The sequence below is a fragment of the Falco peregrinus genome, chromosome Z (genome assembly GCF_023634155.1).
Source record: "Falco peregrinus isolate bFalPer1 chromosome Z, bFalPer1.pri, whole genome shotgun sequence".
Classification (NCBI taxonomy): domain Eukaryota; kingdom Metazoa; phylum Chordata; class Aves; order Falconiformes; family Falconidae; genus Falco; species Falco peregrinus.
Genome location: NC_073739.1, coordinates 42,952,720 through 43,223,931, shown reverse-complemented (window position 1 = coordinate 43,223,931; position 271,212 = coordinate 42,952,720). Strand labels below are relative to the sequence as shown.

Here is a 271,212-nt window from a genome sequence, read left to right as displayed (position 1 = left end):
TCATCAGACATGTGATATTGGACTGAAGCATTTTAAGCACCTAGTTCTTCAGTCCAATCACTTGAGGACCAGTTCATCCATTTATTACATCCAGCCATTTTGCTCATGCTCCAGTTTTGGAAGGAGACCAAGAAGCTCTTTTAAAAGGCTGTCTAATAGTATATACTACTCGCATTCAGGCAACAGATGAATGCAGCAAGCTCTGATCTTAGAGGTAGCTTTTTCCAAAGGAAAACATTCTTAGATGTTATCAAGATCATAATCAATAGCATATGTCCCTCTTAATGCTGTTTCTGCACAGATGAGATTTTGCTGTACTTGGTTCCTCCTTTGTTTTCAAAAGATATGCACCTTAGAAGTGTCATTCTTTTCATCAACAAACTGATCTAAATTTTCTGTAGCCCTTTCCATCCAGTTCTAATAGTAGCTGCTTGCTATGTATTATTGTGTTTACTTTAGCTATGTCTAGATGTCCCTATCAGTTACAAGGTCTCTACTGTTATTTTTTTCAAATGGAGAATCAAGAGTCCAGGTTCAAAGAACTTAGTTCTGTGTTTGCCTTCCTTCACTTATTTTTGTTTCTTAAAATTCCTACTAGTTAAAGGAAAAAATATGCGGACCTAGGAAAAACAGGAAAACATGTAAACATTCAGAAGGCCAATATTGCAACAGAAGAATTTTCTCCAGATCTTGCCTTTTGCACACAACTTGTTAAACCTTATCTGCTTCAGTATGCCAAACCATCCCATATTTGCTTGTTTGAACCAAACACAGGCATAAATCCACCAGATGAGAGAAAGACTATTCAGTAACAGAAAAGTGAAGCAGGGGCTCTCAGCTGAATATATTTGTTATCTAGAATCAAAAGGCAATTACACTTGAAAAACAGCACTGCATGCATCTCTAGATCAAAATTCCCCATTTCTGAGAATAAAACATCAATGGTGTCAGCAACCATTATACAAATTGTTCAGAAGGAAAACACACATATTTTTTCTAACATGCAATACAACTATTTTTGTTATTTTTTCCTTTGAATTTTTCCTCATGTTTTCCTCACGGTGTGTTCTTTGTAATCAGGGATGATGGCTACTAAATTTCTATTGACTTCTGAGTGAGCCCCTATGGAAGTTGGACACAGAGCATGTTTTTTTGATGCTTACAAAATATGTCAGAGTAGACACACTCTGAAAGAGAAGAAAGAAATCAACAGCAGAAGAGTTCAATTAAACTGAGTAGCCAGTCATACCATCCAACATTCTCTATCACTAATGTCTGTTTTATTATTTTTTCTGGATCTTACACAGGATGAAGGAAAAAAAAAACCCCACCATAATTAGACCTTTCATTTGACCTTTTTCACTTATTCTAACTTGTGTTAGCAGATAAGCTTTACTGCCCATCATTGCTTAAGGTTAAATTAAAAGCTCTTTTAATAAAGAAAAGACTGGAAAAGGGGAAAAATAACCCCCATTTTTAGAAAGGGACATAAGGAAAACTCAGGGAAATACAAGCCATCCAGTCTCACATCTGTGCCCAGCAAGACCATGGAGCAGATCCTCCTGGAAATTATACTAAGGCATACGGAAAATAAGGAGGTGATTGGTGACAGCCAACATGGCTTCACTAAGGGAAAATCATGCCTCACAAATTTGGTGGCCTTCTATGGCAGGGTTACAGAGTTGGTAGATGAGGGAAGAGCAACCAACATCATATATCTGGACTTGTGCAAATACATTTTGCACAATTTTTTCATTTGACACTGTCCCACACAACATCCTTGTCTCTAAACTGGAGAGACAAGGATTTGACAGATGGACAACTCAGTAGATAAGGAACTGGTAGGATGGTCACAAAGGGTTGTGGTCCATGGCTCAAAGTCCAAGTGGAGACCAGTGACAAATGGCATTCTCCAGGGGCTGGTATTGCGGTCAGCACTGTTCAGCATCTTTGTTGGCAATATTGACACTGGGATTGAGTGCATCCTCAAAAAGTTTGCCAAGAACATGAAGCTGAGTGGTGCAGTCAACATGCTGGAGGGAAGGCATATCAACCAGAGGGGCTTTGACAGGTTTGAAAAGTGGGCCCATGCAAAACTCATGAACTCAACAAGGCCAAGTGCAAGGTCCTGCACCTGGATCATGGCAGTCCCAAGCAGAAATACAGGCTGGGTGAAGAACAGGTGGAAAGTAGCCCTGACGAGAAGGACTTGGGAGCGTTAGTGGATGAGAAGCTCAGCATGGCCCCACAACATGAACTTGCAGCTCAGAAAGCCAACCATATCCTGGTCTGCATCACAAGAAGCATCACCAGCAGATTTAAAGAAGGTGATTCTCCCGCTCTCCTCTGCTGTCATGAGACCCCACCTGGAGTACTATATTCAATTTCAGGGCCCCCAACACAAAAGGAACATAGACCAGTTGGAACGAGTCCAGAGGAAGGCCATGAAGATGATCAGAGGGCTGGAGAACCTCTCCTATGAAGACAGGCTGAGAGAGTTGGGGTTCAGCCTGGAGAAGAGAAGGCTCCAGGGAGACCTTATAGCAGCCTTCTGGTACCTAAAGAGGGCCTGCAAGAAAGCTGGAGAGGGACTTTTTACAAGGACATGTAGTGGTAGGATAAGGGATAAGGGCCTTAAACTGAAAGAGGGTAGATTTAGATTAGATATAAGGAAGAAATTCTTTACTGTGAGGGAGGTGAGACACTGGAACAGGTTGCCCAGAGAAGCCATGGATGCCTCATCCCTGGAAATGTTCAAGGTCAGGCTGAATGGGGCTTTGAGCAACCTGGTCTAGTGGAAAGTGTCCCTGCTCATGGTAGAAGTGTTGGAACTAGATGACCTTTAAGGTTCCTTCCAAACTAACCCATTCTAAGTTTCTATGCTTTTAATTTCTAATACGCAGAATTTTTTTTTATTTATATTAAGTAGATTTCATGTGTTTTGTTTTTAAAAATAATGGTTCTGCATGGTTTTTTCCCTATCTTACTTAGAAGAGCAGTTGCCTTTTGTTTTTATGCAGAATGGAAAACATAACTTTTAACAATTTGATGAGTTTTGTTTTATTTAAACTACCCCTGGAAATGTATGACTGAAAGGTCAGACATCAAAAGATTTATGCTTTCTTTTATGTGATCTTTTAGTAAAAGGCCCTTCCCTTCTCTCTTTTGTCTTTGTATATGTGATCTGTTGCCTGTTTACAGTGCAGATGTTAGTAAAAAACACAAAAACAAAAACAAAACACTTCCTGCAATCGGAAGAAAGTAATTCACTTGCTTTGCAGACTGCAGCAAATGTGAAACAGGGTAGCCATACAGGGCCAGCAGCCAGAATCCTCTCTGAGAGGACCACATGCACCAGTGAGCCTTGTAAATCTTTTTTAACCTCAGTCTCAGGCCTGGGTTTATTTGTTTTTCTAGCCAGACTGTTCTGGCTCCCTTCAGGCCCTACAAAATGATCTGTCACTGTCTACCCAGATAACCTGAGGCAGCCAGTAATGAAGTCAGCTCGCCAGGCCTTGCAAATGGGCCTGGCATCTTAGATCACGTAAGACTATTTCATTTATTAGATTTCCACGTCAGGCCCTTCTACACCTCTTTGCCTTTCCCTGGCCTACATGCATGCGTGTAGAAACAGCAGCCCACCCAGACTGAGACAACTTTGGGACAGACTGAGAGCAACTTTGGAATTTGATTTAGGAAAACTGGGTGTTTCCAAGTTAAAATACCTTCTTATTCTAGTTAGTTCTTATATTGATGTTAGTGTGCTTTTAATGGCCTTAGAGGCTGATCTGTAATAATCACAGCATATTTGCTACTTTCAGCCTGACAAAGAGACTAATAAAGAGAAAAATCTGGGACTTAACTAAACACAGCTCCTGAGCTAAATCTAAAATAGAATATTATTTTGGTCCCTCAGGAGTGGATAATCCCAAAGTTTTGAAGAAGTGGTTTGTATTAGACCTGTCATAACTGTGAAGAGAAAGGGATAACATAAAGTAGGATTTTACTTTCCCAATCAGTGTTTTCCCAAGATACCCACAGAACCTATGCACTTTCTGTTCTAGTTTCTCTCCAGGTTGAACGTGATTATTTTTCACCATATTTCCCCTTGTTACACTGCAGTGTTTAAAAAATGTAGGTTCATACATTCCCATTACCAGAATATGGATCTTATTGTGATTACTCTGGTTTTAAATCCAGGCTATACAGAGTCCTCGCTCTCTGTGATGCCCATAACCTCATGTAGTGACACATGCTTTCCAGCCAAAAGTCAACATAGCAGCACTTTGCTGCAAGTCTCACAAAAAAATAGGTGATGAATCAAGGTGACCACCTATCACCTTAGACAGGGATGTTCAACTACGCAACAGCTGACCCAGGGATTTGAGCACAGAAATGTGACCCTATAGTACGTTTGTGTTATTACACCCATACCCTCCAGACTCCATAGTTTCTTGACAGAGCACACTGCCTAAAGGTCAGCAATAGCTTGGTCTTTCTACTGGTGCTCTCTAGTGGGTTTTCCATCAAATGAACATAAGTGCAGAAGATGGGTGAGCTCCCAGCTGAATCCCATACTAGAGATGTAGCTTTACGTGTTTCAGAAGCTCTCATCAAGTCCGGGAGACAAACTGGTGTGGATCTCTGCTCTAGAACAAGTCACACACTTGGTTTTCTACCAAATGTGTTGTAATTAGGAGGCCTCAAATGAAATTTAAATCTGATATAGACTCTCTCTCTGGCTTTGACAGTGTTATTAACTGACCTTCATTTTCATTAATTAAATAATACAAGCTCTTCAGAATTTGTTCCTTCATAAGAGTCTGTTTGGGAGATTGGGTGGAGTTTTTCTAATTCTATTTGAAGAAGATTTCCTCTCACAGACTGAACGGCAAAAGCTGACTTATGATTAAATTCCACACAAATTTAAGTCTGGGCATGTGTTGCTTTTGGCTTTGGCTGTGAGCAGAAGAACATAAGGTCACAAAATTAAAAGGCCTTTTGGAACTTCTGAGGTTCAGTGGTATCCAAAATGTAATACCTCCCTAATAAATAACTAAATGTTAGTGTATCTTGCATGAGACATAAAATAATAATTCTATTTCCTGCCAAGAAATCACAAGCTAGACATTTAGTCACAAACTCTTATTAATTTCCCTGGAAATCATAAATGCATTTATTCCTAATAACTTAGAAAACCTCAAACAGTAATTACAAGCACATCCAGAAAACTCAGGTTCCAATCATTTAGACCATCTTATAGATTAACTGACAATAAGGGCAGAAGGAAGTTACCCTGTAGAGAACAAAAAGCAGATGATGCAGCCTGAGAAAGTCAGTTTCTATATTACAGTGACAAGAACAACAAAAAAATAATTTACTGCAAATACCAGTTGTTGTCATAAGTTCGAGAAACAGCTTTATGGTAATACTCAAAATTTTGCAGGGCTGCCCATTACACCTGAAAGTTCAAAGTCTGATCAGTCGACTAACTCTGATCAACTTGATCAAGAATCTAGTCTTGTTCATGTGATCTAGCTTATTTCTTTTGGTTTTATGGAAAGGCATCATGATAGAAAACATCATAATGGAATTCTGTCATTCACTACTATAAATTAGAAACAATAGTTCATGGTACTCTTCCAATGTAAAACCTATAATACATCAAAAAGAATTAGCTTCATTTTACACTTGGTAAGCGTAACTAGAAATTTGCAAAATACGCTTGTGGTGTGCAGATACATCAATGGAATAATTCACTAGCAAATTTCTGATCTGAAGTATAGCATATGTACTACAAGAACTAAAAAAAATAAATATGTGTGAATTAGGGGGAATTTATTCTGTAGTAATTTTCTTTTCCAAAGCTCATGGTCTGTGGGGTAAAAATGGGAAGATTTTCAACTTTATGACACATAGAAGCACATATAGCTAGACATTTTTTTCTCTGCAGCTTCCATTTGACAGTACATTTTCCCTTTCTGAAGACTGTTAAAGAATCATAACAAAACAAAAAATTACACAGTGAAGAAAAGAATGTATGGTATTGCCCTGTTTCAGCTGAGATTGAGTTAATTTTCTTTTTAGGAGCTAGCTCAATGCTGTATTTTGGCTTTGATGTGAGACTTCTCAGTTCCTCAGGCCTTGTTAGAGAAAAGGCTGGAGAGGCACAAGGAATTGGGAGGGGACACAGCCAGGTCAGCTGACCCAAACTGGCCAAAGTGGTATTCCATACCATGGGGCACCATGCCTGGTATATATACTGGGGGGCTGGCCAGGGTGGGCGGATCGTTGCTCAGGGACTGGCTGGGCATCGGTTGGTGGGTGGTGAGCAGCTGTGTCGTGCACCACATGTTCCTTTCTTCCTTTCCTGCTGGATTTTATTCTTTCCCTTCCCCTTCTCATTATAACTGTTCTTGCCATCATTGTTACTATTATTCTTCCATTTTTATTCTCTTTCAATTATTAAATTGTTCTTAACTCAACCCTCAAGTTTTACATTCCTTTCCAGTTCTCCTCCCCATCCCTCTGGGTGAGGGGGAGTGAGCAAGAAGCTGCGTGGTACTTGATGACCATCCAGGGTTAAACCACAACAAGCATTTATTTTTCATTCATACTTTTTTTTTCCCTTCCCCAGGGTATGTATTCAGGTTGGTGGTATTTCATGGCAATAATCGTACGTTATATGGAAGACTATGCATTAGGAAGTGGATACTAGACTTTGATAGAATTTAAAACCAACTGCTAATACTTTATTTTCAAGTAAAGCTTTCTAACAGAAGACTTTGTGGTGATAGTATATGCAGTATAAATAAGATTGGCAGACAGTAAAAGATCAATACTACTTAGGGATGATGGTGATCAGTGTCGGCAGTCAAGCAAGTTTTTACAACCTTACGAAGGGAGCTGAGAAGCAGAGCCAGATTTGGGGCCACATGCATTTGAAGCAAAGCACTGGCTTTTCTGGCTAACATGCTTGGCAGCTCTAGCATTATATATTCATCACAGATCATTTTGATGGCTTCTTATTAATATTATATCAGTCTGACTTGGGCAATGCCTTATGTCCATCTGTTCACATGACAGTGTAATCCCCAGTTTATGCTAATTGTACAGTCTCTTCACAGGAAAGCCCTGGAGTGAGAGCAAGGAGAACAACCTGTGCACCTGTGTCTACAGCTTACCTGGGTAAAGTGCACGACAGAAACATGAAACAAGGACTTATCTTGGGAACAGTTAACACAGGCTAGCACAAAGTGCCCTAAACATTTCTTCTTTTTACAGGGCCCTGGACCCCAGGGCCACATATGCATGCACATGTACACACTGCAGAAATTATACCATATAACCAGGTAAGGTGGAAGAGATGGGCAGAGCACTCTTATTCAGCCAGAAGATAAAGCATACTGAATTGTTCGGTATTAGCATTCATTTCTGATTTCACCTTTTCAGCTACACATTTCTCTGAATAGCCCATGCCAAAAAAACTAGATACTCTAATACCTGCATCAGTGTGCAATCTTTAGTCATTTATGTGCCTCAAATTTTCAGAAAGTCTCTCATACCTCTATTAGTGGTACCTAGTTTACAAAAAAGGAGATAAAATGATGTAGAGATTAAATACAGAATTTTAAGTATTTGTCACAGACTTGCTGACCTGCTTTTCCCACCTCCTCTTTACATCTTTTCTTCATTGAATTCCTACTGATACCTTCCTTACAAAAAAGAACTCTCCTTTAGAAAACCATACATGTGCTCATGTTTCTGTAGTAAATAATCATCATCAAAATCCTCACTTGCTATATCATGTCCATTTTGATTATAACCTCCCTAATGAAACCACTTCTCTTTTGCAACTTCCATGAAATACTTAGCAAACTTAGAACTAGCATATTTTCTATAAAAATGAATTTCCCAACACAGAAATGGCTCCTTTCAATATTATGGTCATGATGCCAACAGCACAGAGGCTTAGGCACAAAAAAGCAACCAACCAACAACAAAAAAAAAAAACCCAAAACAAACAAAGCAGAAACACATTCAAAAATGTCTTTGAGGCCAATGACCAAAATTAAAAGATTCTTGAGAAGAAGTCTATGGCCTTCTGTTCATGGATCACACTGGGGAAATGCAGGTGAAGTGGAGTGACCTTCTTCCACTGATGCAAAAAGCTTAAATAATTCCATCATCTTCAGTTTAACAGCAAGGAACGTCTCAAAGGGCACACATTAGGTACTCCAAGATTGCGGATATAAGCTCTATTCCCTAAAATCACTTAGGAAATAAAAGGCGGGGTGAGGGTTGGGGGTGGGGTGGGAATCCAAACAATCAAGGGAAATTCAGACACAGAAAAAAATAAAAGGGGTGGGGTGGGAAAGAGAGAATGAAGGAAAGGTTATGTGTTGCTTTATATACTACTGCATGAATTCTAAAATGAAGAAATCGCCTTCACCTGCACACATTGCCTTTGCTGCCAAAAAAATGGTTACTCCACTGTGTCACCATTCAGAAAGAGGGAAACAAAGAAAATTGCAGTTAAACTATCAGCTCTCAAGGACTGCATTCAATGTGCAAATGGGCACAGCGGGAGAAACAACATAGTGTTATACACAAGCAGAGGGAAAAAATGACAGACAAAACAAAGGAAAAAACTACACAACAGAGCTGCATGTGAATCAAAGTGAGAGTGTTCTACAGGGACTAATACCTTTGCCCTTCTCTTCCCAGCACACCTTGCATAAACAAAAATCAGAAACCTCCAGCCTGTCCAGAAGCAACAAACCATTCCAGGCAGAATTTCCCAGACTGCCAAAATCAGTCACAATTCAAGTCGACGTCTCATGTTTTCAATATCTAGTCCTAAAGCTACACAAATCACACACAGAAGTGGTAAAAACCAACGGAGGTAATCCTTCTAACTACATTTTTGCCCTCCCTACCTTCAAACCCCAAATCTCTGATATCCTGACCAAGGAACTGCAAACTACCACAAGCCTTTTGATTCAAACTAAATGGTGTCAATGGAGAAAACCTCAACTGTTAAGATCTAGTTCAGGTTGTCCATGAACTAGACCAACACCTGTACCATTTGTGCAAACTAGCAATGTCTATGTCAAGAAGCTAAGTGGGGAAAATACTTGTCTAGTAAAAATCGGTAACAGCAACTACAAAAGCCAGTGGGCAAAAGACACTTACTTGGTTTTTGTGACAACCAAAGGGGTACAGAAAAAAAGAACTACTTTAACTGATAAGAGTATTTGTTACTTGTGAGTCTTCAGACAGTCCTCACACACTGAAGTACTTCAGATTTTTCCATGAGCTGGATCACAAGTAATATCTCCTCTTATCATTTCCACTAATAAAAGTTTATTATTTTCTTGGTTTCAGAATTTTGGTAGATCTTAATAAATGATTTGAAATTATGTGACTAAGACAACCAAACATGTGGCATGAATATATGTTCAAATTGCAAATCAGAATAACAAAATTCTTACAAGTAATAAATATACAAGAAAAAAATCAAGGCAGATATTCCACTAAAATAATAGTAATGATTGCAAAAGTGACTCAGTTCTTTTGCAGATTTGTGTGGTTAACAATTAGTATGGTATACAATTAGTATGGAGCAGCCCTAGCCTTTGGTTCCATCTTTCATTGCACCTTTTTTGCAGCTTCTACCTACAGATCTATTTCTTTGTGAAGAAAGAGAAACTATTAAAAGCAGGTGGCACCACATTTCTTTGTTGACACTCTCATACATAGACTTATGCCTGTTTCCTCACACACTAGAAATGTCCTTGCTTGGGATGTGTTTACAAACAATGTGCATGCTTTCTCCTACCTTGCTCCTTACAAATCAAAGCCACTTTGGAATTTGATTTTAAAAGTTACCAGTGATCCAGGAGACAGAAGAAGTTTTTTCAAATGTTCAAGAAACTGTTTTTCCTCAAGTCTGTCTTCATACTTACAGGAGCTTAAACTGCTGTTCTTTACCTGCCTTCAATAAAAAACCCAGGCTGATTAAAGGACAACATATTTATCTATAGTCTCGTTACATATAAAATTTAATATGTAACTGAATACTTAAAAAGACTGATTTTATCAAGGTAATGTCTCGGGACATGAGCAATATTGCTGTGATGGCAATGTTACTAGTAGCACAATATTTCAACTACTATGCCAAGAGGCACAGGAGGACTCACCCTGCTCCATGATTGAAAGAAAAGTAGTGACTAAATCATTATGCTACCATGATCATTCACTGAAAGTCCACATACATGTTTAATAATGCTTATAATAGCCATTTATACATTAACACTTGTAATAGTTAAATATGTTAAAAAGGTCAGTGATTTTTACACTCTTGTTGCCTGTCATTCACTATTATGATCAACACCACTTCTCTGGTGCTGTGCCTGCTGTTCTTCAGGTGTGGGACTGTAACACCGACAGGTTTGAAGCAATCCAATAACCTTGCCTTCAATCAAAAAACCTCATACATTATGTAAATGTTGTTATCAGTCTGACTGCTAGAACTAATCCTGTGTCAGATACCACTGCAGATGGCTGTGTGCCCTGGTTTCAGCTGGCATAGAGTTAATTTTCTTCCTAGTAGTAGTACAGTGCTGTGTTTTGGTTATGATGTGAGAACAATGTTGACAGCACACTGATGTTTTTAGCTGTTGCTGGGTGATGCTTATACTAAATTAAGGACTTCTCTGTTTCCTGGGCCCTGCCAGCCAGAGGACTGGAGGGTTATGGGAAACTGGGAGGGGATACAGCCAGGACAGGTGACCCAAACTGGCCAAAGGTATATTCCATACCATGTGACATCATGCAGAGTATATAAACTGGGGGAAGAAGGAAGGTGGGGACATTTGGCATTATGGCGTTTGTCTTCCTGAGTAACCGTTAAGCATGATGGAGCCCGGCTTCCCTGGGGATGGCTGAGCACCTGCCTGCCCATGGGAAGTGGTGAATGAATTCCTTGCTTTGCTTTGATTACATGTGCAGCTTTTGCTTTACGCTTTTTTTTCCCTCCACCTTTCCATTTTGTTATTATTGTTATTTGTTATTATTGTTATTGTTATTACTGTTGTTCTTACCTCTTTATTCTGTTTAAAATATTAAATTGTTCTTATCTCAGCCCTTGACCTTTACATTCCTTTCTGATTCTCCTCCCCATCCCTCTGGGTGAGGGGGAGTGAGCAAGCGGCTGCATGGTACTTGGTTGCTGGCCGACACTATGAAAAGCCCTTTTTACTTTTCCATTTTTAATCTTGTGAAAGAGCAGAGAAAAATGCATACTCTTTTTTTGTTTGTTTTCAAAACCATTATTACAGAGCCTTAAGCAATAATTATCTGACTTTTCAAAAATACCAAATACAGATCCTTCAGTAAATGTCAAAGGATGGACTGCAGATGTTAAGCATCTCTAACAGGACCTATATATCTTATCCAAGTATAGAATCAATTTAGTTTAAAAAAATAAGTAGAAATCCTTAAGACCACAAATCATACCATGAAGTCAACCAAGTTTCTTGGATATAAACAAAACACTTTATGCATGATTTTGCCTGTGTTCACATCTCAATCAAAATCAAAGCCAGAATCAAACACCTTTATGTGGAAAGTCCTAAGACATGATGTCTTCTTGAGGTATTCATCCCCCAGTACTTTAAAAAACAAATACGGTATTTTGAAAAACATAAGTACTTGTACCAAAAAAACCCAAAACACCAACCACCCCCACCCTCCACCCCAACCCCCACCCAAAAAAACCCACAAACAACGAGCCACACAAAGAAACTAAAACAAAGGAAAACAAAAAAACCAAAACCCTGGTTGTCTGTCACCAGCTGGCAGGAAGTGTGACTGGATCTTTTGACAGTCTTATTTACATGCTTAAGAAACTCCAGATTTAAAATGACAGATATGATTCAGAAACCTTTATTGAATGACTGTATGTCAAATGGACAGGCATTCATCATTTGTATGCCTACTTTTATTCATTTTCTGCACCATTAAAAATCAGCAATTACAAGACATGCAAAAACTGCTGCATGTAAACTTGTATCGCTCTCTAAGCAAGTCTAACTAAAAGACATCCAACTGAATCTTTAGGAATAAGTAGACTTACTAATTTCTATTGAAGGAGAAGCCTATCCAGGAATATATTAATTCCAGCTCTCATTAATGTATGCAGACTTATCTGATGTGAGGCACACCCTTAGTTCTTGTAGTCCCCATCAGTCAGAGCTACCACACTGACTGTAAACTGTGTGAGAAACTGCTCCCACTGGAAGGAATCTGGTGATATGGCATTAAATGAGCATTCAGTAGGAAGCTGCTTCTACAACAATGAAGCTACAGGGTGTTGGCTTTCCCATCAGTTCTTCAAAAAAACCCAAGCGTAACGAGGTTTTGGTTACTGCAATTAACAATCTTCAGTCTATGTAAATCTCAGTTTTCCTTGTGACTCCTTTGTGTTTACAGGCATCTCAGTTCATCAAAAAAATGAAAGTGAGTGGCAGCACCATTCTCAGGGCAATTGGCAGAGCACCACACACATGACAGATGGGGGGGGGGGGGGGGGCGGGGGGAGTGGGAAATAGTTATTTTATGACTGAAATATATAAAGCTTCCAAGACAGGCTGGGTCCTAAAGAAATGTGGATGTTATACTTGACAATAGCATGAGGCAGACCAACCAGCATTGCTAGGTCTAAGACATGGAGATTCAATGTATGCCATGTTGATTTACTGTGCATTTGGTGCATGCATGCACATCACAGACATTTGTCACAGCTGCTAGATGTCTAGAAACTGATAAAACACAGTCCGAAGTGATATCCCAGTAAATTACAACAGGGTGATGAGGCTGGTAAATGTGGACAGTGCTTGGAAGAACTTAAGAGTTTAAACAAACAAGACACAAAATATTAAGGAGAAAATCACTGAGCTACCTTAGCACAACTGTCATGGCAAATCATACATATGACAGGTTGGGGACTGAGTAAGATCCCCCAAGTCCCAATTTCCCAGCCTTCACCCAGGACCAACCTTCCTTCCTAAAAAAACAATTCAATAAAACATGTTCATGATCTTTCCATTTCACTCCCTCAGCCATATCAGCACAAAACCAGAGTGCCTTAAAAGAAAGGATTCTTCCCCCCAGCTCTACATCAGATAATAGTTTCTATTTCCTTACAATAAGTCCTTTCCATGAAATGCAAATGATTTTAAAGAACACGAACTGACGATTGAAAGCTACCATTGATGCCCACAGGATGTCATACATCTCTCTTTCAGGAAATTAAAGCAGTAACAAGAGAGGGCAGAGACAGTAAAATGGCAATAAAAATGTATTTTAATTAAATTATTCCACAATAAAGCTAAAAGGACTCTAAAAACAAAGAGACTATTGTTCTCATGATGCTTGTTGAATGGTTTGAGTTCAAAATCATTTGAAGATGAGCACTGAGCTAGATGCAAACAACATTAGGAGTCATCTGTTTCTTTTCCCTTTCTCACATTTCATGCCATCACAATCAGCCCCATACAACCCAAAATATCACCTGCAAGTAGAAGGAATCCATCCTAAAAACATTTATTTCTGTAAACAGGGTCTGTCAATGAAAAAATTGTTCAGAAGGCGGTTAGGTCCTCTTTTCCTGCTTTGCACTTGTTTCTTTCAGGCATAAACCAGTAATTTCCTTAGAAAACAAGACAGACAGATTAAAAAGGAAAACTTTTTTTTCCTTCCTTCAAGAAGCCAAACCAGAGATACATTATTAATGACTGCACATATCAAAATAGCACCTGATTTATTCACAAATTTTTCAAAAGAAAATTTTTAATCACTTCTTATTTTTATTCATCTTACTCTTGCTTTTAGGTGATCTTTTTCAGTATTTTGGTAAATCATAGAATCATAGAATCATTTAGTTTAGAAAAAAGACCTCTGAGATCATGAAGTCCAACCTTTAACCCAGGACTGCCAAGCCCACCAGTAAACCATGTCACTAAGTGCCACATCTATATGTCTTTTAAATACCTCCAGGGATGGTGATTCCTGCACCTCCCTGGGCAGCCTGTTCCAATGCTTCACCACCCTTGCAGTGAAGAATTTTTTCCCTCATATCCAATCTAAACCTCCCCTGGCATAACTTGAGGCCTTTTCCTCTTGTCCTGTTGCTTGTTATCTGGGAGAAGAGACCCACACCCACCTGCCTACAGCCTCCTTCCAGGCAGCTGAAGAGAGATAGAGAGCTGTAGAGGAACAGAGTCTCCTCCTCTCCAGACTGAACAGCCCCAGTTCCCTCAGCCGCTCCCCATCAGACTTGTGCTCCAGACCCTGCACCAGCCTCGCTGCCCGCTCTGGCCACGCTGCAGCACCTCAGCGTCCCTCTTGCAGCGAGGGGCCCAAACCTGAACACAGCGTTCGAGGTGCGGCCTCACCAGTGCCCAGGACAGGGGGACCATCGCTGCCCTGGCCCTGCTGGCCACACTGTGTCTGGTACCAGCCAGGGTGCTGCTGGCCGCCTTGGCCACCTGGGCACACTGCTGGCTCATGTTCACTTGGCTGTCAAGCAACACCACTAGGTCTATATCTTCTAACTAGTTTATGAGCTTTTTGGATTAGCTTTCTTTTTTAAATCCTTTAATAAAATTCATTCTTTTTATGAAAGACAACAAATCTGATTTGTTGTCACAAATGAAGGAATTTTATTTTGATTTCTTTTTACAAGTGGCACTAGAAGGTGTAAATAAAAGAACATGGTTCTGTAACCTGAAAGGAGTTGTTTTGTCTTTGCAGTTGTGTGGCTTTCTCGCCCACACCACTGTAATAGCTACATGACCACCATTAACACAAAAGTGTAAAGGGATTCATATTTTTTCAGGCTTCTGTCCCATTTTGTAGAAAAAGAGACGGATGTGTGCATGGAGTGAGAGCTGGCTAACTGGCATATGGTTCACAGTTTATGTTTGCCTTGTAAAAGAAGTTGCATTGGTTCAATGCATCTGCTTCTAGAATTCCTGTCTTTTTGAAGGCCTTGTACCTGTGAAATGACATCCCATTCCAGCTGGAGGTCACACAACTTTCTATTAGATATTTGTAAATTCCCATTTAAAAAAGTAACTATTTCTGGTTTATTTTTGTTCTATTGGTGAAGCAAGCCCTCCCCCATGCTTTTATGTTTTTTTAACTGAACTTTTTTTATATGATCCGCCTTTACTCAGAGCTTCAAATTTACACAAGTGACCAAAGTAGTTCTGTTACATTACTGTGAAAGAAAGGTTTTGGGTAGACTATAAATAAGATAAAGCTGCTATTTTAGCAGTGGATGAGCTGGGTAAATCCTTTTAAAAAATCAGAAGTTAACTAAGCTAGCAGAAAAAAACTGCCTACCAAAATCCCTTTCACTTCAAGCTTTGTCTTAAATGTCATATACCATGAAACCATAAATAAAAGTTTTTATGTAAAGTTTGTGAAAAAATCAAGAGAGTGATTACAGCTTTGAGACAGCAGAAAGGCATGGTTACCCGAGTAAAATTTACGTTTCCATAATGATTTTGTCTTTGTAGTTCAAATAAGCCTTTTATATCACACTGATTTGTTGCTAACTTCAGATCCTGCTGCAGCAGCAGTTGCTGGGGGGATAACAGGGGTAGAGATGCGCTCAGGGTACTGAGTGGCAGCTCAGGGGACAGCATGGGAACTTACACCCTCAGAAGCATTAACCTATTGCAAGGGGGGAACACCAACACACAGCGCAGGATTTACAGGTAGTAAGTGATCAGAGACAAAACCAAGGGTGATACAGAAACTAAGGTGAAAATCAGGAGGCTTGGAATTTAATAGAGAAGATGGAGAGAAAGACCAAAGAGATGTGTAAGCTGGGCACTGGGGGAAAAGAGTCACAGTGGGCACATGGAGTTGGAATAGGAATTATGGAAACAGAGCTGCAGGAATGAAACAATAACTGCAGTTATCAAAAAAAGGCATGACCAGGCACAAAAAGATGTCTCCAAGGATCACAGAGAGTACAATAAACAAGGAAAAATTTATACAGCTGAGGAAAACAAAGTTTAGAGAAAGAAAAAACAATCCAAAACAACAATTATACCTTACACCTTAAAACAATCTAAATATAAAACTTTATATCTTACCATCATAGATTTCTAGAGGTATGTGCAAGAGCTGTTTGTCCTCTTCAAGGACATACTTGGAGAAATCCTACAGTTTAGGGCTCTAGAAGGTAGAGGAGTCCAAGAGAGCTGGTTAATATTCAAGCATCATTTCCTCTAAGCTCCGGATTGGTGCATCCGATAAGTAAGAAATCAAGCAAAGGGGGCAGGAGGCCTGCATGGATGAGCAAGGAACTTCTGGAAAAACTCAAAGGGAAGAAGGAAGTTTATAGAAGGTGGAAAAAGGGACAGGCCACTTGGAAGGAACGTAGGGATGTTACCAGAACATGCATGGATGAGATGGGGAAGGCTAAGGTGCATTTGGGATTAAATCTGGCAAGGGATCTCAGGAACAACAAGGGTTTCTTCAAGTACATCAGTAAAAAACAGGATGACTAGGGAAAATGTGGGCCTGCTGCTGAATGAGGTGGATGCCCTGGTGGCAAAGGACACAGAGAAGGTGGAGGTACTGAATGCCACCTTTGCTTCAGTCTCTACTACCAAGGATGGCCCTAAGGCATCCCAGATTGTGCAGGCAAGAGAAAAAGTCTGGAGAAAGGAAGACTTTCCCCTGGTTGAGGAGAATCAGGTTAGAGATCATTTATACAAGCCTGACACATACAAATCCATGGGCCCCAATGGGATGCACCCCCAAGTGCTGAGGGAGCTGGCAGATGTCATTGCTAAGCCATTCTCCGTCATCTTTGAAAGGTCATGAAGAATGGAAGAGGTGCCTGAGGACTAGAGGAAAGCAAATGTCACTCCAGTCTTCAAAAAGGGCAAGGAAGAGGAAACTACAGGCTGTTCAGCCTCACCTGTATCCCTGGAAAGGTGATGGAACAGCTCATCCTGGACATCATCTCTAAACATGTGGAGGAAAAGAAGGTTATCTGGTGTAGTCAACATGGATTCACCAAAGGGAAATCATGCCTTCTATGATGGAACAACTGGCCGGGTGGATGAGGGGAGGGAGGTGGATGTTGTCTTCCCTGACCTCAGCAAAGCTCTTGCCCCTGTCTCCCACAGCCGCCCCAGGTGAGCGCAGGCCGGGTGGGCTGGGCACGTGGGCAGGGAGGTGGGCTGAGACCTGGCTGATGGCAGAGCCCAGAGGGCTGTGACCAGCGGCGCAGCCCAGCTGGGGGCCCGCAGCCAGCGCTGTGCCCCGGGGCTCAGCACCGGGTCCCGTCCTGCTCAGCCCACCCCCCAGCGCCCTGGGTGAAGGGGCAGAGCGTGCCCGCAGCGAGTTTGCTGGTGGTACAGCGCTGGGAGGGCGGCTGATACCCCGGGGGCTGCGCTGCCGTTCGGCGGGGCCCGGGCAGGCTGGGCAGTGGGGCAGGGGGGGCGTCATGAAGCTCAGCAAAGGCAGGGGTAGGGTCCTGCGCCGGGGGGGAGCGACCCCACGCACCAGCACAGGCTGGGGCTGACCTGCTGGCAGGCAGCTCTGCGGGGAAGGGCCTGGGAGGCCTGGAGGACACCGAGCGGCCCGTGGGCCAGCAGTGTGCCCTGGTGGGCAAGAAGGCCGCTGCCAGCGTGGGCTGCATCAGGAGGAGCGTGGCCAGCGGGTGCGGGGGGTGTCCTGCCCCTCTGCTCTGCCCTGCTGAGGCCGCACCTGGAGTGCTGTGCCCAGCGCTGGGCTCCCCAGTTCAGGAGAGACAGGGAGCGACTGGAGAGGGGCCAGCGGCGGGCTGCCAAGGGGGTGGGGGGGCTGGAGCATCTCCCTCATGAGGGAAGGCCGAGAGAGCTGGGCCTGGGTAGCCTGGAGAAGGCTGAAGAGGGGATCTCATCAATGTATGTAAATATCTTATGGGTGACTGTCAAGACAATGGGACCAGGCTCTTTCCAGTGGTGCCCAGTGACAGGATAAGGCATGACAGGTACAAAGTAAAGCACAAAAGGTTCCATCTGAATATGAGGAAAATCTTGTTTACCTTGAGGGTGACAGAGCCCTGGCACAGACTGCCCAGAGAGGCTGAGGAGACGTTCTTCTCTGGAGACGTTCAAAACCCTCCTGCACACAATCCTGTGGAACCTGCTCTGGGTGAACCTGCTTTAGCAGGCGGCTGCAGCGTGTCCAGAGAAGGACACCAACACTAGTGCAGGGTCTGGAGCACAAGTCTTATGGGGAGCTGAAGGAGCTGGGGTGGTTTAGCCTGGAGAGGAGGAGACTCAGGGGGACCTTATTGCTCTCTACAGCTGCCTGGAAGGAGGCTGTAGGCAGGTGGGTGTGGGTCTCTTCTCCCAGATAACAAGCAACAGGACAAGAGGAAACAGCCTCAAGTTACACCGGGGGAGGTTTAGATTGGATATGAGGGAAAAAATTCTTCACTGCAAGGGTGGTGAAGCATTGGAACAGGCTGCCCAGGGAGGTGCAGGAATCACCATCCCTGGAGGTATTTAAAAGACATATAGATGTGGCACTTAGTGACATGGTTTACTGGTGGGCTTGGCAGTCCTGGGTTAAAGGTTGGACTTCATGATCTCAAAGGTCCTTTCTAATCTAAATGATTCTCTGCCAGTGGACCCTTCCAACCCCAACCATTCTGTGATTCTTTGATTCTGTTGTATATACTTTAAACTTTCAAAATTACTACATATCCAAACTTTCCATAGCTTGTATTTATGGCTACAGCGTGCTGTGGGTTGCAATCTTAACTCTATAATCACACTGCCTGGTATAGAAAAATAGAAATTCATTTTAACTACACAGTATCCTGCCTCAGTTTACTGCATGGTAACATCTGTGTGCAGAGCAGTTGTTTTTTGTCTGGACCTGGGGGATCAGTGTCATACAAGACCCAGGCAGTGCTGCAACTGAATGGCTGTAGACCTGAGAGGAACCTAGCACAGAGATGCCAGGTGTTCATGTTCTAGGAGCCTACCAGGATCAGTGAGATGAAGCAATTGCAAAGTACTTGCTACAAAGCAGCTGGGTAACAAGTCTACAAAAAAAAAAATGAACAAATGACAAGTACAATTTCTGCCCTTCTTGGGAGAACTTGAGAAACTGCTGGCCAAAAAGAAGCAGTCTTGTGACAATTAGGTCTCGCAGCAGTCAGGCCACCATTTGGGGAATTCTTCTGCACCCAATCACACATTTCCATCAAAAGCAAAAGAAAATAAGAGAAATGTAACAAAATATGTCACACTACCAATTACTACCAATCCATGATCCATTGTGACTTTGAGTTGCCATGAAGACCTGTATGCCAGGGTCCACATTTAAACAGTTCCATGTTCAGTCCTAGCTTGTACAGGGGTGGAAATTTCACTATGATGAATGGACTTGTGAAAAGTCATACCTGTTCAACAGCAGGGGAGATCTTACAGCAGTAGGTATTTCACCATGCATGTCTGTAAGGTGATGTCTGTTCTCTCAGACACTGTTATTGACAGTCTGCAGCAGTTTTTGTAACTGCTGACTTAATCACCACAGTGAAAAAATAGTAGCATCTAAACCGATCAGTACCCTCTGCATAGAGACTGAGAAGGCAGTGAGAGAAGAGTGTCCTAATGCTTCATACTAATGCACCTTGGCTGTCAGACTAGGAATGAGAACTGTCCTTCTCAAGAAACATGGGAGTTTTTTCTTCTCAGTTTTGATGTTATGTTTAGTCATAGGGAATACTATCACATAAGAGAACTTATATCAGCATTTCGTAAGACCATTTATTCTGATTGCTATGAAAATTTCCAAAATCAATCAGAATGTGAACTACAATTTGAGAAAAGAATAGACCACAGCTGTAATCAATTGCTGAAGTTTACTTGATACAATCACTTCAGCAAGAAGAATTTTTTTCTTTTCAAAGAAACAACAGTATGACCAAAATAATGTACCAGATATACTGGTATAATGTACCAGAAAATAACCAATTCATTCAGGAGTGGCCCCATGAAAGATGACAAAAAGTAGTATTCTTGTCAACCAAAAGGCATGGAAATGACTTGTTCTACGAATTTCTTCCTTAAGAGTCCTAAGCCATGAATTTTAAAATCTAATGCCTTAATGTTCCATTTTTCATTGTTTCTCCATACCTGTACCAACTTCAAATGGGCTATATAGGAACATCTTGGTGCTTTTCTAAATTTGACCAAATGTTTATGAACCTAAATATCTACATAAGCATCCATCTTAAGGCTTCTGCTTTGGTTTAGATTTGTAGTGGTGGTGTTCTGTTCACACTGCTGTTACTGGTAAGTGTATATGTCTCTGCAAACTGCAGTTTGGAATCTTGCAGAACTAAAACACCTCACTTTGTCATAAAGCAGTTCAGAGATGGAACCTTTTATTACTATGTAAGACAGGACTATGGCTATGTGCAATACTATACTGCTATCAAAAGTCTCATGCAATGAAGCATGAAGAGCATTGTCATGACTCTTCATGTTGCCAGGAAATAGCTCTCAGACATATTTGTGGGCTTATGTCAAGACTGCTGTTTTACAGCCATTGTACAAATATGCTGAAAGTACAATAGTACCTTGAGTCCTAGAAACTAACACCACAATGTGTGGGGCACCTGCAGCTTCCTTTGAGGGGATGAATAATTTGACTGGTCACATCTACAGTTGATCTGAATGAACATTGCAGGTTCCTGAGCTATAGAGGAGTGAGGAAAAGAGCTTAAAAGTGAAATTAAAAGCTAGATCAAGTTTCTGCAAATTTAAAAAAAATAATTAAGTCTTCTATCACATTTCCTTTATCAGGTCTATGGATTTAGAAATAAACAGTTTGAGAGGAATGATAGAATCTATCTCTAAAACATACAAGGCACTGCTACAGTAAATACAGACTCTTAAGAAAAATAGAGAAGATTAACAGTAACCGTTACCATGCTGCTGCCTTTAGTATTTATTTACTTTATGTGTAAAAATATTATTTTTATACAAGCATGTATTTTAAATAATTATAATAATTATAATAATAATGCAATCCAAACTCATGGAAAATTAGTGGTCTGCCAGATGTACACAAGAGATTTTAAGCTACTGATATTTTTCTTGCCCTTTTTTGTTATTTTTGTGCTTGAGTTTTACAGACAGATGTTTACAGTTCCTCTCCCTTCCATATCCTCCTATTGTTTACTTAGTGGTAGGACTTCTTAGCTGTTTCAGTTAACAGTATTATAATCAGAGAGAGACTTTCCTATGTCTGACACTTATTCATCCCTCTTTCTGCGTCCTATTCAATTATTCCTGCCAGAGATAATTTTTATACCTGGCTTACTTTTTAGGAGCAACTGTCTTAGAAGTGGTGCAGTGTAAACCTCAGGTTTTCACCTCCATATAAATATTAATAAATTGCCTATTGGAGCACTGTAATGTCTTACGTAGTTAAGAAGAATTGTTTGCCACCAAAAATGCTTGAATGTAGACTGAAGAAAAGTCAAATCAAAACTTGTTAAATAAGCAAGTTTAGATTCAAATGAAATATGGAATATCAATACTCAGTTGATACATTTTAAAGATAACAGTATAATGAGATGGGACTAGATGGAAAAACAGCACTGGGGAGGTATTATGTCCTTGGCACTTGCTGGTATCAGGAAGCTGTAACAAGCAGCAACCCCTAAGTCAAACATTTCCCTCCCAGTGAGAAATTCACAGCTGTGTATCTCACAAAATCAAACACAATCCAAAAATTCCTGAATGTACATGTACACATAACCTCAGCATATCATGACCCTGCACACACTCATTCACCTAGACACAAATCTATACTGTTCAAATGCACTTTGGACAGTTCCTGCCCTTCAGAACAAAAATAATTTGATTAAGGTTTTGTGGGTTTTTTTTATTAGATCTTTGCCTGAGGATAAGCTGAGCTTTAATCATAAAAGAGAGGGAAATGTACACAGATTCAACACCAAAAAGTGAGAAGGAAGCAAAATAAGAGCATGTTGTTGTTGTTGTTGTTTTAAAGCAGATACACTGAAGAGATTATTAATTAGTGGTGCTCTAACTGCCATAATTCTGGTGTTATTTTAGATTACATCTAGAAATTGCATGTTTAAAGCTGAATTTACATGTTGAATGCAAATCTTTGTGACTGAACTAGCATATCAGACTCGTGCAGCTGTACACAATTAGAGCAAAATGTGGCTGCTGTTCCAAAGAGCCTTTCTTCTGCTCTAGTATAGTGTTGTTCATTTGTTTGGCCATATATCACTTATCTCCAACATGTAGGACTATTCGTGAATTAGGAGGTCTTAGGTCAAAAGGATTCCATAAGTCTGGAAAAACTACCCTATACATACCCCATGGTAGCTTCGTGAAACAGAATCTGCTGTTTGGATATAGATTTGATTCTGTATAGTGGGTCTATCAGTAGCAATGCTGTTTGCTCGGGGGCAGGTGGGGGTGTTTTTTTCAAAATCATATTTTAGTCACATTCAAAGCTTCCATTTACCCCACCCACCCCCACTCACATATGCACAGACACAAAGGAAACTGTTTTCACCTGTGGCTAAATGATGTCTTTCCATTTCCTCATCTCAGAAGGTGGCAGGGCTTCACTAAGGATTCCAATTCAAATCAAGCAGGATACCACAGTGCAAACTGAATACAAATTTGTGCTGGAGAAGTAGAGTAAGGTTAGTGAAGTGTGCAGTTGGTGAGATTGATGTTGATACCCTTCACTGCCAAGTGAAATGCCAATAATGCTTGTATAGCATTTTGTGAGGGCAATGGGAGTATTGATTCCTGAGCAATAATAAAGAATGAAGCTGCTCTCTCAGGTATAAAAATATTGGCAACTGTTACAAAGAATTGACTCATAGAGGCCTCAGTTTTGGCCTATCTCAATACAAATAATTCAGGCTTCAGAAGGATTTCAAGAGCAGCCAGGCATGGTCTGAGGAGGCCCATTCTCTGCTATTAATTTATCTGCAGCTTTCACAAGACTCTCTGTCTACCAGCCAATTGGTCTTTGAGGTACAAGGACAAAAATGAATTTCTGAAGGCTGGTTGGGAGACAATACACAAAGCCAGTTAAGCCATGAAATTTTAACATATAAATATATATATAAATATATATATAAAGTTACATCCCTTTCTTGTCATTTTTATGAGAGAAAGCAGAACATATGGTTTCCATGCACTTCATATATACAGTTAACATGCATTTCATTGGGAGCTGAGATTTCTAAAGCTAGTATTTTTATTGTATTGCTTAAAATAGTCATACTCCCTGAAAGAAGTATAAAGCTCCCAGAACATGAAGCTATTACAGGTTATAGTACATTTGACACATCCTCTAACAATTTACAGTATGCTGTCTGTGCTTAAGCATGAATACTAAGAGTATCCTAAAAACTTTTGAAGAACTAGCTGCTTTTTGTGGTGTTGAAAAGCAAACACCTTAAAGTAACTGCCTGTTCCTAAAACTGTGAGGTACATCTGTTCACTCTGTAAACTAATGGGAATGACTCTGTAAACTAAAGAGATTCTGCTCCATCCATCACTGACCATCAAAAGTACAACGGAAATAGAAGCATAGGGAGGGAACATCAACACTTGTAACAAAAGCACAAAAACACTGATGAAATCCACATAGTGGCATAGAATTAGGTGTATTTTTTTGGTGACTACCTCACCTGTGCTCAGTGTAATAATACACATTTGGCAAAACTGCTGCTGACGTTATCAACAATCAGGTTTCTTTCAACAGTTATTAGATACCAAAAATCTACCATTCTTACCCACTCTTTTTGCATTAACAGTAGATTTCCCACACTAAAATACAGGCCTGGTGATTTTTAATCAAGAACAAATGGCAAACATAAGGCAATCGAAGTCATAAATCATTCCCAAAAATGCCAAACATATTTGCCAGATGTGAAGAATTCTGACTACTGAACTCACCTATTCCAACTAATCAATGTTTAAATCCCATGTCAGTTGGAAAGCAGACAGCCAAGACCACTGTGGAGTAACTTATTCTGGCTCAAATGTCCCCGCTGAAACAAAATGCAGTGACTGGAAAGCTTTCATCCTGGTCATGCCTTTCCTGAGTGAAACGGATAATGAATTTCTTAATTTCACTGGCTCAGAAACCTTCAGAAAGACTTCACCTCTGGCTTTCAAATCTGCAGGGAAAACTTCAAACAGAAAGGCAGGTAATCGGGGCCCAGCTAAGGTAAAAAGAAAAAGGGATCAACACAATAGAGCTCGCTGAGAACAGCAGGAAAAAATACAAATAGCTGTGCTTATGGAACTACCTTTAGGAATGCCTCTGGATGATGGTACATTTAAAAGTCTAACAGAGGTACAGATAGTTAAAAGTTTTGTTTTCAAGGGGACAAGGATGTATTGGATCAGAACCATATGAAAGAAAGAACATTTATGAAACCTAATTCAATGAAACTATATTTTAAATTTTAAATTTCCTTAACCTCAACAGATCCTTTTCTGTGCTTTTGTAAACATCCACCAACTTATGTCAATAAAGGAACATTGACAAAGTAAGCCACAGGCCTTCATCTCCTGGAAGAAAATGTTCACTACTGCATCTGACTACAATATTTGGCAACCACAGCCCTGAGCCATTCCTCACTTTACAAAGCCAAAAAATGGCTAAGAAAGTATATTTTTCTAATGGTTTGATGAGCATCAGATAGTTATCTCTTGGTTCAGGCCCCATCCAAACTTTGAGCAATAGCCTCTTTATTTCCTTATCTTTATTCTGCAGTTTTTGAAAAAAAGCTCACTTTTGATATGAGAGAGAAAGTAAAGGGTACTTCTTTTGGTTGTGGATCTGTTATGTGTCCATGAAGTATAATCAACATCATTAAGTGCTAATGATAAGTGTAGTTTATTATGTTTCATTAATATCTTGACCTTTCATATTCAGACTTGCTTACTCTGTTGTAAACCTAGAGATTTTTCCAATTGCTTTGAAACTATTTTTCTTCCTTTTGTCTCTCTCAAGTCTACTGCATCTGTCACAGAAGGAAAACATAGGACTTTATAGGCAATCAGTGACAAGAGATGTGATTTCTTCTTATGACATTCTCATGATAACACCTCAGAGGTATCAAAATGCTCTACTCTGTTTCTTTCTTGAATGTAAAGAATCTCAGCTTTTCCTAATAAAATAATTTTCTGTACATGGATTCATGCTCATCTGACCAGCCTGTTTTTCCCAACCCTATGATTAAAAGGCTTTTCTACCACATAGAATATGATAAAGCACATTTTCTTTGTATCATGCAACTAAATAGGAATTCCAAATACCAATGGAAATTAAATATATAGTACCTTTTTTTTACATTTGACTGCTGAAACATTACAGCCCAAAGTCCATAACGTTTCATCTTTATTTTCCTCAGTTATTTCATATGTAAAGGAAGTGCACTAGAATAAGAAACTATTCTTCCAATTATACATCATTTTATCTCTAACAGCATCAAATTTCACCTGCCATAATGTTGCCTATTAACCTATTAGAGACATCTCTTATCTTTGGTGTCCTAAATCATTAACTGTCATCTGCATTCTTCTTATCTGTTGTTTTTCTTTTACTTGTCATAGCCATGTTGAGATACCAGTCTAAGAAAAGGAAAGGATTGCAAAGATTTGAAAATAAAGGTCATTTATATGTTTAGAGACGTGCCATGCTGTTTAGCGCTTTCTTTAGAAAAGCTCAGAAAGTCTCATTTCTTGAGACATCCAGTTTCTCAAAAGGGTCTTCCAGAGCCTTTGGTTTAAGCTTCCAGATAGCAATGCAGCACAAGAGAAGTACAAGAGTAAAAAGAAGATTAATCTCTATGTGTGTGCTAAATGCTGAGAGCACTGCAGGTTACATCTGGTAAAAGTCCACAGTGACAGAGCTGGGGAGAACAGATCACCAAACTGACATAAAGATGCTGAGCTTTGCTCTTTGAATCCTGCAGGTTAATCCTATTGGTTAGACACTGGAGGACCATAAAAACATCAAACATCAAAAGTGTCTCATTTGTGCTACCAGGTCTTCAGTTTTAACCTTGCTACCATGTTTTTGTTACTTTACTTGCCAAGGTCAGACTCTAGTTCCTCAAGCATGACCTGGAGCAGATTTCAGTGCACTTGCCAGCAGTAATTTTTCCCCCTCTTTTACCTATGTTTTTCAAACATTCTGTCTAGTGATCTTAAAGAAGCCAGTAGGAGGGAAAAAAGAAAATTGTTCCCAGCTGTTTTTTAAAAATAGTATGTCCACTTCTGTAGTGCAGTAAGGGCAGATTTCCTTATGCAATTTGTTGAACAAAGCAATAGGTGATGGGCTGAAGATATTAAAATTCCAGCTATAAATTAATTTATAAAGTGAATTTAGTTATCTTGAAAGCTATTAGACTGAATGCCCCAGAGAGTGAACTCATTGACTTATTCACAGAACTGCTGCAGTGAAATATGAAACAGTGCAAGCTTTCAGCATACTGTCCCACTAGCGTGCTCCAGGCCTGACCTGCTAGAATGACCTATGAGGGAAGAGATTAGTTCAGCCTTTATGTTCATTTAGAAGAGCACTCCTCTCACTTTAATCAATGGAAAAACCTCTGCTGAATTCATTGAAGGTTTGATCAGATCTTTGTCTTCTAGGCATGACACTGTGACCACTGAACAAACCACAGACACTAATGATCAGGCACCGATTTTTAAAATGCCTGTAGACACATGCAGAAAAGGGGGTAACCTGATCTTCAGCTCTGATCTTCATCCAAGTCTACAGGTTGCAAAGGATCGTTAATTATCTGAGTGTTCTAGATCTCATATATCTTTTTTCTAAATCTTGAGTTCATGTTACAATTAACATGTACCTTCATTGTAAAATAAGATGCTTTGCTATCTCTTTACTGCTGAAAGAACAGGAAGGACTCTTGAATCAGTATGTTTGATTCTACCAACTTTGTGGATTTGGGAAAGCCACTTCGTTCCTTTTTTGCCCCATCCTCTTTCCCATCATTATCCATATGTGAAATGGGGATAACAACAGCTACCAAATTTTTGGGTAAGAGTTACCATTGACACCCCAGGTATCACATCTGATAACAAAACCGTATACTTGTGTAACAATAATATTTCTGTATGCTAAATGCACTAAGAGCTATCTGCTATGATAAAAATAAAAAAGACTGTGACCAAAATATTTTGCTGTAAATTTTGTTGCCAAGTGCAGTGATAGCTATTATATGCCACATATACCCACCAGTGAATTTTCAGCTTCCCTGACTCCTGCTGAATTTTCATTATAAGCACCAGACTGCAAGTTCCAAGTTGTTAAGCATGGTTATGGAAGAAATCTGGAGGTGGAAACCTTGTCAATCACTGACAACAGGGCCTTGCTCTGCTGATAACAAAATTGCTGCTGCTCTCCGAGAAAGATTTCTGTTAGCATTTGGGAAAGGCAAAAGGGTGACCTTTCTTTCCAAGAGCCAAAGACTCCAAGTCTCTGCTTTGATGTACACCTTTTGCTAGGATTTGATGGTATTTTTTATTTGTCACCTCCCACCACACCTGGCACTCAAGAACTTTTGAAATACTTGGAAATATAAAAGGGTGAAATGAAAGTTTCCTATACCTCTGTTTTTCTGCTTCTGTACCCTTTCACTCCTACTTTAATTAGTCATTATTTGTCTGTGGCTCTTCCTACTTTTATCTTGGATTTTAATTACTCTTCTCTTACAGAAATTCATTATTATTGACGCTTTCCTTCTGCTGAACATAGAGTAGCACACCCTGAACTTGAGGTTATATGTGGGTAGTCTGCCACTTAGTTTAGTGGCAGGCCCTGGATATAAATTCCTATTGAACATTGGATTCATTACTATTGAAACTGAGAAAGCTAATTAAAGGCATTTCTTTTACTAACTCAAACTATAACTCTGACTAGCCTAAGATCAGTTCAAAGTCAGATTTTCAGTCCTAACTGCTGATCTGACATTCATGTAAAGCTTCCACTGGTGTGCTTTCAGACCGTTAAGACAAATTCATAAGCTGTAATTGAAGGTTCAGACACACAGGAAGCATAGAGGCATCCAAAATTATAATGAATATAATGGAACTGGAGGAGACAGAAACATCTTGTCCATTCAGCTACTGTCTTGTAAACATTGTAAGATTAAAGTCTCCATGCTGGACAAGCAGGGATACTTAAAATTCGAGTCCATAAAAAACACATTAGACCTGAGAAAAGGTTTGCAGCTCTGAAATTTTGCCAAACTGCTAAAAGCTGAAGCATCAAGATAGAGGAACACACAGAACACCCACAGAAATCAGTGAGAGACTTTCCACACATTTCAGTCAGCAACAGATCAAGCCATCGATAAAGTTTCAGAAGTATTAGTATGACTTTTTCCAGTCTCACAAGTAATACATTCAAATGCACAACCACACCTCAGTGTGAATTAACAGGAGTGGAAAATACTGAATTTTCATATAGCATACATTCTTGTCATTGGAATGCACATACCAAAAAACCCCATAGATAGATGAATAAAAACTTTATTCTTCTGAAGTAAGAAGGTGAAATTATTCTAATCATTGACTTTTATCCCCTTATTCACATCATTGAAAACAAAAGAAGCCTTTAATAATACAAAAGGATCTCAAGTAAACATATTTACATTTAAAATATGCATTATAACCAAACATCACCAAGTGTAAAGCACTTCACAAGTGTATAAATGTGATGTGTAGAGCACTTCATAAACATGTAAGAAGATGACCCTGATTCAAAAATGTTACAGTCTAATTAGACAGTACATACATAAGGGAGTGGGAGGGGACAGACTGACTTGATGAAAACATTGGAAAGAAAGGTAAAAGTTAAGCACACATCCTGTTAGCCCCATGACTCATAAGCACCTTATGTATATAGACATGCATCTATTCATTGGATGAGGAGGCCAACATTTATCCTCTTTTCTCAAGCTGTGTGTCTTCACCAGTCATTCAAAAAGAAGAGTGTGAAGGATTGTCAGACTTCAGGAAGTGGGATGAAGACAAATGGGGCCATATGGAAGAAATTGTGAGAACATAGGGGGAGAAGCACATTGAGAAAAGCTTGCAAGTCTTGTCTTGGGTTGAACAAATTGAGGGTAGAAAAGCAGGTGAAAGTACGAAAGTAAACAGGTGGGCAGAATTATATTATATAAGACCTTGAAGTGAAATCCTGATCTTTCAATCCAGGTAGCAAAGGAAACGTCATTTTGTGCTGTATCTAGTAATCCAGGCAGCTCCCCAGCAGCCCTTCTTCTAAGTCACTGAGTAACAGACCACTGCATCAAAACTTCTCTGGAAAATTCTTTCCTTAAGTGTATCTTCTCCATCAGTTACCAAAATGTGAGTCTACACTTACAACTTCAAAATTGCATGTGGTATTCATGCTTATAGCCTCTATGGATTGGTAGGCTAGGAAATGTTACTGGAAGTTGCTGGGCCATGGAAGTGAAGAACAAGAATTTCAAACACAAATGTGGCATGGCATCAATTTTATACAACAAGGGAGAAACACAGCAAACACCATTGGCATGTTAGAGAAATTAATTAATAGTTAATAGCTTATAAATGTGTTAGCAGCCTTTTACAATGACACAGAGTTGTAGGAACAGCACTTTATAACCAAAAGATCACTAACAGCTTCTAAATATGTTGGTTATCACAGTGAAAAAAAAGGATTGTTTTTAAAAAATGTCAATAATTAGATCTTAGTTTATGACTGTCACAGAAACAGCTTGCAAATGACTAAAAACAGTATTCCAAAGCAAACTTCCACTTGCTGGCTGTTGCTGTTGTTACCAAAGCAGGATCTAAGGCCAGGATGCAAAGATCAGAATTAACATGTGCAACACAGTTACATAGCAATGTAAAAAAAACAACAAAAAGCACAGGAAGTCATTCATGTTTGAATATGTATGTTTATTTGCTCCTCTTAGATTTTTGACTCAAGAAGAATGAAAAATGCTAGTTCTTAAACAAAGCAAAAATACCAGCTGTTCATAATATTTTACACAGAAAAGAATATTTAAACATGAGATAAGCTTCAGGCATAATTCAGCCTAAGCAAATTGTTCCTCTGTAGGGAAAAAAAGATTGAAAGTACAAAACACACTAAAGAAATAAGCAAATTTTGTGCTCTTGTCCACATAGGCAGAATTAATTTGCTTTCAGTAGTATGATGATATAAAGCTGACCAGGACATGTCAAATTAAAATAGAATCATAGAATTATAAAATAATTTAGGTTAGAAAAGACCTTTGAGATCATCAGGTCCAACCTTTAAACCCAGGACTACCAAGCCCACCACTAAATGATGTCCCTAAGTGCCACATCTACATGTCTATTAAATACCTCCAGGTATAGTGACTCCTGCACCTCCCTGGGCAGCCTGTTCCAATGCTTGGCCACCCTTACAGTGAAAAAAAAATTCCTAATATCTAATCTAAACCTCCCCTGGCATAACTTGAGGCTGTTTCCTCTTGTCCTATCGCTTGTTACTTAGAAGAAGAGACCTACCCCCACTTGCTGCAGCCTCCTTTCAAATAGTTGTAAGATCCCCCCCGGTCTCTTCTTGAAACTAACCAACCCGAGTTCCCTGGCCACACTATTTCCTAATTCCATTTACCACCACTCTTTGGGCTTGGCCATATAGCCCGTTTTTAATCCAGCGTAGACTACACCTCTCCAAGCCATGAGGAGCCAGTTTCTCCAGGAGAATGCTGTGGGAGATGGTGTCAAAGGCTTTACCAACATCCAGGTAGACAACATCCACAGACTTTCCCTCATCCACTAGATGGGTCATCTTGTTGTAGAAGGAGATTAGGTTTATCAAGCAAGACCTGCCTTTCATAAACCCGTGCTGGCTGGGCTTGATCTCCCAGACGTCCTGTATGTGCCATGTGATGGCATCAACCATGATCTGCTCCAGAACCTTCCCTGGCACCAGGCTGACAGCCTGTAGTTCCCTGGATTCTCTTTCTTCTTGCCCTTCTTGTAGATAAGCATCACAATGGCTAACCTCCAGTCTTCTGGGACCTCCCCAGTTTGCCAGAACTGTTAATAAATGAGAATGACTCCGCAAGCTCTTCCACCAGCTCCCTCAGTACCCTTTGGTGGATCCCATCCAGTCCCATAGACCTGTGTATATTAAAGTGGAGTAGCAGGTCACTAACTGTTTCCTCCTGGACTGTCAGGACCACATTCTGCTCTTCCTTATCACTGTCTTACAGTCCAAGGAGCTGAGTACCCAGAGAGAAGCTGGTCTTGCTATTAAAGACTGAGGCAAAGCAAGCATTAGGTACCTCAGCCTTTTCCTCATCCTTTGTGTCAATGTTAACCACCTCACCACCTACATCCAATAAAGGATGCAGATTACCCTTGGCCCTTCCTATTTCTAATGTATTAAAAAATGTTTTTTCTTAACTTTAACGGCAGTGAACGGCCTGAGTTCTGTCACAGCTTTCACCTTTTGTAATCTTAGCCCAGCATAATCTCATGACATTCTTACAGTTCTGCAGAGTTGCCTGCCCCTTCTTCCAAAGCTCACAAACTCTCCTTTTTTCCCCTGAGTTCCACCCAAATCTCTCTTTTCAGCCAGGCTGGTCTTCTCCCCACCTAGCTTGTCTTTTGGCAGATGGGGACAGCCTGTTCCTGTGCCTTTAAGACGTCCTTCTTGAATAATGTGAAGCCTTCCTGAACCCCTTGGCCCTTCAGGACTGCCTCTCAAGAAACTCTGTCAGCCAGGCTCCTCAACAAGCCAAAGTCAGTCTTCTGAAAGTCCAAGGCAATGGTTCTACATCCTCCGACCACCACATCATCCACCAGTCCTTCCTTGTTTGCCAACAGCAGGTCCAGTGGGGCATCTCCTCCGGGTGGCTCCCTCACCAGCTGGGTCAGGAAGCTGTCCTTCCCACACTCCAGGAACCTCCTAGACTGTTTCCTCTCTGCTGTGTTGTATTGCCAGCAGACATCTGGCAGGTTGAAGCCCTGCATGAAAACAACAGCTAATGATCTTGAGACTTCTTCCAACTGCTTGTAGAATGTTTCACTTGCCTTTTTATCCTGGTTGGGTGGTCAATAACGGAGTCCCAACAGAATATCTGCTTTGTTGGTCCTCCCCCTGATTCTTACCCATAAACACGCAACCAGACTGTCACCATCATTAAGCTCTAGGCAGCTGAAATATGCCCTGACATACAGAACTACCCACTGCCTCTCCTTCCTTGCCTATCCCTTCTGAAGAGTTTGTAGCCATCCATTGCAGCACTCCAGTTGTGCAAGTCATACTGCCATGTTTCTGTGGTGGAGATCATGTCATAGTCTTCCTGCTGCATGATGACTTCAGTAGTTACTGAAGCCGTAGTTTAGTATGCTACTTCTGTTGAGACTGCATTGACTTTGACAGTATAGACCCTATGCTATACAGAAAATCATATTATACGATATATGCATCATAAAATATCTTGATCTTCAAAATCAGAAGGCTTTTACTAGCAGAAAAATAAGCAGATTCCTATAAAACTCCACTCTCACTTTCTGCTAATTATGTTCAATATGCATTATATTCCCCTTGTACACAAAAATAAGAATATTAAATGTGCTGAAATTCTGATTACTGGCAGCGTTGTTTAATTTGAAGTACGTATCACTATACTGAAAACTATGAATATAACTGGTTATAGGAAAGCGTGGACATGGGAGAATGTAAATGTGTGGGTATGGGAGAAAAACAGCTCTAGCACAACTTATGTACTTCCAATGAGAGAGGCACATATCCAGGAACTGTAAAACAACATGCTGAAAAAAAATCTCAATGTATTTGTCAGTTCATATACCCATTCCTTGACTTTACACCTGCTTTCTTCATATTCACAGTGTTCTTTAAACACAAGTTTTAGCATAGGAGCTAAGAAGCTGACTGTTGATTTAAAGACTGATGTCATGAACTCTAGCCCTAGTTTATATGAATGCAGTAGGACTGATCTTCTACATGCAAATTCAGGAAAATGCTTCATTATATAGACACACTGTGATAAGGCATGGACCAGTCAGAAGTAAAAACTTGGTCCTGAGCTGCAGCAGTAATTTCAGCTAAATGAAGTAAAAAGACTCAGAATTATGTACAGAACAAGCATTTGTTCACTTTTAAAAAAGGCAAAACATATTAAGAAATGTAGAAGTGGATTTTACTAACTACAGTGAAGACCAGTACAGACAGACTGGCATGCATCAACTTCAACATACTTTATGTTCTCTTTTAAATACCTCATGAAAACTAAGGCTGTTCTCTGTGTGCAAACTGGCCTCATCTGGCCTCATCATGCTAGCCCAAAGCTTCTTCTGCAGCACTTTTACCTTTCTGCTTGCAGGCAATGACATTTCTGTTATAGTCTAGCCTCATGCTCCCATACATACACATAGACTTGCACACATCCAATACTGTAATTTCGTCATAGATGTCATCTACCTTCATCTGGCAATTTTAGTTTAAATAGAAAATCAGTAACTGTGGTGACGCAAGTCGAGGCGGACTGAAAAGAAACATTATGTCTGTGTGGCTGGGTTTAGACAAAATGGCCTTTATTGTTTATACAAACTATTTATATATCTTAAACAGTGCAGGTTTTTGTGTCCTTCTTGCTTGCTATTTGCTGTTGCTGTAGGTGCCCATATGCTGCGGTTCTAAGTTCCAGTTCTTCACACCCTGTTTACATACCTGACAATTTGTGGCTGTCTTAAAGGTACACAGCTAAGTCTTTGAAGTCAACTAACTTGTCTGCAGACCCGCTGCAGACCCCCAAAATTCCCCCTTTTTGTTTTTTGAACAGCGAGTACCAGGTTTGTCATGTTCTGCAGGGCCCTTGCAAACATGACGGCAACCAAGGCAATAGCAAACAAACAATACTGCCAATTGAGTGAATTGATGCCAAAATGGCTGACATTTTCTCAGATTTTGGTAACATGTTGCTGCAATGGGGCGCCTAAAATCCGTGCAGCACATACCATCAAAATCCTCACAGCCACGTTCTTGAGCCAACAACAAAAAGCCAAGAGTTGCTCTCTTTTGTATATAATGGTGGCAAATTTGACTCACATTCTCAACTGCCTAACAAACAAGGTATCAACATTTAAAGTGCAAACAATATTGACTTCTTTTGGGTTAACATTATACAGAGGTAATCAATTATTGAAAATATCAAGACTTTCAGTAAGATTCTTCATTCCCCGCATACATTCACTTTTTTGCAACAATGTTTGCAAGTCAGTTTCAAGGAAGGGCACACCAAACAAGGACTGGTTCAGTAAGGACACAACAAACACACATTAGTTGTTGGGTTGACTGCCGACAGCAGCGCTCCCACCATCCGGCACACTAAGCTCAGGCCGCACACAGCAAGCAGGTGTCCATTGCGGACCTTCATCGGTAGAAACACAAGCATAACCTCTCCCCCAAGTTAACAATTCATGCGGTCCCGACCAATGCCCGGTACATGAGGGTCTTTCATGCGTACTGAGACACCTTCATGATTTCTCTAAATGAGCCTCTTGGGTCATTCCATTCATGCCCCCCTTTTTTTTTTGTTTTTTTTTATTTTTATTTTTTTTTGTTTGTTTGGTTGTTGGTTTTTTTGTTGTTTTTTTGTGTTTGTTTGTTTGGTTTTTTTTAAGTTAGTGCCACTTTATTAATAGACTCACACCAATGTCTACCCCCACCTAAAAATGCACACGCTACGCAGACTTTGTTATTTAAAAGGTGATAGGTTAAAACTATTCATTCACACTTCCATCTTACCCTAGTTTCTACTCTTACTCCCTTAAAGTTATTTAACTCTTTACTGCAGGATCTCAGCTGCACATCATTCAAAGCAAGGCCAAAACTGCACATTATCAATGTCAAAACAACCCACTGTCTCTGTTCCATACAATTCTACAATTTCTTTTTTTTTTTTTTTTTTTTTTTTACAGCAAAATACATTTCAACCACTGTAATACAGTAGATTATAGACAGCTTTTCCATGTGACAGAACACAGTCACCCTGTACTGCGAAACAGTTTTTTGCAAGTCCTGCACTACTTTCCAAGCAAATGGTGTGTGAATGTGAGGATTACCAGCAGCCGCATCTCCCAATACAACAGGATATGCGTGCGGTGCATCAGTGGAAGGTGTAGGAAGATCAAGGAGTGGTCCGCCTATCAGTTCTACTAAATTCCAGTTTCCGCTTTTAATGCCCCATCTCTTACAGCCTGCCAAAATTGGCGAGGGTTGCGTGTCATTACTGTACCACTGGAAAATGGATTTTTACCACCTCCAACTTCTTCATTGCCTGTGACTGATAATGTTGTTGTAGCTGGACCCGAATCCAGGTTTTCGGCATTTCTACCCTGCGCAGGCAGGGCCAGAGCTGAGGGGGCGGGCGGGACGGGTGTCACCGAGGGTGCGGGTGGAGCGGGGCGGCGCCGAGGGGGGAAGGCGTTGGGCTGGGGGGAGTCAGGGGGGCTGGGATCGGTCCACCGAGGCTTCTGCTTGTCGTCCTCGGAATTGGAATTGGTATCAAGTATAAGTCGATGGAGTTGGAGAGATTTAGGGGAATTAGGGCATTGGGGAGTGGCATCTGGTAAGGGACATAGACTCTCCCCCTCCCCCACCCCCTCATCCTCTTGTCTGTATTCCAGAGGGGGATACAGGGGAGGTTTGAACGATGTACCCTCGTTCGCATTTTGCTGACTTTTTAAGCTCCCACTCGTGTCTTGCGGACTCTGCAAGTCTCCATTCGCATTTTGCTGATTTTGCAAGCCCCCATTTGCATCTTGAGGATTTTTGAAGCCCCCTACAACATGTCTAAGCAGTCCCCATGTAGACAAAAGCCCCGGCGCCTTTTTGTCCCCTTTCTCCAGAGCTTCTGACAGTGTTGATCCTAAATTGTCCCAGGTCCACACACCAAGAGCAGTTGCAGGGGATGTTTCCACTCCATGTGTTTTGGCCCACAATAACATACCAATTAAACGAAGCCCATCTAAAGTAATTCCACGCTTCTCTAATACTAATTTCCACAATGATAGCAGCATGGTATCTTCTTTAGATAACTTACTCCCCATGTTGTCCCTGGTGGCTCACCTTACCGGTGTCACGTTCTCCCAGGATCTCGCAGCCGCTCACTGCGCTACTCTGCTTCACCAGGCTCCGCCTCCCCAGCAAGCCGCTGGTCAGTCTCAGGATCGGCTCCTGACAACCCTTACCGGGGTCAGATCGACACAGTCTCAGAATCTCTTTTTGATACCCTTTACTGGGATCATATAGGCACGTCGGGGTCACCAAATGTGGTGATGCAAGACGAGGCAGACTTAAAAGAAACACTATGTCTGCGTGGCTGGGTTTGGACAAAATGGCCTTTATTGTTTATACAAACTGTTTATATATCTTAGACAGTGCAGGTGTTAGACCCTGATAGGTTTTTGTGTCCTTCCTCTTCCTTGCTATTTGCTGTTGCTGTAGGTGCCCGTATGCTGCGGTTCTAAGTTCCGATTCTTCACACCCTGTTTACATACCTGACAATTTGTGGCTGTCTTAAAGGTACACAGCTAAGTCTTTGAAGTCAACTAACTTGTCTGCAGACCCGCTGCAGACCCCAACAAGTAACATATAAGTAGTTGCCTAGTCAACGAAGTTGCATAGACTTAATCAAAGATAAAAAGTAAACCAGGTTATACAAGAGCTCTACATACAATTAGAGCTACTAATTTGTAGGTAGCACACTAAAAATTGTACACTGAACTTTGTGCATTGAACTTTGAATAAGCATTATCAAGACTACACAAGGTTAAGTGATTGGGGGGAAACTGTGTGGCACAAGACACCATAACAAGCAATAAAACTCTGCAGATTATGACCAATTAAACAAGCACAAAGGAGTCAGACCAAGGTTAGGTGTTACTTATTATGGCCAAAATGAGCCATGAAACATAAACCATTGCAATTATATCTCAAGATGTTAAGGTAATTGTGTCAGCACTTGCATAAAGACTGGGGAAATGGCAATATAAAATTGCAAAAGGAAAAGCAAGACAAAAGAGATCAAAGTGCTAGGTGATGTGCTGGAGAAGGTGGGGCTGTCAAAATGAACAATGATAATAACTGTACTAGAGTGCATTGTATTTACTAGTATAGTAATTCTTCTAACATCCTATCCATTACTCAAGCTAAGTCCACTTGCAGTGCCAGTACACGGCACACAGTTGTACATTTTTTTAGGTCATGTGTGTTTCACCAACTCACATTTCCTTGAAATAATAGGTATACAATTTTCATTCCTAGCAGTAGTTGCAAATGAATCTAGTAGAAAGGAGAGCATCAAACCTTTTCCAAATAACAGACAATCATGTAAGGACAAGGAGCCTGACTGTTAAGAAGAGTTTAAATGAGAGAGGTTAAACTTCAGTGTCATGGAAAATGCCATGTCTGCAATGAAATGTTTATTTTAATTGCATAATATGCTAACATCCCACCTAATCAGCACAATGGCAACTCTTGGTTTCAAACAACTTTAGTGGACAACTGAGAGCTAACAGAGGATCTATAGACCATCCCTGCATTATTTTGCAAACTTAAGTGGGTTTTCTAATTAATAAACTATCTCTACAAAGGGGTTTGAATGCAACCGGGGACTTAACAAGCCAAGTACATTCTTTGTCCAGCATGTAGCTTTCAGAAAACTAATGAATTACATTGCTTTTGCTGTAACACTGCAAGAAGGAAACCTTAAAGTTGGTTTCTTACTAATATTGTAAACATGGTGTGGGTGAAATTAAGAGTCTTCTTAATATTTATTTATAAAATCCATAAAATTATTTTAACTATAAGATATTTCAAGATACACTTAACAGAAAAATCTGTCCTATTTTATAAAGCATGTGATTAGGAGCAGAATGGAGTATGGTAGGGACATAGAAGTTAACTCTTTTTAAAAGCTGTATACCCTGTCTTGTGCTAATGTTCCTACTATTTACTCATCCACCATTAATACAAAGTAATATTTGCTAAACTGCCTAAATTACTTGAACAATTGAAGGAGACGGGGAGTTAACCTGAATGTCATCTTCAAAACCCCTGAAATGTATATGACACAACACTGCCTGTGCCAAAATCAACCCCATTATGTTTCTAATTTCTCAACTGAGGTATTCCATATCTCTGCATGAGAAGTGGAGCTTTTCTCTGACTCTGCATACAAATTTGATAACTCTTCTGGAGCTGCCTCAATTTGAAGGGTGTACAGATCAAAGAGAAGTATAGAGAAGAAAGGAAAAGCCTGCACACAGGAATAAAATATTTCTGGGTTGACAGCATGAGAATTTTTACACTATGCAGATGAGATGGCATTCAGACAAATTATGAGTGCACCACAAAAAGACATGGTGTAAGGAAAACTGTTTTGAGTGCTTTTAGTAAGTGGAAGATATTTCTGTCCAGGAATTACACAGGATTTTACCTAACTCGTATCTGACTAAACAAGATTACAAGTCAGATATAGGCTCTCTAGCACATTTGGAGATGTAATTTTGTACAAAAAATATCTCCAAAGCCACCTCTCTTAAAAAACTGGAAAGTGTTTAAATACATTAGAACACTTGCATGCTTTTGGCTTTAATGGCTGCAGATGCTGAAAAAAGCACTGTGGTTGAATATTTTCAAGATATCAATGAAGTAACAGGCTTTCATAACATTATGAAGGAAATTACAGGATTGATGAATATCTTCTTCACATGGGAAAACCAGCAAAATTATACATGTATTTTCTCATAAAGTGGTAAAGAAATAAAAATACAAAAATATCTGCATTTTTGTTCCCATTGTTGGCTGACAGCACTGCAATGGATCCACTGTACTTTGCAGCATGGAGGATGTTTTTTCCTGAGCCAAAACAGGCAGAGTAAAATGCAGAAGGCTACAGGACAGAAACTGAAAGTTCTATAAAACAGGCAGACAAATAAGCAGCTGGTCAAACTAATTTTTCACCTTAAGTCCATGATGTCAGACCACTGGGAGGAACTGATTTTTGTCTGCTCCGCCATAAAAAACCCTCAACTTCTCTAAGGTATTGGAGTTTTCAAAAAAGTAGGGAAAACCTTTGATGTAGCAAGGACAGGTAGATCCTAAATTAGACAGCATACATCAACCAAATCCAGCAATCAAATATTCAAAATGGAAAAGATTTCTCAGGGCTTAAACAAGAAGTAATGGATTTCCCCGAGTAAGAATTTCTTGAAATACTACATTCACCAGGACTTATCTTAAGATACAAACAGAAAAAAAAATAAGAGAGAGAAAAAATCTGAAGCCAAACCAAGTATCAATGCAAGAGTGCAAAGGAAAAGTGTATCAAATATCATTTACTCTACAAGGTTTCATTGCCAAAGCATACTTGAAAATAAGTTCCAAATCTGAGATTGTTTTGTTCAATTTTTCAAAAATATCTCTCAAAACAACACTTTTCCTACCTTTGTTTTCAGACTGAAAAGCACTTTTCAAAACACTGTAAGGTTTAGCATGCTGGCACCCTCTTGATTAATGCTGTGAAGGCGTTAGAACACTCTCCACCACTAACATTTAAAGCCCAGAACGTACTTACACTGACTATGCATCAATAAATACTCCATGCCAAGGAAAAATCCTCCTTCAAACTAAGTTAAAAGTGGATTTAGAAAACTGTATTCACCCTTTCAGGATAGTCCTCTGCAGAAGTCTGTGAAGATCAGATTCAGGATCAATACAAACCCACGGTTTGGGGAACAGTGCTTTGGAAACTTCTAAATCTTTTGGTGAGCCATTATTATTAAAATAGTTTGACAGAAAAGTTGCAGTTTAACTTGATGTGACAAATTAAATTCCTAGCAGTGGTATCAATTGAGTTCAAACATAGTGCACAGCCTATTATATGTCTACCTGACTATATATAGAATATAGCTAAGGAAAACTCTGAGAATTCAGGTTTCTGATTGCAGGGCATTAATCAAGTTCAAACATGTACTGTTAGCAACATAACAAATATTTGGATCCCACTTTCCAAGTATTTCCCACTCACCTGGATCTCAGGATTGAAAGAACAGCACTCCAAAATTATGTCAACTTAGTATCTATAATATGATTTAGATAAACTTAGATTTTATTTCCCTAATCTTCTAATATTGTTTCACTCCAGATGAAGGTGACCTCCGTCTCTTCACTTAGCTGTAGATAGTGATCTAACTGCTGAAGTGGAAGTACCAGAGGTTCTTAACATATAGCAGTTGGACACAGGCTATTTCCATGAGAGGCTGTACATTTATCTAAGAAGAAATGACAGAAAATAGGATGTGCTGAAAATTTTTTTAAAGATACATAACAGAAGTAGAAGAAATAATAACAACAGAAGATGACATGCATCAAGGAATGAACAAAAGATACAGAAATATTTGACACCTGAAGAAGTTGTATGACTCAGTATGGAAGGAGTGGCTAGAGGGTGTAATTATGATATGACAATTCGACTTCCAAGAAAACTGCGCAATAATGCAAACTACCTGCTTCTGTTCTGAAAACCTTTGAGATACTGAGCTATTCTGAGTGCCTTGTAACATTGGCCTCATTTTGGCATACCCAACAGATCTCAAAACACCCTTCAAAAGGAAACTTCTACAATTTGAGGAACACTTTTTTTTTCCTTTTAAGACAATGAACACACAACTTGCAACAATCCCACTGCAAACTGCTAAAGTAACTGCAAGTGTCAGTCTGTACTGGACATCACATTGAGTTGATCAACTACCATCTATCTCTTGCAAAGTAGAATTTTTTTTGTCATTTATCTTGATATTAAAGACTAGTGTATTAAATATCCACACATTTCCTGTACACAGTAGTATTCAAAGGACTCCGTGGCTTGTACTTTGCCTAACAGCTGTTTAGTTTACAAGATCTATCTGGACAAAGCCCAAGACATCATCTCTGCAAAATAACCAAAGTTTAGGATCTCAAGGAAGATGAACAATTTTCCAAATTAATTTCAGAAGCTTAAAATATTTTATTTAAAATTCACATACATTTTCTCCAAACTAATATTTCTATTTGTCATTCGATTATATTCCTTTCCTGACAGTCTCACATTGGTTAAATTTATAATTAGAGAGTAAAAGTGTACAGTAAATTTATGTTTTATGTGGTTATTATTTGATGGTCTTCAGACTGACATCCACCTTTTTAATGAACAAAGGGTAATCTCAGTAATTTGCATCTCCTACTGATATTGATAGCACCATTTGGAACTACAGTAATTCCACATGTTTCTCATCAAAGACAAAAATTAATATTCAGCAGTTATTTCACAACTAATGGGATGTGTAAGAGTAAAGCATGCCATACTGCGATGCACATAAACTCCATGCCTCTTTTAAACACAGTCTGAGGGATAACACAATTACTTATGAAGTCAGCTTTGCTGTGAATTGATGTAGCCTTTGACTTAAAAATCAAACAAAAATCTATACATGTGTGCTTTTTATAAGCATGAATATGCAGACTATCCAGCTCTAAGGCATGGAAAACATCTATAGATAAATCGGAATGGAAAAACCCTACAATATTACTAGCAGTTAGCACACCCACAACACTAAAAATGCTACATGCGTATGCACCAAAAACAGATCGAACTTAAGGCAGCAGTACAGCTTACTCTTTCCCATACTCTGATTTTTCAGATTTTCACTTGGTAAATTTAATTTTCATTAACACATTTTCTCTATGAATTATTAAAAAAAGCTGTTTCATGGGTTTTATCTTGCATAGTTGTATTCAAACAGATGAAGGTTAAGGAAGGATTGGATGCATAAAGAGCTAATGACAAGTATAATAGCTTCACTGGTGCCATAAGTAATGGGACAGAATATGAATTACAGTATCTGGGCAAGAAAAGTTATTGGAATTTTTTAAAAAATATAAGCAAACAAACATTTCAAGGAAACACTGGATTGAGGAGACAGAAATACTCCAGGGTAGGGGCTAGGGGTTGTTTTGCTAATGACAAATTACCTTGTTCCTCTACACACTGACAGAATTTAAGAAATCCAGTGTAATTGGCAAAAAGCTGTCATTTCAGACTCAAAAGAATGCTAAATGCCATTGTTTCACACTAGAGGTCACCCCCGGTAAGAAAATATAATTGTAACATTTTTTATTTTCCGCCTGTAGCTGGTACAATATTGAAAGACTGTTGTAAAGAGGAAGATTTTTTTTTTTGAGGCTGTTATGCTAAACATCATTTCAGTCAAGCAAATGGAAACTTCATTAAACAGCATTCACTTTTCACTGTCATACAGAACTTGTTAATTACTCAACATATTGAGACAGCTTTTCTTAAAGAAACCATATGCTTGATCTTAGGGATTGTCTGTAAATAAACAATATATTAACATTTCAGCTAAATAAATGTTATTCCTAGCATGACCTTTTTGTTTTTTTCTTTATTGATAAAGGTCAGCATTGATGGCTAGGTAAAGCAACATACATGTACACAAAATGTCTGACAATTACTTGCATTTGATTAAAAGACATAGAATCTGTATAATAATTAGAGTACACCTGAACTACTTCTATTCATAATTTCTTTTGAATTTTGACAAAATATATGTCTGTCACTGCAAGTATCAAGAAAAATGATTTAGGGACATTTGCAAAAGAGAGAACTGTATATTAGGTTGACAATAAGATCAAGGTTTCTAACGAGGATTTCAAAAATTAATGATAAAAAACAGATATAGAGATATAGGTTATAAATGTTGTATTTATTTATTTGTGTCCATACAAACGGAAGTTTGTAGTGAACATAATTAAGAACCATTTTTAGCTGTTCCATTGTTCTATAAAAATGCCAAGTATTCATCGATAAAAACATAAATCATTTACTTACCAGAGTTTAAAACAGTTTTAAACATTTACCACTTATCAGTATTTACTTCATTCCTCCCATTTTTTCAGCAAGGCAATCTTATTCACAGGAGAGATATAGCTAAGATTTATGCCAAAAATCTGACGGCAGTAAATTAAAAGGAACTGACAGGATCAGGTCACTTCACGGGGTTTTGGTTACTGTTTTCTGAATAGTTAAAAACGATATATATGCCAAAGCACCTTGGATAGTAAGTGAACTATAATAGCTACCATTTCCCTGAATACTCCAGAAAATTACCCATTGGGCTTGCCTGGATTTTCCTGCTTCATTCAGATAGGATGCTTATTACCCAAAACAGATGATGTATGTCACTTTTGAAATGCTGTGTGATAAAACATTGCATCACATAGCCACGCAGTTCTTTTCTAGAGATAGATGCCTACAGCAGGCTTTGGGGAAAAGGAAGGAAAAAGCAAACAACTCATTAGAAAACAATGTGCAGTAGTGTAAGGTACAGCCACTCTAGTAATGCACATAGAGTCATGGATAATCTTACATCTCTTAGCTCAGGTGTTCTTATAATGCCTGTAGACTCTTGGATGTCTTTAAGATACAGAAATTTCTATCATTTAGGTCTTTTTAATATGGAAAAAAATGATAACTTTTATTTTGCTTTTTAAAAGAGGAAGGACTATGGCAAAGTGATGTAAGTTCTCTTTGACAGAGTTTTCATTTCATTCCAGAAGAAATCGTTATATACGTTTAATGTGCTAGAGAACTGACAATTCTGTTTATCTTGTGGGAATTTGGGGGGAATAAAGTATTTGGAAAGGCATGTTTTTAGGCAAAATTCAGAAGAACTCAAACCCAAGTTATGAAGTTTATAAGCCTGAGAGAGTTTATAGAAACAAACCCACATGATGTTCCAGATTGTAGAGAAGAAAGAAACAAGTAGGTTAAACAAAGAATGTGCTAAAAATTGTATCCATTAATTATGTTACTTGACGTATTTAAAAAAATAGCTTAAAAGCCCATCATCTCAACTATGTAAGCTCTCTGGAGTGTGTACATCACTGTAACTCATGCTTTTTACTCAATGGGGAGTTTACTGGGTATGTGTGTATGTGGTGTGTCTCTTTTAAGAGAGTTGTTGGGCTTTTTTGAAGCACGTTTAAGACTGACATAGGGACAAGTTTTAACTTTTTTTAAGCAAAAGATTAATTTTCATTTACACATAATATACTTACAACCTATAACACTTACAGTCAAAAGAACAGGTATCTGTGAAGGCAGAAAGGAGAATGAAGGCAGCTATTTGCAGGTAATAGAATTAAATATCATTTCTTATGAGAAGGATTTGAAAAAGCTGGGAAGATTTGGGAGGTGGGGATAGAACTAACACCCCCCCCCAAAAAAAATCATCCCAAGCAAATCCCAAGAAATGGGATTTTCCCTTGGGAAAAGTTGCTTCCAGAATTTAAATAATTCCATCTTTGTGCTTATCCTAATGTGACTTTAACTTCATGCAATACCATTTTCCAGCATCCACTAACATTGTATTAGATCTTTAAGTGACGCAACCGTGTTTATAAGTAGCTAACAAGAGTTACTATCGCTATCTAGACTGAAAAGTCATTAGAATCTGACATAATAAATTAGCAGTTCAGACATGCCAGAATACAAAGGCACAAACTCAGCCATAAATAGTAAATATGTACCAGGAAAGTTGGTACTATCTCTATAACCGATTCAGTTCTGATTTGGAATTAACCTGATTCTGTCCCCTCTAAAACTGCTATAAAGGCTGCTTTTTGATTCCCAAAAATGTCTCACAAGACAACAGTTGTTAACATCACCACACACGTTTGCTGCTAAAGCCTATGCAACTTTGTGTATGATGAACATACAATATAAACATTTGAGCCAGAAGTGACTTTTAACTATTATCCCCTTATGAAATGTATAGCAAACTGCTACGCGTGAGGCTCGGTCTGTCATATGTCTGCAAAAGACTCAATCAGCTCACAGCATTTCAGCAAGAGTTACTTTAAAACAATTAACATATGCTTCTAGATGTCTCTCATTTTAAGGTCTAAGCAGAAACAAAGTAGTCAGCGAAACAGCATTAAATTCCTAGAAGTCTTATTTTTGTATCCAGTTATCTTCTGCATGTTTTCTTGGTTCTGACAAGAGGAAATTACTTGATTTATGAAGTTCTAGAATAATATTATTTCATCTGAAATCCAAATATTTTGATGGTTCTGATTGCCTGGAATGATATCCAAACCTTACAAAATGAAAAAGACTGCCTTTTTTGCCTCTATTTCTCTGCAAGAGCATAGGCATCTGCATAGTCTGTTTCATTTTAATGATTCAATCACCAATTCATGCTCTAGAAGCTACGATGCTACAGGAAACTGCATCCTTGCTCATGTGTCCTGTTACTCTTATGAGCCTGATAGGACTGCTCTGCCAGTGTACATGTCTTATTTCTGATACCAAGCTTCCCCCCCCCAAGACCTAGTCACACGTTTCTACAAAAAGCTGAACTGGACAGTGCAGAAATCCTCTGGTAGCCGGTGGAAGTCCTAGTGTAGAGACACCTGAGCACTGTGTGACTCCAGGCAACAGCCTGAACTTGGAAATTCTGTCTATGCATAACCCGGTTTTACTGTCTTGAAGAACCATATTTATACATATAGATGTGTCTGTGTGTGTCTCTGTGTCTATGGAATGACTTCTTTGGCAGAAATCTCATTACAGCAAGGGAATTTCACAGACTGAATCAGTTCTTCCAGACGGTCTCTAGAAAAGGAATTTATGAGGAAGAGAAAAAGAAAAATAAGGTGGCAGAGAAACTCAAAGAGAGAAATAAAAATAAGCAGCTTTCACCTTCTTTCTGACATCAGGCAGCAGCTGAACAATGATGCCGGCTGTGGTGACAGGGAAGAAGAAAAGAGCAAGCAGAGAAGAGCAGGATGTCTCTGGTACAGCTGAGAGCATTTAAGACTTGAAAGGATAACAACCGAAATCTTGAAAAGTGCTCAGGAGTGCAGCTGTGATAGGGAATGAGAACTGTTAATGTTTTATTCTATAGAATTCACTTAACACACAAGTTGTTAAAAACAAAGTGAGTCCAGGAGAGGAATCTGGGGACAGATAGCCTAAACATGAGTTGGAAGAAGAAGGTAAGGTAAGAAAAGGAGGGAGCTGGGTTTGGTTGGAGTAAAGGGGGGGGGGGGGGAGGGGGGTGCGGGGGAGAACAAAGAAAGTAACAGGCAAGAATTGCAGGGTGTCCTGGTTTCAGCTGGGATAGAGTTAATTTTCTTCTTGGTAGTTAGTACAGTGCTGTGTTTTGGCTCTGATGTGAGAACAATGTTGACAGCACACTGATGTTTTTGGTTGTTGCTGGATGATATTTATACTAAATCAAGGACTTTTTGGCTTCTTGTGCCCTGCCGGCAGGAGGGCTGGAGGGACATGGGAAATTGGGGGGGGGGGCGGGGATATGGCCAGGACAGATGACCCAAACTAGCCAAAGAGGTATTCCATATCACATGACATCACGCCGAGTATATAAACTGGGGGAAGAAGGAAGGTGGGGACATTTGGCATTATGGTGTTTGTCTTCCCGAGTAACCATTATGCATGGTGAAGCCCAGCTTTCCTGGGGATCGCCGAACACCTGCCTGCCCATGGGAAGTGGTGAATGAATCCCTTGCTTTGCTTTGCTTGCGTGCCCAGCTTTGCTTTTCCTATTAAATTGTTCTTATCTCAACCCTTGAATTTTACATTCCTTTCCAATCCTCCTCCCCATCCTTCTGGGTAACAGGGGAGTGAGCAAGCAGCACCGCGGTACTTGGTTGCCTGCCGGGGTTAAACCATGACACAGGGAAAGCAAAGTTATCCAATTCTGATGTCTGTACAATAAATTCATCTTACTCCAAAGCAGAACCAGAACCAACCTTTATGCCTTTGTGAAGCAGAGAATATCTCAATTTTTCAGTTTCATCTGGAAGACTGCACAAAGTAGCAATCAGTTTTGTACTGCAGAAGAAATATTCATGAAGTTGATCCACAAGACTAGATGGAAGGAAGTGGACTTGATGTGGAATGGGTGGTCCTTAGGTTGTGAGCCTCCTGCACTTCCCCTTTGCCATAGGATATTACAACTCTAAAAACATGCTAACTAGTTTTTCTAATATTTTGCTGCCTTAAGTAAAAAATAGTTCTATTTTTGTGTAAAATTAGAAACCAACATACATGAACAGGACCATCTGCAGATTGACAAGCTTTTTACCATATACGTTGTCCATTGCTGAAAACTAATACGAATGCCTAAAGCTCCAGTCCGGTACTAAAACCCTGATCAGTGAGATCTAATATGTCTTACAAGACTGTCTATTAATGCACTGCAACTGCAAAAGCATATCTCTGCACAAAAACAGATTAGCTAAGCACAAGAAAGCAATCCAGATTCAGCTCAGTTTTCACTTGTTTGTAAGTGAAAACAATAATAGTAAACCAAAAAATGTGCTTTCAAAAGAAAACTTTACTTAAAAATGGCTGAAAAAGGAGATCTAAAGGGCTACATCCCAGATACTGTGACATACAATGCATCATCGTACTGCATGGGTTTCTAAAGTTCCCAAGACTAATTTTCATACACATTTATTTTTCAAACTATGGTATAGAATATAACACTGTGATAGCATTTGATTCAGGTTAGGTTAGTCAAAAAGATCGCAACCCTCTCTACAACTGATTTAGTTTAGAAACATAAAAATAGCAACTTTTCTTTACAGTAGAAATGTATGAAACTGAATCAAAGTACCAGCAGCAAACCAACAGAACCCATGAATCATCAGAACCTGTAACCACCTGACTTCTCAGCTTTCTTTCTGTGTCATTAAACTTGCTGGTTGACAGAAATTTTATAAAATAACTACACTACAGAACAAGGATTTTTCTGTTGCTTCAATCCTACTTGATGGCTCAAAATATAAGCATTCATGAAAGGTGTTCTAGATATTCAAAACCAAGGAAATGTGTGTGTTGTATCTCAGTCCTCTGTCTCCTGGTTTCAGCTGGGATGGAATTAATTTTCTTCTGAGGAGCTAGCATGATGCTGTGTTTTGGCTTTGATGTGAGACTTCTCAGTTCCTCAGGCCTTGTTAGAGAAAAGGCTGGAGGGGCACAAGGAATTGGGAGGGGACACAGCCAGGTCAGCTGACCCAAACTGGCCAAAGTGGTATTCCATACCATGGGGCACCGTGCCTGGTATATATACTGGGGGAATTGGCCGGGGTGGGCGGATCGTTGCTCAGGGACTGGCTGGGCATCGGTTGGTGGGTGGTGAGCAGTTGTGTTGTGCACCACATGTTCCTTTCTTCCTTTCCTGCTTATTCTTTCCCTTCCCCTTCTCATTATAACTGTTCTTGTCATAATTGTTATTATTGTTCTTTCATTTTTATTCTCATTCAGTTATGTTCTTATCTCAGCCCTAGAGTTCTGACCAGCCAGGGTTAAACCATGGCACTCTGGAAGAGTAATCACCTACACCCTCACAGTAGATGCCATCAGGATTGTGTAAAAGAAGGAAAGCACAACAACAGTAGTTAAACACCCAAGTATTTGCTTTTGCAAGTTAAAGCACTGCAGAAGGTGCTTGACTGATTATTGCTGTGTTCTTGGATGGCATCAGTCTGATTTACAGCCAGAAGTCACATACCTTTGCATCATTTTAACTCAGGTAATGGCAAGCTGTGAAGCAGAGCAGGGTTGAGTAATTAGGAACAGGAATCTCTTGTTGGTTTTGCCACATGAGGTGTGTACGTTTGACTGTTCCTTAAACTGCATTTAAAACTGTACCTGAGACACAATGCTTAATCTCAGTGCACGTGTCCTGACCTTGGCCACATTTATTAGAAAACTGTTATTCTTGGGTTTATATATAATTCTATTGAAAATTACTGGGAAATCTATTTAATCCAGACATACAATTAAATATTCAATGTTTTATTTTATTCTTTTTACTTGTGCGTGTGCCTACAACTATTTTTCGGAGAACTCACTTTGTTTAATGGCCTGCCCTGACTAAAGAAACAAGAACATTGCAGAAATATGCCAGTAGATAAAAGATGTTTGGTAGAAACTCGGAAACAAGGATACATCCAGGGCTTGACGATATGCAGTTTAACCTCTGGTGTCCTTTTTAACTTTTGTTCTTTCCTTTGTTCTCTTCACAGCTCCAGCTATTTTTATCACTGCACTCACTGCCAAAAAGGTCTCTCCATTTAGAAACCAACATGCATCTATCTGACCCTGTTCCAGAGTCCTTCTTTTGACAAGGAACAAGAGCAAGCTGTTGGCTTGGTGTCAACAGCAGGCTTTAAAGTCATCAGCAATAAGAAGCAACAAAGAGATCTGAGCCCTCTTTGGATGGAAACCGGCTCATGTTTGCTGTGCCAGTTCAGCAACCTGAAGTCCAAACCAGCCTCAGGCTCAAGCCTTGCCCTTAATTAGATGTAGTAAATTTTACTCCAAAGCCAGGTGGCAGGACATTTTAGGATGTCTGAAATGAGTGATTAACAGAACACAAACTTTGGTTTATAGATTAGAAAAATACTTTAAATTAAGTACTGGGCTTCTGTTTAGTTGCTGCATTTGTTTGAACCAGTTCCTTCCCCTACACATAATATGAAGGGGAGCAAGAATTCCCCAAGAATATGGTCCAATTAAATTATTATACACTTTTTAACTCACAACAAGCAATATCTACATGTTAGTTTACAGTTAATGATAGGAATATATTTGATCCTTAAAAGAGTATTTAAAAATCAAAACTTTATATTAAGATTATTTTATTATTTATGTATGTGTGTAAATTTACAAATATCTTCTGATTTCTCTCCTACTATTCTTCTGTAGAAAGCTAATTATGATCATATTTGGTTTAACGTGGGAAAAAAACCTTTTTGAGACTCACTGAAAGGCAATAAATGTAAGCTCTTCAATGCACTGAAAAGCCACTTCTAAAAATGAGATAACCACATTTCAGCATCTTTGAAAGTTTTACTGAAAACACTTAAAGATACAATGTGCTATTCAGTTGCACCATAGATCCTCAAGGCAGCCTTTATTACTGTCACTTCACCATAGAATGGATTTAGGATAGGAAGGAGAGATGCCTTAGGATTCTCTCTGCAAAGCTCAACAGATTTAACAGACTGTTTGTTTAGAGAGACAGGAGCAGAGGCTAAAAGAATATATATATATATATATATATGTCTGTGATCGATCTTTTCAACTCCTTGACACTCGAAAAAGGATTGGAGTGTTTCAGGCAAAACTAGCTGGATAATCATCTGCCTGAAAGAGCAAACCAAGTGCATGTAAAAACCACCTACTTACATAATTAGTTTTGGTCGTTTCCCAGACTGTCAAAAATCATAAATCAGTAGGCTAGAAATTTTAAAGCTGACTTAAAAATCATGAAGTTTAAAAAAGAGTGAGGAGAAAGGAAGACAATGACACAACTTTTTATTACAGTTTTGGTTTGAGACTTCAGGATAGACCAAGGCCAAATTTCAAATTTTTTCTCTGTAACTAGGAGTAAAGAAACTTTTTCCTTGTTTCCTCATACCCTCAGTGAAAGATGTACTTTCTATTTAATACCTGTTCTGAGAAACCACAGCCTGAGATAAACATTGAACTACTACCACTTTGTGACAAAACAGCAAGGACTGGCAACGCTCCAAAATCATCACTAGGAAGAAAGCATTCCCTTCCCTCATGAATAGAAGGCTTATAGATTTATTCAAAACAAACCAGACATAGGACTTTTATTTCTTCAGGTGTGCAGCTGCGCAAGTTCTGCTGCTCAGCTTCCTAGATTTGCAGGGAGACACAATTACTTGTGTGTTCATGAAGCCATGATGAAAGGTCCTTGCTTTAAACAGGGTAATTCAAATTCTGGCTACATAGTGTGGCCATCCAGTCATGGCTCACCAAGTCTAGACTTCAAAGCTCAAAGTCCATGAATCTTTTGATCAGACATCGTTTAGATAGCAGTTCCACCGTGGAGAACACAACTGATCTTTGGCTCAAACTTTTCACCTATTTTCCAAAAATGGAAAATCCTCAGTTTGCAAGTTATCCCAGAAGCATATGATAACTTGAAATCACCAGTTATAAGTAAAATTTTAAAACACTGTAAAATTAAAGTTCTCTCATCTGCCTTTGCCAATAGCGCTGGTAGACTTGTGGCACAAACTACAAAAAGGTGTATTCTGGCTAATACTCTCTTTTTCTTCTGTTTGACCAAAGTCCAGCTCATATCCTTTTTTTTTCCACTTCAATAAGAAGCCAATCCATCTTTGATTTTTGTACTGAAGCTATCTCAGCTTATGCATGCACCAATGACTTAATTTTTTTCTCTGCAATGAAAACAAGTCCAAGCAGCCAACTCTCCTTCTTTTCATGAAACAAAGCATCTCTAATGCCTTTTCCAAGCAAAGCCTGAATATTTCTTTGGTCACTCAGTGCACAGTGGTCATGGGTCCTTGTCTGTCACAACAGTTTATGTTGGCTGCTTTTCTTTATGCTTCCCTCAGTCTGGAGAAAGATTTATAAAATTCAGTTTCCAAGGTGTTTCTACTGTTCATGTTACTACAGTGAATAGCGAACACTTCATAATAAAAAAACAGACAGATTAGACAAAAGAGGACACAGCTGGCAATAATATTGACATGATTCTGGGCAGCAGGATGGGCAACATTTTAAGGACATTTTGTATTTCACCCACTATCTACCATTCAAAATTCAATTGCACTTAGATGGGATTTCCATGGGAATTAAGTGCCCAACTCCAGTTGAATATCAATATTATTTTGAGCCTCTAATTCCCACATTCTACTTTGAAGATCCTTGCCATAATCCATTTAGAGACCATATCTGTCCACCTACAACACACTTCCAGTTAACCATATGCTAATCACATATTTGTTATGCACGTTCAAGCTCACTTTGTCAAATAAGGACAAAAAGTAAATAATTAAAAAGCCTGTATGAGCAGAGAGGAAAAACAATTGATGAAATTTTACCCAAGCACAACACAGTTATACAAGGAAATATACATTTCCATCTGTGAAATAAGCAAAAGTAGTGACACAAAAACTTAAGTTCTGACTTACGCAATGTCTCCTCCCTGATGTATTTCTGCAACATGTATTTCCACCACTAGAGAACTATAGCAAGTTGAAAAACTGCTAATTCCCTTCATTGCAGTTTGTTTAAAACACAGTACCACCTCTGACTTCACTAATTTCTCTTCAGGTACACCATCCTTTCAAAATCATCTCAGAGCAATGTCTCTTGAATCTCTATTATTTTTTTTCACATGATTATTTCTGTGTTATGCAAAAGATCTGCCAATAATAGGAGAAATCACCTCTGTGTAATGGGTCAGAAATAGGCTATAGTTCAATTTAAGAATAATCCTTGGAGCATTTAACATCAGAATCAAAATATAATATCCCAAATTGTATTATGTGGGAAGGTTATATTTCTGACTTGGCTTTTCATGTCGGAAAACTGAAATCCAGTCATGGATGTCATAAAAATAATTTTACCAGCACTGAATTAGAAATAATTCTTAGTTCTGATTTCCCAGCAAGTATGAGACTGATGATACTGACAGAAAAAAGTATGTTTATTATCATTAATTATTTAATAATAATAGCAACAACAACAACAACTTATGATTTAGTCTTTTTACTTTCTTTAATAACAAAATTTCTCTCCCCCTAAAACCAACAATGAAAACAATTAAAACCAAGTGCATAAAATACTTGGTCTCTCTGTGTTTGCCCTCATCCCTCATCTACCTGTAGGAATATGACTCTTCTCCAGTGAATCATTTACTACAGTGTTTAGCACATGTTGGGACATGTTTTAGAGGCAGGTCTGCTCAAGGATTGTGTTTTGCTTCCTGACACAATTAATTGCATTATGAGTCAGAGTTCTAATGAAGATGAGGTTTTACATCTCAATGCAACTGTCCTGGGGAGACAGAGGAAATCTGGAGAGTCCTGCACTGTTTATCCGGCTTGCAAGGTAAAGACGTAAATGCTCAGAAATTACAGGACACTTTGGTGAGCCTGTTACAGTGATTTTTTTTGTCTCAGGTGAACCTCAGAAGTCCCTGAAGGCTGAATATTGAGGAACTTGTTAAAAGCTAAGGAGGAAGGAAAGCAGACAGACTAGATAAAAAGAAAGTATCAGAGTACATTAAAGAGAGCAAGTATATAAAATGCTTGCAGTTGCTTGCCTGCAATTCCAACTAATATATGCCACATTTAAAACTACTGCAAAGCATGCCCACAGTTTGTAACATGGATAGTGGAGCATCACATCTAGCAGTACAAATGTTATTTAAATTTTGTTTATATTATCTAAGTTTGGCTAGAAATTTTCGAAGGACCAACATAAGATTGCCAGTACCTCCAGCTTTTGATTAAAATAGATACATATGAGGGATGCATTCTCTCACTGTGTAAGGTACTTCCTTTGCTCTTTTACCAAATGAAATATGTATTAATGTCCTGAGAGACTTACAGTAAGTTTGGGAAATGCTGAAAAAGTGCAATGAATAATTATTAGAACAGAGAACAACTATTGTGTTCCTATAATAAAATTAGTTTTCACTTTTCAATCACCAGACACCCTTAAATCCTGACGAAAATTAATACAGTAAGACACCAGTATGCAAATAACAAGTTTCTAAATGTCTCCTGGATCAGTGAGACTTAGCTTCCACAGACAGATCTGCTCAGATTCAATCATTCATTCACAATGTTGTGATACAGTAAACAGATTTAAAAATATCTATGTCCTTATAATTTTTAGAATTTGATACTGAAGCAAGGCCTTTCTTATTAAAACTGGGTCAGTACCTTTTTAACTAAAACTGAGAATTTGCAAAAATTTTGTGTCTTAGGCCCATAAAGAGAAATTCAGTTAACATGACACTCATGAATTCCCAAGTAAAAATAAACACGTTTTTTTAAATTTTAAAAATAAAAATATATGATTGTAGTATCTTTTTCAGCTTCCATTTTATCATGTTTTAGTTTTCTCAGTGGCTTATTCACCCCCTCCATCATCTTTATCAATTTGCATTCTAGAACTGGGCTCTATTCATTCCATAGAAAATATTTTCAATGCTACATTACCATATTTTCATGACATATTGAGTCTTAACTTGTGTACTTTCTTTCTCAGCTGTTCTCTCAGTACTGAGACAAAAAATTAATCCTGATTAAGACTGAGCAAAACAATTTCATACACAAGTTACACTAACATACCTGTCTTGTACATGTACAGTATGTCTCATTTCCAAGGTCCCTCTTACCTTTCTCTGCAGCATATACCACCAGTAATTCTCTTCCTCTCAGTTGATGCTGGCTTTCTTTGCTTTTTTCTGCCTGGTTAGTGCAATTTACCACAATAAATTTTTTCCTTTAGCACCACATTGAGACCAGGTAAATCACTCACAGGAGCCTTTCTAGATGAACCCTTAAGATGTGTTTCTCAGATAGGATTTATGAACAGCTTAAGCTCACTCTGTTTTTACAACATAAGGAGGAATGTTGCCAAGCTACTAACACCCCAGGATCATGGATGTAGGCATTACAAGAGGGCATAATATGCTTACAAAGCTGGCCTCTCTTAAGATGGCAATGCTATAGCTTTTTCATCCAAGATATTCAGGTTATTATAATTTTTACTATTTGTAGAATACTTAATGAATGGATGCCATCTTCCTTTAAAAACTAATGTCATGCAACTGGGGAGAAAAAAAAGAACGCACAAGGAAGAGAAGAAAGTCCCCAGAATGTACATGTCTATAAAGATGCTGAAAGAAAGGCGGGGAGGGAGTATGTAGTCATCACAAGTGTAAACTACGTACCTGTTAGGGAAGGACTATGGTCATGTAAAGGTTATTTTCTGCAGCATGTCTTTAAGTTTCTATTTTAAAGACTTACAGATACTTTAGCACAGAAGCTTCTTACAATCACACTGCGTTCAAAAAATTCAAAAAGTTAATGTCCTTTCCTTTCATGAGGAGAAAAAAACCAAACTATAGCAATGTGGGCCATTTTACACTTTGCCAAACCATTTGCATAGCTCCAATTTGTGGCTTCATAAATAACTACTTAATGTCTACCTATCCTATGACTTTATAAAACAACTATCCTAGTGGTGTATGAGCAAAGTTTTGCATTTCAAATGAAATTGCTATCCCATAGGAGCCAGATTAAACACCCAGTTAAACACTGATTTAAATGTAAAATTAGATTGGATTACCATCATGGTATTCAACTTGATCTGAACTCCGAATGTCTCTGGGCTCATTTATCCTTGCAGAAAATCACAGTGTTTTGCACTAAGATTAGCACTCTGACACGGCAAACAAGCATGCCATGTAATGTCTAAGGAAATAAACTTTAAAGTGAAAGAAACTGAAAGGCATAATTACCCAAGGCAAACTGTTTTGTTCATTCAGTGATTACAGTGTCTTTTAAAAGCTTACAGTCTACCACGATATAGAACAATTTAAACCTCTGCTGCTTTCCTCTTTGAAACTGAGGCACTTGACTTTTCTCCTTTTGACAGGCTTCTCTTTTAATACAATGATAGTTCAAACACTATGCACATCCACTGAGCTACTCAGCACACAGGAGAGAAAACACATCATTATGCATCTACCTTTGCATTAGGTTGCAATGCTCAAATAAGAAAATAGTTTAATCATTTTAAATGGGTATAATTTCTTTCAGGTTCAAGTATCAATTTGCTTGTTTTGCTGCTCCTAATCAACTCTTAAATAAACAATTGCTTTATTGCCCCCAAAGAAGGGCAATTAAGCTGGTGAAGGGTCTAGAGAACAAGTCTTATGAGGACCAGCTGAGGGAATTGGGCTCATTTAGCCTGGAGGAAAGAGGCTGAGGGGAGACCTTATCACTGCTTACAACTACCTGAAAGGAGATTGTAGCAGGTGGGGTAGGTCCCTTCTCCCAAGTAAGAAGTGGTAGGACAAGAGGACATGGCCTCAAGTTGTGCCAGGGGAGGTTTATGTTGGGTATTAGGGAAAATTTCTTCACTGAAAGGGTTGTCAAGCATTGGAACAGGCTGCCCAGGGAATCAGTTGAGTCGCTCTCCCTGGAGTACTTAAAAATTGTGTAGGCGCAGCACTAGGGACATGGTTTTAGTGGTGGGCTTGGCAGTGTTTGGTTAATGGTTGGACTTAATGATCTTAGATGGCTTTTCCAAGCTAAATGATTCTATGATTCTATGTACTGAGCCTCATTTCACTTTCAAATTATGTGTGTGTTTTGCTCCTAACAGCTTATTATGATGTATAATTAACAATTTTGCTGAAAGCAGAGCCTTGCATTGAAAAGAGCTCACATTGTAGCTGGGAAACACTTGAAACATGAGGCCTCTGTTTTAGTAACAGAACTGATGACTTGAAGTTGTGCATGTGTTCTGGTACTACTGTCTTTTCCACTAAACTTAATATGATCATGGATATTCAATATACTGAATCCTGTATTTCTGAAGCAAAAATACGAGCACTTGGAAAATAGATTTATACAGTAACACTGAAGATTCCTACAGGCATGCAATGATTCCTCAGAATATCTTAGCAGAATCTACAGAAACATCAAAATGAAAAATGACTAAGTGAACATGGACTGAAAACAGAAATTAACACAAGATTTAAAACTGAACAAAAAGGCCCCACAGATTCTTAGCAGACTTGAGCAGACTGAAAGGTCTATCTTTGCTTCATTGCCCTACGGTTGGGTTTCATGCAGGTAACCCTGGGCACCCAATTTGTAGGATGGATTTGTAGAATGCAGAAGTTCTGTGGCAAATTCTTAATATTTTTCTATGTAAGAACAGAATTTTTGAGTTTGATCTGTATTTACCCTTACACAGTTTGAAAGTCTGAAAAGAGTTGGGTGTTGAAGAGGCAAAAGGAGCAGAAATTTATTTCTAACTATACTATTATCTTTGATCATTTGCATGCCCTGGGTGTGAATAACACCCTTCAGAGCACTGCCATGCAAAAGACCATGGTTGATATAGGCTGGGCTGGGTGCTTTTAGCTCCTAGGAGAATAAAAACAGAGCAGCAACAGTATGTAAGTAGCAGCTGAAATGATAAAATACTTTCCAAGTTACAAAATTAATTATTCCCCTCATCATCTGCATTATAAAGAACTGGTTATGAAAATCCTGTCTCCGCTTGGACAAATAAGAGGGACACAGCTCATATCCCAAATGACCTGGGGCATTCCAGGAAAATTAATTCATTCATTAAGTATTGGAAGTTCACTTTTTAATACACATTTGATTAAAGAAAGAAAGAAAGAAAGAAAGAAACAAACAAAAAAGCATTCAACAATAAAAAAGGTGTTTGGAAGAACTTGCAGAATAACCCATAAATCCTAGAGGAAAAATTCCAAGTTTTTCTGTATAAATCCCTTTCGCCTTTTTTTTTTTTTTAAATGTGCACACACATCAAATATCTATTATACATCCTCCAAGGCAAAACCGTTGTTACTTAAATTACATTAATATGATTCCTTGATAAAAAAAATCAATTTGCCAGATCAATTTTTCTTAAACAAGTTCATCATACTCTGAAGCAATGGACCAATCAATAGGGAATGTTTTTCAGATGCTTTGCAGCCATCCCACTTTAGTAATTGCTAGAATTTCATATTGACAGGTGATAGGATGCTTTGAAGGATGAATTGATCTGTTAGCTTGTAATGCTACAAGGCAAGACCGCAATGATAAAGATATATCCCCAGAGGGCCAGGGTTTGGAAATCAAACAGGAGGTAAGCTGTTACATTATGCATTTGACCCTGGAGGTAATTCAAGAGTGCAAGTTTTCTGGTTGCATTCAAAGCCACAAAAAGGAAAAAGGAAAGGAACCTTTACCACATAATTTTGAAAATATTTTTAATTGAAGAAAAAGATGTTGCATGGCACCCTCTAACTGTACATGTTGGAAACTTGGATCCAAACAAAAATAAAAAAATTGAAAAGGTTGCTAAATTATGTCCTGCATTGGTAGGACTCTCGGTTTTGGTCTCAAGTTCCTGACTGAAGCAGGAATGGCATAAGAAATTGCATATAAAAAGGCTAGAGTGAGTAAAAGGATTTCTATCTAACAATATAGACAGAAAAAAATACTTGCCTCGTAATGATTCCTAACAGCTGCACTCAATATTTCCACAACCTACCAACTCAGCAGGATATCATCATATATAAAAAACAGCTACTGAAATCAGGGCTTCATTATGAAGAGGACTCTCAGCTGTGTGATCAGGTCACATTGTTGGATGCCTTTTGCAGAAACATGCCAAAGCATAGAATCCATCCACACTGCCAAAAGGAAAATTTAAGAATAGCATTCATGTCTGCTAATGGACAAAGATTTGAACTTTATCTGAGCTCAATTAAACCACTGAGTTCACTCCAAGAGTGGAGAAGTATTTGTTCTGAATTTCTGAAAGTCTCAGAGAAACAATTAGACAAGGTTATCTAGCAACAGGGTCAATCCAGGGAAGTTTACAAAAGTATTAACATCCGCAGGCACAGGACCAAGTGCTGCTCTCCAGTACTCAAGTACATACTCCAATAAGTCAGCTGGAGTTTTCACACATTGGGAACAGCCGCAATCACAGTGAATGCTGCACAGCACAAAGCACTAGTGCTGTCACACACACAGACTTCAGATGCTGCTGGTGAGCACCACCTGCCTCATCTAAAGGTAACCAGATAGCGAGAACACTTATTTTTCCTTTTCAGTTCTCTGGTTCAAACCCTGCTCAGCTCAATGTATCTGTAACAAGTTGATATGGCCTGTGCAGTGGAATACGTGGACAGTCAGTTGTGGCACCAGCAATTTTTTTGGAGGCAAACTGGGACCTCCTTCTTCCAGGAGGTAAAAATGAAAAGCCCTGTACTATGGAAAACCCTCAGTGATACCTGAATGTAAGTTCAGAATAGTGTTAGCTCGATGGCATCTGTTAGGCAATACAGTCACTAAATATGTACCTAAATGAAAACCTTTACTCATCTTGGATAACATTTCATCTGGCATAATCCAAGTAGCATCTCATTCTGGCACAGCTGGGATAAGGAACATGTTTCAAGCAATTTTATCTGCATTTTAGATGCTCTGAAAACTATGTATTCCCAAAGGACCTGGGAATGCTGTCATATCATGTCCTACCCCACAATTTAGACTATGCAACTCAGTCTACGATGAAATCTGCAGATGAGCCAGTTTTAAAGTAATTTTTTTTGCTATCATAAAGTAGATTAAAGAAAAAACACCACAAAAATCTCCATGGTCAAAGTTTCTTTGATCTCTTGTGATACAATAATAAGAATAATGAATTCTCTTTTTATCACATATTGCATGAAAAATATGTAATTAATTATATGTCAGGTTTTAAATTTTATTTTTATATACTCTTCTTTAAATTTACGAGATCGCTTCACACTCCCATCTCTGTGCTTAGCTGGGAAGGTGCATGAAAGAAAAATCTTAATACTATCAGTAATTTGTCTTTCAAATACTGTTTTCAAAGTTGTAGGAGCTAATTTAGTACAGCTGTGTCTGTGACAGTCAAGCCTAACTGCAAACACTAAACAACTACCACATGCTAAAGAAGTTAATGGTATGCATAGAACCTATCTGTATCCAGCTCTGAAGGAATTAAAACTGAATATTCTGTAGGTTTCCTACGAAAAATGTTCAATCCTCGCAGCACTATGTTTGAACATTCATGCTGCTATAGAATAGGTATGATTGAAAGGAAGATAGAAGTTGGCTGTTAATATTGTACCTCATTGTTAAGTGGGAAAAGAAAAATTAGCATTTTTGCTTTTGAAATGAGCAATGTGCAGTTGGCACATCACTGTGGATCATAATGCAAGGAGGAAGTAACAACAGCAAGTGCAAGGGCCAGAGGACTTAGTTTCTGTGTCTGCCTCTTAACTATCTAACCTTACTCACCATGTAACTTTAGTAGGGTCATTTTCCATTGCTGTTTACAGATTCAAACATATTGCAGGAGTTTTCCATACCATGTGGGCAACATCTTTAATATATTTGATTTTACTGAAAGAAAACGAGTTCAGCAAACAAGATCATTTTTAAGTCACACTGTTTTTGTCTTAGTTTGTAATTTCTGAAGTTCTCAACTTCAGTGACTGGGAAAATGCAATTCCTGGTTCTATTTATTTTAATAGCACTGGTGTCTTGTACTCACTTACATCCTGCCACTTGATTTGTACACCTTCTAACAGAAGAAAATAATTGCAGTATGTATTACCATAAAGTGCACTCTTAACCAAGTGAAAAGTAAAAAAGAAGTAGAACATGTCTCACTTGTGCTTCAAGTGGCATAAGTACAAAATAATTTATAAAGTCTGCCTGACTTTTTGTAGCTGAACACAGACTTAAATACACATCTGGTGATCTAAGTTCATAAACATAGATGAGATATGCCAGTTCTGAACCATACCCCACAAGAACATGAATTTCTTTTTAAGAATTATCAAATAGAAACTGTGAAATTTGTTGTAAGGTATGCCAATAAGTCTTTCCTACTGCGTGTGGGAGGAGATCAGGGGGAGAAAAATGACTATGAAATTCTCCCAGTGGGACTCACCAGTTCAATTTCCTGTTGCAGGACCACAGACAAGAAATTCTCCCATCTCATACCAATGTTGCCCACCTTCGCTATCAGCTCCTTTTGGCAAAGACCATCTTACTAAAGATTTGTTCAGCCCTTAACAGTGCAATCCCAAATTCAAGGCAATCAACGTAGGGCAATTAACAGCAGTAACCGATAAAGTTAGATACATCTACGATACAGACCATGTTACTTCTCCATGCCAAAGTACCACACTCAGTTCCAAACAGTTGCCACAAACCAAAATAAAGAAGGAAGAAATTTGAAAAAGTAATTGCATGAAGAAACAAAGGAAAACATATTTGGAAAGGTATCTTTTATGTCATAAGAATACCTCATAGATAAAGAAGGAATGACCTTCAGTTAAGTGAAACCACCTCAGAATAACTCCTACCCACTAACACCGGTGGATGTTAACAGCCTCCAGCTCGCCAAGGCTTCCCAATGCACAGCGCCTGAAACCTGAGAGAGAAACCTCTGGTATCAGTTCCTCTGCAGAGATGTCGAAAGATGTGTCCTGCACAGCTAACAGCTGTGATTTCACGCCTAGCAGCAAAGCCTCCCCAGCTCAGGCTGCAGCCCATTACCCCAGCTGCAAAGGCTAGGACAACTTCAAAGCAATTTCTTCAGAAGTGCACATTGCATATGTGTACACAACGGATATACACAAAGCAAATGTGACATTTGAAACAAAACAGCAAGAGCACAGGTTAAGGTTACAGAACAGCCGTATCTTTAGGACTAGTGTGCCCCAGGAGCTATTCGGAAAGAGCTATTTTTCCTGGACTACAAAGAGTGCTTTGTTTTGTTTTAGGTTTTCCTACTTTGAATTAGCAGCAGCTTTGGAAAATGCTGACAGAGCTAAAGGTGGGAATACTACCCCCACAATTCCTTAAAAATTAGGAAGACACCATTTTTTGAGACAATTTTAGTGATTTGTTCAGAGTAACACCACAAAATAAGGGAGTGACAAACGCTTCTGATACCCTTAGGAAAGTTTATATGTATGAGTATGTCTGCGGGTTTTTTATATTTTTTTTAATCTATATATACACATATAAAAATATATGGTAGCCTGAGGCTGCCAGAAACTTTGCCTGCTGAATGAATTATAGAACAGGAAGCAGATGGCCTGTGTATATGAAACAACCACTATCTGGCATGATGTGCTGCACAATTTGGCTGCAAAGATTAAATTGAGCTATTGAATGTTTAATACACTATGCATAACAAATACAGCCAGAGCCACAAAACAGCATAAATTACAGAATCGGTATTCATGCTGCCTTTCCCAGGAATCAATACACTGCCACAGCTCATAAGAGTCTGTTGTTTAATACACATAAAGAAGAGAAGAATTCTTCTATTAAAATGAGTTATCTGGGCTATTTACCAAAGGCAGTGATTTAACAGTGGTAAAGTCTATGTAGTGCTGTTGAATGCAGATGATAATACTTCTTGTCCTTGTCGGCCTATTTCCTTGCTCCTATCAGTTGCTGCTGCTGCAAGGTCCCCTGGGTACATTAGCAGTCAGCCCAGGAAGTGTGTTTAAGTAATGGACATAATGTTCACATTTGCTAGACCAGCCTTCTCCCTAATCATGAATTATTCTTCCCCAAGGCTCAATTGGAACATTACTTTAGAAGCAGAAGATTTAATCCTTTTCAGCTGATTGGAGGGAATGATTACAGTATTATTTTCTTGTATAGGCTGTCTCCAGTGAAGGTGCCTTTTTCTGTCCCCATCTTTAATAGGCAGCAATCTTTATTTCCCTGGAGGGAAATGGCAATGAATTCAAAATGGGATAAATCTTCAGGAATGTGAGGTGCTGAGACTGTAGATCACTGCTGGTTAGTTAATTAGTTTAGCCCCTGCTTGTTTCATCTCCAAGACAAAACATCTTTCTACAAGGCAGAAGGAAGGAAACATGCAAATAACCGATTACACTGCCTACAAAACCCAGCTTCTGTGCACCTGATTTTAGAAGGCAACCCACAGCTTTGATTTCTATTTGATAAAATCGGCCAAATAAGCAGTGCACTGTTCCCTTGGACTATTCTGACTTCCAAGGATTACTCGACCTGCAGAAATGCATTACATCTTTATCCAGTGGATACTATTGAAACACATACGGACAGGAGACTACAAAAGGAAACATTTTATAGACTAGCATGAATGAAATTGCAGTTGGCATACAGAGGTGTGTTTACTCAGACAGTGAATCCTGTATCCTGCGAGATGGAAAAACAAACATACTCTTTAAATATAGATGTTAAACGCACCTTTGAACACTGGACCTGCAAACCACTGTTTGAGTTTTTAATTACTGATGTTTCATCATCAAAGGTGGGGAAAAAAAATCAGAATTGTATCATCTTTATTCTACTTGACAGCATAGTTTGAAAGTCCAATAATTCTCTATCATTTTTATTTCAATGTACTGTGGTAAAAGTCGGTATTCTAAAGGTTTTGAAATACCTGCACTAAATTAAATGAAAGCACACTTTTTGCCATGGCATAAGAACTTTTTACAGTCTCTTTAAACTCTCCTCATTAGGCCCACCTTAAAACAATAGAAATCAGAGCAGAAGCAATACAAACTCACTAATATACTTGCAATCCAAAACCTTGATCGGCCCCTCTTGAACTTAGAGGAGGGCCCCAGTTCTGTCATTCTGCAATTTATTCATGATATCCTGACTTTGCTTATAAGTATATTACATAGCCAAGAGCTAAGCACAGTGCTTGCAAACTGTAGGAAATCAGGAATACCTGGGGCTGACATTTTCAATCTTTAAAACAGTGATTAAAAAATTTCCAAAAATGCTATTATGAAATTAAATTTGCAGGAATAGGGCATTGTAGGATAATTATAATTTTGTTAAATAGAACATATGAAAATTAGGCATAAGAAGCCTTCAAGGAATCTGCCACCTTCAGTTCTTTTCTTCTTTTCCTTAGTATATGAAATTATATTCTGATACAGAATAAGAGATACATACATTAAAACTAAAACCAATTCTTTAAAGACAATTCAACCACTGTCAAGAATATTTACTCAGTTCTTGATAACAGGCTGAAAGCTCATGGAGAACGCTTAACTGGCTGGGCATGTAGGCTGGAGTTCAACAAGACAAAGGGTGGGTCCTGCCCTTGGGTCACAGCAGCCCCACACAGCGCTACAGGCTGGGGCAGAGCGGCTGGAAAGGGCCTGGTGGGAAAGGGCCTGGGGGTGCTGGTCCACAGCCGGCTGAGCGTGAGCCAGCAGTGTGCCCAGGTGGCCAAGGCGGCCAGCAGCACCCTGGCTGGTACCAGACACAGTGTGGCCAGCAGGGCCAGGGCAGCGATGGTCCCCCTGTCCTGGGCACTGGTGAGGCCGCACCTCGAACGCTGTGTTCAGGTTTGGGCCCCTCGCTGCAAGAGGGACGCTGAGGTGCTGCTGACGTGCTGAGGTGTCCAAGGAAGGGCAAGACCAGCAAAGCTGGTAATGGTTCTAGTAAACAAGTCTTATGGGGAGCAGCTGAGGGAACTGGGGTTGTTTGGCCTGGAGAAAAGGAGGCTCAGGGGGACCTTATTAGTCTCTAGAAGTACCTGAAAGGAGGCTGTAGGCAGGTGGGGGCACGTCTCTTCTCCCAAGTAACAAGCAACAGGACAAAAGGAAAAGCCTCAAGTTATGCCAGGGAAGGTTTATATTGGATATTAGGGGAAATGTCTTCACTGAAAGGGTGGTGGCACAGTGCAATAGGATGCCCAAGGAAGCTGTTGAATCACTGTCCCTAGAGGTATTTTAAAGATGAGTAGATGCGGTGCTTAGTAACATGGTTTCGTGGTGGACTTGGTGGTGCCAGGTTAACCATTGGACTTGATGATCTCAAAGGTCTTTTCCAGCCTAAATGATTCTGTGGTTCCATGAGTGTGAGGATTTTCTCAGTACATGAATCTGGAAAGTGCTGATGTTTACACTGCGCAGGATCACCCCCATGAGCAAAGCACAAAAAGCTTTCCCCTGAACGCTCTTCCCTCAAGCATTCCTATCTGAACTCAATCACCAACTGCATAAGTTACCCCACATGTGATATTTGGATTTTACATTATTGATTTCATTTTTCTGCATTTAAAGTTCTTTGCATAATGGGTAACATTCACAGCCCAGTTATTTTCAGTAAAAGTTACCTAAATATATTTCACTGCAAGCAATGACGCACAGCCATACTTCGAATAAAAACTGTACAAATGTCACATTTGAAGCTTGCATATAGGATTGACTTTTTTTTTTCTTTTTCCCTTAAGATGTAGGGCATTCCCTTCAGGATCAGGGCCCCTATCTGTAGCAATATATAACTGTGGACACAGATTTACTTTGAAAAAAGAAATAAATTTATCACCTCACTGAGCCCTGGAGGGTGTGGGGTTTTATTTAAGAAACAGAAACCAAGAAGGCTTGAGCTGCAGAGATCAGAAAGATCATGGTTGGCAGTGAACACAAAAGATTCTAAGGTTGATCAGCATCTGAATATTAAACGACTGCTAGGAGTGGAATATTAGTTTCCTGGAGAAGTGCACCACAATAGCAAAAGGAAAAATATCTAGGTTTTAGTATTTGACCCTTAACTGCATGACTGCTTAGCACCTCTGAAAGACAGACTATTAGTTCAGATTTAATCAGCCTTAGGATTTAGTACTATCAGAGAGTATAACCAAGAATCCTTGGAAATTTTACAAAGAGGAATGAGAAATACATAAGACACACTCCTCCCATGCCAACAGAGATGGGACTTTTTTCGTTTGTGATGTTTTAATAAGGGTGGGGAGTGATGGTGGCTGACAGCAGGAAATCTTAGGGATTTGAATATGCATATGACTCAGATAATATGGTCAATGTGTCTATAAATATTATTTCCCACAGTAAATATTTGGTTGAGGTAGCTAATACGTAATCACCAGTAGGTATGATTTTTATTGAAAGACCCTTTAATGTTTGTCCTATAATGTTGTCCATTAGTAGGGGAGCAGTACAAATCTAGTAAGAGACTGCCCATTCCCAAAGTAATCCCACAGTAAACCACACAGTTCAGACTGACAAGTGCAGAGGGTATGTACAGCGGATACAGGGAGGATAGAGGAAAACTATCCATACGGCACAATAATGATTCCCCCATCATGTCACCCAGAGCACATACACAGCACAATGACCTGTGCTAATGAGGTACCTCAAGCTGCTTCATGACCTTTGTAAATCTCATACATCTATGCCCATACACCCAGTATAACTTCCACTTCTGGTTTCTCCAGTGACTTTGTCCTCTCCCTCTGCAGGGACTGTGATATCTTGGCTCTCCAAGATTTCATACCATCACTGAATCATCAGGAAGAATTTAGTTTGAGAAGTGAAGTTATCTGAAGGTGTTAAAAGATGTCTTGCAATTACTTGCCTAACATTTTCCTCACTTCACTCCCAGAAAGACAATTCATCATTTCTGGATTAGGAAGATCTGACACTAATTATTGGGACAGTTTCTTCCAATGAGAAAAAAAGTTGAACAGGAATTCAAGAAAAACAGACGTAAGTGATCTTTGAGCTCTCTTAAAATCCTACTCTATTTCTGAGTTGCATGAATGTCACACATGAAAAACATTTTTGAGCTATAATTCTCGCAGTTATTTTTTTCAATTATCAGTAGTTGAAAATAAAGTTACAATCAACCTTTGTGTGATCTAGTGGAATAGAAATATATAACGTTGATAATGATAGTGAATTGAAGATACTTCCCAGCTGCTAGGCCATTTTAAAAACATTTGGTGCTATTTATGTTTTGATTCTGGGGGAAAAAAAAAAAGATTATAAAGGTAATTGCTCTGAAGGCGTTCTGTAAACTAACTAACAAACAAAAAAGAAAAGGCTAACTACAAAAATCATCTCATCTTCCTTCAGTGAAATGAGTTTGACATGATCTCTGTGTTATTTGTAGATAACTGCCAACAACAGGAATTGTTTGAAAGTAGATTCATGCTTGTGAAAAGAGCAATCCCATACAAAGCAGGCACCAAAACCAAAATAAAGATGACCGTTCACTGAAATGAGGCCACCAGGAATTAATGTCCAGAACACAAAACAAAAACCAGCTGAAAATCAGTAAGCTGCCCAGCTTAATGAATAAATCCCCTCCAAGAACAGTTACAATAGAGAGAAGTAAATGACAAAAAAGCAGTGAGGCATTCAGCATTATTCTCATTCTAATAGTATATGTCATAAATTTATGAACAGACTCATGTGATTAAGTTCCCCAACACAGCAGGAACATATTCTTGAAATAGCAGTCCTATATGCCATATTCAAGTTATAAATACTAATATTTCTCTAATAGTTTTAATTCAAAATATGTAAATAGTTCTGCCTGTAAAAGCAGAAACAAGAACTCAAGTCTCAAACTCTAGCTAGGGAATGGAATGGAGTTGTAGACAGTCACATTCACTACACTTTGTCTAACCGAGAAAGGCAGCGGGGGAAGAGGGAGGGGTGGTCATTAATGTATTGTGTGTGAAGTTCCGTTCCATAGCTTTGCTTCAGATGAATGAAAAACATGCCTGCTTGACCAGGCCCTGCAGGAGATGGTGCTTGGGGAGAAGGGTGGTGGAAACCGGAAAAGTTTTACTTTTGAATGCTGGCAAGACTTAGGCACTGAACATCTCTGCATTAACAAGACAGAAACATTTTTGGGCAGACCTCTACAGTCTAAAAACTTCTACTGCCAAAAAGAAAAAGTCACTAAAAACTTGTGGAGTTGTGGATTACACTTTTGGATTTGATGCTTAGATCTACTTACATCCCTTCATAGGGACTAAACAGCTTTCTGAGAGAATAAAGAATCACACATTAATTGCCTTGAACCCAGATGTATCAAACATACATCAACCACCAGCTCAACTTTCCTGCCATAAGGCTGTTGTTACAGTGCTGAAGATACTTTTATTAAGGTCCTACATTAAGCAGTAGTGTGGAAATGGGAACACCTTCTGGAACTTTAAGTTTAATGCATCCATTAAAGGAAGGTGTATATTCAAGCTGATATCAAAAGCTTGCAATCAAATCCCAGTTTTGCCACTGTTTTTCTTGTCTTTGAAAAAACATGCAGTGCTTTAGCCTTAGTTTTCCTATCTTCAGAATGAAGTTAAAAATTCTTAAAGAATCCTAAGAGTTACCATTATTTGTAAAACAGTTGGACCTCAAAAGTATTGTTAGAGGTGTGATAGGGATTTTTGAAGTACTTTTAGAAAATATATATGAAAATGGTTATAATAAGTATTGCAGTAAGTTGCAACATGTAGAGAGGCATAAGCTCATTATGAAGATACCATTTGCTTTTTCAACAGCAAAATTTTATGTTAACATCTTTCTCTAGCTATTCAATAATTTCCACAGACATATGCTAGAAAATTCCCCATGGAAATTTCACTGTCAAGGTAAGAATATTATTTAGCCCTTGAACATTCAAGGGTCAGTGTAACAGAAGTGAAAAGCTACTATTTTTGAAACAGCTTTAAAAGAGAAAGTAGAGCTCTAACAGAGCAAAAAGCACCCTAATATTCTATCCTCCTCTTTTACCTCTGGAAAAAAATTATCAATAAAACAAAGAATGAATTAATTAGATTTTAATTGCTGGTGACTTGAAAAATGTACCCTTCTTTTGACTCACTGAAATTGTGCTGTGAAAAAAGTCCTATGAATCTGCTTTCATCATCTTTACTTGTACAGTGCCTGAGATTGTGCATTGACATACTTGAGAATCAGTTATCACAAATATAACACATAACTGCGAACCAACTGTGCTTGTGACTTTGCCAGAATGTTTCTGTTCTTGAAGCGTTCATATGTCAGGTTGTGGTAATGAAATACTCAGTGCTCGAGGTAACTTGAGTCCAACAGAGAAAGCAGCAGTGTCGTCTTTTTTTTTTTTTTTTTTTTTTCCTATAACCCAGAAAGAAAGATTTTACTGGCAAATAAAATATTCACTTTCAAATCAAACTTTGGGATGGAAAGGATGAGATACATCCAGATTTCAGTTCTTCCAAGGTCTTAAAGAAAAATTTCCAGATAACCATATGCATATGCACTTTTTAAAATTAATCCCACACATCAACAGATTTTGTCTGTCTGAAGCCTTTTACGACGATAACTGTATGCAGAAGAATTGCATACTCTTCTTTAATAAAAATGTATTATCCACAATAATGTCACCAGATGCTCAGTTTTCTAAAGTGTACTGAAATGTAACAGTCAGTGCTCTCATCTACCTAAAGGAGAAGTCTACATCAATCTGCAAAGACCACAGCAGCAGCTGCAGCAGCATCTCCTCAGTTAGGACTGCTTCTCCTTTCTTCTTCTCTCCTTATTCACATGAATATCACGCAGTTAAAACAAAATCTATACAGACTCAGGATACTTAAATTTACCTTGACATCCAATCACTGGCTTATGCCTGAACTCTACAACTCATGCATGTACAGCTATTCCCCAAGAATGAGTTTTTGATTTTGCGGAAATTTATGAGTTGGTAGCACAATTAATATCATCGTAAAAAATAACTCCATTGGATAATACTTACATGAAATAGATATATTCTGGATAATTAAATTTCACAACAAAGAGAAAAAGCATCCTTGCTCTTACAATTTCAAAGTACAACTGCTGTGGCCCAGTCAGCTGAACTCTCTACATTGCATGTTCCACCAAGACACTAACAGAAAATTATGAGCAACCAGTTGACTGCTCCTCTCATTCTCTCAATTAGGCAGCTTAGATTTCCATTTCAAATTTTCAGCTGGCAGGAAGCCTGGAAGCCTGGTTGAGTGAAAAGCTGAAATGGGGGGTTGGGAGGGAGGGGGAGCATGCTGGGAGCAGAACACCATCCCAGGATTATTCACAGTCTTCCATCATCCCTTTTAGAAATACAGGTACAGTGTGCAGCAGCACAGGAGATGATTCAAGTCCTAGAGCCTCAGCCCAAGAGCTTTGCTGTGGCATAACAGCCATGTGTGAAATCATCACTTACTTCCACTTGCTTGGTTATTACTACAAATTAATAAGGACAGAGCAGAAGGTAGGCTGAGAGGAGAAACAGACGTGCTTTTCAGCAGGAGGGATCACCAAGCAAGCCCCAGGGCAGCAGCTAAGCTCAGGCTGCTGCGTCAGTGGGTGATGGCAGCAGACTCATGACAAAGGCGACCTGAAGCTGGGGTCTGCAGCTATGGCATGCTTCACAAGTCAGGAAGTTTGGCTGGCCTCTGACCTGAAAAGAAAATTAACCTATCATGACCAACTGATCTGCCAGTGAAATGGAAATGTTCTCGGCAGGTATGTGGTTGGAAAGCCTGTTCAAAGTGGAGCAATTTAGACCCCCAGAGTTTGCCACAGTCTGAATTCCAGCCCACTGCTATCATCCTGCCCTCAGCAGGATTCCCACCTCTTGTCCCATGCTCTCCATGTAAACAATATTGCATTTTCAGACAACTGCTTAGTGTGAAAGCTGTTGTGTTATCTAGTTTCTCTGTTTCTCTCTGCCTTTTATTTTATTTATTTATTTAAATCTTCTATTTGCTTTTCAGTATCTAGAGGTAAAAGCTTAATCCCCAAGGAAACATATGGTACATATTCCCAGTGACTGCAGTATGCATTTCTTTGTGAAATAGATGTTTTATAAATGCCTTTCAGAAACACAAGGTTTTTCAGCCATCAGGACGTTTTCCTATTTAAACATTGATTTAAAAACCTTGCCAAGTAAATCAGGAAGTTGAGAAAGAAATTTTACAGTGCACAGAAAAGCAGCTGTTTTCTTCCCCTCAAGTCCTGGTAATTCAACCAATTGTTTCTTTAAACCACAAGGGCAACAACAAGGAAGGCAAATAGTAACTTTGTTTCATTACACTTCAGAGCCAATTAGCTTTTGTGAAAAGCTTCCAGCAGAAGACGTGTGGGTACTAAGTTGGTATTTTACCGTGTGAAGGGCATGACAGCACATATAAATTTAATCACAATTACATTTCAAGACCATTTTAGTACATAAGGGGACAAAATATTCTCAGCAGCTGCTTTAAGGTTCCTAAACACTACACTAACTCAACACTAGTCAAAATCAGTACATTAAAAATATCACTGAAAAGCTTTGAACTTCGGCCTCTTGGATGAGAACTGGTTTAATCCAATGCCAGGCTGGGAAATTTGAACATAATCTAAGTGGGTTTAGATCAAACCAGAATTTCTTCTTCTTTTATTCAAGAGGTGAAGAATTTAGTTCTTCCCAACAATTAACAACATCTTGTGCTGTTGTCTTTACAGTAACTTTAGCTGCATGTCACACAATCTTTTTGCAACTATCAATTTTGAAATGCAGAACCACTCAATTCAGCCACATTTATTTTTCAGCCAGCTGCCTTTATCATTTTGTTTTTCCACAAACATCTGCAGTCAGAGCATCCATTTTCTGAACGTGAGCAAGAACACCTGTGCACTTAGAAAGCACCGTCTCCTATAAAGCTTTACTATTCTATTTAAAAGTTTTACTGATAAAGAAGCACAAACAGTACTGTGAGTCATAGGTCACCAAATATAAGCTGCAGAGAGAGAAGAGTAAGATAATCCAGGGCTGCAAAACTAGTACTGGTGTATGAACTCAGTGACATTTCATGTCAGGTCTGGTTAGTGGTTCAGTAACATGCACCTAGACAAGTTTTGACCATTTTACACCAAAGGAACCTCAGCTAAACATCCAGAGGCAGGATACCCATCTTTCATACCTCAGAAGCTCATTTGTCCTGAGCTTCCCCCTCGTTTATCTTCTCTATGTGAGCATACCTAGGTTATTGGTATTACCTACCAAAATGATGGCACTTTGTTTAAAATCCTTTTAACAAAAAATGTACTTCCCTAATGCATTTAATACGAAGTATTATGAGGTAGCAATAGCAAAAACTTGTGTTCAAATGCTTTGAAATGTAGGGGAAATACTGCAGAGGCCTTTAAAATATATTTCACAGTTCTCTCTGCTCATGAAGAGGAAGGTAGAGGAAAGCAAGCATACGGATTTACAAAAACTACAGCTACAGTAATTCCTGACTCTGTTGCTTCCACCTGGGCCAACCAAGCCTTACTAGCAGAAAAGGAAGGGGTGTTTCCCAATGGTACCCACCAGCATGATTGTATTTGTACGTGCACATGCAAAAACCTCATTATTGCCTAGAAAAAAAACCCCATAAAAATACCTCACACATTTATTTTTGTGGCCCATTTATATTTGTGGAAACATGTACCTGTGGGTATACCAAAAGAATTCCAGCAGGTGTCTTGACAGCTCATTCAGCAGCTAGAATGTGGGAAAGAGCAGCATTGCTTGAATCCCTGCCCATAAAGGAAACACAGCCTGCACAGTTGACATGCACCATAACCAGCACACATCTTCACAAAAGGGATGTGGGTTTTATTTTTATCTCCACCTCTCTTGTGTGCTTAGAGGATGAGCAGAGCGGTGGTTAGCTGCATGGGTTCCAGCAGGCTCCCAGTCTGCAGGCTCTGCCCACACCCAGCCCAGTGAGACCGCCAGCACACCTAATGAGCCACATACCTATTATTTATCCTTCTGTTTGTACTTCTGCATCTGCCAGTGAAAATGCATTTCCCTGAGGCCAAACTGACTCAGGCGCTGATGAAACCATTGCCTCTGTGCTCCAAGAACTGAACACCCTGACTCGGAGTGTGCAAGTGGGCTATGAGAGCCATCATCCCATGTGCACTGCTCCTCATGAAACGAACACCAAGCGAGCCACGGACAGCACCGGCCTGAGAAGGACTGGGAAGCCGGAGACAGCCATCCTCCAAGCCTGGATGTGTAGCACACAGTGAAGCTGCAGACCACTCAGGAGAGAGCTGGAAGGCCTCAGAGCCCTGGCTCTCTTTCCTTGCTCCCAACTGCTGCCACAGATGTCCAGACTTTATTACAGAGATGAGCTTGGATGCCTGCAGGAACAGCTGGAAGTGGGGAGCAGGAGCCAGCCTAATTGGCTCCAGTACAGTCCATGGCTGCATTAAAAGATGAAGGAAGAGGAAAGAAAGGGAACTGTCTTCAGAGGCTGTAGCCACCAGTAAAACAGTTAAAATAATTAAGCACTCCTAATCTTGCTTCCCCACTTAAAAAACTGTGTTAGATCCCAGAAGACTAGCACAAGATTGTGTCTGTGGCCAGAGCTGGGTAGGCCCAGTACACACTGCACAAATTCAGTCTGTTCTTGGGAAAAACTGAGACATCCTGGGTTAAAAGTTGCATCAGGCATCAACACACCCAGTGGGAGAAACATTCTGCCTAAGTTTCAATTACAGCCAGAAGATAGTCCATGAGATTGTTTAGGAACATGTATTGTGTCTTCCAGCATATTCCAAACATATAACTACGGGAAGCTTTAGCAGCTCTTTGGGAAAAACAACAAAAACCCCTTATATTTACCAGTACCACAGTAAAAGAGTGCTCAGGTATTTCTAACAGGGCAAAACCCAGAAACTTTGCTTCAAGTTTTTCTTAACTACTCTAAAAGTACATCCAAATGCAGTTCTTGGAGTCGCAAAATTTGATGAAGAGGGACAAGCATCTGACTACTGAATATGAACAGTCTGTGGTTACTAATTTCAAGTATAAAACCTCCACTTAACTGTAACAACAGCAAGACCTCTGATTTGCCACATAGTACATGGACATGTTTTGCCACTAACTAGTAAAATTTTCCATGCAGAGCACTCTTACCCAATTCAAACAAAAACTGAACAGCAGAAGGAGTTGCAAAAATATAAGTTGCTCTCAGACTGCATGCAGGACCCCATGAACACTTTCTAGTGCCTAAATATGGCCCCAGGGAAGAATGTCAAGGGCCAGCACAAGTACATGGCACAAAGCACTGAACCCCCTGGGGGGGGAAACCCAGGAGTACAGACTGAGGAGAAGCTGTTGTAAACCCTGAGGAGGTGTCTGGTTTGATTGACCAGCAACAAAGATATTGGGGCATCATTACAAGTGGAGCAGTCTGGAGACAGCCAACCAAGAAATGCTTTCTAAAAGGACATCCAGCAGATTAGGAGAAAAAAAGGATGCAAAAGGCAAAAATGCAATGTTTCAAGAGTTGTAGGATATGAACCACAGGACCATGCTACTGCTTTAGTGTTCTCTCACCTTTTCCATATGTCTCTCTTGATTGGGCTAGTAAATACAAATTATTTTTCTTCTCTGAAGTAAACAACACCCATCTGTGATTATTTAACAGTGTCATTAAATTCTGACAATTTCATCAATATTTGACTTGTGTGAGTTTTCACACTGATTTGAAGGGGGTGGTGGGGGAGGGGAAAATTCAAAAATCCCTGAGTCTCTTATGTGCCATTTTAATTAGAGATTTAATGTCCTGGCAACTCACTAATATATCTCCTTTGCCATGACTAAAATGTATGATATAATCTACAAGCATATTGTACCAACTACGTTGGAAGTATAACACATTTTCGTAATAGGAAAACCAACCATAATTTATAAACCACCGCTTTTGTATCACAGCTCACAATTTTACTTGACTCCTATGCAGATGCCTTCAAAACAATTTCTAATGATTCAAACGAGTCCTGACATAATTTTTGTAGCTATGAGTGTTTAAATTCCATGCCTACTGTCTGTAAAGCATTTTGCAGCCTCTGACAGGTAACTCTTGAAATTGCCTCCAGATGAATACCATCATTTTCAAGTAACATAAAAAGCAATGTGCTATATTTCTTTGCCTTTGCTGTTAAAGTAGTGACCATTCATTACTCAGAATGCAAATTACCAGATGCATCATACCAGGATTGTCAGAAGACTGAATTCTTTTGACAAGGGAACTAATGAAACAGCGTTTGGTTCTAGACCAGCATGGCTTGAGTATAAGGGTCTTACCAGAAACCTGTACCAAGTTCCTCACTGATCTTGTATAAGACATTTCACTATTCTAAAAAGCAAAAAGAAACAGTTATAGACTACTAGTTAAAAGCAAGTAAAAAACAACAAATAACAAGCATTTTCTAAGATGAAAAAAAAACAATCAAGTGCAGCTCAAACAGCTGTACAACTTGTTACTTGTTTGATTGGTTCATTTTGATTTTTCTCTGAAGAACCTAGACAACATGGAAGAGGCATTGATTTTCAAAGAGTTAGTCTGGGAGAGTTAGCCTTACTGCCACAGGAAGTAGAAAAATGGAGTAAGCAGGATAAGGTCAACACATTAACATTTACATGAATTCAGATCCCAGATAACTTTAATCCTCTTCAGTGACAGGCAAACCATCAGAGGGGTGGAAATTAGACTTCAATATTAATTCAAAATGCCTGGTTTAACCTTTAGAAAATAATTCCATTTTCTCTTTCTCTCCTTCTCCTGTTCCCCTTTTTCCATACACCACAAAGGCACTTTTCTGTTTCTTCAAAATTATCTATACCTTTTCCAAGCTTTCATTTCAAATTTGGAGAAACTGCCCATGCACACTTTATGAGACCTAAAGTACACATGTGGGACTTGAACTCCTTTCAAACTCTTTTGCCTTTTTCCTGTAGACTTAACTCAACTAACCAAGAAGAATGAGTCTGGATTATCTTTTATTCACCCAAAATACCAGCGGACAAACGTTAGCAGTCACTGTCTGGGAGTTCTAGGTGAACTTTTAAGTTACAAATCATCTAACAACAGACAAATGGGACTAAAGTTACAAAGAAGGGCACTCACCAATTATCTGGGAAAAAGGAGTTAAGAATTAATGTTTCAATGGAGGAACACAAAGCAGGTACAGAAGGAGAGGATCCCAAACCTGAAGTAAACGGGACTTGAAAATATGCTGAAACAGTGAGGAGACTAAAGCTTTAGAAAGTATTTTATTTCATATGGTTCCATGGGGATACCTAGGGCAACACTCACAGGGGATCCTTCACATTTCCCCTGGCAGGTAAGCTGAAGTTTGCAACGTCTAGAAAAACTGCAGCTGTGGAAAGGAGAAGTTTAAATAACCTGGCTGCCCTAGATCAGCAGTATCACAATGAGGTAATACAGTGCCTTTGTCTCAGGCAGGACAGAGAGAGTAAAAAACACTGCCCCAAATGCCTGAACACTCAGACCCAGACCCGTAGAAGCCAGCTTGTCTTGCTGAGAGACAGTCTGCAAAAACTGAAATTTTGCCAATACAGTGATATCTCTGTTCCTGACCACACTAACATAGGTCCTTCTCCCTTTCTAGAATGGATTTCTGTTTACCTTCATATAGGTTAGTGTGAAAGTGCATATGAGATTGTATCACTCTCATAAACCAAAAATACCTCAATAGCTTCAAAACAGCCAAACTTTTGTTAATGACAAACATCTGCTATTTCTCTTTAAATAAGGCACTGCAATCGTACATATAGACAAAAATGAGGACAGCCAATCCGTACCATAGGAAGTGACACAGGAATATTACTGAAGGCAAACACATGCAGGAGTTCCACATATTTGATCATGCTCCCTTGAAGACATGAAACTCTTCATGCAGGGACTCGGAAGAACACTTTTTCCTTACCCCTCCATGCGCCAAAGGGGAAAGTGAACTTATCCAGGCAGTGAGGGCCCAATGGGCACAAGTGACAGTGAGCCCCAGGCTACTCCCTGGAAAAATCAGAAGTGTTTTTATCGTTTTGTGTACTGTCCACCTGGCATCACATGCAGATGATGTGGAATGTCATATGAAGCAAGGCAACAATAAAGAGGAAGTTCTTAAACTCAAAGGTGCATGAGAAGAAAAAAAAAATAATCCAGTTCTTGAACAAGAGATAAAACTGTTTATTCCACTTAATTTCTATTAAAACAATAATAATAATAATAAAAAAACTGAATCAAAGCATTCTTTCTTATTTTACTTGTTTTCATCATCACTGTCATCAAAGAAGTTCCATCCTTCTCATTTCTTGCATGGCACTGGCTTTTTTCATTTTAAATACAAAGCACTAGATTACTTGGTTGCCAAATAGCTGCATTTTTAAACATTCTAAATAGGACATTAGTTCATAGCATGAATGTTTTGAAATCTGATCAACAAGCCGTTTCTCAATACATTAAGCAAAGCAAGCAAAATTAGGCTGTTTTATGTCAGGCACTTAGCACAAATCCCTTAATAATGTGTTTGAGTGCAGAAACCATTAATAAATGCATAATTCCCTAAGACAGGCTTGATTAATTAAGTCATATGTGTATCCTTCTAATTAAAGCAAGAACATTAGGCAGATGAGTGGAATTTCTGAGTACAAAATTCAAAGGCTGTTTTGCTTTTATTTGAACAACGGAAGAAAAGCTGCTTGTTAATATAGCTGCCAAAAAAGCAGCAAGAGTGCTGACACAAACCCCCCAAACTCTGACTTATTTAAAAAAACTAAGTATTTATTCACTCATTTGTAGTCCAATTTTTATTAAGGTAGCTGCTTGATTAATCCAGGCAGTTCAGATTACAAGGGCAGCTGGTGCTAATATATACATAAGTAGATGATATGTTGGTTGCATTTCTTCTTAAGTAAAATGTTTAAAACCAAAGCCTTAGAGGTTTTTGAACTCTCAGGAAGGACTGTTTGATGAAAAAATAACATTCTAAGGGTCAGCTCCAGACTCTTCCCAAGCACTTACTCTACTGTTGTGTGAACTGCAAATTTTGGTATTACACCATAATTTGCAGCAACACTGAAGTAACAACTATTTTTAAAAGCATAACACTTCTGTTAAAACAATTAGTTGAGGTTCCTTTTTAAAACAAGTAAACCAAAATGGAAAGAGCAGGAAAGCATAATGTTCTGAGGCATAACAGCAACATAAGAAAATCTGCTAAACCAACAGATACTGTTAAGCATGACAGTTTGCAAAGGTTATTTTTGCGGATAAGTAGGATTGGTAACAGCACAATTTGGTGTAACAATGCTAGTGGGTAAGTCCCACACAGTAGGGTCTTAGTCTTGGAAACAGAACCCTGTTGAGACTAAAAGGGTAAAGTTAGTGGCCTGTAGGTTGTCAAACCTGCTACCTGTCAGGCACAGAAAACACTGGCAGGATTAGTCCCAGCTGGGGGAAGAACTCCACTCTTGATCAGGGAGTTGAACTAAATGATCTCTAGATATCACTTCCAACCTAAATTATTCTGCGAAGTGGGCCCTTGAGGCATTGACCTACTTACAGGAACACAATGTCCTATGGCTGTTTAATTACAGGGAAGTACTTTGATTTTTTTGAGAAAACAACCGGGTGTCTGAGAGGAAGAGTGGAAACAGTAGGCAACAATGAGTAAGCAGCAGCAACTGATAGGCTTGATACAGGTTTGATCAAATACACTGCATTCATGGGACAGGGCAGAGAAAGCAGAAACAAGTGTGCAGGAGTGATTATGACTAAGATTTGTCAGCATCCCAAGAAATGTTACTGGGTCTCAAAATAGCTGACAAAGTTGGCTTGAATCTGCTGGCCTGAGAGAAGCTAAAAGTCAGACACCAAATCCAGTCATAAAGCCACTGAATTGGTTTCTCCAAAACCAACTGATGTTTCAAAGGGATTAAGTCTTCTAATTCTTCAGCTGCTATATCCTAGACCATCAACATAAGCAACACTCCACAATAACAAGCAAACCAGCTCAACTTAAAACCAGCCAGACAGCTGCTGTATGTAGCCCTAATTGGCTGGTGCAGCCAGATTTCCAGGCCGTATGCCTAGGCAATTAAATAACTCCTAACTAGAGTGACAAGTCTGAAAGAAGGCCCACCATGACTGCTAGTCTTTCCCCTGGGTCTTCATCTAAAAGAGAGTTGGCTGCAACCACTGACAGGCTGAGTCTGCAGCTATGAAGAAGCCAGTACATTACTACCCTATCACTGAGTGCAAGATGACTTGCCACACTGGATATACGAAAGGGGTTATATGAGGGTGCAACTTCTGTGCAGTCTGGAATGTGACTTTGAATTAAGCAGATATTCACTTTATTAGACAAGAAAGAACTGCATACAGTTCATCATTTTAGTCCTAACTGCCAAATTCGACTTGTATAGCACCTATAGAGAGACACACAAGGAGAGGAGAAAGATTCACCTACTGTACCACTTCTTTGGGACAGATGTTTATCTGAACATGAGACTGCCAGAGAAAAATTCACAGACCTTCAAGAACTAAATTACAACACAATGCAATTGGCACCAGTGATCTCCTTGACTTGAGGGGAAATCTGAGATGTCCACATAGAGATGCCTAAGTACCGCTATCCAGAAAGACATACAGCACTACACTTACCCTTGTCTGCTTTTGCCCTAACATATATGAAGACGTCTACCAGACTCTCTGCTTAGCAGACTGATATAAGGCTACCACTCTTTAAAAATCCAGTAAAAAAGACTTAAACCAACAAGACATCCAGCATGAAAAAACAAATCCTGTCCCAAAGGTTAAAAAATTATGGCAGATCTATAGAAACAAGATGCTAGAAGGGACCAAAAAGAACATGTATAGTAAAAGTCTGGTTGGAAACATTTAAATATCAGGAGATAGGGGATGTTGTTAGAAGAATCAGACTTGAAAGTTGATTGCCTGATGGCAAAGTCAATAAATATGATAGGAATGACAGAGAAAACAAACACAATGTCTGGATTTAAGTGTTTAACAGTAAATCCTGCTAAAAAAAAGGCTCCAGCTTGGCCCCAGCTGGAGACAAGAATGAGAAAATAAGGTTTCTGTGTTTTAAAGGGGTCTGAGTTTAATGAAACTGATTTTTGGCATGGGAGGAAGAAACATTCATTCTGCAAATCAGCCACCTTTCCCCCCAGTCTTGCTTTCCAGCACACTCAAACTCCCAGTGCTTTCCTGGGCTGTAATTTATGCCATTGTTTCTTCCTTCTAGGCAAACTGTCTTCTTTCTAAAGCTCAGTTATGAGCCCAGTTTCTCCTGTTGTCCTCAGCCCTCCAGCTTATTCTTGTGCTGTCTGCCTTCTCCCATGCCCTTTGTCTGCTGTCCTCGACCCTAGATTTGCCAAGCATAGTATGGTCTCAGGAAGATACAGTCTCTCTCACCCCCTACTCATCAAACTCTTCCTTTCCTCTCCTTTCTACTGTTCCATCCACAACTTCATAAAAAACCTACATATTTTATTTTTTTTGATGTTTTGGGTTGTGAAGCTTGTTCGGTTTTTTTAATAGAAAAAAATAATAATCAGTTATGCTGCATATTGTACATATGAAAATAAGACCTAGAATGGTCTGGAACTGGATAGTTTGAGTGATTTAAACAATTTCACAATGGGATTGAAGTCATCCTGATATCTAAATAGAAATCAAAATCAGGCCTTCCTCTGCAGACAGACATTGCAAAATCTCTAGTAGGTGGATTTTTGTATATATTGTTAGTTTTCCATGAGTATTTGTTTTCTGTTATTACATGCTCTTGGCTCCTGGCTACCAATACTCTAGCGTGCATGTATATTCCCTGAAGATCAGAACTGTATCACAGCTCATCTTTCCTTGGGACTCAAGCCAGATTAACCAACTCAGTCTGCATGGTTTAACCTTTTAATGTTAAACAACACATCACACTAATTAAAAAAAAAAAAAAAAGAAAACAAAAAATTACAATTGTTGATACACATAAGTTTTCCTCTCCTTCAAAACCTACCTTCCTCACTCCACTCTTTATTTCACTCTCTCTCCTGTATCAAAAAGCTAAGAAGCCTGGATGAGAATACATCTTACAAGAAAGCATTTTTCCTTTTTTTTTTTTTTTTTAAAAATCTTATTTCTCTGCTTTGTACAAAGTGCTTACAGTCCAAATACACTCTCCAGGAGACCAAAATGGCTTATTTTTGCCTTTCCTATAAACATATAGTAAAACAGTATTTAGACTATCCATGCTGACATACTTCAAAAACAAGGGGAAAATGACTTTTATAAGGCCTCACCTTTGGTGTAGATCAGGGACAGATGACGGAAGACAGTCTTCTAGAGACAAGTTTCCTCAACAACTACATTTTCCTGCCTTGTACATAATCTCAGTGTTATTAAATGTTTTCACACCGTTCACTGCAGGAGACACAGGCACAGCCAATTCAGGCTGAAGGGATAAACACTGAAATTCTGGAACCCACCTAACGGCCAAGGGTCTGGAGCCAGGGCCGCAATACAAGCTGAGGCAGAAGCCAAAGACAAGAACTGAACAAGCTGCCAAGAGGCAGGAACCAGAGCCAGAATATGATCTAAGGGTTGGAAGACAGAGCCAAGATGCAAGCCAAAGGTCAGAAACAGCTGCCAGGGGCTTGGATCAACAACAGGCTTCAACCGTTCAACAGCTGAAAAGCAAAGGCAGACACCACTTTAACGCCCAGCAACCAACTACATGGGATGGCCACACATGTGACTCTGCTGCTGAAAAGCACCAGGCTTCCCTCACCCAGCAATTTCTAACAAGCCCCAGCTAGCAGTGAACTCAGGCCAAACCCAGCAGTCCAGCCCCAAATAAGCTGTAAACTATTGCATCACCATGAAGTATCAGTGCTGGGGCACGAGGTAAGGTCTGAAAGTAGCATCACAGTTTTCCTGCTCCTATAGGCCTGAATTAGCTCAATAACATGGTTCATTACACATAACGCATGCCTGTGGTGCTGCATCTTTGTGCCTTTGGCAGGGTTAGCTACAACATACATTACTGCCACAGTGCATCAGGAAAGGGAATGACTAGATGACTGAAGCAAAGATGGAAACACAGAAAAGTTATAGGTACAAAACTACTTCTGAGGTTAGTTTTATCAACAAACTTGTGGCTGTGGAAACAGATATTCCAGTAAAGCTAGTTGGAAAGCTGGCCCCTTTATCAATAATCAGGCTGTCATATTTGCTAAAACTAAATTTAGGAGAAAAGCCAATGTATAAAAACATCCTTTTGTGTAGCAGTCACAGACAAATAACCACAGCATCATAATTAACTCACTCTGAACTGAAAATTAGAAGCTTCAGAAATCAGAGTGAAAGAACAGCATGAAACATCTTATCACAATCTTTGGCTAGCCAAGGGAAAGAAAACCATTAACTGCATCCAAGCTGCAGATGTAACAAGGGCTTATCTAACCAGTAAGCTAATAAGTGCAAATGGTGAAGGAATTAACCAAGACAGTTAATCAGAGCCCACTGCACTGACACATCCAAAGCTCATTCAATTAGAATTAGAAGCACTGATAAAATAATTGCCTAATTTGCCCTGATTATATACCTGGCATTTCCTAAAACTTCATGCTCTCTGTATCATGTTCAAAAGTTTTAGTGAGATGCATACATTTTTCCTTTAAAATACTCTTCCAGTTTTTATTTCTGCAGATGCCAGATGACAGGCTGCATAGCAAGAAACAAGTTTTACGTTACCAGCATCCACAATCATCAAGAGTTATGGTCTTCATTCTCTTCCACATTTCCTTTTTACATCTGACCCAGGTCAGGTGAATGCCTACTTATGAAGGAAAACTGTGATTTTCAAAGTGGTTGTAAATGTACGAAAATGTGAATTAAGTTTGGGTTAGAGTTTCTAGTAGCTTCTAAACTTTGCAGTCATTGTAAACATGTATGTATATGCATGTGAAAAGCTGTTAAGAGCTGGAGAATAGGAAAGGACTCCCTAGGTAGGAAGAAGGTGAGTGGTAGGGTTGTGCACTGGATTCATAACAAAGGCAAGTCCAAAAAACTCTGTATTTATCTTGGTTCTTTGAAATGGTCCTTCTTTGCCCTAGACAATATGTCCCTATGTTGTCATATGATATCAAATTCAAACTCATCTATAGACATTCTTTTAAGAGTGTGTGTGAGTGGTTTTGGTGGAGGAAAGGAAAAAGAGGAGAGCAACAATGAAGATGGAAGACATGTTGTTGAAGTTTGTAAAGAACCACATTGCCAAAAAATAGATGAGCTTCCTTTCTAGATGAAATAACAGTTTGCAATACAAATATTTCCCTTTGCCACAATGTCTGTAGGTGCATCTAGTCCTAGTTAAATTCCAAAGACTGAACATTATTCTTTAAATAAAAAGCAATTTTTGGAATGCATCAACATTCCAGTGGGACTACAAAATCTGTACCTTGGTATTTGAGCCCAATTCAATTTCCGTTGAACTGGAAGAGTGCAATATGAATCAATGATCCCAATGAACTGCATATTGGAGTTGCAGGCTATGAGAAAGGGAAACAAAAATAAGATAGATGTATCAATTGATCTAGAAAAATCTCATTGCTGGCACAGTGAGATCAAGAAATAATAGAGGTCAATAAGCCTTGAGATTGTCCCGTTTTACTGAGCTTTACATTTACCACAATATTATTTTTAAGAGATAGGATAAGGAAAAAAAAAGAGTAGGATACATGGCTTCTACAAGTTTTAAAATATGTTAACAAGTGCAAGTGATAGGGCATAGCAGTCCAAACCTCTCAAATAAGAGCTGTTTCTCTACTCTGTTAAGAAACCAATATTCAGGCTTTAAGACATTTAAAGCTTTAGGCTTTCATGTGGCAGTCCTCACCAGGAAGCCAGCACATACCCTATGACAAGTCTTCCTCAGTGAAAGAAGCTGCGAAATAATAGCAGAGAGGTTTCCAGCTAAAAGCTGGGGGGCGGTGGGGACAGGACACAAAAAATGAGGAGAGCAATCCCTTCCTCTAATTTCTGTGGGAACTGTGCTAAGGAGCTGGATGTAATATTTCTTGCTGCTGCTCAGATACCATTACTGAAGTCCCTTTCCTTTCTTTCCTTGAAGGTCTAAATCTTTGTAGCTGAATACAGAAAAACATCTATTGTCAGTACTGGTCAGTACTGGTAATATAATAATTCATAATCCACTTGTTACATAGGTGTCAAGCATCTCCCAAACAACTGGTAAAACTTAAAATACGACCTTCTGCAGACTAAAGAAATATTTATGCATTGATAGGGACAAGTCATCTGTAGCTGTTAATGTACTTTAGGATGGCTAGAAACCATTCACTTAGACCACCCCTAAAGCCAAGAAGAGTGAAAATAGCTTTTGGCCCATTATTTAGCCTGAGGTCTAAAAATACTTTGTGACAAGGTTTTGACATATCTCCTACAAGTAGAAGCTCACTTCTCTACAGGGGAAGTACTTGGCTGCTATTGAAGTCGGGTGGGTCATTAACAGCAGAGGTGCCCCTGTAATTTCACAGCTGCCTGGAGGGTTCAACAGGTATCTCTTCACTTAAACACCAGCAAGTGCCTGGAGGAAAAACCATATGGGATGAGAACTCCCAGTAAAGTAATTTCTTACTTGTAAATCCTACTAATTTATGACCCTGTGTTAATGCCTCAAGCTCTTTGAAGAACTATTACATAAATCTTTTTTAACTGCATTATCATCTCTTGCACACAAACCGTAATTTATTCTAAGGACTTCAAAGGTCATCAGTTATCCTGGCTGCAGGTCCAGCCTTACATGGCAATCCATTAAAAACAGAGAGACTTCTCCCAACAAAGTTTTTGCTTTGAATTGCCAGATGACTGAAACTGTTAACTGTTTAGTGGTCACTCTCAAAGAGTCATCATATTTTTATCGTCTTTAAAAGCTTCTGTTCAATTCTGCAGTCTATTAAGACATCAGTAGTCTTCCTCATGGCCTGTATTTTTCAAGAATTATATAATATCCTCATTAGGATATGTTAGCATATATTTGACCTCGGTGAGTCAGAGAGATACAAAGTATTATCTCAAACAAACTCTTAGAATGGAGCATACATCAGGGATGAAGCTTCTGCTTTGTAAATATATTCAGAAGACAGACACCCTTTTCCAAGTATTTAATGCAAGATTTCTTTGGTGTTCAAAAAAAAGATCTGTGTGCTCCACATCTGTTTATACCCCTGGTTTGAATATTCTCTCTGTATCAAAAGGATAAAACTTCTGTAAAAATATTCTGAATGTTTATCATAGAAAGTCCAAAAACCACCTCCAGAGGAACTGGAAAAATATACAACTAAAAGAAAAAAACAAATTAAAAAGGCTTGAAAGCAATTCAGACAAAGAGGGATTTACCAAATGGAAAAGGCAGCTGTAATGGCTGAACTCTCTTTATCAGTATTCTAACAAATAACACCTCCTGTGCTTTAAATATTTAATGTGAAATCCATGGATTTATATAGCTTACAAAATGCCAGAGGCTTATTATCTTTACAGATTGCATGACAGGAATATTCACATCATTTGATTCCACTGTTTAAGACAACAGGAATTCCTGCAGGTGCTAATGGTAGATAACTTGTGGGCTGCTTCAATAATCTACTAATTATAGAATTCCTCAGGTAGAACAATGTCATTAATCTGATTAAATTATTTATATTTCTGGAAAGCAAAATCTTATTAGGTCCTTGGCATTTGACTGTGTATATTACACAGCTGTGTTTGTAGTTTATGGTGGAGGAAAAAGGTCTGTATTTTACGTAGCCATCACCATAGCTGGAAGAGGACCAGAGTCTCTTATATCCTGACTTCTAGTGCCATTCATAAATTTCAGGGCATACTTTGCATTGCATAGGTTGTCAATTTAGAGCACTGTAACACTTCTGAGAATGAAGGTTTGTTGTGAGGCATTTACAGGCACCTCGTCTTCTCAAGAGTAATACAGTAACAGATGGGGATGGATTTTCATACACCCACTACAGGGTATTCATGCTAACACTAGTGAAACTATCAGACACACTTATGTAAGATCAGAATCAAACCAACTGCCAGAATTAAGATGAGGGTGGTTTTCTATTAAAGAAAGCAGGAAAAACACAAATGTAATATTGTTTGCATAAAGCACAATCAAATCCCACTTCAGCAGCTATGATTTTAAAACAGGACAGAGCTTAGGAACCAGGAACTGCTATCGACCTTGACTTGTACATTAAAACATAATAATAGCACTAAAACTAGATGCGCTGTAAGTCAGCAAAATCAGAAATTTTGCTAAGTACTTGCAGCACAGAAGGCTGCAGCAATCATCTTCCTATCACACAGCGTAATGTGTTGTTTATAGATAAATGACAAATCCCACTGTCATCTCTGTATACCATTGCACAGTATACTTACCTTCTATTCTGCCACACAGCTCCATTTGAAACTTAACTTCCCACACTTGTACAACAATTAGAACAATTGCAATCAACACAAAAATGTTGCCATAGTAAGGAAATAAAACAGTATATTTTTAGTCATTTAAGTATTAAGGTATTTAGAGAATTCTTAATGATATGATTTGATGTTACACCTGTTTAACTGCCATATCAGACAACTTACGTGTACAATAATTTACCGAATAGTATCAAGCTGTCTCTGTAGGTCATTATTCTGCTAACATTTATTTACAGTCAACTTAAATTCACATTCATTTAAAGCTAAGAACAGGCTTAAATGATAGTAGTATCCCTTCAAGCAAATAATTGCTGTTCTGATTTTATAAGTCATCAACTAGTACGATTTTTTAGCTTTGTGCCCATCTAAACATGCAAAATGAACAACACAGAAAATGTTGAGAACACCAGTGTCCCATTGGGCATGTATTAAAATACATGCTCTAAGAGTCCCTTCTTTCTTTAAAAACCTATTAACTTTTATGTGTTAGGTTTTGGTGTGAAATTCAGTTTTGAGACTAGAAGTAACTCATACAGTACATACTGTACGTAGTCAGCCACTCAAAATATTACAAAGCATTTCAAGCCCTAACATTACTGGATAACCTATACCTGTTTATTACTTTATACAAATGACCAAAGACTCCTTCCAGTGCACTACTGGCCAACTATCAAGTGCAAAGGATATCTGGAAAGGGATTAGAAAGAACAGTTTCACATATTCAGCTGATTCTTCTAACAAAAAATAATTTTTTGTGAGTCATATAACTTTCTGACAACAACAAAAAAGAAAAGTGATAACACATTTTACCTCTGTCCTACGCAAATCTGGTCATATAAAATGTAGCATGTTCATCACAGTGGAAGTGAGAAAGAGTCCTCTCCACTCTTCAGTAACAGCTCCTGCGATGAGTCATAGCAGAAAGTCACCTTGCATAAAACACAGTATCTCTAGGGCCAAACTCTCTGCTAGTTGATCTGGCACAGTATAACTGCAATTAATTAACCAGAAACTATTTCTACTATAAGAAAGTTCAGTGCTCTTTCTATAAGCAGGTTTCTTATGTGCTTCTTGACAATAGACTTTCCTAGGGAAGCCTGGTTTGTGTGGCACAGATCTGAACGACAGCACATGCCTGCTGATACCGCCATGTCAATAGACCTCCTTAAAGCCTTTGAAGTGAGAAAAATGTCCATTCTTTCAGACACGTCCACTTGAGTCATTGTCAGAGGAAATTTGCAGGTCATCCTAGAGATGTAAAAGTGATGATTCTTCCATCTGCCTTAAATCAGAGGGATATTCAGCACGCTCCCACAATCACTTCACTGCTCAGTTGGACAACATGCTCAAGGTTCAAGCCATTCTCATGTTTAAGAAAGTCCTCTGTGCAGAATGAGACACACAGATATAAGCACACTTTTCTTGTGATCATCCTCACTGTTCCTCAGGCCAAGGAGGTCTGACGCATGTTTAGTATATACAATAACCATCTGCTAAATAGCCACATTACAGAGAAGGGAAAAAAACAACATGCAGTATCTTACTTCAAGCTTAAAGACCTCATTTTCTCCTACTCTACAGCTATCATTGTATAACTTTATTCAGCATATGCAACATTGCAGCAAAGTCTACTACACTCGGTAATAACAATCCAAGTGCCTGGAAAAACAAGATTATTCAATGCTGAACGACTAGTAAAGACCTGTTACAAGCTCTATCTGAGGGATTTTAGCATTTTCTCTAGATGATACTCAGATTTGTTTTCCTACGTCCACTAGCTATCAAATCCCAGAATAATGACTTTTTTGTTCCTGTACAATGTTATATCACACATGTGAAGACAAGCCTAGATTCAGAAGGCAGCAAAACCAGCACTGGTTCCCATACCTGTTAGTGGGATGAAGAAAGTGAAAAGAAATGACAGAATTAGCTGTAGGTAATGCTGGGACCTTATTAATAGTCCTCAATGCACAGACTTCGTGCCCACATACATTCAGACTACATTATGCTCTGCTCAAGGATGCTAGGGATAAGAAGTAGCTTAATCATGCCTTCACATTTAATGTGCTACAGCTTTCTTCCAGTCTTTTGCAGGAGAGATAATGAACTTCATTAGGAGGGTAAGTATGAGAACCCTGTTCTTTCCAAAAAAACTTCTATGGCCCCACATTTAAAATTAAATCTGCTTTTGCCCTATGCAAAGGACAGTTTCTACTTTTCCTGATAAAACAGAAAACTATGCATAGAAATTGTTAAAGAACTAATTCCTACACAATACTCTTTTTCTCCACTACAGTTTAAGGAGGTCCTATGCATAAGAACTTAGGACCTCCTTACTGTTCTCCTGCTTAAAGTTAAACTGCAAAAGCAGACAAACACTTCCTCTGAACCAGATGCAAGTAAAAATAGTGGGAGAATGGAGAAAGTATGTGGCATGAAAAAGAGGGAGTGCAAGACAGAACAGCAAGGAACAGATAATCTGTTGCTGTAAACTGCAGAAAATTCTCTGGTTCCAGGAGACCACAACATTTTGCACAGCTGAGAGCTGCCCTAGGATAAGAGACAGGGAAGAGAGATCGGACAGAACAATAATATGTCATGAGGCCTGGTCAAAACTGGATTTCAGGTGTTAACCTTTGTATTAAGAGATCTTTAACCTTCAGGCTATCCAAGATGGGAGTGCAATGGCAGTGACTAGAGAGACGAGCAGGTAAAAACTTCTGCCAAGCCGTAAATATCCTTTTGCAATGTTAACTGTCAACTGATAGTGGTATTACAGATGCACTGTTTAGTTGGGGGGTGGAGACTGCTATTTTGCTTATTCTACATGACTGTGTACCTTACTATGGTTTTGTGTTTATTATTATTTTTTGGCAAATTAAGTAATTGTTTGTGTAAATGGAGTGTGTGTACATTTAAAAAAAACCCAACTATTCTTACATCAGTAACGGGCATGTAATTCTTGTTTCTCTTGCTTATTCAAAATTATAACCTCAGATACAAAATAATTCACATTTTAGTCACTGAAAAAAATGATCTGATTCTCAAAATTGGAATATGCTTAGCCAGCTCTGCTGCCTTCAGCAAAATGGGGGCACCTTAAGTTCTTTATAGGATTTAATAACAAATATCTGCAAGTGTGAATGAACTCATTAGATGTCTGAGCGTGTTCTTTTCTCCTCCATTATTATTCAGACTTCTTTCCCACCCAGAAAAACATTGATGTCAATATCACTCAGGTATGTTCTTGTTTTCTGTGGTTTTTTTTAATCCATGAAGTTTATTGTACCTCCCTCAGTCTACTTGATTGTTTCTCCAGATTAAACTGGCATGAAATGCAGTTACCACACAAATACTGCTAGCCCTAACTAAAGAAAGCTGTCATCTCAGATAGCTATAGCCTGTTACCTAAAAACCCATCAGATTCTTAATCCAATGATCATTTAAAATAAATCCATTCTATCACAGAATTATAGAATCGTATAATGCAAAGGCAATGCATTACAATTTGAATTGTTATGTGTACTTTCATATGGTAAGGACACTTAACTTAGTTATAATATCCATATGTGCAAAGTCAGCTCAAAAACATTTCCCTAAACAAGCTTACAAATTAGAACAGCTTTGGTGACAGCTGCGTGTGTACCAAAAGTTTTGAAATCCAAGTACCTACCATGCTGAAAAGGATCTTATTTCATTATACCCTTCTCCAATTTACATACTTATCCAATTCACCTTTGGACTCAAAGCACATAATTTAAACAAGAACAGAAGAGCAGGCTCTTGGAACACAGACACAATAACCTACATCTATATCATCACATAAACATATCATTGTAGAAACATGCAGTACTATAATTACAGTGTGCAGGAAAATAAAGCACTTATCATGTTATTGTTTGATTTAGCCCCTGCATGCCAGCTGAATGCAACCCTTAGAAGGCTTTGGGAAAATGGAGGGGCTAGTGAGCCACATCTGCCGAAGGAAGGAAACAATTCTGAAGCAGTAGAAACGTGGAGTATGTATATTCCTATTACTTCCTCTATCTCTAACTTTCATGGTGGGATGATAACTTTTTGCAAGTATTTTCTTTTCCAAAAATGCCCTCAGAAACATGTAAATATAATTTTAATTGTATAAATTGTTCTTGGTGCTTTGGATGATTCAGCAATACTCCAAGCCTCAACTCTCGTATCGCTCACAAACCTCCACTGGGGAACTGTAGTACATATTACAGAATCATTTAGGTTGGAAAATACCCTTAAAAACCATCAGGTCCAACTGCCAACCTAACAATGTCAAGTCCATCACTAAACCATGTCACTTAAGCGCCACAGCTACACATCTTTAAAATACCTCTAGGGACAGTGACTCAAGTGCTTCCCTGGGCAGCCTGTTCCAAACCTTCACCAGCCTTTCAGTGAAGAAACTTTCCCTAATACCCAGTCTAAACATCCCCTGGCACTACTTGAGGACATTTCCTTTTGTCCTATGGCTTGTTAACTGGGAGAAGAGACCTGCCCCCACCTGCCTACAAGCTCCATTCACATAGTTGTAGAGAACAGAGAACAATAAGGTCTCCTCTGAGTGTCCTCCAGATTAAACAACCTCAGTTCCCTCAGCTGCTCCTCATAACACTTGCGATCCAGTCCCTGCACCAGCTTTGTTGTCCTCCTCTGGACACACTCTAGCACCTCCATGTCCCTCTTACAGTGAGGGGCCCAAACCTGAACACAGCGTTCGAGGTGCGGCCTCACCAGTGCCCAGGACAGGGGGACCATCGCTGCCCTGGCCCTGCTGGCCACACTGTGTCTGGTACCAGCCAGGGTGCTGCTGGCCGCCTTGGCCACCTGGGCACACTGCTGGCTCACGCTCAGCCGGCTGTGGACCAGCACCCCCAGGCCCTTTCCCACCAGGCCCTTTCCAGCCGCTCTGCCCCAGCCTGTAGCGCTGTGTGGGGCTGCTGTGACCCAAGGGCAGGACCCGGCACTGAGCCCTGTTGAACCTCATACAGTTGGCCTCAGGTCATTGGTGCAGCCTGTCCAGCTCCCTCTGCAGAGCCTCCTGCCCTCCAGCAGATCAACACTCCCCCCCAACTTGGTGCCATCTGCAAACTTACTGAGGGTGCACTCAGTTCCCTCATCCAGATTCTTGATATTAAGCAGGGCTGGCCCCAACACTGAGCCCTGGGGAACACCACTGTGACCAGCCGCCAGCTGGATGTAGCTACATTCACCCCCACTCTTTGCACCCAGCCATCCAGACAGTTTTTTAACCAGTGAAGAGTACACCCATCCAAGCCATGAGCAGCTGTTTTTTCCTGCTGTGGGAAACTGTGTCAAAGGCTTTACTAAAGTGTATGTGCATCACATCCACAGCCTCTCCTTCATCCACTAGGTAGTTCACCTTGTTATAAGAAGGAGATCGGGTTTGTCAAGCAGGACCTGCTTTTCATAAACCCATGCTGGCTGGTCCTGATTCCCTGGTTGTCCTGCACATGCCATGTAATGGTGCTCAGGATGATCTGCTCCAGAACCTTCCCTGGCGGTGAGGTCAGGCTGACAGGCCTGTAGTTCCCCAGATCCTCCTACTGCCCTGCTTGTAAATAGGCGTCACATTTACTAACCTCCAGTCAACTAGGACCTTCCTAGTTAGCCAGAACTGCTGATAAATATAGAAAATGGCACTTCCGCCAGCTCCCTCAGTACCCTCGGGTGGATCCCATCCAGCACCATAGACATCTGTGTGTCAAGTGGTGCAGCAGGTTACTGACCATTTCCTCTTGGATTATGGGGGCTGCATTCTACTCCCCATACCTGTCTTCCAGCTTGGGGGGCTGGGTACCCCAAGAACAACTGGTCTTACTATTAAAGACTGAGACAAAGAGGGCATAAAGTACCTTAGCCTTTTCCTCATCCTTTGTCACTATGTTGGCATGACATTTCTACATGGCATACTGCAGAAAAGCTGAAATCCCTGTGCCCCTAACAAACAGAAAGACTCCACCTCATCACCTGAATTATTTTCTAGTATTTTGACTGAAGAAGCATAAATAAGAATGACAAATGATGCTGAGATAAGCAATAAATTTTAATTCCCTGACTTTAATGCTCCCAAAGAGCACATTATCACTACTTAAAATAGTGACCACCATAAAATAATTAAGTGTAATTAATTCTAATTCCAATCCTGCTCAGAATTTGTATATCAGGAACAGGCCTAATCTACCCTGGAAAAACTTAACATGCCATTTATCTGTTGGTCACTCTGTGTATAGCACTCATCACATTCATGCACATAATTCTTCTTCAGGAGTATCTGCACTGTTTGGGATCATTTCTGAATAAGTCAAACATTATATGGTGAGGCTAGTTAAAAAAAATTCTATTATTTTTCTCTTCCATAAATCAGCAAAAGACCTAAAAGTTCTGACACTTCATTACAACTGATGGCCACCTCTGAATCCTTCTCAATATTGACTGCCGGTGAGCTTAGGCCTCAAGAATTAAATTCTCTAGCATAGTTCTGTCATGGAGGAGGGCTGGAGCATAGAGATGCCAGTCTTCAAACCCTCCTGAATTCCCACAGCTACAGACCAAAACCACAAGCAAGCCATTTTGCAGATTGCATGGTGGGTCTGCAGTCTGTAGCAGCTGAGGGCATCATTTACTGCAGATTGAGAGGTCCATGTAAACTGTCCAACCAGGACCACAAGCAATTTATGACTCTTCAGGAACTGAAGGTGTGCAAGAACTGTGGCCAAAATAATAATTTAAGGGTTGGGTGCTCTTACTCCATTTCATCCTGAATTTTTCCAAGTCAAGTCATGAGTTGTTTGTTAAGATCTTTCTGTGGGAAATTTTGGCATTTCTACTTCTGGTTCCAGAAAGCCAGAAATTTTGACTTTTGGACCAGCTCTATCATCTTGATGTCTATCAAAGCAGATAATTCATCATCATAAAAAAAAGAAGCCATGGAAAAGTCAGAGCACCTTCTGTGCAAACCACATTACTTATTTTCAACGTGGGTCTATTTGATGTTACCAATATAAGAATTTTAACATAGGGGTCAGATCACACCTTTGCAATCTTCTTTAATTCCTTCTAAAGGCTACCCAATTGATACAAGGCAGCTAAGAACTGAGCAGGCATCTGGTGCAGGAGGGAACTGGGACCTCTTCAACTGCCACCCTGTGTGAGTGTAAGGAAAGAGGCAGAATTTGCCCAGGTGACCTGGCACAAGGTTGGCCAGCATCAGCTGCAGCTCAGGCAGCCAGCACGGGATGTGCCACACGCACCCATCATAACCTGGGCGCACAGACCACTCACACAGCTCAGCTCTCAGCAGAAGGCAGCATCCAGCTTGTCTGGCTGCACCACCAGTTTCCCCGTCTCCCCAGGGGGAAAGGTGCACGATGTCCTGGTGTCGTCTGGGATAGAGTTAATGCTCTTCTCAGTAGCTGGTACAGTGCTGTGTTTTGGATTTAGTATGTTTTTAAACAGCTTAAAACCTGATGTTTTTAGTTGCTGCTAAGTAGTGTTTATAATAGGCCAAGGACTTTTCAGTTTCTCAGGCCCAGCCAGTGAGAGGGCTGGAGGGGCACAAGAGACTGGGAAGGGACACAGCCAGGACAGCTGACCCTAACTGGCCAAAGGGATACTCCATACCATAGAAGTCACACTTGAGTACATAAAGTGTGAGGAGTTGGCTGGGGCCTGCCGATTGCTGGTGGGGAACTGGCTGGGCTTCAGTCAGCAGGTGGTGAGCAACTGTACTGTGCATCACTTGAGGGTTTTTTTGTCCCCTTTTGGTTTTGTTCCTCTCTCCACTCTCCTTTTCATTACAATTGTTGTTGATATTATTATTTTATATTACTTAATTTCAATTATTAAATTCTTCTCCTCTCAACTCATGAGTTTTACCTGTTTCCCTGATTCTCCTCCCCATCCTGCGGGTGAGCGGCTGTGTGGTATTTACTTGCTGGCTGAGGTTAAACCACGACACACCCCTCCTCAAGGCCTCCCATAGCTGCTCACACCAAGCTGATGCAACCGATACACTCACCTTGAGAAGGGGTGTTTCAGGCAGGAGCTACCTCACTGATGGGGTCACAGATATCCCCAGTTATGGCATCTGGTCCCAGACTATCTTCTCCATTGCTGCTGTCCATTGCGCTTCCTAGAGAAGATGAGGAAGCTGCCAGCTGGCACTAAGGTGACTTACAGGCAAGCAGTGGCCGTCTGGGGAGATGAGAAGACCCAGGGGTAGCTAGATTTAGTCATAAGATAATTTTGGTGTTTATGACCATATATCTGTGATAGGCATTACTCAGAGGTACAACCAGTGCCAAAAGGAGATCAAGATCACTGTGAAGCCCAAAACAATAAAAATACATCCAGATTTGGGGAGGGAGATGCACATATTTCATGCTTGCCTAGACATGACTCATCAGTACGCTCTTCTCCATGCAGCCCGAGGAGCTGCCCCAGTGCTTCCCTCCCTCCCCCTCCAGCCTCTCCCCTGCTCACTTACAAACCATGTCGAGCCACAACTTTACAGCTACATCACTTTCCCTGCACACAGCTGGGCATACTGTGCATAATAATTCAAGGACTACCATTACACTACTGTTAAATAACTTTTTGTCTGCTAATCAGGATGCAATTGGATTAGCTTTCACTGCCTGACCTCATGGCCACTTAGAAACACTGCTTCATTTTCATCACAACATTGATGCAACAAGGAAATATTATAACCATTTTATAGAGGCACAGAGTGATTAAGCTGTTTGCTCAGTCAGCAGCAGAGTCCACAGCTGAAGACATAAAACCTAAAATCCCACAACTTGAAAAATACAGTCATCCATCGCCTGTCTCCTTGACAACTCTGATGCTATATCGGAGAGTTTCCAGGGATGGCCATGTTCCACAGCTTCTCTCTGACGTCAGTGACCATTTCCCAGATTTGCAAATAGTAGAACAAGAGAAGGGAAGTATTACAGATTAAGTTTATCTTTAAGCTTAAGAAAAAAAACCTGCAGACTAATTACACAACAAAACCTCAGGGGATTACACAAACAAGTACCACATTGTATACACTGAAGCAGAAAGAAAATTGTCTGTGTACAAAGGAAAAATACATTTGGACAATGCGCAGCTATGTCCAAAGAACTACAAATAAATTTAAAGGTATTTATTGGAAATATTAATAAGAGGTTTTGATGACCCTGGAAATATCCTCTTAGGGGAATTTCCATAATCTTCTAGCCTTTAAGAGTAGCTCTGAGCAGAAATTTGAGAAGAGTGAGGCTTTTGAGTGTATTGCCACTGCTTCAAGTTCCTCCACCTCTCATTCCTGCCCTTGACGGTACACATTGTTCTGCAAGATATCTCCCAGTTCAGAAGAACAAGATGCCAACTCCCTGTGTGTCTTTCACCTCAAAAACGCAAGTTTAAGCACACAGAAAACATCTAGTTGCCAAAAAGAATCTTAACCTTGAAGAAGCTATTTTCTACAGAGAAACACATTAAAAGTGGGCCAGAAGGATCATGTGCCAGATATACAAGATGTAACTTGAAGATTCCTGCTGTTGCACCATGTCCAAGGCAAAAAAACCCTTCTCTTCCTTTCACTTGTTCACTTTACAATTAGAAACCATACAAGATGAAAGGGAGTTACACATTAACCACACAATTTCAAACTAACTATAATGTAAGCAAAAAAGTTTCAATGCTCCCTTCCTTGCTTCCTTCTGTTGTCTCCAGATGCGTTTCTCCCAATTTTTGATACAAATCATTTCCCCCTGTATTTTAAGGGACTAACCTTTCATGTTCTTTCAATATAACTAGTACTTCAGAAACATATTAAAAAGTTAGCACAATTTTTAATTTTAAAATAGCTACATGAGAGAAAAACAATCTTCTGACCATTTGTAGATTCCTTTTGCCATAAAACATAAGTTATTGTGATGGATCTGTCATTTTAAGGTAGCTATTATTGCACTTGGCTTGTGTAAGATGATATGTTTATTAACACTGTTTCAGTGAACAGTGTCACTGTTGGGTAGACTTTAATGTTGACGGTTTAGCCTGGCTGATCTCTGGTGAATCACAGAGATAAGCTCATTATAACTTCAATAAGGAAACCGTATATCACATGAAGGAACAAAAACCAAACAAAGATTTAGCTGGAGTGTCAGGAAAAATTGCTGTAAGAATACAGGATAAACACATTCTTCAGAAGAAGAAGAACACAGCAAAGGAAAAATACTGTTTTCTACTAAAAGAAACACTACTCTTTTTAGGATATTTCCATGGGTTAAGAGGAAGAGAAAAAAAGGAAAAAACTTAGATAAACAAACTGTATTTCAAGGCTAAGTGATTGGCCTTGATTTGGCAAATAGGATACAGGTTTATTATCCCTCTCCCTGCTTCTTTGTAGTTGCTGTCTATGTAGACAACTTTGAACTGTTTACAAACTGGAATCCAGAAATCTTTCTTTATGTCTAAATATTGACAGAGCGCAACAATTTCTGGAAAACAACTTAATGACAGAATGGCCTAGGAAGAATGATGGAAAAGACACCATAATCACTGTTCTTTTAGTGAAGCCTTTTCTATTATTCTTGTTGGGGGATAAAAAATGGCAAGGTATGAGATTTATGATGGGAAAGGAATCCCACTTTCTGCAGAGTTCCCCCGTTCAAAAGGAGATTCTACAGTATCTGCAGCCATATATGCCCCAGATGGTGTGACTTACACAGCCCCAGTATAAGCTTGCTTCTTTTCCTGTGTGAAAGTTTTCTCTGCACTCTTTTCCGGCAGTTATGCCCAAACCATACTGTAATCTGCAAACCCTTCACAGCATCACTGAGAGCCTGCCTCATGGTTTGCAGACTGCCCACTCACCTCTTGTCTTTTACTTTTCTCTCACTGTCCCATGCTTGTTCTGCAGCTGCACCATATGACTACCGTCTCAAACATCTTATGCTGTCAGCCATATGGAAGACTCTACACTTCTTGGAGTCACCAGCACTAGCAAGGTAATTGCTTGCTCAGTGATTCTTCAGTACTTGGTTGACATCTTGCACCTTCTTGTAATTTGACATCAGGCATTTCAGTATTTTCCCATCTTTCACACAGAAGACCCATAGGTAAAAATCAGTTGAAAATGAAAAAGTTTCCCCTCTCTTTTTGTTTTTAAATCAGAATTTACAAATCCCAATAAATGTCGCTGCTTACAATGGACACAGATGGGGCAGGACCACCTTTCAGCACTGTCATGTATAGAACTTCCCATTCAAGACAGAAAATGGCATCACTCACTTCATTTTGGCAACACATCAAGTGAAGAATAGTCTTCCCTTCCTCCCTCTGACTAGCTCCTTCTCACACAGGCAGTTTTCTTGTCCATGATGCAGACTCATCAGGAAAATCTCACAGTGAGGGACACTCACAAATTAATCTGTGCTAACACACAGGTCTTGGTGCTTGGGTATTAGCTTGTTTCTTTTCCCATAGAGACCAACATATTCTTACCCCACAGTTTCCTTCGCTTCCTCCAGAGAATGAGAAGTGTTTGTATGTCTCAAACACATGCAAGTGCATTTTTCCCCCCAACACCTTTTAAAACAATCTTTTTGAGTCTTGGATATTTAATGTAACATTTTCATTTTTGCAGGTAAAAGCAGCTTGAGACGCTTTAACTATAGACCTCAGATGTCCTCAGGAAATTCAAAGTACTTTAGCGAAGCTGTTCTCAGTTTCAATAACGTGGGTGTTTGGAATTAGCACTTGTCACATTTATCTTATGTTAGAGTGGTTACAAATGCATCACTGAAACCATGACACTTTAACAAGCTGCCACATAGATTAGTACTACCTAGCTTTTACGTGGCATTTTAGCTGTGAATCTCAAAGCAGACTACAGAAGATGGTAAGCAACATGCCATTTAGCAGACAGAAAAGAGTGAGAGACTGTGTGGTGAAACAGCCTGCCAGAGACTACTCAGGAAAACAGCTCCTTCTGGCCACTGAAAGTGGGGTCAGTAACATCCTGAACATGGGTGCTCCACCCCTGCCCGCCAGCAAGCCTTCAGAAACACCTTACAGCCGTGCATCTGAAGAGCCGGGTTTCCATGCAACGTTATGGATGTCAATGTCTTGTTGCTGCAAAAGAGAAAAGGCAAGGCACAAGGGTCCCTGCATGAATCAATTTCCAGAGATTGGCCTTCTAGAATGTTTTTTCAGTTGGGTTTTCACCAGGAGTGCTCTTCCATTCTAGCATACTCCAGTGCCATATTTTGAACTCCACTGAAACACAATACTACTGCTGAAGCCACTAGAAACCTTCCCAATTTGTACCTGCAAACCAAAGTAAGACTCTAACCAAGATGGGTTCCCATATGAAAACACCAGTAACCACATTAAAATGCAATATATTTATTTAGCAGACAATTACAATCAAACTGGCTTTCAGCCACTCACACTAGTATGCTGTGCCGTACCGTATCTTCCTTCAATAGAAGATATTGAACCTTTTTTTACTAATCATGCAACCTCCAGCATTGACAAAAGACAGGTTAAGCAAGAGAAAAAGAAAAAAGAAAAAAAGAAAAAACCCAGTAAGTTTAAACAGCCTTTTGATAGAATACAACAAAGGTAGTTTATGCCAGTTTAGAGTCAAGATGGCAAAAATAGCAGGACCCTAGTTCTCAAAGTCAACCCCTTTTTTAAACGTTTATTACAAAACATTCTTGTGAGAAAGCTGTGGCTTGAACAAACAAAATTCCAGCTACAAATTTCAAGAAAGAGAAATCTCTGAAGCCAAACTGGATATCCAGAACTGAAATTCATGGCTACTTATAGTAGGAAGCAAATGCATAGCATGCATATAAAGGACCATGCTTAAGCAACTTTGAACCCCTATACATCTGACATGTTTGAAAAATACTCAAAAGGCATCTCAGAGAGGACCACATCTGTGCGTGCCTCAGTACCACCTCTTCTGTTTCAGCAACATCTAAAAATTTGCTAAGGTTGGAGAAGGAATTGGTGTGACACAACATAGACCTTCTGTTGCCTATTTCTAAGTCTTTTTGCATACTTTGAAGAGCTGATTCATGCTGCTTCAGCCATATAACATGGTTTAAAAGTAGCTGGAGTGAGAATTCAAATCCTGATTTGCATAACCAAGGTACAGCATTCAAAATAGAGTAAAAAACACTCTATTTTTGAACTGTTGGACTTTCATGGAAATGGCAGAGTTCAAAACAGAACTTTTGTTTCCTCCTCAAAACTACTCAATATATTAAGAAGAAAGGTGCAAGGAGAAGACAAATTTTTAAAGGACAATATAAGTTTAAAAAATATACTTCATAATGATATTATATGGGGCTTCTAGCTTCACGATTTCATGCTCATATTCTCCTGTGTAGATAAGTCTTCCCATTTAGTCCAAGTTCTCCTGTTTTGCATCACTTGTACCTCACACTGGTTGTGTTCTCCTCCCTGCTCCCCCCACTGAAGCCCAGTCAGGACTTGTGAGCATTAGGGAGAAGAGGAACCTGAGGACCCAGAAGACTGCAGCATCTGAGAATAAAAATAATTACATTTTCAACAATAAAAACAGATTTGCTGTGGAGATGACAACATGCTTCTTGAAAAAAAAAAATCAAATTTTCAGTTAGCTTTAGTTACAATCAGCAAAACCCTTTTTATTGGTAGCGGGCCAACAGCTATTTTAACAAAATTTCTGCAATTAATCATTTCAACAACAAATAAAAATCATTATATATATATAAAATTATATATTAATATAATTAGATATCCATGTGGAGGTGATATGCACTTTAAAGGAATTACTTTGAAAACAAGCAGGTTAATATATTTCTTGTACTACAATTTTCAATTTGCCAGCTTCACAGATTATGAATTTCAGTGTCCAAGTAACTCTGTCCTCCCCTTGATATTTACTGTATATACATACAAGTGCATGGGGTAAGTGGAATCATTCAGTACATCACACTTAAAATTCACAGCCAGAATATTCCAGTATTTCATATCAAGCACTAGCTGTCAAAGTAGAGAAGTTATCTATCAGTATTTGTATCCATGCATTGGTAAGTTTATGCATTTCCTTCTGGGTGAAGGGCTTTTCTTTTGATTTACCTAATGTAATTTATTCTTTTAAAAACCTTGAGAAACTGACAATAATGCTACCATTTTGGGCTAAGAAAGGAACTCTCCATATTGTCTAGATGAAAAGCCAAAAATAAACAAAAGATAAAAGTAAGAATCTGATATTCAGAGTCTTTAATGGCACATAAGATGGTGCTCAAACCATCCCACTTTTAACTTTAAAAAAAAAATAATGGAAAAAACAACCAGAAATATGAGAGTTCAAGGACATCTTATTCCCTGAGCTAATACTTGGAAAACACTATATTCTAGAAGCAATTCATAAAGCTGTCTATATCATCTTAAGATAGAGGAGGGGGGAAAGGAAATTTCAGTCAGCATCATGACCCATATAAAAGAAATACAGTAAGTAAAATTACTAGAATACTAAAATAATCCTCCAGGGATTACTACAATGAATAGATGTTGGGATTTTTTTCTTAGAGGATAAGGGTTAAGAAAAAGTGGTTCCAGGCTCACAGGATAATATTTATGCTACTCTCTGAGTTACAAACTCCATTTGCCTTTCTATGCTCCAAATTCAGATCTATAGAAATTGCTCAACTTTGTTACTAGTGTTTTCTACATACTCTCAAGGCCACTTTCTTCCTTCTCATCTTTTTTCTTACCAGTTTCTTAAAACCGTATTAGAAATTGTTAGGAAGAAAAAAAATTTATTAGCTGAACTAAAAGTTGGAAGCATTTTTTTCATAGAGAAACGACAAATTTACTCTCCACCCAAAAGTTAAAAGTAAAAGAGAAAATTCCAACCTAATTATGTACACTTGTTTGCCATAATGGCTTTTTCCCTGGGCTTTCTTTAAAAAATAAAGTTCAGCACACACTTCCCACTGAAGCTTAAGCTTTCAAACAACAAAAAATTCAATCATTTCCTACCAATCTCAAAAAGTCTTAGCGCACAAGAGACTACAAAAAGGCTAACAAATCCCAGAAAAAAAAAATGAATCAAAAAACTTTCCTTGAGAATGTAACCATCTAAACCAGCAAGTTAGCCAACTCTAATCACTCTCCTTCAGCTTCTTCCTTCTGACTGCATAAAGAAACCTAGTCCTTTGCTGAGCATCCTTTCTTCTTCTCCAGCTCTCTCCTCATTGCCTTTTCCAGCACCATTTAGTTCCAGCTCAAACACGTTTTAACAATGCTTGAGGTAGGCTGCAGGGAGTCGCACCTGAGTCTCACTGCCTTCAGGTATGTAGTAGCTAGGACAAGGTGAGCCTCTTTCTTGTTTAGAATTATCTTCAAAGGAAATGAAAATTCTGGAAATGAGGATGGGTGAAAACAGAAAGGGTGGCCCTTATATGCATCTTTTTCCTTCTTTTAAGCCCACCCTCAACTTTGTTTAAGGGATTTGTATGGAGAAGGAAGCTTTGTGCCACATGCCTATGCTCCCTGGGTAGAAAAGCAGCTCAAAGCAAATGCAATAGCCAAAAGTGGTGGACACTGAGTTTCAGTTTTCTGGCCTTTCTAGCCTCTGGGAAGGGGTGTTTGGCAGTACTCAGGTCACCTTCACATCTCTTGCTCCTCACCTGCTTACAGGCAAGCTCTCCCTGTTTGCAGAATTTGCAGGCCTTGGAACTTCCTCCAGTTCCTTCATCCCCCACATGAGGCAGCAGCACTCACATAACAACCATGTTAAAAACAATTTTCAGATTAAGAGTTAATTGAATCACACAATCCACAGCCCTGTTGATGCTGAGAGTGCCACCTTCCTGGCTTGCTTTCAGATGTCATTAAACACAACCCATCAGGTCATTTTTGCACTCATAACAATTTTGGGATGTATTTCCATTATTAAAAATGTTGCATATATTTCTGGTGTTACTTAGCCTCTGTTTTGTCAAATGCAGCTAAAATAACATACACAATTACAATCTCACATCCTTGTTTCCAAATTATTACATATTATTTGACAATAACTGTCTTGCATTTTGCCTTATGTTATCTTCAATAAGTACAGTTACAATTAGCAAGACTTGTTAAAGCACAGACATATCCATCCAGCTTTTGAAAAACAAAGCTAAAGTAGTAGTGATGCGATTCAGCTTCCCTTGTGGAGGCTGACAGCTGTGTAAGAAGCCTTTCAACACAGTGAGAACAAGTATTTCCCCTCCTTACTTGTATTGAGTAACCTGGAGATGTAATTTATGATGGATTCACAAACAAAATGGTCAATGGTTCAGTACAAACCAAACATAAGCAGACACATTTCTAAACCCGTCCGTCATGCTGCTTAAACAATCTGTTGATCCATTGAACAAATATATGTTGAAAGATTAGGCGGGAGTTGACTGCCATTCAGTAAGATAAATGTAGACTAGACTCATTTTCTGCCTGACTTAACACTTAAGGATTTGTATTAAAGGGGAGGGGGAGAGAATTCCAGCCACCTAGATCTTTGGAATGAGATTAGCCTGCCAAGGACCTCACACAGAGGTCCCTACCAGCCCTCTTTCACATACTGAACCATCTGTTTTCTGAATAAAATTGCTAGGCAAGTGAACTGGCACTCAAGGAGCACCAATTCTGGCTATTCAGGTTTTTTTCTTAGCAGAATAGAAAAAAGGCAGAAAGATGAAGTTGTATGGGGTACAGTTGTAAGTTAAAAGTCCTAGCTATGCAGTCATGGTCTTCGTTATACTGTTGTTTCACAAAAGAGTTGCAGGCTATTGAGCGAGAGAGAAAACTGAAGACCATTAAGCGGGGAAAAGCATTCATGCTGCCTGGGGCCATCCCCTGGCTTATAGTAAACCTCCTCCTTACTCGGCTTCTCCTTAGTGACACTCCTTCTAAAAGCAGGAGCTTTCCTAGAGGAAGACTCTTGGGTTTTTGCCAGAAAAATCCCTCACCAGAAGAGATGCTACTTTCTGGAAGTTGAGTCCAACAAGATTTTGGTTAAAGCATGATTTGTTGAGATTAGAAGTAGCACCCAGTGGGAGCCGAGCGTGTTTTATGACTTGTGTTTCCCATGACACCTGAAATAACTGGCACCCCCAGCAAAAAGGGCTACTGAAAGTTATGGTGGGCAAGCTGTCAAGAGTTCCAACTGTTTAAACCATCTCAGGTAATTCATCATTATGAAGCATTTCCTTTTCTGACAAACAAAAAAAATCCAACAAAATAAGAAAGTTTCTCATGTCTTTTTATAAACTTCTGAAATGCAATTCCAAATGTTTCAGGCAGGTCTGCAAGAGACTGCTGATGAGACTTTAAAAAGACAGTAGATACAGATGTTTTTGTCAGGCAGATCTGGCTTTTAGAAACATGGCATAGAAAATCTGGTAAAATTCCAGGTTCACTGAAGTCAATGGAAACATTTCTACAAGTTTCAATATATGCATGTTTTTACAAGCTTACGAAAAACATCTTTCTACTGGGTTTCCACAGTTCGAATCCCACATGCTTCTGGGAATGTGCCTTACTGTAATGATTCCAGAAACCTCTACCAGGTGCCTATCTTGTGCTCCTAGATCTCCTGGCAGAGATAAATTACTCAGCATCTCAGAGCCTTCCATCCCATGACAACTGAAATGCACTTGTAAAAATTTTGGAATGAGTAACAATTTTCCAAGCATCTTGGTTCTAACTTCTAACTCTTGCTCCCTTTCTCACACAAGGCAAGATTTGTTAGATGCAGGCTGCACATGGGTATCACTACACAACCCCCTGTCCTGCAACACTCTCTTGGACCAACACTGGCATGTTCCCTTGAGTGTTTTGCTACCTCACAAATAGCATCTTGCATGCATCAGGGCCTATTTCCTTTGTGTTACAGGGAAGTTGCTCTTTCAAATATTTCTTTTTTTTCCCCAGAAAGAAGCACTTAAAGTGCTAAAATATGCTTAACCTAGGCCACCGCCTCCAGCTTTTCCCCAGTTTATTTTACTCTCTCTAAAGCAGATCCTATGGTCTTTAGCATAGATGTCTTTTTGCTTGTTTCAACAAGTGGAGGCTAACGCAGTGCTGATCCCTGCTGGACACTACTGTAATGCTGAAAGCAGCACCTCGGAAAAAGAGCAAGCCCATTGTACCAGATACAGCAAACACTGTTCAAAATTACTATGCTTGATTGCATCTCACTGTCTCCTGTGCAAATACTAGCCGCTGCATATTTAAGTTCAAATTCACTGGAGAAGCTGAAGGATTTAGAAAACAGAGGTGGTTTTGCTTAATAATCAACTAGTACATATGATAACAAACCTAAGCATATTAACTTTTCTAATACATTTGATATTACTGCAGTATTCCTACCCCATTCATAACCTGTTCCTCCTTTGCTGTTTGACTTGCTGTTGCGGTACACTGCACAAGGCAGATGGTTCATGTGGTCCTGGGTACTACTACCATGTTATACTTTCCAGCTGTGTTTCTACCACAATACAATGCAATTCAGCAACAGAAATAGATCAGACTTTGGCCCATTACTGGGCTGCGAACAGTCTTGAGATGATGCTCTGCTGCATGACTGTTTTCATGCACATTGGGGTACCATAACTTTGCACCTGATATATTCGAGGGTATTCACTAGGAAAAAAATAGCAGATGGTGGCCAATAGCCAGTCTGAACTGGACTCACATGCCATCTTCAAAGAGGACATGTTACACAGCTGCTACACTTGTTTTGAGAGGGAGAAAACAACTCTCCAGCACTGAACAGCTTTGTTACTCTGATCTACTTCAGAAAGCATTTAGAAACTTCATCCTATGACTTCTAACATATATATTTATTTCTTGTTTTATCAATGAATTAAGTAATTCAAATTAATTTAAACCATATTTAAATTGTCATATACCTCTCAGAATTATTTTCTTGTAACTAAACAAAGATCAGGAAGAAAAAAACATACAACCTAGTCCCTTCAGTTTCTTGTCATGCTGCTTTAGACAACATTAGCTGACTTTCACGTCAGTACTTCTCCCATACATCCAGAAAACAGTCATACTACTTACTGCAAGCAGCTTAGACAATAAGTTCTTAAAAGAAATTAAGAAAGGGGTATGATACTATTTACAGACTAGAGGACCACCCACTGTAGGAGCTCTTCTCACTGTAACTGGACAGAGTTCAGCTGTTTTCATCTTCTAGGAGGGATGAAAGCTAGTTTTGGTTTTAAATTGACAAGAAAAAAAAAAGAAAAAAAAAAGAAAACCTACAAATTAGTGACACTCAGAAGTATCTTTTCTACCTCATTCTTTCCCAAGTTTAAAAATAGACGCTGTCCTACAGATGAGCCAGAGAGTATCCTATTATTGTCCCAACATATGCTTGTTCCGTTTCATTAAAAATTTGATTTCCCTGTTTCACAGTAAAGATGCTACCAGGAAAGATCAATAAATAACACCTAGTGCTCTTCCATGAGACATTTGGATGCAAAGTGCTGACGGGTTTGTGTTTTCTTGGGTTTTTACTCAGATGGAGGGTTTTTTTATATCACCAGTAGTCTGTATGAGAGTTACTTCAGGGATCTAATTCTATCAGAATTAATTTGTATAAAAACATTTTATTTAGGTTCTTCAGAATTGCTTCAGCTTTAGCCTACTTTGCTTAAACAACTTAAATAAGAACACCTGTCCCAAATTTTAGGTACTTTCAAAAAATCCTCATAACAAATTAAAAAAAATAATTCAAAACAACAAAAAGGTACAGGAAGAAACAGTCTGGAAACATGGGTAGACAAAGACATCCAGCACATTTAGAACCAATGTTTCTTACTCAGTAAGTGACCTATCCATGACAACAACAAGGCAGATACGCTGGCTGAATACATTCCAACTACAGCTCCCTGTTATTCAAACATCTGGATTAATCCCAGACGAACAAAAAGTATCAGCTATATCTAGATACCCTAAGTCAATGATTCACAGGGTTGTACACTGGTCTAATTAAAAAAAAATGAGGGAAAGAAAGGAGGAGGATGAGAGAAGAGGAGAAAGAATTGTTGAACAGTTTAAATCCTTCAGAAAGAAAATAATCAAGCAATTGAGATTAGTTTGGCAGTCCCAGACTTTTTAACCTAGCTGCTGAAATTATATGGGAAAAGAAAGCTACAATATGGTTCTAATGAATTCACTGGAGACAGTTTGCATTTTAAAGAAAACATAAACTTGACCATCTGGATTAAGATACAGCAGATTGCTGAGTATTTTTCTGCCTTCAGTCCCACGTATATGTCTAGCAACATCATATTTGGCACAACAGTAACCTGTGATAGGCTCCATGGCTCTTTTGAAAGCCCACTGGTACCTGCTCCAATCTTGGGAAGTCAAATGGTAACCACCATGATAAATGAGAGCCAGAGAAAGGCTCATTTTGTATTTTCTTTTGCTTAAGATAGCCACTACTATTGCTCTTTCTTTTCTGGATGCCATAACATATTCTCAGTCAGTAGTATCTACACAGATATCCAAGTCAGTATACTAGACCAGTTAGTGTCTAAAATGAGGGCTTTACACCAAGAAAAAAACAAGACAAAACAAGTACCTGCCTGTAAGACCTCTGTTATTCATGAGCTCCGTAAGAGCTTACTTGAATCCATCACACTTTCTCCACTCTCCTCAAGTTGCGTGTTCCAGTTTTTGTCCCTACTCAGCTGAACAGAGGAATAGACAAGCTATATTTTTTGTCAGAATTAATGAACAACAACACATAAACCAACAAATAAAAGTACCTAGGCAGCACATAAGAAGTGCTGAGTGGGGAAAATAAGGTTCAACAGCTACTGAAGTACCTTAGTTCTTCATTCAGCAAAAGGTACTTGCTCTTCACCAAACTCAACAAAATTTTGTACAACTTGCATCCAGATCAGGCTCATCTCTCTACAAACAACTAATTTTTCTTCCTGGAATTAGCAGATGGATTTGCAGGCTGGCAAAAGCTGGAATTTTACAAGCAGTACCTTACACCGTACTACACAAAGACCTTGAAGCTCCAAACACACTTAAATGCAACTTTTCAAGGATAACAAAAAGAAAATCTGTTTGAAATACAGGAAGCTGAGACTCCAAGTTTTGCCCAGAGAAGGAATCTCACAGTGTTTTAAAACACCTGATTCAGCAGAAGGTAAGCAGCAGCATGAAGAATGTATTTATTATGTCTTGAGAACACAGCATAGGTCACTCCTCTTTTCTGTTTACACTGCAGTGACCCCTGAAGCTTCTGAAGTAATTTGTTCAGCTGTGTCTACAAGCCACATTATGCACTGCATTTCATCTGGTAGGCCTCATTTTATCTTACCATCAATATCCACATGCAGTTTTTAATATATGGTCACTACACCGGAAAAAGTGTTTCTGCCTCACAGGGATTTGGTCTTACAATCGATAACTAGCAAATATAATCCATGTATTGCAATGCCACAGTAGAGTACACGGTGCCTAATTGGAAAAGAACACAGGCTTTACAGTAGCTGAAGCTAAAAGTAGCTGAATAAGGGGTAGGAGAGTTGCTCTCTTACAGTCACCTCTGGTCCCTCATTCTGCATCTGGACATACGTGAGTATCAGACAGCACCAGCAGCAGAGCAGAGTACTCCCAGGTCTTCCCCAATAAGTGTGCCCAGAGGAAGATGGTCATGAAAAGATTGCTACTCTTTTGAATCCATGTTTTGTATTACTATCACTAGCCAAGCTCGTTCCAATGTATACGATGTTCCTGTGACTGCTCAGGTTATACAGAGAGCTTTTAGGTCAACTTGGACACAGTAAGAGCACATAACAGCTTGCTAATACTTCACCTAAGAATAAGTCCTTCTCCATAAAGTCAATGCTGCATGCAAGTGCTGTGCTTGCAGTTAAGGAGAATTCATTTCAGCTACTGCATGGGAGGGAGTGATTTATATGGAGAAGAGCTTTAACAGCTCTCAAGGATGGAAACAACAATGGTATTTTTAAGGTATAAATTCCCTCTTCCTATAACGAAAGGGGAAAAAAACATGACAGGATTTTACAGCCCACTCAAGACTGAGTCATGCCCATGGAGGAGTTAAAATTACCATTTCTTTTTTTCCCTACATAAGGTTGTCTTTTCCAGCTCCTCTCAACCCAGCTGGTTACCACCTTCACTGCTGTTCTTCCATGTCCATCTAATGTTCTCTCCTTATGTTTTATCCTTTTTGTCTACTACCACTCCTATGACAGATGATACACCTTGCCACCATTAATAAGTGTACGTTACCACTTGTCCAACTCCAGCAGATGAGAAATACATAATAAAAATTGAGCAAGGACTACAAGTACAATAATGAAGAGGAGAAAAATAGTTTATCTTCTCTCAGAGAGTCCCAGGGAGAAAGAACAGCCCACAAATCATTCTGCCCCATCAAACTATTTCTGTCTGTCAGGACAGCGCACAGCTCTCTGGACTGCACACCTGAAGGAGAAGTAGCCTTTATTCCAACTGCAAAAAAGTCATAATAAGAATGGTTAGGCACTGAAACATGTCCAAAAAGCCTGTAGTATCTTCATTCTTGGAGTTATGCAGAACCCAACTGGTCCTAAGCAACCCAAGTTAACTTTGAACATGGCGCTGTCTGAGCAGATACTGCACAAGACATACAGATATCCCTTCTGACCTAAATATTACTCTGTGATCCTATAACAGACTGCCTGAGACTTTCCAAGCTAAATCAGTAGCTTTGGCAAGAACTGCCTTTGTGGGAAAACGAGCTAGCAAGAGATCAGAAGCCTTTACAAAAAACATTAACATAAGGATTATGTTTGCTCCTTGGTTTTACTGAAGTGGTCGTGAATAGAGACTAGGGAGCAAGGACAAGAAAATACGAAGCTAGAGGCCTACACTAAATAAATGGGGTAGTTTCATGGGACAAATACAAGAGAAGTGGCTGAAAAATAACTAGATTTTAGCAAAGGCTGGCATACTTGTATAATTGAGGAGACCTATAGTGGATGTGCATGCTCTCCCTTTGGTAGAGCAAGGAGGTCTACTACCCAAGAGAAAAGTCTTTTTTTCAGTTGGTTGTTGGTTTTGGTGTGGTTTTTTTCCCCCCAATAGATTTTCCACTAGATGCCTGAATTGGTAGTTACAAGATGACCTCCCTCCACCCGCAACAGGAAATAAAGCACATACTGATTGCACAACATGACATTCATTACAAAACTAACAGAAAAAAACAAAACAGCTCCTTCATCCAGTACAACATCCTGGACACTGTATCCTCCCAGCGGATTGGGATTTAATACCATTTCTAAATGCTTTCACCTAAAAATACCAGTCCTGATTTACCAATTCATGCAGAAGAGTCCAGCAGCACAAACTGCTCATCACACTGGTTCTTCCAGACTGGATAAGAAAGAAATGGGTATTTTGCTTATGTGCAATCCCAAGACAATAAAAAATCAAGGCGGGGGGGGGGGGGGGGGGGGCGGAGACTAGAAGAATTACAGATGTTAGGTGGCCCTTTCAAATCCTCCCCATCTCCAATTACAGTCAAAAAGGAAATGCCTCCTTTAAAAAGCTCAAAACTGCAACCAAAAATAAATCAGTGAAAGATCAAATAAACCTTCTTCAAGAAAGGGAAACTTGATTGCTGTGGGATACTCAAACAATTGCCCAGAGCTGAAGCTGTTCGTATTGTTTAATTTCTGTTTTCTTTCATTTTGCTTTTGTAACATGAGTTTCTTCACAGTGGCGTAGCAGCTAGACACCTCCCCCTCCCAAGGAGCTGGAGAGACAGCCAAAGAACTGGCAATGTTTTACTTTTGATTAAATGTCTTGCTTGAGGCATATTTTCAGTCTTTGGATGAAAGCATGGGAAATTGCTATGATAAGCCTCAGACTTTAAAGTAGTAGTGTAGCAGGGAAGACACTACTACAGCACATATTATGGAACATTTCAAAGCAACATGGCAGAACACTATTCTGTTCCTGACGGAAGAAGATTCTGTCACTATATACGAGATTAACAGAACCCACATAAATAAAAAACCCACTTTTAAGGATTTCTATTGTACCAGCCCTAGAAAAGCAACAGTGATTTTGAACGATACCTACAACTTTCTGTATTATTTGCTAGCTTGCAAATATAGGAGCAAAGAATTTTCAGCCAAAGGAATTTTTTTTTGTTTTCAGAGGTAAGTGCAATACAATCTTCAGCACTTTGTGACACTGGCCTGTGTTAGTTCCAAAACAGGAGCTATTAATGTCACATTGTAGTTGTCCATGCTGCAAAAAGCAGAGGCTTCATCTGGGCAAATACCTCATCCATTTCCTGCCCTATATCCAGGTTCCAAAGTCTCCAGCACGACCGATCAAGAGTTAATCATCAACATATTCGCACTGGGGATTTTCAGTCTTTTCTAGATATTGTGTTCCTGAACAGGAAGGTAAATTCCTTACAAGTAAGACATTTTGCTGGGAATAGAGAGGAGGACCTCTGATGGTACCTATAGACAACCCGTTTTCATTAGAACAATTCCAAGCAAGCTTCCTTAAACCAGAAGATTGAGGCCTCTGCCAACAGCACATTACACTTTAACCACAGTGGTTAGCCACGACCGGCTTGGATAAGACCATTTCTTAGGAACTTATCAAACATGCAGATAAACATTTGCTTGGATATTTGCTCTTCCACTGCCTTCTTTCTGGAGGGTACTAAGAAAAAATCAGAACAACCAACAGCATGTCCTGGCTTCGCTGTATTTGGTTCAATTACACAAATGTAATATTCCACCCAGATCTCTTCAATCAAGTATAAAGTCTTGGCTTACCTTTCTGGTGTTACATCTTCATTGCTGCTCCAGTGTGCTATTTCTAACATCTCCATTTCCTCCGTAAATGGAAAAGTCTTCCCTGCTGGCAGAAAATAATGTTCCTTTCCAATCGAATCCACAGTCACCTTCCTTTCCAGTAAACAAGCCCCAGATAAAGCAGTTGTTCTCCCTGGCTGGAGAGAGGCAGGGGAGCCAAGGTGTGCAATTCCTTCCCCGCAGGTGCTTCAAATCTGCTGCAGAGCAGCTTGCTGCAGGGAGGCGAGGGAGATGAGAAGTTCGCTGTTAATTTAGTGGACACCCCACAAGTGGAAGCAGCCACAGCAAGCCAAACACTCGATGCCACCCCGCAAACCCCTTTCTTCCAGGTCTTTCTTCACTTGCCTCTGAACCATCCTGGATAAGCCCAGGCCCCACACAACACTTAGCAAAGGGGCTATACATTATTTATGCATAAATTCATCAGCTCATCCTCATCCAAAAGATATTTATTTATACCACATCTTTTTATCTCGGTTTCCCACAGTCCACAGCCGCCTCCCCTAAATTTCCCCCGGTGACCCTTCTCCCAGCAGGCCACTACCGCCAGTCCCCCTCCCTCAGCTCCTTGCCCAGCATCCAAGTCCCATCCCCTTCCCCTGCAGCACTGGGGCTGACTGGGAAAGCTGGAGGCCATGCTGCACCCCACTATACACTACCTTCCGTGCACACAGCTGCTCACACCCCACAGCCCCTCTCCTGACATTACTGGGGAGCCCATCAGAACATGATATCTGGGCCCTCTGAAAGACTTGCTAGCCCTGTCCATGAGGCCACACACTTCACTGACCTCTTCCATGTCACCGCTGAGCACTGATGAGAAAAACCTGGTCAAAAGAGAGCTTTTGCTCTTCATCTTCCCCCACTAACTCCCTATTTCAAGCTGCTCACACCGCCCCCCCCCGGCACCAAAAGCCTCAAGAAGGGCTGCGGTCATGCTATATGCCTGTATAGTGCCTTTTTATTAGCAGAAACCTGAATCTTTATTGGAATATAAAAGAAAAGCTTTGGGATATTTCACAAAAAAAACCCCAAACTCTTCCACTAACTGGACCAAGCACTACTGGATTTTGTCTCATAGTGTTGGCTTCTTAAGAGCATATAGTGGGGACTAGGTAGGTTTACTCTCAGAGCATCAGAAATGTATGGTGCAGGAGAAAGGAGATTTTGGTAGAGCCCAGGAATGCTGAGATCAACTATTTCATAAAAAATAAACACCCAGTGGAAACCCCTGATTGAGAACTTGAAAAAATGTAATTTGTTTCAATGAATTGACAAGAATACGATTCTGGGTACAGTGAACTATTCATAGTTAAAAGTGTTGCTGGGGCTAGGAAAAATGACACCAGCAAAATGTTTGCTGTTCAACAGCATACTACATTATATTAGAACCATTTTATGACATTTGATATATGGGAATTTGAATAAAGACAGGCAAAAAGCTGCATTTTCCTAGTGTGGCAAGTGAGAAGTGTTACAGGAATGCATCATTAAAAACAAACAAACAAACAAACCAACCAACCAACAACAGTCAGGCTGATTAAAGAGCACAGATCTTGTTTTTCGTATCTGTTATTGGATGCACTTACGCAATATGAAAAACACGGCCTGACCAAACTCAAGACCAACAACAAACTCTTTGAACTAATTACAGAAAAAGAAAGCAAGCTCAGCTTAGCGTCCTGTCTCTTGCTGGAGCTCATACACTGTTACAGGATGAAGGGTACTATTTATGGCTTGCACTTCTTTTCCAGTCATTAAGTGTTGACTGAGAACTGGTTTGTCTGAGCTGGTTTTTCCCCACCAATCCTTTCTTAAACCATACAACTACCCAGAGCGGCATGTGGTGCACTCCAAACCTCACAGACCAGTCTGAATTCTTTCCGTAACAAAACAAAAGCTTGCATCTTTGAATTTATGACACAAAGCTTCTGCTTTTTGTACATGACCTGTTACCTCCTTGGTCTCTGTGGAATTAATGGGCTTGGCCTCATTAAAGCCAGAGTAGGCATGCAGGTAACAGTGTTCGTAATGCCATCATCCAGAAGAAATTAATTTCTAGACACTATATCACTCTATTTCGTCTGTTTGTTTGTTACAAGAGAAAGCAAATTCAGGGATTAACCAGGACATATTTTCTGTGTCCACTAAATGGGGCACATTTTGTATGTCCTCTCAATGTACTTTGCTCATTCCAATACAGGCATTGCACTATACAAAACCCCCATGTTTGTTACTAAATGGCAAGGTTTATTTTGAAAATGCAATTAGCATGTAATATCTTGGAAGATGAACAGCTATCGTAAATACAAGCACCATAGCTCTTCTGCTCCTGTATTTGTTTTACAAGAAAATACACACAGCACTAAACTGTGTAACTTCCATAAAAGGTGCTGTCACTAATTTAGAAAGACAATGCCTCAACAAATTAGCATTTCAGATCCACATACATGTGCATGCATGGTTGTAAGAACTCAAAACAAGGTCCAGAGAGCCCTGTAACATGAAATGCTCTTGATCCCCTTCAACTGTGCTTCGAACTATGCAAAGTACCTGTTTTGTCATGCTGCTCTATGCTCAGCTCCTCTGCCTCAGCTCCATAAGGCAGGCCACCAGTATTCCCTAATCAGTTGTGTGTTAGTAAGCCTTGTGAGCTCATTTACATCACTGGACACCAATACAATAGGAAATGAACATATTGATTTCACTCAGATCCCTGGGCAGCTGCCAGTTACCAACAGATCTCAGCTGAGTTTGAAAACAGCAATGCTCTTGATTGCAAAATGACTTTTTCCCTGCTACTGCCCTCCCCATGCTCAATTCTGATCAATATGTCATTCTGATTCATACACACATCTTCCTCAGGAGGCTTTGAACCAACTAAGTACAACTGCAAGCTCAAAGAAAATGATGGCATTTATTTTTTATGTTGCAAACTAATTCTACATATCCCCTTTCTCAGGATTCATGTAAAAGCTGACTCTTTTATTGAAAGGCCCTATAAAAGTGAGGTAAAGTACAAAATTAGAAAGGTAGCTCTAGTAGAAATGACAGAAGATGAAACTCATTGCATATCACACCTTAAAGAACACATGGGAATTTGTTTAAACAAGACATAAGTGAGTTTCCTAGCGGCAAGGAATTTAATGCTAAAATCTATCAGAACTAATGTGTGTCCCATGACTTTTACACTCAGCAGTTACAGTATAAATCAGCTCCATTTCACTGTAACTGCTCCAAAACCAAATGTTTATTATGAACATACATACAGCACAGAATAGCCAGAAAGTCGCTCCTATTCCAACCAAAGCTAGACCAAGCGGAGGCAATTCCTTTTTTTTTTTTTTTTTTTTTTTTGGTTTGGTTTGGGTTTTTTTTTTGAGATTAGCTTCATAAATTATCTTTCAGTTTCGTCTCTAAACTTTTCAATTTCATATGTACTAACATCACTTAACTACATGGTGGCTTTTGCCCATCTATACGCTGACATTTCTGGATAAGGCTGCAACATCTCACCTCCTATCTTCCAACAGGAAGGAGTGGAGGGCAGCAAAACCTATCTCTAATGCTTAAGCTTCCTGGACCAGGCTGGCTACAAGCACAGCTAGGATCATAATCCGTACCCTCTTTCAACCACACATAATAAGTCTTTATTCAGCAAATAGCAAAGTCGTTTCACACCATGCCAAAGGTCAGCTTTTGCTGTATTAATAGCTGCTCTGGGAGGATCACTGTTGTGCTAGCCTACATTTTTTCCAGGGCCTGGAGATGCAATTTCCTACAATCTGCAGGCAATTTCCCACCAATTTTCTTGGGGAGCTAATAGGCTGTGACAGGAGATGGAGCTAGCAAGCAGCAGGTGGCTTCAGAAAAGACAAATTGCATCTCTGCCACCTAACTGGGCAATCTAGAAAGACAGTTTATAGCTTTGTAGTATTATTGGGGCCCATGCTAACAGCAAATCATTCAAGCTGCTATCTGATTTTCATATTCTTTTCCTTCTGAATTTGTTATCACCACATACCACTTTGTAGCACTTTTTCTACAAATGACAGTTAAACACAGATCATGTATGATTACTAGTTTAACTGCCTTTTAACTAGACAATCCTTGCTAAATGCTATTCACATAAGAAACAGGGAAATATACAGCCTCACTGCCAAACACAGTGATATTTTTGATTATTTTCATACTTGTCAACGTACAAAGCAGATGCCTACAGAAAGGGATTGATTTGTAGGCTAAATTCAAATGAATCACACAGTGCAAAATATGGTAGCATTTTAAAAAGCCACTACAGTGACCACACCTACTGTGATAAGAAAGTCTTACCGATCATATCTTGTACAAAATAAAAGCATTACAAAAAGCCAAATCTGACTAGTAAGTTCTCCCTCCACTCTAGCACTGCTTGCAACCTAAAAAGTTAAACTGAACAGTTTATGTTCAGTTCAAAACCATCCATACAACCCTTCACTTTGCAGATTTAAAATTATGTACTTATTAAAACTAGTACAGCTCTAAGAATGTATCACCATATCCACTTCTATAGAAATGAAACTGATTTAAAGCTGCTAACCCTCACCTAAGATATATTAAAAAAAATACTTAAAGGAAATTGTTCAAAGGCACATAACACTAGCAACTATTGCAAGTTTTATCTGTCACTGTACTTCCCCTTACTATTACAGCAAATCCAGGGGATAAATACTGTAAACACATTCTATTACAGAACCCTGTATATCTGTATGTTTTTCTTCCAAATATAGAAGAACAAGTTTCTGAAGGCATGGAGATTAGAAACAACCAACAATATTCATGTAATCATTATAATTAGCACAATTTGTAAGGTTAATATTTTCCCCTCCCCCCCCCCCCCCCCCCAATAAGAATAAATTAGGTAGAGTAAAAACAATCCCATCTAAGTTATTGCTGGGATCACTGGGAGACAAAATTAGTACTGAGATGTATAAAATTTTAGTATAATTCAACCCTAAGGATTTTTTTTAATTACTTAAGTAATGAAAAAATGTAAAATTACAGTGAACAAAGTGTTGAAATATTCTAACATGCATTTTGAAAGTTTCACATTTAAACCACTTGTCATTAATATCCCCATTTCATATTTGTGGTTTTTAATAAGTTACAGCTAGATAAAATACTGAAGAACCAGGCAGAATTTATAAATAGAGTACCAGGTCAATAACTTGCACTCAACAAAGAAGAGTGTCTACATAAACAGATAAAAAAGCTATGAAAACCATTCAAAAAACAGAAGTACTTCCTTAAACAGATTCACTGATAAAACCACAAAAGAATATCAGGACTTGAGAACCTTGAATTTAACAAATGAAAATTAATGATTTCTCTATACAAGTCTACAAATTTCTTGAAGTACACATTCAAAAACTCAATTATATCATTGATTAGCAAATATTCAATCAACTGCTGTCAGAAATACACATCTCACAATTAACAATCAGAAAGACAGAGAAAGGTAGAAGCATTATGTATGTATAACGCATTAAAACATCTCTAGAGAACTAATACATATTCAGGAGGAGACACAGGGGAGCACAGCAGTAAACTGGTCCCTGTATGAAAAGGAAACTTACTCTAGGAAGTAAATTTAATGTGGCCACAAAAGTTGAATCACTCCAAAGTTTTGTTGCATGCATGGCATGCTAAGCAAACACCAAACTGACATTAAGGACATTTACATACTTAACAGCAGTGTTTGGTTGATTCATCAACAATCAAAAATATTTCGCATTTGTGAAGCCATCAGATTGTATATTTACTTGAAACCTAATTTAAGAAAATACTCAGGTCCAACTGCTGATTATTTTTTAAGAAAAAAGGGTAAGCTTTGTTGGTCTTCAAAAGATCTTGCTACAGCAAACCACAGAGTAAGAGTTCTTAGTTTATCATAAATGCAGCCAATTTTTAAAGTAATGGGGTAATCCACTATGGATTGCAGTAAGGAAGTGGGACAAAGACTGTAAAATGAACAGATGGATTTTATTTTAAACGAATTAGGCTCACTACCAGGAAAATAACAAGTGATTTCTAAGTTTCCCAATGCTATGGGTTAACTTCCATTTATGACCCCTTCATTCTGCTTGTTTACTCATTTAAGCTATCATTAAAATCAGTCCTTGAAGGAAACCCAGTATTTATTATTTGCAGTTAAAAGCCACCATCTCCATTTTCTATGCTAATGTCAGAGTATACAAAAGGGATAATGGTAACAGCATGTTTGATTACTTAATCTCCAAACTGTGTGTTATCTTCTAATTCATTCTTGGCAGAAAACAGAGATAGAAACAAGGTCCAAGAGATACTATACCTTTGTACTATGAACATGGCAAAGAATCCTTGCCAAGCTCTACACAGCAGCAACTACCTAATACTTCTTGTAGCATCTCTTCTATGAATCAAGACACCCTTAGTGTGGGCAAGATCACATGTGAAATTTTAGGAGAGGAGAAATCTCAAAAAATTAAGTTTTACCTCAGAAGCCACCACAGAATTTTTCTATGCAGAGCCAAGTACACCAACCAGCAATTCTATAAACAACAGAAGTATGAGTATGGAACAATTATGCTATCTTATCACAGGATGCTTGCTTTACTAAGGGAAATTATTACAACATACACTGGCTGATGTTATCTACACAGCTATCCACTAAAAGATTCCGTCAGATTTTCCTGTAGTTTATTTATCACCAACAGACTTGCTAACAACAGAATTCTTACTAATGCATGAGCCAGAAAGGGCACAGATTGTTCAGCTTCTAGGAGTGAACTATGGGACCTGGCAATAAGTAACATGAGGGGAAAAAAACCAAAACTCTGCTCAGATTTGAAAATCATAACTAACGTTGGTTCCCACACCACCATTTTTTTGGCATTCAGTTTTCTGAGAACAGCACTTTAGCTCCAGGAAAACACAAATGCAGCGCTCTCAGGAATTAATATAACGTATAAGGAATTCTTTTGTTTTGAGATACAGCATCTTTAAGAACATTCTGCCCTCTGAAAACAATTATTCATTCTTTCTTTTTATTTCTTTGTGTTTTCTTGTATTTAATTTATAGATTTTTTTAAAAAGTTATGTAATAAGAAAAAAAAATAAACTAAAAAAAACCCAAACCACACCCATGTGCTTATGGTTGTTCAAAAGCCCAGCTTTTGCTGTTTTAGAAAGTTTTAAATGCGTGTTTGAGCTCTCCTATATAGCTGAACAGAAATTCTGAGTAAACATCTCAGAAATATCAGTAAGCTAGACCCACAGGGCAGATTTTAAAAGGACCCAGTTCTTACATGTAGCAAAATCTACCACATTGCACTAAGCACTTAAGCTGCAATTGGACGTTTGGGAGCACATTGCTGAAAATGGGATTATCAATTGCTGGAAAGCTGATCTTGAGCTACAAAAATATTAGGTAATGGGAAATGTTGAGCACTGGCTGTAATTTAACTGTTTCTCTTAGGATTAGATGACTGCTTATAGATGTGAAAGAAATGCCCACTTCCAGCTCCAACATACAGCTCAGGTGTCCTTGGAATTACTATGGAGAAACATCTGAACAACTTTATGGAGAAATAGAATCCGTGAAATTGCACACTGGAATCTTATTTCAGATTGATTTTGTAGATTACATGTTAGACTACCCCTAAAATGTATGTATGTGTATGTTCCTATTCTCCCTCATCCCTCCATGTATTCCCTGCCATGAACTCTTTCTTTCATTCTGGTGTTCATGTTCATCAGGTCCTTCTCTGAGCTTCATCTTTCCCATTCAGTAATAAAACACCTCTCTGGCAGGACACCATGACTCAAGTCTTGTATAGATGTACATTCTCACATTCTTTCTATGTACTTGTGGTGAGGAAAAAAAGATAAAATCCTTCAACAGCACAGTTGGAGTGAGTCCAGCTTCTCCAGTGAAGTGGCTTAAAGGAGTAAACACTTTAGCAGTAGTGCGAAATTTGAATTCAGTACTATTATTTAGCCTGAAAATATTAAAAACCACCTTTCTTAATCACTAGAATGGTGGAACCTCCCCATTTACTCAAAATTGCACCAATATAATAGAAAATATGAAGTACTACTCTAAGTAGATTGCATGATCTACAGGCTAATAAGTGGAGCAGTCTTTCCACAGAAAAAAAAAAGCCAAAATACACCACTGAAAAAAACCTACTTTGTCAATCTAGGCTTAAGTTACTTCAGTAACTTAAACACTTGAAAATTCTGCCTGCATCACCAATGCAAAGTTCTGACAGAAAAATTATGGTCAATCATTTATACACAAAAGTATGCATGTGACTAGATGACAGATTCTACTTTGATTTTTATATTAAAAACTACTTCTATTTTAACAGTTTATGAACTTGATATTCATTTGGTGCTCCCTCTTCCCTTTAAAGGAACAAAAGCTTCTGGAATGCCAAATGAGTCTAAAAGAATTAATGCAGATGAAAATTCTCTTTCAAGAACCAGCAGCTTGTGGATTGATGTGGGGAACTATCTTTGCTTGGAACTATAATCAAAAAGAGGCACTCCGACACACTGACAAATGCATTGTGTGGAATATCATCATGATTTTCTGCACAACTGATTTATAAAAGGTTATGCCTACTGCACATATACAAAATATACATATTAGAGCTGGCTAAGGATTTTGTTCAGTTGAATTGATATTACCACAAACCAACCCTTCATTAGTTATTGTTGCACTAACATCCAATATGTAATTTGTGAGGACTCCCAGCTTGTAGCTGGCACTAGTGTCTGCCAGTGGCACTCAGACTGAATACTGAGGGCCACCCAGCAAACAAAGACTGTCCCAGAAAGGGGCTAATCAAAGGAATCATTTAGGATTGTAATTAAATTGGGGGAAAAATTAATTACCTACACCATAATTACTGCTGTACCTCTTTCTTCCATGTGCTTTTCCCAGTGCCTTGTCTGTATATTGCTGGTCTGGGTTGGTCTGTTTCTTCATTCAATATGCAATTATTTCCACCCACTACTTTTACACACGGTTGTAAGAACTTACAGAAGTTTTAAGCTCTACAAGTTTTAAATCTTGTGTGCAATAGTGTAGACAAACATGCCAAGATTTCACCAAATGTATCTTTCCATTAAAAATCACACCTGCTGGTGGAATAAGCAGACGACATAAGAAACTGAGAGGACTACTGTATGATGCATCCCCAAGTTTTCAGACCCCGGGCTTAAAGCAGATATTATTTTGGGAAAAAAAGTAATTTCTTAATTACAACCAAGAAACACATGATACAAACATTATTAAATTCATTCACATGTATAAAAAATGTCCAATTCCATAACTGCTCTGACTCACCGTGCATTCTGGAAGCTAACGAGGCACAATATTTAATGATTTTCCTTACACTATAGTTTTGAACCTCCTGGCTGCCAAGAATGTGGTCTTACTAATATGGTTGTTAGTATGCCATAACTTATAGCAGATCCATTATATATGTGTATATATATTTTTAACAATTAAATGAATGTGTTAGAATACTTGCTTTCTTGGTTCCTCTAATAATTTTTAGGAATTGCAAAATAATACCAATAAAGTAAAAGCCAGGGTTATAGTAGTTTGGAAGAAATTCAAATGTTCCTAACTACAGCAAATTTGCCAGTGCTACTAAACAAAGTCAATGATCATCACTGGCAGAGTCAGACATTCAGAAAAGCTTCAATATGAAAACAGGGTCAGCGTGAAAATTAAGTAACCTAGTACATACTCTTTTTTTAAAACTTCTCCTTTATAAAATGGCATAGCATGCCACAGTATTTCAACGTAGCAAACAATTACTTCTTTGAAAAGCCTGATGATTCTGCTTTTTGCCTCACTATGTGTGAGAGGAAAATGACCATTACCTATGCTGGTCTGTCATTTCCATACAGATGGATATTCACAACACAGCAATAGACAAAGATATAGATACATGTGGATAGAACACTAATTTTAAATGTCTAGAAGAGCAGATTATCCTGAACGGTTAACATTTTACATTCCAAATGCAAAGTTAATGTATTAAGGCTATTACAATTCTAGGTCCTATAAAATAGTTTCAGTAGAATGGTCATGTAAATTGAAAAGAAAACTGATATCTCTTCAGACTGAAAATTGAGAGAAAATTTGCCCCCAGATGAGAAATTCCCTACTCGGTCAATGCATCCATCAGTCAAACTTGTTTCTCCCTAGTTATGTCTCTTTGAAAGAGCAGGGATATAGTTCATTGTGAAATGCTAGCAAAATGAAAAAGCACCTCTTCACGGATATGTCTTAACCTGTCTGCCAGTTTGTGTAATCTGAATTATTTGTTTAAAGAGATCGGGCTTTTCATCTGTACTCTCCATTAGCAACAGAAACACTAATTAAGTTACAGAATGAAGGAAATGTATGGCCCTCACTGGTGCAATAGGTAGGTTTGTCTAGCACACAGTGATAGAACTTGTTAATCTAAAAAAAACCATAGAATAAAACGTACACATTCTCTCCTTATCCATTTCTTTTGAGTACATCAAGAAAAATTGATTTGAAGATGCATAGCTTTGGTAACTGGCTGCTTAGCATGGCTCTTCAAAGGTCACACACTGATGCAACAGTGGAAAGGACTCAAAAATTGCTCAGTATGAATACATAGAGCCTATAGACCTGTGTAACAAGGGACACTCAGGAAAATTAAGTCTAATTAACTTGTACAGTGGATTAGTTAAAAATCAAAATACTCCTTTGTCATTACTCTCACAAGAAATTAAGAAGCGAGTTTAACTTAGATTAATTCATTTCACTTGCAGCCCTGCAAGTATTTAACATTGTTTAAGTGATCCCCTGTAAAAGTCACACTTTTGGTAATTTAATTAAATTTACCTGAGTATCTAAGTATAGACAAGACATTAAAAAGGAAATGTTCATTAACTACCACTTCTCTGTAAAATACGAAGGATGCAACTTATCTAGCTTTGTTTAATCACAGACATCCTCAGTTAATGAATAAAGACTCTGATGTACTCTAGTTGAAATGTAGTCTTTCATGAATTCTGTTCAGCTGGGAGAGAAAGGAGAGGGAAGTCATCTCTTCTTCTAGAGAAATGACCAAGTGAGTTATGATCAGGCACATATTACTGTATCTGCCAAAGAACATATACATGGGACATCAGAATAAACTTAAAATAAACTGCACAAGTTTATGAAATGTTCAAATTTTATATTTACACTATAATTAGTACAAAATTGCCTTTTAAGTTTTCTGTAGCACAAGACAGTATCTACTGGACTTGATACCCTAATATGTCAAAACGACTACTTTGCAGTATGATAAAGGAATCTAGGAAGAGTTATAAAGAATAAGACACCATTTTCAAACTATACATAGTGTTTTCTTTTGCTTCTAAAAAGGTACTTATATCCCCAAAAGGTTTTTAATTTTAAATAAGCAGGTTGGGCAGGGAGGGGGCAGAGGGGGATGGGACTGGTTGTTGGTACTAAAGCCTTTACTGTAATAAACTAAATATATTTACAATTTATACAAATGTTTGACCTTCAACAAAAATACAAAAACATATCAGAAGATGCAAAACCAGGAAACAGGTTCATCTGAGACACCACTGCTCTACACAGGACAGAATGCAACTTGAACTGCAAGGAACAGAAAGGTATTTATCCCCCATATTCAGGCAATGAGAACAATTTGCGTGAGGTCACAAAGAAAGAAAAAAATAAAAGGCTCCAACATTCTTCAGTAGACTCGGCTTTTAAAAAACTATGTCAAAAACCTAGGCTACATCTGTCCATCTTGCCTCTGTGTTCCGTTTGGTCCACGTAGCCACTATTTAGTTGCTGGATGTTGCCTTCTATTTTGAAAAATCGGAGTAGTTTCATGGCAAGGTCTGGAACCTCAGTATTTTTGTTCCTTTTTAAAAGGCAAAACCTTTCTACTTCTACAAATAAGAACAATTTTGGCCCAGTTCAACTTCTAAAAGTTATATCCCCATCATATTTTTCAGTAGATAACTTCATAGACTGTAGCCTTTTTGTCTCCAGAGCCAGTGACTATGTACTTATCATCCACAGAGATGTCACAGCTAAGCACTGATGAAGATTCTTTGGACTAGAAGAAAAATAGAAATATATTACTTCATTAAAAAAAGTTTGTTACCCTCATCTCAGAATCCCGTTTTGGGTAGATCACATAGGTGAAGATATCCAAGTCCACTCTTGGGACTCTGGGTGTTCTAGTTTTTTCTTTAAAAGCATCATCATCCTCACCTGGAAGATACTGGCTCCATAAGGAGTTCTCCATGCATTAAGAAGATTATCTTTCCCAGTACTCACAAACCATTTACCTATAATATAAAACAGGACTATGAAAACATATGAAACAGACTTCTGACAGATTTTGGGTTTTTGACTCACATCTATGAAATCTGTTAACAAGTTACCATTACAAAAGCTCTCACCACTAATCGATATAGTACTTTTGCTTACAATCAACATGGACACACATGCTTTTGCAGTATGTTACGTACACAGTCTAGGGATTTCCTAGTAAGTAAAAACAGCTTTTTTTACACACAAATCAATCCTCACAGCAGTCTTTAGATGAACGGATGGTTGTCTGTCGATAAGTACGTTTGAATTCATAAAGCAAAGATATTTATTTCTAACTTCGGAAACTGAGAAAATAAGTTTTGATTATCAAATGATCTATGAATATGTAATAACTAATCAGCAAGGCATGAACTAGAGCCCTGACCTCCAGTTCTGTGTTCAGGGCAACTTACCACAGTAAGCAAACTTGAGTGACAAGACACAACTCTCATGAAGGTGCAGTTGATATTTGTCTGGTTTATTTACATGTAGCACTTCTACATTGCTGCTTTCCATTCCCACAGCTAGCCATTCACCAGTAGGACAATAACCAAGGGAAAATATCTGAAAATTAAACCACATTTACTTTTTTTTTTCCTTTTTTTTTTTCCTACAGTGGTTAATTAATTGGGAGTGGGAGAGAGAGAAGAGTCAAGTAAAATTCACACAGTTCAATAGCAAGACTACTGTTCAAAATTCAAGTGACCCAATAACCCCTGTTCCCTATTAAGCTAGAAAAATAGGATGAGAGTAGTGTCAAGTTATCGTTTTGTTCTGGAAGCTAAAGATATGAAAGCTCCAAAATACTGTGTTGTGAGCAGCCAAAAGGAAGAGAGGGAACAATTTGCCAGTTGCACTAGGCTCTATCTCAGCTTTCATCCTACATGTGTCCCCCCCCCGACCCCACCCCACAAGCTGTAGGAAAATCCAGTTACCTGTGATGTGAAGTCATGCTGTTGTAGCTGTCTTCCCTCTCTCAAGTCCCAGGATCTGACAGTGTTATCCAAACCTCCTGTCCAGAGCTTGGTACCATCATTAGAAATGTCAATACAGCTGGCTCCATCTGTGTGGCCCTGGAATTGCCTGATAAAACAAACGAGATTGAATAATGATTTCCTGCCAGAGCTCAAGGTAAACACTGTTGTGGTGTTAGTTTTGGACTCTGCACATGTGTGTCATCTCTTCTGTGTCTGCTGATGGGCAAAAATCAGCCCCTCCCTCTTACTGAGCAAGAAATACAACAGTATTACAAAAACATTTTCCAGATGCTAGAGAAATGATTGCATCATGGCTAGCTGAACAAAGTCAAATATTTCCTATCAGGTTTTGGAAAGAAAAAAAAAAAAACCAAACAAGTTTTCACAAACTTTTGAAAACGTTAAAGTACAGTAACTATAGTGAAAAGCACTAAGGAGAACACAGATTAAAACAGATGCTGAGGGAACAAAACTCCTCCACTTTCAGAAAACAGCTTCTGTATTTTTCTTTGGCTGCAAGTTAAGGTGATAAACAATAAGGAGAGATATTAATAGGAAGGGATCCAGACAGAGATCCGGATAGTTAAACACAAGCATAGCTGAGTCAGCAAAGTTGCATTCTCCGTAGGAGATCACAAAATCTAAATGGTGCAGTTTGTTTAGAAACTTTATCATTAGCAGTTCTCAGCTTTCAGCAATAGAAGGTCATCTTAAGTTTTCCTTAATCCTTTGGCAAAAGCCTTCTGAGGCTCCTGCATTTTTCATCAGCAATTAGCTTTAGGAAAGTCCTATGCCTTAATGTGAAAGGTGGAGGGTAGGGGCAAAAAGGCAACTAGCCTGGGAACGAAGGGTATGAATTACTAAGAGCTGCCACAGAAAGGACACGGGGCATATTTTATTTTGTAGCTCTGGTCTCAAAATGCCATGTATTATTAATTAGCGAGATCCGCCAGCAAGCGGTGGGAACACCTACAGCAAACATTCAAAAGGCATGACAGTCATAAATGGAGAGACTGAACCTCTACAGAGACTAAGCATGCATAGGACAAACTGAAGATTTTGTATAATTAAAATCTTCTCTGTTGACCTAAAAGTTCTACAGAAAGTAAAATTTGCATGCACATTAATATGGCTCTCTGCGCACTAGGCCAATTATTGATATACAGGGAATTCAACTGAAACACAGCAGACTAAGCAGATTCTACAGTGTTTGTGTTCAGAGCTTTTAAAATATCAGTCTTTCCCAATTCAGGCTCTCTCTTCTTATAATATTGTAAGCCACCACTACTTTGGTAAACATAACCCAAAATTTATCTTCTAGTAAACCCCGCAGCTAGTTGCTAAGAGCCATTTCACACATGACCTTATCTTTCTCTGTCATAGCATTAATGCTGAATATTGACTTGACAGACACTTTAATTTTCTACTAATATATTAATTAATCAAAGGCCTAACAAAATATTTCAAAAGTAATTTACATGGCAATCTATTTACTATGCTCCTTGTATACCCATTCTAAGTTTTAGAGATCAAATTCCCCCAAAAAACTCAAATACCTTTCTCCCATGAATGACCGAACAGTCCTTTATGCTTTCCTACAAAACTGAAGGGATCCATCCTTTCAACCACTTCTGTAAGATTAATTTTATTACTTATTATGACTAAGTAAGAACTGAAAATTCTCTTTGTTACTTGTTTCCTTAAGTCAAAGGAAAAGAATGAACCTCAAAGAGTTCCCTAAAAGGCATGTTCAGTCTACATCAGTCACAAACCGGCAGAAACACTGCTTGTAGAAACTTGCAGAAAAATCCCAACTAACCAAAACCTACAGGAACTTTTACAATGACTGCACTAAGTTATGGACCAATTCTTTAGTCCCTGAAAGTGCATCTTCTAAGACTAGGTTGAAGCTACCAAAACTAGTTTCTGCCCAACTTGGGTGCAAACTGCGTTCTTTGGATAAGAAATGCTATTTACTTTGCTGTCGTGAACCAATTCAGGGAGATAAATATTTATGTAGCTGTCCAAAGAGTAACTTCTATTAAAGTTTTCTGTAAACAAGTAATGACTCACCTGACCAATGTCTGATTGTGCAGATCCCACACTGCAATGTTCCCATCACTGCAGCAGGAAAAGCACACCTTGGAATCAGGGCTGATAGCCAGGGCATAGCAGGCAGGGGCTGAGGATGTCAGCTCTGCTTTGATGCGAGGAGTTGGTGCTGCCAGGTCCCAAATGGATAACGTGCTGGCTTCCCCGCCAACAATCAGGGTGCATCCATCAGGCAGCAATTTACAGGAGCGGATGTAGTTATCTCTGTTCTGTACAACACAAATCACCCCGGTTATGTTAATATATGCCTGCCAATAATGACCACTAATATGATTCTGACTGCATCCAAGTTTTAAAAAGTATGCTTCTCTTCCCATTACCAAAGTACTGAAGAGGAACCAGCAGATCCCAAAAGGTTTCAAACACCTAGCTCTCATCACTAACCAGAAACTGCAGCTGCAGAAATTAAACTGCAGACTCCTGTTGCCACAGTCTACTGTTTTAAACTGACAAATGGCAAATCTTCCATCTCATTACACAAAAACAGAGCCAAAGTAAGGTTGCATTTCTGCAAGGGCACTCCATCAGCTAAGGTCACCAACAATAGAAATATTAAAGCAAATGACCTTTCATTTGGCATTTAGGCAACACCCTATGAAAATGCAGTTCAAGTCTCATGCCCTTCAGGTTTTAGAGTTCTCTTTCAAATACTATTTTGCGTTCGCTATTTCAAAGTTAAAATATTAAGTATTCCCACACCAGTCCTGGATTTATGTTGGTCCTTCTTTGTTCAACATTATTCTTATTGCACTTGTATTATTAGTTTCACATTTGTGATACTATTGCTGACTGAAAGGTACTTAAAGGGGATTTAGAGGTGGAAAACTTTTCAGCCTTCACTTATTACAGGCTAGACTCCTTAAGTGTATTGGATGTCTACTTCTCTGTAACAGCTGCCATATTAACATGGTAACAGTACTTTAGGAAATGGAGGGTTAAGATCTGTAACTCAAAACATACAAAAAACCACTGCCAGAAGTAATCAACAGCATTACTACTACTACTATTTTTTTATTATTATTCACAGCACAGGAACAGTAAGTCGTGCTGTGGAATTGCTGGCTTAGTTAGCCATTGCTGCTCCACAACTAAAATGAAAGGAGCTAGGACTGTGCATCCAAACACATACCTGCCACAGAATATAATAGAATGCATATGCAACCATACTTTTACTATCAGACAACTAACATAAGGGTAGCAGTAAATAAAGTGTAAAGGCTAAAAAAATGAAACTAAAACAAAAACCCCACCACTTTTAATTGAGTCAACAGGGAAGACAGAATTATTTTCATTCAGAATATGTATTACTGCGCTTTACAACATTAAGTCTTCTCAGTTAACATTTCACAAATGTCGATGCCACTCCTAATATGAGAAGCATCTTTTATTATGCCATTAATTTTTTTGAGTTAGCTTTCCAGCTACCTATACTATCACACTCAGTCTCTTTTGTATCCCACAGATGTAAAAACAACCAACCAAAATGTGTAACTTGTGAATCACCAACAAAGCACAGCAAGGTGTAAAAGTGATATTGGTACCTTGCCACATTATTTTATTACGTGGTTGCTACTCTTCTACAAAAAAAACAAACGTTGTCACTCCTGGTGTAAGTGAAACACCTAGGAAGGTTCTGTGCAGCCTTGCATAAGGCAGGCTACATTCCTTTTAACCTCAGGCACAAAAATCATCAGCATGATTAGAAGGTTAAAAAAAAAAAGGGAGAGAAAAAAGTCATGTACACTCTCTACACAGAAATCTTACCTAATCTGTTATCTGACCCTTATTGATCTTATTTATCCCTAAACAAACCAGGACTCTTCTCTGTATCTCCATCTGTTAGGTGTTTAAAAAAAAAACCAAAACCAAAAAAAGTGTCAGCTAAATACATAAAGCAGGAAACAGAACCGCCTGCTCTTTCCTTGTAATATGAATGAAAGCCAGACAAGGACAGCTATTTCCTTACTGAGTCTCCAAAGAGAAGCTACCCTTGTGCACAAGTTCCTATTCACCTACCAGGCAGTCCAGCTGAGACACAGGGCTTTTGTTGCCAGGCTGGCTGATGTCCCAGACTTTCACGCACCCCTTCCCACCCGTGTACACATGTCTCGTGGGGTTGCTGATGGTAACCGCACACACAACTTCCCCGTGGTTCAGAGTGTTGATCTGACGGGCATGGCGAGGGATTCCTGGACCAATGAGGGCATCAGGAGGGAAAGGAACCGGCTGCATCTGACCATCTGCAGTAACATGAAAGGAGTAGGCTCTTTTGGGGAAGGGAAAGAAGAGAGAAGACAAAAATGTATCAGCCAGTTACAGCACAATAATGGCAGAAAAACAAAGTATTTTTTTATTTGATTCCTTTGGTAATCTTTCTTATGCAAGTCAGAGCTACAGTGTTAAGCAATGCAAGCGGACGAAACCTCACAGGGAAGCAAGGATTCACAATAGATATTTTCAGTTTGCCTCACCTAAAGCATTTGTGCAGTGGGGAAGCATGTTCAATGGTACCCTTAACTCTACGGACCAAGGTCATGGCTGCTATCTTTCAGTCACCTGGATAATCAAAAGATCTTTCAGCCCCTGGGTTTTAGCCAGTAGTTCCAAGTCTGCGCACCACAAGTCCTGTAGCAGCAATCCCTCACCAGACACTACTCTTTCAGCCTTCTTTCATGAGGCTTGCACCTGTTGCCTTGCAGCTGCACTAGCCAAAGTTCAACTTTTGCTCCATTTCTGCACCTTATCTTTACACACCGCAACACCTGATGGGCTCACAGGCCTCTTTCTATCTGGTTAGGTAGTGCTTTAAACAGAAAATAGAAACATTCAGACTGGTTGCACACACCTTTCATCAGAAAGCTGACTATCTTCTCATGATTACTTTTTCTTGAATAAGTATTTTGGAAAAGCTGAAAGGCTGTTTCCCAGGTAGCTGTGCCACTTCTGTAACACTTTTTATTTGTAATCAGTTCGTGATTTCAAGTACATGGAAACTGAGGGCTGAGGAAATGAATCCGAGCACTGAATAAAAATGCTTGTCCTTGGGGAAAGTACACAGAATTATTTCCTCATGTTCACTGCAATGTGTAAAGTCAGGTCTACTCAAGGACCAGAGCACAAACAGCAGCTAATAAACCTTTATTTTCCTATATTCAGGTGCAGGGGGGGTCTTTTTTTGTTTAAATAATAACAAAAATACTACTGCAAAACATTGATTTTTATTACACTGCTGAGCTCCTTTTTTGCTTCTTCTGTTTTAAGCACATCCATAGCTCACATTTTTGATGATGCTGTTACATTAACAGTAATCTTCAAGAGGCCAAGTGAGACAAGTACTGTGGGGTTTTTTTACTAATAAGCTACTGTCTCCCTAGTTAGAGCTTTATTTTTCTAACATATTCTTGTGTTCAGAACTGCCCTTTCTCTTCCAAATGAACTTTCTTCCTCAGAAATCTTCAGTCACTTTAGCTTAAGTATTAGTATTGCATCCCTCTTCCAAGGACCCAACAACAGATAATTCAATTTAAACTTCCATTCCAGGCTCTGAGCTAGTATTTTCGAAGTATTTTATTGCATGTTTCCAAGTATTGGACAGTTTGAAAGGAAGGAACAAGCAAGATGCCTGGATCCATAACAGACATCACAAAACAACTGAATACGCCCAGGAGCAGACCAGAAGATACTCCTTTTAAAAAAAGTGAGAAGTGGAGAGGTGAAAGAACTCTAAAGTTCTTTCATACAGAAGGTAACAGTAAACAGTCACCCCATGCAGTATCACAGTTTTCTCAGAAGGGAAGGATCATAACTCGTTAACAGTAACTGCAATTAAACAAAGAAGAAATTAATAGTGCATATACATGTGATTCCTGTGCCTCAATCATGTTTCATGCTTGGACATGTGAGTTGAAAGTCTGTTCAACGAACACACAAAAATGGAGGATAAGCAAGTGCAAAAGATGACAGATCTTTCTTGCCACAGAAGTGTTAGAAAAGGGAAATGCAAGGTAAGAAAGTTAAAAAGCACAGAGTTCACTCCCTTACAAGCGTACAAGATGCACAGTACATCAAATGTATTCCTTCCCATATGATCCTTTCTCTTTTTTTGTATGAACAATTACAGCAATGATAAAGGCTTAAATAGAAATCTATATAATTTCTGTGAAGAGGAGTAGAGACACTACTGTCCCAAAGTAGCTATTCACTAAACAGATGAGCCACAGGATGGGAGAGGAAGCAGGAGTGTCAACAAGACTGCTCAAGGTTCAGGTTCAGGTATGGAATCCAACTAAAGAGTCACAGCGCTTAAGAAGCTGAAGCTGCGTCCCATCATGGGTTCCAGATCAAAGTCAATTGCAGAGTAATTTTTAGCACACAGAACTGCACAACTCTGAAGTGACAGCCTGCCCTTGCTTTTATCATAGTCAGAAGAAAAACAATTAAGCAAGTATTAAATTTTTTTCCTAGCATGTTTAAGATTAATAATCCATTTGTACAAGACTTTTTTTTTTTTTAAACAAAAGATTATAGTGTAAAAGTTCTGTTCAGTTCAAAATATCTAAATAACTGGGTGTTCTGAAATGCTTCTGCACATACACACAGCTTCTCGGTTCTTGCTGAGATGGGGTGGGACAAAGACAATAGGAACATTTTTCAAGTGCTTCATGCATACTGTGGAACTACGATGACTCTTCTGCTCTGAAATGCCAGACTTACTCAGTGTACTTTTAATGCTATAGAATTTTACCAGTCTGCCCGTGTTTGAAGCACAGTTATATAGATAATAAGAGCAGTCTCTTTTTTACCATCATGAGCAGACATTTGCTTCCAAGACTGGTTGGTCAGGACTCAGGATGACTGAGTTTGAGAGCCTAACAAACAAACCAGCCGACAGTCTCTTACAAGCCAAGACAGCTTTTTCTACAGTGCAAGTTATCAGCAATCCACTGTGTAAAGAAATGGCTACACATTGCCAAATCCCTCTGCCCCTGCCAAGACAAGCACACAAAAAAAGTAAATGTTCCTGTTTGTTTGAAAGTGTGTGGCATGTCATGCTAACATCATCACTGTCAGCATACTTAGGTGGTCTAGTAACTTGTGTCTAATAGGTTTTATGGTAGAACTTCTCATTATGCATAACTTTTACTTTGAAAAAAACTTTTTGAAAAAATAATTTGCCAGACTGATACTCCCTGGACTAGGAAAGCTGTCTCCAGAAGAAAGTACTGGAGACAACAGGGTAAACTACTATTTGCAGCTCTTGTCGTTGGCTACCACTCCATCACATCACCATGATACAGGGCCTACTCTGCTGTTTCTGTTTCTGGGGAGGACTGTACTCCCAGTGCTATACCTAAAAAAGGTGTAAGTGTACTTACATATGATTAAGAAATGACTCAATCTTCAACGCACTAGATATATTCAAGGCTTGGATTCTCAAAACTGACCAGCACTTTGGTTGCCCAACCTTAAGAGTCAGTTTTTAGTAAAATTTTATAGATTCTTAAGTTCTCTAAAGCTCAAGGCATTTCTTGACAGGCAACCCTTGCCCACCTATGTTTTTCCTCAACAAAATGCTACTGACATCTGCATTCCATAACACTGCAAAAATGTAATGTGTGGTTTTGCCCTTTTACAAAGTTTTTTTGGAACTGACAGTGTATGCCAGAAACTGCTGCTCAGCTTCATGACAATGATGCACTTCTGTCTCACTCACAGCATTCTGCCTCTCTGTAATGACTGGGTTCTACGACTATCCATCTTTGATCAAATGACTGTTATCATTAAGACAGCCCTTCCTCATTTTGGGCTAACCACCACAGCAAACAAAGAAAAAGTTCTTAGGGAATCCAACTGTAATAATAGAACACAAGCTAAGTACACATCAATTAATATGTGAATATACACTTGCAGTTAATTGTATATTATGAAAAGCACAGTTACAAGAAAAAATTGCATGCCTTTTACTTAGAAAAACTCTTCTGATCTACTGCATCCAAAGACTTCTCTTAATGAACCAAAGCAGCACTGAGAACCTGCAGTTCCTATAGATTATAGCATAGTATGCAATACTAATACAACTCAGTTTCTCAGCTTAAACTTGGTAATTATGGCCCTCCAATTTCCAAATAAGTCTCAAATAAGTATACAATAAGGAAGTATCATTTGATATGCTGATGAATGTTCAGAATAATTAATTCATTGCTCAAGAACATGGCAAATCAACTAAACTACCTACCTGCCAGCTACTCAAAGTATTCAGATTGATATAATGCATGCAGTTCCTGCCTCCACTTCATCCCTCCAACTGAAACAATTCCTTAACTACTGCAACTGCAAAACACAAAAGCTGACAGTTCCTTCTATTGATCATGCAATTTTACTTCCAGCTCTTCTTTGTACTCCAGCTTACTTTTAGTTGTAGTTATCACAACAAACAACAAATACCCAAGTATGGTTTCATTATATAGGACAAAATGCCAAGAAAGAAGGATAAATAATAAAATATGCAACTTCATACTCATCACCAAATAATTCTATCCAGAGATACAAGGCAGGGGGAAAACAACAACCACTTATTCTAGAATATAATAAAATTAGCCTTCCTTTAAAATATGCCTCATTGTACATTCACTGAACAAGTGTGAAGATCAGGAGAACTGAAATCTTTATTTTTTCCCTTGAACAATTGCAGAACAATATACTATTCCTTTCCAAATACACCAAGAAAAGTCAGCTTATAATTAGAAGTTGAAAGACTTAACATTTATGACATTAAATTTCCCTTTCCTACTAAAATGAGAAACATGTATTTTCAGCTCTTTCTGGTGTCTGTATGCAATACCTCAGACTTCAATTAAAAACACATTTGGAAAAAATACTGAGAAATACATTTGTCCTCAATGCTATCATTAATTCAAAACTCTAGACACTAGGGAAGAAATACTGTGGACATAAATCTTACCACTGAGCTTGAAAATGTGTTCAGTGCACAATCCAAGCATTAGAAGGTGTGGTTCACATCAAGGAGAAATCCCTAAGAACATTCATTTAGCAGCTATAGAAAACTAAAAGCTAAATAAGTACTTTGTTAGAAAGCCTATGCAGAGCAAAAAACATGATTACAGCAACACACCAAGAACTTAACAGTCCAGGTGAGTTAAATGTATCCAAACAACATAATACAAGACTCACATAGCACATGCCCATATCCAAAACTAGTACTGATTTCACACCCCCAAACTAAGACAAAGATAATTCTTGATTAGGTTACTGCTCAAAGCAGTCTGGAAGGACCCCCTCCCAAAACCATAAAAAAAAAAAAAAACCACAACCCAAAACCAGATTATCTGATAAGAAAAGAATAATCTGCTGATGGGAATCAACTGTGAAACCAAAAATATTAAAACTTAATTTATGCACATTCATACACACATACAGATACCAAGACCTTGTCCATAACATTGATTACTGAACTACACACTGCTGAAGAGAGAAAACAACTAATACAAGATCACAAGTGTGTACACCAAAATATCAAAGCAATATGAAAAACCTGAAAAGCCTCATAGGAAATCATTAAAAAGACAAAACAAAAAACAAACAAACAAGCAAAAAACCACCCCCACAACTTGCTACCAAATGCAAAAAACTAGCTCATTTAGAAAATTAAAAAACTGCTGAAGACACTCTGACTTCCTACGTTGCTACCCAATTTCCCAAGTACATCTGTATCACCGCTAACAAAGTTACACTCTGCAAAGAACAAAACTGAAAGATTCACATTCAGAAACATAAAAAGATGGTAGTAAAGACTTACATTTAAATAAGTTACAAAACAAGGCAAGCAAGTGACAAGCTTTCCAGACAACAGCCCCCTGATGAAGCAGATAGACAAGTATAGTGAGTTCTTAAGAGGCTACTAATTTTTCTAACAAGCTAGTCATTAACAGAACTCAGAATACACAGGTTTAGAAAACTGGGTGCTATCAGAAATGTCATTCCTTTAGAAGAAAGGAATTAGATTTTCTATTGGAAGCGGCGCTGGGTAAAAAAACCCCACACAGTCCCAGCATAACCATTGGTAAAATGTGCAGCCATCAGCATACACATATATGGCTGGGGATTCAATAGTTCAATTTGAAAAAGTCTCTGTACCACTCGCAACAAGACTCAGACTAAAATTCCACATCTCCTAAAACAAATACTCCAGGAAAAAGCAGATTTTGAAAATAAACCAGGAGTACTTCATTAGTCTGCATGATCATATAACCCATGCACTTTGTAAAGAAAATACAAGAGATACACAAAGATGTTGCAGGTAGCAGACAGCATCTAGCTAGCTGTAACCAATCAACACTAAAACAAGAGATCACTCTGAACTGTCAATGGAAAGATAACAGATCAGTTTATGGATTTTAGGCTTGCCTCACTTCTTAAAATAACAATAAGCAAAGAAATCACTTTGGAGGAAATGACTGACGCCGTCCAATAACAGGACCACAAAAAAAAAATCACAGAACACAACAAATGAAGTGGGGAGCAGTGAGCATGTATCAGAGTAGGCAATCTATGAAGCAGTGTGAATAAAGTGCTGAAAAGACTAAATAAAAAGATTTTAAAAACCAAACCCACGCAGAACAGTAATTCAGCTCTGAAATACCAGGATATAAAGTATAGCAGCATACATGCTTTTGTGCCCTTGAATAGTGCAACAACTAGAACTCAGCCACAGAACACTTCTGACTGAACAAAACAGGTTCTCATAGCTCATAATATAAAATATTGCCAGGCATTACCAATGAAATCTAATTGGAAGCTTATGAATATACTTTTTTAAAAGTAAAATGCTTACACCCATTGGATTACATGATCTCCAAAAATCTTTTATATACAAAGTATTCCAAATTCTAGCAAAGTCCGCAAGAATGAGCCTGTCCCTTAATAAAAGGATGCTTTGAGAGCAAAGCCTGTTCCTTACTGTACTAAATTTAAATACAGCACCACCTGACGCATAACACCAATTCACCAAGCTCTCACTTCAGTTATCTTGTCAACATACTCTTCCTTAAGTAAATCTAAGATTTAACAGGTTTCTCACATGCCAACAGATAGTTCTTAGTCTGTTCTCAGAAGCATGGTCGATAGGCTTTCCTAATTAAGTCTGCTGCTTTCCTACTGTTACGGAAAAGGAGCAGAAGAAAATACACACTTTTTTGCCTGTAATCTGGTGTACTTTTAAGGTTGTTTGCATAACTGACATGACAATGTATGACTAGCTATTAACAGGAGTTAAAATGAAGGCAAACAGAAATATGCACATAAATAAAATTTGCCAGTTTGACTTACAACTCAGTATCTTAAAAGTAATAGTTTCTGAAATTTTTCCTGAAACTCCAAAAAGAAAAATTTTAACCATGATAGATTGAAGACGACAGTCTGTAACAGGAACACTCAGCATAGGAAGTGCAAAGTGTTAAGTGACTTTCAAAATTATGTAAGTAGCTAGATAGAGAGAAACTACTCTAACTGCAGCTTCCTTTTGAAAGAGAAGACGGACTGAATGCCAGGTATGAAGGGACAAAGAACAGGTTCTAACAGTGTCAGAAAAACCTGTTGGAACTGTTGCCCCACCCTCTCCAAGAAAACAGATGCCTCAAATTTGCAGACTATGCTCTGTTTGTACATGCATAACTAAGTTGTCCAGGAACACTTAAAAAATAATCATGTTTTAAGAGGTCGTATGTGCTCATGAATCTACTACACATGGATAAACTCAATCTCAATCTGCCAAAGCCAAATTACTGAAAAATTTGATGTATGCTATTTCAATTTATTTTATTGTAACATCAGTAAGCCCCAGCATCACAGAGTATTTTAACACCCTCTTCATCAATAATTAAAACTTTTAAACAAAAAGAACCTCTTGTAAAAGTTATCCTACATCTATGCACTACCTGCTGCACCACTGCTTCGTATCCTCTTTAATTGCACACTTACACAAACGTTTTATGTCCTATTACATGAGGTGTGCATCAGTTGCTAAAGTTAACTGTTTCAGATACCCACTGTGACCAACAGTTGCAGACTCTTATGCCTGATAAAGCAGGTGCCAGACAAGGAGTCTGTGTGTTCGCACTACACGTTTATGCTCAGCATAGTAGGAAGTTCAGTTTCAGTATATTTTTTTCTTAGACATTTCACCATTGTCTGCCAGACTGCAGTCCCCTTAACTTCTCCCAGAAAGGAGGAAACTAAAATCCTGAAAGTATACCTTCAACAGCTTTTCCTTGGAAATAGGTATATGCACACCTGTTTGGGGATATGATAACTACCATTTGAGAACTTATATGCTGCACCTCTTACCAGAAGAAGGCTAAAACAATCTCTTCAGAACAACCAGACAGTACCCCCTTTGGAATTCTTGTTTACTGACACAAAACTTTATTTTCTCTAGATATTGCATATGTTACCAAAATGTTAAAAGTTACTTACGGTTTTCCCCCAGGAATCCCTGCTAGATTTGGAGGGATTCCAGGTACTCTCATGTGAGGAGGAGGATCAAACCCAACCTGACAATGAAAAATGGATTAATCTCACACTTGCAATTCCTCATTCAGCAAGCCCCTTTTCTTCACCCCCAAGATATGACATACTTAATCAAAATGTGGGTTTTACCCACAGTATTAGGTAAGTGCAGGTCCCTTTATGGGGGAGAGAAACAAGACTTTTTCCCTAGGCATTCTTCTGCTACAAGTATTCATAAGCAAATAGAAAACCAATATCGTATATCAGCATTCACACCACTGCGCGCAATAAAAATACCTCTGTGTTAGCCCAGAGCTAGCCCTGGAATTAGTCTGTGGTGTGTCAGCATGTAGCTCTGCGACAGCTAACACGTACCCATGCAGGCACAGCACGGTGCTGGAAAGCAGCTTCAGGCCCCAGCTAGAATCTCTGCATGGCTCCACACTGCACTGTGTGGGCACATCAGCTGAGATCTCCCTCACAGAGCTAAACTGCAGGGTGCAGACAAATTTGTCTACAACTTAAATATACTGTGGTCTCTTTACATACTGCAACTCCACCAAACTTTTATATCCTGATTAAATATGTACCTCAAACAAACCAAACAGCAATTCTGGACCAGACTTAGTTTTTCTTCTAAACACTATACCAGAGTTAAAATTCTTATTGCTTTAAGAAGTGCATATGCTATTTAGAAATTCCCATCGCCAAATAAAAGACCTGTTTACCAGTTTAAAAAACAGTGGCCATATCGACAACTATAAGAAGGTGACAAGCTTAAGTCCAATCTTGTAAATTTACAAGTAGGTAAGTTTGTCTACATACAAAGTTGCCACCAAGCTTGTGTTTGCACAACCAGGCACCTAGGTTAATTCTGCTTGACAGCAGCTGTAATTACTATGCTCCATTTACTTACTACACCCACAACAGCAACTATTCTTAACCCATCTTATTGCAGAGCTCCAAGATATGTACTGACCAACTTCTCATGTTGATTTTCACAGAAAACAAAATACAAGGACAGAGATGTAGATAAAAAGTACCACCATGCTTTGAGATTCATTTGGTACGTCTGCATGGAACACAAACCTGGTTCAGCAAGAGAAAAGCAGATGTCCACAGCACCAATGAAATACTTTGTAGCTACCAAAAATACCTTTTCACTGAAAGCATAAAGTAATTTTTTGGCATTTCTTAATCAGTCAAAGTGCTGATGAAGGTGAAGGGAAAAGGAAACATACATAAATACACTGAGATTCTTTGTTTTCAAGGTGCAAATTCATTTCTCCAACCACACAGCAAAGTGAAACACAGTAAAGCTGTCAAGCCTCTGGTGCTGTTATAACTTGGGAATTCAACAGTGCTAGATGAAGTATGTAGCTCTTCTCAGTGAACCAGAATTCACACAACTGACATTGCATGCAACGTATGGCCTACCATAGGAGATCTTCCATAGGCAACCACAGCAGCTGCAGCCGCAGCAGCACTCATCTGGGGTGACATATTGTGCAGACTGGCATAGGCTGCCCCTGGACTGGTTAACTCTCCATTCATGCCAGCATGAGGTACCATTCCAAATGGAGCAGGGTACGGCCCTGGTACTGCCAATGGTGTCCGCAAACCTGCAGCTACAGAATAATGAAATCAAGCAGTTTTATTTATAAATTCTTGCATACAGGGAAGAAAAGAGCCCCCTTTTTTTCCCCTACAGTACCTAACCTTCTCCTCTCACATAAGTACACTGCCAAGAAACATTGCTGTAATTTACCAGTACCACCACCTCTTTACACTCCACGTAAATGAGATCTACTGAAGTCTCAACTTGCTGATTACTTCTAACAATCTCTTCTAGCACTACCTATTTCCATTTCTGTGATATTTCCCATTTACAGTAATCTCCTTTGCCAAATTAAGCTGTACAGCTGACAGACATGGTTTACACAGCTCATGTCTGAAGCAACTGTGCTGTAGCAGTCTCAGTAGCTAAAGTAAACTTCCCCCCTCTTTCTCAAGATTTACACTACAGCAAATATTAGTAGACTCAGACAAGAGCTGGAAAAGAGACTGCATTCAGAATAAGTACCAGAAGCTTCTGAGAAGTCTTTTTACATTGCATTCAGTCTCTGGATTATTTGCAAAAAAGATACAGATGAAAGTAAACAAAGAAGGATAAGAAATAGAAAGATATTAAAATTCTTGATCATCCAAACATCTGCTGCTCATCAAGCCCTCTCTTGATAGGAATGAAACAATACATTTAGCTAACATTTGCACAGAACTACATACATTAAAAAAATTAATTTTGGAACCATAAAAACACATGAGGTAATGCATTACCAGCTTGGTTAACAAGAGGGTCCATTGTTGGAGGCTTGCCAAGGCCTGGACGAAGTCCTGGAGTTGCACTAGTGCCTGGGGTTGGCACATCACTTCGAGGAGTTGGTGTGCTGGATTTCAGAACAGGCGTGCTGGCTTTTTCATGCTGGTATCATTAAACAAATTAAATGAGTATTATTTTTAATTCAGGCCATATTATACAATTTATCACAACAGCAGCTGGGATGCTGGGCACCTACTACCCAGTCCCCCAGCCAATTTTCATAAATCCAGGCAACGCTGACAACATTAACTCACAAGAGAGAAAAGCTGACTTTTTTGATTGCTGCCAAAATTAAAATAAGGAAAGAAACAGAGAAAGTTATTTTTCTTTCTTCCATTGGCACAAAATAAAAAAAAAAAACAAAAAAAAAAAGCCTGAGCTAATTTTTTTTCAGGACAGTACTGTGCATTACCAAGTTATTTTAGCTTGAAAGCATTAGTCTCTCAATCATTGGACATAGCAAATCTAAGTACAAAAACAAAATACCACCATAGTTGATAGTATCAAAAAATCGTGACACAAAAGCTACAGAGAATGTGATCAAATTACTAGTGATACTGCAGGAAAAGTTATTAAAGAGCAACAGTTTATTTAGAAGAGCTTAACAAAAGCCTGGAGAACTTTAGTGACTATATACAGACTACGTTAAACCATAACCTGTTGCTCAAGAAAAAATAAATAATGCTGAAGCGACTCTTGTACATTGTAATAGATTTGCAACTCATTTGACAGAAATGTAGGAAACAAAAAATCAAAATGAGGCAGGAAATATTGCTGAGGAGAAAAGCTGAGTAACACTATAAACGTCTTGAAAAGCAGTAGTTTATTTTAGCTTCAAACGTTTAAATGTCATGTAATATCTGCAGTTGCAGGAGAATGGAGAGTTTGCCTTTACAAGAAAGTAAAGCCTGGACAACTTTATCTGGACAACAGACTGCTACCCACCAGACTCATTTCTTTGGATTTGAGGGAAGTTGAACTTCCTGAAGAAGCTGTTGATGCTGGACTGCTAGAGGCATCTTTCTTCAGTAGGCGAGTTTTATCTATACCATTTTCACGTGGTGAATGAGTGGGACTTGCCCTTGGGGAAGAAGGATCCTAAAACAATGGGAAGGGAAGAACAACATAAAATCTGTCATGTTTGGTACAGAAACACCACTAAGGAGTCTAGGGGAAAAAATATCTGGAAGAGTTTAAGCGCTAAGTTCAAAAGACAAGATATTTTGTTATGTCTATATAAAGAAAGCTAAAATCCCTTCATCAATTTGGAAATATAAGTAATCTCATATAGAAAGCAATCTGGCTTTATATTATGCTACATGTAATCATAAACTGTTTGCAAGCATAGAGGTTGCAATCTAAGTATACCTAAGTACAAAATAAGGCAAGTGTGCACAATGTGCGATAAAAGCAAGAAAGACCAACAGTAACTGCAGTGAGCTTACACTGTTTGTTTCTTCTATGTACCTGCTCCACCCGCTGCTAGTGAACAATGAACATTTCAATAATCTCTTTTAGGCCATACAAACCTTGCTCATTTCCTTCGTCAGAAAAGAGATAAAGACACATGCTCTATATGCCATAATATCTGTCACTTAATTCTAAACACCATCTGAAATTGCCTTGCTACCTAAATATACAGGAAAAGCTGAAATCACCTCTCAGGTGATTATCTTTCTCTCTTCCAGAAGCACTCTCTGTATTTACTTTAACCTGAAATAGCCAGCCCAGCAAGCTAGCCATCAGAGCTCTGCAGGTTCTCCATGCTCCTGAGAATTTGGCTCATGAGAATACCAGCAGGGAGGAAGCAGTCCTCACAAGAGGGCACTAAGCCTACTGATTAATTATTGAGTAGTTTCATTGTAAGTAGGGCTTCTGAAAGGATTACTAAAATCCCTAGTTGGATACCCATTTTTCTACTTGGCTGACATCATTTGGGCACTTAAAGCAGCTGAAGACACTTCTCTATCAGCTTCTCTTCCTGTGCTTTTCACCAAGCAGAAGAGCCTTGCTACCATATACATGCTTCCTAAATCTCATTGTTGTATGAAATAAAAGATGAAGAAAAGGGAAGGCCCATCCCTTCACCTTGATGCCACTGCCAAATCTCTGCCCTGGAGAAAAAAAGTGGCTACAACCTGTGCAAAATTTTGTGAACTGATAGACTTCATCTTGACTTTAGCTGACTTCATTCTAAAAAACAAGCATTTCTGGAAAATCGTCTTTAACATAGGACATTAAAATAGTCGTAAGTTTTAAGGTACCAAAATGTTTTTGATAATATTCCTGCTATTAAATACAAGGTTAATTAATGTCTTCCTTTTTCATTTGAAGACAGTAGTTTGAAAACCTCAGCCCTCCACCTGCATCTCTCCACAACTCTCTCCACTACAGAGCAGCTGTGAAGCATCAGAATGTAACTGCAGAGGGAACAAACCTGGACAAAGCAACAGAAGGAAAAGCCAGGAGGGCAACCAGATAAAGCTCAGAGGAAGACACAACTGCAGTACTAACAATAAAGGAGAAGCTGTGAATATTTTAACATATCCACACAGAGGGTTCTTTTTCCTCTAACATCTAAATGCACTTTTCCTTTAATCTTTGGCCAAAAAGTCAAGACTACAAGAATGAAAAAAGTTACCTCATTGGATACATCTACAACCAAGTTATCGTCACTCTTGTCCCCATCACTGTCCTATTAAAAATAAATAAATATAGTGTTCATTTCAATTAGTACATCAAGAGCCCAGAGAGAAAGACTAAGCATCTACTCAGACATTTTTTGTTTTTCCTAAACAATAAGCAAATAGCCTTCCATTAACTTATTAGCAACAGGGAAAACAATGAAAACAGGAACACAACACCTTTTTTTCTGCTTCAGTAATAAAACCCAAATAAGGCAGAACTAGTAGAAAGGTGGTTGTCTCACCATCAATGCAAGATGGTCCAAACCCCTCCTTATTACCATCATAAAGAGTGTTATCGCTAGTACTAAAAAAGAAACTCATTCTGTTCATATGCTAATCTTGTGTGTTAATCTTATGGAAACTACTGCTTGTGCATACCTAAAAAACACAACAGATCTCAGAAAACTGGTTTGAAGAATCAACTTCCTCAAAGTAATAGGACAATTTTTCTCCTTCTCCAGAAAGTAAAGATTTTAAATGGAAAGTTCAGGGGAAGAAAAAGCTTCTGAAATGCCAAAGCATTTCAACATTTCTGCCTAACAAGACCAAAATACTTTCACATTCCTAAAGGGAAATGTTTTATTGCGGCTTATGAAGCTGCATTTCCACTGTTTCAAGTAAATCTGTGTTCACCTGAGCTGCTCCAGTGCCTCACAATAGCTGTTACTCCAAGGCCTCCTGATCCCTATCTCCAATAGGGGCTGGGATGCCACAGCAGACACATTCTAGATACACAGTGGTCTAGTGATTTCTGCAGTGCACCATGGTGGTTCAACCAGAAGGTGAGTCTTGACTCATAAATAAAAATAAACACAAAGCAAGCAAATGACAAAACTTACATTTTTCATGTGGGCAAGTGACATTTCTAGTAACAATATTTTTAGTTAAAACATTTCTAGGCAAACAAATCAGATATACAAGACTGCGCAAACTGTCCCCCATCTCTTGCTTTCAAAGTGTCTGGGCTATCACACTTAACACTGGCAGATAGAAACAGAAATAAATAAAACAAAAAAAAACTCAAAACACCAGTTTGTTCCTCTCACCTCAGGCCATAAATGTTAAAAAAAGAAAAAACACCAAACCACACCCAAAAACCACCAACAGGTAGTTCCAACCTTTCCCTTCTGCTTTAGCAGCTGAATAATGCTTCAAGAAATACAGCAAACATATTAGGGATCCAAGAGTGCCACTGAAGACAGAATGCTGGCTCTGTTTGCCACTCAGGAAGCTGTCCAACCAAAGGGTGCAAAAGGAGAAGAAACAGTAAAGTTTCAGCCCCAGTGATCTACCACCTTCTGAAAAGTGTGAAGTACTCAGCAGGAAAGAATAAGTTAGAATGCATTTGAGCATGTGGGAGTACAGTAGGTGGGACACTTGTTCACCAGAAATACTGCCCCTAGTGAGGGCAAAAATATCTGCCAAACAATGATTAACTGTACTCCACTGACTTTGTCATCTTGAGAAATAGACGTTGACTGGGACTATCAAAGGCATCTCCCTACAGGTACTAAGAATATCAGAAGATTCGCCTCACCAGCAAACGCACAGGTTGAAACTATACAGATCCTTACATGAAAATCAGTCAGAAGTCAAAATGAAAACAAATATAGAAAATGCATTTTGCATCTTATTTCCAAATACAACAATTCCTACAACTTGTTTATCTCCCTTCTGGCAAAAGCAGTACTTTTTGTCCATACAAGGATCTCATCTAAAATGAGATCAAAATCAGCAGCTCTCTTTACAAAATTGGGGAACATTTAAAAAGAAAGATCTTCCAGATTAGAATAAATCTGGAACTTTCAAATATCCTTGTGTTACTCAATTCTTCGTTTTGATGCTGCCTGTATCTGTAAAATCCCTTTCAAGTCAATAGCAAACAAAACCACACATTTAAAATGTGGTTTAAAACAAACTGCTTCTGCAGAGCAATATCTTTACTGTTTCTTTCCAGTATAAATACAAGAAAAAGAATCAAGTTAAGCTTTTTCTTCCTTTTTTAATATAAGATGTAGCTTAAGAATGCTTAATCTTCAAACATTTGAAATGGAAAATGCCCACAGAATATCAAACCCTCAAAACTGAGGGATTAACATGGGGAAGTTTCCCAAACCCTTCTGTAATGCAAAAAAACATTATTAGAAAGTGGTGGAAATACAACTTGTACAACCATAACAGTACTACACCACCACAATGTGCAGAAAGGGGAAAGTAACTTCATCTACTCTCAGTAGCTGCAGAGATATCCACTAGATGCTCAGAGATATTCTGGGTCCAAGTGGACAGATATTACACTACCAAATACTGAGGGGAAAAAAGTGCACCTAATTTTCCCTTGTGTTTCAGTAACCAGGAAGTATTTAGTGATTGGATTCATATAAACCAGACCATCCACCACATTATTGCCATGTCAAAGAATAGTATCTACTGTTATATTTAAGTTCTGCTTTTCACTACTCTTCCACACCAGTTCTAGTCTCTAAAGCCTGTTCAAGTATCATCCTGCCATTTGGCTGAGCATAGACTTGAGCTGAAACCCTGTGCGTGAGGTTCACATATGCCACACTTGTACTGAAATGCCTCTTTGAAACCAAGCAACAAGGAAGCTAAGTCAAAAGTGCAGAACACAAACTGTGAACAATTTGTATTTCAATTTGCTGCCTGTTGAAACCATCATATCAACCAAAAGCAAACTAGTAAGTTGGTAGGGCCTCCTAACAAAGCCAATTTGCAAAGGTAATTATTACCCAAAACAGTAATAGCTAGTATTCAGAAAAATATACTACACCCCCCTACACCCCCCCACCCCACTCCCCCCAATCAACAAAACCACAAATAGCTATCAATAAGATCCTCCATTTCAAACAAACCTGCAGGTTTTATTTAGAGCAGTTCAGAAACGATCTCTTGCTCAAACTCTGAGAAAGGTCCCAGAACACTTGTGAATCCCAAACAGCTACTCCTGGCTCCTTATTCCCTGTCGAGGTGTATTACTTGACAATAGCTCAAATTATTGAGTCACTGCTCTTCCCACAGCATGAATAATGGCCTCCCTGGTGCATAAATTCATGTACTAAATCAGCCATAGGAAACCATTGCCTTGCTCTTCACAGCTCTTTTACTCCTCATACTAGCACAGTTATGTGCAAATAAATTAACTACTTCTTTGACACAGATTTGCTTACATAGTGGCTGGAATCCTTATCATCCACCTTTCTCTTTTTGATGTCATTGGTATATTCAGGGCCATTCCTGCGTTTATCTGTGCTTCGCAGACTGTCCGGGACCAACAGAGAATTACTCTGTAAAGAGAAAAAACAAGGTCAATCAAAAATCCCTCTCAAGATGCCTTCATACATGCTTAAAAACTCAAATTGGATGGGATAGATGCTTTAGAAATGTGATACCTACATAGTCTTTTATTCCATTTAATTCAATTCAAAGTCCTCCAGGCAAACATGTACAGCTTCATGCATTCTAAGAAGCTTGGCTTTTCATTGTTCAACTTATCAAAAGTTCAGTTCACTTGTCAGTCACCATCTATTTAACCAATTAATTCAGCTGAACGTATTGTTTAGGAAAAGCAGGCTTGCTGTTTATTCATGAGCAGGTAACAATGATTTATTTATTTATGTATTTTTAATATACAGGTCCCATTTATAATATGGAATATAATCTGATTGATAGCTGACTTCTAGACCTTCATAAATAGACGCTTTGATACATCTACACCTGCAGGTATGGATAGATATATGGCAACTTGCCTTTAACTCGTAAATATTTACCAAATAAAGTTATGCAGTAATCATTTGTTATCTGGAGTAAACTCCAGTTGGAAGCCCTTAACAAATGTATTGCAAACAAAGATCAAATATTTTTACTTCCAGCATAACATTCCCTACTAGTGTGAAATTAAGGCTAAAGCGTTGTTTAATCAGACTTGATCTGAAAAACTGAGGCCAAGACACACACAAAAGACAAAAGCAAAGACTAATCTTTTCCTCAAACTACATGGACTGCTTTCATACATTCTAAGTTATGCTAAGTACAAACTGTTGACCCAAAGAGAAAGGCATTTTAGACATTTTTGTCACATGACAATTTGACATGGCTGTGATTCCCATCTCCATCGTAGTTCCAGCTAAAGCATTAAAACGTGTTACAATGAGTTCTTTTAAGTGCAGGATTAGCATATGCAAGAGGGCAATTTGTTCAGTGATGTGTTAATGCTGTGAACAATACTGAATGAGTTGAGAAAAAAATCTCCTTTCACAAAGACCTGGTAAGTCTAGTTCCTAAAAGCCAAGTACATGCTTACATAAATATGTTCACATAAATATATAAGTAAATATGTATTTACACACATGCATCTGTGTCTGACAAGAGAAAAGCCCAATACCAACATACATGATATGTCTAAGTCCTCCAAGGAAATACCTAGATCTACCCAAGAGCCAGGGACATTCACTCTTAATATATCATAAACGTAAATTAATGGCCACTGAACTGTGCACTGAATGGCTTCCCCGTTAAAACCTAAGGACACCACGGTGGCTTTCCTCAGACATTAATGTTTAGTCCCAAGGAGAATGAAAACAAAACAGGGTACACAAGGCAATCTGAACCCTCGTTTTCCTACTTCAGAAGCTGCACTTTAAAGCGAACTCTAAGCTCTTTTATTCGTGACTATTCAAGCTAAACAAATGCCAGGGGGCTTACATAAAGAATATAGGAAGGTCTAATGAAATTCAGTATAAAGAAGCTCAAAATAATGTTTTTACCGTAATGTTTTGCAGCTAAAAGGTGGGTTTGTTGGATCACTGAACTAATTGCCTTGACAAATGCAGACTGAATTTAACCCCTCATCTCCTCCCAGATGCACAAAACTCAGGGATTCACTAGTTTTAAAAATATTAAAACCCATCTTCAGCATTTTAATATCAAAGCCATCATGTCTGAAGCAGCAGAAACACGTTAATAAGCAAGCTGTCAATTCAAATTTGACCACTGATTTGAGTACCGCAAATGTCTTTTCTTAAGGAAGAAAGTATTTTAGTTAAGAGATACTTCCCTTAAAAATAATTTTTAAAATCTATTTTACCACTGAAGAGCTTAGAATAAAACAATGAAGTAAAATGTAGTAAAGTGAATAAACTCAGTTTCTCATTTTAAACTGCCAAAATTAAGCATGAATAACATTCAAGTGGCAAAGGGGCAGCAGCTGGGAAAATTTAGCAACCCTGCCATCTGAAGTTACTACCCAGAAGTGTAGGAAACAGCTTGCAAATTTTGGCATCAAGTATGTGTAACGACAGTGTTGACTTTTTTTTTCTGGTTTAACATAAAGTCTACCTAGACAATGCTGACAATATTCTGTGCAGTTTGTCTTGCAGGATTTCAAACTCCTAGATACACCTAGCTCCCACTGTGATCCTAAATGCCAAACAGATTATTAGATTCGATTTTTCCTCAAAACAGTGATAGCTTACTTAGCACATAAACATAATTCTAACAATAATCTACAGTCCTCACAAGCCTATTCTGAAAAATGTCTTCCCTATGGTCATATTTACACTGCCTTTCTCTAACTTAAACACATTCATTTAAAGCACTGTTCGCTGCAATAAGAGCATACACGCCAGAAGGTGTTGTAGAGCAGTTTAAATAAGAATGTGCTGTTACTCTGGCAAAATTTACCAGTAAGCTCAATAATTAAAAAGTTATTGTTTTCTTTCCCTTAGGAAAGGGAAGTTCTTACAACTGTGACTAAAATCTGTGACTAAAAAAGTGCAACTTTTGATGAAAAAATAGCTTGCTACTATAACCTACTACCATAATTCAAACCACCAATTCTGTAACATTTCATTCAACACCACAAAAATATGCATCTTTTTAAGTAGTGCATATGGTTGATCCAGAACACTAAAGTAACAAAGGCAATAGATGAAAAAACAAACAAGAACTGGGGAAGAGATGATCATATACACCTGGGGTTATTGACATCTCTTACCCACATAATGTTAAAGTTCAGGGAACAGTGTAGACAGCCACCTAAAAGCCACCTTTCCTCATTTCAGCTCTGGTAGAGTTTATATTTGCCACGTGTTCACTATCAAGCATAGAGCCAGCTAGGAGCCAGCAGTAACAACTTTACAATGAAGAATTCTTATCTTCTCTTTAAAAAAATAAAATAAATAAATAAATAAATAAATAAATAAATAAATCTGTTTAGTTCTTCTACCAGGCCTACTGACATCTGACTTATTTTCAAAAGTAGGACAAGCATTTTTATGTAACTTTTTTTAAAAATAATGTTATAGAAATTTTCAATTGGGATTTACCTTCAATAATAATCAGTTTGTACAAAAAGGCAAAAAGATACATACACGCATAGCTGATTTCCTAAAGATAAACTGCATGACACCAGTTTTTGTTTTGTCTTAACTTCAACAGACGAGACACTAACTGAGGATAATCCTTGCTTTCCTACTAGGAGTTCAATTTATTAGGGATTACCAATACAATATCTGTAAATCATAAATCTTAGATCAGAACAAATAGTCAATATAAATTTTATGTGTTTTCTTTTTATTCTGATAATTAAAAAAATATTCACATCAATTTCTTCAAATAACTCCTGAAAGAAGCAAAAAAGCCCAGTGTAGCATCACTTCCTGTCAGAGTGACCAGACTGCAAAAGGGCTGTATAACAGGCAACTTGGTATTCTAAAGCAATTTTGCTGCCAGCAAAAGTTAAACTCTGAAACCCCCAGCAGCAAATGCGAAATGAAAACCTCGTCACAATTCACAAAGAGAAGGCAGGTTCCATATTAGGAATATAAGGCACATCATTCAAATACACTTCTTCGACTGCTATGGCATTCCCCATAGCAACTACTTCCAGACCACAAGTACGTGTGCCAGAGGTACAAGCTGAAAGCCCACAGTACCTCATTCAGCCTCAGGTATAATAAAGCAAAGACAACTCACTAGCACACACAGAACTGACAACTAACTCTATGCTGACCATCACAATTAAATAACAGTATATACAACACAGCTGTGATCATGGTTCAACTACACCTGGTCCCAATAAAGATCTTCTCTAAGCACTGGGCTCCTTATCCCTCCTACTTGCCTCTGCCTCAAAGACACACACACTCGCTCTGTGCTTGGTCATTCACTGACTGTGCAGCTGCACGCACCTGCCATCACAGCCTGCCATTAGTTGACAGCTTGCACTTGTCCATATCACCAAGTAAGGCCACTGTGTCTGTTTAACAGTCACTACACCCGTGCTGCTGCACCACACACAAACACTACCAACAGGACAGCCATACATAGATGGGCACAAATGCAATCCCTTGTTGAGTAAGCAGAACAGGATCAAGTCTAACACCTAAACCAAAACACCAGTTGCTCAGCAGTCCCACTGCTCATTATCAGGACCTACTGATAGGAATACAGTGCATGTTGGAAGAGGGACTAGCACTTAATCATCCTCCAGCAAGGCACAAAAAGATTAAATTCAAAGTTATTCAGCTGAAGAATCATTAACTTCCATTTGGTGAATACGGTTCTTGCAAACACACATGTCAACAACCCAAAAGTTGACTTATAAAGTCAGTAGGTTTTGTTTTAAATTACCCATGATTGAAAGCTACTCACTTCGCCCTCTTTTTGCCCACCATTTCAAGTTATATTTAGACTAGTAGGTTCATATTAGGAACAAGGAAGTCTAGAAGCTTAAACAGATTTGAATCACTCTCCACATGAAATCAATAATCAGGACACATTAACAGAGATTAAGGCTTCTGTTGATTTCAGTATTTTCTAGCTAACGTTTGTCAGAATCAGGGTATCCATAGAAATTTATACCACGCTACCCCAATCCTCCTGCCCTTCATTGTCAGCCTCGTGCTGCTTTGTATAGACTACAAACTGAACTGCAACACAGCATCCCACAGCTCTTCTGTGTGAGCAATTCCCACTGAAGCTAATTTGCTGTTTGCATCCATAAAGACTATAAAATCTTATTTTAATTTTTTTAAAATTGACAGCGCTAATAAAAATAAAAGACATAACTGATTAAAGAAATTCAAGTGTTTCTATTACAAGCTATACAATGGAAAACAACGCCTTCTTCACAAAGGTCAAGAAGCATACATGTGCCACACTGAAGAGTACCCTACTTTCTCCTCTAACTCCTTTTATGACCTCCCCCCACACCCAATCAGGAAAACTAAAACACAAACCAGAACCAGCCTGCATATAATATCAACTGAAAAGTAGCATTCAGTTGTGCATGCCCCCTTCCTCCAGGACTGGGAGGGGAAGAATAGGACAGAGAATATTTTTCTGCTGTAAGAAAAGAGCATTTGCTTTACAAAGTAATTGCAACATTTATGCTTAACCATGAAGGCAAAAAAAATTCTTGGGAAATTTATGAGTACTTCCTAACTCTTAGAAAACAAGTTCAATGTTGTCATGAGGACAAAAATCAACCTTAATGTAAATTCCAAGCTCATAATAAAGTCAGTGTTTACTGTATACTGATTATTACTGATACAATAGAGTGCTTCAAAACATTTCCATTTCTATGCTGTCTGAACAAGATACTATAACAGTGGGAAGACAAGTGATAAATGAACAGCTAAGATGAGTTTGAAAAGTGTTGCCAGTAAGTTCCCTTGAGGAAAAAATGTGGACATCAAAGTTCTTTTGGATTGATGTCTCCCAAAACTTTATTAAGCCCCAGTTGCAAAACTTGCTTACTTTGCCTGGCTTCATTACCTGCAGCCAGACTATGCCACAATAGTAGGGAAGCCTGCATTCCCACAGTAACATGGCCCAGTTTTGGATGGTTAAAGCTACATCAGCCAAAACCCACCTGCCATTATCCATGTAGTCCTGTAATTTAATTTTGACCAAATTTTAGCAGTTCATATATGAAGTATACCATTATTACTAACCTGAATGTTACGCATTTCACAAATGTGCATTTCAAATAATTCCTTTCATTTTACTTCCTGAAACCTTCATATAAAAAAGAAAAATGTAGCCCTTGACATTTAGATACAGCAAGAGTAGGTAGAATGGACACTAAACACAATCAAGAATAATATCACTAAATCTTTATATTCTTTTATAAATGCCTCTAACTCTTACTGCATTATGCAGTATTTCTAAACATACAATACATAAAAGCTTTAACTGCTTGTCTAAGGAGACTTTAAAAAAATAAAACTAGAGCTCATTTAAAAATGAATATGCCTAAATGATATGTCACAATAAGCTTTCACTCAAAGCTATGTCAAAAAAAAAATATTAATTTAAAACCAAATAGGCAAGCACTAAATGTAATCTTTCAAACCTGAACACTTAAAGCTGTCAGCTTCTGCTGATGACACTGGAAGGTCACACTAGATATACTTGATGGAAATCATACTTACAGGACTGCACACTAATACCAAATACCATGGTTAATTTGGGTAACTAATAGCATGGGGTTTGGTGACTTGCATGATGAAAGTAAGCCTTTGTCAGATTTTCTGACAGCACCATTACATTTAAAACATCATTCTGAAAATCAAACTGATCTTATCTTGGTCATCCAGATGTTATAAAGGCATTTACAAAATAATAGCTTACTGCTCATAACAATGAAACACATGTAATAATTCCATAAACCTGCTGGTATGCCTTGTATACTTGTAACCAAAGTTGTATTATCCTTAAAAATATATTTTAAATTAAAAAGAAATTCATCAAAATACAAGATAATTAGAAAAGCTCAGAGCAAATCATTCCCAGCCAATCATTTTAGCCACATTTGAACCTGACCATTACTTGAATTATGGTTCTTTCAATGAAGATATCATTTACTGTTAAGCCAAGATTCTAATTCAACACTGTATACAAACAATTTTAAGTTCAACGTAAAGTTCACCTGTGTTCAGCTATCAAAGTTTAATTTAATTATGAAGTATTATTCTCCACTAGGACCAAAAAGAAACTATGGCCACCACAGTGTAGAAACCCGAACTCAGTATCTCCATACAGAGGAGTTCTTTTATTAAATGAAGCCTCAGATAGTTTAAAGATTACTTAGTGGTAAACCCAGCATAAAAAAGAGCCTACTACAGGTACCAATTAAGTGATCATGAGTTACACTTATGGCAACAGAACTAACTGCAACACTAAACCTGACATATAGTAAACTATGCAAGTGATATTGCAAATCTCCCACAACACAAAAGCCAGGTTTAATTTTTGACAGTTCTCCTTCCATAGGCAAGTACTATTCTCAGATACAAGATGAATTCTGAGTCCATATTTCATAGCACTGTGAAGCATCTGATTTTAAACTCAAAAACCTTTTAGCAAACAACATGATGGACAGGGCAGGGGAGGATGGGAAGAGAGCAAGGATATGAAACATAACCACCACAGCAAAACACAAAGCTATCACTTCTACATGTGCACACACACACCATCTTAAAATTATTTCCACAGTTACCCTGTCATTAATAACATTAGGCAAGCTGAAATGAATGCTTTCTTAGTAATCTAAAAACAAAAAGATTGCTGCAAAAGATATGCAGATAGTTTCCAGTAAGTGATTGTCAAGCCCTAGTATAAAAACAAAAAGCAGCAATAAAAATCAGAAGTTTAGTACCATAAAGATATCTGTCAAATAACTTTTCCTTGTTCTTGTCTTTTCTAATTGAGCCTAAGAAACAAAACAGAGCCCAAATTCACCTATGACATCAACAAGCAGAACTAGCTTTGTTACTTAAAATCATGTGGAAGTTGCACATGGCCATTTCCAACAGACTAATATAGCAATATTGCTCAATACGCAACGGTATAACAGCTGTTACAAAGGAGCTGTTTAGCTGTTTTTCAGATAGAATTGTCTTAGACCAATTCTATTACAGCTTATGTCTAAAGGGAGAAAAAGTATTGCTATGGAAGTCATACCCGAAGCACAAATTAAGCAGTAAAGACATTAGTAAAGCTTAAACAGATTCAGTTAAAGAAACTCCTAGGGCCAAACCCCATTATGACATATGAATTTTAAATTTCTCACCTGTTCTGCAACTCTTAATTCCTAAAAATCCTACAGGAAAAATCTTAGCTCCAGTAACATTATACTTTTAAGTTGCAGTCAACATCCTGTTTGATTTGCAGCTTTCCCCCTGCCCCCACCCCATCCTTCAGTAAGCAAACCAAAGTTCAAGCTCCCCCAAAATCATTCTGCTCAGAAAGAAACCTGATTCATACAGCTCTCCAAACAAATGACTTTGTGTTCTGCATAAACCAAGAGATATCTTAACAGAAAACACACTTGCATAGTATCATGAATCTGACTAAAAAGACAGACAAAACAGATTAACAGTGCAGCATCTGATTATTACATTATATAGAAGTGGAAATATTAGCAGGAATGTTGGTACTTACTGTGCCTGGCTCTCTGTCTGCTCCCGTAGTAACCAAGAAATGCACAGACATGCCCGTTCAGACACAGAGGCAAGAACAGAAATAAAAAAGGGGGGAAAAATTAGAACACAAGCCGCAAACAGTTTTTAAATGGCTTTTATTTATATAAGTCATTGCACATTCCTAATACAGTGATTTCCTGAAAATTACAGTACTTTGTAAACGTGATTTACAGTTTAACCATACACAAAGCCTAGTTTTATTTCATGACAGAATAAATTTTTTTTTTTTTCAAAAATTAGTCAAGTGCAATTTTGCCCAATATTTGTGCCTAGAATTTAAGCCTATGAAACTAAAGTAACAGATGCAATTATCTAAATATTTTGTTTGAACACATTCACTTCAACATTTAACTTCTCGTTCCCCCTACCTTCCCACCCATCCATTTAACAACATTACTTTCTTTGAAAAAATTACCCATTATGCAGTTTAACAGTTTTTCACAATATGGTGCAGGCCACTGGTGTTACAACTAAGCATTTACCAGGATGTCAAAATGCCCTGCAAACTGTAGAGCAGGTGACACCTAGTGATCCCCTTTTATAATACTGAAAATTTCCAAGCTGAGTTTTGCATTAGTGGTATATAAGCAGACATTTTTAAGTTTGCCAGCAGTTTTTTCTTATTCTATATAACTTGAATTCTTTAAAGATGCACAGTTTGCAGCAATGCACAAATTTGACAATGTCCTAATCAGGCCTGCCATGCCTCTCACCTCTGTGGTGTTCTGCATCATGATGCTTCTTGTCATCTTTTATTGCCAAGTGAGACTGCCCACCCAAAGCGCTAGAAAGGGCAAGAAGGCCAGCACTGCTTCCAAGTGGGGGGATTCCTGGGGGCTGAAGTCCTGATGGATGTGGTGTTAGAGGCACTGGAGGTCCATGGCCATGGGAGAGATGTTGAGCCTGCAACTGCTGCTGCTGTTCCCAGCGGTATCATCATCCCCAAAAGAATAACGCATAGCACATAGTTTGGGAAGGAGAAGGGAGAAGTTTGGTTAATTACTGAGAATCAACAGTGGATTTTTTAATTTGTTTATCTGTTTTAAATCTAGCTTCTCCCATTTGTCCCACCACACTATACATCTTGCATTATATCATGCTGTCTGTGGGCAGCTCTGCTCACATCCCATAACCAAAAAAGGCTACCTGGATGCTTGTTCTGCAGCCCAAGGAATAGGTTCAACTACTGCAGGTTGTTTTGAGCAGCTACTGCCTGCCACAGCATCACAGGTGACAAACGAACAGCAGCACCAGAAGGCCCGAATACTTTTCCCTTTCTATAGAAAGGAGTATCACTGCTCTGTGAAAAAAAAAGGTTTCACTGGCAAGATGGATTTAAACTCACATCACTCTTCCCAATTTGGAGACAGTAAGTAGGTTTCTGTTCCGAGTATTAAAAACCTTAAAGATACTGCTCAATTTCATACTTGGTGTCTTAAATTTATATTCCATTCTAGCCAGTCTTTTTTAGGGGGGAAAAAATATTCATGAACTAACATTGTGTTTAGAAACCAACTTTGAACTTAAAATTCAGGTATTCCAGATAGCATTAATATGGTCATGGAATTCCCGGCAAGAGACATGGTATTAATGAATTAAAATACCTCCATCTGTTTCAAAAGCAGCCTGCAAGATCAGTAACATAGTGAGTGGACATGCAACCCTGTAACCAATCTGGCAAAATAATTTCAGAAACAGAGTCCTTACAATGGAATGACTTCCCCGTAGTTTAAATACTAAATGTTAAAGCTGTCATGGTTTCATTAATATTTTCCAAGTTTAGCTAACCATTTAATTTGTCCAAAAATGCTCAGCACAGATTTATTTGGAAAACTAAGCTTCAAAACCATCTTTAGATTAGTCATAGCTCCTCTTTAGTCTGCTACAGGTAAACAGATTTTCTGCTTCTTTCCTGCTTTCTCGTGCCTGAGCATGTGAACGGAAGACAGAACAAACCTCTCCACTTTGGCCATGCTCCAACATCCCTCCGCTGAAGGGTAGATACCATGAAAAAAACTAGAGTACCACCCAAGTCATGGGATCAAAAAGACAGATAAGCAAATGTCTGAACAGGATGAGCTCAGGTAGACATGACAGTCTGACCTTGTGAATGCTAGTGGTCCTCTAAGAGCAGGCAAAATTGTTACAGTACTGCTTGCTGACAGGTACTGAAATAATATCTAGACTAAAGCTCAGTATTTCACAAGTTACTCCAAAATAATCCAATGCAAATAATCCAAAAATATTTTATCTGCTTCCATAGATCCCAAGACTCTTCAACTGTCAGCAATACCTGCATAATATCTACTGGTATATGACCGACTGAATTTATTACTATTTAAATAACTACTGTGCCCCTACACTTTTATATCTCATAACCCCGTATTATGTAGACAAGGGACTGACACCAAAGAACTCTGGTCTAGACCTGCTAATCTTTCACTTTTGTGTTGTCCTAAGTGTAACACAGACATTATTTACTTATTTTTGATATACAAGACAAATCTTAAAATGTATCACAATACCTTTAGTCAATTCTATAAGCCACAACTTTATAAAATCTTTCTCATACCATGTATCAGGAATTTCTTTCCATGTGCTACATACAAAACCTCACTAGTCTTCACCATAATATGTACATCTGATCACTATCCTTACCAACTTTTCAGTATGTTTAAAAAGCAAAGTGAGAAAGGTGGTTCTTATTCTTCTATTTTTATGTGTTTACAACAACCCAAAAAGTAACATTTTGAAGGAAGTATTAAGAAATATTTTTTATATTTCTGTAGACTACCCTCTACAAAATCAAGCCGCTACTGCTAGTGAAACTTCATGTAACTGAAGAAATATCAGTGAAGAGCACTGTGAAGTCTGACAGGACTGTAGTATTTCTGTGGGCTTGTTGGTCTTGGTTTTTGTTGTTGTTGGTTTTTGGTTTGGTTTGGTTTTTTTATCCAGCCTCTAAAACCAGACTTCAGTAGTTTCCAGAGTGTTTCCACAAATCAGGAGATAACCTGATGTTTTGGCAGGCTCTCTCAAAGTCTTAGTCTGGTATCTTAGTTGTTCCCTTACTCACTGACCACTTGGCCAACTCAGTTACCTGTACCTTAGCCATGAGACAACATCTATCAGCAGTACTGCACTGAATTCATGGCATTGGTCTTACTTGTCCCCAGCTGCACTATGACACTGGATTACCTAGTTATTGTGTGCAGTTAACTAACAAAAAGTAATTTACCCCTTCCAAATTGGTTTCATGGAGAAAAACCTCCTCCCTTTTCCAAGTCAGCTCAAATCAGTTTATTTTGCAGTGTGAGCACAGGAAGGTCAAAACAGGGAAATGAAGTTAAATTGTTTCCATTCTTGTCCCTACCCCTTTAGGAAGCCATAAAGATTCCCTTTATTCTTGCCTCTCTTGCTTAGTTTAATTAGCAAACAAGTTAACCCACATAATTTCAGGAAGCATAGTTTAACATCTTTCAAAATTAAACTCTTAGGGACACATTACCTACAATTTCTCTGGCTCTAGTTTGTAGCCTAGACACAGGGTATTTCAAAAGTCCCAGAAATGGAAAAACAGATTAATTCCCACTAACAGCTTCTGAAGCTGAAAGCAGGTAAAAGGGCTAAGTTTGGTTTTTCTGACAGGACTGCATACAAATGGTGAGGATCAATGCCCAGTGTAAGGTGTAGAACGGAATACCAGAGCTGTTTATACTTTAGCAGCTTTGCCAAATGGTTACTGAGAGCAGTAGAGGAAAACAGTCCCCAAAGATGCTTAAATATCCAACTACATTAAACAGTTTTAAGACTGAGAACCTGCTCATGGTCTTTTAAGCCACCAAAGGTATATTATGATTTAATGTCTATTACTTGAGACTCATTGCTGTTTTAAGACTGAAGTATACAGATTTATTGTTTACATATTACCTATTCATAACAGGTTTAAAGTTTTCCCTAACACAGATACAGATGATCCTTTCCAGAAGTTCATGCTTTTTTTATTAATAAAACCCTGAATCATCAAAAAAATATTTTTTTTCTAGAAGGGGAAAAGGGAGTATGTACTGCACACAAAGGAAGAAACTGAAGACCAAGGAAATGGATAACAGGCAGTGCTCACCAGATGTATTTAGTAACTAGACATTTGCCATAGTAGATCCTGGAAACAATTGTGTTATGCATATAATCACTTTCCTGTCACTTCAAAGACACTAATGCCTGCTCTGTCACCTTTTAAGAGCTTAGCAGCAGTAAGATATAAAACAGAAGAAGTTGGCAGCAGTATCATGGTCTACTAGGCACGTTCATTAGCAGTTAATTAAAAACTAGACACCTGCCATAAGAAATGTGCTCAAAAAAGGATGAGTAACAGGTCTGTGTTACTACCAATTATTATCATTACTTGCAGAGCAAGGGCTGCGTCCACTTTCAGAGGAAAGTGGGAAGGTAGAGAAGAGTGCAACGATGCGTACCTAAGTGACTGCACTGAGATAATTAGCCATAGTAGAGATTTTAAAACAATCAGTAGTTCACCCACCATTTTCTTGCAAAAAAACTAAGTTCTTCGTATTTGCAAAGGGAGAAAAGAAATGGCAAATTCAGCTTACTGTACAGTCTAGATGTAGATTTTATCACCTCAAATTCTTTTCCCGGTATCCCCTAACCAGACCACAAAGATCCAAAAATCAATATATGAAAAACACAGCACTTGCTTCTCTGAGCAAGCACTTCCTAACAATTTTAAAGGCAGTACAGTTTTTCACCTCCAACATCCTAGGCAAGTTCCAGCTATAAAGAGCTCTTTAATTAGGACTTACAATTTGGAATTCATTTTCAATCTCTGACAGAGACTTCCAGAAACAGAGTAAATCTTTATGAAACAAGTGAGATGTCTCCTTTAGGCTCTCTGCTTATCAAGATAGAACAAGAGCTGCTACAATCCCATTTCCCACCTTAAAGAAGCTCTACTGGGGTCACAAACAACTATGGCTTACTTAGAAATCTAGTTTTGAATTCCTAGCATTAAAGAGTTGGAGCATTCTTCTGTTCTTAAACGGATGTGTGATGTACTATTCAGTACCTGCTGAAAAGCACTGAATTAAAATTCAGAGGTGATGCACCTAACAGTGGAAAAAAGGTTATACCTGGTCCTAAACTGTAACAGCTGTCTTCTCTTGTGCCCTTCTAAATAAACATCAGAGAGTAGAAAATGTTTAAAAAACCTTATCAGCCTAGCACCAGTAATACTATCAACAGATTCCCTCAAGCTCCATAGAGATGTTATGAAAAAAATATCTGGCAAGCACAAAAGTAATTTAGAGACCTAAAATGTAAAGGGCACTACTTCACGTCAATTCCTGTAAAATTGAAGAACTGTGATTTTGATGAACTCAAGCAGGCAGAAAGATGTGACAGAAAAACATGCATTACTGTGTTCAATCTCATTGCCATATTCTCTCCCTTCCTAAATGGAAATCTTCAGTGTTTTTATTTGCTTGCTTAAGTAGCAGAAAGAACTAAGAGCCTGTATCAAATGCCTATGGCAAATAAACATGAGGGCCACTGACTGAGCACAGCTAGCTGACCAAGCAACCTTCCCCCCACTGTTTAGAAATACATTTTAAACCAACATTGCAAATTTAACCTTCCAAAAAATGTAAACAACTCACAATTATTCTCCTGTTAGATCCAGTCTTCTCCCTCATTCAAAACACAGCCCAAACCCCTGCACACACTACTTACACCACCAACAGTCAAATCTAGCAGGAGAGAAGTCATTAGACAGTCTAAGCCATTAACTAATACTTGCATCTAAGTTTCTGCAGATGCTTTCAAAAAAGTGTTTTGGCTACAGGGGAGAACATACTGCAGGATGAAAACCAACTTCCCTTAAGAATATATCCACATTCTTCTACAACAGAGTGACTGCATCAGTGTACAAGGAAAGAACTACAGATACCATCTACAGAGACTTCTGTAAGGCATTTGTGCCTCACAACATCCTTGCCACTCAGGTGAAGAGATACAAGGTTGATGGATGGATTGTTAGATGCATGAGGAACTTGTTGGATGACCGCATCCAAAGAGTCAACGAGACTCATAATCCCAGCGGAAACCAGTAACCACTGATGTACCCGAGAGTTCATAATGGGGCAAACACTATTCAACACCTTCATCAATAACGTAGCTAAGGGGATTGAGCACACCATTATCAAGGTTGGAGATGACACCATGCTGAGTGGTGCAGTTGATTCACCTAAGGGAAGGGATGCCATCCAGATGGAGTTTGACAGACTTGAGGAGTAGGCCCTTAAAAATCTCATGAGGTTCTACAAGGCCAAGTGCAAGGTCCTGCACCTGGGTCAAGGCAATCCCCAGTATCAGTACAGGCTGGAGTATGAATGGGATGAGAGTAGCACTGTGGAGAAGGACATGCAGCAGCAATATGCACTTACAACCCAGAAAGCCAACTGCATCCTGGGCCATATCAAAAGAAGCAGAGTCAGCAGGCTGAGGGCAGCTGAGCTCCTCTACTCCACTGTCATGAGATGCTCATCTGGAATACTCTATCCAGATCTGGGGTTCACAGTGCAAGAAGATGACATGGACCAGTTAAAGCAGGTCCAGAGGAGGGCCACAAAAATTATCAGAGGGCTAGAACATCTGTCCTATGAAGACAGACTGGCAGAGTTGGGGTTGTTCAATCTGGAGAAGTTAAGTTTCCAGAGAGACCTCGTAGTAGCATTTCAATACTTAAAGGGGGCTTATAAGAAACATGGGGACAGACTTTTTAGTAGGGCCTGTAACAACAGTTTTAAACTGAAAGAAGATAGATTTAGATTCAATATTAGAAAGAAATTATTTACTGTGAGGGTGGGGAGACACTGGAACAGGTTGCCCAGAGAAGTTGTGCATGCCCTGTCCTTGGAAGTGTTTGCAGTCAGGTTGGACAAGGCTTTGTGCAGCCTGATCTAGTGAAAGATGTCCCTGTGCATGGCAGTGGGGCTGGACTTTGTCTTTGAAGGTCTGTTCCAATCCAAACGATTCCATGATAGGTGAACAGACTGAAAATATGAGCTAACCAATATGGGTTGCTTACTACTCCACCTTCTAACCCAGCTTCAGCAGCAGCAGCTCTGTTTCCTCTTCATTGCTTTCGGATGTTTCTTTTTCCTTGACTATATCACCACTAGATTAACAGCAGTCCCCGCAACACAGTCCCTCCTAACCTATCTGAACCCTAAGCTTCAGTACTGTAGCAGCAATCTGCAAAACTAAGCTCCAAATTTGCTTTCTTTTGCTGATGAAACAAAACTGGGAGGAGTGGCTGATACACCAGATGGCTGTATTACCACTCACAGGGACCTCAGCAGGCTGGAAAAGTGGGCTGACAGGACTTTCTTCAATTGCAACAAGGGGAAGTGCAAATGGAAGTACAAAGTCCTGCACTGGGAGGAACAATTCCATGCACCAATATATGCTGGCAGCTGTCCAGCTGGAAATCAGCTTTGCAGAAAAGGACCTGGGAGTCTTGGCAGACACCAAGTTGAATGTGAGCCATCAATGTGCCCTTGTGGCAAAGCAGGTGAATGGCATCCCGGGCTACATTAGACAAAATATTGCCAGCAGGTCAAGGCAGGTGATCCTTCTCCTCTACTCACCACTGTTGAGGCCACACCTGGAAGGAGTATTCCAGTTCTGAGCTTCCCAGTACAAGAGAGACATGGACATATTGCAGAGCATCCAATGATGGGCCTAGAGAAGGCTGAACAGTCCCCCCTCTCTCAGCCTGTACTCATACACGAGATACTCCAGTTCCTTAATCATCTTTGTAGCCCATTGCTGAATGGCCCAATGACGGGGAAAGAGGCAATGGGCACAGACTGAAACACGAGAGATTCCTCCTGAACATCAGAACACATGGGGGTTTTTTACAGCAATGGTGACAAGCACTGGCACAGGTTCCCCAGGGAGGTTGCAAATTCTCTATCCTTGAGGATACTCAAAAGCCGTATGGACACAATCCTGAGCAAGTGGTTCTAGGTGGTCCTGCTTGAGCAGAGGGGATGGACCAGATGACCTCCAAGGGTCCCTTCTAACCTCAGGCATTCTGTGATTCTGCAATTCTTACTGCTTACCATTTTCTCCCTGTTTAAATGTGTTTTAGAAAAATGTGAGTCAGCTACTTTCATTGCTTAATTTTCTTCCCAAGTCCTTTGAAACATCTGTGTTTAGTTTGGTTCATTTGGTTTTTTTACTTCCCCTTCTTCTAAATGCTCAGGTTTTATTCTGACAGATAGCAAGCCACACTATACCCCAGTAAACAAACTTGAAAGTGCCCACTACTGCATCTCTAGGTAGTGAGCCAGGAATTGAGCCTTTGTAGTTTTGTAGAAGTCCTTTGAAAACACTATCCATGATGTGAACAAGACACAGTGCCTTGGGTGCAGGAAGAGACTATCCCTTCAGAACAAAGAAACAGCGTCTTCAGCAAACCTCTTTCATCTATAAATCACGTGAAACGTTATTGTACTACAGAGATGTAAGTCCACAGTGATACCAGGGGATTTTTACCAGTGTGTTTAACTGTAAATGTTGCAACTAATGTATCCATGACATTGCTGAGCTGCACAACGCTGTATTATGTACTTTAGCTAGTAGTAGAACGCTGCATTTTATAGTTTAGCTACTAAGTAGATAAGAACTGGTCTGAAACCAAGACATGAGCCAAGAGTGCTGAAACAGGGCCAGAAGAGAAGGTCATGAAAAGGATAGTAATAAGAAAAGGAAGATGACGAAGAAGAGGATTAGGAAAGGATGGAGAAGTCTCCCAAATGACTACCAGAGGACCCCCAACCCATTATGCTACACATGCGTATAAAAGTGTAGATATGATACATAGTTCCTGAAACTGTAATGAGTATGGTAATAATTTCTCAGAAACATCATTAATATGTATAGATCAGCCATATATAGATAAACAGTGAACAAAGTCAGTATGCACATTGGGTGAAGCTTATCCCCTGTGTATCTGGTGCCAAAAATAAAGAATGCCTGCTTTCTAACCACTCTAAACTGGGTATTAGAGAGTTTTGTCTCCAATTTCTCGGTATTATTAGAAATCAAGTCTGGTTTCCTCTTTCCTCTTCAAAAAAATAGGAAAAGCAATGCAGATTTCAACTGGCTCACAAAGACTAAAAAGACCACTTCATGCTTTGGTGCTGTCATTGCATTTTTACACTGAAATATACCTGTTTCACTCTAAAATGTATGTCTTCTACAGATCTATGGTACACAGTTTTGTCACAGAATCCCAAACCTGGCCAACTGCTCTTTTCTCCTTGCATTAGAGATTAAACTACATTGTTTAATCTTGCTAAATTAAGGGAAGTTAGGATAAACACAAGCACAATTCCTCATAAACTTGCTCTACAAGGCTAGAAGTTCCTCTCTATCTAAAGAACGAAAATAAAAACTAGCTGCACTTACAAAGCTGCCACACTAACTTCTCTGAAATAAAATTATATATTTATTTATTGGCAGTGTTCTTCAAGGAAAAACAATTCCATAGATGAATTACAACACAGGCAGAAATACAGATTCTAATGCAGGGGCAGCAAAATCGGTCACCTTCAAAGACCCCACAGAATGCAACTGTAGCAGCCAGCACGGGTCAAAAGCAGTTATACTGAAGCCTGCATCTACCTAGCAAAACTCTAAATTCAATTTTTCATTACTACAACAGGAAAATGTTTGAAAACTCCTTAAACCCCTTATATTTAGTATTTGTGTCTTATTCTTTAGCTTGTCTTTTAGAATAGATTCTGTATTTAATGGGGATTTTTTCTTTAAAAAAGAACAAGAAAAATGAAATCTCTCAACAAAAGAAAGGCTTGGTTGTTATCAATTTGAATTGCATAGCCAGTACCAGTCTACCTACAAGTACACACATAGCGTTTTTGTTGAATCACAAGATCTCATCTTTAAATTTTAAGACTGAAGTTCGCTTTACACCTACAGAACTGAGAAACAGGTCTTCAGTGCTCCCCAATATAATGCAAATAGCAAATATAAAAATAATTTCCACGTGTAGCTTATTAACTGCTGATTAGTTCCCACCACCACTATAGATCACATATACAGACTGCAAGGGAGAAAGCAGCACTATCTTTTCCTTAGCACTATGCTGAGCATCAGCTGTAGTCTTTGCTGTGCCTTTCTGTCTCACTTTGAACAGCTAGGTTTTTCTGCCCTTCCTTCTGGCATTCTGGAGGGCAAATCTATGCACCAGAATTAGAAAGATAAAGAGATACTACACTTCAGACCTCTTCAAAATGATCACTCTTGTAAACAGTAATGACAGATGTGGGTGACCCCACCCAAATGATTTGTCACCTCACCCAATGAATGAGCACATCAGCTGTTTTTCTGCCAAAGTGATCAGCAATTAACTATTTAACAAAAGTTTAGTGATAATTGTGAAGTGGCAAGATTTTTAACATCCCGTTGACATAGAGGGAACAATTATATAGTACTGCCAGCATGACTGGCACTTTCAAAAGAGCAGACCTGAACTAGCAGCCTAGCTATACTGTGGAGCCTCTGTGGATCATCCCACACCGGCAGAGCCCTGCAGCAAGGATGCAGGATATTGCCAGCAGATGGAATTCTTCCAGTTCAGTGACATCTTCTCCCCAAGGTGCGTTAGCACTCCACTGGAGTGTGTAGCTGCAACCACATAAGGGCCTTTGCCAACTGAAAAGTAGGGTTTTCTTCCCTCCTCCATGCTTTTAGGCAGTGTAAGTCAACCTAAAACTTGGCAGCTTGTACCAAGTTGACCAGACCCCTTGAAGCATAGCTAGAGGTTGTGTCAGCAGCTATGCTGGCAACACAACAAGCAGCCTATGAACTGCAGAAGCCTTTTTGCTAGCATAACCTTATATGTACATACACACATACAGCATTTTATGTATCAAATATATAAAATGATGTAATTTATATCATAATATATCATTAACAGTTATATACTACATATACTCTCATATAATTACATCACATATATTGCTTGTTTATACTTTCATATAAGAACGTAGAAGTTCTTTTGTGTGTTTGTATATATAATCTGTTTATAGGTGTTACAGGGCTGCCTTAAGTACAGTTGCTGTCTTAAACAGTTTATAGCAAAAAAAGGAAATAGAAACAAGTCAGAAGAGCAAGTTCTAAGGGTCCTAGTATTAATAATGGTTGTGGGTTTTTTCCTTAGATTACATAATGTTGTGGGTTTTTTTCCTTAGGCTAAATTCTTAAGAAATAATGGACAAACAGCAAAGCTGAAGCTGCATTGGAGAAAAAAGACTATGCAACAATAGAGGACAGATGTCATAGGGCAGGAGGGAGTGGATGGGAAGAGTCAGAGTAAAAGCTGAAAAAATTATGCTTGTGCAGGAAAACATGTCTTCAGAGGACTTCCTGACTCTAAAGGAAAGTAGCAAGTTCAAAACCACAATCCAAAAACCACAGAAGACAACCTTAAATTCTCTTGATCCAGACAAGACAAAGGCTGGTTTTCTGAAACCAGTTACATTCTTCTGATCACTGTCAAGAGTAAGTCAGTTCAAAGCCAAAGCTTTTCTTTAATTTTGGTCCACTAGATACTGCTTTCTCTGAAGACTCAGATGCAAGCCTTAAGTCACTAGAATGTAGCTGTCAGCAAACAGTACTTCCAGTTTGCAGAAACTGCCAGCACAGTTTTTTTCTGTGGCAACCATAAATTCCTACTAGTACTCACCTTCTAATCTCTAATCTACATTTTTGTCTTATTAGCTACTGTTAGCACACCGTTGCTGTGCAGCAGCACTTCAAAAGCATGGTCCTGCTGACAGCAGCCAAAACCAACTAGTTCAAGCATGCTCCAACTTGGAAATGACTTAAAGATATTAATCTAGGAGGTTTTATTACTGACATGTGATTATCTTAAGTATTTAGTTTTCTTGCAGCCTCTTTCAGTCTCCAGAAATTTAAATCTGGCTGTAGATGAAGATAGTGATGATGGAGCAGAAAGGCTTTTTGCTAAATTAAAATCCTTAAGTTGAATATATTTTAAACTACACTCTTCACTCTTTTGTCCTAGCTACTTCTAACTACAACATTTCAGAGATATCAAGGAATGAAAAATATGAGAGTCATGAGAAAAGCATTACATGGATTTTTATTTACTGTTCCAAGCCACAGACCAGATTCTTTGAAATTCCCCGACACATTCTGTAACTACTTCCACCTACAAATGAGAATCGCTTCTTAACATGCATTTGAGCAATCCACTTTTGCTAATCCTTGCTTTTACCACCTCAATACTACTGTTTGTAAGTATTTAAAGAGCTACAGTTAGCCAGCACCTTTCAAAACAGTACTGGACGTTCACAGAAAATAAGTGTTATACAAGATGCAACTTTGGAATAATGCAGTTACCAGATACCAGGAATCCTGTAATTGATACAAACTCTTCAGCATACTGAAAAGTTGCAGCAAACTGCCCCCCAAACTGTGTCTTTGCCCTGCCTTTAATATTTCCTTAAGTTATCCTAAATGCCTATGCTAGCCTCGCTTTGTACAAGAACAAGGAAAGCAAGCTTCTCTCCCTTCTGTTCCAGTCCTCCCACACAGCCCCCTGTCCCAACAGTTTGCCTTGCTCTTCCCCCATGAAAAACATCGGGGGTTGCTGTTTTCTTGTACATCTCTAGTTTAACGTTTACAGTACTTGCGTCCCCCTGCACCTTCTTCCAGCCCCTTTGCGCTTACCTCTCTGTGCTTTCCTACCCCCAGTGACTCCATCTTTGCCACAGTTGCCCACTTACAGGTACATTTTGCCAGTGCAGTGCACACCACTCCCACTGGCACACTGGCAGTTCACTTCAGTTTATCAGTGTTTGCTTCTCAGAACCTAACCTTAGTGCGTTTCAGATCTGTATGCTTCAGTTTTTGCACCCTTCCCTCCTACCATGAAGTAGTCCAGTTTACAACCCTACATCATTCAGCATGTAAACGCCTGATGCCTTTCTCTATTCTTACTTACGTTGAAGGACAACTCCAAGACCATGCTTTGCTTCACCCTTACTCAACTAACTTTGCATTTGATTTCATCTCATGTGCATCAGTCCCAGCTGCATTTCTCTTTTTTCTGAGCCAACTGATTAATTCTTCCCCTCCAACTCCTTCCTCCTCCAAACCTACCATATCTCAGACTTCATTCAGGAGAAGCACTGAAGGTCACATCACATTTTTATCTCAGCCTACAGACTCCTCACCTACTCCACTTGTCTCATTTCAACTATGAACACAAAGCAGATGTTTGTAAGGGGGAAGAAGGTACGCTCATCACTTCAGTTTGCCTCCTTTTACTTCCTTGATAGCTTTGGCAAAAAGTGAATATTCACAAAAACTATCTTCAAACATGGAAAACTATTCTGTCTGCATATGCTTTAAATGTCTCTAGAGGAAGCAATCCTTTCCACCAGGATTAAATAACCTACCTTTCTGTGCCAAGGAAATATATATGTATTTCTGCTCCTCTGCCTCAACCATTTTCAAAGGCAAACTCATCCCTAACCCCCATTTTGCCCTTCTGGTAGCCCTTCCGTAGTCTCATTATTAAAGCTCACTGAACACACTTTCTGTAAATCCTTGCATTTAACTGTACTATTCCAGTATTTTGACTAAATTTTGGTCCTTTCCATTCCACCAAAACTGTTCCTTCCAAACCAGTCTAACAGAGTCATTTAGAACCAAGATCACAAAAAGAAGAAATTGTCTCTTCTGCCATATCAATTTCCTCTGCTTCTATCTACCTAACCCTTCCTGAAACCACATTCTCCATTGACTTGTCTAGTCTTCTGTTTACTACTGCCACATACACAGGTTTTCCTATCCATCCCACTTGCACCTCTCTCCTGCTGCAAAACAGACCAACTTACATCTCTACACCATTCAACATGCACATCCCACATCCCCAGAATCTGCTCAGTAGACAGTACTCCAGCAAGTGGTACCAGCTCACCACTGGTACCTCACATGCTCATCTCATCAGTCTACCTTCTCTCTGCATTCACAGTAGCTGCTTATCTTCAGGTTTGATGTCTAGCTACCCACATTTTTTTTCCCAATCATCTCCCTTTCACTTCTTTCTTGAAACCTGTTTAGCTTCACAAATCCGTAACCATATACTTCGTCTCACCTTTGACTTGTAACTTAGAGACTAGATCTAAATAAGAGCCACCTAAAGATCTTCTGCCTTTCTTTCTGCCCAAGATCCAAGATGCAACTTTTCTACCCACCCACATGTGAAACTTTGCAAGGTAAGTGAGGTCTGGGTTGCAACTAAATTACATTTGACTTTTGAATGCAGTTTTCCTCTCTTCAGCATGACTGAAGACATCTTATTGTCTCATTTTGATACTACTCTCCTCTATATTGCTGCTCCAAGGTTCTCCATTTCCCCAGCAGTTCAGAGTGCACAAAATGTGTAAGGAAGGGCACGGGGGTGGGGGTGTCAAGTGGAAACCAAGTTTGGTTAACACTATCTCTTCATTCACATTTCACACACCTTCTCCCAGGTTGTCTGTTTTGTAGGACAAGCTACAAATACGCATCAATAATGCTCTCATTTTTTCCTCAAAACTTAGTGGCACTAACAATAAAAATCTAACCATTGTTTGGGGACTGGTATTTTGAGAATACCAATTGTCATGCTGACAAATACCTTCCCTTGCAATCTAATTTAAACTTAAGTTTACAAGTCTGGAGCCTTTGTATTCTGAAAGCACCTACCATGACAGAATCCTACCATGTAATTAACATATCTATGTTTTTTTAAAAGAACAAAATATGACGAATAAGCCAGCATGTTGCCACACAATAGAGTTCCTATTGCCAGAGTTCAGTAATTTAGACACGAGGTTAGCTAGTTTATGTTAGGAGTGAGTACACAGTGTCTTGTGCTCACTAGATCTCATTTTATTTAAAAGAACTAGGCAATTTCCCCTCCCTCTACACATAATACAGATCATGGCTGAGGAGGATCTGAAGTAATGCTACAGCTGCTTAGCTCTTCCCTTCCACTAAGTTCTGCATTCATTTCTGCCCTAGTCTGTATTTCTATTTTATAATGAAACATACAGCCTAGTTATTTATAGGCTTTCTAAGGATTAACTACACACTCATAAGAATAAACCCTCAAGAGGTTAACCTCATCCTCTTAAGCTTCACACACTACAATCCCAGAGATAGCTGGCAACCACAGCCAAGAAAGAAAAAATAATCCCACATCTTGCTAATCCTTTAGCCAATCACCTCATGCAACAGTGGAGAGGCCTCTCCGAGGCCTACAACTCAATCTGTCTCAAGAGTACTGTCAAATCCAAAAGATATACATTTCACAGAACCATTAGCAATCCACCTCAAAAGGCAAAATAAGACATACCTGGCTACCCGGTGCAATGCTGAAAGATTCCAGTTTGCTACTTTTATTTCCTATTTATGTATTTGCGTACTCTACCCAATTTATTAATTTGAAAGTAAATCTAACAAATTTTGCATTGTTTACATCTAGATAGACCCATTTAACCATCTCTTATGCTTCCTAGCATGAACTTTGTGTACCTTTGATTTTCCAGCCAAACCATATCTCTCACAAAAAAAACCAAACAAAAACAACAAACAAAAAACCCCACATCTTCAAGTTAAACAATGATAATTACTTATGTTCTTCATACCATAATCGATTCTCCCTTTTCTCCCTTAAACCCAAAGAGCTGCAGCAGTGTCAAGGAGTTAATGGATGCATTTAAGTCAAAGGTTTCTGGTTTTTTTATTACCTATCTAGCAAAATTGCTACTTCATTCAACTTTAATATAATAAATATTAAACTGTGCCATTAAAAAAAAAATCAGCAAAGAGGTTGTTTAGCCACTCTGCTAGCCCACAGCTGGAAGTTAAGGCCTTCAAGAACATTCACAAAAAGTATAAGATCAGAGGTAGGACTGTTAATAACTACATGTCATCCACAGTTCTTTCCTGAAGTAAGAACTTTTAATCAACACAGAGGATTAGCATTTATTTCTTACAAACCCATAGAGTCTAACTATTATTACCTTTTTTTCTAAATCTGTCAAATTCATTCATTCACTTTTGTATATGCTCAATATACAGATTACAAAGCCTCACTTTTGACTTCGTAGGCAAATTCTCTGAAAAATCTCTGTCCCATAAGATTACAAATCCCTACCCTCACAGTCTGTCCTTTAATAGGCTTCCACTTTCTCAACTGGAAATAAAAAAAAGTATAAAATAAATATAGTTCCAAATCATCTTGTATTTCAAAAAGGCCAGCAGCAACAGTAACTGCTGTAAGTCAGGCAAGCCAATTGGGAAGGTCTTGAATCATTCAGCGTCAGGCAACAGTTACGTACAAAAAGAGAAGGGGCGGAGGAGTGTGTGTGTGTGCGTGTGTGTGCGTGCGCGTGTGTCAAACCCCAGCAGAAATGCAGACTTTTATCTAATCAAAAGAAACTACACAAGTGAACATCAGCTAAGAAAATTAAAGTTTCCTCATACCCTCAAAATTTATTGTACATAAGTATCCTTGGTAGTATGACTCCAGAAGCTACTCGGTTGCATCTTCTACCGTTACAGATTGGTCGAGCCTATTTGCATTCTGAAAAGGAGTTGCATGATCTTTCATGCTCATAATAGGTGTCTAAACCGTTAAATTACTATTTCTTTTCTTATCTTGAAAGACACTGCACTTTAACAGCATGGCCCTTCCATTGTTCTTTACACCAAGTCATGTCCCTGAACAATACCGACAGCTGCTATCAAACTGGGCTGTGCTCACTCTCAGTGCAGCTGCCGCTTGTAGGAACAGACAGGCTTCTGATGTGTGTTCCCCCTCTGGGGAGAGGGCTTGACATGCTGCGTGCTCAGTGAGGGGGAGCAAAGGTCCACCGAATTGTCAACCCAATTTTATGCTATTCAGTTTTTCCAGGATATACACCATCCCTTTCAAACAAAATCAAGCATATGTCAAAGCATGAAATTCATTGTGTGGCACAAGATAATTATTGATCATGTAGACTGTAAAAGATCACTGGAACGTACATCTAATTTTAGCATTATGTATATGCATGCATCTACACAGTCCAAGAAATTTTGTGCCCAACAAGTTAATTTCCTCATTCACAGTTTTGGATTTGTATGGAATCATTCAGCAGTCTTTCAGAAGACAGAAGAAAAAGTATCTCTTCTAGTGAATCTTTGATAATTTAAAAGGAAAAAACATGGAGGGTTCTATTCCTGCTTCCAAACAGGTTCCTCTTCCCACCCCCAAAAGAGAAGTTCTTAACTGCACACGATACTTAATAGATCCTATTGCTTTTAAGACTATTGTGCCAACTTTAAAAAGCGGTACATGACATGCTAGAGATAGCAAAATTTGGTTTGGCTAAATAGCACTATTCTACATCCAGTAAGAATGTTTTAAAATATGTTCCAATACATATTTCTATTTACTGCATATTTTTTTCTTTAAAACTAGTTCATTAAAAAGAGGTTTCCATTCTATTTTCATCCTAAAGTAATTCATTTTTTAAAATGCAAGAAAGTACAGTTCTCTAATCTTTGTTAATCAAATACCACAAATGTACATGTGTTGTATTTCAAAGATCAAATCAGGTATTCATAAAGTAATTCATTACACAAGCAAAACATAGAGAAGATTGTGACAAATACAGATGTAATTGTGTGGGTTTCTAAGATGTGATTAGTAAATCAACTAAGTAACAGTCAAAATTTGATACGAAGGGAAAAACAGCACAGATTTTAAGGGGGGGGGGGTATGTTTATGCAAAGCTAATCTGTCAAGTGTAATAAAGCAGCTTGAATAAAATTTAAGCTGAAAATCCACTGAAGCTCCCCATTTCAGGGAGGAAAAGCTATTAAAAGGAAATGAAGGTCACCCTCCCAGTTTATTTCACCTAATTGACTGCCAACAGCTTACCACAGGCAAACCGACTGCAGATCTGCAATTGAGAAACTGATGAAAGGAGGGTTTTCAAGCTGAGGCTCATTCTTTTAATCCTCCCTCACTCTTTTTTTTTTTCTTCCATCTCCAGTTGGGATGTAATTTTAAGCACAGATGGATTAACTGGTTCCATTGTCTGTAGATGTCATTGGACTATGGCACTGTTAATCCGTACAGCAGCATGTCTAATTATCATTACAAAGTGTCTGAGGGAACTATAAAGACCAGCAGGGCATCTTCTCACAAGCAATTAACATAAATTGATAAGTGAGTAATTTGAATCTGCTCAAGGCGCTCACATATGAATAAAATCAGAAAGGACGAGTTCTTGTTTCAGCTACTTCTTTCACTTAGTCTGGAAGGGCAGAAAACATGAGAAATATTCTAGACTTAGTGGCAGGGGACATGAACTCATACAGTGGAAGAAATGTATGGTTCAAAAAGTTCATTAATACAAAGCAAATGACTTGTGATTGACAACCAGTCACAAGCAAGTAGTATTAACTTATTTCAGCATATTTAGCACATACTTAGTGAAAGGCTATGAGAACACTGTGTCAGACAATTAATACTACTTCAAAAGCAAGTGAAGTTTCTTTTCAGTAGTTTGCTAATTTAAAATTCATGAAAGATTCACAAGAAAAGGAAAGAAAGAAGAATGAATAGTTGTACAGGCTCCAAGAACCCAAATGTCACAAAAAGCATGAGGCAAAGGTAACTACATCAACTGACATCCAATGCCTACAAATAAACAAGCATCATTATATATCTTGCAGGGAAGGTTTCGTTACACACAGCATCACTGCACAAAACTACGTACTAGCAAAGTAAACTATTAACATTATCCCTACTAAAAACTGTGTGAAGTAAGGCAAACACTTCAGCAACACCAGGTATCACAAAGCATTAGATATCAAAGCACTAAGTGTAAATAGCAAAGCAGTAAGATATGAAAGCAAGTTATACACACTGTAGGAGGTAGACCTGGAAGGCCACGTACCCCGATGATGGCATTCAGTTCAGCCATGGTCACTTGTTTGGCACGTTCTACAGCTTGGGCCACTTGCTGCTGATGCTTTTAAAAGAAGAAAGGGTATGGGGAAAAATTTGTGTTAAGGTATTGATCACACCAAATCAAACCAGGATCACAAACACATGAATAACTGGTTCATCTGCAGAAGCCCAGGCTACATATTACAAGACATCTTACACAGGTAAAAGTGCCCAGTTTCTTACCTATTCAAAAGCAAGCAAGAGCCCTGAAGGCAGCAAGCTCATCTATTCCCCCTTCAGTATTGATTTTCTGGCAAATGAATAATTAGGTTCTAATTGAGTTGACAGGACAATAATGTCAACTTCACATTAGTGTCACTTTTAACACATATATATTTTGTGCCTACACAGCAAAACCTACTGAAATTTCAAATATGGACAAGTGCTTCACTTAACGAGAACTACAAACACTCTTTGTAAACTGTAAAGTTTGGCAAGGCTTATCCAAAATAACAGGCTTCAAAATCTAACAGCAGCTGCCCACAATATGCTACAATCACAATCATGCAGACCACATGCAGGTTTGTAACATTAAACACTGTTTTGAATGTGAGCTAACTATTCATTATATTAATTGTAATTTTATAATTTATATCAAAATATAAACTTGATATAAATTATGTAGACAAGATAAGCATGCTTATTTCACTAGATTCACATTTGACAACTGAATATCAAATAACCAATCACCACGATTAGAAATGAAAGCATTTTGTTGCATTGCCAATATTTTACAGACTCCCACTCTCCTCAGGCAATGAAATAGGCTGAGCCATTGTCACTAGTTTGAACTTAAGATTTGTTAGACCAAATTAGCAGGGGGTTTGCACACTTCAACTATAACAGATGTTCCTTACACTTGTGTATTGTGATAAAATTAACATCTTAAAACTAGCTAATTTGCAAACAGAAAGGCAACATAATTGCACTTTAACAGATGAACAGTTTTACTTACTTCCTGAGACAAAAACGGGATGACTTGTGCACAAATTGTGTTCAATCTCTTGGCGATTTCTGTCTATAAAGGAAAAGTAGTTTGATTAAAACTGTGTTTTAGTGCTTTTTTTTGCCATATATTAACTAGTGTACAGGATTACATTAACTTCACATGGTGAAGAAAGTAACAGAAATCCACATCTTCATACTACTGGCATACAAAAACAGCTAATATACATATAAACCCAGATGAGGACAGAGATTTAGTTAGCTACTCTAGGACATCTGCCATGTCTAAAGCACCTAATCTGAATACATGTTTAGGCACAAATCTGGTCCTTGTACATAGCTCATTAACAAGTGGAGCATTTTTGAAATCCATTAAGTCCAAAATAAAGCTTTTCAAAAGATAGATTTATTACTCAAATTATTAAACAGCATAAAATGATGGTGACAGGCATAGAAGAAAAACGTTTCTTTCATGATCAATTTTATCTGCCTATCCAAAGGTAAAATTAATTTTTGCTGACAGAAACACACCATAAGGAGTACAAAAGAAATACCAAAACAGAAGTGAGGCAGAATGGAGACAAAAGATACAGACTTCAAGATTTCCATATTGAGAGAGAATTAAAATAATGCAGACAAGAAAAAGAATCAGATTAGAAAATGTGATAGTCAATAACAGCAAATTAGTGAAACCATGAGTAACAGGAGAACAATAAGGCTAGGAACCAGCAGAGAACAGAACAATCCTTCGCTAAAAGCAGCAGAGAAGACAGCAGGACAAAGTGTTTGAGTCCCACTTTTCAATAGCTTGATGTATCTCCCACTTATGGCATGTCAACTTGAGCATGGGATTTCTGGTGGGGTACAGTGATCTTCTCTCATTACACAGTTTTACCCCTGCTTACAGCTTTTCAGACCCATACAGAACCTATTCAGAACTACCATTATAATTAATCCCCAAGGTATTTGCACAACTCCTAGTTTTCCTTAAAAACACCTCCTGCAGTCACTGTAGCACAGTGGCAAAAAAACAAAATTAGCGTCCACATGTGAACACAGCCTACATACAGGACATTCTGAACAGCTTTTTTCACTCTGCCATATCATTAATCCATACAGCTATTTCTTGGGGGTTTTGTTTTAAGACACAAGAAATAAAGAGATCCCTGCTGAAAATCATTAGGCCTTCCATGAAGGACATACATAAACCTGAGTAAAGATAAACTCTTTCAAAGAAGTCAGATGAAAACATTGGTAACCATTCTGCTGAGACTTTCCCTGAGCCCTCCCATCATCCTGAGTTTTTTAAGACACTGTGATATGCTGATCCTTATATATGAGTGAAGCAGTAATCAGGATACAAAAGCCAGCCTCTGCTTTTGTCTCAACAGACAGGTGATTTGGGATCTAAATACAACTGGCAAGCTTTAACACCTCTTTTCCCACCTCCGAGAGACACAGGGGAAATACTTGATAGCACTGAGATTTGTAAAACACCATCTCTCTCTGACATAAGCTGAAGTTCTCCACCTAACCAAAGTCTGGCATTTGATACATCCACCATAAAGTTCTGCAGACAGAAGAGTCTCCAGAGCAGTTCTGGGATGGTTTCTGCTTAGGACAAAAAGGTTCCCCTTCAATAAGGGCAATGAAATGACAGCTGCTTTACAGCTAACCTTTCTTACCTCGCAACAAGGGGAACAGACCTCTGTTCTGAATAGAAACAGCTACTGTTTCACACAGTAAGTACCACAGCAATCTGCTTCTGTTTCACTTGGGCCACAACCACAGAATACCCACCATTCCGTGCATGACCCTTAGTACTACATGTATATCAGCAAAGGCTATACAAGGAAGCAACCAGTTTAACTATTCTAAGTTATCAGACTTAACTATTACCAAATCTGTTGGTACTTTCAATGGCTGTTATCAAGAGCAAAAAAAACCCCAACACAAACACCAGCACACAACTCTTGAGAATCTATGTACCAAAGGGCATTTTTCCACATACCTAGTATGTGTCTCCATAAAGCAAGGTATGTCAGCTATGAAAAAAAAGTCTGTTGGCTCCCAGTCTACTTGGCTGATGTTTAGCTGAGACGTTTAGGGTCCAAGAAGTTAATTGCCTTAGACCAATGGGATCACCTTGGTTTTCAGAATAGAAGCCAGGATTAAACATAGCAGGTGATGAGAGCAAAATAAAAACTCATTTGGTTTCTACTGAGAAGTTCTTTGGCCTGAATGGCCTACATAAGTGTCCCTTTACTGTAATACTGAAATAAGTATCCTTATAGCTGTAAGAAAAAGATAGATCTATTTTCAGTACAGTCCATAAAATATGCAAGTTGTCCATGTCATTGGGTTTTACTGGACAGGATCAAATATATGAGCTTCACTACTAACATAGCATACAGGACAGCACACAGTAAGACAAGAAAACTCAACATCATGTGATAATTACCAGTCCCAACACAGGTTGATAAGATTTTTAAAAAAAAAAATTCTAATAAAAGTGGGCATAATCAATTTTTCCCCTTTCACAGTCAACCTTACTTTAAAATTATTATCCCCAGTACTATCATACCCAACTTAATATCAGAACTGAAAAAAATGTGTCCTTCTGAGTTTGTCTTTACCAAAGCAGGGCATCACTGATGACCGTTAAGTGAACAGCATCGTTAATATTCATCAACAGTGCTTGGTAAATTTAAATGCATATTCCATAAATAAGTTTATTTTGAGATTTGTTGCTTCTGTCACAAGTGCCAGTTGAGATATTTACACTGAAAGTAAACTGAAAAGACTATTCTATGCTTCATAACAAAAATCTGCTTGCATTTAAGAGGCAGTCTGCCTGCTAGTCCCATTTGCCACACACAATTAAGGTACTTAAAATTATTTAACCGTGATATTTTATATGCCTCCTGTTTACTGTGCTCAAGTGTTTAGTAAAAAAAATTCTTACTCAAAAACATATTAAGAAATGTTGTTTTTTCTCTAGTGAGTTGTGAAAGTTAGGTTTTAATGTACAATTCACCTACTCTTGCCCATCAGGAGTTGCAAGAGGTTGTTTTCAGAACTGAGAAAAAGGAACTTACTTTAAATATAAAACCAGTTGTTCAAGAGGCAACACAGATTCACCTTTCAAGATGAAATATCTTCGAGTATACGTGTGTGTGTATATATATATATTCATTCACTCTTGAAAGCAAACACCTATTTTGAAGGAGTCCAGGAAAGCTTCCTTAATCAAGTCTAAACATCAGTAATCGGTGGCATTACAGTAAGCTATATATTCAAGATTTGGGGCTCATGCATTTGAAAGTCTTAAAAGTAGGGTACTTATCAGTTACTTCTAGAGGCCTCCCAATGCAACATCGCTATTATTAACTGCTGATCTTGGGACATATAGGGCAGTCAGAAGAATGAGTCAACAAACAACATTTTGCAGAAAGCTGCTCGAGCATAGAGAAACATGACTGATTGGCCATGTTCTTTGACTCCTTGCTAAAGCAGACTGTAGAAGCCTGCATCTCTCATGAAAGCCCTCCTAGCTCTATGGCAGCTCTTAGCAAAGCATCTGAAGTGCCCTTAATTGTTTGTGTTCTTAATGCAGAGCCTCTTGAATACATTCATTTCTAATAGAGGACTTGAGTGTCAGGCCCATCCAAGAATGACAAAACTACATCATTCACTGGTTCTTGCTGTTATAATGACTGTCTTTTGATTTATTTGCAAATGACAAGCTTGTCAGACCCCTGACTGAAGTGCTACCCTCCTTTCTGAAGTACCATTAAAAATTAACATGAAGGAATTCAGCTGCATTTTGTAAAATTAAGTTCAGCTGACAGATCTTTTTCTTCACTCATGTAAATTTTTTGCCTCCATTCCATCTAATTAAAGACTTAAATGTTTTGACCTAACCATTGCCAAACCTGAGTGTTTGTACTTAAGTTAGTCTCTTGCTAAAATGAATTCTTAACATAATGACAAAGAACAAAGCAGCCAGACTAGTTACTAAATATAATATTCATTTAAACATCATTTTACTATGCAGTTAAGAAAGAGCTTGTACATACAACTGATTTTTTTTCTTCATTGTTAAAAAAAAGTATTTAAGTGTTTTCCTCTACAGTAGTCTATTCCAGATCATTTTGCATTTTGAGAGCCTGTACTTTCCAAAGCACCATGTAAGATATCATACGTATATCAACATGATTTCTTAAACTACAGCTTTTTGCACTGGAATAAAAAGAAGAAAGTATAATACAAGTACCCAGACTCTGACTGTTTTTCTCAGTACACCTAATACCCACGCATATTTTATCACTTAATGCTGGAAGTCCCAGCCTACGGGGACCATCACTCTCACTTCCAAGTGAAGAATGCAACCTTCCTCTGAGAAGAATTAATCACCTTTCAGCTTCAAAGGTTTCACCAATAATAATTTTGGGTTTGCTCCAATCAGTGTCTACCATACATGCTGCAGTAGTGACTTTAGCTTTAGTGACTAGCATCCATGGTGATCAAAAGCAAAAATTAAGTCTGTGAAAACAAACATGTTGCAAATCAGCTGTACTGTGACAACTGCTCTGTTATCAGTGCCAAGATTCCTCAAAGCTGTCCAGACCTTCCTTTACAAAACAATGCTCAGTTAAAACTGTCCACTGTATGTCAGAAGCTTGTTATTCTTTCTTGCAAACTGCACTTCCTATATCACAGTTAAGTCAGTATTTGAACTCACTCCACCACCACTTCTTAAGGACAGGTTTATATATTCGCATTTATTACATCTTTATTTACTTCAGTTACTTTAACGCAATTTTGAGAATCATTTTTGTCGTTACATTAGGAAGAATACAGTTTAGGAACAACATGATTAAAAGTAAAGCAAGAAAATCCAAAGTTCTGATGACACACACAAAGTCCTGACCCATTCCTTTAAAGCAAAAGAATCACAGAATCAGCCTTTAATGCAGAAATAATTTACTGTCAAATCACATTCACAAAAGCTTTAGAAGGTAATTCTTCAGTACTCTGCCTCTACTTAACACTTTCAATACAAAGAAAGCCAAGTACAATACTGAACTCCTTCAGGGAGAACAAAATGGACTTCCCGCCATTTACAGCATGTAACAGTAATCCACTAGGGAGTAAAGGTCAATGTTGCACTTTTGGTCATTACTGAATCATTTGAGATTCTCTATGGTAAGGATGAGAAGAAAATCGAAGGCTATGAGAATGCTGCAAATGGCTTTACCTCATACCAACTTTGATCTCCATCTGTCTAACAGACCTGTGGATAAAAGCCCTCTTTATGGAACGTGCTTGACCATTTTTTTCATCCCTGTTGCAACCCAGAAATCAGTTAAATATTGCATACCACAAGTCCTTGAGTAAGAAACTGCATGTATATATATTAGTCTTGATCTAAAGTTAGTACTGATTTAGTATTTTCATTTTTCCAGTAGAATCATCAAAACAACCAGTATACTTAAACAATGTAGCCTTTATTCTTTTTGTGACAGAGATCTTCGAAGACAGCAAAAAGCACACACAGGCCAATTCCAAAAAAACCATTTTGCTGCGCTTAGCCATGTGCATGCTGTTAGAACTTCGCTGCAGGAAGACTCAAGCACTTCCAAAAATTGCTAAGAATTCAGGGGGCGAGGGCATGTTGGAGGTATAATTAAAACTCGAAAGTTAAATATTCAAAAATCTCAAACTATTAAGGCTAGCATTCCATGAACTTTGCTGTTCATGAGTTACTGAATCCATGCTGGGCACTGAGATATGCATATATTGTTAATGTCCTTTTATGTAAAACTAATACACTACAATCTGTTTTGGCAACGGCTGCAAAAGGGAAAAAAGATAACATGCCACTTAAAAGTTTAGGCCCCCATAGTATATCAATGTCAAACAACAGTGTGTCAGGCTAAGATTCAATTCAGGTAAGTGCCACTGCCAAGTTTTCTTGTTCCCAGACGTGCTTTGAGATTATTTTATTGCTTAAAATTTAATTTGTTCCAACTTGCGTCTCCATGACAACGTTGGCTAACCCTGCAAATCATTTGGATAATTGGATATCTTATCTTTCTATTGCTCTCAAATCAAATGATTCTGCTAGAAATGCAGCAGCCAATCAAATTTACAGGCCTCCTGAGTAATTGACTCACACAAGTAGCCACATTCATCTCCCTTTTACCGCCATATTAACCACCCCGCCACAAACTGTGGAAGGTGGCCTTCAAATTCAGTTTTAAGTTATGAACGCTGTCATTACTAATATTCTTACCAATAGGAGAAGGTGGGAAGGTTTATTCTCAAAAGATACTTGAAATTCAATCTGACAAGTGGTAACGGGTAGCACTCATTTCAGCAACAGCAACAATCTCTGCATTTTGGGCATAAACTCTCAGTTTAACATGACATAGCATTAACAAATACAGCTTCCCCTCTGCCCTGCATTTGTACTACTTATTTTAATTGCGAGGTTAGCCACCCACAAAATGATATTAAAACCCCAGAAGACTGGCATGAAGAATCTTTAGCTATGAAAAAAACCAAAACACCACCATATTGCAAGTGGGAGTGCGGAGAGGAAGAAGTAACAGAAGCATTAACAGAATAAAAACTCAACACAGTAAAACCACAGAATGCGTTTCCAAAGTGAAATTAGTATTTTTTTAATGCAGTACCTAAACTACACTTATCTGAATCCTCTTAGATGTCAGTTTAAATTACAGAAAGGTCATGTTAATTTAAACATAAGCTACTTGAAATGCACCAGTCAACAGCTACACTTGCCAAACATCTAGTACAGGTTTGGACCTCGTTCAACTGTGAAGTGACTGGATATATTTCAGATGTCTAATTTCAATGCTTTCTATAATAATAGAGAAAGGCTGCTGTTTAGCTCTCAATGAACCACTGTACACAACTGCCCATCCCATTTGCAGCTGTAAATCCTGTTGAACCCAAGCCAACTGGCAACAAAGAAGCTGTTGTCAGGATGTTAAAGTGCTCTTTTCACACATCTTCACCAAGTCAAGACTCTTCTTAAACTTGGCTAAACAGGACAGTTACATTTCTCCTTTAATCCAACTTTAGCCCATCTTGCTCAATCACTTGAAACTACAAAAGGTGTGTTTATCCAAATTTTAGTTCCACAGCTTAGTTTCCATGCCTAAGCTAACCTTCAATACACACAGAAGTACTTAAATCTCTGAAGTGTGCACACAGCTTTATTTTACTTTCAAGTTGCTTTCCAGCACACTCAGTTCCCCCTTCTATTTAGATTCCATGAGATGCTGAGCAAGTCAGAAGCTGACTCAAATCCAGAAGAGGTATTGCCACCTTTGCTTCTAGTAGCACGCTTTCTTCAAACCATGCTAGAGGCAGTTGGACTTGTCCAACATCTCAACTAATAAGTCAAGCAGAAAATACTACTACAGGAGGAGGGAAAGGACCAACTTACTAAACCACCATGTCAGCAAGTTAAATAGGCTCACAGGAGGCATTGCTCAGGTACCAATGCAGCCCAGAAGGTGAGAACCAAGCTGGGAGCAGACGTTTTTGGGGGACACAATAAGCTATCAGATGAGCGCCCTTCCTCCCACAGGACTGCACTTTCATGTGCTCTTATCGTGCTCTAGAAGCAGCACAGTCTCCAAAATTGTCCAGTATACTTCGCATTATTACCATTAAGGACATTAAGAGCTGCATTTACTCTGGACAACTGAGAAACACTACACTATGTAAGAACAAGGAGGAGACAAAGAGAAGAAAAAAGAAAGAAGGCATTAATAAAAGCAGTATATCTGTAACTGCTACACCTCTATCAGAAGAGAGCTCTGTTGGCTTTGCATTTAGTTTAGGACATTATTTTAAAACTGCTTCCTATTTCATTCTCACTCCCACAAATTTCTGCATACATCCTTGCAGCCCTTGCCACACTAAGCCACTTTACTGGGATGGCAGCAGAAAGTTACAGCTCTTGCATAGCTGCAGAAGTGCCTAGAATCACAGTTTCCAGGGATCAGAGCATAGGGTTCCTCAAAGAAAGCAGACATTTTTACAGTATGTAAGCCAGTAACAAAACTCCCTGTCAGGATTCTGTTTTTATCAACATTCAAGACTGTAATTGCAGTAGAATCTGGACTAAAACAGTAAGTGTGCCATCTCACAAAAAAGATGGCACACTAAAACAAGGGCCTGAAATACTGGGGGGGGGGGGGGGGGGGGGTTGGGAGCAGGATCCAACATGCTACCTTTCACCAGGACATCAGAAATAACTACCAAATTAAACTCATCAACTAAATCACATGCAGTGTTGTATCTTATATGTAATTTTGCCTTTTTACAATACTGAGTATATTCACAGCTCAGTTTCAAAACTCTATCAAAGTCAGAGAAACAATTTAAGGCCTTAAAAGGGTGTTCATATCGATGTTTCAGGTGCCATCAGGAGACTCAGTAATGAATAGCAGGTTGAGAGGATTGACAACTCTTCTGTTAGCAACTAGCAGAATAATCCACCCCACAGGACTTCTACGGAAGGTGAAAATAACATGAGATTTTTCACTACATGGGGAAAAGGTTTGGAAACCTTTCAGCAAAACTTTGGGAACAGGTCAGTAAATTTCTCCACCCTTTTATTTTTATATATATGTATGTTCTGTGGCTCATAGAATAGAAGAGAACTAGTAAAGATACCATCTAGATTACATTCTGATAGAGAAGAACTAATTGAAACTGTCCAAAGAGCAACTAATTTGATTAAGACTGTTCATAATCCCTGCCTAGTTTATAATCATCAGGGCAGGAAGGAAGAATGAAAAAGCTGGTAAGACTTCAGGAAAGTGAATACCACCTGGTAAGATCAGCTTTGTAAGACCTGTTACTGAAGAATGACATTAAAAAAATGGTATTATGTACATTTTCTTTTTGAAAAAAATATTAAGGACATTGATGATAGTCAATACATCTGTGAATCGAAGAGGAAGGGACAGATGAAGAAGGGAAGGGATGGAATTGTGCCAAGAGACCAAATTCCAAATTATTAAGTGACTTAATTCACGCAAAAAGGAAAGCACACAGGAAGTGGAAACTAGGCCAGGTGAGACAGTATGAACATATACCACAGAAGCATGTGTTTTGGTATCTACATGCCGCTAGTAAACAACAGCTGAAGTAAAGTTACTGCTCTACAGGCTGGAATAGCTGAAGGAGAAAAAAAAAATAGTGGTCCAGTCCCCTCAATTAGAAAAGGAAAGATGTGGTCAAGAGACACCAAGAAGTTCAGAAAGTCTATACTTTTTGCCACCTGTCTTGACTATACAAGAATCATCACCAACCACATAATTAATATAAATTACTAGTTACACATGGTCAACACTGCAGCTTAAACAGGAAAGGAACAGATCAGAGTATTCCAGGTAAAATGTCTCCAAATTGACTAGGCCTGATGCAACAGAAAGAGCACATTGGTGAAGACTGAGCAGCTAGTGGACACCCTGCAGAACCTGCAGATGCCAACTGGATACAAAATTATTAAAGAACAGTGCCCAACAGACAGAAAAGGGAAAGCAAAGGAGCAAAGACACACCAGCTTAATTACTATTCCTTACGTTTGGGGCACTAAAAAGCCCCTTATCCATAGACATCTAGGTGAAACTGGGATATAAATCACAAAAGTATTTTTTAGCAGTGAACAGCAATCAGAATGATGCAATGTCCAAAAAGTAAAGTAATTATGGCTGAGAGGCAGATCATATCAATGTCTTCACTAAGAATTTGTTGCTTATAGCACTATAGGGGCAACAAACAGCACAGCTAAAACTTCACAGGAACAAGTACAAAACTACTTAGTGATTAAACCATGTATGAATGCACCCTTCTCTTCTGCAAATTAAAAAGTTCTGTATGTATCATAGGTCCAATATTTTTCTGTATTTCCTACTAGTAAGCATGAAGATCTCTTCATTTGCCCTAAGCCTTAATTTGCAGAGAGCTTCAAGCTTGGAAAGACAGAATATGCTGGAGAATAGCTTCAGAACTCACTTTGCAGTGAATGGAAAAAATGAACTACAAATGAAAAAGTAGTATAGGAATAAATAGGGATAAAGGACCATAGCACGCCTAGACAGGAACATAAAGGAAAAGGAAATAATGGGCCAGGAAGGAATCTCTCAGTCACAGCAGATCAGAAGTTGAACATAAGTCAATAGCATGCTGTTGCAAAAAAAGCTACCACCACAGTAAGATGTACGCTAAGTAACCCTTCTATGCTACTCAGCACAGCACTTCCTCCCCTGGAGTACTGCACTTACTTCAGGCACTGTACTTCAGCCAGGCACCAACGTTCAGAAAATGAACATTAGACTCTAGGGGTATAGAAAATGGTTCTGGAAGGCAAGGGAATGACCTGCTCTCCCTCTGCTACCTACAGAGCTTACAAGTCACCACTATTATTGTCTTTGCTAACAGGACAAGCACCCTATCAGCAATGACACTGGTATAGCTGATCCTGCTAGGACACAAGAGAGGCACTAGGTCCTTTCCAGTGCTGTGATTCTGCAGTTCATAATGTAGACTGGTTCGTATTAGATCAGACTTGAACTTTACGCAGAGTATGTAAATATCTACAATGAAAAACAAGAAAGAATTTGAAAAACAGAATGTTACAAGCAGTTAACAAAACACAACCCCGGGAGAAGGAACAGACTCCGTAAATATGTCAAGCTGGGACATAACAAAAGAAGATCAAGGAAAACCACACAGTTGAGACCAAACAGAAAATTACTGGAACTATGTGTAACTATCCTACTTAGCATATTAAAAGCTCCACCCTTGAGCAAAGAAAGCCCCAGACTAAAAAAAGCCCCCTCCCCACAAAACAGGTGAGGCTGGGGGGAAGCTGTACTTTCAAATGCAGGTGAAGCTCACAAGAACAAGTGAGAATTAAGTGTGGCTAAATGTAATTGTTTACAATAGTTCAAAGTGTATAAAAAAGTAGCTATGCTATGTGTTAAGCGGTGTGCTAGCGGTGTGGATTGCCACCTAGCACCCACCTCTGCATCGACATACAATAAATGATATCTTGGCTCTGTCAGAGCTGCTCTTTGCACACTACATAACAAACTCCATTTGTGAGACAGTATTTCAGTTTAAAGAAACAACCTAAGAGCTTCCCATAGGTCTTGTTAATTAAAGATTTTGCATTCTCTTAACTGCCAATTTATGTCCATCATTCGAGGCCAGACAGCTAGCTGTCTACAAAATAACAGCTGGAAACCTTATAGCCAGTTACAAAAACAAATTCAGAATGACCTTGCACTCAGACTCGCCCATGAAGAACAGCAATAAGTGTTTCAGCTTTTTTTTTTTAACAAAACAAAAAACGTAAACAGAAACTACTGTGACAACCCCACAAAAGAATGACCTTCCTATTAGTTATGTTTCCCAAGAAATTATGGTGTTTTCATTCCCATCCCTCAGGAATTTAACTCAAACTTTTACATTTAATAAAGTTGAGGACATCATACCATGAAGCAGAAAGCACAGAAATTCAGGTATTTTAGAACACTTAAACCATTTCATAAATAGGCAGATTTCTGCAGATCATTAGAACCACCCAGTTTCAGATGTCTTCTCCTTTTCTTGACCTAACAACTGCAGGTTTCCTCATAGACTTAGTACCTAATCAAGGTGCAGCTGAAAAGTATACTCATTCTTGCTCCCCTTCTCCAAAACTGGAAGCTATTTTTGGTTTTGTCTGCTAATCCATAGAAACCTTTTAAATGGTACAAACAGAGGCAGCAGCATTTTGTTCTCTAAATCAATTTTATCCTTAGCCATCAACTAGATGTTCCAGCACAGAGAAAGAACAGTCCTTCCCTTCTAATTCAAAAATCCATACTAACATTGCCCTTGCAAACTGCTAAACAAGCAGTATCGGCAATTCACTTGAGTTCTGTAATATATTTACTGCAAATCCCAATGGCTTGCCTCCTAATGCAGTTTTCTGTTGTGTCTGTTCTTGTCAATACACTGACTGGCCACCTTACATGTAAGTTGCTTTGACCAACTGTTTACACAAACATCAAAAAGCTTCAAGAGGAATAAAAAAAGACAAAACAGGAAAAAGAACACCCATGTGTCTGGGGGAGGAGGGCAAAGAAAACCCCAAAAGAAGCAAAATAACCCTACACCAAAACACAATTTAACTTCAATTTTCTGTTTTATCACATAGTCAAAAAGGCTAGTTAGCTCTTTGGATCACCTATTTCCAGATATGCAGCCCTGACAAAGATTACTACTCAGCACCCCTCAAAGAACTTTAATCTGTAATTTATATCATCTGTGCTAATTTGTTCACACATCTGAAGAACATAAAGAACAGGTGAGAGAAACTCAGCCAATGCCCAATTACAGAACAGACTCCTCTTAGACACTGCAATTTATCATTAGCCACAGTATACTATCATCATTATGAAAAGTTCAGTGAAACCCAATCTGATAAATTTCCTGAAATGTTTTCCCCATACTAGAAAGTACATTTCATAGCTTGCTAACCACTAAAATAATGCTCAACACTTACAAAGTTAAAATACTATTACCCTATGAAATAATGCTACAAACTATAATAAATTCTATTACAATTCCATTTAAACATACTGTGATTATGGTTCCAAACAAGAGAATTCAACATTGTTCTTAGTCAGATTCAAACTAGCATTCATTTAAGAATAAACTCTATTTCAGCAAGCTCTAAGCTACTCTTCAGTCATCTCCAGCACTATGCCATAAACAGGTCACCAGTGGAGTTCCATAGGAGCCTTCACTACAATCTCCTTTATGAATATGTTCAGCAGTGCAGCCTAGAAAAGACAGCAAGCGGTGAGTAAGCAGTGAGTGCTCCATAAGAGAATTCAAAGTAAAAACAATGGCTGAAGAACTGCAATGAGACTTACAAGTTTAAATGGGCAATGAAAAGAATTGCATATATACAAAATTTACACACGCTGGGAGTAACCACCCGTAGACTCAATGTAAAATGATGGCTCCTGAGCCTACGATCATCATTCATCAGCAAGAACTCAAACATGAAAAGAGAGTCCAGCAGTTCAGCATTTTATGGCAGCCAAAAGAGAAATTGGATATGGGGAACTTTACTAAGAAGAAAAAAAGAAAAACATCCAGAAAACAAAATAATGTGGTAACATAAATCTCTGGTTCACCTGCACCCTGGGAATTACATGTAGTTCTATCCCTTTCATTTCAACAGGCTAAGCTAAAAATGAAAAAGGTTGAGGGAAAAGCAAGGAATATGATCAAGGAAAGCTACACAACTGCATAGGCTGGGACTGCCCAACCTGAAAAGGAGTCAGTACAGATGGGTTATGAGAGAGAGATAATATTTTGAGTGCATTGAAAAAGCAGCTAGGCATCAACAACTTGTCTATTCTGAGAACTGGGGGCTATCAAATAAATACAGTGCAAATAAGGTTCAAAGCAAACAAAGGTTGGGTTTTGTCCTACACCTGGGACAGCCTCCTCCCCACAACAGCACAGCCAGGGTGGAAACACATTAGAGCAAGCAGTTTTGCAGAACAGGGCACAGGTGTCCTGGAGGACAAGTTGAATATGCATTCAGCCCCACACCCTTGTGTTGATGAAGGCTACACCTCATACTAGGATGCAACAGTATGACTGTAACCAGCTGGCTGATTAAAAGAAATTGTTCCCCTTTCTGTTCCCCTTCTTTGACATAAAGGAACATGTTGCCAAACTGGAACGAGTCACTAAGTGACCAGTAAGATAATCAGGGAATCGGAGCACACATGTACCAGGAAGAAATTAAGTTTCAAGAAGAAAAGGATTAATGGAAGAGGACATCCAACTGCAGACTGTCCTGGTTTCAGCTGGGATAGTTAATTTTCTCCTTAGTAGCTGGTGCAGTACTGTGCTTTTGATTTAGTACAAGAATAAAGTTGATAACACACTGATGTTTCAGTTGTTGCTGAGTAGTGCTTACTTTAATCCAGAAGTTTCCCATGCTCTGTCAGTGAGCACGTCCACAAGAAACCAGGAGGAAGCAGAGCCAGGACAGCTGACCTAAACTAGCCAAAGGGATATTCTGTACCATATGTCTTGCTGACTACATAAACAGGGGTAGTTGGCCAGGACTTGCTGATTGCTGCTCAGGGACTGGCTAGGCATCAGTCAGCAGGAGGTGACCAACTGTATCGTACATCACTTGTGGTTTTTTTTTTTTTTCTTTTGGGTTTTATTCCTCTCGCCTTCTCTCTCTCTCTCTCCTTTTAATTACAATTATTATTATTATAATATGTTATTTTATTTCAATTATTAAATTATTCTTACCTCAGTGCATGAGTTTGACTTTTTTCTCGACTGTCCTCCCCATCCCACTGAGGGCTGAGTGGAAGGATGGTAGTGAGCAGGCAGCTGCATGGTACTTAGTTGCCAGCTGGGGTTAAACCATGACACCAATTCTTGATTATGGAGAAGACAAACCCACACTTTTCATAGAGGTGCACAGCAGAAGAACAAAAGGCAGGCAATAGTCACCAGTGCAGAAAGGCAAAGTCCCAGTTAGTGAAGGAAAAAACTCTTCACAATGAAGGAGGGTCAAACACTGGAAAGTGCTGCCCAGAGAGGTCACACAACTCCTCCACAAAATACTTAAGATGGAAATTTGATACTTACAAAAGCACAGGTTCCAAGTTCAGATTGACATTGGGACCAACCTGCAAGTAATTTACAAGCAAGCCATGGCCTTCAAGTAATAATGTCTGATCTCTTAAGCAAGCTATTCTGACAAATACATGCTGAAAAACCAAGAATTCTCCATCAGCTGTTGGCTTTCCCCTTTCTGGAAGAAACTATGTGAGCAACTACTATTGCTTGAATAGTTACAATCAGAGTCCAAGTAACAAGTGTGATGGAAAAGACAAAAATAGTAGTGTTTGACATAATTGCCATTAAATATCCCCAAATCTTACTTCAAGTGGAAACATAAACTCATTAGTTCTACTCAAAGCTGTTACCGTTTTTTAACAGAACAGTATTGTGCAGTCTTCTGATAAGCACCAGTTAATCTAAAAGTGTTTCTAAAGGCTTTTACTGTATGCCAATGGTGACGTACTATCAAAGCTAAAAGATCCTATCTTCCACTTTGCACCAGAGACACAATGCTATTTTACTACTTTGCCACAAACACTTGCTGGAGCAGGGTGGGAGAAAAGGCAATTAACATGCTCAGCTTGACTTGGTGTAACAACCAGCAGAAGGGGGAAAAGCGTTCAGCTTTTTCCCTAGAATCTGTTGTGACAGAAGGGTACCACTCATTCACAAAGTTATCTTCCATCTTACTCTTCTCCCTGCCCCAGAAGATACCAGGACATTTTTTTTTTTTTTTTTTTGCCCATTTGAAGCAATCTGTAAAGTTTGTAAATCAACAGACATGTGGCAATGTAAGTTACAGCAAAGCAAGGGAAATTTAAAAATGTAGCCAGTAGGAACAGGTTTTCTCTCTCCCTCCATGATTATGAGGAACCTGAAATTTGGCAGACCAAGTCTAAAATGTGAGATGATCAGGCGGTATTTAACATATGTACTGTGTTTACACTGTGACATACTTCAGAGATTAAGTCGTATATGGCGTTGACATAATAGATGGTATCTGACAATATGGTTATCTAAAAGCCACATGGAGACTTATTTCACACAGTGCCCTGAATCTGTCAGATAACTCCCTCACGATAATGCTGACCTTGAGTTGGAATGTGGTCCAAAAGTCAAGAAAGGTCATTACGCTAGTCTTTCCTCCACACTCAGACTGGCAACTCTGTGGCTGAAATGGCTGCATGCAGTAAAATAAAGTACAATTTTTGAGTGAAAAATATTATGTCCCAACCAACCTTACCATTTTCTCTTTAAAAAAAAAAACAGGTTTTACATTCTTATGTGGCACTTCCAACGGTAAAATGCTCTTGAAACACTTACTGCATACCACCAAAACCTTAAGGAATCATCAAGTCTTTCATTCCAATAATTAAACTGCAAGTAGGAAAAAAAATTAATTTATCTTCAAATCCCTTTTAACAGCACAGCCATCCTACTCAGGAACTGTAGAGAGCTAAGTAAGCTCTTAATTCCCTTCTATTAAACCCACTCCTGAAGACTGATATTCTAATGAGATACCAGTAGAAGATTCTGTCCTTTGCTGTGGAACATTAGAAAATATGCCACAAAACAGTCCAGGCTGAAACAGACATTTAACTCTTGTACAACTGGTTAACATACACAGTTTTGGAGTTTGTATACTCTTCTATAAGAGGCAAAGTACTGAATGACAGGTCTGCCTCCTGACAGGTCAGAGAGAACACAATAACCCACCCAAAGAGAAGGAAACCAAGCTGTCACTGCTGGGAGAGCTGAAACCCAGATACTATCGTAGTTTATACAGTCTGTCAATTGGTTCAGCGGCAATGAATTTTCCTTTCTTTGGCTGCCTGCCACTGAACACAACCTAATCTTGCACCTAAACAATCCAGGTATTAAATGCACCGGAAGCCTTATCTTCTGACTTATGACATAAGATGACAGAGCTGGTTAAAATAAAAAGGTTATTTTCTAATAGCCAGGGGCAGTAACCTTGTACAGTGGTATTTTGTAACACCCAACCAACTCTACATCTTGGCCCTAGCAGCTGATCATAGAATCATTTAGGTTGGAAAAGACCTTTGAGATCAAGTTCAATCTTTAACCTAGCACTGCCAAGCCCGGCACTAAACCATGTAACTAAGGTCCTCACCAGGGATGGTGATTCCAGCACTTCCCTGGCAACCTCTTCCAATCCTTCACCAGCCTTTCAGTGAAGAAATTTTTCCCTCATATCCAATCTAAACCTCCCTTGGCAAAACTTGAAGTCATTTCCTCTTGTCCTACTGCTTGCTACCTGGGAGAAGAGACCCACACTCACAACACTACAACCTTCTTTCAGGTAGTTGTAGAGAGCTTCCTGAGTCTCCTCCTCTCCAGACTCAACAGCCCCAGTTCCCTCAGCCGCTCCCCATCAGACTTGTGCTCCAGACCCTGCACCAGCCTCGCTGCCCGCTCTGGCCACGCTGCAGCACCTCAGCGTCCCTCTTGCAGCGAGGGGCCCAAACCTGAACACAGCGTTCGAGGTGCGGCCTCACCAGTGCCCAGGACAGGGGGACCATCGCTGCCCTGGTCCTGCTGGCCACACTGTGTCTGGTACCAGCCAGGGTGCTGCTGGCCGCCTTGGCCACCTGGGCACACTGCTGGCTCACGCTCAGCCGGCTGTGGACCAGCACCCCCAGGCCCTTTCCCACCAGGCCCTTTCCAGCCGCTCTGCCCCAGCCTGTAGCGCTGTGTGGGGCTGCTGTGACACAAGGGCAGGACCCGGCACTGAGCCCTGTTGAACCTCATACAATTGGCCTCAGCCCATCGGTGCAGCCTGTCCAGATCCCTCTGCAGAGCCTGCCTGCCCTCCAGCAGGTCAACACTCCCCCCAGTTTGATGTCATCTGCAAGAATTACTGAGGAGGCACTCAATCTTGTCATCCAGATCATCAATAACGATATTAAACAGAACTTCCCCCAATCTGCTTTGCAGCCACAGATGTCACGGTGGAGAAGATCTGACCTGGACAGTATAACACAAAAGAGAAACTTAAGACCACACAAAACATCCTTAATTATTCTGTCCCCTTGACACATATGAAAACAATATGTGAATCAAATGCATTTAACCTAAACAAATCCTCAGGTGCTAGTCTCCTTTTCAGGTATGCAGAACTTAGTAACTATTCACCTTAAAGTAATTTCTCTGCAAACATGTAAGAATTGACACACAGCATCCTCTTAATTTCAGAGGTTATTTCTTAAAAAATAAGAAAAACACACATAGAAACAAGACACCCCCCCCAAAAAAACCAACACCAAAAAAAGCCCCAAAAACCACCCAAACCTACAAACCAGGCACAAATATGCCAAAAATGATTATTTCCTGAACACTGTTCAGTCAGCAGGTTGAAATGCAGCAGCATGTCAATTTAAGTACACAGTTATGCAATAAACTCTGTGAAGTGTCATGCCAAAGCTAAAGTTGTGAAGGAATCTTTCCCATGGCCATTTCTGGACTCAAATGCAACATATTCAAGTGGAAAGCTCTTCAGTAAAGCTGTTTGTGTATGGAACATTCATCCTAATTAAGTCTGTTTATAGCAACAGTCAAGTCTTGACTAACTGTTTTGGTCAAATTATAATAGAATACCAAATTAAATGAAGAGGGAAGTACTGATACAGTTGTATCAGCAGAAGTAGTCGACCCTTTCATATGCAGGCAAACTGCAACTACTTCACTTTATCATCAAAGCGGTTCTACCTTAAGAGTGATGTACACAGTGTATGCAGTGTAATTTTTTGGTTTTCAATCAGCAACCCAAGCACTCTGAAGGGCTTCACACAGAGTGCAGCATCCACATAGGAGGCAGGCCTTAAAACGTTAAAGCTTGCTCAGTGGAAAGTTTCCCCATCACTGCATTTTTCAGTAACAAAGATGTTGTCAGAAATGACAATTTTTCATGTCCCCTGATGATGCCTTGCTAGCATTTGGTTATAAGCCTTAAAGCAGGAATAATTTCAGCCTGTCAGGAGTCTAGCTAATGCCCAGTTTCCCCCTAGAGAGAACTCCTGTCAAACATAATGAGAGCTCCAAAGGCCCTCTCTACAACATAATGAGCACTTAGGCCATGCTGGTGATCAGCCAGCAAAAAGCATCAATTTGAGCCTGGCTACACCCTTGGGGCTAGACGTCACCGGTTTTTAATAAGAATTATGATTACTATCTGCCAAAAGCCTCCTCAGAACTTATTGTTAGCAGTGCAAATTCAGAAGAATGTCACTGGTAGGCTTTTTTGTTTCCTGTAATCTAAGGCCACCTACATACTGAACTGTAGCACCATTTGGCATCCTCACTTCAGGCACCTAAATCAAGAGTCTTTAAAATGAAGGTGCTACTTTTATTGGAAGTTAGAATTACTTAACATGTAAAAACATAATATCTGAGATTCACATCCAGGGAAATGTATTTATGCCTTCAAAAGCTTATTATTTTCTTAACAACATACACAGAGCAAGTTGCTCTACTCTCCCTGGCTAGAACCAACATAGGTATAATGCTCTGCCAAAAACCTTAAAAGCTTCTGAAGTATCACTGCCTACTGGGTATGTAATTATAGTTACCATATATACAGAACATTAAACCCTTGCAATACACAGATGTTAAGGTCAAAGTGGAAACCTCAGTTCTGACACTCTTTAATCTTGTGGGCTTAATTGATTTTTACCTAAAGTTAATTCCTAGTACATTTACTGAAATCACACATTCTCCTGAAAGATCTTCCAAAACCAACATCCACTTTGCACCAAATGCAGTTCCTATACGGACATTGGCTTCCTCACAGGTTAATGTGCCAAAAAGTTGTTTAGGAGCAGAAAAAAAAAAAAATAAATCAAAAAACAGAACATAAAATCCAAGAAAGAAATCTCCAAAATCACAAAGCCTGAAAAAGCCACCTCACAGAAAAACTGACTTTCTCCTAAAACACAAGACACAAGAATACTAATACAGATACAGTACAGAACCAATTCAAACACTACTCTAGTTGTGCTGCCTTCCTATTCATTGCATTACTTTTTAAAGAAAACGAGGTGTCATAATATTTCTTCTTTTACCAGCATTTTGGATTCGAACATGCATTCCTCTAAAAAACAAGAAAATACCTACCCAGCTTTGCAGACAGAAAGTAAGTTATCATGGAACTGCAATATCCTTATCAATATTTTTAGGGGAAAAAAAACCAAACCAAAAAAAATATCAAAGAGTTCAGAGTTACAAAAGCAAAATTCAACTCTGCAATTCACTTGCTTAATGAAAGTCTTTGAATATACTCAAGATCTGAAGCCTGAACTAATCAATTTCTTCGCTGTGCCCTAGCCGGTCAGCCATGCTCTTTAATTTAATGAAACAAGCGTTTTAGATGAAATAGCACATACACATCAAGAAAGAATTGTATTGTTGCACTTTGAAATGTGTCCAACTGTGCAACTTCATCTAATGATAATTTTTTTAAAGAGGCCATCGATCTCTGAAAGACTTATTGTACCAGCATTTTGATGAAAAAGTGAATGTCAGCGTATCTACAGAATACTTACACCCTGCCATTAATGCTTTATTTGGCAGACAATGACTACTCAATTGAGGGTCCTCTGGGCTGAGCAATCATTTAGCTTTTCTTCTCTTATGAGGTCCTTAGTGTCTTGTTCCAGTTCAATACTCTTTTTATTCACCATAATAGTGGCCATAAGTGTGAATTTTATGGGAACTTGCAAACTCATAGTCATAACTAGAGCTTTCCAAGTCACTGATCTTTTCATACCTTTGAATGGCAAGGATTGGAGCAACTATCACTACATATGCTACACATGCATAAGACCAGTTCTACACATCAAAGGCTCACTAACAAAATAAAACCACATAAAGCACTGAATTATATTTTTGAAACCACAGACACAAGACCTTTCCTATTTTTGCCAACGTCTTTCACGACCAATACCAAGAAAGCCTTGTCACTCAACCTAATCTATACATCATTTGACAGCAGGTAGGCAAAGGTTTACTAATCACAGCTACAAATCAGCCTATTGATTCAGACACATGATATAGTCACCCGAACATAAAGAGAACAGCTACATTTAAATGCACTAGACACACCGCAGATTTTGTGGTTTAGAAAACAAAATGCCTTACCTGTTTGTGCATTTCAATGTTTAATCCATACGACATTTCATAATACTGCAAATAAAGGACCATACGTTATTTTCTTATGCTGCTTTACATTGTATTAGGAGATATTTACCGAAATAAAGAAAAAACAAATATACTTACCATCACATAGTGCCTCTGCATTTCTGTCTTTTCGCTTGCCAGTTTCTCACATTCCAATTTAAGGCTACAAAATAGATCACACTTTAATATAAGTGTTATGTCACTTGTTTTGACATCTACCTACTTCATTTGTATTTTAACAGATACAGTTAATTAAAAAAAAAACAAAACTCATTAACACACAAATGCAGACAGCAAGACCCAATTCATTCTTTAAGCAGAAACGCTGAACAGGAAATTTAAAAGGTATTTCATGGGTGCTGTATGAGACCCGAACTGTCTCCAGAACCCAAACATATCCAATCTTCATGCTTTGACAAGGAGCTGCCATGAAGTGCAACAACTTTCAAGCTATAACAGGATCTGAATTTCTTCAAAGTACTTCTCAGTAGCAAAAAAATTAGTATTTCCTTGTATACACCACTTAGTAAGTTACTGCCAAGTAACACCACTCAGGTTTACAATTACAGCTTGAGTATGTCTATAATTCTTAACCTTAGGTACATTCTAGCTAAGGTTATCTTGCCCAGAGCTTGAAAAAATCAGTAACTATCATTTACTTGCAAGTTTGGTTTGTATTTTTGTTTTGACAAATGAAAAGAAGTCACATTCAGCACTTGCTATCTCATCACTAACAACGATAAAATTCTAACTAGTTTCGCTGAGGGCAAATGCCTCGACATCGTCTTTGTTCTCTGGCACACTGATGAATTTCTTTTTTTTTTTTTTATGACACTAGTAAAGGACCGAGGGAACATTTGGTGTGTAAGCCCGCATTTTTCACTTCCAGCTGCAACAACAAACGTTTATAGTTTACAATGCACTTCTAAAGTAACAAATGGCTTAAACAAGTTAACGATTTAGGCTAACAGTATCGCAGGTAAGAAAGAGGAAACCTAATCAAAACAAAGCAACTTCTGGCTGGGAAACCTGCAAAGCTTTTACTCCTACACAGGCCCCGCAGGTGCATGTAAGTACAAAATTGGGGAAGATTAATGCCCCTTTATACCAATTGCCCTGTGTATGCAAGAACCCACACTCTACTAAATCTCTGTAGGGACCTCAACAGCAAGCACAAATGCAACAAGAACGTCTGAAGGACACTGCACAACAGCCAGGAACACATGCCACGGCCTCAGTGGATTCACGTCAAGTTTGTATGAGTACTCCGGTACTTGTGTGCTTTAACAATCCTTCTCGGCTCTTTAAGCACTGCACGTTGGCATTTTATTAATAATTGCATTAACACCACTCGCAAATGAGCAAACATGAGAATTAGCTTCCTTAATGCTCTGTGCCGCAGCATTAGCGCAGGTCTTTCCTCGACATAATTAAAAGAATCCTCCACGTAAGGACCCCTCACAAGTTGTTTGTTTGTTTTTTTAACGCGTACAAGCACCGAACCGCTCCAGCTTCGAGAATACCGCCCCTCGCAGCTACCCCGGCAGGAGGGCGCGCCCCGGGCAGCACCGCCCTCCCGACCGCCCCGTCCTCCGGCACCCCCGGCCCCGCCAGGGACCGGCTTCCCCGCGCCGCCCCGCACCAGCCCGGCCGGCTGCGGCCGGTGGTGCCTGGCCCCGCGGCGGGGCCCAGCCTCGACATCGCACGCCACCGCCTGGACGGGGCCCTCCAGTGCAGCCCCCCGCGCCCAGCCGGGGCTGCGCCCCCCGGCCCCGAGGCGGCCCGCCGGCGCTCACCTGTGGTACTGCGCCTGGAGGAACTGGAACTCCTCCTTGATGCGGTCCAGCGACTCCGGGATGGTGAATTTGAAAGGCTGGCCCGCAGCCTGGTGCGGGGTCTGGCGCAGCGGCGGCCGGCACGGGAGAGAGAGGCATGTTCAGACACGGCGCGGCCGCCCCGCAGGGAGGGGCCGGCGGTGCCCGCCCCGGCAGGGGCGAGGGGAGGGAGAGCCCAGCCCGCCCCGGGGCGCTGCGCACACGTTACCCACCTTCCCGTCCCTCATCTGTGGGGGGCGAGGCTAACCGCCCTGGGGGAGCCGCTCCGGCCCCGACCCACCCGCTCCTGCCGCCGCCGCTGACAGGAAAGCGGGGCGTGCCGGCTCCTCCCCGCGACCCCCGCCGCGGGGGGCACGGCCGCCCCGACCCGGCCGCCGCGCTCGGCGGGGAGGGGGACGCGGCCCGGCCCGGCGGCGACTCCTCGCCGCAATTCCCGCGGCAAGTAAGTTGCCCGCGGAACAAAAGGGGTCGGGGAGGCGGCACGTTCTCTCGCTGGCCGCGCCGCTCCTCCCAAGAGAGGACAAACTTGGGAGGGCGCCCGCCCCCCCGCAGCCCGGCGGGGGAGCCCCGGCGGGGGCAGCGCCCGGACCGCCCCGCTCCCCGGCCGGCCCCGCGCCCCCAGGGCCGCCGAGCGTCCGCGCCGTCCGTACTTACGGGGTGCCGGCTCTGGGGGAACATGGCTCCGGCGGCGGCGGATCTCCCTCGCAATGCGGTTCTTGCGGAGAGCCGCCCGCCCTGCCCTGGCTTCACGCCCGGCGCGCCGAGGGGGGCAGGAGCGGCGATACCGGCCGGCCGCCTTCCCTCCGCCGCCGCGGGGAGGAGCGGGGCGAGGCGCCGCTCAGTGCCCCCGCCGCGGGAGCATCCCCCGGCCGCGGCGTCCTTTGTTGCTGTTGTTCCGGGAAGGGCTGGGGGTGCCCGGGGAAGGCGGGCGGGCCGCGCTCGGGACGGTCACCGCCGCTCCGCGCTTCCTCGGCGGCGCTGCGGCCGGCGCCCACAGCGCCCGGGCGCGGCGGGACGGGACGGGACCCGACGGCGCCCAGGGAGGCGATGCAGCGGCCGCCCCGCCGCGGCAGCGAGTGATCTCCCTCTCGGCCTCGCAAGTTGCCGGTGCAAGTGTAAGGCCGAAACCGCGGGCGGAGGCGAATCCTCTCCCCACTTCTGCCCCTTGCCGAAAGGGGAAAATCCAGGCGGAGGATGCGGGACGCGGCGTCAGCGGCGGGACCGTCGCAAGCCGGTGGGACGAGAGAAAGTCTCCAGGGAGGGCCGCGTTGCTCCCGGGCGTCGGCGGAGGGGCCAGGTCATCGGCAAGAGACGGAGCGGCGAACAAGGAAGGAAAGCGGCAGGAGGGCGGGGAGCAGGGTGGGGGGGCTCTGCACAGGCGGCCCCGATCAGCGCAGCTCCAGTAAGTAGCACATGCACCAAACGCAGGAGGGCAGAGGAGGGGGAAGCGCACAGGCAGCAGAGACTCTTCCGTTAGTTGCAGAGGGGTCCCTAGGACAAAAGAAAACCGAAACCCCTCAAAATGCTCGCTGGCCCGTCCGGCCAAGGCGCCCGCCCCGTCGGGAGGGCAAACAAAAACGAAAAAAAAAAAATAAAAAGCGCGTCCGTATCGAGGCTAAATCAGAGGGCAAGCTTCGTGCAACGGCACCACTGCAGCCTCCTCCGGGCGGGCGCGCATCGGGGAGCTGCGTGTCTCACCAGAGCGCCCCGAGCGCGGTACATCGCGGCGGCAGCAGCAGCAGCAGCAGCCGCATCCTAATCCTCCGCCGCGCTGCCCCGCCGCTTCTTGCCGGCCGGCCCAGGATAAAGTTCTTCCCCAGCTGAAAGATGCGGACCCGAGCGGCCGGAAACGCCACCGGCCCCTTCTCCTCCTCCCCTCCGCACCGGCCGAGGGAAAGGGGACGCTGGGTGGCCCCGCGGGAGGCGCTCGGCGGGACGGATGCGCGGCCGAGGGGGACGCGCCGCGCTCGCCCGCGCCGCTTACATTAGCACGCGGTTTCACACTCCGCCAGCTAACCAGCCGTCCTGCCCCGCCCACGCCGCCCCGCGGGGGGGGCAGCAGCCGCCGCCGCCCAATCGCCGGCCCGGCACCAACGTGGGGCCGTGACGCGTCCCGGCCCCGCGGGCCAATGGCGAGAGCCCGAGTCCCGCCGGCTCTCAGCCTTTCGCTGGGAACCGTTTCTGGCGGATCGGCAGGAGCGCTCCGCGCCGGCCAATAGGACGGCGCGGAGCGCGCGGAGCAGGCGGGAGGAGGGGGAAGGTCGGTGGGAAGGAGAGTGGAGAGGCTGAGCTGTCAATCAAAGTAACGTGGGGCAAGCGGGCGGGCGAGGAGGGGCGAGGTAGGGCGGCAGCCGGCGAGCCGTGCGTGCGGCGCCTGCGCGCGCCCTTCGCCTGGGTCCGCGGCAGGGCGGGATGGCGCGCGCTGCTGCCCCGCTGCGCGCGGGGTCCGTTTCCCGCCGGCTGGGAGCGCGGGCGCGGCGTGACGTTGGCCGGCGGGGCCGGGCCGGGCAGGCGGGCGCGGAGCGGAGCGGGGCGGGGCGGGCTCTGCGCCGCCAGCCCGCGAGAGGCGGCTCTCCCGAGGGCTCCGTGGCGGGGCCCCCGTGCCTTGCGTGCGGGCGCTCGTCACCGTGCGCGGCCGCCATCTCGTGCCATTAGCGACGGGGACGCACAGCCCGCAGCACAGGGCCGGCGCCGCACCCGGGCAGGGTCTGCCGGCAACCGGGCCCACGGAGCGCGGGGAAGGGGCGCCGCCTCCGCGCCCTGAGAGCCTCCCTTGCGGCTCGGGCGGGCGGGTAGGCCCCTTCCCCCGGCTCCGTACGTGCGGCGGTGCCGGTGCGTGCTGCGGCACCTGCTGCCGGTGCGCCCCGCTGTAGGAGAAGCGCTGTGCGGAAGGGTAAAGCCTCAATGCTTGCTGCCATCCGTCAAAGCACCGACCGAAACGTTGTCTGGAGTGACCCTCGATCAGCCAGAAGCAGTCTCTTGGGGAAAATTGGCTTTTTTATAAGAGGGGCCCGCTAAAGGAGAGCTGGCAAGAACTTTGCTGTTGTAAACGGCTTACAGTCCTGCTTGAGGTACAGGAGGGTCAAACAAATCCCAGATGCTCCCGGTATGACTGCTGGCATGACACAGCTTGCAGTGGGAACTATTCTTCAGAGCGTGTCCTCTGTTGGTCACCACCTTATTCATAGCAGGATTACTGGATAAAATGTGAAGTACTGGTACCTTGATACTTAATGCCTCAAGACATATTTATACTGTTAGTGTACCTGTACTCTACCTAAAAAGAGGCCTTATAATGTTGTATCACCATTTAAATACAGGAAGTGTCATTTTATAATTGCATTTTCCTACAATCTCCCATCAACGTTCACTAGAGACACTTAGAATCCTATTATGCTTCATCTTGTATCCTAGAGAAAGAGCAATCTGTGTTCAAAATTTGATTTGAAATTTGATATGTTGCAGTATCAAGGCATAGCTTTACATACTCAGTGCTAATTTCCATACTACATTATTCCCAGTTTTACATAGAAAAGACCAAAGGAAAAGAAAATTAAACTCCCTCAGACTTTTAGAGTGGTGTTTGGACTTCATTCTGGGACTAGAAGAGTTTTGATGCTGAAAACAGATGCACGCTGTGCATGTGTCTGTGTGCATGTGTATGTGTACACATAATGGTGTCTGTACCTATGTGTGTGTACGTGCACATATATCTTTTGTGTGTGAATGCATAAATGAATACAAGGACTCGTAATGTTTTATAAGAGATGAGGCAAAATATCCTTGATAATGACCTTTGGTAGACTGTGGTTCCTAGGACAGGAATGTAAACTTGTCTGGTGTTCTGCCTGCATAGGTAAAGCTAAAAAGCTTGCATTCTGTTCCCAGCTCTTCCCTTGTAGTCCTGGACAAACCAACTCCCTGCTCTGTTCATGGAATTGGAAAGCTTAATTAATTAGTGCTTATAAAGTACTTAGTTCTTCAGATGAAACATACCATAAAAATGCAAGCTTTTAGTATATACTTTATGCGTGTACCTAGTAGCTATGGAGTCTGTAATAATTTAACACTTGCCTAACTTTGGTTGTACTTTGCTTAACCTGCTGGCATGAGTTGTTAATGTGATAGTACCACGACCACTGTGTTTTGGAACATAAACAAAAAGCTTTTTTTTTTTTTTTTAATTGCTTACCTACATGAAAGTTGAAATGTCTTGTAATCTTTATTTGCCATCATTAAAATGTCCAAGGCATGTTTTAACAGAAACTAAAAAGCTTTATTTTCTTGATTTTTTTAAACAAGTGCTTTTAACCTAGTTAGATTCTGCAATCAGACTCAAGGGCATTTTGAATCTCGTCCATTATAATCGGGATAGAAGAGCTGTAAAAGCAGTAGCAGAATCAAATGTGATGATTTTGACTTTTTTTTTTTCCCAAATGAGATCCACTGATGTTACATACTATGAACAATAACCCACATGATCTGGTACTTCACTAATTTATAGTGCATTGTCATTGGCTGAATACAGCATTAAAATTTCCTCTTTGTTAGATGGGTATAAATTAGAATTAATTCCAGAAAACTGAATGTCTTCATTCCATGGCGATACTTACTATTTTCACCACTGAAAGGCCATAATATGGCTAAGCATGTTTTAAAGAGCTGTATTCAACTCAAGGTAGTATTTTATAATACCACACCATTATGCCACAAAACTGTACATACTCTACACACGTCTCAAACTGCACTAAACATAATTGTGTTTAAACCTTTGTCTCGTGCTTTAAAAATACAATAAAAACATTACCTTCAGTATTAAACCCCCCCCCCCCCCAACCATTCTGTTGAGCCAACTCTGCTGTTTGAAATCAATTGTTTTTCACTGTAAGCATTTAATGTAGTGTTCTTACCTCGTGTAGCAAAGGGACTAATCCTTTTGCATTGACTATGTACTGAAAACTCACACTGGAAGCAGTTGGAGCTTTGAGTCAAAAGAAGCAGCATTGGATCCAAAATGTAGTGTGAATATATTGAAAGAGTTTCAGATGTAGCATCTGTTCTTCAGGGAAATGACGTATTGTATGATGTTCTGTTTACCACACTGTTTATATTTTTTTCCTTTCCTCTTAACAGTACTATTTACAAGCAATATTTTTTAACTTCCCACAAACTGGCACATAGAATAAAAATGTTGATGATGTTAATCGCTAGGATTTTGCTACAGGTGGGTGGAAAACTGTTCAGCAAATTTGTGATTTATTCCACTGTTCTACCTACACAGAGCAAATCAGTCGAGAAAGCAATTATAGAATTCAATAGAGTTTATGCTTTCAGAGTTTTAGATTGAGAGATCATTGGATTTTCAACTGAGAGAGAAACAGAGAGTACATTTAAAAATTATATATATGTGCATGGGCGGAGGGAGTTGTTCTATTTTTGAGTATTTTTAATGGCAGGATGGCACAGGTGGAATAGAGAAAAAAATGTATAAGAGTCATACAGTGCATGTGGTATAGTAGTGACTACCTATACAGCTGCAAGAACAATAATTATTATGAGGATATGCAAAACAATATCACTTTTGAAATATTTCTGTATGTATGAAGTGCAAATGATGTGAGCGGGGTAAAGCAATTACATTTCTAATTATTCGCTATCTTTTGGCTAATAGCCACCGCATACCCTCTTTGTAATTTGATTTCTTTTTAATTAGTAGCTTTCCTTGTAGGCAAGATTGTTCAAAAAGTTGCACTGGGTCATTTTATCATCATGACTGTATTCCCTTCCCCCATTCTTTCAACCTTAAAAATTTCCCAAGTCAAATTAAAAAAAAAAAAAAAAAAGTCAGTAGCAGATCGTACAGCAGTAAAACCTCAAATAAAATCAGATCCAAAGAATCCCTTGTGGTTTCACACAATATGGTAAAATTAGAGATTGCAGGAAACCAACAAAATTAAACTGGGAACATTTGAAGAGAAATGACCAGGCTTTATGAAAATGACACATTGACTGGCCAGTATGTTTTTTTATCAACAATTTCTTTGTTGAGGCATAGATGAAAGAAACCTGCATATGTTTTCGTTTTGTTCTAAGTCTAACTAGAAAATTACATCCAGATGTTTAATAGGCATTCTGTTGGGTTTTCTGCATTGATTAGATATGTTGGTACTGTTTGCTTACAAGTGTAGCTGGATCATTAGCTAATGCAAAGAAATGTTTGTAGCGAGTTGCTAATTAGGTCTTTTGGAAAGTCTCCATACTCAGGAACAATTTGTACAGTGGCCAGAAAAACTTGCAGTACTTGAGAAGTCGCTTTCCCTTCTGTGTCTGGGAAAAAACAGCCCGTTGCTTTCCCTAATCTTCTTTTGCCTACAGGGATTGCTGCTTGTTCCCAATGGGTTGAAGTGCAAATAAATTAGGAAGAGACCACACACACACACACACACACACACACACATGCGCACGCACGTATGCACACACGTACACATGCACGCATGTGCACATACACACACAAGCGCGTGCACGAGCACCCCCACACCCACCCCAATCTGGTCTTTCAGTCAAAGTGCAGTCGGACAACCTTACAAAAAGCAAACCAAAATTGAGTGTTTAAAACTAAAATGTGTTAAAATCTCAACCTTCATGTTATCAAATACACAGCATTTTTGAGCATACTTTAGAGACAGATGGGGAAGTCCTTTATGATAAATGAGTGTACTTGAATTCATTACTGTGGTACTTATAATTAAAGTAGCTCTTTCACAACTTCACTACTTTTGCAGGGTACTTCAAGACAAAGCCTAGGGGAAGTGTATACATGAATGACAGAGGGGTGAAAGAGGCGCAGAAGAACTTCAATCTTCTGTGTTTTGTTAAGTCTAAACAGGGGTCAGAGATATTACCTGTTTACAATATTGTCAGAAAAATTTTGTAGACTTCATGGCTCTGGCCTGATTTTAGATGCAATGTCACCTTCCAAAAGATGCTTGACAATGTCAATGACCTTTCTAATAAAGACCACCTGCAAGTATACCACATTTCAGTCTGTTGCAGAAAGAGGTCTCCACCACAGGAGATGACAGCAGAAGGAGCAGCGTGTGTCTATTTTGTACAGTAAACAGGGGCACATGCTCATACCAGCTCCTTGATCCTGTCGTCGCACACATGACTAAGTTTACTCCTGGAAATAGTCCCTTTGAAGTCAGTGACACTGCTTGCATGAAAAAAGGATATATCTATGTCAGACTTCACCAGATCAGGGCCAGTATACAGAATGTGTAGGTTGTGTGTGACGCACATATGCAAAACATATGTGTTTTTACCAGTGAGGCTACACAAGAGTAGAAGACTGGGTTTATCCCCTTTTTGGGGAGTTACCTAAAAGGCAAGGGTGTCACAGAAGTACAGTTAACCGTTTCACTTCAGTGGACTAGTCCTGGTACACTGTTTCCCCTGACTTGCAAGAACCTAAAACTTTTCCAGCCTGTTTTGGTTCCCTATATATTATCTTTTGACATGAATAATAGATTTTTTAAATTATTTTTTTCCCTAACCTGTCAATAACATCTTAGAAGAACTCTACAGATCACTAAAAATCCTTAGACTTAAAACCACAGGGGAGACACGATTGAGACAAACATTTGTTGCAATGAGCGAAGGAAGTTTCATCTTAGAAAGAAAGAGATTATCTGAAAGGGAGAGGTGGCTCCAAGCGTTCTGGCATTTCAGGGTTAGGAACAGTAACTGCTTGCTGATACAAAGGTACATAAAGCCCTGCCCTTTACTCTTATATCTCTGTGTATGAAAGCAACAGCCTTGAGGAATCTTCTAAGTACAGACACGATACAGAAATACTGTGTGCAAAATCATGACTGTTAGTCAATAGTAACAAGGTTCAGCTGGAAGCTGGCTGGCGTTTGGCAGCTGTTTCTCTAATACTTCTGCCCCTCAATTCTTCTGAATTTGAGTTCTCGCCTACACTGAGGTTATAAACCCCATATGAGCTGTTCTCATACCAGCTTTCTACTCCAGACCTCAGATTTCAGTCCGGTGGAGTCTAGATGAGAGCAGATTGTGCTGTCCTGCTGTCTCTTCATAATGCACATGCTGTAATGCACTGGCATGTTATGGCTGCAACATCTGCAGAGATGCTCTTCCAGCACTGGTGGCACAGAGGCACTAGGTCTGTTTCCAACTTTCCCTACACTGTAAAAGCTCTGGGCTCCCATATTCTTGAGGGAATGGATTTACCAATATGTCTTTTTAGGATCCAATGGGAAGTGGAGAGATAGGAAAGGAGCTGCTGTACAGGGATAGTGATGGGGAGGAGAACTGGGAAGAGGGGATATTATACAGGAAGGGAACCTTCCGGTACCAACATGATGCAGTTCTTAACAAATGTGGGAATTTCCTTGGAAAAACACCATTGAACTTCAGGCAAGATTGTAAACAGTTATAGTTCCTCACAGTATAAAAAGAAAATAATTAAATGTCTCAGTCATCCAGCACTGTCGGCTTCTGTTTCTCTTCTCACTCTGAACTTGACTGCCTTTCCACTACTTTCAATGCAGGTGTCTCAGTTTATATCCTGAAAGGCTAATATTATATATAATGACAACTGTGATTATTAATAGAGCATACCCATCCTCCAAAATATGAAATCATGAATTCAATAGTTTGACATATACATAGAACTATCACTAATATGGATCATCTACTCAGCCATCAAGTGAATGCTCATATGAAGTATCCCATCAGAAAGACAAATCTTGCAACTATTGATCTTTTCTGATACACTAGTATGCTTGTAATCAGTGGCATCACCCTGTATACAGTTGTATGAAGAAGAGGAAAAATAGATCCACCCTGTGCAATTCCACTTATATATTATTGCCTCTGAAATACCAATAAATTTTTCTTTCTGCTGCAGATAAGCATGACACGATTACAGACAGTAGAGTAACCATGCACCAGTAATCCAAATATCTGAATATTTAGCAGTTAGAAAGCATGATGAAGAGTTAAGATAAACACTGGTTGTTGCAGAGAGAGCAGCCAAAGTCACTGAAAGGACATTTTTTTTGTGAAAACAGAGGCCTAATGTGTGCAATATAGATGGCATGCTGTACACTGAATTGCTTGGTGGAGGAGGGAATGATTGCGTGGGGGGTTTTGGTTTGTTGGTTGGTTTGGGGTTTTTTTTGCTTTGGTTTGTTTTTAGGTTTTTTTGTGGTTTGCACATGGATGATTTGCCATCTATCCATCTGACCTCAAAAGCAATAAAAAATATGCACATACCTGTAATTTACTGTTATAAATTCAACCATTTGGTAGTAAGGTATTTTCTGTCCTCTCACATTTTCTGCTGTACCTTTGCTATCTGTTGATGTGCTTATGCATATTCAGGTGCTCAGCTGTCTGAGTTAAGTAGCATCCATGCAGGACAAAATCTCTGTGTTACATCACCCCAGAGCATAGCTCAGGAGAATGTCTATGCCCTAAAACTGGCCGTAGGTTGTACTTTGGGCATAGGCTGGATCATATAAGTGAAATCATAGTATATTCATCAATTGTGCAACAAAATAATTAAAAAATCTCCCCAGTGCAAACCATGAAAAGCAGGGCATAAGCAGCACAAAGCGTACAGATGTGCCTATACATCATTAGGCATTATACATTGGATTAAAAGTTCTCATATTGCCCATATAGACAGTTAACAGTTAAGTGTCAGTGTTTTACTTTTGAATTAATCTATTTCACTTAAATAAAAGAGTTACATGATTAGTCTTAGGAAGGTGGTTCAATACAAGAGCACTTCTACCAGTGCTCTTCACATCTGCAAGTGAAATGTCCTTAAAAGACAAGAACAGTATTTGGGGATTTGTAGAAAGCCACTGGTTGTATAGACCATTATTAGTGAGGTCCTATCAGTCAGGCACCTTTTTTGAAAATATTCTATCGGATCATAACATACTGACAATTTCCCTCCCCTTCCCTTCCCTTCCCTCCCCTCCCCTCCCCTCCCCTTCCCTTCCCTTCCCTTCCCTTCCCTTCCCTGCCCTGCCTCCTGTCCTGTCGTGTCCTGTCCTGTCCTCTCCTCTCCTCTGCTCTCCTCTCCTTGCCTCTCCTGCTCCTTGCTCATTGTGGCCAATTTTCTTTTAGCTCAACAAAGCTGGAGAATAACAAAAGGGAAGAGGTGGGTAACCATTTAGGGATAGTATTTTGCATGGCAAATTCTGCAATCTTGCAGAACAATACAGAATGTGGCATTTAATTTTCAAGAGAAGTGTACTACCTGCAGCAGTAAAAGGACAGTTACATCAATGAGATTCCTGAAAGAGTGCAGGTGTTTTATTCATTTAATTAATTTGGTAAAACTTCATCTGTTTTGGTTTTATTTACATCCTTTTTTTAGGAGCTTGATTTTGCCTGTGCGTCTTAGAAATTTTGGTGTGTCTGAACATATATAGACACCTGAGTAGCTATCACAACTTGTCATTTAAATAAGTAGATGTTTTTATTTTGAAATCATGTACTCTAGTTTGAATTAGAGGGTTGTACAGTTTCTTTTCTTATACTATCAATTCCATTTGGAAAAAAAGCAAATAAATGTGGGGAGAAAAAACAAGTCTGAGGCCATCGTTCAGCTTTAGGTCTGTCCATGACTGATATACTATGGAAAGAGAAAAGGCCATGTTCTACACCATTTTTCTTTAAGTGGTTCACAGAGGGCTCCTGCTGAACTGGCCAGATGGTGCAGACAAGGTCACACATGTTTTTAAATAATTTTTGAATATTGGTTGGTTCTCTCCATACTAGCCAGCCAAACCACAAGACAACTGCTTAATCCTCAATTGAGCAAAACTCCCACAAGCAAAATGCACAACAAAGCCTGGCATATTTTGCCCCTGTGTTTGAAAACAATAGGAGCGGAAGCGTATTTTCTGACTTACTTCTATCCCAAGCTATGAGCCACCTCGCAGAAGGCCCTAGGAGGGGAACACGTCATGTATGGAAGAAGGGGTATGGCACCAGGATGGTTGTCTTCTAATGGTTTCCCTTGAATGTGAGGTGCCAGTTGCAGCACAGCCATAAACCTGGTCTCCTTTTCTCTGCCCCACACATCTCCCTGTCTTGTGTACTATCGTAAATCAAGCTGATGTGTTTCCCTGTCTCCTGGGTCATAAAGCATGAGAGACTTGCAATGCATGAGGTACAGGGCTAACTATAGGAATACCAGCTGTGTAGGGATCTTGATCTATGCATTCAACAGGTCTCATTCACTTCAGCTGAAGTAGGATTTCATCCCAGGTAGCTGACATATCTAGTAAAATACACTAATTGTCCTAAGATATACTGAGAGTTTTCCTGCTTGGGATATGTAAGGAGAGATAAAAGCAGTTATCCAGAATCACCTATCTTAACCTAATTGTCAAGTATAGCTTTGTTCTCAAGAAACCTGTGCAACTGCAGAAATGTTGCTGCATATAGTATGCAGAATTTTACTGTAGGGAATATTTGTTCCTCTTTGTTCACTGTTTCTTATTTCAAGTTCTTTCATAATTTTGCTGCCCTGCATGAATGCTGCCCGTTTTTGCCTGCAAAGGATATCTGTGACTTGTTACTTGCACAGAGAAGTGTTAGAATATAGTTTATCTGGAATATAGTATTAGAAAATATATTATCAGCAGCTGTTGAATTCAGAAAAAAAAATACAACTTTCTCTAGATAGCCTTCTATCACTTACTTTTGTATGTGTATATATTTATATATATGTTATTCCACAGAATTTTTAACTTCTAATGGGAATGTAGTGGAACTTTAAAAACAGAAATCTTCGAATCAGTCAGCTTATTATGCTGATAGGCCCCCGGAACATTGTTATATCATTGCAAGAAGTTGAAACTGCAGTAAATCTCCAGTGAAAGCAAAGAACACACTTATCTGGAAAGTAAGTGTTCAAAAAGCATGAAAGAGTGAAAAATAAAGTTTTTAAGTGCTACTTTAGAAAATTGCTTTGCTGAATTAGGTTGTGGGGTTTTTTTCTGAAAACATTTAAGAAACTATTACATGAAGTCTTGGGCCTAGTTAGGTGTTAATGAGTGGAAGACTTTTACAAAAATGCTGGACTGCTAGAATCTGGCCAAAGCCAGAAATATCATTCTTTTATAGAGGATAGACTGTATTGCCCTAAGGCTCTGAACTCCATTTTCTATCTAGTGTGTGCCTATTAGTTGCCCATTCATGAATAAGATGTATCACTTTTGAAGTGTTACTTGAATAAAAAAATGAGTGTTATGCTTTCCCAGATTTTCTGGAAAAGCACAATTTTATAACCATCCTGTACAGGTAAAATATTAACAAAAATGTATAAATGTTATTTCTATCTTTCTGTTACATTAGCTAAGAAGAAAGAGAGGCTCACAGTCACTATTTCGGGCAAAGTGTGGTATATACTAGATGATGTCTATGATACAAAAGCTTGCTCAATACAGGGTATAATTTTGTGTTTCCTGATTGTTTCGAAAAAAGAAAGGTATGTTCTTTAGTAAATTGGGAAGTTATACATACATACATACATATATATTGGTAATATACATACATGTACACATACACATATACAACAGAATGAAGTAGCAACTGATCCATTCAGTTCCCAGGCAGGACATTCAGTGGATCCGAAGAATTTGGAGGAGAGAACCTGATCCAGAGGAGCAGAACTTTCAGTTCATGCTGTGGTTAATTGAAAGTCAAACCAAAGTAACCTCACTTTTATTTTTTCCTATCCCCATTCCAAATGATTATTCAAAATGAATACAGACTGTTGGAAGAAGGGTTCGCCGGAGGCAAGAAGACGCTCAATATGAGTTATGCATCTTGCTCAACTTTATTAGTTTCTAACACTACTTATATAGAACCGATACACATGCATATTCGTAAAGCAGAAATATAATTGGTTAGTAGTCTCTAAGCGCGCGTGGTTCTCACACCCCTAATTATCATGACTAAAGTAAGCATTCTATCCATGTAGCTAGTTGTGTTGCTGTGCTTCAGCCTTGTAGTTTGTTACTCCCTATATTCCCATTCTGGTCCCTATCCTTCTTGGCCCTGCACCTGCTTTCCCAGCAGCTGTAGCTTGTAACAGCCACGGCCTGTTGGCACAACATAATTACTTGGTCTCAGGATTCAAGAACAGCTCAAGGCTACCTTTCTTGTTAACTTCAGCACAGCAACTTCAGCACAATTCTGATTACAGGCCTATTCTAATACCAGGCCTGGATTGTGCAGATCTTCAGAGATTCTAAGGCCATGCTTCTGCAGCCATTCTTCTACAACAGAATGCTTAAAAATGTCCCTGTTAGAGCATCCGATGCCAGGGAATGCTGTTGTCTTCTGCTTTCACCAATTTATACCTTCTGTTCCTCAGTATAAATGGGAAACTGCAACTGGCACCTGAGAAAGTGTTAAAACATACTGGAAGTATTGGAGTGATGGTGATAAATGCAAACAGCCTGCCTGAAGGAATACCGCCTTCATTTATATCATGTTTTCAAATGTGTATATCTGTGAAAACAGACATATTAATGTAGCTTTTACTGCCAAATCAATACTGGGAAAATAATTTAAATGAAATCACAAATATCTGTTGATAGCTTAAGAAGAAAAAAATACAGACAATCCTGTAATTAAGAGTCCAAAAGATCTTATCTTTTTATCCTATAATAAAAAATTGTGAAATATTCTTCTTGCAGTGTAAGACATCCTGTTTCTTTTTTTCTCCGAAGTTTTATAGAAACATAAGACAAAGTATATTTCTCCTGTTTCAGTAAAGAACCTGATTTTATTAAATGCAAACTCAGCTGTAAAAGTACCACTATATTAACTGCTTCAAAGTTATGCTTCAGACTATTTTGTTTTATTGTTGTACTTTGCTTTCAAGCCAGTCTGTCCTTTTCTGGGACAATATGCTTCATTCAGGTGGGATTTAGGATTCACATTTTTAAATATGAGACTGTGTTGTTCCAATTTATCTCTCCTTCCATATGTACACGTGCACACTCTCATACATTCATAATGCTCACACAAGCAGGTAAAATGCTAATCAAAAGAAGTTTCAAGATTATGGAAGTAGAAAGCCACTGGGATTTGTGATCAATGTATGCATAATAGAAGAAATTATAAAAAGTATTTAATTGTGTACAGGTGGAGAGGATATTCTAGCTGATACATATGATTGGTCCTTTAGCTTATTAGATGGAGAGTGACGTGGTGTTTTACTTTTATAGATAGGAAGCAAACAAGCAGTGAACTTGTCTTCATCCTTCAGTCTGGTTAAAAGAGAACATGAGAATAAATGTATTTTTCGTCTGCATACAAAGGGTAAAGTATGACAACGTACAGGTAGCTTATGTATGGTTCACACTGGGTCTGGTAGGGAAGAGCAAAGCGACTGTCTGCTGTGCTCAGTACCAGTCTGAGATTTTAGTACAGTGAAGAATGACATAGTAGAGCTCATATGGGATGGTGATACTTCTATATTTCCTCTGTTAATTTAAAACTCGCAGATACTGTTTTTAGAATACGTGATGCTTTTTCTGAGATGACACTTCTGTTCCACACACCATTCCCTCATTTCCTATTTGCGTTACTCCTGCTGCCTGTTGGTGAGAGGGGAAAGAGGTGTCTTGCAAGGCTGCAGAGCCCAAAAGTGAAATCTTGCTCTCTGGCTGCTGTACAGCAAAATGAAAGAGTCAGTGGTTCGTTAGAGGAATCCAGCAACTTGACTGTGGCATACTCCTCTGGTTTTCTGAAAAAACACTAGAGCCAGTCAATTCAGAGATTCCTGTGCTACTTCATGTATATAGTTGTGTTGGTTTGGTCCCACAAAAGCTCCACAGGGTGGCTTTTTTTTTATATATATATATATATATATATATATATATATATTTTTAGCATGCCATGTGACACCCCCAGGCTTCAGGGTAAAAACAGCCACAGTTATGAAACACTGTTTCATCCCGTCTTGAAATTCCAGATAGGAAAAAAGGTTTGGCTCGATGTCTAACCCATTTGCTTTAAAGTGAAGTGAGAAAGTTTATGTGAAGAAAGAAAAAAATTAGTCAAATATTTTTTTTTTCATTATATTAAAAATATTTTAATTCCAATTAGTTTTGTCAGTCAAGATCAAAAAGTCTGTTGTTCTGTTACCACTTAAAACTTATCTTTTATTTTAATATGCTGAATATTCATGTGACAGAGGTATTTAAGACAGAGGATTTTGCCAAGTGGAGTTATTAATCATTTCGTTACAAGTAGGTTGGGCTCAGTCATTTCCCTGCTTGTTATAAACCCAGCCTTTTATCCATGGGTGCCCATAGGACTGCGGGATTTCTGTTGCTGAGTGTGGGGCTGGTTGTGTGTCTAGTGATTGTTTTCAGTTCATTGAAGACTTACAGGTCAAGCTAAAAGACCTCACCTTTTGGTTCAAAAGACCGAAGTATGTAGTTTGGAAATGAAGTACCAGAGCTCCAGTTACAACACCTGTAGGTATTGAGGGTTATTAACGGGAAGCAATCACTTAGGAAAGATTGCGGTTTATCCCTTTTGATTTTTCTTTTTAACATAAAGAAATCATAGAGAAATTAAATTTGGCAACTAGAACACATTTAAAATGTTAGCTAAAAAAGTATTTATTTGAAAGTATTTTTTTAATAACTGCTTTGGAGTATTTTGCAAAGTGCCTACGTTTTAACTTCCCCTGATTATTGTGCCATCTTTGTAGCAACTGAAGATAGTGTTAAGAACACTAAAAAACAAGCAATGCATATTTAATTTTTTTCTCATGTCATTCAGAGGTGAGCTTTTAAGGGGCAGAAACAAAAATTCCTGTGACCAAACTGTTCTTTACAAACCCTATTTAAGATTCTACTTCTAAACATACGGGTCTGTGCTCATAGCAGCTGTGGAAAAGACAATTTAAAATGGAACAGGAAGCATGCTAAAATACAGTAAAGGGGTGCAGTTCAGAACCTGCTTTGCAATTAGTGGTCTCAGCTAGATCACTTCCAGTGTCCGTGCTGCCTCATTTATCAGCCATGTACTGAATAGTTTAGTGGAAACTAGCCCTTGGAGCTTTTCTGCAAGGAAAAAAGCTTTTGTGATGTGGTGAAGTTTTGCAGTACACTAACTTACCTTGTGGAGTAAGGGTGAGGTAGTTCAACCCACTGCAATGGGGTTCTAGCTTGAATAGCCAAAGAACAACCTTGATAAACTGAAGAGATGTGACTAGGTGCTAATGTTATATATTAAAATAATTTCCAAAGAGCACATTCAGGTGTCCACTGGAAAAAACAACAGTCAAAACACTGAATTATTTGTTTCGCATTTACAGTTGCTGACACACAGCAACAGAAACCCTACTTTACTGATCAATGCAAACTACATGAATGACACCAGCTTAACACGATAATGTACCAACATGAGAGAGGGGCAACAGCAGCTGTCCTGGACCTTGTGTTACCTTTCCATAGAATATCAGTAAAGCCAGTATGTATGACGGCAAGAGGAGAAGCTTGATTTTTCAAAACAGAGCAGAGTCCACATTCCTTCTCAAGGAACGGTGCCCAGGTTCCCTTCTCCTTTTGGCACAGAGGATGTTATTATCGCATGTTTGGATGATAGCTGCATAACAGTGCTTTCTGAGGTGGAAGGGTCCTGTGCAGGTCCTTCTGTACTGCCCCAGTTTCCTTCCTTTCAAAAAAATTTAACTGCATAGTCAGGTATGATCATGAAGATATCTTCTTTCTTTTCCTTTTGATTTTTATTCGTTTGTTTGTTTGTTTTCATCAAATATTGGCTTTTAGATTTTAGGCAGAAATTCAAGATAGAAAAAAGTTGCAACTGAAGACATAGTAAAAACCAGCTGATGTACCCAGAGATACAGCAATAAAGCCAATACAAGAAGAAAGAACTCCAGGCATCATGGATGACACATTTGTGCTCTTACAAAAGTGTCATGGTTTAATGCCAGCTGGTCATTAAACCCCACGCAGCCACTCGCTCACTCCCCTCTCACCCAGAGGGATGGGGAGGAAAGCTGCAAAGGAATATAAAACTCCAGGCTTGAGATAAGAACAATTTAATAATTGAAATAGAATAAAAATGAAAGAACAATAGTAACAATAATTACAAGAAGAGTTATAATGAAAAGGGGAAGGGAAAGAATAAAATCCAGTGGGAAAAGAAGAAAGCAACAAACACGTGGTGCACAACACAGCTGCTCACCGCCCGCCCTGGCCAACTCCCCCGCTATGTATACAGGCATGGCACCCCATGGTATGGAATACTGCTTCAGCTAGTTCAGGTCAGCTGACCTGGCTGTGTCCCCTCCCAATTCCTTGTGCCCCTCCAGCCTTCTCACTAACAAGGCCTGAGGAACTGAGAAGTCTCACATCAAAGCCAAAACACAGCACCCTACTAGCTCCTGAGAAGATAATTAATTCCATCCCAGCTGAAACCAGGACATTAAGTCTACATCTAATAGAGCTTCAGTAACTGCAAAGGGAAGAAGCCACATCAGCAGACACACCGATTTCGTGCTAGCAGCCCCATACTACATTGATTGTGTGTGGTCTTAAGCCATATTTTCTTTCTGGTGGAGTTTCTCCCAATCTTTAGCCAAGAGCTTTAAAACCATCATTTGTGGGAAGTCATAGCACTTTGGGGAATATAAGAAGAAATGTCTAAACAGAGTGCATGGTTTGGTTTATGTATATTAAAAAGCTCTCTTTTAATATGCTAAAATGACAAAAATTATGGAAAGTATGAAAAATCAATCTATATTTTAAATCAAATGTACATTGAACTTTCTCATAAACAGCAAGTCACAGACATTCTTACATGTTTATATGTATGTTTGAAATAAAGCTCATTTAATGTAAGTATGATTCGCTTTATGCTGATGTTCGGGTCCCGCATTATTTAACAAAGGGAACTTCTGGAATACTGTTTTGCATTTATCCATTTTACAGGCATCGACTAAGGTTTTTCAAACCTGTGAATGAAGCTTAGTAGGAGTTGGTAAGTCTTGCTTAAATAAGAAAGAAACCTAATGGCTGTGAGTTGCTGTTATGTGGTAGAAGTCAGAATTATCTTCAATTCTAAAATTATCTGTCTACCAAGACACTGTTTGAAACCTCTACCAGGCATCCTTCATTTAGGTTCTCACATCTGAAATCCAGCATAGTGACAAAAAGGAAAGAGCTTCTCTGTCCCCATCATGTGAAAACATTCCACAAAATACTTCCTAAAACACTTAAAAAAAATGTGAGAACAAAAGTTACGTTCTGTTCAGTATAATTGCTGTGAAGTGAATGATGAACAAAATAACTGCAAAAGGCTTTCAGTGGAATTTCTTGTCTCAGAGCCTCCTTTTGTAAGGATCTCCATGGAAAGAAAATTTATTTGTTTTCCTGTATAGATAAATCCTATGCCTGTCACATTTAATGACAATATACTGTATTAAGTAAGATATAAGGAATGAAGCCTTCAATAAGTTAAAGAAGATACCGTCTATGTAAGCTAAGTTTCAAACACTGACAGATAAGCTATTTGAATGAAAAAGATTAAACTTTAGTTGTACATAGTATGGACTAATGTAAGCACATTCTATATTATATAGTAGCGCTAGTTTGATTGATAAGAAAGCAAGGACAGATTTCTGATAGCTTGATTCAACTGATTTCAAAAATTTATAAATTTTAACATAGTGAGTTTAAATTGCAAAATAGCTTCTTTGGAGGTTTAGTGCTTGAAAATTCTGGCCCAAAATTCTTGTTTAGTGCAAGGAAAGTGATTGTAATCCACTTAAAAGAGAAACATCACCAGTAGCAAGCAGGCAGATCTATGCCACTGCAAAACCAGGAGCATAGGCTCCATCCCTTTTAACCAGTGAGTTAGCTGCAAGAATCTGTTTTATTAGGTAGAGTATCAGCTTTTATTCTTTGTTCGTGAAACATGTAACATACTGTTTAAATAGAATATTTTCTTTCAGATTTTCAGGCAGTGGTAACTAGGTTATAATTTATCTCATCAATCCTCTCAGTTTCCTGTGTTTACATGACTTAACGTTCCTATGTCATGCATGTCTGATGCCAACACGTGGCTTTGTTGTTTCATTGTCTTCTCCACTAAGCTTAAAATCAACAATGAACTTTTCTATCTTTCTCATCTTGGATTTCACCTTACACGCCATTCGGCTTTTAGAGGGCTTTAGAAACTCCTTTGGAAGCAAAGTGGTAAGTTATGTTTACCACTGAAAGAAACGATTACCAGTCTCTCATTTCCAATAATCCACTTTATAAGTAAACATTGTTTTTTTTAAAAAAACACCTTCATAGAAAGTGTATTAATTTCTTTACTGCTCACGCCTTTTATTAGTAATAACACCTCTTTGTTTATATTCTTCGTATCTATGTTACCTTTTACTTCTGAAAAATATAAATATATATTCTTGAGTGTGTAAAAGCAGGTGGCTAATGATATTTCCCTAAAGTCTGACTGCCTGGCAGGATAGTAACCAGACTGCCAGCACAAAAGAATAAGGGCACATTTATTTTCTGCTTGTGCTCTCCACCACTAAAACAGCTGTGCTGAGGCTTACCCCAAAGGAGTGAGAGAGGAGAGGAGAGGAGAGGGCATGATGGATGTCCATATGCGTCTTTCAGTTTTGAGTATCACTTTCATAGTATGGGACTTCATTATGCTATATTACAATTGAATTTTGATTGATCCTTAAAGTAAGCTCAATTTACTTAAAGTCTTTGAGGCTAGAAGATGATTCAGTTTAGAATACAAATGGAATAGCTAAAAAATTCCTTATGAGCCTTGTATTTACCTTAAATATTTTTTTCCTATTTATATTTTTTTAAACACTTTTCTTTTAAATATTTCAAGTTAATTTTGGCTTCTGCTTGGAGATAGTTACTAGAGCATCAAGTTTGCCATTTCCATTACATGGAACCCATTTTTCATGGGTTTGCAGTTGCCTGTATTAATTTATAGTGAAATAATTCATATTCTAATTCACAGAGATTGTGAAAATTTTTTAGGTATTACTATTTTCCTGGACTGCTGGCTTTTATGGTTGTTTTCTAAAAATATAATTTTTTTAATGCTGAAAAAAAAATGCTTTCTTACATGTATGACAGACATTTTATCCTGCAAAATCTATGTTCAGGTGATGTGCTTCTGTGTACCTTTCACAGAAAATCATTACCGGCTCCTTATTGTAGCCACCCCAGGTGAGGCTTGGAATCCCTTTGTGATACAACACAAAATAAAAACAAGACACCTCCAGCCTCAGAGACTCACAGTCTGAAATTAGACTTTGCATTCATCCCTCCTGGAAGATGTTTTCTCCTCTAACAGATAAATGAAGTCTGATCTATCTTCTCTGTGGACTAAGTCATCATGAAAGATGCAGTGCAAGAAGGGAAAAGGGAAAGGTGGGCTCTTCTTAAGTTTCTTTCCATCAACCGCACAAAGCAAATGCAGGCCAAAGCTCTGCATCCTGCTGCCATGGACAATTCAGAAATACACATAATGAATAAATGTTGATTAAGCTCTTGAGTTGAATTGACAACACAATTAATGTTCAGATGAACCAATATTATCAAATCCAGTGGCAAAATGTCTAAGTATGTAATCATCATCCAGTTAGTAGAGTATCTTTAAAAAACTTCACAGAGGAGTGGAATTACTTCTAGATGGAAAAAAAAGCAGGAAAGGAAAAGAGCTTCTGAATTATTCTCGTGTCTGTTCTCACTTCGCCTTTTGCTGATTTTACAAAGTTGGTCACCTAATGCATGGAGACTAAAGCTCTGCTCATCTCAAGGTCATTGCTTTTTAACACCAGCTTTTACTGTAGCAGATGCTGTGTCAGAAGTTCAAGGCCTATACAGTTGAACATCTGATGAATAGTGTTTAGCTGATGAATAATATCCTAAATTATTCTTTCTATCTCTCCTTTTTATACACACGGGTAAGCTTTTGCATTGTTTGGCCTAAAAGAACCCATTTAGGGCTGTTAAGGAGGTTATTCTTTTGTTTAGTTTTGATTTGAGCCAGTGTATAGAAATTCGTTTCCTAATTTTAATCCTGCTTCTTCATGGTTTAAAACAACTATTGAAAGCCACTTTTCATTACAGAAGATGTGATGGTAGTCTTATGCAAGACATACAGTGCAAACACCCACTTTCAATAGTAAACACTCATTCTGAACAGTATCATTGTAAGGGCATTCAGGCAATGAGTGGGAGACTGAACATCATAATTTTCATCTCTGTTTGTGTGTCAGCCTATCAGGGTCATGTCAGCAGCAGTGCTTGCCTTCCTGCTTGACATGTTCAGAAGAGGAGCGGCAAATGGAAATACTGCTGTGTGGCAGAAAGCTGACACCTGGGATTGAATTTCTGGCAGATATTAGATATTTTTTTATAATTTTCTGCAGGCAAGGAGACTTTTGAACAGAGGGACAAAATGTAAATTTCATTGCGCACACCCCTCCAATTCTGCCACCACCCACTTTCTCAGAGAAATGTCCTTGATCCTTGTAGGGAAAGTGACAACAATTAAAGTTCTTTTTACACACAGTAACAGTACTGCATTTGAGACTAATTGTTCATAATCAAAGTGCACTGGTTTGTTTTTTTTTCAAAGTAGTACACTGTTACACTGTACCAGGACTGCCAGACGGTTATTTTTCACTATGACAGGGCTAATCTTGGTTTTGTGCAATGTAGTGCGTGGTGTTAAGGTGAAGGCCACAGTTATAGGGATTTTGAAGAATTTAGAAGGAGAATGATTTTAAAAGCCTTCTGGGTTAAAAAATTGTCCCAATATTTTTAGTTATACTTTCTTCTATTTGATGTGAAACTGAAGTGTTACTTGTAGTGCAGCTTGATGCTTTGTTGACTTGGGTGGGGATTCAGTCAGGCCATGAGCTGAGGCCCTGGTCTACATGGGGATTTAGGACTTCGGCAACCTTTGTTTTGAGGCACTTGTCCCTCATATTCCATGGTGAATGTGCAGTTTCACAGTACAAGTTCAGGCTGCTGGTGCAATGCATGTGAAGGGTGAAGTCCCTTGAAAACCCTGAATAGAAAACAGACCTGCCAAAACTAGGATGTAGGAAAATGTTGGGACAGTCAATGCCTTGATTTCTATCTCAGTCTATGGCTTAGGCTTGGAACTGTAGAGACATATTTCTCAGACGGAGCACCTACATCCACAGCCCAGGACATTACCCTTTTCTTTTGACCGTTGGGCAAGGCAGAGTCTCTTACACACATGGAAGGAATAGAGGAGAGACAGAAAGAGTGGCATTTCACTCCCTCTTTTCCAGCATGTCACCCTGCTTCTGTTGAGAGCCAGTCACCCAACTACTCTCCCAGGAAAGGGTTCAGACTTCACAATTCAAAGCTGTTCTCTAGTGAGGATGCTTTAATTTTTTCCATCTTTGCTGCAGCATACCTGAAAGGCTGGTGTGACACGTTGTTCAGCAACTTACAAGGCAGGAAGGAACACATTTTTTTCCTTGTCAGCCGTTAAGTTATGAGACTTCACTGGGTGTGTATATTAGGCAATTATGAATAATGAAACCAATCACAATCTTCAGAAGTGTGAGGAACACCACTGTGCTTACAATGAGAAACCTGACTTGGAGCTTCTTGACCTTTTGGACAACCAGTATTTCCACTTTAATGTTGCTATAATGTTGCTTCCGACTATAATTTTTATATGTATTTTATTCTACCTTGCCTTCCTTGGAGTGCATTGGGGGAAAAAACAAAAACAAAACCAAACAAACAAACAAAAAACCCAACCCCCAAAAAATCTAGCTACAGTTCAACCTCCCAAAGTATTTCTTCATCCCCTGATGAAATACTATTTCATGACCACAACAGCATTTCTCAAATGTCTTACTTTTCCACAAATTGGAATATATTTCAGAGGACTTTTCTAGTTCACATAGCATCTGACCAAACAAACTGTTGTAAAAAACCTGCTAAACTGTTCCTGTCTACCACATTACTAGTAAACTGTAATTTTGAAAATGCATTTTTTAATGAGCCTTCAAATAAAACTTTGACAAGGGCACCTGCCTGATGTCCACGTTTTCTGGGTACAAAATGGTTCCTCAAGTCTTTCAGTATTTGAGCAGTAATGATAATTGTAGAGGTCCAATTACAAACGTAATGACAAAAATGCTCTTCAAAAAATATCCTTTAACTTTCTTGATGTGCTTGATTATTTTTTTATGACTATATTATCAGTCAAGCAGCAGGTCTACTTATTAAAAGAAGGAATGCTGAAATCACACCTAGTGTAGGAGGTGTATTGTCACTGATTTCTATGGGATTGTACTAGGGCTATATTTTCCCTGAATATGTAAACTTCACATGAATCATTAGCTCTTAAAGCACTGAAGGACTGTGATAGTTTTAAAATCAACTCTGTCCTACATACTGTATGTGAGTAATAACCTTTCAATTAGTGGAAAATAGTTCCTCCCTTTTCCTCTTGAAAGCATATTGCCAGCATTATAAAAATTAGTTCTGTGAGCTTTCACCCACTCTTTTCTCAGAACAAGAAACTGAAATGCCATCTGTTTTTAGCCTGTCTTGGCTGAATTTCAATGATTTAGAGGTTTTGTGACATTTCTTTATAAATGATAAATCGATAAAATACTTTCACAGAGATAATCACACAGGACTCCTGAGCTCATGACTGTTTTTGTCCACACTTGAAGCAGTGATCTTTAAACTGGTGGTGTATATCTCCTATTGCCACATCCTTGAAACATGCAGTCCCTTGGAATTGATACATCTTGTTTGTCACTTGTAAATACATTTCAGTATTTGATAATGTTTAGCTTTTGGCAATGGCATAACAGTATGGTAGATTATAACTAAATATACTGAGTCAGTATCATTACCCTTCCTCATGTTCAATGAAGCTGTTATTTTTAAATAGCTTCTCTAGTTTTAGGAGGGTTATCTGTAAAGTAGAGAAACAATGTAGAGAAGGGGCAGAAAAAGGTAACAAATACTCACTCTGAAGTAGACCCTAGCACTAGGTTAATCTACTCTGGGATTTTTATGTGTTATGTTCTGTAAAAAAAAGAAAGAAAAGAGCTTACAATTTAAGAATAGAGCACTTCCCCCCATCCCAACCCCACCCCAAAATTTGTGTTTATTAATTGCCTTCTAGGGATACTTGCTAATTATCTGAAGTACTTCATCATATGTGCTATTATTTCATACTCCAGGATCTTTGTTAAACTCCACAGGTGAAAGCTTCTTTTTCTGTATGGGAGCTGCCTGATGTAGCTAAGTAGAAAGCATATGGGAGCACCAGTGTTGATGTGAGAGGAAAAAATTATTTGCAACTGTATGAGTACAGTTGGGAAGTGAATGTGAATCTGACTGCTAACCCGGCAAAACAGCAATGATCATCCTCCTTCCTCTGCAACTAAAAATTAGCTTTGTAGGTATCTACTTTCTGAAATTCTGAAAAGTGTGTATGCCACTTGGATACTTTTATGTGTAAAATGGCATTGACTCAATAAAAGGCAAAGATGTTTCTGTTAAAAAAAAATCTTGAAGACTTTTTATTTCTAGGAAGATCAATGGCAAAATTCTGTATTTGTGAAGCAAAGCCAAAGAGCAACTCTGAAATAACTGTGGAAGGGGACAAACAAACAAAAAAAAAAAAAAAAAAAAAGTATAGGAGAGTGAATCAATGGTAAAATGTAGTCTGAAGATATTTCATTTAACACCGTCACATTAAATTATGTTCTAGTTAAAGGTAAGAATAGCCTTGGTCATATGTTCAAGCACAACCAGCATGAAATAAGCTACAAGCTTTTATCGTTGTAATAAGTTTTAACTGCAGTTTTTCAAACCTGGTTTATACATGAGGATGTGGTCAAATTCCCTCTAAACCTCCTGAGTGAGCTCTGATACCTTCTGTTGAGGTACTGAACTGCATGGCCTTTGGAAAAAAGGGTATATGGCAGTTTTAATGTTTAAGAGGGAAAGGTTTTGTCCCCTTACCTAAGCCCTAGCAAAGATGAAGCTCGCAGAAGTCTGTGAAAAGGAGGGCAAGTAAATTTATCTGTGTAGTGCATAGGTGGGCAAAGGCCCTGACCCTTTAGATTGCATGCAAAAATCTGCCTGTGCCTGAAATCCACAGAGACAGACCACATGCTTTGCTGACTGACCCAGGGAGAGAGAAGACCTCCTGGGAGCTGCCCGTGCACAAGGGGTGTATCTCCCTTTCTGTGAGGGGTGGGGAAGGGCACGGTGTAGAGTCCTTCAGTAATATCAGGGATGTGTCTGACAGTGAGAAGACCAAGCCCAAATGAAGAATTGCTCCTGGAGGTTCCATTTATAAGGAAGCAGCTTCCTCAGAAGCCTATAAATTCAGATTGCCATGGGGTGCCAGAACTGGTGTGACTCTTTTTCCATTGCTGGTTTGAAAGTACAGGCCTGAAAGCAAGAATTCAAAGATATAATAACAAAAAAGAGCTTTGATGAAGGCTAACATCCCCATTGTTTCTAGCAAAATTCAAAATAATTCCATGAAATAATAAAGTTTTTTATTCTGAGGCAGTTAAACTGCCAACAAGCTCCTAGCTAAAATCCAGACCAGAAATGCAGTCAGCATCGACCCTGGATCAGAAGATTAACTTTAATGGCAAACCATTGTTCTGAATTTGGTGCTTTTATTGGCCAATCCCATTAAAAAGCATTATATTACAAAAATCTGTATTTTCTTAGACCAGTGTCTGTTAGGTGGGATGTGCCCTTTTTTTTCTTTGACAAATTTTAGAGGCAAAGCTTTCTAACTAGAGTTAGTATCTGTGGTTGTATAGAATCCATAAGCTGTATACATTTCTGATTGTGACCCACTTTTACAAGTTATGTAAAGATAATGCTAAAGTTTAGGGTCATTTGAAATTGAGATCCTACTTCTTTGGTTATCATTGTAAAGTCTAAGGCATACGTAGGTGTGTTCGGATATAGAGAAGAAATTGTAGTAATTATTTTTTTTAATAATACTATTAGTTATGCTTTTGGGTACCTTTCTTGTTTTATATTCAAGGGTTTTTTTGATTCATTTAATACTATGACATTTTATTCTCACCTTTCATCCCATTAGGTCACAAGGTGCTGAAAGGAACACCAGGTCCATGTTCAAAGAAATAAGATAAGAGACATCTCCCAGACTATGCAGAAATTGAAAAACATTTTCAGTATTCCAAAAGTCTGAACTGAACAAGTTCTTTTAAATGCTTCATTACAGTTATTCTGGCTATCATTCAGCAGCATGCCATATGTTGCCAATAAATAAGCCTTCACTAGATAGCCATTGTCCCCTACAACAGACATAAACACTTGTTAATGAAACCTAATCAAGGCAATAGCATACATATTGGAAACACATGCTGACCAATTTGCTAACCAAAGTCGCCCTGGCCAAATCTTCAGCTTTTGGCAGATTGCTGACATCTCAAAGCTGTGTGCATTAAAAGAAGTCAAGCTATTTGGGAAGACGGACATGAAAAAAGTTTGTGTACACAGACACAACCCTTGTGTCTGTACAAATGTAAGCCTAATATTCTCCATGGCCTGAGGACCAGCAATGCTTCCAAGTCAGAGAATTCAGCCATGGAAAGTGTCCTAGAGAAATCACGTACAACTTCAGTTTTTTTCATAATTACGTTAATACTGTACAAACACCATTACTCTTTCATACATTAGAAGGCTACTGTGATGTGAGAAAATGGGAAATAATACATGTAAGGAAATAATACATATTGCTACATCACAGCTGTCCTTCTGCTTTACAGTTCACACCATATCGACAGAAATATCACTACACTTTATATTTTTTCTTTTTTTCCTCCCTCCAGATCATCCCACCCCCACCCCCTTCAATTCACCATTTCAGCAGTCTGGTTAATGTCTTATTAGTCCAGATATTTCAGCTAGTACTTTTGGGGAAATTCTGCCTGGGCTCTGGGGCCATCGTTGTGGAGAAGGACACAGGCAGTTACCCACGACAGAGCCTGCAGGCAATGGCGAAGAGGCTGCCTGAAGTCTTGGTGCACATTTAGCAGTGTTAGGGGCTTTTTCAGCTTAGTGGTACAGCTGCCTGATGGTTGCTGTGCAACAGTGTTTCTTACAAAGCATACAGTATAAAAAAAAGAGTGCAGTGGGCTTACATTTTCATGAGGTTATGTTCTTATTTTAAAATAATTCTTATTTTGACTAGCAATTTATTGGTCCCATGTCACACCTGCTGCCTTTCAGAAGATGTAAGCCGCAAGATACCACAAGCAAGCTCAGGACATAACTAAACGCAACAGACATACACTGAAATAGAGACATTTTTAGAAACATTGACAGGAAAAACATGATTACGATTTGCCTCTAACTACCAACCATTGCAGTTTCTTATCCAGGGATATTTTTTTTCTAGTATAAATTCTTAATAAGACTGAAGAAGAGCAATGTGATTATGCATGTTCTGATATTCATAGTTGCCTTAATCTTGCTGTGTAAATTCATTCACTTTTCCAATGTCTAGTACATTTTAAGCCTAATGCAATAAAATGAAAACACCTTTATTTTTTATTTAATTCAAAACAAAATTTAATTCAGATGTCTCATGTGCAACCAAATATTTGTATGAAATATCCTGGGTTTATGAATATTATATTAGGAACATTTATTAGTTGTCAGTTTCAATTAGCCTATATTTACATATGCAATATTAAGCCACAAAATTGCATAAGTTTCCAATTACTGTAAAAGAACTGAAATTATTTACAATGTTTAAAGTAACAGCAGGGAAGTTATTGCATTGGAATAATGGGACAAGAACTGGATTTTAAAACACTGTAATGTCTGTGGATTCCTTAGAGGGCTGATTTACACATAATTGTCTTCACTCAGGAGTCAAAAGAAATATCACAGTCCTTTGAAGTTTAGAATATGGTGACAAGAGATGGTGAAGTTGTGACCAGATCACAATACTAACTCGTACAGAGTGATGGAAGTTTGCAGGAAAACATGCAAGCAATCTCCACATACAAAAGGGAGATAACAACAGGTCCGAGTGTTTTTACTAGTTTTCTAGTTGTCTAGAACTACATGAGAGCCACTAAATTCATGTGTATACTTCAGGAAAAATTAATTTATTATCAGTATTGCTTACCTCTCCTCATTTTTAAGGAAATAAAACGAAATAACTTTTCCCAGACTGTTGTGGGGTTTTTTTTTTCCCCTTTGGTAGAATTCCAGTAAAGGCAAGGACAAGATTAAGATGCTAGAACATACATTCAGGGTCATAGGGAAAACATTAATTCTTGTTGCTTTCTGAATATTTATATTTTTCTGAGAATGGTAACTGCAAAATAAATGCTTGACCTCAACTATGATATTTTCTATGGATTAAAGTAAACCAGCCTTTGGAATGGACAATCTAAAATAGACACTTTTTTATAGAAGTAGTAAATAAATACAGAAGTTTGTGGTTTGTAATGGAAACAGAGGCATTCAATCCAGTTACGTCCATCATTTTTTTCTAATGAATATTCCTTGAAGAGCTATCTGATTTACTCCATTACTTAACTTTACTGTATGCTCACAGAGATTATTTTCAAATTAAATTTCTTTATTTTAAATATTTTTTAAAATACACTGCATTAGTTTATGTAAAGTTTCTGTGTGTCTTGTGTAAACTATGTGTTCGCTTGTGACTATCTTCATGAATCCCCAGAAACTGGGCTTGCAAGAGAAGAGGTTTGTTTATGGGGTTTGCAGATATAAGAAGTTTACAATTGTATGAATTTTACTGAACTCTGAAGAACTTATAATCTATACTCACAAGAAATTATTTGTTGCAAGCAGTTGCAGGTGAAATGCAGCAACCTTCATCATGCCATTGAAGAAATGTCCTTTGCAAATCTCTGATGGATAAAATTAGATTTGCATTAAAATACACAATTTTTCCTCCTCACTTATCGTTTTCATTTTGAATCTGAAGATTTTTCATAGAAATTTGACCACATATTTCCTCAGAAAATATACTGATTTTCAGGTCAAAATGACTATTCAATGAGAAACCATCATAAACACAACACACAAAAATATGTGGGTAGATTACCAGAGAAACACAGTCTAATTTGAAAGTTTTAACAGATCAGATACTAATGTTTTTCTTCAGATTTTTGGTTCATAAACTTTCACATGATTTCTATTTTTCATTCCAAGATGAAGGCAAAAAAAGTCCAAACTTTAAAAATCTTGTAAGAATTTTGTTCCCAGCACCATGCAGAAATTATACTATTCCCCACAAGCCTTTTCATTACTTTCCTTGAGAAACACATGAGAGACGTTCCTCAGACTGACTATTACATTTCTTCAGGTTTTCATATGCAATAATGCTATACCAGCCTTTTTTCTTAATAGCCTGGCTGAGGATGGTAAAAAGTTCACTGCCATACTATTAAATTTAGCTTGAGTAAACCAGCTTAATTGTCCTGCTTGTCAGCAGTTTCATCCATAAAATAGGGTAACAGTCTTTATTTCATGGATGCTTGCAAAAAGTAGTGTTTTGGCCACTAGCTCTTTGAAGATCTTTAAGTATTGATGGTAGATCTTTGTACCGTGAAGGTAAGCACTATTCACCTAGCAAAGCCTGGTCTTCCAAATTCCTACCTATGAAAGCTTATTGGGTTCAATAAGAATATTCATGTAAGGAGTTTAAAAGGGCTGGTTATAGACTCAAGCACAATGATTTAAGAAGTACAGTCAGTCTTTAATTATTTCTTTCCCAAACTGAAAATAAAATTCTGTGATTTCTAAATAGTTAAGTCAGCATAGAAAAGACAGCATGTGTGTGTTAGGTTTGGGGGAGGAGGCATGAAGTACCCAATAAAATTCATTCTGTTTAACAAAGCTATTTTATAACCAGTTTGTCATTGGACCTGTGATGATGCATAAAACTACACAAAGATAATCAAGAACCTGATTTGACATGACAACCTTGATTACTGTGGCTAGAACAGTAAATAGCTTTCTGAAGAGGATTATGTTAAGCATAGGCTCTCTGTTACCCGTCACTTTCAACAAATCTGTTAACCATTTTAACACTTTGCTTAGGTAGGAAGGTCAGCTACTTGACTGCCAGGAATAGGAATTTTACAAGGACATGAATAATGAGACCTGTTTCCTCTCCAAATGAAGACAATGTTACATTCTTAATGCATTTCTGAAGCAGACCAAGGAAAGACAGCACCAAATGTAGCATATTCTTTTATTCATTACAGTTTAGGTAATTGGCAGAAATCCCTGAACCAGACTGATAAAGGCTTATGTATCACAAAGCAGTATTTTGAATAAGTTTTTTCTAGTATTGAAGCTTAAAGAAACTGGAATGCACTGAAGAAAACCAGAGTCCTTTTGATTGAAACATATCATGTGACACATAATAATGATTTCTGATAAAAGCAATGCAACTGGATGCAGTTGTTATAGAGATAAATTATTTGAATGCATTACACATTCTTCCATTTAACTCTTCCAATGTTTGTACCGGGTCTGGCTGGGATGAAGTTAACTTTCTTGGTAGCAGACAGTATGGTGCTATATTTTGGATTTTTTACCAAAACAGTGTTGATAAACACTAATGTTTTGTTTATTACTAAATACTCCTTGCATTAGGCTCCGTGTCAAGGCTTTCTTTCTCTTTTACCCACTCATTCTATCTAGCCCTACAGTCAGACATTGTAAATTGGAAAGGGACACAGCCAGAAGAGCTGACACAAACTGACCAAAGGGATATTCCATACCATTTAACATCATGCTCAGCAATAAAGCTGGTGCAGCAGAATAAAGTGGTGTTTGGGGTTTTTATGTTTTCCAGGGTGTCTGTTGATCCGAGAATGGCTGAGCTTCAGTTTGCTTGTGGGAGGAGGTGATTGATTACTTTTGCATCACTCATTTTTTATCTTTCCTTCATTTACTAAATCATCTTTTTCTCGACCCATGAGTTTTCTTGCTTTTGCCCTTCCTGTTGTCTCCCCTGTCCTGCTGGGCTGGGGGGAGTGAGTGAGCAGCTGTGTGAGTGCTTGGCTGTTGACCAGGGCCAACCCACTACAATGGTATACCTATAAAATAATTTTCTTGCACTCTTAGTTGTGTGTTTTTTATTGGAGAAATAGCAAATGCTTGTCTTTTGGAAACATAAAATGTACTTCTGTTATAGGCCATGGCACATGAAGATTACCTGATTCCTTTCTCATGTTTGAGCCTCTATGGCTTCTCCCCAAACTTTACACATAAATATGTGTGTGTATATATATATATAAGTATATTCATACAAATTATAGAGTTGTACTGCTCATAATTTCTGCATCTCTGCCTCCAAGTTTTATCAGAAGTGAAGGAGATTCTTGGACCACTACAGTAACCCTTAATCCTATGCATAACCTGGCTGATGCAAATTTACCCACTAACAATCTACTAATGTGGATAAAGAATTACCCAGACTTTCTGGTTTTCTATCTTGAATTTGGACTTTTTTTCTTTTTAATGAATGAATTGACACCAAAAGACTTCCCCCTATCTAAGCTAAATCATATATATTTTCTTTGACATCAGGAAGTGTTCTAAGCATGAAGAGCATTCATTTGGTCTACAGATTTTGTTGACCATAGCTAGTCTTGATATGTTTTGTTTGGCACAACATTCTTGTTATAGTGGCTTCATGGCTGAATTCTGCAGACTTCGTGCAACAAGATCCCCATTAAATGGTTTACTCTGGCCATATTTTAAAACCAGACAAAACATGATACACTTTTATTTTCTAAGGTTCTTTTCCAATTTGTGGCTTTCATTTGGAATTTTTTTTATTATTATTATTATTTTTGGTTTAAATAACACAGTATGGTCTTTTACCTACAAATGGCAGCAGCCTGCTAGGAAAGAATGTTTTTTTTTAAATATCTGATGTAAAGAATGTGTTTACATGTAATAGTTTTTAAGCCTTGATTATCACTGTACTGATTCAGATGGTAATCTAACTGGGGAAGCTTTTGCTAAGCACATGAAGAGTCAGAACTTGAGAATCTGTAAACACAATGGGAAGATTTGTAGATTTTCTTTTACAGTGAGAGATGCAAGCAGGCACCAAGGATGAGATTCAGTTCACCTAGATAGCTTACAGTGCTGTCATGGTTTCACTTGAAGCAGCAACTAAGGACCATGCTGCTGCTCGCTCGCACCCACACAGCCCCCCCACCCCGAGACAGTCAGAAGAGTACAAGTGAGAAGACTCGTGGGCTGAGACAAAGACAATTTAATAGGTGAAGTAAGCAAGAGCCCCGCACACAGGCAAAGCAAAACAAGGGATTCATTCACCACTTCCCACGGGTGTGCAGGTGCTCAGCCACCTCCAGGAAAGCAGGGCTCCATCATGCCTAATGGTTACTTGGAAAGACAAACACCAAAATTCTGAACATGTTCCCCTTCCTTCTTCTTCCCCCCACTTTATATGCTGTGCATGACATCATATGGTATGGAATATCCCTTTGGTCATTTGGGGTCAGCTGTCCCAGTTGTGTCCCCTCCCAATTTCTTACACATCCCCAGCCTGCTCGCTGGTGGGGTGAGAAGCAGAAAAGACCTTCACTCTATGTAAACACTGCTCAGCAATTACAAAAACATCCATCATTTATTTATCAACACTGTTGCCAGCACAAATCCAAAATATAGCCTCATACAATGAAGAAAACAAACTTTACCCCAGCCAAAACCAGAACAAGTGTGAACTTCTGTGTCTTACCTATGTGAGGGTTAATGGAGGGAAATGGGCACTTCTAGAACATGATTCATCTAAGTTATTGCAAAAAAAATTGCTGTAGTGTGAAAGGAATGACACCCTAGAATTGCCTTTCTGTGTTGACTGTAAGGAAAGCCCAGAAAACTAGTTTATATGTAGACATGCTGAATTGGACAGAGTAATCCCATCACTAGGTTCGTTTTCAAAGACTGCAGAATCCTTATAGATTTACTCTATTCCTATCATATTTTTAGGCATCTAGACACCTTTACAAAGATCTGGCCCACAACACCGAAGGAACCTGCTTAGATAGCTGCATAGGCGTTAGACCAGCACCCAAGCACCATGATTCCAATCCTTGCGAAGACTAAACTTGGGACTTACTGATCAGGTAGGTGCCTCAGTTCAGAACATTGGAGCTCATGGACCTCAGTAACAGCAATACAGTTAATAAAGAAGAAAATACAACCTCACCTAGGTACTCTGGATGTTCTAGCTTGACCTGGACAAAAATACTTGAAAAGCATTGGCATAGCTCATGTTTTTTCAGTTGCTCAGCTTTAAGTCCTGAGTATAGCTCAGGACCATTTCTGATATAAAGAGAGGTGCTTGCTTTGAATTTAATTTTTAGTTACTCATTGCATAATTACCATGTGTGCTCTTCACAACTGCCTATTTGGTGCCCTTGAAAGGAGGACGTTGCTTACAATACTGGTGCTGTATTTTTAAAGCTAAAACAATTGACAAAGCCTGATGCTCTGTTTTGAAGAGAGAGCCACTTTTCCAAAATGTTCAGGATACTGTACATTTTAAAAATGTATTTTTACTGCTAGAGAACATGAAATAATTGTTGGATTTTATACCATATTAGTTTCATATGGAGGTTTATAGGCAAATGCCCTGCCTTGTAATTTATGTGTTAAAGCTTTGATAAGTATGCAGTTCAGACACAACAGTCAGTATCATTTGTAGGAAGTCTCCAAATTTCAGCAACTGGAATGTGAACAAGTGAAGTATGGAGAAAACCAGAAAAATAACTACTGGTTTTATACTTTTCAGGCAAACAGTATCTGATATCTTGCAATCCTTAAACAGCAAGGCATACAAGGAGAACCTATGCTATATTCAAATATGTGTTGTGCCAACATAGCACAAGGCAAGTACCTTGCAAGATACTTGCATAGCCACAGACTGTGCTGGAAGGAAGTGACTGCACTGCTTCAATTCAGTTTCAGCTATAATATCTCTGAATGTCACTGCTTCATACTTTGCAGGCCCACCCTATCAATGTGTCACTGGGAAAGCACGTTCATTACTTTCTTCGTTATTAGACTTCTATGAAATATGATTTGGCCTACCCATTGCAATACACCAGTGTGCAGTCACAGATGAAGGGCAGAAATGTAGCTTCTGGATAAAGTCAGTATAGCTGGATAAATGACCCAACACTTCTGCTTTAGTTCTTATACCTTTCTCATCCTTACATATCTGAATTGCCTTCAGCTGGTCATTAAACAATGCATAATATCTACCATATGTGGTTTGCTGTTACCACCTTATATACAATATTCACTCTTTCATTTTGTTAGGGTTCTATTTATTTTTACTATACCTATATGAACATGTGTTCTGTTAGTGCAATCAAAGTGCTTGGTCTTGGAAGCAGGAGTAGAAAATGGTAAAAAATGTGACAACTTTTAGTTTCCTTAAATATTCTTACACTGCTTCATACAAAAAACATGTCTACAGTGATTATTAGGCTTTAAAGTTGCATTGTTCCAGAGTACTAGCTGTCAGTCATGGTCTTTATCCTGGCATATATCTTTAAGATACAGTGAGACTGAGCAATGAACATGACGAATATAAAGGTCTAAACTTTTAGTCTGTCACCACATTCTCTGATAAACCAACTTTATGAGTACAGTGTGTTTGTTATCTTTTTGTCAGCCTGTGCAGCTAAGGACATCAGTGCGGCTTGCTTTATAGGACAAATTAATCCAGAGACTAATGTTTTTAGCCTTGCTGTAGTTTCAAAGTGTAAAGCTCCAACATTTGGCTGTCACACTAAGGCAAAATTCTGGATCTTCCTTCATCCCATCTGTAATAAGCCAAGAGGGAAACCATCTGTAGGCAAGCACCCATTCCCATTATTGTGCTTCATGGCAATACCAAACAAGATCTGAGTGCTAAGATTCTGAAAGATGCCAAAATGACATAACCATGCAGTCATGTTTGATCCAACAGCTACAAGCATAGTGTCAAAAATCAGAGTTTCTATTTTGCTGGAGAATTTAAAAAACCGATAACTAAACCCCAAAACAACAATCACCAGATTTCAATTTTTGGAATGTAAAATAGATGTTTAAAAAAATGGATGGGAAAATCACCCATAAAAATTATCTTAATTCTGAACTAACCAAAATATCTGTGTAGAAAACATGAAAGCAGAAGAGATTTAGTGTTCAGCTCCGTGAGAAAGCATGGAAGTCATGTGAACATCAGTTCAAACTCTCACTGTTCAGGTCTCCAAGCTTCCTGCTGAGCTGCTGGCCTTTCTCAGGCTTCCAGAATCTGGTTGCTCAATACTATGAGGTTCACAAACCAAGCTGTCTAAAGTCACAATCCAGTACCTTAAAGGCAACTTGTACAACAGGTACGCTACTGAAACCTGTTGCGTTTTAGGTTTTAAAGAACTATAGCAGGAGAGATGGAAGGAGAAGAAATAGCTGTCCAAAGGAACGCTGAGTTTCATGAGTAACATGAAAATTAACTTTTGTGCCTCCTGTAACACAACAAAACCTTAATCAATAAGTGCTCTGAAAAAAACTGTTTCATTGGAAAATTCTCAGCCAGTGTCATGAACACCCCAAACTGTCAGTCATACAACAATATTTTTCAGAATTTGTTTCCAAGTTTAGTGGTTTTTTTGTGGTTATTTGGATGAGGGGGGATAGTGAGAAAAAAATTTCGTATGTTCACATATACAAGTCAGCCCTGTTAATTTGGTGACTTTTGAAAAGTGCAGTTGCCAAATGGAGCATTTCTGGAAAATGTTTAGGTGTAAATGCTATAAATCACCATTAGATCCCAGTGGACTCCAAGCACAACAGCAACAAAATTAATCTCCTTGTTGGAGCATTTGTATAGTATATCAATTCTATAAATATTGCTTCATTGCTAGGAAAACATCTCCCTGTAAATTAATTTAAGAAGGTATTTTGTGTTTTGTCTCTTCCTTGGGTTGTTTTCTAAAAATTGATCTGCTATGAGCACACAATATTTTTGAGTTTCTGTGGTTGGTTTTCAAATGATCAACACATTACAACTCTAGCAAATTTTTCCATGGCTTTTCCGTCATCACTGGTTAAGGTCACAGTCAAGTAAATACAGAATAAAGAAGTCTTTGGTGGCTGGTGATTGCCATTGAGCAAGAAATTTCAATGTTCCTCCCATGACATGAACCAAACCAAAAGCATTGTTCATAATTGGAAAGCAAACCTAGGTATAGAAGAAGACTCCTTTTATAGGATAATTTTGACATTGTTTGCCATCATTTTAAAGATTCAGATGACTTCGACAATACACAGTCTTCAAGCTAAACCTTCAAGACTTGCCTCTTGATTGAACTATAGATCAAAAGAATTTGCTATTGACCTTAAATCCTTTATGGAGATACTTTCAGTAGTCTTTATAAAAGAGTAGTGAGAGAATCATTGAATTGTATGTTAATTTCATAACTGTATTTGAATTTAAAAATTGAATTTCAAAGATTTATTTGAAAATTAACTGCAGCTTCAATAATTTTAAAAGTTCCCATTGATCTAAGATCTGAGCGAGATGAGATACCTTTATAGTACCTTGGCTAGGCATCCATTCTCAGTTACAAGCCACATGGCAGAGTAACCTCTGAATGTAAGAAATTCAGCAAGGAACTTTTTGACAGCAGATAACTGCTTTCCAAAGCAAGTGCTAAATTAATAGCTAGATTTGGAATTAGTATTATTTAGAACCTGTATTACAAAGATGAGCTTCATAACTTGACAAATATGTTGGCAGCAAAACCAATAATCAAAAAACTTCTTTCATGTCTCCTAATCAGGTTCACAAATCTGTTAAAGGAACCTATGTTGACATGTACATTTGCATTGTTAATACTATTTGTGGACTTTCTAGGAGTCTTCACAACTGTGTAAAAGGACTTAGTGAATTTAATTGTGAGATGTTGGATGCATTTTAAACTTATTCAGTTGAATTCCAAAGACATTGGCCACATGAGCTGGCTATATAGCAAATCTGTGAGGTTTTCTAATGCCTTCCTCATGGTTCTAAAAAGCCTCACTCCCATCTCTAACATTTAGTGAACCTTTTCTCAAGGATGATGTTCTCTGTTGAATCATTCCTTTTCTTTCTTTACCTCCTACATCGATTCAGATGTCTGTTTGGTTGTTTGGAGATGATAGACACAGCCTAAATGTCAATGACTGTGATTCTTCTTCTGATGCTTGGACAGTGGAAATGTAACTCAATTTCTCTGGAGGGCAGTGACATGGCAAGTCTAAGGATTAAACAAATCTCACACTGGATCCATTCTGAAGATGCTACTGCTCTTGAATTCCAAAAAAAGTAACCTTGATTCTGCTGTCAGCATCAAGGTATCCCTTCTGCTCATCCATTCACTGTTAGTAGGTACCTGCAATGGGAAGTTAAAATACACTGCAACTCCATGTCACGTGTTACCTGCCTAACTACATGCTGCCAGCAAACTCAAGGGCTGTTACAGGGACAAAAATAATATGACTGCTGTAGAAACCACATGTTTTCTATCATACAGGGGAAAAAAATAAGGTCAGTGTGGGCTTGAAGGGTTGTAAAGCTTTAGTCTGCCTGAATTATTTTATGCTTGTGAAAGTTAAGCAGATGAGAAACACATTAAATAAGATGACAGAATTTAGATTATACCTCCTCCCCTCCTTGTGCCCCTTCCCGATCTTTAGCTCAGTGGATGAATTCCTCTCCCCATTCCTTTTTTTTTTTTTTTTTTTTTTTTTTCAATTTGTTAAGATGCTGAAATCTGCTTTGTGTGATTTATGAAGGAACTTGAAGCGATTAGTTTCACAGTGCATGAAAATTCCTCAGGTTCAGAGGGATGTCCAATCTGTTACACCATGAGCTGTTGACTGGATGAGAACATGAGCAGCTCGGAGCCATAAGGAGATTGTGTTGAGTTATTAAACACTTGTGGTAAAGCTGCTTATTGTTAATTCCCCAATGTCCTGCTGAAGCGATCGGCTAAGATCAGATCGGATTAGATCAAAGAGCCTGGGAACCAGCCTTTCGAGCAGATTCATTTAATCAATAAAAAGAGCCTCCAAAGACAGAGAGAAGCAGTACCAGGATCACAAGAGATTAGAGTAGGAAAAATAAGAAACAAAAGATTATTTTCCTCTTATTTTTAAAATGTAATTCTGTAAGCCAAAGCATGATTTTGTGTGTGTGCAAATTCTTGTAACGAAACCAGCCAAAAAGGATATAAAAGCACCCTTAAAACTTCATTACCAAGCAGACAGTTTAAAACGAAGTATTTTGTAATACAGTAATACTTTATAAGTCAAGAGACTGTAAAAGTGTTATTAAAGCAATCAGTACCATGAAATACCTACCGTGAAAAAAAGAACTATCGAGACTGTTTCAGCAGAAGCAATTTTTTCTTTAATGACTCCTTAAGAATTGGGGATTCTGGGTGGGTTAATCTGCACAATTTCCAATCTTTCCTTCATCTAAAAGAAAAAATTAGAGCAAAATCCAAAAACAGCAACAACAACAATAAAAACCCCACCCACCATCATCACATGAAGATCTGAATGTATTAAATTTATAACACTGGCAGATGTTACAGAATGTGCATTGTTATAATACATGTAATTATAGTGCCACTGCTGTTGTTAATGCTTGTAAAGTGAATAGACTTGTGTGTAAGTACTTGCAGAACCTTGCTAAATCTCTACTCAAATCTAGAAGGTGTTGGTAAGTGATTAGGAACTTAACCCACGAAAGAAGAAAAAAAAGGTAAATACGAAGAACAAAGAATCAATTGTTGGTTCTCATGAAGCTGTGGTATAACTCCTTTCTACTTCTAGAGGAGCAGAATTTGGGCCAAAATAATTTGGAAAAAAGGACACACTTCCTTCTATGATTATTACTCCTAATAGCATCATTAAAAAATTGCACCTGCTTTTTCAGGTTATAATTTATTTAGGTGAGGATACATATCTATAAATCCCTTCTATAAAATGTAATTTTCCATCTAGATAGGCTGATGACTTCAGGCCCTGCACACCTTTACCAATTGTTAATTACTATGGGACGGTTTAACACTATTTTCTAAATCAGCATGCATGCACAAAATGACTGCAATCTAATTTGACATATTATTAGTGATGATTATTGTCATAGATAAATTAGATTGAACAGAAAATAACCTTCATCCTTAGCATGTTTTAGCTCTCAGAATTAATGTGATTTGGTGAACACATATAAATAAAAGTCTGATGAGTCCCTGCTGACTGCAGGGCCTGCTGGTGCTGAAGTGTATCAATTTCATGCAGATGATGAATTCCTTAAGCATTCAATGATAATCATGCTTGATTTGACAAGACTTTCTCATGCTATTTTAGGGCCTTAATTTTCTGTGAAGTTCTGTCAAGTGTTCATCAAGCACCCACTTATCTCCCTATCTTAACCTGGCAGCCAATCCAAAGGTTGCCTACCAGTGCTGCTACCGGTCCCAGCACATTAATATTCTCACCACGTGACTGTCCACTGAGAGAAGCCAATCAATGGCTGATTAACATTCAGGTCATGTGATGTCCAAGGAGAGTAAATGAGTTACACAGTAAGACATCAAACAAATTTTCATCTTGAAAGAGTGATTGCTTTTTCTGCTGCTGTGATGTTTGTCAAATTCTCTCTAGCCTTGTCCAATTAAGCTCCATGAGCTGAATGACTAATGAAGAGATGGGAGTGCTGTGCCAGCATGACAGCTATGAGAAGTGCCACTGCATAAGAACTGCTAGAAATTTTTTAAAAAAATTAAAAAACACAACCCACAATGATTGAAAAATCACATCTGGATAACTGGCATAATTCCTTTCAAATTTCAGACCCTGTTTAGAAGTCTCTAATGAAAAACAGAAATTGCTTTCTATCTACCTTACCATTGGAAAATTTGGATTTTCTCAGTAAAATTATTTTTGTGATTTTAAACAAATACACATTAACTGGATTATGCCCAGAAAATGTGCTAATGAACTTTCACAGGCTGTTAGAGACACACTGGTGACAGAAGATGCAATCTTAAAGCATCAGACAGCATGGATAAGACAACTCTTCACTTCCACAACTGAGTGGAAGAAAGGGAAAAAGGAAGGTATTTAACAGATTAAATGGGGGAGGGAAGCAAGTTTATGCAGTGGACTTTAAAAGGAAGTAGCTTTACAGGACATTGATTTAAATATTGGGTGAGATTATTAAATAACATAATTGGGCACAACTCCATTTGCATCATTTGAGGCGCTGATCCAGTATGGATTAATTATTTTATTTTATGTCACTACTATATATTTGTTGCTAAATTAAAATTGCTCAAGGAGACAAAATGAATGCTTGAGTAAAGTTATAATCCTGTTTAGCAGAAAGCTTTTAAAGTGGATATCTAAAACTACATTCTGGGACATCATTGAAAGTCTATTTAGTCAGAAAGTCAATTCCATTTTAGTGCTGATACTGTGCTAAATTCTGGTGACATGTTTAGAGTAGAGACCCTATGACTAATAAAGCTTTCATCCAGTTAGGATTTTAACCACTCCAGAAAGGAGTTACAGTCACCTAATGGATTACTGAAGATATGGAAGTGTCAGATCTTACTTATTAAGTTCTAGCATGAAATTAGTTAAATTCCCAAGGCATTCTGAAGCAATATTTTCAAGTTGGCTTAATAAGGGAGTTAGAGCATGCCAATTAACTGGCAGCCTGAAATAAACAGTAGTTGGAGGCATAAGACAGTGTTTGTATCTACAAAGTTAATAACATTTTAAATGGAACTTGGTACGATGGTTCAAGCTGCTGTAAGGGGGCAAGATGTGGAACATACTGTATTCAAAAGACTGTAAGTCAATTCTCAGCGCTGCTAATCAAGGATGGAGACTGCAAATAGAGAAGCGATGAATTTCTGAGTCAGTGAGAAGGGAGGCAAGAAGGTAGGGGGCTAACCGTTCAGTGAAAAAAGAAGGGGGCATCCAGTGGATACTGTTGAAGCAACCTGGGGTGAGTGATTTGGCCAAGTGCCTGCCCTTAAGACATCACCACAAAGGCCCATGATGGAAGAGATTGTGTAAAGGGGGCAGGGTACAAAAGGGAAGAGTACGTTTAAATAGCAATATGGCATACTGTGTGTGTAAAACATTGTTTGTAGTAAAGTAGCGCAGTAAACTTCAGAGCTCAGCACTGCCTCGACATGAAATATTAGCTGTTAGATTACTGTTTTACTTGTTCCTGCTGCAGCCACGCCATAGAGAATTCAAAGGCTTTAAACCATTAGTTGCTCGAATGTTAACAAAACAAAAAAAATGGTGAATATTATTATGAGCGACGCCACTTGCTGACACCTTTAAATCAACAGCGGAGAAGGTGTCTAACTTTCTGTCAGTCACATTAGGTGGTTATGAATAAAAGAGTATTCTACTTTCTGCATAACTTTGCATAATTAATAGTTTTCCATGCAAACTATTGTTTGCCTTAATTGTTGTTTCAACAGCTGTTTTCATTAAATTGTAAAGCTCTTTGTGTCTAATCCTTTGAGCTGCACTATTGATAACAAGAACGCGCTGGAGCTAGCTTTAGAGGAAGGGAGTTCCTGCCAAGCTGGAAAGCAGTCATGAAGTTACTTGAGAAATAAGGCCCTACGGTGGGACTGGTTGTGTAGCTAATCCATTAGTCTTTTCAAAAGGACCTTGCTCTGCACTCTTATGGCTAAATTGACCTAACAACCTATCAATGCCTTTATTTGCTGAGTGGTTGTCCATGAAAGGTCCCCATGCTGGATCCAAGCTGTAATCAAAGCTTCCATCAGCACCAGGGTCCTGATGACACAAATAGCCAAACTTTCGACAAGGCTGGCTAGCTTCCAGCCACACCATTTTGAAGATACAAAGAGGCTGTGTTGTGCTGTGGAATTCATTTTCTTGTTTACTTCCTACAGAAACAAGAGCATAATCAGCACTCAGTGCATCGGATCAGACCACTGAGTTGTTGACAGAAGCTTGGAGAGCCTTGCCAGCTTTCCACATGAAACACTGGCTGTCTTCTAATACACCCCCCACTGTCTGCGGCCCTGCCAATTGTAGCACATCAGAGCAGCCATTGAGATAATGACCGTGAAGTCTCATGATACACTTTGATGAAGTGTAACATTTTTTAAAGGATTTTTGTCTGTGCCAAAATGATAGAGACAGCTGACTAAAAATCACCCCATCAAAATCAAGGCTGATGAACAGCAGGCAAAGACATGTGCTTCCACAGAGAAAAGGGAGGAGAATTTACAGCCAAAAACTCTCAATGAATATGTGAACCACAGAATCCTTTATTTTGCTTTTAAAAGATCCTTTGTTTCAAATGAATGTATGTGACTTTGCCAAGAGAGCAATTTCCCCAAATATTTTTTTTATTTTGCATCAAAAAAGGATTCAGCATTTAGCTTTTACAATGCTAAATAAATGCCTTTACTACACAAGCTAATTTTATTTCTTAACATTAATTTTTGCAAACTTGCAAGGTAATGTTTGGGAATAGCTGGGACTTAAATGTCTCCTCAATTACTTTTAAATTATCTAGCAGCAACTGGTTGACCCAGCATGGCTTATGGTAAAACAATTGGAGATGTGTTTTCCACACAAACCACAGTGAAAAGAAAAAGCAAGACAGTCACTTAAACTTTTATCCTGCTTGCATCAAGAGTGCAATATATTTCCTAACAGGAAATTCATTACTAGCAATGGATTCATTGATACACACCAGTGCTAAGGAGCCTGGGTTTGGAGGTTAGAGAAAGCCTGCAGAATTTCTTGAACTGGCCATTTACTGTGGATCTAGACCATCCCACTGTGCTGATGGAAGTGTGGTTAGGAGATCTTTGAGCTGAATCAATTTGAGTTGGAATTTTCCCAGTGTATCACAGTTACATAAACACCTGTGTGAAATATCTTTGAGCTGAATTAATGGCATAGGGGTGCAGGGGGGAAGGAAGGAGAGAAATGGAGCGGGAAAGGGAAAGCTGTTTTCAGTAGCTTTCAACATCTCCTGCTTGCAGAAAGTTGGTCTGGGGACTGTATTTTAGACTGTCGTTACTGTAACAGTCCAGGAGCTCATGTATTTCTTTTATGTCTCCTCTGTATAGTAAGCCTACAACAGTTCTCTTTAAAGTCTCTTTCTTTCTTTTGCTGTATTTGTATTAAAATATATTTTTGCCCAGCTCAAATTTACAAAGCATGCTAGAGATCTACAGCGGCAAAGAAGGATACTCCGGAACAGAGCAAGAACATTGGCAAGAGAACAAAAGCACAAACTTCACTTTGAACCCAGGTACACAGCATATTGCAACCAACAGCACTGTAAGTGTGCAGAATGCAGAGATTTCCACAAGATATATGTAGAATGCACATAGCTTTTTTTTTGTTTCAGTTTACATCTCATGTTTAACTTCAAAGAAAGAATAAAATGGAAAAAAGAAAAAGAAAAACAGGAACACTTTTGCAATGGGGATGTACGGATGTTTCAGCAGTCTTGTCTACTTCATTGGAAATGCTTCTTTAAAGAGAGAGGCACTATTTCAGTGGAAGACGACACTTCTTTCTATTATGACAGTCTCTGTAATAGAGTAAAAGACATACCGGCACTTTGCTTTTTCTGCACACTGCCTCTGCTCTGAGGTCTTGATATAAAATAAAATACTTCACCCTGATAGTATGTGGTTGCTTTTCATGTCTGGAAAAAAAAGAATAAAAAATGACCAGTTTTCATGTGGTTTGTGCACAGCACAAGCAAGCAAACCCTCATTTTCTTAGCCTCCATCCCAACAAATACAAAGCAGCTCAGATTTGCTAAGTAGTGGCACAAACTTGATTGACAGATTTACAGGTTTGAGCATGTTTGTCAATGAGTTTCAATAAACCAGGCTTTCATATTTCTATCTCCATTTCTAAGCACGCCCTAGGCTGTACCTTGCATAAGGGATGTACTATGCCCTTCCATGAGCACACAGAATCATAGAATCATACAATAGTTTGGGTTAAAAAGGACTTTTAAAGGCCATCTAGTCCAACTCCCCCTGCAGTGACCGGGGTATCTTCAGCTAGATCAGGTTTCTCAAAGCCCTGTCCAGCCTGACCTTGAATGTTTCTGGAAATGGGACATCTACCACCTTTCTGGGCAACCTGTTCCAGTGTTTCAGCACCTCAGCCTTTCTTCATAGGAGGGGTGTTCCAGCCCTCTGACCATTCTTGTGGCCCTCCTCTGGACCTGCTTCAACAGGTACATGTCTTTCTTATATTGGGGGCCCCAGAACTGGATGCAGTACTTCAGGTGGGCTCTCACCAGTGTGGAGCAGAGGGCAGAATCACCTCCCTTGACCTGCTGGCCATGCTTCTTTTGATGCAGCCTGGGATACGTTTGGCTTTCTGTGCTGCAAGTGCACATTGCCGGCTGATGTCCAGCTGTTCACCCACCAGTACCCCCAGGGCCTTCTCCATAGGGCTGCTCTTAGTCCCTTCCTCCCCCAGCTTGTATTGATGCTGGGGGGCTGTCCCTACCCAGTTGCAGGACCTTGCACTTGGCCTTGTTGAACCTCATTAGGGTCCCATGACCCCACTTGTCAAGCTTGTCCAGGCCCCTCTGGATGACATTGCTTCCTTCTAGTGAACGAACTGCACCATTCAGCTTGGTGTCATCTGCAAACTTGCTGAGGGCACAGCAAGTGCACTCAGTCCCACTGTCTATGTCATTGATGAAGGCATTAAACAGTACTGGTCTTTACACGAGCCCTGAGGGGCACCAGTCATCACTGATCTCCATCTGGACATTCAGCCATTGACCACTACCCTCTGGATGTGGTCATCTAAACAACTCCTCATCCACTGAACAGTCCGTCCATCAAATTGGTATCTTTCCAATTTAGAGAAAAGGATGTTGTGTGGGATCATGTCAGAGGCCTTATATCAATTAATGCATACTGGGAAGTCACTGCTTGAAATCTTTTCCAGTCATTGGGTATTTTAGGATTAATAACTGGTTAAGAAGTCCATCCTAGTCATTTCTGCTGCTAACTTGGTGAATGTCCTGTATAACTAATGTAGACATCCTAGCACACACAGCTGTCATATAAGAGCAGGGAGTACAAAGGTACCTCAACCCTCTTGCCTTCTCGGAGGCAGAAATAATCTGCCAGCATTCACCAGAACATATCCCAAGTGCCTTGCCATCTGTTAATGGCAACAGGTTTATTGATATTAGTATTGCACTTGAAACACTGTGTGTCTGTGGAAGTGATGGCCAAATTTTTATTAATGTGCTTTAGTGCTGTTAAAGCAGAACTTTCCTGTCTTAGAGGAGGCAAAGAACTGAATTCATCTTTACAGGAAGTGCTGGTTTTGCACTGTGTGTGTATTGGAACATGAGTGAATCAGGAACTGTTGATATGATTGAGAGTGTTTCCCATCTCCTTTTTTTGAAAGACTGTTCTGAAAGTACTAATTTTGAAAAGCAGTTCAAACAATGAGGTTATTCAAGTTGGCCTTGTTTTTGCTGGCTGATGGATGCCAGTGCACATGGAATAGGTAAATTTCCAGCAGCCTGGATGGGAATCAGAATAATCTGAACACTTCAAAGGTTTGTACCTTAGAGGCAATGGTTGTTGTCCTCCCACCTCCATTTTCATTCACATATCACAAAAATGGGTAGGAAAGGGAGGACTGAGTTAGGCAGTTTTGCATCTCTGAGGTGGCATCTGTCACTGATAAGCAATTTTGATGGAACTTTGCCACAGGGAATATTCAACAGTAATATATTCCTAGCTATACCAGTGAATTTATTCATTATGGATGCCAGCATGAGAAAGCTGAATGAAGTCAAAGGAAATGAAGAAAAGGTTGTGGGGAGAAGATAATGAAAGGAAGAGGCAGGGCAGGAGGGAAGACAGTTAGCAATGTATAGGCTCATATGTTTCAAAGCTTCTCAGTTTTCCTGAAACTGAGCCTCACTGAAATGAGTAACAGTTAGAATTGAAACGTACTATCATGACAATCCAGGCATTTTGGAAACCATTTCCTTGCAGAGTCTTTAAGGACTACTTGATGTTGTGGATTATTGTTGGAGGAACTAACATCTGTTGTATTCACCCAAAGCCATGTGTATGATTCCATTTTTTTCCCTGTCTTTAAATGATGAAGTTTTCCTTTCTGTTTGTTTTGGTTTGTTTTGACTTGTTGAATCAGAGTACGTCAAGTAAAATTTAAAACATTGAATACATTTGTTGATTTCTGGGTTTCTTTGAAAAATAAACTCACAAATTAGAAGGAATATAAATTCTTGAGAGGAAAATAATGAACCAAGTAATGTTAAGTGCTTGTAATTCCTACAAAAAAGAGTCACATCTCAACTTATGGTATAAAGTTAGTTGGGAAGCCTAATGTGTTATGCGCCTATGAATATACACCCAAACCACGAAAGATTTTAACATGAAATGAAACAGAAATATTCATGTGAAAATAGTTTGGTTTTTTACATGCATTGTTATTAATTATTTTTTTAATTGATTGATTTTTATGCATGGCAGTAATGAGTAATTTGGAAACAATTCAAAGTCAACACCAATTCAAACAACAAATCCATAGTTACTGCATGAAAATAAAAATTATTATAATCTTAAAAAATCACAAAAATCTATGCTACCATGTTCAAAGAGGGCAACAAGATGTATTTATTTTTACCTTCCCCATCTCACTTTGCATGAAACTATTTGCCAAATACAACAGAGGGCTATTAAAAGACACAATATTCTAGAAAACAGTATGGTTTTCATGCCAGGTTGATTATATTTACCTATTGTGGCTCAAAACCTATGATGTAAAATACAGCCAACATACAGTAATGAAAAAAAAACCTTAATTTTTATTTTCTGCCTTACAGGCAAAACCTTGTAGATAAAAAAAAAATGTAGTAACCTGACCTTGTTTTAGACTCTAATCTGTTATAAAGTATACTGAACATTTTAAAACTAAGTAATGAATGACATTTTGTCATTAATATAGGAAAAAACCTTCAGGGTTGCAAGATAACTTCTTTTAATCACAGATTAAAAAGTAGCAGAGGGATGTGACTGCCCCAGTCCTTTCCCTTTCATATAACATATCCGTGCATGAGCATTTAAGCAATGCTGCCAATTTGTACAACCCTTTGTCAATTCAATTTCTCTCACTCCAGGTATACAGTCAAACACTTTTTATGTACATAGAAGTCATGTGCCTGTAGAGAGACATTTTTCTGATTAGACACAAATGAACGTGTATGTATATTTATATATACATGGCAACAATGGTTGTTGGTTTTGCGAGTAATATAATTCACCTGATTCCAGTACTTCTGATCCTTATCAAAGAGGTTTGAATCTTTAGAAGAATGAGGTCCCTTTCCCCTTGCTTTTTTTTCAGATGTTATATTGATATTTCAAGATGAATGAGGAGGAAGTATTTAGTCTTCTTTTGAATGAACTATATTTGCATATCAAAAATATATGTCGGAGAATGACACTAAAGCCCCATCTGGCTAATCTTTTGTGCATGATCGGAAAGTAAAAAAATTTGTTGGGGTGAGGGTTCATACACACTTTCTTCAGACTAGCAAGAGCTATAACCTGCCTAAAGAACCACCACAGGACTGGCTAAAGACTGTCAGTGCTTTGTGTCTCAAATACCTGGGGTTAGTGACAGTGGGAGTGAATCTGCACAATAAGCTGTTAACCTTAATTCTGCATTTTTTAACTTGTTGACTGACATCATTATTAGATATTTAAATATGTTTTGTAGTTAAATTGGAGTTATTATGGAAAGGCAAATACATTTTCACTACAATCAAAACAAACCCTTCATCTCCCTGATTAGGTGAAGCTTCACTGGTGGGAAGTGGAGGTATCAGCAGCATCAAATTCCATGACAACATTTACTACAGATCATCCAATTGCATACATAGGAATAGTGACTCTTGCCTGAATGCAACAAACATGTTGTGATCCAATGAGAGAGTGCACTTCATATACACTATAAATCCCCTTAAGACACAGTGAGAAAGATTATTTGCTCTTGTACTCATTGCAATGAAAGGTTTTTAGGTGCTAGGAAAGCAATGGGTTTTTCTCTTTTGTTCTGTTTTTTAAGAATTATTTATCTCTGAAGGACTGTATGCCACTGGCAAATTCTGAGTTTTAAAATACAGAGGCACTAAATGAAATCCTGAGCCCAGTGATGTCAGTTGAGTTTTTCCATTGAAATCCACAGAGGGAGGATTTTGCATGCTGTTTGGAAAATACTCCTTGCAGCGATCAAATAGCAACCATCACTGGCATCTAGCAGAGAAAACACTAACTACTCAGCTATCAGTAGCATTCAACTGTTTCTTCTTCTTGTGCAGACACTAGGGTTATGTGACCAAAACCAGGTAAGTGCTTAGAAATAATCAGTGCTCAAGCTAGCAGATATCACAGGGCTAAGCCCTTTCTCCGTGTACATTCCTGTAAAGTAAGAACCACTGCTGCCTTATATTTTTTCCTTCAGTCAGATTTCTTAAGATGGGCAATGGCAGAATCAGTTCAACACAGGAGAGTAGGGCTTAAAAGTCTTGAAGAAACTTCAAGTATCTACTGGTATGGTGATGAGCATGAACATTCTTACACAAAGTTAAGTAGACATGGTCCTGGCTTTGGGGCACACAATTTGATAGAACAGCTTTGATGGGGTAGGTTGTGCACTTTACGAGAAATCTAGTTTAGTGAGATTCTTTTATTGCTGTAAAAGGAAAAACACAGAAGCCAGATCACTTCACTTTCCTTTATAGTATCACATCTTGAAAGTACAGGGAGTTGTTCATCAGAGATTCAGACTCAAGAAGGCACGAAAACAGAGGCTTGCTTATGATGCATTTTATCTTCTCCTTTGAACTCTTGCTTAGACAAAACATTTGGACTCTGTTTCTACTGTAATATGCCCTTGAGGGGCTTATAGGGTTTTTTATTTTTAGTGTGTTCTGTGTGTTGAAAGTATTTTGTGAGAGAATTATTGAAAAATTTTAGTGAGAGGTCTTTTAGATTGCTGCCTGAATTTAGGAATCCTTATCTGTAACCCTCAAATTAACAACGTTGCTGTTCTTTACGTCATTTGTCCTTAAGAAATCACACTCTTCAGTGTTATGATAAAGATGCACAGAAACACCACTGCAACAAAAATAGGCCTGTTTTTAAGAGGCAGGCCTCATTTGTAAAGGGTACTACAATGTGTTACATGAAGTGATTATTTATTGGATTCTGTGAACCCTGAAATAAAATGATGGAAACCAGATTATCCTTCAGGAAATTATTTTAAATCTCAATGACTTCATGTGAAATTGGGACCTTCACTAGAAAACAGGATATTGTTTCAATGAAAGAACAATATTCTAAACCTTAAATCAATACTTAAACTTGATTTAGACATGTCTTGAATATATGTTTTTCTTCCCAGCTCTTGCAGCCTGATCTTCTTGTGAGGTGTTCCTTTTTTTAATTTCTTTTTTTAGTAAAAAAACTAACAGAATTAAGAAAAAGTCTATTAGTCTATGTGTACAAATGAGTGTGTTAGTGTAGAGAACAGGTAAATAACTTTGGCAACAAATGTTGCTTTGCAACAAAGAGACTTTTGAAGGAATCAAGCTGTGGAAGTTCTGAATTGTCAGCATATACTTTATTTGATAATTAACGGAGACGTAGTTCTTCAATACGGACCGCTCTGTCTGTATGAACTGTGCAAAAGACATCTCTGTCTGTGAACCAACATTTTAGTCACCTCTCAGGTTAGATCCTCACTGGATTTAATTTATTTAGCAGAGTTAGACTGATCTTGTCAGCTGTGTATTTGACTCCGCAGCTGTGTGTTATACTTAAATTCAGCAAAGACACTCTTCTCCCTGCCACGGAAGTTAAGGGCAAAACTGTGACTTGTTTCCAAAGGAACTGGCAAATAATTTTACTCTGTGTACTGTGATTGGTCTGATGTTAGGTACTATGTTCTGAGATAAATCCACTATTTATTTACCCTGGAGTTAATGTTCCAGTACTTCATAACCTTCCATTAAATACGATGCATCATTCTCATCCTTTGCCTTGTTCTGATCACATCTAAATTGGCGAAGTGTGGTGTTTGTCTTGCTGCCTGCTACTTGCTCAACAGAAATTAAGCGATCGCTTTCCTTTGTGATTTGTAAGCTCCTCCAGGCATAATTTTGCTTTCTGCCAGCCACCCATATTCATCTGTTAACATAGCTCTTTTTGTAGAATATACATTGATTTAGAAATTCCCAATTAGAAAAAGCGTCTCCAACTTAATTTTACCTTGCATATGAATGTGGAGTGACTAATGTGCTGAAATAATAAAGTCAGGTGGTATAATTTATTCATCTATAATGACACAACTCATTTAGATCAGGAAAGAGGCAGAGAATATTTCTGTTGACTCAGACCTCTGCTGGCAAACAGATGTATCCCATGGATTGTTTTCTGTCAAAGCATCACATTTAGCAACGTGGCTCAGCATCTTGTCTCTCCAGATCTAATGTGGCTTTTTTTTGCCAGAGGCCCAGCAAGTCCTATTCTTTCCTTGACTATGTACTCTACTGATAGCTTACAATTTAGTAGAAAAATCTTGGAGGGATGTTTATTAACAGCCTCTGAGTACATGCCTCTAGTGTGCTGTCAGGCAGGAAGGAATGATAGCCAATTGGCTTAAACCATCAAAAAGGAATATTAATAGATCATTAATCTGCACCCTAAAGTACCTTCTCATTTAATGCATTATAAAGTTATATTTCCTTTTTAAACAGTCAATTTTTTAAAGTAATATTTTAAATAAAAAAAATCTGAAGAAAATAGAATATAGAGAATATATGTCATTTGATTGGCAGATGGAATGGGACAGAGGGAAGACTGAAACTGTTAAATATGAGGAAAAACAGCATATAAATGCGTATAAGAAGGAATGCATTAAATATGAGCAAATTGTTTTGCAAAAAAGTGACGAAGTAAGGCAATTTTCATGAGAAGTTAGGAGGCAATATTACTGAAAAAAGTTGGTCCATGAAACCAACTGGCTGAGAACAGAAGAGAAAATGAAAAGGAAGAACTATTTTTGTCATTCTTTCAATTGGAGATATTTACATACCTGCACAAAACCCTCCCTTTTTGCAGTGTTTATTATTCTATGTGTGCCCAGAATTATATATTCTGTGGAAGAAATTAATTTAACTTCCCACCATCTAGCTTTTGCATGCATTACATATTATTTTGCTTGGGTACCTTGAGGCTAGTTTCAAAATGAGGAATGGCCATTAAAAAAAGGTGGGACTCCAAGACATGCTTTCCTTGAAGTCTCATTCGGAAGGGAAGGAGAATTAAACTAATAGGCACAGCTTTACCTCAAGCATCCACTCTAGTTTTCAGAGATCAGGTATGAAAGACCATTTCTTTTGAATTTAATTTTCTGGAAGGGGAGTTTAATTAAGAAAAGGAACTTAAGTGGAATATTTTCTTTTGATTCTCCTTTGCGTGGAGAACAAAGGCAATCAGGCCAAAGAAAGTTACTCCTTTTGGTATTTTGTAGTTTGCATCTTTAATTTTGCAGTGGTTGGACTGTTAGAAATATGGGGGGTAGGGAGGAAAACTAAATGAGTGGGACTACTTCTCTGGAAGTATGCTAGAGAGGTGTACTGTCCTAGAAAGCTATAGAGAAGCTCAGATGAGGGAACAGTGGTAGTATTCACGATGCCAAGTGGCTGAGCATGCTTCTCATGGTTGCAGAAGCCCAAACAGAATGGTCTGAGATAACTGGTTCTATTTTCCTGACCATCTTGATTGTGAACAAGGACTTAGAAGGCAAAGCCTGGCCACTGGCCACCCTCTACCTTTCCTCCATGAGACAGAACTGTAAGCTGACCACTTGCATCTTCCTTCTAAACAGTGCAACAAGCAGAGCTTTGAGGTACTTTAAGTGGATCTAGTAACACTGATTCTACTGGTACATGACACAGCAGTTTAATTCCCATAACTCCAGTATTTAGCTAGAACTTTTCCATATTTCTCTTTTTTAAATGTTACGTATTAGATCAAATCATATATTCAAGAATGTTGACAATAAATATGGAATTAATTTTTACTGCACTATACAATATGGTTATTTCATAAAATATCTTTTACCATTATTTCAGATAATAAATTTGGGAAAGTGAACACTCACTACAGGTTTTCTTGCTGTATTAATACACAAGCTTCTTATTAAGTAAATGCAACCTAACTTTTGAATGTTTCAACAGAACTGTGTTATCATATTTCTACCAGTCATTTGTCTAATAGTTGCTTAGTGAAATCATTATCAGCCTACCAAAGCAAGTTCAAATAAAGAAAACTGCTCCATCTAGAGTCCCATCTTGCACACAAAGTCATTAAATATTTTAATCAATTATTTCACTAGCTCTCATGGCTTGTAGCATTAGCTCTCTCTGTTTTTTAAATAATTTAGGAACGTTGAATCTGCCAACAACCTTAAAAAAACAGTTCATGTAATCTGGCATTCTCAAGCTAATTATAAATATCATAGGGGAATGCAGGCACATAACAAAAGATAACTAGTTTTGCAATAGCGTAGTAGAGGAAGAAGTTTCCTCCAGAGGTAAGGTGTTCAGATTCTGATTTACAGCATGAAGGTGATAATTCCTGTAATTTTATCAAAGGTGGTCTAAGTCCTATGCACATTTCTGCAAATACTTATTTCATAAGTAACTTCCTGTGGCAATGAGTTCCATAGAATATAAAGGTATCATCTAACACTATACTGAAATATATATATATATGTACAGGTTGCATTTTAATTTATTGGAAGTGCTGGATTTTTGTATTCAGAGAAAATAAAGGTTTGGTATTCAAAGAAAATAAAATACCATTCCTGCAAGGACCTTCTCTTGATCTTCTTGGGCCACTTAGTGACATGGTTTAGTGGTAGACTTAGCAGTGTTAGGTGAATGGTTGGACCCGATGATCTTAAAGGACTTTCACAACCTAAACAGTTCTATGATTCTATTATTCTTTAATTTACTTAACATATCTGAGTGTCTTTCTTAGTAACAAGTTTAATTTCCAAATTAAAAAAAAATAATAAAAATTCTTTTTGGATTTCTGTTTCCACTGTACCTCTCCTCTCTCTCAATGTTTTTATCTTCTATTTTTCCAGCCCATTTTTTCAAATTAGTTAATCATAAATGAATGCACTCATCAATGTGAGACAATTGGTAATTGCATTTTAATTAGTCAAATCTTGTGCAGTGCTACATTAAGGGAGTTATTTTGGAAGATGTCTTTATATGTCTCAAAAAGCTAGTAGGGGAAAAGATCTAGCTATAGAAAATCATGTAAAAATACAGCAATGTTAAGTACATTTCGTTAACTGAGGGGTGAGGCAACGTGCAGTTCACATCAGCCAGACCATGGCAGCCACCTTTCTGCTTTCAGCCCATGCAAATAAGATGTGGTCTAAGCTGATTTAGCCCAGTCAAGCTGAACCAAGTTACTCTGCAGCTGCAAAGGACTATCTGTTGGCAAACAGCTACCACAGAGGCGCTAAAAACTGAGAGCTTGGTTACCTTTGTCAAATTTCAGTGCTAAGTAGAGTGAAGGCAACTTCTTTGTTGAGTCAGTTTACCTGCTGTGAGTGATGCTCTGCTCTAGACAGACTGTTACTGCTGTCACTGGTTCAGAGTCCACCTGTACCTTAACACTACATGGCAGTGCCCCAGATCCTATGTCTCCTGATGTGACAATGCTGCTTAATTTGGCCTTAACACGGTGTGACTGGGGTAAAGTTAGAGCTCTGAGTCCGTTCAGGAGGTGTGACATATTCTTAGCAATATCCAGAAATAAAGCAGGAAAAGACTATGGGATCACTGTCCCCAGCAGGATAATGGAAGAGTAAACCTACTATTACCTATTCCATTAGTAAACCTACTGGAAGAAATGTGCTAAATTTTAGGACCTGGGTGTTGAAGCAGAGACATATCAAACTGCCTGTTAATTTTTCTAAATCCTTAAGGCCTGGTTCAACATAAGGCTATTATTCTGAATTGATGTACACAACAGGACTCACAGCAGAGAGATCTCCTCTCAGATTTGTAAAGTCCTGAAAAGATAGACACAAGTGAGATATGTAATTAAAAATGGCACTGCATTCCTTGCAGTTTTTAATCTTGTTTTTAATTGAACTCTATGAATTATAGTACAGACAAGCAATTGTCTGACTGATCTTTATGATCTTTCAAAAAAAAATTAAAGATGGCTTAAGCCTTCTCTCTCTGTCAGGATCATTGGCTAGTAAAACAGCATGCAGGCAAATTAAGAAAAAATGGTAAAGACTAAACCAAATACTGAATTATGCAGGTTGTTCTTCAATGTTTCCATGGAATTTCCATTTATGTGGAAATGAAAGCCTATATATTTTATATACTGGCTAAAATTCAAGTAATTATTTCATTACATGTTTTCTAATGCAAGAGTAGATGTGTAGCCACTTCAGAGCAACAGAGAAAAAAAATCCACCCTACTATCTTCTGGTTTTGTCTATGTAAAAAAAAAAAAAACAAAACCAAAACCAAACAAGGGGAATGTGCAAGTCTTTCTTGGAATTATGGGGCTAATGTCTTTTTCTTGTATTGTATTATGAATTTCTCTTAACATTTTTACAAAGGAGCAGATACAAATCAACAAGGAACAAGCAGGAAAGATTGTTGTGACTCTTTAACAGGACTGATGGAACAGGGGCAAGTCATGCTAAGGTGCCCAGGCAAATAAAAGCCTGAGTTTCCTTTTTTCTTTTCTTAAATTTAGCAGTTCTTAAAATTGACAAAGAATGTCAACATGTGGTCTTTTACAGATAAATTCATTGATGTTTCAAAGAATTCTCACAATAAAACACAAACTTTATCTGCAGTCAGCCTACTTGCATTACATTTGCCTCATGAAATAGTTCTACAAGTGAAGGAAAGCGCTCACGCACTGGTAGGGATTTATTGCCAAAATTGTTCTGAGGGACCCAGCTGCCAGACTGTTTTTTTCAAAAAAAGTAAAACAGAAAGGTTCATGTAAGAAAGAATCATGTAGGCACAGGAAGAATCTCTGTGAATTTGCTTGCAGTGGTTGCAAAGTATGTTGGCTTCCCACCTCAGAGACAGAGTCCAGGTGAGACTCAGGCCACATTATCCTGATAAGAGATTGCCACTTCTCCTGAAAATAGGTTGTAAGACTTTCAAGAATGTGTCCGAACAGATTGATAGGTGCCTTACCAGTTAAATTTTTTGGTGTGCAAAGAACACTCAATACTTACCCTAAAAACATATATCTGACTCTCAAAGGCATCCACTCCAACCATCTGGATCATCATCCCACAAAGCATCTGCTTCAACTTGACACTGAAATAGATACAAGACATATTTTAAAGTAGTACTTTTCAATAATATTTCTTTGAATAAAGTCATTATTATGGGCAGTGATCCCAGGAGGCAAGTTCACTGTAATTTGATCTTCCTCCACAAATTGAATTCTTTTTTTCAATTGCTCATTTAATCTTTGATACTAATCTTGATACTACCAGAGGGTGGGGAGTGGAACCCTCTCCCTGCTCAGGGCCAAATAAGCCTTTTAAAGATATTTTACAGTCACTACCACGTGCTTTAGTAATAGCCAATAAATGTGCATAAAAAGGGATGGCAATGGGACTGAGGAAATAACAGTCATGGGCTGTATCCAACCTCTGGGTCACAAGTTTCCTACCCTTGCAGTTCACAGTAGAGAAAGAATTATTGATGATTGCTACAGATTTGGGTGCTAAACCTACAAATTAATCCCACTTTGAAATCCACTTAGTATTCTGTAGGCAGACAGGATCAAGAAAACAGAACTTATAAACGGGTTACAATAGATTAATGTATCCACAATAGGCAGCTGCAGTACAATTATCAGATCCTGTGGATCCTGTGTATAAAGCAGAAGGTATAAGATTTCACCACATTACTCCTTCTCCTGGTCCTTACCTTGCACTTAAAAAAAACAATAATCATAATGACATTCATTGAAGTTTCCAGGGAAAGGACAAACTACTGCAATAGTCTAAAGGTTAATTAGTCAATAAATTACATGGGAATGGTGCACTTTAAAAAACATGTCAGTGCTTTCCAAAACTTTTAATTTCATTTATAGATAAAAAAGAAACAATTCATCCTACTCCCAAAACTATGGTGACATTTCCTGATTCTAACTCCAATATTCCCCTTACATACTGTAAAAAGGAAAGAAAATAAAATTACCAGATGTGTGACCACTGTCTGACAGAAGTAGGAATATTCTTCTAAACTTCATAAGCTGAAACTTAACCTCTGGATACTGCTTTAAAAAAAAGTGAACAGCAATGAATAAAGCAAAAGTTTTCAGCAAAAGGGATATACATATGACTTGGATGATAACAATATTGCATAAGCATTCACACTGTACTGAAGTAACTTGTAAGATCAACTCAATAACATAAAAGGGCTAGAACTGTACCAAGGAACACTGCTGTGACTGACATGAATAGAAGATTTCACATACATTTTGTTTTGGGACTTTTTTCTTTAAAAAACCATGAAGATATGCATATTTTAACATGATTAATATAGAAAAAAAATAAGGATTTAGAAACATTAAACCATATAAATATGGATTCTTATAACTTCATAATCAAGATGGAACTGTAAATAGCTTCAGTCTATTTGGTTGCAGGTTTCTAAATTACAATATTTACTTCACATGTTTAAACAACTGTGGGCATTTAAATAAAAAAATCATTCAGCACTTTTGAGTAAAATTCTTACTGATTTGTAGAAATTATTCTCCAGATGCAATGTATCCAAAATATTTAGAAGAAATAAATAAATTTTAAAATAATGAGGATTTTTTAAAATTAGTGGCTACATTCTTCATTATTCGTAAAGTATATTTAGGACTATCTTGTGGTTTATAGAGACCTCTAAATTACAATCCTGCTTAGTCACTTTCATGTATTTTTGTTTTCTGGAAAACATTTATTGGAGTACCTAGCAAAAGTACTAGTCATGTTTGTCAATCATGCTCATAATATTTTTTTTATAAGATACAACTATATCACCCTAAATTGTGATAGTACCATTAAAATAAATACTCTTCCACTAATTACATAGTATGCCACTTAACCACAGTTAAAATGGAGTTAGATGATTTGTAGTGTCAGTTTGATTCCTTTTTTTTTTTAATTTGCTAGTCCCAGTCTACTACATTCAGTCAAAAAGCCAGATTATTTTTTTTTTCCACTTGAATTTTCCTTTTGGTGTTATTTTAAATTAAGGCCAGGAGTTCCAAAGCATTTTTGGTTGCACTGACTTCACTCTCTCTCAAGTCAGCTGCCTCTTCTAGGAGTAGTGAGCCAAACCCCAGCTTTGGCAAATTTCTGAAAGCTTCTCACTGTAAGTCACTCCCTTTCTATTGCTGTGCTGCTTCTGCATGGTTTGAAATTAATTTGACTGCACCAGTGGTTTAGAATCTGCTCTAGAGCACTCAAGAAATAGTTTATCATTTAACATGTTCCCTTAAAGTTAGATAGATCACAGCCTTGAACAAGTTGTCTAATCTGGGGTTTCTATGGGTAGGAGGTGTTTTTCCTACCTCTAATGAGTTTTTTACCTTTATTTGAACTGATCTTTGCCTGTTTTGTTTGTGAAACACATACAGGTTTTCTTGTTTAACAGACAAATTGAGAAATTCTTGAACAATACATGACCACTAGATAACAGTAATCCTAAGGCTTGCTGTCACCTCCTCCTTCTGTTCTGCAACTGCTCCTTTCAATCTCTGTGCTCCATATAAAAATGAGCCATTCTCCTGCATTTGTACAATTCACCATGAAAAGTCTGGCTAAGCTTTTGCATACAAGGATACACTTCCTTCTAAATTCCTTGCTTACTCTCCTTTTACTACCTGCAGCTCATTATATAAGAACCAGTAACACCTTCACTTACCTTTCTTAGACTTTTTTTCCAATAGTAGTAACTGCAATACCTTCAGACTATATCTATATGACCCCCGTAAATGTGTACCTCACAGCTGGAGCTACATGACATTTTTCTGTCACTGATGCCATCAAAAGGTTGCAACAATGAAACAGAGGTGCATTTCTACTTCAATGGTACATGAACCAAATTAGTAAGACACATTACCTTTTGAGAGTGCTATTGGAGACTATCTACAGACACTTTAGTGTGAGGGTAGGAAAGATCTGAAAAAATAGATGAGATTTCTCCTTTTGGCTCAGTCCCTCGGTCAAAGTGGGTTCATGATCCAATAATGTGGATAATTTTGTGGTAAAGACGTAAACTTTCTCCAGTTTAAGAAATGCTCCTGACTGGAGCCAAGTATGTGTTACGTTGTTCTTGCAGGAGATGAACAGTAAAAGTTAAGCATTTAGAACTGTAGAATCATAGAGTGGTTTGGATTGGAATTGACCTCCAAAGATCATCTAGTCCAACTCCCCTGCCATGGGCAGGGACATCTTTCATCAGACCTGGTTGCTTACAGTCCTGTTCAACATGAACTCGAATGCTTCTGGGGATGGGACATCCACAGTTTCGCTGGGCAACTTGTTCCAGTGCCTCACAACCCACATCATTAAAAATTTATTCCTGATGTCCAGTCTAAATCTACTCTCTCTCAGTTGAAAGTTGTTGCCCCATCTCCTGTCACTACAGGCCCTAGCAAAAAGTTTCTCTCCATCTTTGCTATAAGCCCGCTTTAAGTATTCCAATGCTGCTATAAGGTCTCCCTGAAGCCTTCTCTTCTCCAGACTGAACAACCCCAGCTCTCAGCCTTTCTTTGTAGGACAAGCGTTCCAGCCCTCTGACCATTCTTGTGGCCCTCCTCTGGACCTGCTTCAACAGGTACATGTCTTTCTTATATTGGGGGCCCCAGAACTGGATGCAGTACTTCAGGTGGGCTCTCACCAGTGTGGAGCAGAGGGCAGAATCACCTCCCTTGACCTGCTGGCCATGCTTCTTTTGATGCAGCCTGGGATACGTTTGGCTTTCTGTGCTGCAAGTGCACATTGCCGGCTGATGTCCAGCTGTTCACCCACCAGTACCCCCAGGGCCTTCTCCATAGGGCTGCTCTTAGTCCCTTCCTCCCCCAGCTTGTATTGATGCTGGGGGGCTGTCCCTACCCAGTTGCAGGACCTTGCACTTGGCCTTGTTGAACCTCATTAGGGTCCCATGACCCCACTTGTCAAGCTTGTCCAGGCCCCTCTGGATGACATTGCTTCCTTCTAGTGAACGAACTGCACCATTCAGCTTGGTGTCATCTGCAAACTTGCTGAGCGTGCACTCAGTCCCACTGTCTATGTCATTGTCTATGTCTATGTCTCAATATAGACCCTTGAGGGACAGTACTCATTACTGGTTTTCACTTGGGCATTAAGCTGTTGACTGTCTTCTGGGATGTGGTCATCTAGCCAGTTCCTTATCCACCTAACAATCCATCCATCAGTCCCATATCTCTCAAATTAAGAAGCAAGAATGTTGTGTGGGACCATGTCAAAGGCCTTACATAAGTCTAGGTAGGTTTCCTAAACTACCTTTGTGTTTTGCAAAATGTTGATGTGGAGAAGGGTATCTCTTCAGCTGGCATTATTCACTGCAATTCAGCTTCTTTCCTCTAGAGCTGTAATAAGAGGGTTTTTGTCATTGTCTCTTCTCATATTATTTAGCTTGCAGAGCAGTTGTGATAGGTTTTTTAGAACTGGACCTAAGACAACTACTGTAGTTCAATAGGCAGCCAGGTACAATGATTTGGTTAGCTGTGATACCAAAAGGAGGAAGCTGCACAGAAAACAATGAGATCCACAGAAGCTGAGCTTTACTGAGAAAGCTTAATTCCCAGTTCTTAGACCATGGTGCAAATTTATATCAAATAATTCACAGTGTCACAATTTCATGCCTTTATTACACTAACACCTTCCTGCTTCCAATGGATTCCAGAGCAAATTTCTCAAGCAGAGAAATGTAAGTTCATTTGAAATACACATCCAAAGTAAAAACAAACATCATATGGTGACGCAACTGTGATTAGATTAGATAAGTTTAATGTAAAAAAAAAAAATAAAAATCAAGCAACAGAATGGTTGATCCTCACTAGTACTTGTCAGTGGTTTTCCATCACTAACTTACACTATTCAGGTTTATGCTTTAATGTGGAATACGTGTTGTGTTTACAACATGAGGGATTCTCTAAAGGTAATTGTGCATGACTTTTTAAATTCGTATTTGTACTTTAAATCACACAGTGGTTAACAGTTAGCACACCTTAAATCATGCAGTTAACAGTGTGTAGGAATAGTTTAATTAAACTGCAGTTAAATCAACAATATGTAAGTAATGAAATCACATTTACAGATTAAAAAAGGAAAGATGTTTCAGGATAAAAATAAACAATAGTTTGTTGACTCTGCTCAAATCAGTTCACTGTCAGTAACACATAAGGTCTAGAGTATTTGTAGAATAAAAAATATTTACGATTAAAATCTGCCAGAATTCTTTTCTTGTAATAGTTTATATTTGGAAAATGAATCTGCAAAAGAGCTCCTCAATGTTGCAGGCGTGTATAAAAACTCCCTAAGATTCAACACATCCTTTGACTAACAGGCAGCTATGTTACGTAGGCAGGTTAGTATTTCTGGAAAAGATGTGCCACTTCCCAGTTTTCTAAAGGGCTGATAAAGCTGTGTAAATATTAGATGTTATTTATCCATACTAATCCAACAAGTTCCTACACCTGTATTCATATGTAAACCTCAAAAGATTAAGCATTTTGGTCAGATTCAGGTGCCTGGGGTGAGGATAAATGTTCACTCAAAGCTTATCCAAGCCTCTCTGGTATGAAAATCTAAAGATAAGGCCTTCTTATAAGATTTCCTCAGTTATCTAATGTGGCAGAACAGCCAAAAGAAATGAGTACCTGTGAAATCGCAAGAAACCTGGGCATGCTTATTCTTACTTGAACTTTCTTTCTCTGGCCGAATACTGTAAAAGTCACATTATTTGAATGCCATGTACATGCATTTCTAGCATTTGAGTAGCTCTTTAAGAATGCTGAGGAAACAGGCATTTAATTTTTGGCTACGTGTTCATTTTGTCCATGGCTCTTGTATACTTCCTGTTTGGGAACGCTCACCAAACAAGTTTATACAGAGATTTTAAGAATGACTGTTCTTTGTATAAATACTTGCAAAAAAATGTGTTAACATACAAAATACAAAGATTGCCTAAACCAGTTATTTCATGGTGTAGTGTTTAAAAGTTTCAGTCATGCAACAAAAAAAATCCAACAAAATCACTGCCAACAGGCCATCTCCTCCATCCACAGTGGGTCATGGGGTGAGAGGGACCCGTATAAGAGAGATTTAGAAGTGGGGCAACAACCACTGGGAATATGCTCACAGGTGTTATTGGAAGGTCTCTAATCTTGTAGCTCATGATAAAGCTATTGCTGTATTAGCTTTGGTGAGCTACCACGCTGTTGTGACTTTGTTCATATAACCACAGGGCAAGACTGCAGGTTATACACACAGCATTACTAACTCATTGTCAACTCATTGCCTGCTCGTTATGTCACTAGTGCTGCGGTGCTTCTAAACCCTAGATTCATACAGAATGCTAAAAAAAAATACCTGTTATATTAGAACCATGGCTGTCCTGGTTTCAGCTGAGTTGCAGTTGATTTTCTTCTCAGTAGCTGGTGCAGTGCTGTGTTCTGGACTTAGTATGGGAATAATCCTGATGGCACAAGGATGGTTTCCGTTGTTGCTGAGTAGTATTTATACCAAGTGAGAGACTTTTCAGTTTCTCAGGCCCTGCCAGTGAGAGGACCAGAGGGGCGTGGGAAATTGTGAGGGGACACAGCCAGGACAGGTGACCTGAACTGACCAAAGGGGTGTTCCATACCACATGATGTCATGTTGAGTATATAAACTGGGGGAAGAAAAAGGAAAGGCAATGTTCAGCGTTATGGCATTTGTCTTCCCAAGTAACCATTACAGGTGATGGAGCCCGGCTTTCCTGGAGATGCTTGAGCACCTGCCTACCGATGGGAAGTGGTGAATGAATTCCTTGTTTTGCTTTGCTTGCATGTGCGGCTTTTGCTTTACCTATTAAAGTGTCTTTACCTTAACCCAAGTGTTTTCTCACTTTTACACTTCTGATTCTCTTCTCCATCCCACTGGGGTGTGGGGTGTGGGTGGGTGAGTGAGCGGCTGCATGGGGTTTGGTTGCCAGCCAAGGTTAAACCATGACAGTGGCTTAAAAATATGAGTTGCTAGCTTTCTAGGTTATGGATAAAAGTTCAGATAGGTAATGTCAAAAGTTACAAGTCAAAAAATAAGCGAAGCCCTCCAATTAGTTATTTATAAAATTCAGTATTTTTAAGTCAAGTTTATTTTGAGGTGTCCAAAGCGGGGGATGTTCTGAACTTTTAGGATAAGCAATATAAAATAAGGCAATAATGAACTCATTGCAATTCTGGGCTCATTGACAAGCATAATGCTTGATGTCTGTTCTCTTCTACTTTGTGGATTTCTGGGAATTCCAAGGCAATTTAATATGGTACATATTGAACAGGAAATGAGTGTCAGTCTCATCCTTTGTGCAAGTGCAACTAAATAATCAGCTATCAATTTTTACACACCACTACACATTTTTAGAATTTTTTTCCATGTTGGTGTACACTTACACTTATTCATCCTAACTTAAAGCACCTTTTGCATATACCAAGTTTGACATTTATGTATCCACAGCCTATGACTGCCAGCATTTGAACAGCCTTTCTGCTATAAAAAAAGACTGATGAAAATGCCTGTGAGCAATTAGCAGGACTCTCTATTCATAGTGTCAGCAACATCAATTTTCTCACTGCTAGTAGAAAAACTGAGTTTGTTGCAAACTGAAGAGGAACTGTGACTGCTCAGCCTTGTAGTAAATGGACCTTAAGAGTGTTATTATTATAACCTTGGCATATGCATCAAAGTCCCTGTACCAGGCAACTGTGAATACAGTATTAGATTTAAACAAATGTCATACTTCCTACTGTCAGTTAATCACTTTGCAGTTCCTTGCAGTTCTGTCTGGTGTAATATGTTTCAGCAACAGCCAAAATTGTAAATTCAGGTCTCTGACCTTATGTCGTACATATAGTAGCCCCCCTTGAGTTTGAAACCCTGGTGTAATCAGTTCACACAAACTACTCAAAATTATTTGTACCATTCAGAAAACACAATTGCATTGTGTATTGATGCAGCATGTATAAACCGTTTTAACTGTGTCATCTTAAAGCAAATTTTAAGAATAACTTCCAGTGAAATCTTCAAGAATTATTTTAAAGAAAAAAAATAGCAAAAGATGTTTGTTGGACATGTAGAATGATGTAGAATTGGATTTCATGAAAATGACACACCAGTGCTCCTGGGAGGCCACATTATTTGGCTTTTTGAAAGAACATTTAATATCATTTCACTGGAGTTTGACATGAGCTAGTGCACCGCAGAGCTCTTACCTCCAACAAAGAAAGCCTGTCCCAGTCCCTTCTATTCCTTTCAGAACAGCAATTTTTGGTCTGCAGGGAACTTATCCAGGTAAGGAAAATTATATTATAATCTTCCAGTGCATTAAAAAATATGCAATGCCTTCTCTTTTTCTGGGTAAAGGATCCAGGTAGTAAAAAAATAAAGCAATGTTTATTCAGTAAAGTGCTCTCTGAACAATGATTTTATGGTGGAAAGTATTGAAAAGAGATATATTCTCATTAGTCCTGTCAAAATGTCTCTGTCAAAACCAGACACAGTAGATAGTCATAAGCATGCGTATGTATGACAAAACCATCACCAGCCAGAATTCAGTAGGCCTAGAAGGTCACTTCCCACTAAAGTGAGTGCATATCCATCACCCCAAAAGCTTGATGCCTCGCAAACTGGGCAACTTTGTTTCCCTGCTGCTCTGAAGCATTCAATAGTCTTTCCCCTGCTTGCCTCCATTCACTGCTAAATAATACAGTAATCATATCCTTTTGTCTGTCTAGTTTTGTAAATCTATCTGTAACCCAAAATCACCCAGATCTGTACATTTTTTGTTTTGTGCTGTAATGCCAGGGGAGTTCCATTTCCATTTCTGCACAGCAGATATTTATCTGAGCAAAACCATGCATTCTTATTTTATATATAGCTGGCAATGTTCACTCTCTTTGTCCTTCCTGTTTCTCTCCTTTCCTCCTACAAACAGCCAAAGCTCACTTTAGACAATTCTTGAATCTGACAGTTAAAAACTGTTCTCAGACCAGGTGAATGATTCATAGAAACAGAATAGTCAGGGTTGGAAGGGACCTCTGAAGATTATCTACTCCAACCCCCTGCTAAAGCAGGTTCACCCAGAGCAGGTTCCACAGGATCAAGTCCAGGTGGGTTTTGAATGTCTCCAGAGAGGGAGACGACTCAGCCTGCCTGGGCAGCCTGTGCCAGGGCTCTGTCACCCTCAAGGCAAAAAATGCCTTCCTTATATACAGGTGGAGCTTCCTGTGTTGCAGTTTGTGTCCATTGCCCTTCGTTCTGTTGCTTGGCACCACTGAGAAGAGCCTGGCCCCATCTTCTTGATACTCACCCATACGATATTTATATACATTGGTAATATCCCCTTTCAGTCTTCTCTTCTCCAGGCTGCACCGGCCCAGCTCTCTCGGCCTTCCCTCATGAGGGAGATGCTCCAGCCCCCCCACCCCCTTGGCAGCCCCCCGCTGGCCCCTCTCCAGTCGCTCCCTGTCTCTCCTGAACTGGGGAGCCCAGCGCTGGGCACAGCACTCCAGGTGCGGCCTCAGCAGGGCAGAGCAGAGGGGCAGGACACCCCCCGCACCCGCTGGCCACGCTCCTCCTGATGCAGCCCGCGCTGGCAGCGGCCTTCTTGCCCACCAGGGCACACTGCTGGCCCACGGGCCGCTCGGTGTCCTCCAGGCCTCCCAGGCCCTTCCCCGCAGAGCTGCCTGCCAGCAGGTCAGCCCCAGCCTGTGCTGGTGCGTGGGGTCGCTCCCCCCCGGCGCAGGACCCTACCCCTGCCTTTGCTGAGCTTCATGACGCCCCCCCTGCCCCACTGCCCAGCCTGCCCGGGCCCCGCCGAACGGCAGCGCAGCCCCCGGGGTATCAGCCGCCCTCCCAGCGCTGTACCACCAGCAAACTCGCTGCGGGCACGCTCTGCCCCTTCACCCAGGGCGCTGGGGGGTGGGCTGAGCAGGACGGGACCCGGTGCTGAGCCCCGGGGCACAGCGCTGGCTGCGGGCCCCCAGCTGGGCTGCGCCGCTGGTCACAGCCCTCTGGGCTCTGCCATCAGCCAGGTCTCAGCCCACCTCCCTGCCCACGCGCCCAGCCCACATTTTCTGAATTTTGATCTGGTGTTTCCTTTCGTTGTGTAAGAAATTACCTGATCTGAACTGTAATCAGAACAGAAAAAAATCATGCTTTTTTAGCAGGGTTTCTTCCTCAGTCGTGACATATTGCAATCGACCAGTTCAGTGTTAGATGAAACTTGAACTTTAGATCAAGTATGGAGTACCTATAATGAAAAAACAAGAAAGGATTTGAAAGAGTGGATGTTACAAGCAGTTAACAAAACATGGCCTTGGGAGAAAGAACAGACAGGAACACAGGTCAGGCTGGGGCATAACAAGAGAAGCTCAAGGAGAACCAAATGGTCAATGAGACCAAACATAAAATTACTGGAACTATGTGTAAACTATCCTAATCACCACACTAAAAATCCACTCTCCAGCAAAGAAAGCCCCCCTACTAACATAACCACCTCCCCACAAAAAGCGCTTGGTGAAAAAAAAATGCCGTGCCTTTATATAGAGACTAGGCTATAAGATAAGAACCAACGAGAATTCAGAATTTTATGTTTTAAGAGGTGCTGCTAGCTTTGTGGATTTACTCCTAACACCCAATCCTGCACAGACTCAACAAATGATATCTCATCTGTGTGCATGAGACTGTCTCTTTACACACAGGTTAACAAACTCCGTTTGTGAGGCAACAATATCTTCACATGAAATACAAATATAGAACATTTACGATATGTAGACTTTCAGTCACAAGGCTCTTTTCCTCTCTTACTTATAAATTGAAGTTAATATTATTAACAACATATATATATAGCAAGTTCGTGATGATTTCTTCTTTGCAGGAGTTGTGATGATTTTATACTGTGTTTATTAGTGACACATGTAGTGAGATAAAGTTTGATGGAAGGTATCATGTAGCCAATGATAACCTTATAGTCAATGGCCTTCAAATGATGTCAAACAAAACTTTCTTGTGTTTTAATTTTGTTTTTAAACTTCATACACTTTTCCCCCCCATTTGATTTTTAAATCCAAATATTCATGTTTGAAGCAGTATTGTGGTGCAGACACACAGAAAAATAACTTATAAAAGCAGTATTCAAAATTAAATTTTAAATGAACCCTAAAGTCATGAATTTTTTGGTATTTTTTTTTAAACATCTTTCTGTGGGTTTCTCATCTCATGCTAACAGCTTTGCAGTAATTCTCAGTACATTTAGCAATAATACTGCATTCCTTTAGTCTTAAATCTAACTTGAATAAAACCATGTGGGTGACACCTGTACATGTTTGTGTCTTCACAACCCCAAAAATAAAAGTTTAAATGGCTGAGATGGTAGCAAAACAATTCATGAAGTGGTATCAAATAATATCATAGCCACAGAGGAGGAAATGAAGGTGTAAAACTTAGTACAGCATTGGTCAAAACTTCTTGGTGTTAGAAACTCATGGTTGGTCCTAATGCACATGATCAATGTTAACACGTATTTTGCAGATAAATTTAATCTCTCAGCATCTGAGTTATGGAAGCTTCATGTAAAAGGTATCCCTGCAAAAAACAGCAATGAACTTCCCGGGATCCTGTATAAGTGTTCACATAATTCTGTTTTTAAGGTCATTCTGAGTTTCTAGACTAACTCTTCAGAGTACCATGACAACTGAAACCTAAACAAATATAGAAATAGATTTTGCACATTTTCTGAACACGACAACTCTTCAGTTCTGTGACAGCTATAGAATTGCTGTTATTTATGTATCTGTTTATATGTATATGAATATATTTTATACAAACAGCCCACACAACAAATATAATACTATATGCATATAAGTATCAATATAGTATCTACTATAAATGTACATAGTAACCTAAAACATATGTACAACGCATCAAAATGAATATACTGCATAAACTGTATATGGCAAGAAAGTCAGCATAATAGTTTTTATATCTTCCCTCCAACACCCTTAGTGTATTTAAAACTAAGGAGCTGCAGTTAACTAAAGGGTAGCATCATCTCTATTACTGTCCAAAGGAATAGGTTTTTTACCTTAAAACTATTAGTAGACATGAAACTATTAAACTCAGAAAATGTTGACTACGAAGTTATTTAAACCATTAATGAAGTGGTCAGCATTAACAGACTGCAGGGCATGAATGGAGTAAGGAAAAGAAAGAACTCCAAACATCAGAAGGGGAAGGGAAGTAAGGATGTGGAGGAATTAGAGAGACCTATCATGCCCTTGATTATTTCCTTTCCAGCTATTTCTTAAGTAACCCAAATTCTGAGAAACATATGAAACCATTTAAAGTAGAATTTGAAAACTGCCATAGATTTAGTGACCTCAGTTCTCATACAAATTCCTTTACTCATTGCACTGAGTTTGTGTCAGAAAAGTACAATCATGATAAAAGCATACTTGGCGGACTACCTGGAATTTTTAGTTCTTTGACCCATTTTCTTGTATGAGCTCTAACAGGAGAAAGAGTGAGACTTTTCCACTCACTTTGAAGAAAACATATACTTCTCTAGAGTTCAATGACATGACAATGCTTCTGATTGAAAACTGGCAACCTTGAACCACAATCAGATGTAAAACTCGTTACTTGTATATAGAAATCTGCTCCCTCTTTGTTCACAAACTTTTAAAGCTTTTCTTTTTCCTTTACCTGTTTGATAAGGACCATTTATTCTGCCTCCACTCTAGCAGCAGGGTATAAATGTGGTGCACAAGGACTTCCACATTTTGAATAAAAGCTAGGCATAATCTACTGCTTTTTAGGAATGATTAACGTCTGGAATAGCTGCTGTTTCTCCCAGATTATTTAAAGTGTTCATTCTCAGTGTTCATATGAGAAGTGGAGTATGCTAATGTGATCTGTGTGACAAAGGAGTGTTTCTGAAGTAATCAAAATAATATTGTCAAATCAGTAGATGAAAAGTTAAAAAATACTTGGTTTTACAAATATTAAAAATATACGTATACATAACAAAAATGTGACAATTTTCACACAGACAATAATTTTTAACAATATACTGCAGGAGAAACATGTATTATCCATATTTACCTCAACAGAAAAGTTAGACAAAAAATTTCTACAGAGTCCTATATCAGAATACTTCGCAGGAGTACATTGCCACAGATACTGTATCCAAGCTGTATTTCAAAATAAAATATATAAGAAAAAAAAATGTATTTGTCAGAGAAATATCTTGGTTTAACACTCTGAAATTGTAATTTCCATTTCTTATTTTACAATGAACTTTTATTTTTAATGTAAAATACACAAACTAGAAGAATTCAGCATAAAAACAAAGTACTTTTAAAAACTTGAAACAAGACTAATTTTTTTTTTTTTTAAATTTCAAGGGTCAGAGGGAATTTTTTCTGTAGCTAGGATATTTTAAGCATTTTATTTTCATAGAAAAGCAAGATTTTAAAATTCCAAAATGCTTTAACAAACAAATCTTTCAATCTCTCAGCAATCCTACTACCCACAGGGAAATAAAAAGGATATGAAGAATTGTTGCAACTGTTTGCTTGCTGTTTACTGTTTTGATTTGAGCACTTAAGTTTTAATGTATGACAATTACATGGGTGGAGAGAATCTGGGAAGGACCCCACAAAAGCTTGTCTATTGAAGTTCACTGCCAAACTCCAGGTCTGTGGAACTTAATGTAAACACTGGAGAAGTCAAAGAAGAACGAAAGCCTTTCAGTATCCCATCATTTTCATGAATGAGAGTCTGGATTTAATCTTACCGATTATATAGATTTCATTTACCTTGGCCTTTAGGACAAAAGCTAAGCACATGTAAAACAGGGCTGGGCTAGCAGTCAGTTGGTAGGCAAGCCCAAGTACACTAATTCCCCAGTCCAAATATTGTCTGAGGGACCCAGCTGGCCAGCAAGCCCCACACTGCATGTAGGGAGGGGATGTTTCTATCGCATGCCTCACACTTCACCTGTCACACTCAGGAGAGTTCAAGAGAACCTCATGAGGTGGATGAACCCTCCCTTACACACGCAGAGCTTTCACTTCAGGTGGGTAGGAACTGGTGCGTAAATTTTGAATGTTCATGTGTGGTGGCAGCCTCTGTTGCATATTTGGTAGCATTCTTCACCTTCCGTATGCTTTCTGAACACCAGCACTGTGACGTGAGTATCACTGGCAGCTGCACTGCTTAAACAATTATTTCCTTACATGCAACTAAAATATACTTTTAACTGGTTTGGTACATGAAGAGGTTCAGTTGTAAAATTCCTCCCTCAGATGCAACTGTATGGACCTACCAGACTCAGAAAAGTTTCCCAGGCTTTATACCTAAAAGTGAAATACAAGCTGTTAAATTCCTATGTTCTTGGTTTTTCTTTAAGAAACTAAAGCAGACTTGAGTGAACTCCAATTCTGTTATTTGCAATTATGTTCTGTGTGTTTAATAGCTGGCCTGTTTCAAACTCATCTAGTAATATTTCACATAATAGCAAGCTTCCGCCAAACTAAACTTTTTATCAAAAGCCATTTTAATTTCAGCATTCCCAAACGCATGCCCTGGAAAGTAAGGCTTGTTAAAAATTTACATTAGTTCTTTGGTGTTCTTCAACTTTATTTTATTTAACAAGTATAAACAATGAGCAGAAGTGTATTTGCAAGACAGCTTTTTCATTTCAGTCTTGGAGGAAACTTGCATTTTCAGGTTGTTTTGCCTGCTGGTCTAACTAACATCAGTATAATACTAAAGATGATCAGGGATCTGATGTTTCAGAGATTTAGGCATGTGTATAACTTTAAGCAATTATGTAGTTCTGTTAAAGTTAATAACACCCTAAAAGATAATATATAGCATCAGTACACTTAAAGGACATCTCTACAGATTTTTAGGGAGAAACACATTTTAGATATATGTATATTATGCACACTTTATAAAATCATACCAAAGATGACTGGAAAAAATCTCCAGTGTTCTTCCTTGGTGTCATGGTTTAACCGTGGCTGGCAACCAGGTACCACAAAGCCGCTTGCTCGCTCTCCCTCACCCAAAGGGATGGGGAAGAAAGTCAGAAAGGAATGTAAAAATCAAGGGTTGAGATAAGAACAATTTAATAATTTAAACAGAATAAAGAGGTAAGAACAAGAAGAAGAAGAAGAAGAAGAAGAAGAAGAAAATGGAAAGGTGGAGAAAAAAGGGTAAAGCAAAACCTGCGCACTCAAGCAAAGCAAAGCAAAGCAAAGCAAGGAATTCATTCACCACTTTCCATGGGCAGGCAGGTGTTCGGCCATCCCCAGGGAAGCCGGGCTCCGTCGCATGTAATGGTTACTCGGGAAGACAAACACCATAATGCCAAATGTCCCCACCTTCTTTCTTCTTCCCCCAGTTTATATACTCAGCATGATGTTACATGGTATGGAATATCCCTTTGGCTAGTTCAAGTCCCCTCCCAATTTCCCATGTCCCTCCAGCCCTCTTGCTGGCCGGGCCCAGGAAACCAAGAAGTCCTTGATTTAGTATAAACATCACCCAGCAACAATTAAAAACATCAGCACATTATCAACATTGTTCTCACATCAGATCCAAAACACAGCACTGTACTAACTACTAAAAAGAAAATTAACACTATACCAGCTGAAACCACTTGGTTTTGTTCAAGAAAGGACACTTGGACAAAAGAGAACCAAGACAATACCTTTCTCAGTACCACTCCTGTTCACAGTACTATGTTGCCCCTGCAAAATCCTCAGAGTATTTTAGGAGGGGTTGGGCAATGTACCCTAAAATAGAATAATCTGTGAATTGGGGTCCTGAGATCTAATCTTGTCCTGCTATGACCATGTCACTTCTGCTGTCTGTGGTTCAGTTAGTCATTTATGATCCTTGACTCCTTTGAAGTCAGATGACAAAAATACGTATTTTAGACAGGTAGTATGTAAAGGCATCACCATTCCACTGTGCAGCACAGCAAGCTGAAATCCTTGAAAAAGTAATAACCATAACATGTAGATAATTGCAAGAGCTGTGGATGTCAATTATATGCTATTTATGAACACAAAAACCCCAGAAAAAAAATTCCAGAAAATCAATTAAAATAAAGACCTAACAAAATTATTGATTTTATTTAAAGTAGTAAATTATATTTCTTATTAAATAAATAAATCCTTATTAAATAATTCAAACCATTAAATTGTAATTTCAAAATTTTCAAGTGAGAATTTCAGTACCTTTCCCATTTATCAGACATCAATAACACTATCTGGATTAAGAATACACAGAGCTTGGCTTAAAAAAAAAAGATGTAAAAAAGAGAAACAGTAAGAAAGCCGCCAGAGATGAAAGTAAGAACAGAATCTTTGCAAGTAGAATCTTTGTTTTGGAAAAATAACTGCCAAATTAAGTCCTATTATATATGTACAGATATGCACAAATTAATATGTAAACTGTATATAAATGCATATAGAAATCTCTTACACAATATGAATCTATAATATACCAAATACAACACAGTATTAGGAAGTTTGTTAGGTTCTTTGAAACAGCAGAAGTAAAAATTTTTAACAGAAATTTGTGGGTAAAAGTTGTCTTTATATAATGCTTATGTTGTTACAGAACAAAAGTTTTGTAACTTTAAAGACATTCAATTTACATCTAACTGAATCTATATGAAGAAACTATTCTATTATTTTCTTTTTAGAGGATTTTTATATGCTATTTTTTTTATCTGGGGTTTCTGAAAGATGATAACCTGCAAAAAGGGGAAGTAGAAAACCTGTCACCTTGGCTCGGAACGTCTACAATTCAAGGTTCACTGATTGGTTTCTATTAATAATAATTTCCCATCATCATCACATGTGTTCCTAACAGGAAAAATTATTATACATTTAAATATGTGTAAAGTTGCCCAAATAAAAAAACTATTCTACACTGCCAAAAAGCTTTCTTTTGTCAAAACACAGGTACTGACAAGGAACAGAAAATGTTATCTGTTCAGTATTTTCTTACATGCTAACTAACCTTGATACATATTCACAGGGGATTAAAAAATGAATTCAGTCTGAGTCAATAAAATAGTACTTGTAAATTATTATTTTTTATTTTTATGAACTGTCTTCTTATTGCTGTGTAATGATTTGCATTTATCTTTGAAGGTAGTGGTTTTAATAGTTAGGGGGGCATTTTTTCACAAGACACTAAATGACTATGGAATTTAGAGATTATTTTTCAACATTACTGAAAGATCATTGGGTTTGGGGGAAAATAATATTTTGCAAATATGTAAGCAGATGCCCACTCAATATTTGGTTCCCCAAAGTCTAATTTCTCCTGAAGACCCAGCTGTACATTCTAGGAAGTACCATGGAACTGTTGAACACAACACCATTTTCTAAATGTTTTATAAAAAAACACAGCAACATTAATAGTAGAAGAAATGTTAAGACTGGAAAGTCAGAGTTACACTGTCCCAGATTTAGAATTGAATGCAATCCTTACCTATGCTACTTTACACTCCTAATATAAGAGTCTGCCTTTTCCAAGGGACAGTAGACTGCCTCAAGTCCCAGATTCAAGTATCTGCTCCAAGTAGAGGACAATGAAGCTTCTGGAAGGGAAGGTTAACCATTCTTTTAAGGCAAATAGAGGATATCTCTCCTCTGAAATACTGCAAATGACATAACTTCTTTCAGTGAAAGGATGAGAAAAAAACTAATAAGCTCACTCCTCAATGGACATTCAGTGTGCAAAATTTCAGCCCATCTGGTTAAATTTTAATAAATATATAACCAAATGAGAAAAGCTTACTAATGAGAATTTGTAGACAGCCTTCATATTGGCAGGGCTACCAATTTTGTTTATAATGCATAGTATTGTCACTCCCATGAGTAAAGCTAAGCTTCTGAAGTAAATGTCCATGGAATCTAGATCTTATTTTATATCCGTTGTAAACTACAATTCTGGTTTAACATTTTCTGTGGTATAACAGGAGTTTTAGGAACTTCTCTTCTGAGAAGATATCCATTATCCAAATATATGCAAATGTGTAAATACTACCAATCATTTCTGTAAGCTTAAAACCAAGCTGTGATAAATCTGACTTCTGTAGTATTTGTTTCCTTCTACAAAATGTCAGCTTAATATGCCCAATTAAGTTCTGTTTCTTTTCTTGTTCCATGTGTTTTACTTCTAGTAAAGAAAAAACAAAGCAAAAAAAAAAATATTTTTTTTTTCATTTTGATTTGGATCTCTTTCTGGTACAATTTGATTACTGTTTACCTCTGAGTGCACATTGCAAAAGAACAAGAGATCAATTAACCTGAGTAAAGAAAAATAAGTCCCATAGAGAAAATAATAACTTAAATTGAATTAACAGAATAGCTGAGTTCTCTCTATATTTAGTCTGAGTGTTGTATGCCATTTCCATTGATCCCTGCCTAAGGACAGTAAAAGTTTCACCCACACCCTCATGGTATAGGTCACTATGCTTTTGTCTGCTCAGTCTTTCTGTTTTGCCGTTACCCGCCATTGTTCACAAACTATAAGAGAGTATGAAGAAGTGCATTTCCAGTGTGTGTAGAAAGAGAACTGTTCTACACACAAACTTCTGTCTAACCAGGAGCAATTCTGTTGTTATTTCTGCAGTCTGAAAATTTGATGCTAAACAACTTAAATCTTTTCTAGAGTCCTGAAAGCAAAGCTCAAGTGTAAAAGTTTCTTGTCTAGTTTTTCTGACTGGCTGTAAATTTCTTCTTCCTCACAAATGATCAATCCCTCTGAAAAGGACATCCCTGCTGTGATTCTATTTATCTCAGCAGTAGTTGTCTGACCTGTGCTATGTGTCTAGTCTCTTTTTGTTACCTTATTAACTTATCTTCTTATGTTTAAAGGTTAAAATGTAAACTCCAGAAGCAATCCATGCATCTAGAATAGCTGTCCAAGAAAGACAGGATGAATCTCCTTATGGAGGAGTCTGTTTCTCTCTCTTGAGTATAGAGGAGTCTGAAAGGCCTAAACTCCTGGGTAGTTAAAGGCACACAACAGGAATTCCACTTGTATTGCCTTAT

The 271,212-nt window shown here is 39.0% G+C and overlaps 1 protein-coding gene across 8 annotated transcripts; it reads right to left on the bottom strand.

The window, feature by feature from the left end:
* Positions 1-36,537: 36,537 nt before the first annotated feature.
* LOC101918121 (transducin-like enhancer protein 1) lies at positions 36,538-197,222 on the bottom strand. Of its 8 annotated transcripts, none has more exons than XR_008744951.1 (21): positions 197,094-197,222; positions 196,401-196,501; positions 194,704-194,767; positions 194,566-194,610; positions 173,711-173,773; positions 172,673-172,777; positions 154,340-154,544; positions 153,586-153,602; positions 145,308-145,424; positions 142,074-142,127; positions 140,378-140,530; positions 139,390-139,534; positions 138,490-138,680; positions 137,020-137,096; positions 128,545-128,794; positions 126,490-126,737; positions 124,375-124,522; positions 123,853-124,003; positions 123,338-123,414; positions 110,986-111,236; positions 36,538-40,487 (listed from the first exon to the last, which is right to left on the bottom strand). XR_008744951.1 is itself a non-coding variant. In XM_055791726.1 (20 exons), the coding sequence occupies exons 1-20, from the start codon at positions 197,115-197,117 to the stop codon at positions 123,072-123,074; spliced, it is 2,343 nt and encodes a 780-aa protein (XP_055647701.1). In that variant the 5' UTR covers positions 197,118-197,222; the 3' UTR covers positions 116,000-123,071. The 8 variants fall into 8 exon arrangements, 6 of the variants coding, with proteins under 6 accessions (XP_055647701.1, XP_055647702.1, XP_055647705.1 ...); XR_008744952.1 differs by lacking the exon at positions 36,538-40,487 and adding an exon at positions 97,781-99,655; XM_055791726.1 differs by lacking the exons at positions 36,538-40,487; positions 110,986-111,236 and adding an exon at positions 116,000-123,179.
* Between the last annotated feature and the right edge of the window lie 73,990 nt (positions 197,223-271,212).

Bases quoted from the DNA above. Each gene is read 5' to 3' on its own strand.
- LOC101918121 (XM_055791726.1), bottom strand. From the start codon at position 197,117: ATGTTCCCCCAGAGCCGGCACCCC. The intron at 173,774-194,565 runs GTAAGGCATTTT...TTTCCTTTATAG, and splicing joins ACATTGAAATGCACAAACAG to ACAGAAATCGCCAAGAGATT. The intron at 124,004-124,374 runs GTAACTGGATTT...TTTAATTTTCAG, and splicing joins AGCATGACTTCACATCACAG to ATATTTTCCCTTGGTTATTG.